General features: G+C 47.4%; 10 protein-coding genes across 19 annotated transcripts; 6 read left to right on the top strand and 4 right to left on the bottom strand.

Annotated features, from left to right (window-relative positions):
- Positions 1-2,258: 2,258 nt before the first annotated feature.
- LOC121590171 (venom protease-like) lies at positions 2,259-3,910 on the bottom strand. Its single transcript, XM_041909605.1, has 2 exons — positions 3,483-3,910; positions 2,259-3,414 (listed from the first exon to the last, which is right to left on the bottom strand). The coding sequence occupies exons 1-2, from the start codon at positions 3,759-3,761 to the stop codon at positions 2,386-2,388; spliced, it is 1,308 nt and encodes a 435-aa protein (XP_041765539.1). The 5' UTR covers positions 3,762-3,910; the 3' UTR covers positions 2,259-2,385.
- A 1,898-nt stretch (positions 3,911-5,808) lies between these two features.
- Positions 5,809-6,543, top strand: LOC121590247. The gene is made up of 2 exons (XM_041909731.1): positions 5,809-6,317; positions 6,394-6,543. Exons 1-2 carry the CDS (start codon positions 5,809-5,811, stop codon positions 6,533-6,535), a joined length of 651 nt encoding a protein of 216 aa, XP_041765665.1. The 3' UTR covers positions 6,536-6,543.
- A 265-nt stretch (positions 6,544-6,808) lies between these two features.
- On the top strand, positions 6,809-7,881 carry LOC121589517. The gene is made up of 2 exons (XM_041908491.1): positions 6,809-7,316; positions 7,394-7,881. Exons 1-2 carry the CDS (start codon positions 6,817-6,819, stop codon positions 7,533-7,535), a joined length of 642 nt encoding a protein of 213 aa, XP_041764425.1. The 5' UTR covers positions 6,809-6,816; the 3' UTR covers positions 7,536-7,881.
- Positions 7,882-9,915: 2,034 nt separating this feature from the next.
- On the top strand, positions 9,916-124,122 carry LOC121588417 (semaphorin-5A). 4 transcript variants are annotated; one of them, XM_041906316.1, is made up of 10 exons: positions 9,916-10,410; positions 16,277-17,122; positions 44,491-44,585; positions 56,533-56,632; positions 118,888-119,604; positions 119,670-121,327; positions 122,034-122,201; positions 122,279-122,446; positions 122,544-122,770; positions 122,895-124,122. In XM_041906316.1, the coding sequence occupies exons 2-10, from the start codon at positions 17,043-17,045 to the stop codon at positions 123,156-123,158; spliced, it is 3,477 nt and encodes a 1,158-aa protein (XP_041762250.1). In that variant the 5' UTR covers positions 9,916-10,410; positions 16,277-17,042; the 3' UTR covers positions 123,159-124,122. The 4 variants fall into 4 exon arrangements, with proteins under 4 accessions (XP_041762250.1, XP_041762251.1, XP_041762249.1 ...); XM_041906317.1 differs by having other exon boundaries at positions 9,916-10,589; positions 122,544-122,752; XM_041906315.1 differs by having other exon boundaries at positions 9,916-10,589.
- A 985-nt stretch (positions 124,123-125,107) lies between these two features.
- On the top strand, positions 125,108-127,788 carry LOC121590617 (cysteine sulfinic acid decarboxylase). The gene is made up of 4 exons (XM_041910435.1): positions 125,108-125,647; positions 126,135-126,322; positions 126,404-126,629; positions 126,695-127,788. Exons 1-4 carry the CDS (start codon positions 125,426-125,428, stop codon positions 127,622-127,624), a joined length of 1,566 nt encoding a protein of 521 aa, XP_041766369.1. The 5' UTR covers positions 125,108-125,425; the 3' UTR covers positions 127,625-127,788.
- A 150-nt stretch (positions 127,789-127,938) lies between these two features.
- Positions 127,939-129,008, bottom strand: LOC121590619 (protein OPI10 homolog). Its single transcript, XM_041910438.1, has 4 exons — positions 128,753-129,008; positions 128,536-128,665; positions 128,222-128,460; positions 127,939-128,148 (listed from the first exon to the last, which is right to left on the bottom strand). The coding sequence occupies exons 1-4, from the start codon at positions 128,789-128,791 to the stop codon at positions 127,951-127,953; spliced, it is 606 nt and encodes a 201-aa protein (XP_041766372.1). The 5' UTR covers positions 128,792-129,008; the 3' UTR covers positions 127,939-127,950.
- A 98-nt stretch (positions 129,009-129,106) lies between these two features.
- On the top strand, positions 129,107-145,970 carry LOC121590615 (kinesin-like protein KIF3A). Its single transcript, XM_041910427.1, has 5 exons — positions 129,107-129,222; positions 129,350-129,565; positions 142,176-143,335; positions 143,422-143,839; positions 143,921-145,970. Exons 1-5 carry the CDS (start codon positions 129,217-129,219, stop codon positions 144,176-144,178), a joined length of 2,058 nt encoding a protein of 685 aa, XP_041766361.1. The 5' UTR covers positions 129,107-129,216; the 3' UTR covers positions 144,179-145,970.
- Positions 131,200-140,734, bottom strand: LOC121590618. Of its 2 annotated transcripts, XM_041910437.1 has the most exons (6): positions 140,516-140,734; positions 133,655-133,721; positions 132,803-132,933; positions 131,658-131,818; positions 131,444-131,572; positions 131,200-131,360 (listed from the first exon to the last, which is right to left on the bottom strand). In XM_041910437.1, exons 2-6 carry the CDS (start codon positions 133,662-133,664, stop codon positions 131,252-131,254), a joined length of 540 nt encoding a protein of 179 aa, XP_041766371.1. In that variant the 5' UTR covers positions 133,665-133,721; positions 140,516-140,734; the 3' UTR covers positions 131,200-131,251. The 2 variants fall into 2 exon arrangements, with proteins under 2 accessions (XP_041766371.1, XP_041766370.1); XM_041910436.1 differs by lacking the exons at positions 133,655-133,721; positions 140,516-140,734 and adding an exon at positions 133,881-135,011.
- On the bottom strand, positions 145,887-174,957 carry LOC121590616 (ecdysone 20-monooxygenase). 6 transcript variants are annotated; one of them, XM_041910434.1, is made up of 8 exons: positions 174,393-174,957; positions 148,103-148,676; positions 147,807-147,997; positions 147,542-147,740; positions 147,307-147,469; positions 146,989-147,225; positions 146,651-146,878; positions 145,887-146,558 (listed from the first exon to the last, which is right to left on the bottom strand). In XM_041910434.1, exons 2-8 carry the CDS (start codon positions 148,648-148,650, stop codon positions 146,451-146,453), a joined length of 1,674 nt encoding a protein of 557 aa, XP_041766368.1. In that variant the 5' UTR covers positions 148,651-148,676; positions 174,393-174,957; the 3' UTR covers positions 145,887-146,450. The 6 variants fall into 6 exon arrangements, with proteins under 6 accessions (XP_041766368.1, XP_041766366.1, XP_041766364.1 ...); XM_041910432.1 differs by lacking the exon at positions 174,393-174,957 and adding an exon at positions 173,574-173,935; XM_041910430.1 differs by lacking the exon at positions 174,393-174,957 and adding an exon at positions 151,857-152,145.
- Positions 174,958-180,944: 5,987 nt separating this feature from the next.
- LOC121590621 lies at positions 180,945-182,741 on the top strand. Its single transcript, XM_041910439.1, has 3 exons — positions 180,945-181,219; positions 181,312-181,513; positions 182,289-182,741. Exons 1-3 carry the CDS (start codon positions 181,206-181,208, stop codon positions 182,412-182,414), a joined length of 342 nt encoding a protein of 113 aa, XP_041766373.1. The 5' UTR covers positions 180,945-181,205; the 3' UTR covers positions 182,415-182,741.
- The last annotated feature ends 19,375 nt before the right edge of the window (positions 182,742-202,116 follow it).

Here is a 202,116-nt window from a genome sequence, read left to right as displayed (position 1 = left end):
ATGGGATCGTGAATGTATCATTTATACGCAAGAAAGAAGAAGTACGATCAGCTTGTCTATTTCCAATGCTAACTGTAAACGGTCGCATGTGAGGCATGTAATTAGCATAGGTAAGGTTAGAATGTTGCAAAACAGACACACAATCAAGACACACTTACTCGGTACAGCCGACACTTGGGCGGGCTGTAGATTGTTCCGCTAAAGCTTCAGCACGACGCTGCTAGGCGGGTGTGGCGTTAAGTGCGAAGCCCCATTTATTGCTGTCAGTCAAAAAGCTGCTCCCGATGGACCCATGCGACGGTTGTTTGCGAATTTGCGTTTTTATTTTATAAACCAGTGGCTCGATGCTTTGCGTTCGATAGCTGGGAAGGACACGGCAGAAGGTACCGAAGGTTCATAGCCTTGAGTACAATTTACTCCGTTGATCCCTTGCCGCGTGGCATCCGTCCAGAAGCTTGCACAGGACACGTTCTCTCCGGAACGGGAATTGTAATCAACGCGCACTCGCCTTGAAGCGATGAGCATACGGATCGGTGCACCGAAGCAATTTAGATGTCCATTTATGATATTCCATAGAAAGCAGTCCCGAGCAGCAGCGTAGCAGGCACACGTGATCATCGGTGCGAAGGTGTAAATCGCATTTATCGTGCCAAGTGTGTGTGTGTGTGAGGTGTTTTGGGGTGGCGTACAGCAAAACTCAAGCGCCCTTAATGAGCCCTGAGCACGCTATAGCAGCTCGCACAGCATGGGAGATAATAAAACCATTTACCCACACGATCGCAACCGTTTCGTTGGCATGGGCGATGGATAGATTCAATTTCACACTTGCATGGCGTGTTTATGAAGCCGCCGATGGTGTGCTGGCGAATCTACCGTTTTTTTAATATCCTTTCTAGCAGCAATGGGCTGCACAGCAGCGTCGGCTGCTCACACCGAAATCATGCCGCCGCCATATAGTTCAATCGATAGTTTGAAGATTGCAGGAGCAAAACTTTACCCTACCATCTTTGATTGAGTGCGATGGAATGGGTGGTACCGAGGGAAGGAAGGGGAGAATCCATTTCGTCACATGCTCCCCCTTTTTTTTTTTGGATGGAAATGGTGTGTGATGTCTTCACAAAACTTCAATAACGGGCGCGCTTTCGGCGCGCTCGGTACGACTTTTCGGCGACAAATCGCGTGCCCGGGCCTGGAGGGAATATTTTTGGGCAACTTTGGCAACTGAAAAGCGAAACGAAAAACAGAAGCAAAACGGCACAAGCAGCCCGACCCGGTGAAGGTGCAATGAAGGCGCAATGGGTTTCACGTTACGGCTGGAGAGAGCGCGTTGAAAGGGTGTCTAAGAAAGTGATAATAAGGTTGAATGACTTTCGTTGGTCCTTTTGTTTCTATTCTGGCCGGTTTTGCTTTGTTTGGCTGCATCGATCGATTTTGGGCACAGTTTGGAGTTTGGGTGAGGAGTTTTAGCCCTTTCCTCTTTTTATCGTGTTAGCAGGTCATTTCTTAGCGAGTAGGAAGGAAGTGATTGAAAAATGTGCTTTTAGGTGTTAATTTTGTGTTTTTTTTCAATGTCCCCAAAAGAGAAGTCGATGTTTGTTCACATAACTTCCAAATTGAATGTTTCATAGAGACCATAGAAGAAGTATAAAGGCTTTGAAATGCCTGTAAAGAATGCCAGACATGCTAAGACAAGGATGCATATAAATGTAACTCAAAACGACGTGCCAAAATGATCTCTTCAGCGGAGGGGAGTTCTTATTAACACTAATTGATCATCAGAAGATCATACAAATTTGGTATTCAATTCGATTAACATAGAGCTTGCAAGGCGCTCTGACTCGATCGTGTTGTGTGTTGCAAACTCTTTTGAAGTCTTTTGTATTTCGGGATTTTATGGAGTTCGAAGAACGCGCTATTTTACCAGAAGTCGCTTCTGCTATCTTTGTACATTTAATGTGAGACATTAAAGACGATAGTGTTTATCAATTTCAATTTTTCATCACTTTGGTAACAGTAGCTCTGGGAAAATGTAACAACGCTGTTTCTGATTTGACATTGATGTCTCCATTAGAGATGAAGGACGTCTCAAGCAGTTTCTGAGTTGTATGGTGGACTGGATATTCTGACAGTGGCCGAGATCATGTTGTAAGGATGACTGGTTCATGACGCATCGCACTCACCACCACGTGCTATAAAAAGTCTAAAAATCGTTCATAGACCGTACAAAGAGACCTCAAATACAGTTGCAACAAAACCACGAGTGATTGGCATTTGATTACCAAAATGTATTTATTTTCTTAGAAACAGGGCTGGTGACATTCTCTCGCCAAACAGCCACTCAATAAGCCCCAAGTGCAAATGCATCAGCGGCTGCTCGCCTCCCTTCTAGAACACTGCATTCTCAATGATCCACCGCACGTAGGAGCTGACGCGCGTGTAGATACCGGGATGGTTCGCTTCCCCGCAGCGTATGCCCCACGACACGATGCCCACCACCGCCCAGCGCCGGTTGGGCAGCTGTATCATCAGCGGTCCACCACTGTCGCCCTGGCACGAATCCTTACCACCATCGTACTCGCCCGCACACAGCGTCGTATTGTAGATCCGGTTCACGTACACCTCCTGACACTCCTGGTTCGACCAGATCGGTATCCTCACCTCCATCAGCACAGGCGAATGCGGTCCACCGAAGAACTGTGTGCCCCACCCGGTCACGACCGCCTGATACCCAGTCCACGCGTCATCGAGCGGCGGCATACAGATCGGCCAGATGTACGAGTTAAAGAAGGACGGCTGTATCAGCTTCAGCATCGCGATATCGTTCTCGTAGCTGATCTGATCGAAGTCTGCGTGTGCCCGAATTTCCGCCACCCGAAAGTCTCGGTAGCGCGTTTCGTTGAACTGCTTGAAGTCGTACTCGCCGAGCCGCACCACGAACTGCGTCAGCTTCAGGTTCATCACACAGTGTGCCGCGGTGAGGACGTGCCGGTCCGTGATGAGCACACCGCCGCAGAAGGACGCACGTGAGCTGACGAGCGCTACCATCCAGGGCCACTCGTTGGAATCGGCCGGACGACCGCCAGCAATCTTGGACAGCTGCTTGGTGGATAGACCGCAGCCACGCTCTTCCGGCCGCACGGTGGCATCGCGGGCCGTCGGTCCATCACCCAGCCCGTCGACGTCATCGTACGAGTCGGCCGTGGCTGGCAGACGGACGGAAAACTCGGGCCCATGGCCCTCTTGCACCACATCGGGGCAGCAGATACCGACACTGATGCCCTCGACAATGCACAGATGCTGCAGAACGGACCACACGTTGTCCTTCAGCTCCGGACCCTTGCAGCTTTGGTAGCGCGTGCAGTGGCCCTTCTCACCGGCCCGTGTGCGACATTCCTTACCCTTGGTGGATGATTTCTTTAGGAAAAAGAGAGATTAGGTTTCGCATTAGAAGTAATCAAAATTAGCTCGAAGCTTATACTTACTCCGCCACTTCCTTCAGTTGCTCGTCTTTTACGCTCCAGCTCATTTAGATCGAGATGTTTGCTCTGCCGTTGCTGCTTCCGTTCGGCAAAGTTCAATCGATGCACTTTCGGGATGGCCACGCCAGCCACTCCATGATCTTCCTCGACGAGCGTTTGATCTACGTCGTTCACATTGAACAGCTGCTCAATCGTGTCCTGATCACGAACAATGCTAAGTCCGCACACGGTGGTAGCGAAGAACAGCAGCACCGGCACTGCCACCTGCAGTGTTAAAGTCATCCTGAAGTTGTAACACACCGTGTTGACGTGTGGCAGCGTGCATTCACGACACCGAACTAACGCGTCCCAACTGACTGATGCCCAACGCTTGCTTCCCTGCTACAATCTGCTGGCGGTTTGGCACTGGGGTCGGGCATACTTATCGACATTTGCGTGGGACGATGACGCTTTGGGGAGGCTGCAGTATGAACGAGCGCGAAACTCGTTCCCCAGGCCCGATCGTGGTCCGATCCGTGGTTGGTGTTTCGGGCCGACGCCGGGCGACACATCTCTTATCACTTGGGAGAGAAATGGGGCCAAATCTGTTTGCAGTTTTTGTTCGCGTCTCCTTTCTCCTACTCTCCCCATACAGTTCGTACAACTATATTCGGTCGAGGGTCACTATAGTATGCTATGATAATGAAAATGATGTTATGCATTATGGTGATCGTTTATTTGTTCGTTTTGTTTTAGTTGCAAACCGTTTCGCGAACGGCTGGAGGTGGTAAAGAACATTAAAATGCAAAGCTGGTACTGTTTGGCGATAAGTTTGTTTCGGTGTGAGCGGCATATTAACCACGCTGCAGGCTCATAAATTAAGCCATCATAGTTGAATGGGCGTGGTGCTAGCAGCCAGCTGTTAGAAACATGCAAATGTCTAGGTTATGACCCTCATTTGAAACTAATGTTGTTTTAAAATCCCATTCATCATTAGACAATTTGAGCATTCGGTCTAAACTAATGCTTGGAGAAGCAATATTGAAGGCTTTGTGGAACATTTTAAAAATGTTTAAGCCAGGAAAGGACTATCCTTTATATGTTTTTAAGATACATATTACAGTACATCTAATGTTTTACCAATTTTATTCCGATTCCATTACACTATGTAAATAGTCAATCGATCGATACATAAAACCTGCAAACGTGTACAAGTAAACAGTCAATTTAACCTGTAACGGTTTGCTACCGTTACAAAGCGTTACGAGCTAGTGGCGTGCAAGATTGCGCACAAGCTGTGGGCAGTTGGAAACAAAGATTCAAATTATTTCGTCATTAGCGAATACTTTCAGGAAAATGATGTTTGCGAATCTTACTGGAATCAAACCAGAGTATTTAATATCCATTAATTTTTTTCAAATATTCTTTCATTTCTCGATTATTTCCTAATATTGAGTATCATACTTATTTAGCAAAATAATTTAAATTTCTTCACAAGATCTGCAAAATAATTAAAATTATTAATAAACTGTAGGTTCCGAATGTGGTTTAATTTTTTTTTTTACTTTCATTATTTGACTCTTGTGTAAAATAACATCAGAAAAGTGCAAACGAAAATAATAAGATGAAGGAAGAGTTAAGAAAACAGGATTGACGTATAACATTCTTAGAGCATTAATGACTTTCTTGATGAAAAATTCAATAAACCACGAAATAAAGAAATAATTTCAGAAAGAGCAAAGAAACAAAAGCCAACATTAAATTATATTTTTACTTTTCAAAACATTGCATTGCTCAGCACCCTGAACGAACTCGACTTCTGCAGCGCACAAACGCTTACTATTTAATGATTGTTGCGGCCCATTCGCTTCCCAGCGCAACATGGTGTTGACATAAATCTCGACCACAAATTGCAACAACGGCGTATGACGTATTGAGTCGTTACAGGGCTACTCGGGCATGACGCACTGCGTGTCGTTTACCGACGAGACCGTCGATCGCTAAAAGGAACGGACAACAAGCTCATCCCTATTCCTCCCCGGCCAAGCAGCCGTTCTCATATGCTCGCATGCGTAACAGGAGTAGGTCGACGGTTAATTTGATCCAATTATGTACCGCGTCTAATTAACAAACACCATCAGTTAAGCGCAAATTTGCTTTTCCACAGTTTCCCACAATCCCGAGGGGGCGCGCGTGTTTGTGTGTGTAGGGATGCAGTGAGGATGCAGTGGATGAGATTTGTCGTCGGATTGATGCTGGCCGGATAATTGCCAGTCAACAGGTTGTCGTCGTTAGATCACGCGAATCAGGCTGCGCAGGTCCGATGGTGTACCGTGCAGGTGCTGTGAAAATGTTCCCCTTCAACCGTTTTCGCCGCTTATCGTCGTTCCCGCTTATCCTGCTGCTCGTGTGCTGGCATCTTCAGGCGCCGGCGGGCGTAAGCTCGCTCGATCGCATGGACAACGCGACCGTACCGCTGGCTCGTGCCAAACGACTAATAAGCTTCCCAATCAATGGTGGCCTAGCGAAGATGATTCTCGGATTTCTGGCACCGGTTCGTTTCCATCATCCACTGCCACGCAGCCTCAACCTCGGCATCAATGTGCAGGCCAACTATGCGATCAGTCCGAACATAATATTCCCCCGGCCGGAGTCGATCTTCGGCAATCGCGAGCTGGAGCGCTATGCCGATCCGAACAGTCGGCAGCAGGTGTACGGTGTGCTGGAAAAGATCCTGCAGATGGTGCTGGGGACGAATCGAACGGCACGCGAGTGTTTGCTGCGGACGGTGTGTGAAGTGGCGGACACACCGCTGCATCATAACGGGCTGGTTGGGGAGCTGCTGGATGTGATATTTACGTGAGTTTGTATGGGAAATCAGACGTAAACGCGATTGTAATTAGAGTGTGTGTGTGTGTTTTTTTGTCGCTTTTAGGCCCCAAGAATCGGATGTACTGCCATCGGAATTCCTAATGGCACGGAGGTATGGTGCGAATGGTGTTGATTGTTTGCGAGTGTACGACTCCTGTCCGTGGGGTATGGGAATGCTAGATCACGTGTCAACAGTTTTCGTTTAAATCTTAACCTATGATAATAATGTTGAATCTCTACACTCTATGATAAGAAATTCTTGGATTGGTATCTTGCTGTTCCAAAATCGAGTGAAAGTTAACACACGAAATCTAGAATTTGGTTCCGATATGCTCCAGATACGTTCACGAATCTGTGCCCAATTTAGACAATTAGCATCAGTAAGACAATAACCCTATTTTGGAGATGGCTCTCTGCACAAGAAGACACCGTTCGTGCCATTAGTCTCACATTTTCGGCCATTCCAAGAGCATCAGTGTCCGCAAGTATGAGTCTCTTACGGTTACGTTTGAAACCACTGTACGTCGCCATCGGCCTTTCGCTTCTGCTGCTGTCGTCCAGCCTGATCGTCGACGCATCCGAAGCGCCCCAGTGTCCAGCGAATCGTGTCCTTTCCCAGCGCTCCAAACGCTGGATACTGAGCTATCCCATCAACGGCGGTGTGGCGAAGATGGTGTTCGGCTTTCTCGCTCCGATCCGCTTTCACCATCCGCTGCCGCGCAGCTTGAACATGTCGCTGAACGTACAGGCCAACTATCGCATCCTGCCCGCCATTATCTTCCCCCGGCCGGAATCGATCTTTAAGAACCGTGCCAATAGTGAGTACACGGACACGAGCCGGAAGCAGTTCTACGAGCTGGTGGAGCGCATGCTGACCGGCTGGAACCGTAACGGACGCTCCTGCTTGCTGCGCACGATCTGTGAGGTGGCGGAAACGCCACTACGCCATAATGGGCTTGTTGGCGAGCTGTTTGAAGTTGTGTTCACGTAGGTTACAGGTGCGCTTACGTGCTGCGATACCGTGTTGTATTAATGGGGCTGGGCATTTCCGTTCTGTTTTGCAGACCACACGAGACCGATCAGCTGGGCAGCGAGTACACGTTGGCCCGCCAATATGGAGCGAATGGTGTGGACTGCCGGAGGATGTATGCCGAGTGTCCGCTAGGGCATGGGTTGCTAGATACTATTAGTGCGATCAATGTGTGAGCAGGTGTGGCAGTGACGTTATTAGGTGTATAAACATTCACTACTGTTAAGTAATAATAATTAAGATGGGGCACGGGAAGGTCTCTTCTACCTCCAAAGTTATTAATTTGCGTATTGCGCCTCGGTGGTCTATCGAATAGGCGGGTTAACTCCAAGAAGACTTTATAGATGGCTTCAAACCCCAATCAGAGCAACACTCCATAGTAAGTGCTAAGCTAACTAAGCCGGTTACACGTTACACGCATCTCCACGCAGGTCGTAACACTAAGAAAGGATAAGAAATGTTTTATAAGTTGTGGTAGTAATTTTAAGTTTAACCGTAAATAAAAATGGAGTTTTGTGTGAATATCACATTAAAGTTGTTTTTCAGTAAAAGTATGATATTTAGGCAGGTTTTGTTTTATGTGTGCCTTCACCATCTGTGCCACACTCATACTTTTCAGATTTTAGATGGACTAATAGACTAACGAAACACTTACTGTCTAATGTAGCGATTATACTTTCTTGGAGAAACATCTCGAAAACATCAACAATAATTATTTTACTGCGAGAAAACGACAACATGTTATGACGTTACTAGCTAATTTCATGATTTCTAGGACACAAAGATTGATGCTACCATGGTATATTATGTTACAGAACACCCCATCACCAGTCTTCATGCTAATTAAAAAAGGGACAACTTCGGCATTTCTTAAACACTTCAACAGAAGCCTGAGGCTCACCATTTCTGCTTGTTATCTGAGCTACAGATGTTGGTAAAGTAGTTTAAAATTATGTATATGAGCAGGAGGGTCTGGCTTAATCTAATGAACATGTTAAGAGTAAAATTAAATTACTGTAGTTTTTATCTAAAGGCCGGGCTACATTGATCGTACTCGCAAGCGTAATTTTGATTTTCACTAGCGCATCTGGCGGCGGCTGGTGGAAGCTTTTTTTGGTCATCGAGGGAATGGTCACGCCGGATCTCAAAATTAAGTAGTTTTTCCATCGTTTTCCATTGCAAAAATGGATGCAATGCGTGCAAAACATGTGTATCTACGTTTTACAAAACTTTTCTCCTCCGATTTAAGTAAAAAACATGGAAAAATAATGTATTTTCTGGAGCGGCTCCAAATTGTTTGGCAAAATGCTTCGGTCAGCCGCCGACAGATGCGCTAGTGAAAATCAAAATTACGCTTGTGAGTACGATCAATGTAGCCCGGCCTTAAGAAAAATCGTACACATTATTCAGACGTTATTTGATGTTTATCAAAAACTTTTAAAGTTAACACTAAAAAAAAAGAACTTGTACTTTGAAAACCCCTGAAATGATATTTATTCCTATTCCATTTGTGTGTGTTTGTGTACCGTTTGCCAGCCTCTCATTAATTCTACACGCTTCCCGAAGCGGGGCTAAAACAGTCATGTCAAATTACTAGTGAAACATTAGCAAATATCAAGTCCCTATTGCTTTTTTTCTAACACTTTCAATAACAAAATACTTAAAATGTTCAATTTCTTTTTGAAACGTAACTTTGTCCCTTTAAAACGAGTGAACCTGGTACAAACTGTTAAAGCGTTTGCGTTAGTTTGACTACCCTGTATTAAAGCATCCATGGCAACAAGCCCACTCCTCCCACCGATCGATCTCCCACTCCCTACAGCCCCAGCGAACCCTTTTCCGCGGGAGAAGCCCACTTACGCTAACGAAACAAAAGGTAAACATAACCGGTTCTCTCGCGCGCACGGGTGAAATGCGTTACTCGAGCCGCATGTGTTTTCTTTGCCGGTTCTCTGGCGGTCGTTGCCGCGCGGCTGTGGTGGCTACGCGAGCCTCGCACGCACACATTTAACACCACACCACAATGGGCCGTTGGGGGATGAAAATTAGAAGCAAAAAAACTTTGTCGAAAATAAGAAACGTTCACGGCGGAATTCAAAGGTTCAATGGCGTAGGAAAATTTGTTTAGTGTTGCACAATTCCATCAGGTTACAGTAGTAAATATAGTTATTCTTAGTAGTTGTGAGCATTTATCTGGATCTTAAAAGCATTAGTTTTAAAATGAAAGAACATTATTTCATTATTTTGGGATTACTTGTCCAAATATGAAATTCTTATTTAAACACGGTCTATTTGAAACGAATGTGGCATATAAGAAATTTGTCCAAAAAAATAATGTTTGAAATAGAAAATATGAATTTTCCTAAATATCTTTTCGACATTTTTTTTTAGAAACAAATAATACCTTATTATTTTGGCCTTCTATTTTCTAACGTATGCTCAGCGTGCGCAAGTGCTACGCCAATGCGTACAAACGCACACAAGCACAGCGAGCGTCTGCTCCGGCACGTGTGGTGCAGAGAGGGAACGCGACGGTTTAATCTGTCTTCCAGCTCGACACAACCACTGTAAGTCTTTGCTCTATCGTCGCAACGGTCGGTCGGTCGGTCGGTTGCTGCGCTCGGTTATCGGTGGCGCTCGTTGTTACGCGTCGAGCCCAAGTGTTCTATGCGTGTCGTGTGCGCCTTGACGCGTCCACAGACACATCGCGCGATCTCGAACGGTGACGGTGAACAGATTCGTTGATCAGTGTGTAAAATAAATCAAGCGCCAGCTACGGCCAACTAGTAGTAGTGCATTTTATAACAGAGTTTGTACAGACGGGCACAAATTATGATAGAAGGTGAATCTTGGCTTCGAGGAAAGCCTTCGAATGTGTGCGCATGAGGTTTATTTTTAAACGGCACCTCCCAGGTCGCGGCGGAGGTGGTGGCGTACCCACCACGCAAGTGTTAGAAGTGCGTCTGGCTCCAGCAAATTGTGCAGTTGTGGCGTGATTTGATTGTAAGCGGTGAAAGAGTTTGTAGTGCGTTGCAAAAATTGGTAAAACATGTAAGTACAAGAAGTGGTGCTTGTTTTTGTTGCTGTGCAATGATTAGTTGTGTTTAAGAGTGTGAAAAAATTGTACACCAATTAGTGGAAGAGTGTTTTAGAATTAATATAAAATTGAATTATATCAAACACATCGGCAACATATTTGGATAGCATCCTTCACACAGTCACGGGAAAAGGTAAGCGAGATAAAATGCGGAACAGAACAGAACCGAATGAGTGGAGCATTCCATCAACTTTAACCTGATTGGGGAAATAAATAGATTCTAACCTAACCCCGCAACGCAAACACAACCAAATGGCGTCCAGTTTGGAGGGGGCTGGAATGGACAGGACAGGGTTTTAATGGCGCATATTTCGCCGTGCCCGGGGTACACGGGGTGTAAAACTGGAACCCGGGCGTTGTGATTTGTATGCAAATAATTCTGTGCGCAGCCGAGTCGCGACCGCGTCACGGCTAAAGTTGATTTTTAGTTCAGACAAAAAGTGCCGAGTGAGGCTTTTCGGGTCGTTGTTGGGGCCGCCTGGAGCAGTATCCTGCCAAGCGGTTGAAGAAGGTGGATCTCGGTGGATCTACCGCGATCAATTCTTAGCACGCCTTTCCTCTTTTTTCGGAACCATTGTCGTGTACCGTTTGCTGTTGATTTGAACTTGGCCTCGTCTCGTGCGTGCGAGAATCGTGTGCGTTTTACGACAACTATTTCCATATCGGTCTGGTGGTTTACGATTATTAGCAACAGTTTTTTACCAGCAAAAAAAAAAGAGCAGCCCCAAACTGCTGACTGCTCGAAAATCGATGTATGATGTAGCCGTTTGTATGAAGAGGTGTCCAATGCAAATCAGTTGCAGCGGTTGAGCTTTACAGAAAGGGTGGGAGTTTGAGCAACAATTTCGCAATATTTTATAATTTATGTTGGGTGGGAGACGCATTTTAGCATTTTGGCGGGTATGTGTTGTATCATTTTGTAGCAAAATTTTGTTCATCAGTTCAACATTTATAGTTTTTAATTAGGAGTAACGATCGCAGTTTGCTTGCAGCAAGCGCCATAAATATGCAACGAAACACAATGCAATCAATATGTTTAAATAATTCATAATTTAAATTAAAAACTTTGTTGCAAAATAACACGAAATCAGTATTTATAGTGCAGACGAAAAAAAAACGTCTTAACAAGGCAACAAATCATGAAATGATTTGTCGAAGAAGGAAGGAAGCAGGTTATACATCAACCAGAGCACATATAAACACACACACACTTACCAAAACCGGAGCAACATCAGCAAATGCATTTCCTCGGTTTATTGGCTTTTAAGGGAGCGTCTAAGGTTCCATTAACGAAAACACTGCCCCACGGCGCCCGTACCACCAGCCGTACCACCAGCCAAAAATGGTCGAAATCTGTTCTTGGGCAATTAATTAAATGCGTCCATTTGGTCCATGTTTACCCCAGCACAGCAGGGAACGGGAGAGAAGAGGACCGGAGGCAGGAAAATGGAGACCCCTGAAAATGGGCAACTCGATCCCTTGCGTTCCCGATCGCTCGTGGGCCGTGGGCCCAATTTTTGATGTGCCAGACAGCCGGCTGAAGCTGCAAACCGTTCCGTTTTGCTCTCAATGTCGTTGCGCATCCTGTGTTGCCGTGTTCCGCAAGATGGTTCACTTTATCCCCTGTTTGCCTTCGTGGCTGCCTCTGCAGCGTTGCCCCCGGGGATCGTGCCGTTCGTCTGAGGATCGTGCCATCTTAGCCCGCAGCAACGTGACCAAACTTTAAACAAACATACAACACCAACGCGTTTTAGTGCCGTTCGAACACGCGGGGAAGAAGATTCGCGCGGCGAGTTTTGGAGGTTTTGTTTTCGAACGGGAAGCGAGGGAAGAGACGAGAGAGAGGGAGAGATAGAGAGAGGCGGGGAATGTAAAGGGTCCTCCGGGGAAGGATCTCCAATGATGGTCGCCGGTCTGGTTGCTGTGAGGATCCCCAGTACGGATGATTTACATGAAACTCCCAGCAGCATAAACAGTCAAGCAGCAAAAGGAGCTCAAACTTTAAAGTCGTTTTAAATCGTTAAAGCGTTTGCCATTTGAACCTTTCCGTCACACAACAGTAGTTCGGAGCAGCGCGTCCGAAGCGTGCTCATTTGCGCGCAATGGGCATCACGCACAGCGCACATTCTATTGAACACCATCCGCGCAAATGTGTTGAAGTGTCGAGGATGGAAGAAAGCATATGTCAAATACTTCTGGCAGCAGCATCGCTGTTTTGTGTGTGTGTGTGTGTGTGTCTGTTATCCCCACATAAAAAGGCTTATGTGGTGGCAAAATGTGCGAACAGTGCGCACAGCAAGAGGATCGGCGTGAAAAGCACACAACGTTGCGCAAACAAACCCGCAGCAACAACAATTGCGCAGAGGGGGTGTGCGATTTGTTTACTTTTCGCGCCGATTTGTTCGACCGATGCGCATGCGTGGTATGTGTTGTGCTGTGATTGGATCTCAAATTCTAGATGATACAGCAATATTGTATGTGGGGGGGGGGGGGGGGGGGGAGGAAGGTTTCAGTTTTATTTATGTTAAAGACTTTGTCAGGAATTATCAACAGGGTTGAGGCAGTTTTTTTATGTATAATTTATTCTTGTTCTATTGAGCAAGCGAATATCACGGTAATTCCAGCTTTTACAGTATTTAATGTTGTTACAATTATCATGATCGTTAGAAACTGACTTCAACGAAGGTATCGATCAATTTGGTCAACATTTTTGAAACAAACGCACGTTCGAATTTCAACACACGCTAAGCAACGACCTTCAGAAAAAACTGGAACCTTTTGCTCATTTGGCGATAGGCGGTTTTTTGTTTTTGTTTTATGCTGTATGTTTGCCATTCCTGTATGTCCTCGGGGGGGTTTACGTGGAGAAGGAGAAGGGTAGGATTCGTACGGGTACCGGTTTTGCTGCCGTTACTGTCCAAAAGTTCCGCGTTGCGTGATGCCTTTCGTACAAGATGCCCGCTGGCGCAAACCCCAATACCCAATACCAGCAGACACACCGAGGGACGGAGGGAAATATTAGTTCCTTCTGGAGTTTTTGGGTTGTTTTTTTTCTTCGGCCATCCGATCGTTTGTGAACTGTTTGCGGCAACAGGAATTATTTCGAGCCATCTTCTCCACACAAAACCCCAGTACGGGTGAAGCTCGTGCTTGAAAGATTCCTCTCCTCGCGGTTGGACGTGCTCGGATGTGGTGGGGGGGATTGTTCCTTTTTCGTCGCGAGGAGACCCCAGCAAGGCCATGGAGAGCGAACCTTCCGAAAAAAACGTGACCGTCCGAGCGCAACGAGACGAGGCTTGCGTGGCGACCACTACCACTGTCCCTGTTGTTGCTGTGAGCCTGTCCATTTTTTGATGAATGGCATCAGCAGCATATCGCTCTCCACTCCCCGAACCCGACCGGTTTTATGGTGTCCCCGGGTCCCCTAATTTTTGCAACCTTTTGGTGGTGGTGCAGTCTTTTGTCTTTTTTTGAGATTCCCTTAAAACACGCGCATTCGTCCTTGGTCAAGAACGTCCCGACCATTGCATTGTTTCGTGTTCGCGTTTGACGCTAATTGTACTGCGTTGGGCGCGGAGAACTTGGGAAAAAAGACAGCGCATACGCTTATTTATTGTTATTAGTAAAATTTTGCCGTTTGTTTGGCTTTGTATGCTGCTCGCTTAGGAGGACTGGCTGGTGCCAGCGAGATAGTACACAATGTTGCAGCTCTACTGACAGGCCAACATCTCGCTGGGAGCACGTTCAAGCTAGCGGGAACGTTTGCACGGGTGTCTCGTAATGTCAAGGCTTACAGTTAGGGAAGTTGTTCCGCCGTGCAGGGAGCTAGCGGGCATTACTAGCGGGCTTTAAATAGTTTGTTGCATCGATGAATGTTTTTGTATTGGAAAAGGCGGTCGTAAATGTTTTGCGTTTTTTTAAGGGAACGTTCCAAACATTATTAGAGGAACAAATGTGGCTTTGTGATTAAAACATAGAAGTCGACACTTATGCATCAAGTGTTGCCTTCTGGCAGAGAAAGCAGAGAAAACATATGGATGATAGCTGAGCATGTTATGCTACCCTTGTTTTCAGATTGCACACACCACCATCACAGCATAAGCGTTGTGTACGATTGAAATGTTTCGTCCAAACACAATCCAATCATTATCAGTAGCTGATGCTGAAGTGGGGGCTGCCATAACTGAGCTAAGCGAACCTGCGTCCGTAACGCCGCTTATGTGCTTAAGTGCTGTTAAACCCCCGCTCGTTGAAGGGTTTGGAACGCAAACCCAGAAGTAAAGCAGAAAGCTGGGCACGATTTTGAAACTCACGTTCTTAGCTAACGACAACAACAACGACCAGAACAGGACCAGAACAGTCATTTTCAGCTGTTTGTACTTGAAGAGTGCACTCTGCAACGGCTGCAGATGGCAAAGCATTTCCATCACGCGCGAAGGTTAAAACTCGCTTCTATCGCTTTGTGATTCACAAGAAGGGGGAAAAAATGGAAAGGCTCCAAGAAACGAGTATTAATCACCACATTGAAAAACACACACACACACGCGCGCGCGTGCGAACAATTCTTGGGGCACGTTTTGGGCGCACTGCTGCGCGCCGGTTTCGCTCATCATCGCTGTTCATTTATTATGATTGTAATTACTTACTTACACTATTTCCATACATACCAGTGGGACTGGAACGGAGGGGCTGCCACAAGAGAAATCACAAGCCACCCGGTTTCGGTTGCTGCGGCGTGGATTTCCGCGGCCGTTAATCAGCCCCGCGCGGTGCATGCTGCAACGGGAGGTTTTGATTTTGCTCGCAGGCAACCGTTCTAGGGCGCTTACCACCGTTTGGTGGGACAAGTGAACCTGAACCTTGAATGCGTGTGTGTGTTAGAGAAACGGGTTGAAAAGGAGCCATCCAATGAAGCTCGGTCTGCGCTGGGTCTGAGATAAGAAAATGAGATTTTTAATAGCGCCGTCGTCGTCATCATCTTCAACCAGACGATCGCGCCACGCTCACGATTGCCGCGTTCGTCGCCTGCGGTCGTTGCAAGTGACGAGAGCGAAAAAAATATGGAATACACACAGATGGTGATGGGTCGCAATTGGTGGCCAGTTGTCTCGGGGGTTTTGCTCTATCCTTCCCCTGCTCAGCCTCACCTTCGCAATGCCGCAATTGTGTGGCGAAAGTTTGCGCTAATAGAATATCGGATGCAGTTGATTGTTTTTGCGAGAACAGTTGCGCCCGTTCCAGCTTGGTTGGTACGGGCCGCAGCTTCTTGTCTGCGCTAAAGTGAGTGAAGTTTTATGACCAATCGTGGCTGCAGAAGTGGGTGGTTTAATATTATGCCCCTGTAATGTGGGACCGTGCGCTTGTGCTGCAGTTGTCGTTAATTTAAAGTGAGCAATAAGAAGATGCTGACGCGGGGAAGGAACAAAAACATGGGAAATTGCCGTTATTACCAATTGGTAATAAACTAGCTGGTAATGATTTTCTAATAGAAATCCATTTTCAAACCAATTTCCGAGCGATTCAACTCCTTCAAGTTAAGGAAAGGAGAAATATAACAAAAAACTGTATTTATGTTGGAATGGTTTTTGGTAGAGCAATAAATCGAACCTATTTCAATGCTCCCAAAGTCTTTTTAACACCCAAGCACTCAACATTAGGACCACTTCAGAAGTGTGACCGAATTATAAACCTGTAAAATCCCTATCCCTTGTGAACAAATTGCTGACGTGTTGTTTACCTACCATGCTTTCACTTCCTGCCTGCTTCCAATGCAACTGATTGATGTTCTCTTTCCCTCTCTTTGCTCTGTTCTATTTTCAGCACATCACAAAACCCACAAACACTCTGAGGTTAATAGATTACACCACCGACCACAGCCGTCTGTTGCATCGTCTAATCAACGGCTCAACAGTGAGTGGTAAACGGATACGTTGACATAATAGCATTTTGCACCATCTTGTGCCGGAGACATCACCCGGTTTTGTGGTGTTCTGAGTGTTGTAATTTTCCCGAAGAAAGAAACCAGAAATTGTAAATCTACGCTGGTGTTGAAGTTCCACACAAGAGGTGAATAATATCTGGATAGAATCTGTGCTGTGTCCAGCGTTATATTCCGGTACGATAATTAAGTAAGTTTGCAGCCTGCAACGTCTGGTGTGTGCGTGCCGGCGATCGTGCGATCCATGCGGCAGTGATGATGGTGGCGACTCCTCTGCTCCTCCTAGGCCCGCTAGTGAAATATGGCAGTAAATTATAAATTATCCATAAAGAGTGGTGTAATGAAGCAATAATAGGCGAAGGTTATTAGTCACCCCGACCAACCCCGGCCGTGCATCAAACGGGGGTGAGAAATCCTTCCAGTGAGTGTGCAAGATTGTTTGAGCAGGGTAAAAAAAAACACACACGATCGATCTCGTTCTCGATCGCGATTTTACTTTCAACCCAACCTGATTTCGGAGCAACCGTTGGGCGATCGAGGCCGGCGGCGTGCGGTGCGGTAAATTGGAAAAATATTGCTCCGCGTGTCTAGGAGGATTGGTTCCCGGTAGGATTAGTTTAGCTGTTCCCTCGTTTGCTACGGGGTGTGATGAGTGCCGGTGCCCCGTGCCGGCCGCCACGGTGCGGCTCGGCAGTGCAACCACCACGGACCACGTCCATCCACCACAGGTAAGTCCGACGAAGAGAAAAGGGGGATCGCAAACGATGCGAGATGTTGCATTTTAGCGATCGACGACCCCGGGAAGCTCGGTGGCCGAGCAATCGATACACGCGCGGTCCGATCGATAGTTAGCGAGATAGTTTATGCGCTCCGATCTTTCCCGGGTCCCGGGCGATAGTGTCGGATCGGAGCGTCGTAAAATTACGCGCGCACGAGCGAACGAGCGCGGATAAATTTGCTACGCCGCGGAGGGCTAGGCACCTGGGGACGATGTGGCAGAAGGGAGCGTTGGTTTTTGGCTTGCCCGCGTCGCTCTGCCGCCCGGGATAAGGATCCGGGATCTGGGCGATCGAACCTGAACGTTGGTTCGATTCCAGGGCAAAGATATGCATACTACCCATCGGGTGTTGTAGTTTATCGCTGCGTCAGCCTTTATCGTGCCAACACCATCTACCTGGGAGGGAAACTGCTTGTGTACGAGAGGCAGCTTGTACGTGCTTTACCTTCTATGCTTTCGCGAGGCTGTATCGGTTGAGGTTTCACAATAAATGGTTAGAGATTGTGTGTCAAACGTTGCGCTCGTAGGATTGTGTGAGATGCTGATGTGTGTTAGATGAAGTGTTGCAAGCAAAAGTCAACCACAGCAGCGATTAATGAGGTCATTATGAGCAGTTCATGTAGCTAACGTCAAACAACATTACAAAACTACTGATTGGGGACGGTTTAACTGCACAGTACATTGTAATAAACCCCCCCCCCCCCCCGGCTTAATTGATAAGGCACTGTAACTGCTCACTGTAGATATCCAACCAAGAACTTTCCCAAGAAACTGTGAAACTATGAACCCATTACCGAAACGGGGCCCGACACGGAGCCTGATTAAATGAAACGTATGATCAGCTGCTTGTTGACTGCTAATTCTTTTTTAACCAGGCTCTAAATAGGGTTTTAATTGCATAGCAAGAGCTGAACCTGACGGTGGGTTTGAGATCAATTCTCCGACAATCAATTCTTCGCCACTCAGTCCACTTCTGAGGACGAAAGTGTGTCATTTGTTGATCATTTGCTTAACCAAACATTTTTCCCATGTGCTGTGTGTGTGGGTCGGGGGTTTGCTATCCTGCTTTCCTTGCATGCTGCTGACCGACTTTCCATTGTGGTTCCCGGATACACAGACGCACGTACGTTGATCAAACATGGCTTTTTTGGGGGGAAACTCCAACGGGGGTTGGTGTCTCTGTGCGGTTGGGCACTAATGCACACTCGATTAAAACTAATGGCTGATAATTCGAAAATAATGATAATCCGAGACCGGGCCACCGGTCTTTTGCTCGCTAGACAGTGAACCGGACAGACAGAGTGTGTGTTGGTGTGTATGTTTTTTTGGGTCTTTCCTTGGAACTCAAGCCCAGAAGACCACTTACCTCGTTACCACTAAACGATGTCGAAGCAATTGGGACGCTGTTGTTTGGTTTTCTTCCCTTGTATCCCCTCTCTCCATTTTTTTAATGCCCCAAACCACACTGATCAGCTCAAAGCTCAAGAAGTGCCCGCCTCTGAAGCCTTTCCCAAGACGTTCCGTACGCTTTTCGGTAGATCAATAATTAATCAAGATTCAAAGCAATTGAATTGACGTCCTTCATCAGTCAGCCGAACGCGCTGTCACGTACGATCGTTGATCGGGTCGCTTCTTCTGTCACTGTCGCTTCTGTTCACTGTGCACCAGGCCGTACAGCCTGGGAGCTCTTCTTGGCCGGCGGTCTACCTTGCTGCCGGTGCCTTGTCACATTCGACTACCGTTTGACGTTCGGCGTATCTTTATCGAGTCGGTTTTGTACGGCGTACGCTTCCAGCCGGTTGGACACTCGGAGTGAGGGGGGGGGGGTTGCCTGGCCGTTGGCGTGTTGGGGGAAAACGTCTTCACTGTCCCCCTTTCCCCCCACACCGTTGTTCAATCAAGGTTTGGGTGCTGTGCGTACGATGGGACTGTCGCCGCCGTGGTTTGTGGCTGTCATAAAACCGACTGGCTGGTTTGTTGACCTTTCCATCGAGCTAGAGCGCAGCCACACCGCGGTATACTATACACCTACGGTATAGTCAGTGTGTATGTGTTCGTTTGTGTGTTCTTATTTGCGTGGTACGTGCCGTGGCAATCCTCCCGTCCAGCAACGGGGTGGCCTGATCCGATAAGGCGCTGAAACTAGCACGGGAGCGGTACCGGCGTACGCCATTAGCCATTCGCCAGCCGTAAGTACTTCGCTTTCTTACGTTCTTCTGAAGCGACAAGGGCGTGTGTGGCTGTATGTGATGCAACCTGGTATATGGGGATATTGTTCTCCAAAGTGCATCCGATCCTGTGGACGGAGATCTTGGCGCTGAACGCGAACGCGACGGTGCCTTGGTACGCACACGGTGGGCGTACAATCGCTAAAGCGGTTGGACAGCTGGGGGATGAACTACCGTGGGTGTTATTTCTAGCCGAGGGAATGGCTTCTGTTCTGTTCAGGGTCCGTGACGTGTGACGCTGTGGGGGATATTCGCGTGAAATACGAGATTATTAAGCGGAGAGCCCAGTCGTGGCCGTCGTGGTGGTTCCACTGATTAGATCCCGCACTGATAGATGGTATAGGGCGGCTTATAGTAATATCTTAGTGCGATGGAAGATATTAACTTCTTCTTAGTGGCTGGTGGTTTCTGCGAGTGGAATGAGGTGTTGCGGTAAGTGTGGGTTGTACTGCAATCCATCAAAAGCCTTGTAGTACTTGGCATGGGTTGACACACTATGGGAACGGTTATAGATAAGAGGAAGGTTCATGTACTTGTATCGTGCTCCATATCTGACGAGAACGAACTCGAACGATGTGAGAATGCTTACACCAAATCTCACTGTCCAAGAAATGTCCCAATGTGACGTCTCACTAATGAGGGCACACTCGTGGGCCGAGTATTTCGGTGATCAATAATCGAGCCTGGGGATTATCGTGCACTGACTCGATGTTCGATTGTTACGATGTAAGCTTTCACAATCTTCCGACTGCGCCCGATCCATAATTGGTTCGCTGTGGCAAGACGCTGTAGACGATTCGTTGTTCAACTCTAGCCCAAGCCCCCGGACGTACGGGCAGCCGGAAAGCATCCGGGTTTTTGGGATTGCGTCGAGCGAGCCATTTCGAGATGCCTTTCGGACACGGTCCTCGATCGGTCTTACCACCCTTGAGCTTGATGGAGCTTCGACCCTCACGATCCGATCCTCTCCTCGTTCACCATTTACAGGCACGGCTTCGAACTTCAAGCTGTTACGAATCCAACCGCACGATATGGCTGTCCAATGGGGGTTTGGGGGTTTGCTCCGGATCTGCCCGTCGCCTGGATGAGAGCCGTATTAATCAACTTTACACCCCATATGCCATGGTGATGTGGCGTGTGTTTGTGTGTGTGTGTGGACTGGCCGGGCGTTTGACTTCACTTTGCTGCACCACGGTGTGCTGATGGTGTCAAAATATTTTTATGCCCTCCGGCACACACACACACACACAGCGAGCCGTGAATAGATCACACCCCGGGAGGTGCTTTCACGGTGCTGCATTGCGCTTCTTCGGTGGATGATTTTGATGGGAAAAAGAGCAAGCTAAGGTGTAGCTCACCGTGATCTGTCGGGAAGCATAAAGTACAGCCTTCGTAGAACCCTATGTTTGGATGGAATTTAAATTTTAAAAACAAACTGTACAAATCGCATCGCTCTGCTAGACAAAACCGTTGTTAAAACCGCTTTGTGTGCGCAACACGATCATAAAAAGGCCGGAGAAACACATCTTCACTTCTGACCTCCACCAGTTTCGCCATCCGTCGTCATAATCGCGTGGACGCATCAACGTTTCTGAATGGTTTAATTAGTGTGTTTGTCTGCACTGCTTTGTCTAAGCCCGCGGCATGAGGGTGACTTTCTCTTCCACGGGCACCGTACTCTGCCATTTCCCTGTACTGAGTTTTCGTCCAAGTTTTTCACATTCACACTGTTATCTTATCGCTTTCGTTCGGGCGTCTGTCGACACACAGGGCAGGTTCAGTTCGGGTTCAGTTCCTACACTGGCGTGGCACATGACCCTCTCTTCCTTTTCGTCGTACCCTGCCGGGGTGTAGGAAAAGTCTTCCCAAACGTTCGTTCGTCATCTGCATGAATTGTACGGTTTGATCTGCTTTTTACATCTCGTGCGTTTCGATCGAAAGATGAAGCAATATTTCATTATTCAGTCCCCGTTCGTTTCCATCCACGGCACGGGTTTGTTTCGAGTGGGGCCGATTGTAACGGACCGATAGGTGGATGCATTTTGTTTTATTTTCATTTTTTTTGGGTATGTTTAGGTTGGTAACCAAAATGAGGCTTCTTTCTCTTGTACCTAAGCTGATCTATTTCTTTTTCCAGAGGATTTTGGTGATGGTTAGATTACGAGGTGCGTGGTTTGAAGCGGAGTGAGGGCAAACAAAAACATAGATTTATCATCTTTATCTCACTCGCACACACACACACTCATACATAAGTGAATGGAACAGTGATGGAATCAGTAAAGAGCGATGCGTCTGGCGATTAGCGAACCAGAAGAAATGATGTATTGTTTTCTTTTAGTTGGCACTGAATTTTTGTGATTGTAAAATAATTTAGTTTAAATTTTAGTCAAAAACATCAACAAAATGGATCGAATTGAAACTATTTAATCATTATAATTGATCAAAAGTGTGTCATTCCTATTATACGCACCGATGCCCATACCCAAAGACACAGCCGATTGCGCCACTGTTTGCACTTAAAATAATTGATTAGTTAATTTTCTCTTTATCTTATCGCACGTTGCATTCTCTGCGTTTGTAAACCCCCTTTTTTTTGGTTTGTTTGTTATGTCTGTATAATATCGTAACCACATATGCTCCTCAGCTACGTCGAATGCCACGGTTGAGGGCAAGCGACGCGAAGAATGTGTAAACATTTCATCAGATAAAGCCCGATGCTGATGAATTTGATTGATATTTGCTGCGCGCTACCCGCAACAAATTGCATCGCTCCAAGGAAACAATGTGTATATTCCCTTTACACAAGCACACACACACACACACACGCACCCAAAGCAATGAAAAGATACAACATTAAAACTCCATGCAACCAATGCGAAGGACTTCGCTACGGGTGCGTGTTACTTGCAAGCTAGGCAGATATGTTTAGTCATGTCTTCTGTTCCTGTGGCCTGTTTCCGGCGATGTGTTGCACCCTTTGCTAGGGCAGCGTGGTAACTAATTTATAGGGACGCTGGCACGTAGCGAGAAATTTCAGCTTATCGGTCCGGCATCGCATCGAATCCGGCAGTGGCGCAGCGATGCAATCGAAACCGACGGCTTGCCCGGGAACGATCGTTAGCAAGCGCGTTTGCTGCAACGCTTGTGTGCGAACTCATTAGAGCGCAGGGGGTTGTTGGGACCGGATCGGAACGTTCGGATCGGCATCGATTAATCATGCGACTAACTACCTGCAGTGGCTGACGTGGCTGTCGTGGACACACTTGCTTGGAACAGGTGTTCGGCTCATTTCGAGCCCAGTGTGATCGTTCTTGGAGTCCCCGCGATGGTTAAGGGATAGGCCGACCCTGCTACCAGGAAACCAACACGCTTGGTGCGATGTCGTTGTGGAACTCATTCTTTACACACTGAGCTTGGGGCTTTCAGGTGCCTAGGTCAGCATTATTATTTGTCCCAGCACGTCAAACGCGAACGAGTTTTTGTCTTTGAGCGTTTGTTTTTAGTTCGGTGAAGGGAAGCGCGCTGACAGCTTTCAAGCGGGCAGTTGCAGCAGACGTGCAGCGAGTGCATAATGCCGTCAGCCCGTTGCAATGTCCCGTTTGGGTTCGGAGAACTGCCCTGTGCTAGATGTTATGTTTTCTCTGAACCACCACACAAGTGAGACTTGTTTCATTGATGAAACTTTACCAAGGATGGACGGAGTTGCTTTGCTTAGACGGTTCTGCCTACCCGGCTGGTACGTTTGCTTTGTCGAGCGGACAAGGTTACAAAGAAAGGGCGCGCGTTATGGTTCTTTATTAAATGAAATTGAATGCTAAGGCATTCCTTCGCTCCACTCAACACATTCCCCGACTGGAAGAGCGCTGAAGGTTTTCAATGTACATAGCGAGCATTGCTTATTTGCCTCCAACATAACCTCGGTTAGCCAGTAGCTGCAGTAGCCTGAAGAGTTAATCCACCAGTCGCCTCGTTAGCTGATAGCAGCAGGTACCGATCGATGGGATTATGTTGCCGTCCATAACCCTTTTTCATTCCCTTCGTCAGCTCGAGAACGGGTCCGGTGAGGTTAAATATTTGAACGGGGCCGTGTGCAAGGTCCGTCAAAAAGGGACTGCCGAAGCTTCTCCACAAACCATCATCAAACCGAGCCCAATGCCCTATTAGACTGTTGACGTTGACATTAAGCGGACGGCGGCATGAAATATGAACTTACCGGGTGTTTCGGGTGCACACACCGCACTGTGCTTAGACAGCTTCTGTCTGCACCGGGATTAAGATGACCCGGTCGATTCTTGGCTCTTGAAAGCAAAGGGTAAGCAACGTGCCCGTCACCGTGGTTGCATATTGAATTTCGGATTTGTGTACTCACTGGGTAAAAGATTTTTTTTTGAAAATGTGATTCATCGTGAATCGTTCTGTTTTATGTGCCAGTGATGGCATCGCAAGGTCGTCTTCAAGGATGTCAGAGAGTGTGATTGGCGTCATCATCGTTAGGCCGCATTGAAGTCGATGTTATCGCAAAAAGTACGAAACCTTTTTTTTTTGTCTTTGATTACGCGACACACACACACACCCACTTGAGCAAATGGACGGAAATATCAAATTGTAAATAACAAAAAAAAAAAGCGCAGTTTGTGTCATCAAGCGGTGTGAATGCCTTCGCGCATGTTTAGCGCATTTCGCGCAGACACATCGGCGCTGCGACAAACTGCGGTCGGCCAACGTGGCCCTTTATGTGGCCCCATTTCTACTGGTGTTCTGTTGCTGTGTGGGTTTGAACAGTGTATCATAGTTTGTCCTCATCAGTGCAAGCTACGTGTTTTTTTTATCTACTTTTCAAAACTGATAAGCCCGCACTCTCGCACTGGAGGCGTCGTGGCCCGCAACTCGTGTTTCGTGAAACGCACTTCAAGATAAGATCAACATTTACCTTTTTTGTTGGTTTGTCGGTGGGATGCCCGGACGGGTAACACACAATTCAGCAACCTGTACCTTTTGAGTTGGGGCGTGTTGGTCGTTGTAGGTCGTTTGTGTGTGTGTGTGTGTGGTGCTTCGTTTGCCGGGAAACAAAATCTCCAATGGCGGCCGGTTCGTATGACAGTTGTGGGCCAGAGTGGCCACCCCTCGGAACGAATGGCGGGCTTGTGTGTTTGTCGGCTTCTTCGTTTGTGCTCCAACCGGTGCTGGACATTTTCTATCGATCGTGCCCGAAATGAAGAGCCCCGAAAAGTGGAGTGGCTTGCTTTTCAATGAAAGTGATTGTTTTGTTTTAAGGGGTTTGTTCCCTGGCTGGAGATTTGGGTCACTAAATCAGATTTTGAATTAATTTTGAATGTAACTTCATTTGGATGTTTTCTTCTTACATCATTTTGCAAACCTTGACATTCTTCTTGATTTTTAGCAAGCTAGCAAACCTGGAATGTATTGTAAAAAATGCCAACTTCCCTATAAACATGAGGGTAGTTGCAGCGATAAGGCTTCACCGTAGGGTAAAGGTGACACGCATGAAAATAGTCCTTTCTGGTAAGGTTCTCCAATTTCAAAGTGTTGCATTCCTGGTTCAAGAGGCCGCTTCCTGCCCACTGAAACCATAGCGGATGTAACTAAAAAAAAAAAAAGGTTCCAAGGGTATCAAATTAAGTCCGTTCTTCTTCCGACGACTTTAACTTTGTCTAAAAAGCGCATAAATGCTTAAGCAAACCATTTTGCTTTCGAATACTTTGATTTGTGCAAATTAAGTTGTGCTGTTTGCGATAGGAAACACTTCTTGCAGCATTAAACGTATTCCTCTGCCGTCTTAAGGCTTAACGCTTTTACTTCTCCGCACACTATCTCACCAAGGCGTGAGTGTAGCATACGACTGAGATTAAACCGACTGTAATCCGTAGCAATTTGTTGTTGCCGGGTTTAATTTTCCCCTTCCTGTGATCTAGTGTGTGTGTGTGTGTGTGTGTGTGTGTGTGTCGATCGAAGGAAACCATGATCTCAAGGGTTTGGTTGCTGGTGACTTCATCGGACGGATCGCCCCGTGCCCCGTGCACGATCATCCGGTGCGGTATTTGTGTCAAGCCCTTCAAGCAGGAAAATTTCACTCAGCGTTTGCATGAATGAAGCCACAAACAAACACACACACACAAACTGTCCGTGAAACAACAGTGTGTCGGTGGGTCTGATTACCCGGGGGATTGAGGCGGACGTATCGGGGCGCTTTTGCACAAGCGAACCACATTGCGGTGAAGCCTTCGAGAGGTTTTCAAACAAATCTGATCTGGTTGCATCTGACACAGTGGTGGGGAGGAGGGGGAGGGGGAGAGCGGACATTGCGGCCAAAGTTCCAGTGCAATGCTGCGAAGTCGTGTGAAACTCGGCGACGATGCGAACGGCGAGTGATGGGCATTTGGCACGTACGGGGGTTTCGATAGGGGGCTGCAATCGGCTTAATGGCTTCAATTAGCTAAGCGAAAGACGGACACACGCACATAATTGTCGCAGGTTGGAATTGCAATGATGCACTGACCGGTTGGCGTTAAGCAATCGGTTAAGCGATCGGCCAGGGCAGTGTAGCTCAATAGCCATGTGTGATGTGATTTGTTGGATTTGCAATAGCATGTTAAGCGTTATGTTATGTCCATCTATGCCCCTGAAAGTAATTAAACATTTTTAAATGTCTTCAAGCTTTATACATCTATACAAATGCTCTGTTCAATGTTTATTGGCAAGCGTCAGATATCTAATCCAACAGGGAATAACCAAGTCATACGATCCGTTGGTCTGTCGCTGGATGCTAATTTTAGCATCTGGAGTCCTCTTCAGGTAGCCCAGCTGAACCCAATGTGAATGATCTCTATTTATATGATTAAATTGAATGCAGGAGACGCTTCGGATAGGCTTCTTCCATGCAGCTCCACGGAACAATTGCTTCTCACACTAACGCCGTTACCCCCGTTATACTTTGCGTTTACTACACGCATGCGAATGAAAAAAAGAAACATAACATGCGTGTACTATTTGCCCGTCGTAACAACTTCCTGCATAATCGCTAGACACGCGGTACGCGCCTCGGTACCCGTCCTCGGCGAAGCGGGGGACTCGTGGTGTCACTTTGCCAAACCGACAGCGTTGCACTTGGGTGCTGTGGCTGTGCGTGTGCTGCTATTATGACATGACATGAAGGCCCAAGCGCTGGCAAACGGAAACGACTCATTTGACAAATGAGTGGCCGGGGCGACACGACCTCGTTTGAGGAGCGGGCGCAAGAAACCGAAACAAAAACCCAGCGCACCATCAGTGCGATAGCGTCCAGGCCATAGGCTGGATGGTGAAAGTGCACCGCCAGAGAATGCATCACCATGCACAAGTGCAGTGAGGACTTTCGCCTCTTTGTGGCTCGTTTTGCGCGTCTGCGGTAGGGTGGTAAACAAAAACCGGGCCCAGCCTCCCGGGCCGGAAGAAGCTCTCCCGGGCTGGAATTGGAGGAAACGCGCTGTCTACGCGCCTGATACTGCGCTAAGAAAGCGGCAATTGGACGAAACGAGATGACAAATTAGTTGAGTAATAATGCAAATGAGCATCGGTCGATGACGCGTGGATTAAATCTCGCGTGGATCGTGCCTGGCTAGCTAACCAGGCAGGCTGCATTACGTCGGGCCACGTCGTGGGTTACTTCACCGCGGTGTGGTTTTTGTTACGCACCGAACTTCGGGAACGGTCGGGCGCCATCGGATTGCAGGCCGATGTTTGCAGCGCTGGGGAGATGGTTGGGTTTGCATTGGCCGCACCGTTGCTGGGTGCACCGCTCGGACGAGGAAGTGAACGGCCCAATCGGCTGACCTTCAACTTGTAATCCGACAATCGGTGAGCTTCTACTAGTTGTGTGCGTGTGTGTGTGTTTGTGTGTAATTTTCATCATTTTCTTTAGCGCGGTTAGTTATCTTCCTCTCAGCGTAAGTGTCTGATTTTACAGGATCTCGCTCCCCTCTGCAATGGTGCGTAAAGTCACTGGAGGCGTCACGATGGGGACCAGTGCGATAAATTGTTTTCATTTCTGTCGTCTCATCAGCCAAGCTGGGCGAGTGGAACGAAGTTGCGATAGGAGCGAGAGAAAAAAAAACGATCTCTTTTAGTCGGTTTTACGCGTGTACTTACGCTTGTACAACCGGCCGTTTCTGTTCTACTGTCGCCGTAAACGATCGAACGAACGATCGTTTGTAGTACACTGGTGTCGTTTGGTCGCGAACGGGCGCCGTGATGAGGCAAGACTTCTTTTATGATGATCCGGCGTTCTTAAAGTAGGGCCGCGTGTAATTACGCCTGAGCTCGTTTTAATCGTAGCGCCTTGCATTTTTTTTGCTCCCCAGTAAGAAGGGTACTGGCCGCTACGCGCGTCTTCTGTGGAGCCTCGTAGAGCTGAGCTGGATGTGGATTGTCAGGGCAGAGTGGAATGTCTCTTAAGTTTATGCGAGAATAACTGGACTGGTGGTAATAAGTTTGTGAAGTAGGTTGCATTTTTATGCAATTATGTGATTAATCACATTTAAAGTTGGATTATGTCCTGCTGATATATTTGCATGCATTTGGAAATTATTGCTGGTTTAGTGATTGTAAAACATAGCTTTTACTTAGCAGGAATGCATGAAGTATTCAACAGAGAACGTTTATTATTAGGACGTAATTGAATGCATGATAGGATACTCCTTCGAAATAAATTCACACAAGTCATGCAAAATCGCATGCACCGGTCAGACACGCAGGGAGTGGTCGATTGATTGACATGAAGGCATCGTGGGTTGTTAGAGGGAATAAATGCACTTCTTCCTTCATTTTGTGTTTGGACCATGATTTCCATCTTGACATGCTAATGTTCTAAGGTATTGAATTATTATATTTTCCATAACACAATCTGCACCATCCCCACGAATGCACTTGAACACTTCCTTTCTCTCCCGGTTGCTGATGGAATTTGATCTTACTCCACTTTGCTCGACTGTTGAAGCTGATTTCAATGTGCGTGACGTTGGCTGCTGCTGCTGCTACCCCAAAATGCTGCCACAAGGATTGGACGAAAACGCCAGAAAACATTAAACGCAGTCCAGCGGTGAAAGGCAAAACGATCGTAATTTGTCGGTCAGTTTGAGCCGTCTGCGAGCTTGCCTTCTTTGCTGGTTGAGTGGGCAATGCGATTCTTGCAGCGGAATTATCATACCGTCGAAAGACGGCGGTACATCCCCTGAGGGTGTACAATAGGGAGGCACACGAGGTGTACAAGAGGTGATGCTTCAAAGGGCCGATCGCATGTTTGGAGCGTTAGTGTTAGATTGTTGCGCTGTGTTCGTGCTGCTGAGATTCTGATCAAACGCTTGCGAGTCATGCTTGAAAGTGCTTCAGAACTTTAGGGAAAAAAACAAAGTTCGAGATGAGTCCCTTAGTCCTATTTATGTTTCACAAGTACGATAAAGTTTGATATATTTTCTCACAAAACTCTTCACTATTTACACCGCCAAGAGCTTCAAATCACTGCTTATGCACGTCTTGCGACGAGCTGTTTCTTATTGAACCCAGCTCCCATGAACCTTCGCTAGAACGAGGAATGGAAGCTGAGCACAGCGTGGAGCAATAATTTCCTCCAGTTAGATCTTTGCAGTGGTCGCACCAGCCAGCAGACACTGAAATCATAATTATTATTTCCACGGTAAGAGGCAGGTAGAACCGAAAAAAAGCAAAAGAAGCATTCGCAGCAATTTCAGCCAGTCCTCGGTACGCAATCGTGCTGATGCTACTGAGCTCTCTAACTCTTTCCTCGCTCGAGGTACGAAGCTTTCTGTTTTGCCCAAATGTTTTCGCTACGGGTTCGCTCTCTTCCCTTGCCCCAAGCCAACGCCAAACGAACAGCTAGCGTATTCTGGTGTATGTTTGTGGTGTTTTTTTTTCTAACGCATTTTGGAGGCCTAGCGAGACAAATCGTACGATTTGAAAAGGTTGCTGCCAGCAACGCCAGCGTTCCCAGAAACGACTGTAGAAGGGTACATGCGGAACATATCGACGCGGGTTTGCCCCCGGTGTCGACGGCAAGGTCGACGGGACGCGAGTTCAAGGCAACGCCGCCTGTGTACCATCTTATCATGCTCGCATGTGGAAGGGAAAGAGGAAACCGTTTCGCGCCTCGTTCGGACCGTGTTGGTTGTTCGCTTGGTGTCGTTTCCAAGTGTGAGTGTTGTTTGGTTCAGTTTTGAATTTGTTTTACGTGTTTTTTTCTTTCTTTGCTTACAACGTTGTCGGATGTTTCGTTCGTTCGCTTGCTGATTGCTTCCAGATGATAGTGGAACTTGATGCAGCGAGGCGTAGAATATGGGTTTTTTTTTGCTGTAGGCCGTACTTTGTTGGTTGTTTTGTTTGCTGTTTGCATTTTATGATGCTAGTCGCTTTGTTTTATTACAGACTTGCGGAACTTTTGACATTTTTGATAATGTTAATAGTAAACATAAGGTATGTAACGTTATTTACCAACATTTTGATGTTCATTTTCACAAAACTATGAAATTATCCAAGCATCCGCTAATTGTAAAATATGATTCTCATTTTTTGAAAAGATGGCTTTTGCAACACCGAAAACGGCGGCCGAAATGTGCTGCGACTGCGAGTATAAATATATTTTCAATAATGTGCCGTAAATAATCCCCACAGAAGAACCATTTTTTCGCACACTCATCTGCATCTGAGCGGGGTGCGCGGAATTTGGGATTAATGAAGACATCTCGATAAGTGTGTGCCGCTCGTTCCGTTCGACATGTCCGTGAATTGAATCGTTGAAAAAAAAACCTTCCGCCTGATAGAGTTGTTAAAGCCGCTTTGCTGCCGAAAATCATGCTCCGTTCATATGTTGGCTTTTTATGAATATTGTGCTTCGGCAGTCAGGGAAGCTACACGAACTGACGTTTTTAATAATAACGCTGGACAGCAGCAACAAAAATGGAAAGGAAACGAAACACGGTAGTCAGTGGAGAAGGGTGGCGACACCACGGCGAGAGTGTCAGAATGATCGGAAGACTATACAGACGAAGTACTTGCGCTTGCAATCGGGAGACGTTCAACAATATCTGATCATCTTCCGGTGCAGCGGCTAAGTTGCCTTGGTTTTCGAATGCACTCACGATGATGTGCGGTGAGAATGAATGGGGGAGGGAAATATCAGACAGAATTAACCCGCTGCTCGGCCCAGCTACGTTCCGGGTGATAAATTGCAATGACTTTGGACATTTTTGGGCAGCTCCGTACGGGGCCTTGTGTCGCCAGGGCGCGCGGTTTCACGGTACGCTGATCAATCCGTGGGAGGCTGCGGTTGTGCAGAACTGGACAATGTAAACCCCGGCAAACGGGGGTGGCTCAGCGAGTGGGCCGAAAAGAGGAAATGTGTGTGTTTTTTGTTATCTCTATGCCCAAAAGATACCTTCCTTGCTTGTATTGTTCCTGTGCGAGCATACACGAGTGCACGAGGACGAACCGTGCTGGAAGAAGCTGAACAGCGCAGGAAGACGTTAAGGCTTTGTGTGGGAATTATAATCAACGCACCGAGCGCGAACTATATAAAACTGCATACAATCGGTGTGCAAACGACCGGGCTCGAAGTACTACGGGAGCAACTGATCGGCCCCTCGACCACCCCCCGACATTGATCGTTCTTATTCTTGATTGCCACGAGCATGACTTTTTAATCCTCACCCGGTTGGGAAGTTGGTTTGCGTTCGGTGTCTTGTTTTTTTTTGTCCCCTACTAAAGTCCTCTGATCGGTCCCCTTTTGTCGCTTTCATTTAACAATCTTTGCAAAAGCTGGACAATTCTTGGCAGTGCTTCGGGGTGGAAAGATTTATGCACACCTTCCTGTTGGCTGCTATGCACTGCGTCCCCTCGCGTTTCTGTACGGTGTGTGAAGTATCGTGTTCATTAATTAATTTGCGATTCACAGGGCATGATTTTGGGGCTTTATTTTCGCTTTCGTTATGTCCGATCGTTTTATTGTCCCTTTCAGGAAGTCTTCGCTGTCTTGGGTTGATTGAAAAAAGATTGAAAAAGAGGCACAATTAAGGAAGTCTAGCGAGTCTTATGGTTCCCCTGGTAGGGTGTATCGAAAGAATAGTGAATTTTACGGTTCTCCTAGCGACGGAGCTGCTCATTCGCTCATTCGCAGACGTCTCTCAGCTGTCAAGGGAGGTGATGCTTTCAAACATTGAAGTGGAAGCATCACCGGTAGCCCGTAGAGGAGTGTTGTTTTAGCTTCGCAATAAATCTATAAAAAATGCTCGATCGAATCCCGGAACTCTGATCGCTGAGTGCTGATCGTAGCTGAGAGATGATGAGGTCATGCGAGAATAATCAATTGTCGATCGAAGGGGTGGTGTTGGCAGCTCTCCATGCTTTAACCGGCCATTACGATGCGATGGGTGTGTGAATAGTTTTGTAGATTATTGTGATGATCAGATGGTTCACATTTTCAACAAGAAAAATTGTGCTAAGATCGTCATAGAGCAGGTGTCATTTACTATCTGTACCTTTGCTTTTGGTTGCCTTTTTAATCCTTTTTTATTTAGTCTTTAAGTTCCTTCCTTTTCTTCAAGATAAGCTACAAACCAGAAATTAATGATGAATAGTGAACCACAATACGTTGCGAGCCTCGATTATCATGTAGGCATTCTTTTGCATGTGGTTTATTGTGCATCAACAGTTGTGGTACTTATATTCAATACAATTTCCAGCGTTATCTACAACTTTCTCGCACCATGCCACACACGGCTGGCGGCAGGCATTTGATAGGCGCGGTGATGAATGTTGCGATAAACTGTGCATATTTTTCGGTTTGCTCACTCCAACCACAGAAAAACAACCACTGCAGTCATCACATCGTGCGTCATTGTTCCGCCGTACAATCGCGAGCATTGGCTACCTACGTGCTTCTCGGCACGATCGCGAAGTTCACGCGTTTCCAATATGCGCTAGGGTTGTGCATTGCGCATTGTTGATGCTGCTGCTGCTGCTTCCTCGGTACAAAACGGTTCTGATTGCGCTTATCACATCGGGTGCTTTGTGTACGAATGTTCAAGGAATTGTTGAGATGAAATCATCGGCTGCACACTTGCTCCTGATGCTGCTACTGCCGCTAGTGCTGCTGACGATTGACCCACGCGGTCAATAGAACAACAACACTGGGTGCGAAAATATGTTCACCTTCCGGTCAGCTGATTGCACCCTCCGCCCCAGAGTGTTGTTTTTACTGGGAGTAAATGATTGTTTTCGTGGCTTCAAACGATAGTCCGAAAGGTACCGGGTCATAATCCATGAGCGTTTGGCCTTACGTTTGACCTTTGCGTGCATTTTTGCGTACTCATCAGCCCCATAAATCATCCCAAAGTCCAAAATCTGTGGCGGGAAACTGCGGAAAACTGTCTCGTTTGCCAGCATATCGGGTGATCTCGTTAAGAGTGTGTGTGTGCGTGTGTGCGCAGCTCTGTGTCAGCTAGTGATGGGTAATCCGGAGCGGAGTCATGGATCAACTCCGACTCCGGTGCGCAAAATATGACTTCGACTCCGGATGGTAACCGGATTTGACTCCGGATCAGTCCAGATCAGTCCGGATCAATCCGGATCAATCCGTATCAATCCGGATCAATCCGGATCAATCCGGATCAGTCCGGATCAATTCGGATCAATCCGGATCAATCTGGATCAGTCCGGCTCAATTCGGGTCAATTTGGATCAGTCCGGATCTGTCTGGATCAGTTCGGATTAGTCTGGATCAGTTCGGATTACTCCGTATCAGTTCGGATCAGTCCGGATCAGTCCGGATCAATCTGGATGAGTCCGGAGGAGTTCGGATGAGTCCGGATAAGTCCGGAGTGGTCAAGATGAGTTCGGATCAGTCCTGGTGAATTCGGCTGAGTCGGAACGTGTCCGGTAGAGTCCGGGCGAGTAGTTTAGATTGACGTTGCAATTGCTAATTCCCAAAATGACTGTCCATTATCGTTTAGACAATTCTCGATGAGTTCTTTGACTTTCAAGCAAGGCATCGAATATGTACGAAAAGGTTTAACAATTTACACGAACTGATCCGGACCGACCCGGACTTATCCGGACTGATCCGGACTGATCCGGACTGATCTGGACTGATCTGGACTGATCCGGACTCGGAGACGATGAGTCCGCAGATTTTCCAGTGCGCACCAACCCCCCGCTAAACAGTCCGGAGCAACTCCGACTCTGACTCCGAGGGGTACCGGAGTCGGATCGATCCGACTCCGGAAAATAATTGTATTTACCCATCACTAGTGTCAGCATCAATCAAGCGGTCGTTGCCTTTGCCATTAATCAGCGCGCTATCGCGGTTCGTCGTGTCGCGGGCTCGTCGATCACCTGATTCAACCTGGGCCGTCGACCTTGAGGGTAATTTTCGGCGTCATCATGTGCCCTGCTCGTACCGCGTAGCGCTCCAAGTATGTGGCCAGCGTCGTGCCGGTCAACATGCGCGCTACATACGCGCACGCACGCATTCGCATCGTCTTTTGTTTCAGGTCATTCGGTTTTCGCGCGCGCACGTCAGGGACCACTGCCTGGCAGCATATGCTGCTTGGTCGGGCAAGTTGACGCTGTGCGATTTTTCTCTTTCTTTGTTCTTCTCCTCTTCTTTTCACTTCCGTTGTCTGCTCTGGTTTTTTATTCGCTTTTCCTCAATCGTTCGTTACGATTTTGCTGATTTGTGCGTGGTTTTTGAGTTGTGTTTTTTTTTGGTCTGTGTTATTGTTGTTGTGCGTTTTCCTACTTCCCCTTTCGCTTTGTGCCCCTTCACAATCATTTATGTTTTTATTTCATTTGTTCGACTTTAGCGAGCCCGGTGTCCGGGTTTCGCTTTTTGTGCAGATTGTTTTTTTTTTACCTTTTTGGTTTCACATCGCTCGCGAATCAAGATTCCAATGGCAAATGGGTTTATCACTGAAGTGCAGCAATGAACCGGGTGGATCGGGAGTGGAAGACGAAAAAATGCCACACAAAAAAAAGTCGAGCACACTTTGTGTGCGCTTGTTTTGCGCAATATAAACGTTGCTGGGCACCGGCATTGGCTGGCTGGTAATAATTCATTTTCTACACATTTGGCTGGGGTTTTTTTTTCTTCTGACTCGTGCTTTGAACCCATGGAAGCGAAAATTGCCTCCGAAGCATAAAGGTTTTTACTTTCTTTTTAATGTGATGTGCAATTGGGTAGAGTTTTACTTTCTGTTTTACTTTTCTTGCCATCTTGTTTTAGGGTTATTGTGCCATTTAGACTTGATCATTTGCGTGCTGATGGAGACAGTATTCAACTAATAGACTAATTCTTTAGCATAATCGTTCCTGATGGAGATATCGGTCTGCTGAGCTAATCAAAAACATTGTCCGGCCACCATCGGGCAGCACCCTAATCCCAGAAGCGTGATCGTTAATCTTTATCCTTACATTCCAGCAGCCTATCAAAACCAAAACAATTCATCATCTTTGGTTTTGTTGAAGTTTTGAAATGCTTCGATGATGTTCGGTACAAACTCTGCACAAAAAAAACCGATTCCGGACCAGATGAAACTCACCCGATAGCGAGAGCGGGAGCCTAAAATTGGAATATTTGCATAATTAGGCCATCGGGTTCGGTGCCAATGCTTGTCCGTAGTTCGGTGCTGCCACAAGAATATAGGGCGATAAATAAAAGGGTATGCTCTCCCCGAGCGCTGTCCATCAACCGAGCATCATGATTGATCAATCAATCAACGGAGCATTGAAAGGATTCGGGCATTGACAGCAGCTCAAATTGGTTGGTCTCTTCCGAAACTTTGGTTTTGCTTACTTCAATAAATGGACTAGAATAAAAAAAAAAGAAGTACAGACAAACACAACATAGTAGCAGGCATGTGCAGCAATCGATCGATATAATGGATTTATCATCCACAACCCCGGTCAATACCGAATCAATTGCTACCGTCTGCTCAGATTGCAGATTGGAACGCTTTCATGGAAGATATTTTTGGCATCGCGAAATGTCCAATATTGTGTGGTAGACAACTGTTTGTTTTCTTTTTTGCATTGCCTTATAGATTGGAGTAAAATATGGAACTAGAAAACTTGAAAGCTTAAAAGACTTCCGACACATGTGTGATTGGAACGGCTCATGTCGTTCGTTCTGTTTCACTGCGAAAGAAGGTTGATTCGCGATGCGAGAATGTTTTGACAACTGTTTGCCATAGCATATTGACAGCAACGTGTCCTCGGTTGGGTGTGATAGTCGTCGAGGCTACTGCGATTGATTTAATCTATTGATCATTGCACAATCATCTAATTAAATTCCTGTTATTGTCCAGTTTCATAGTACGATAGAGCTACTCTTGTATGGAAAATAGAGTTATACACACCATACACTACGCTCTCTCAAACGTTCTTCGCACCAACGCATTTCGTCAAGTGTGGCTCCCCAAATCGCACGTTATGTGCTGCAGAGCCTCACCTGATAAACCGAGCTAGCCAAACGATCACTCACCGCCAATCATTGCATAACGCTGTACCGGCGCGATGTTTGTGCCAATTCCCGATGTTCGCTCGGACTGTCGGCCGGTCAATGGTTGCGTAAGTCGCTACGCTAGTCAAAGTCAGCCCAGATAAGATGGTGCGTTGGTGTGTGTGTGTGTGAGTGCGGTTGGACAGTTGGTTAAATATTTGCCCTTCGATCCGAATCCACCGCTTATCAGCTGCCGGTCGGTGGAGACAGTATGGCTCGCTAGGGCAGCCTGCTCGACAAGCCTGAAGCTTCATGAGATTCGGTAGACGGAATGAAGCGCTGCTATCAACACCTTGCCCGCGTTGCCAATTAGCCAGGGGCCCACTCCTGCCCGGGACTGCGGGACAGGAAGTGCAAATCCAAACACCGCCGCAGCTCATCCGAAATGGTGGTGGCCTGGGGTTGCTTTTTTTTACGATTTATGCGCACAAAGCTTATCGGCTTTCTCGATGCCTCGCCAGAGTTTTGAAACTCATTGTTCGCCGGCTTTCGCAACCGCTTAGAGGCGGTGTGTCACACCGGAACGATTAATTCACTGGCTTGGAGGTGATAAGGTTGCCCGCTTTACTGATTATACTCAATTTTAATGGTGGACAGTTTCGTGTTTTTTTTTCGATCGTATGAAGGTAATCGTTAATGTTTTAACGATTATTTTGAGGAGTTCCTCATGCGATTTGCTATGCTTGGATCATTTATGAAGCGTTTGGAGTGCCATATGTTGGGTTTGAGCAGCGTTGGATGCTTCATTTGGTTGTGTTTCTTCCAGGATACATGTAACGGATCATGTACTTCTATAACGGTGACAACCCACATGAACGCGAGCGCTTGTCAAATGTTTTATTCCTCATTTCCCGTGTGACTGTAACTTCCGCAACGAGCTCCAGTTATGCACGGTGACTTATAGCTTTCCAGCAGAAATTAACTGTCACAAACCGTACAATAGACAAAATGCAGAAAAATCTCATTAACAATTGCTGCTGCAGGATTGGCTGGCTTTCAAATGCTCTCTCCGTTCCAGCCATCTTCAGGATGGTGCAGCATTAGAAGCCTTCCTCACCTTTCCACCCGACTGCACGCTCCTGTGAGTAGCGTTTGTTAGCAATTTGTTTAGCCTGGGCTTTACTGTTTCCTGTGCATCCGTCCCCGTACTCCCTGTCCCATTTCCTCTCCGGAGAGTAGCCCCCATTTCGCATCGCTGGTTGTTGTTTTATTCCGATGTCACTGCGAGTTTTCCCTTTAATTCCCGCTACTGCTCACCCGCTCTCGAGTGCACACGAGCCGCCGGCAGCTGCCGTCGCAACAGACATCTAAGGGACGTGCAAGACGTGGAGCTTTGTGTTGAGTTTTGCCTGCGAAGGCAATTATTCATGCAACGGTTTCCCCCCCCCCCGGCTGCCTCGAGCCGTCCTCGAGCAAACAACAAACGAACGGGCTTTTGTCGCCCAGTGGGAAGTGCATTCATATACGTACACACACACACGGGCGCGCGTGCGTGTGTGTGTGCATGGGCGGTGGGATATGCTTTTGCAGTGATTGATGCGTGTGGTTGTGTGTATGTGTGTGTGTTTTTAGACAGAGTGCAACTGCAGCAGCTTCCTTCGCAGGCGTTACGGTTGCACCGGGGATGCAGTTGGTGCCTCCGTCTCTGGTGCCTGGAGGCCCTGTGTTAGAGCATGAAGCTGACATGAAGCGTGGTTTTGGAGGAGTAGCATTACCTTTCGGGGGAAAGAGTTGGCCCGCAGTGGATTTAGTGTTTGTTGTTTCGCTTGCTGTTTTGCTGTTATTGCGAAAAAATGTGGACCAAACGGTGGCTTCCGTCTGGTGGGTGGCGCGGGTGGGACCAGTGCTAAAAATAAAACGAAAAATGGCTGCAAGGTACGCAGACGGTGTTTCGTTGTAGGGGCATTTAAAACGTACATAGGAAGTTGCAGAAACATAATTGAGCAATTGTTTTGTGTCAAAAAAAAAAGACCCTTCCATTCAAGCTAAAGCAGAACTGTTTTCAAACCACAAATGGTGCTATAAATTTACCGACACAGTTTGCTTCAACCTTTTATCGAGCCGTGTGCAAACGCTACGGGTTCCCCATGGGCAAGAATTAAATCCCCCTTCGCCTGAATCGCACATCGCACAGGCAAGAATTCAACCGTACGGTACTTCGGCCCGGCACTGATTGACGTGAATTATGGGAAAGTCAACCCACAACCCGAACCAATCATGATGATGACGATGATGATGGCGATGCATTCAAAAAGTGGACGCTACACAGGCTTCATCCATCGACTGAACCTCATCCGATCGGCCAAGTTTCGATAACATTGCCCTTTACCAACCATAACAACATCACCTCCATCCACCACCACCTTGGTGGTTTGAGGATGGCTGCAGGCACTGCAGCTTAGATTTAAGCGCTTGACGCGTCCGCTTTGGAAAGGATGGAGCGCAAGTTGGCGAAGGTACGGCAACGGTAAGAAACCCCTCCACTCGGCAATCGACGTCCACCGATGTCCAATTTTGAAGACCACATCGAAATCGGCCGCGAGTGCGAGTGGCGATTTAGGCTTCACATCTTGGGCCGGCTTGTGAGGTGCAGAAGTGCGGTAGGCGTAAAACGGCTGTCAGATTATGCGGCGCCCTGATGTTGCTGCCCATCGTCCCGGCGTCTTCGCAGTTCATCGGCGTGGAGGTGCAAATGGTTCGATGCACTCCTTTTCTTCCCCGACGCCGTCGATGACGCGCGCGCGTTGCGTTGCGGCTTCCGTTGGGCCCGAACCAGGGCACTGTTTCTCAGGCACTGCTGCATTTACCGTTGGGTAGTGGCGAAGAGAAAATGGGGCCGGCAGCAAACCGGCGGCGTGTACGATTGTGCTAATGGGAATACGGGCGCTGGAAAGAACATAATTCTGTGCAGTTCCGGATGCACTTACACACCACACCAACCGTATCAAAAACTCGATGGCTCGATGCCCGTGGGATGATCCGATTGTGTGCTCACACGCGGAATGCAGAATCCAGCGATTCAGTGTGTGTGTATGTGTGTGTGTGTGTTGGTTCTTGGGCAAAGCGGCGCAGTGCTGTGCAGTGAGCGTTTTATCGTGCTCGATGCTAATTCGGTACAAATGTGGATGCTTTTGTCGTGGGAAAACGGGGGCAAGAAGCGTAACAAAAATGCGCATGCATAACGCCAATGCATTTTGCGCACTCGTATCACTCGTCGCAGGGGGGCTTGTGGTTAGTTTGCAAGAAAGAACAATGAGTGCGAAGATTTATTTGGTGCAAAGAGTGCAAAGAATTATGCGATGAGCGGTTCTTATTGGCTTTTGGATTCTTCTCGTATGATTTAAAGAAAAACATACTTTTTCACATTTTTGGTGTTAATAATTTACTCTTTTCGCGATGTGTTTCAATGGTGTGAGCACACCACAAGAAGCACGCTCGCCAATGCGCCTCAAGTAGCGGCGCGTGTCAACGTTGCAGACAGTCTGGAATACCAGTTCAAAGGTTATCAAAGGTTGAACGTAGCCTTGACAAGCTGTAACGTTACTTTATTTGTTTTTGCACTTCTTACGTTCCCGTGTCGTAGATCACACTTTTGTATGAATATAAAAAAAAACAACATAATATTTTTTTGTGTTCTATAATTGTTTTAATAACAAAGTTAGAAGTACGTTAGCTTTAAGACTTATTTTGTAAGCAATACGGCCGGGCTTTCCCTACTGAACATTAAATAAAAATCATTGTGTTTAATTCACCTGAATTATTAATAAAAATCCTTGAATTGTAGTTTTTTACGTCTTTAATAGAGTGTAGACACTAAGTTGAACAAACGCTGATCGCTATCGATCACACACGATCACAGATTTGTGCAATACATTAAGTGGCTAGCTTGTGTGAAAAAGTGACCCGAAATGTGTGTATCCCAACCGCTCGTGTTCACTTTCCCTTTCCCTGGCCAACATTAGTGTCCGCGTGTTTGCCCAAACCAGACATGTTTGTGATTTGCGCCGAACGATAAATAGTTGAATAGCGCAATAGCTGTGAGCGCCCCGGAGTAATGTGCAAAAAAAAAAACAGCAAACAAACAAAAAAAAGTGGGAAGGACAACAACACAACATCACAACATAATAGTTTGCTCAAAAAACGTGTCACTCTACCAAAAAAAGAAGAGGAAGAAGACCGACCGACCGAAACCAAAAACAAAAAGGCAACAAATAAAACACAAAACTAACTCGCGTTAACAAAGTTAAGTAATGTGTCATATTTGTTCGGCATGTTTTTTTTTTGTGTTCGTGTGTGCGGAGGCTGTGAAGGGGGGGGGGGGGAATGCAGGGTGCTGCGAGTAAATGTTGTTGGCTCACTTTTCTCCTTTCCGTGCCATGTGGTGCGTGGGGGTACTTGTGATGTGTGTGTGTGTGTCCCAAAAGCTCCAAAAAATTTGCATAAACGTCCACACGCGGGCCTTCGCGGTTGCGTAAGCCGGCGACGCCGTTGCAAGCGTGACCCACTGCTCTACACACGCACACACACACTCTCTCCTTCTATTTTTTGCCCTAAAATGCATTCTTCCTGCCTTCCTCTTGTTCCTCCGCATTGGAAGGTTTGCCAATTTTTGGCCGTACCTGTCATCGCTAGGAGGTCGGTGTTAGTAGGCTTTGGCTTTCGCTAGCATCAGTATCGCGTCCGTGCGATCTTGCGAGATCCAGGTAAGCATCGGTACACGCGTCCAGCACAGCATAACGCCGCGTTCGGAAGGCGTACGATCCAATCCTGTTCGCCCCTGGAGCCTTGTCGAGGACATGTTTTGAGAGGGGGTTCGGCGTCTACGAGCGTCCCCGTCATACGACGACTCTCCGCAGGCTGCGTTGGATCGTATCGATGAATGCGATTTGAGTGCAGGATTACACACTCATTTCAATATTACGTCAGTGATCGGAGCGGAGCCAGCGGTGTCACACGGTCACAGAGTGAGTGAGTTTGGGAGTTAATTTAGGTTTACATGTTTTACTTTTCTGCCTTGTTGTTTGCACCTCATCTATACACAAGCCTCTCCTGTAACAAGCCGCTTTCGGCTGGGGGGGGGGAGCGTTTGGAACTGTATCGGTGTGAGTGTGTTGTGCACAAGCGTTTGCTTTGGTTTCGCACCCCCAAAAAAACACCACTCTCCGTGTGCCCCGTGTATCGTTCCGTTCGTTCGACTGGTTTATGGAGCCGTGTTTTGTGTCGTTTGTTGTCTTTCGTACCTTTTTTTTTGTTTCGACGGGGCGCCCTCGGATTTGCTATATTTGGTGACACTTGTCAACAGACGCCTGGAACCTTTTGTGTGTGTGTGTGTCCTTTTGGTGTGTGTGTGTTGGTTTTTTTGTTTTCAGTTGTCACCGTCACGTTGGAATTTATTTTCCCTGCTGGAACGGACTTATGTTGGTTTGCACATCCTGTTTGCTGCGGCCAGTATCGGAAGAGCCTTAAGGCCAAGGGTGGGCGGGAGGGGCACACGTTGAGGTGAATGCGATTGTACGGTTTCTTGTGACAAGGCTTACACGTATGACTGGACATTGTTACTTAAGAAGGTTTTGCGCGTCGTTGTCGTCGTCGTCGTTTGGAGACATGGTTTGAAGGGGGTCGTGCGGATTTCTTAACCTCCCGCCCGGCCAGGGAGTGTCGTGTTGTTGTGCTGGTGTTGTATGTAATTAACGGCATTGATTTGTGACCGTGACGCCCAACGACAGCGTCCGCACGAGGGCTTAGCACATGATCAAATTCGAACTGGTGTGCCTTTTTTTGCGGTGGCTTCCGTTCTTTCTTTCCGTCGCGATAGTCGGGTATGAAATGGTTAAGCGCCGAAGTGTTCTTGTGTAACGAACAGTGCTTAGCCTCGTCGCTATAAATTACTTCATTGGAGGTATCAATTTTACCCCGCCAAAATGGGTAACGAATACGAATTGTTGCCAGCTCACAGCGAAAAAACAAAAACCAAAATACCCAAAATGACCGAAATTCTCGAGAATTCGGCTCAATAAATCAGCCCCGCCAGAGGAGGAACGCTCGACTGCCAAGGATAATTCGCGTCCTTAGCTGCTGCTGGACCTTTTGCCTAAATCCTTTCTAGCTCGGAATCCAATTTGGATCCCTTTTGTCTTTGGGATGCTTTTTTGGCTGTTTTTTGTTGAAAAAGTTTGCTTTTCCTGGGTTAAGCTTGGATGCCTTCGCCTAAAGGGTTTAATCGGATGATCGAATCAGCAAGATAGCCTTCAACCAGTAAGCTTTGTAAGCCTTGGAAAGGCGAGTTCACGGGGTAGCTATTTGGGGAAGGTTCTGCAATTCTAAGCAGAACACTCGTTGTGCAAAAGCTGTATCGTTTGGCAAAGCAGGGGAAAAAGCAAAGCATGGGAAATTAATGCTCCATGGTATCGTTGTGGCATTATTAAGATGTTACGATAAATTTATGAGATGCAAAGCTATCTAATTAATGTATTCTTATCGTTTGAAGCTTTAATGGAGCTTGCACACGCAATAAACTTCCGCTTCAAAGTAAATAATGCACAACATTTCCATTCAGGTGTTATGGTCGTTTTGTAGCCAAGTTTTGTACCAAAATTTAGACATTTTAATTCTAGTTTTTTGCAACAAAATGCAAAATGATCCAGGTTTGTTATGTTATTTATAAAATTAGCATTGATTATACGAAAAATTGAAGACTGGTAGGTTTTTAGCATCACGGGCAAAGCAAAGGAGACGAAGGCAAAAAAGAGGATTTCCAACTCGAATGATGATACATGATTGGGTTAAATTTAATTGTCTGACCATCTGGCGAACCGATAAACATCAATATCCTTTGCATAAGTTTACGATATGTTCGCGTGTGAAGTGGTTTTGCACCTGTAGTTCAATTATGGTGTTTATGGCCAAAACTATTGTTCATTTACTGCTCAACTTTACTCCGAAGAACTTCTCATTTCAAGAACTTTCGTAATACATAAAAACTCAACACCAAGCGGAACGATTTAACAAAACTTATAAACAATAACACCACGATCATTCAAATGTGTAGACAGAGCTGAAGTGAAAAGCAAGTGTCTTTGATGAAGCTCGTCAGTCGGTGTAAGAGATAAGACCCGACTGTCGTCATAAAAATGTGCTTCACAGTTTTCGCTTGCCGCCTGCTATCTCTTCCACTTTATAGATAGAAAACCTTCCTTAGCCAGTTCGTGAAGTGTGCGATGTTTGTTTCCTTTTTTTCCCTGTGACAGTTCATAGAATTGAAAATTTCACAACAATCCGCTCCAACGTGGCCAAGACTCTTTTCGGGGAGGGGAAGGTTCCTGTTAGATTACAGCCACTTGTTCGTGTAACGATCGCGCAACCCGGTGAAGTGTGCTGAAGTGTCGGTTATTGCAGTGGATTTCACCTTGAGCCGGAGCACCTCAGCAAAAGCGGGTGTACCATCAACCGATTAAACCTTCTCCTATGTCTGAATGCTGGGTGGCAATAACGAGGCGGTAGATTACGGGAGGTGAAAAAAAAGACAGTTGCTTTACTTTATTGCACACACTCGCCTACTGGACGGGCGCGATAGGCCCAAATGCGGTAAACTACTTACGGCCAAAACGGTGCGATAACGAAACTAAACCCCGATCACTCAGCGGGTTTTTCGTTCTGGGTGTGTGTGTGTGTGATATGGACGGGAACGAGCAATGAAGAGGACCAGTACGGGAAAGAAGACGAACGACAAACAGATAACACGGCGTACGCTGTGGCTTGAAGCGTTTGGTTAGGTTTTCTGAAATTTCGGAAAAAGTCGGACTCCTAACCTAAGCAATGTTTATCCTAGAAAAAGGGACGTTATTTAACTAATGCTCGATTTTGGAATGGACGGAATCATTGCCGGGATGCTTACATGAATTTCCCAGATCACGTTCTCGTAGGAGTCTCGTTCGCTAGGTAAGCAACCTTATTAGCTTTGTTGGTTTGGTTGGCGTGGTCAAATATTGACCGGTGTTTGATGATCGTGGCTTGGAGCGAGTCCGCGTCCAAGTAGTTCCTGGGAAAGTGGTGAGAAGTTGTGATGTGCCTGTCTTGATCGGACGTGAGCTGTAAGCCGGCTTCTAGACCAGTTCATGCAGTTTACTGACCCCATCTCAACGCGTCTATTTGATCTACACTAACTGCTCGGAGATGTTTGAGCAAACCGATATCGATGTCCACTCGGTGTCTGGCATGCGTTTGCTTCTCGATCAATCAATGCCGTACACTTAGGCCAGCTCTTTGGACACAGGTTACATTAGGTTCTATCTTGGTTTTGCTTCGTTTCACTGTATTTGACAGTGGATGGTAGCCGGACGAGACAAACAGCTCCAACGGTTTGCACTGATATTGATCGATCTGTTTGCTTGGTTGCATAAGCACGTTTCGGACCTAGCTCAACAAAATTGTCTCGCTTTCTTACCACCCTTGAACGTACGCATGGCATGGTTATGAGTGAAAAAGGAAGAGAAAACTAACATTTGTTTTACATTTCTTTTCCAATTACAGAATGGCGACAGTGGGCCTGCTGATGCTGATGTTCACAGTCGTCGCTGCTACGATAGAGGACATAAAGGATGATCGTAGATTTATTTCCTACAACGGTAAGTACCGCATATGCAACTGCACTGGAGATAATTACGACCCAATTTCAGACAGGTTTTTCGTTCTATCAAGGCTCAAATGTATTGTCATGCTTGTTCTTACGTTCCTTCATGCTCCGTATTAGCATGCAGAATAGTGAAGTGTGAGTGCAGATTAGTGCCGTCAGCTGTAAAGAATTTTCAATAGGCTGGCACAAGCTAGTGTGAAATGAAAAAGAGAAGCTAGTGCAAGCTAGTGTGAAATGAAAAGTATGCAGTATTTGTACTGTCTTCCGTGCCAAGTGTATAGATGGGTACTGGCTCGTTGGAAATTCTTTACACACTGTTCCGTTTCTATGCACCGTCTCGCACCGAGGCACGACGGAATATGGGTTGGAATAATTCTTTAGATTCTTACCCGAGTTTGTCGAGCATATGTGTCTGCTTTGTCTGCACTTTCGCTTGATGAAAGTGCTATTCATTAGCATGTGCTAGATGGGTGCATGTGACGACATCGCGACTTGCTTCACTCATGTGAAGGTTTTTTGAGCATCACGTCCCTGAACGGGGTCATACCCTGGAGGCTGTGTAGCGTTAAAAAATTGACTATGCGTCACATGTTGTTAAAATCCTACAGAGCACTCCGTTGGTGAGAAGGCTAGTTTTTGAACAATGTTTGGAGTGGATTCGAGCTTTTTTTTTGTAAAAATTTGGCTTACTTTTGATTAGCGGATATAAAGAGTTTTGATAGTTACGTTATAAAATGTATTTCACCTCAAACAAATAAGGAGATCAATTAAAATGATTTTTAATAATAGGTATTTCAGTGAAAATAAAAACTACATATATTTAACTATTAACATGTTCCAATTGTTACCTATTATCGCGAAAAACATCATTCCAAACGTTACACCACTCCTATCCATTTTTGCGAAACTGTTTGCACACCGCGAGCAGTGTTTGCTTTAGCGTTTGAACACCGGCAGACGAAAGGTGGCCGGAGTGTGGTGGACCAGGAATCAAAAGCCTACCAGTACGGCAATTCCTGGATTGAATAGGTGCAAAGAGGTGTGATAACACCGCTCGAGTATGATAAGATTTGCTGCAGTCATCTCTATGCGGTGGGTTTACGCCATCACCTGCCACTGGCGATGGCTGCGAAAGTAAAGTAAAGTTCTCATGCAAATTGTCACGTACGCCATCGATTTTTTGCGACAGCGAAGCAAGGTAGCATAGGCAGTACAGGCTGGGCAAGGGGTGCATGTGTGTGTTGGAGTGTTTGTTTTGTACGACATGAATTTGCGTTTTGGCAAACGCGGATAGAGGTGTTTGAACAGTATAAGCCAATAATATTTGCAGCTTGTGCTACAACTAAACATTCCCTTATCGCGTTTGCACTACAGGCACGATAAGTTCGCTGTGTAGTGTTGTTGTATGTTATCTTCAGACAATGCTCTACCTATGGTTTGATAAGAACATAAAATGTTTATGAAAATATTCCTGTGTGTGTGTGTGTGTGTGTTCAGCAGCATTGTGATAAGATCAAACAGACCGGCTCCAAAATTGCGCCGCTCCTCAATTGGCATCCTTTCTACGTGTCTCACTCGCTTGTCCAGTTTTTTGTGTCAGTGACATCTTTATTTTGGCCATTTTTGCTGATGAGTCTTTCAAGGATGCAGCGGCACTGTTAAGGCTCGTACAGGTTTTTGTTTGTCTTTATGCTGCCTCACTTTCGATTCGCCTCATCAAATTTCGCGTCTCATCAGCAAGTCGAAATAAGCGTGTCGGCAGTTTTTAATATTCCTCGAATCAATTAATGCACACACACACACACACACACAGAGAGCGGTTTCGTAGCGTCGAAGGGGTGTTGGGCAGGCTACCCGAAATTGGTGAAAAAGTCCACCCCTTGGTAAACCATAAAATTTAAAATGGATCGTAAAACCGTAAAGCGTCATAACCGTTTACATTGGCTGCTAACCGAAGGCCAATTATGGCCGTTTTAAGATAAATGCGTTGTATAATATTTCCATAACAATCCCCCTCCCCGCTCGGAGAGGGAGCGAGAGTCGTGTGCGCGGATGAGATGTTTGGGGACAACACCGAGCCCACAACACAGCCTCTTTGCTACACTTTTAATCGGCCGCTCAGTTAAGACACTTTGCCAATTGATTAGGCCCATGGCCCCGCCTGGCGTCCCATTGCCATTTGGCCAGATTGGCAAGTGTTGCAACCTGTCTTCCCTTGCGCGTTTCTGTTTCTCCGTTATCGTGCGCATTCGGTGTGATTCGGTCCGTGGAAGCGTGGTGCCCCGACCGAACGGCTTGTGCTGTCTTCGCCGTGGTGATGATTATGGGAACACGCCGCGTTGTACCAGCGGAACGGGATACGAGGATACGGCAAAATACGGAAACCTGCCACCAGTCTGGTTGAGCGAAGGAAACAGCACACTTGTTGCACAAACACTCGCTCGGTTCGAATGAATGGTACGTGTAACGATGCAACGATGGTTCCGATCGTATCGATCGGAAACGATCGAGCCATGCTCAACTTTCGAGTCGCAGCCAGCTTGTAAGGAATTTCCCGCCAAATCACACCCCACTGGGGAACGGCAGTCAATTCGCAATCGCTTCGCTGTGATTGATTGAGCGCAAACATTATGGGGCAACAAGCTAGGGTTGACGGTGGAAGGAAACATCCGAAATGAGAGCAAGATGGTTAGCACGCGGAATGTCTTTGCATACCATTCAAGGTAAAGTTTGCCGTTTGCCTTTCTTTTGGGTGGACTTGGGCAACCGGTCCTCTGCCCAGCGTCACAAACCGGCAGCATTGGGTGTGATCGGTTTGATTTTTCCATTGCCATTTCGGAACTTTGGAATATAGCCAAAGTCCCCTGCGACGGACAGGGGAAATGTTGGTTGACGTAAACGGTATTGACTTGACTGGTTTGGTTCGAAATGCAAGTAAACCGTACACGGTTTCGGCAGGTCGGTGTTATTCGAAGCAGTGGAACAGGTTTGGCACAGGAAAGCAGCAAGCATGACATTGAACTGTGGTGCAAAATTTGAAATCGATTTGGTAAGAAATTTAAGCTTGTTTCTTCCCTTACCACAGCGAATGTTTTCCATCCTTCGTGGTAGTGATCGTTATCTGGGGTGCAGTTTTTTTTTCTGCGCCGGTACAGGAAAGCGCCACCATCACCACCTATCCGTCAATGTCATCTACGGGTGAGTGCAGCACCGAAGCGGCGACCCTTGTGTCCGGTGTAATTTACGCCTAAAGATATACTCTAAGCTTCCCAATGGGCCCGTTGTGCATCGTACGATGTCGTCTTTGAATCGAGCAGGCTGACCGAACATCAGGAACAGATTATTACGATTATGATAACGATAATGGGGTGGTGGTTGAGCAGGGTCCGTTCAGGTTCCGCCCGTTGGATACTTCCGGGGATCGTTTGCTCTTTTCGTTTCTTTCTCAGTTCCCCCGCATTATGCTGACCCGCAGTTCGTCGTTCGTCACTCGGTGCAGTCTTTTGATTAATGACGCTTTGAATTACGATAAATTTTCATTGCAAATTTGACAGAATGCTGCAGCGGTGTGGCGAGACCGCCAGTTTCTGTGCCTCATGTGTGTGCGCGTGTGTATGTTGATGTCTGATGTCGGTACCCATACAAAGCGAGTACCCGTAGCTGCTGTTTTGATTTATGGCGAAAGATTACGGTTTCGCGTATGCGTCTGGCATAGATCGGGCGTGGGGATGGGGCCTTTCTTCCGTCAGTATGTCCATCAAGCTTTTGCCTCGGTCGCCATTCTCGAAGGAGTGGAGAGGCAAGGAGTTGAAGCTAGTTGATCTATCGTCCGATTGCGGAGCCTGATCGGTGAACAAATCGATGTACCCGTCTCCCGGGCCACACACTGGACACACAACATACTTGCAACCTTCACCGCACTAGCACTAGGCCTGGCTGCTCAATCGACAACTGCGTTACCCCCCCCCCCCCCCCCCGCACAGGGTCGAGCAACTGGACCGCATAACTGCATACCGGTGCAGCTTCCTTCCCGGGGTTCGGTACGCTCCCCAATACCGGTCTCGCATGGTACCGGTCCGATCGCCATGTACAGTAGGCTCTGTTCGGTAGCCGGCCCCGAACTGGGGCGGGCGCGGGAGAAAGAAGCACCGAAGCAACCGATACATGCACACCCTTCTGGGGCTCGATCTTGATCATCCCGCCCGCCGGACGGTTGGCGTTTGCAGGTTTCGTTTTGCACGTCGTCGTGGCCGTATAACTGTCAATTTGTACGTCCGTCAGCTCTGCAGAAGCCACTGGAGCAACTGGAACGCAGCAGCACAGCAAACGGACAGAGCGTGGTATTGAATGGTGTGATTTTCGGAGCACAGATCTTGCAATCCAATCATTGGGTTGGGGCCAGCGATTGACTGGCCGTTTGACAATAAGGAGCACTGGAGGGGCACGGGTGTACCATTTGTTGCACCTTCACGCTCCCAAGTTGTAAAACGAGACTTTTCCACTGTCCCGATGCCGTGTGTTGAAGATGGTAGAAAACAGATGAAGAGGCAGATAGCACGGCAGAAGTCTACAGAAGTGAATTTTTAAACCAAACAAATGATTTCAACCGGAACCACTCGGCCCGGTCACAGTGGGATGGTAGTGTAAATGGTGGGAAATAATGTAACAGCAAGTATAATTTCAGCCCACCGCGCACACATACATACCCATTCCAGCATTGTGCAATTTGAATGTAACGGGAATGTGCATGTGAGTGCAGCCCATAATTTAGCCATACCCAGAGGATACGCTGGGCGATGAATGTAAAAAGGTAAAAAGAGCCACCAAGCGACGAACCCTTTTGCTCGTCCAACGGAGAGAGGTAGCTTCACTCCACCGCGCCAAAAGGTTGATTGCTACCGTGGTTGGCATTGGGGAGGGAGTGCTGGGGATTGGATGTAAAAATTAAATTATCAAAATTAAGGTCATAAATGTGTAATCAATTATTAAGGCGATGAAACGGCACGATGCAACCCGTCACCGTGCACAGCTCTTAGAAGGGTTTTGCGGCTCGGTTGCGTGGCAGTGAGCATCCAGCCGGGGTTTGCGGTTTTATTTCCTTCTCGTCAGCCAGCCTTGCCGTGCGGATGACCCATTTTCTCACGCGCGAAAGCTCGTCTCAAATTGCAATTTTGGTGTCTCGGTTGTAGTAGTTGACAGGGAGGAGCAGCGCAAACTTGTGCACCACAAGAACACACGGCCCGGTTGTTGCCTGCAGCGTTGTTTGCCTTTAAACTGGGAACAGGTTGGGAAAAGAACGTTCACTGCTGAGGCTCGATAGTGCTGCACTGCTTTGCCTGCCAACTCCTGTCCGCCCAATCAACCGTTGTTTGGGTTGACTTTCTTCCCTGTTTGGAGATTGTGCTTTCGTTCTCTTGCTCTGTAGTGCTCTCAGTCATAAAAAAAGTGACGAATTACAAAGAAATTACACATTCTTTCACTGCCAGGCTGTATGCTATGGGAAAGGACTGACGCAGCCCTGAATCAGCCTTGAGAGCAGTTCCATGAAAAACCCCCCGAGTTCAGTTGATTAACCGACCGGGCGAAAGGGATGGTCCAGTTGTAATAACAGATGTTTTCATGATAATTGAACACGATTTAATTACTGGTCCATTCGAATCAATCTTATTTAGCGAAGTCGCGTTGAGATGGAAAAACGAGAAGCAGGAAGGATAACTGCGACCGGTTGATCGAAACAGTGATCATGAATGTGCACAACAAAACCTCGCGTTAATGAATGTATGAGGATTCCTTTTTTTGAATATCATTTGTTTTCTTTTTACTTCGCTGTTTGTTTTTTTTGTTTTTGGCATTTCGAATAATAAGCCCCAGCGATCCTTGCGTGAGTAATATTTCATCCCTGGGGGCCGCGCGCACCTTTGACAGTTTTAAATTATTATGTCAGAGGGCCGTATTGTTTTATGCTGATTGGTTCATCATGAGTTCGATTACCACTTATGGTTTGGTGCGGCTTAACGCTGTTGTTTTTGGTGTTTTTTTAACCTCCAGACAAAACAATTCCAATCTATAAGGCTTACGTTGCTGCTGCTGCTGCTGGATGATGCACCACTCCACAGGATGCGTCCCGGTCGCGCAGGCAAAGTAAACCACAGCATCGGTCCCTTGCGGGTGCATAAAATGCATGCACGGATGGCTTTATTAAATCGTAAGCTTAACCCTCCAGCTCTACGTCCCCATCGCAGGGCAGTGCGAATTCGAATTCCCCGTTCACTTTTTGGTGTTTTTTAAGACCTTGGTGGTGTAACGCAGGACACTTTGGTTCGTTTTCGTTTATGCTGCGAGCGAGTGCATACTATCCATAAAGGAAGATTCAGCCGGGTTTTGGTTTGGGCGGGGAAGAAGGGCAGAGATTTCGGTTCGTTGCTGCACGCCGGCTGGAATTGATGTGTGTTTACTGATTCGTTTGGTCGTTTGGCTTGTTTTTTTTTGCTGTTGGTGCTGTGGTTTTTGGTCACACTTTAAGCCAACACTTTAATTAACTTATTTCATTTTCCAGACCGTCGCTTTCCTCTCTCTTGCTCTTTCTCTCTCTCTGTGCATAATTCGCTATGGTTGCTTGGATGACGTTAACGCGTTCGTACCAACGTACCATCGATTCGTCGTTGCTTATGCTTCGACAGCTTTGCTTGGGGATATCCTACATGCCGATTTTTTTGCGGTTCGTTGTGTGCCTTCTGATCTGATGCGATTTCCCCCTTCTTGTTTGTGTGTGTGTGTGTTTTTTTTGTGCAAGAAGAGCTGCAGTTAATGTTTCTTCTTGATCCCGTTTCTTTTTTGTTGTTGTTGCTTGCCTCCCGCTTTACTCGCTTGCGCGCCCAGCCTCACTCGCGCGTTCGTTGTGCGACAGGCTCCGGGGCACTGCAACGGAGCGTTCCTTTTACGGTCATCTTGGTCACGGACGGTGACAACCACACACACACACACACACTCTGCGTCTGTCTGTCTGGGTCGGGCTGTCGGTTTCGGCTCGGCAGTCTTTCGCTTTGTGGCCTGCCCGGCTAGAGCAACTTACCGTCGGTTCCGTCGTGCACCGGTGCTGTCCCGATGCTGTCCTGCGTTGGATGCGAAGATGTGGAGGACGCACCGCTTCTAAGTATCAGCTTACAGAGGTCGAAGGGTGGCCCTGGTTCCCTGGGAAGAGGCGGTGATGGTGGAATCGGGAACACGTCGAACCTGTCCAGGAGGTTTTTTTTTGCTGCTTCGTTCCCTCGACGAAGCAGTCAGTTACCAGGCACTGGGACTGAAAGTAGCAACCTTCTACATCCTGCTAGGAAACCTTCTACGAGCAGGGAAACCCAGGGAAAATGCCAGTGAAAATTGATCATACTTCTTCGGCGTGGATCGCGATGTGCTGCGGCCAAAGCCACCTTGCACCTTTCCTTGTAAGGTCAACAACGGTGCCGGACACTTGTCACCATCGCTTACGCAGGGCCCCGGATGAGCATTGGGAGCTCTTCGAGCGTTGAGACCTAATCGCGCGATAACAACTGCTCCAGCTTCTCCTCCTGCCTCGCGGGTGGTGTTAATTGGATGCTTTTATCCACATCGTGTGTCACAATCGATAGCTTCTTCGCTGTCCTTTGCTGATGGGGAGGGGTCTCCCCTTGGTTGTTTTCACCGATAGATGCACTTGACGTAAGCAATTTCCCAATCGGCCAGCAGGGGGTAAGCGCACGTTCAAAACGTAAAGGTAGCCCACAGTCTGGTTTTGCAGAAAGACATTTGAAAGTGACCTCCAACAGCTGCAAAGACCGGTAGTTGTCAGTCGTTGTGGTAGCGCTGTCGTTGAGCGGTACGGCATGAAGTAGATCACCTTCTCACTATCGCTCCCGGTTTGTGGGAGTGATGGTGGGTAGATTTGATTAAAAGCAGACCGTGTTATCGGTGTAATGCGTGATTTATAGATCGTGTTTCGATAGTGAACCGTTTACCGGGCTCTTATCCGATGATGCGATATTGCAAGGACGCGTAAAAATGGTCACAATGTTTGTGTTTTGCTAAAAGAAGGAACAAAAAGGCGAAAGCATTATTCAATAGTACGAGAACGATATTTATGGTCATGGGTTTTTTAGAGAACTATACACTGGGCTCATTCATTTATGCTTCAATTCTGTTGCAAGATTCAATTAAACCTCCCGTCACAAACATCCACCGATGTGGGCACAGGCTTGCAGGCTGTTTGCTGCATTTAGCCGGCACCTTTAGTAGCTTGCATACGTGCCCATTTGTGCTCGGTTCGCGAAACAGTACACCACATTCTCTTTCCATTCGTCATCGGACGGCTTTCGGATGTCGCGTGCCCTTACTGTGCTGTGGGTATCACTGTGCAAGATTTTGCCGCGGCCGTGTGCTGTAAGTGCAATCGAGCGGTCGGGGGTATTGCGGGCTGCAGCGTGTGCAATATGGTACTGTTAAAACGAGTGTATGAATTACAGGCGTAATTAAAATATCCTGCATAAAGCGAATCATAAATTACACCCGTACCTGTGCGAAGCAAAGCAGGGAAGCGTGTAAATGGACGGCATTACATTGGTGGGCTTTCTACGCGGCAAGCGATTCTTGGGACGAGATTAGAAAGGAACAGATGGGTTGGTTGTTGCCTCTTTTTTTTGTATGCATAAGATGTAGTTGAACAAGCTGTTGAAGAAGTTTTAAATCTAAGAGTTATCTAGGGCTCAATGGGATGCATTAAAAAAATAGGATTAATTTTACTACCTTTTCTGATTTTATAGCTTTCTCTGCGTTTCGCGTAACGGCCAAGTACGTCTTATCGGACTGATCAGTTTAATGTCTTTGAATTTGTTGCTTTTCCGCATAACTTTGGCTATAGTTTTATGTTAGACTGCGCTAAATTAGTAGAAAGATGTATTGAAGAATTCAAACTCATATTATAAACTAATCAAAGTGCCAACTTAACGAAGAATTTGAGTTTCGTTAAACTCGACCAAGTTTCAGGCCTAATCATTCACACGGGTTTATGCAGGTTTACTAAGTTAATGCTAATACGGATGGTCAAAGTCCTACATAGATCGTTGTAGAGGCGGTTTTTAATTTTCAACTTTATGGTTAAACTGAGTTTTAATCATCTGATTCTTACCCTAAAATCGTTGCTTATTTGTATAATTTAAAACGACACCAAATTTTTAAATATTATTGAGTATGTCAACTGTCTTAACGTTTGTTGGAAAGCGAAGCAAGATTGAAATGCATTTGTTCAAATAATAAATAAATATAAACTTATGCTTGATCTCCCTGTAAACCACCGAGTGCTGCCCGAGTTTTCGTCCCAGTTATGCCTACTCTTGCCTCCGTCCAACACGAGTTGTGAGTGAGCATTTCGAAAGCATAGTTCACGGAACGGTTAGAACCCGTAGGCACAGCCAAGCACGATCGTGTCGTCCTGCCCAGTGCTGCCGTTTCGGTACCGTCCCGTACCCTTCCTTACCATTCTGTATTTCCCCCAGCTTCCACCAACCGAAGCCATTGTCATGCAGCAATTCAGCACACTTCTGGCACACTACTTCAGCCCCGGTCACATTATGCTCACTGGCTAAACCGTGCGCTATTTGTGCAGCAAATGTGTAAAGAACTGTGGTGTTTTGTTTTTTTGTCGTTTTTTCGCAGTTCGCAAACAGCCCAAAGGAAGTGTAGGTACCATAATTTATACACGGTCACAACCGGGGCGACCCCTTCGATTCCATTGTTCTCTAGCGCTCCTGGAGTGTCGTCGCCGTCGTGGTTGTCGCCGTTGTACAGTGCTGGGACCTTCAGATTGTGTGTGAACGACTCCGTGCCAGGCTGGACGGATTGGCGAGAAGCACAATTTAAATAAATTGATAAAATCTTATGCAACTCCAGCTCACTCGAGCTGTGTGACACTGTCCGGGGCAACGGCCATGCCCGACCGAAGTCGGGTAGTACGTGCATGTACGGAATCGATTTCTAAAGAGACACTTACTCGCGGAAAGGCGGATAGATTCTGAATAGGATCGTACACTGGGGGTTACAACGATTTCCCTTTTTTGCTCTCAGTGGTGCAGAGTGTTCTGCTTCAGTTCCGCTTGCCGAGTGGAACTTGTCGGACTGTGTCGCTACTTTACACCGTTTAGCCTGCTCGGACGGTTCGGCTTGAAGTCGGTTTCCACACCGGCCCCGTCCGTTGAACTGAAACCTCCCTCAGCATTATCCCTGTCGAAGGTTGTCCGCCTCCGATCGAGTTTTCCATGCGCAAATAATTAGTCGTCAATGTACAAACAAATGATCTAATGGTCGAACGTTGTTTATGATTATGAGGCAATCTTGATGGAGCGATTGCCGCAATACCGAACCGAGCGGGTCATTCGTCGTGCCTGGGGGGGGGGGGGGGAATACCGAGGGTTGGTGGTAAAAGGAACGATCGGTCGGAGAAGAATAGGCAGTAATACGGCAGCCATTAAGTGGCCGTACGGTACGCCAAGGGGTTATTGATGATTATTGGTCGCGTATTATGGAATGGTTTGCAGAACGAAACGGCACCTTTTATCGCGTTTAAATACGGTTCACGATTCTTGCAAAACGCCGTCTTAAAGGGTGTTTGTAGCGCATGTGTGCTGTTGTGATATTTTAATTAAGAAGAAAAAAAAATAAACCGTGGATTATGAGAGAGTGTCTTTGTTCTATTCCTCCAATCGCAAAGAAAAATAAAATAAAATAAGGTTATTCCTCTCTTGCCTTACTAAGCCTGTAAATACAATTCTGTAAATGCAATAGAGACGTTTTTCCTGGAACGAAACAGAAAAACAAACACACACATGACACTCGCATAGTAAGAAACAATCCGTTGCATTATCTTTATGGTTATTGCATTTCGCGGTGCACCGCTGACGCAAGACGTATTACACTGCGCTTGTGTGTGTGTGTCACTGCACGCTAAAAGGTCTTCCGATAGCTTTCTGTGCAAACAGGCTCGTCTCCGCCAGCCGTTGCTGCGGTCGTGACAGATCCACAGGACACTCTTCTGCTCTGCCCGGTTTTGAATCCCATTAGCAGCAAATCTGTCGCGATGCGGATGAGACGCTGTTGATGGTTGTATTATTTCTTTTAGTGTGCAATTTTCGACTGCTTGAAAGCGGTGGTTCCCCCCACTTTTGTGTGGTTTTGTTTTCCTACACGCCTTGCGCTTAAGTGCGCGCACTGCCCTAAAAGGAACGATTCGGGCGTCTCGGGCAGGGGGGCGTTAACGTGTGATTTTGCTGGTTGGATGATAAGTGCAGTTTGTCATCGGGCCAATATGAATGGTTGATGGTGACAATGGTTAATAATTGGTTTAAGAGTGTGTTGCTTTTGTGCGGTCGTTCACGTCAAGGAAGACGGGTTCAATATTACTTTCATGCTTAAGGCAATGTTTAAACTGGGAGGACGTTAAATAAAAGAAGCGCTTTTAGCAGCTATTCCTTTGCAAAGGCTGAACATTTGACTGTTGAGTAAAATATTGTAAGCCATAAAAACCAAATAAAGCAATATTGGGATAAGTAAGAAGACATGAGCAGTAAGATAATAAATAAATTCGTTGTGACATGCGAATAAGACGTATAAGTATTAATCTCTGATACAATAAATGGAGGCGGCGATCCCGTGGTACAGTCGTAAACTCGAACGACTCAATAACATGCCCGTCATGGGTTCAAGTCTTGTATTGCCTGTCCCTCCGTAGCAAGGATTGACTAAAATCTCAAAATACCTATACAGGCCGGGCATGTCCGCGTAGAACGTTTACGCCAAATAGAAGAAGACTACAAATGGAGTCTCCTGAATACCTCAATACAGAAGAGATAGATTTTTAATTTATTTTTACGTGCAATTTTCAAACTTTCTCACATTTTTTCTGTTCTATTTTTCAGACCTGCTTGTGACTGCTCACCGATTTACGGATCCAAACGTGACGTCATACGCTCGCATGCTGATCGACGTGTCCGGGGATCAGCTTATTGTAGGAGCAAGGTAAGCTTTACGGCCAATTGTTTTCGCCGTTAGGAGTGTGTTGAGAGCGCAAAACAACAACACATTAAGAAAAAATCACAACAAGGAAACAACCAAATGGCAGAAAAAAGATGGGAAAAAACAGCGAACCTTCCAGCGATTTGTATCTGGCGATGGTTGTCTTTGTTATACATTTCAGCCTGCAGCAGCTGCAGGCGCTCAACAATCTCTGCCCGCAAACACGCTCGTAACACGGTCGTCCCGATCATGATCGTTTAATGAACGATGAAAATATCATAATGATCAGCGGTGGAACTGGAGTCCTGCACATAAGCGAACGATGGAAACCGAACGGCAGTGGCGCAGCTGCTTTCACCGCCGTCTGAAGCCGCCACTGTCGCTCCATTCTGCTGCAGTAGAGGCATGTGTTTTTGTGTTACTTCCATTTCCTCCACTGCTGCTTGTGCATCCTTCCGCACACCATTAGCGGGCGCACGTTCGGCCGCCATGCCGCAAAGCCATCTCTAATGGTCATCATTGTAGGTTTCGATTTCATCGAAACGTCACTCGTCTCGTCGTATTGTAACGCGACGGTCGAACATGGAGAGAGTGCAATGGGGGACCGGATGGTCGTGCGATACGCGGCGGGGAAGTAAAAGGTCCCGATCCCCGTCCCCGGGACCCGGTCAGTGACGCAGACGCTGGGGCCGAAAAAGGTCTCACCTTCGGTCGGGCGTAGGATGAAACCGGGGTGAAAAGGGGCACGCGCGTTGACCGCGGCCGATGGTCGAGGTGGAGCAGGATTCAAAGGGGTTCGTCGCTGGTTCGCGCGTATGATTACTTTCATTTCACCTTCCGGTCATAATTATCGATGCGAACAATGATCTTTCGCAGCACTTCTTCGTTTCCCGAATGCTCGAGGCACGAAGCCCCGCTCACCTTTTCCTCAACCCCCGGGCCGGGTGGTGGTGCTTTATTTAGCGTTTGTGGGCTCGTGGGAGGAAAATAAAAGGTACGGAATGCGCCCCTCGCGGGAGAGAAATGTTGCATCGCGATGGCATCGCGTTGAGGCACCAGATCGTCCACCAGGCGCTGGTGGGGTTGGGAGGGATTGTGATCGGTAGAAATTCTCCCGACCGATCTTTCGACACGCCGAGCGGTGTTTTAATGATGCACTTTCGTTCGATTGATTAAAAATGTGTGAGCGTGTCGCAGTTCTTTGTGTTGTTAACTTTTTTGGTGATCCATTCGATGACTAGTTGAATTAAACGATCGTCAATGAACAAGTTATAAAAGGTGCAATAAAAAAATATTTAAAATTAGCTTCCCAATACTGCTAGCTTATGTTACTTGTACAAATTAAAACATTCTCTTCCCATAATGCATCTTTAATTTGGTCGAGAAAGAGAATGTCTTTTACCTCATATTGGGGCACAAAACAGAAAAAAACAACAACAAGTCCGTCCATCGGCTGGAACTTGTCCGTGTACACGGGGATGCACTTTCTTTTGGGATTGCACTTGCACTTGCCATTACCAAATTGTGCCTCGCATAATTGGCATCGTAACTCATACCGACGACGCGGACGAAACGGGGCAATACGAAAGGCCCTAAAAAGGAACACAAGCAAGCGGCAAGAGGAAGAAAACATGCAATAATAAAATAGGACCGCTCGGTCGTTCGGTCCGTGGGACGGGCAACAGTTTCCAGTAGGTGATAATGGAGAAACTAATTTACAATAAACAGGCAAAGAAGCATCCCTTATGTGGTCGATTGCTGGCTCCCTCCAAATTTCCAAAAACCCGTTCCTGCAAAAGCAGCACAACCGCGTACAGTTTTGCTGCAAAATTTGGCAATCGGTTTGGTTTTTTCGGTTTGCTTTCTTATTTGTTGCCCTTTTTTAAATAGTTTGTAGGGGATTGACTGTCGCTAGCTCCAGATAGGTCCAGATATTGAAAATTGTACCTTATTAAATGGATATTTTCGGGAGATTATCGTGTAATAAGTATAATTGCTGCGCTTGAACTTAAAGAAGGGAAGGAGTAAGATTTAAATAATTGAGAAACTATGGATTTGTTGCTGTGGCGGGTGGTCCACTCGATTTCCTGCGATTTAAAAGACATTTTTAGCAAATAGGAACAACTTTTAATCACAAACCACTCAGTACAAGCGAGACCAGTGCGACCTTTCTTGCAATCAGCGCCCTGTTTTAAAATATCCTTGCTCGTTCGTTCCCTCTTATCCGGTGCGTGGTTGCAACTGGCCTCGCGAATACCCTCACCCGAAAAGGGCTTAAAAGATGAGATAAAATTATGAAACCGACTGCCTCCCCTCGCTCCAACTATCCCCCCCCCCCCACACACACACACACGCACACACTCAAGGGTAAAATAAAACAACATTCAAACCAGTCAAAAAACCAATCCCAGGGTTTGTGGCCAGGCTGGTGGCATAAGACGTTTATGTTTTCGAACGTTCCACCGGGCGTTTTACAGTCATGCGCGGGGCCAACTCTCACCACGTGCGTGCGTGCCAGCGTGCGTACGTACGGTGGATAGTTAATGCGGCAGTTCCTGCAGGAAGTCGGTCGGTGCTGCACGGGGACAGGGCTTAGTGAGAATTATTTGCCCTCCGCTGCGAACAAGCACTTAACTCAATATTAAACGCTGAAATAATTGTCACAATAAACGGCGTATTTATGGCTCTGTACCGTGGGAGATGGGGAACGCGAGAGCTGGAGCTGGACCTCAATCGCGGCTGGCCGTTGCTGTGTGATTTTATGACGCTTCTGAGACGTGCGCTCGGCGGTTGTGCGTTTTGCAAAGGGATTTATTTCGCTAGACGCTGCAGCCGTCTGCGGCAGGTGCATTTATTTGCTTTTAATTTCAATCTCTTCCACCCCAATCCAAACAGCCGGTGTCGGTGGTGAAGCGTTACTGTCGGTTGTTGTTGTTTTTTTAATGACACAAATAAGCGGTGTGTTTAGCAGGGACTGCTAAAATCAGAGAGTGCGCGTGAAATTTGATACGTTTCGAGCGCGTTTCAGCGCAACTCCCATCAACCGATGGAAAGTTTTTAAGCCAGCCGGAAGAAAGCGTCGATGGCACAACGCAAAAAAGATTTGCATCGTGCGCGAATACTTTGCGTCTATTAGCTTCACCCATCGCTCAATCCATCGGTGTGTTTGTGTCTGCCGAAAGTCCTTTCAAAAAAGGGCGTACTGTCAGGGTTTCGTGAGCGACAAACCAGTGACTGACTTTGATACGAACCTGTGTATTGTACACTGCACGCAAGAGCGGGAAGAAAATTGGCAAACAAAAAACTCCACCCCGTCTATACCTGTCCAGCCATCCTGCCTAATGCGCCATATGCGATAGTATCGCTCGGCTTATCACAGTTGTAGATGGGGACAGTAAAGGGGAAGGGAACTTTCTCTCCGATTTTGATTTGTCCTCCATCAAACGACCGGGATAGCTGGCAGTGCTGTGAGGAAAAGATCCCCTCCTGCCCCCCCGCCCATCTAATGTGGGTGGATGGGTGGCTGTGCGTCCGGACAAGTGGTATCTCCCTAGATGGACACGCTCTATCGAATCCTGCCGCTGGATTATGGGCGCGCAGTCGATTTGGTTCATTAAAAACCCTTATACTGTCGAGCTTTATCGATATCGGTCGTTGCGGGACTTACGAGCCATTTTCGCTTTTATGGATGCCAAACCTTTTGCCTAGCAAGCAGTTTGCGCTAATGCTGTGGGAATGGGTAAGGGTTATGACCTGCAGAAGATTTGTAGATGAGCTGTTTTAGAGAGGTAGAGAGAGAGCGAGAGAAAATGTTCGATTCATTGCTTTAAGTTACAAAAGTTGACACTCAGCAACACAGCGAGCATTTCATTTAGAAGAGTTTTTGGACGTTCACATTTTGCACAAGACATTTGTAGAGGAAAGAAAGTAAGCCCATTCCGATTTGCTTCCCTTTATCCTGCGCTTAACCGTCCAACGGAACCGTCAACTGTCATCGGCTGAAACATTCCTTCGCGTTGATCCGATTCATCGACACGCAGATTGAAACCGACACACTTGTCAAATCAACTTCCCTTCCCACGTCCCTGCCTACCAAGTGTTGGCACCATGTTGACCGAACGCTCGAAGAGCAGGCCGATGATTGGCAACAAATGTTCGCTTGTTTTATGCACAGCAACGCACAGCCCGGCCCGACGTTTTGTTACTGCCGGTCGGCTTTTTGATCTGTTTCGGATGGATTCGTTTCGGTTTCGGTTTTTTTTTTGCTGTTGTTGTCACTGTGAGTGAGCAGCCAGCATTCAGCCAGTGACATCAACGGCCGCCCAGATGGACAGGATTAGGTCAGGGCGGGGTGGCTGCGTCCCAATCCCCGACAGCCGATCGGAAGATCAGTCCGACCGGCTCGCCCTTGCGAACTTGTCGTCTAGTAATTAGAAGAGGATGACCGGCCAAAGCAAAGCACATTGGTTGGGCGTTGAGTAGAACACTTGTTGAAAACGGGGACACAAAAAAAACACACACAACCAAAGAGGAACTAAGATCTGCTTTCCGTTGAGATTTACCTCCCTATCCTCCCACAGCCCAGGAATGACAATGAATCGTTTGAATCTCATTAGTAATCGCAAAACGGGCGAGCGCTCTCATTGACGTCGCGCCGCCGATGATTGCGATGAGTTTTTAATTGGATACAGCGACTCTCGTTCGACCCTTTGCGATGGGTTTTCGGATCGCTGGCCAACAAACGCTGGCCAAGAACGCGTTCTTCGCCCTTTCGCGTGAGAGGTGTGTATAGGTTTCTTCTTCCGCCAGATCGTCCACTTCCCACAGCACCCTGCCTTTGTCCCCGATTGTCTGACGAGAGTGTTATGATAGGCCGCGCGCGCTGAGTGGATGGCATTATCGCATCATTTATCAAAAGCCCACGGGGGGAATTAGGGTTCGAACGAACCAACCAGCCTTTGATGAATGATCGTCCCAATGGGCGGACGGAGGGGCTCGAAGATCTCATTGAGAAGGCTTGTGTCTGACAGCGCCGGTCGAATCTAGCGCTCGATAGAGCGAGCGTACTTGACACTCGGTCCCGTTAGGCTGGTGAAGTCTGTGTCAGATGGGAGAGGCTGGGAGTCCCGATCCCGTGCGAGTGATCTGGTTGACGTATGCGATCGATCGGGAGGGTTTGGTTTGGTGGCAGTGAAGTCGGCGATGAACGATCGAATTTGAGCGGTGTGCATAAATTTGCTCGTAATTTGCTTAATGCTGGGCTTTCTCTGTGCATTAGCAATGTAAATTAACTGGAGCTAGGTTCGGAAATACAGTGAATCAGTGATTGTTATTAGAACAGAAAAGCCACATAACCATGATGGTATTTTTAATACCTTCTCCAATATTTTGTCTTCATACGTTACACAATAATCTACATCTAAATTCTCAGCAAACAGATTGCTTTTGTTTTTTTTTTGTGGCGACTTCTGTTTCCATGCATCACGTTCAACTAATTATGGAAGTAATTTGAGCGAACACGCCATACACGCCGATTATCGTTGTGTACGAGGCAGCAAACGGAGACCATCTCGGTTTCCCTAAACTTTAAAAGCTTACCGTTGCAACACGACTACCGCGTCGCTCATCCCCCGTCTCTGGGACAAATCCAAGACCGTAGGCCAAGGGATTGCTGCCTCGAAAGGAATTATGGAAACGGAGGGAAAAAACCACACCACAAGGGCTTACCTAATTAATTAGTTACACTTTTTTGTTGTTGCTGCTGCTTCTGCTGCTTGTCGAGTGCGGTTTTCGGCCAACCGGGATATTCTCAAATTGCATGCTGCTCGGTTGCAGCTCTGCGAGGTTTGAGCGTGCCCAGGAGTCTCATTTGCTGTGGTTGTAGGATCTCCGAAAACGCTGCACCGTTACATGCCGTGGCACAGTTGGGTCGTGTCGTGTTGGGGTTTTTTTTTGACATCCTTTTCTTTTGTGGCTCCATTTAGTCTTTATCCATTTCACACGAAAGGGAATATATTGGAGCGAATACTTCAACCTGTGCAGTTTGGGTCATTTTTGGAGATGGGTTTCAATGTTATACGAGGAATTATTTTCTCTCTTGCAGAAGAGCCCTTTTTTGCAGAAGAATACCTCAGCATGAGGTTTTATTTTAGCTCTGTACAACGCTCAGACATTGACAGCATCTTACACAGCGACTTGGGAAGCAAGTGGAGCAGGTTTTGACGCTGTAACGAGTAACCAGTTTACAATTCAGGGTTTGCTAGCTATTGAAACTATAAAAGTGCCTTAAATTATTGTAAATAAAACATTACTTTTAGGGAGCTTTTCCGATACTCCAACCTTTCTTTTGCTGATCAATTATCTTTCTTGACCTGCAACTCTCTTAGCTTTCCTTGTAAAACGACTTCAAAATGAGAATTTACCCAATCAAAAGCACCGTTTTATAAAATATTTCCCCCCAGAAGGTATAAATCTTTCCCATCCAGCCAGCAGGGGCAATAAATCCCCCAAAAGCAACGAAGCAAAAAAAAAATCACTCTTCCCAATTACTTTCTCGTAAGTTGCAACGTACAATTCCAGGAAGTTGGGTGTGTTGCAGCGATCCTTCGACCCTGGTGTGATGCTGCCTTTTCCTCTCCTGCACCCCGTGCGAACAGTCCTTCAATCCTTCGTACGCGTTTATCGTTATCAGTTGCACCATCGTGACACCCGGGCCCGGGTATGAAGGCGGTTCAATTTCATCCCGATCATTAAACCACCTGATCAGGGCCCTTACTCAGCAAAAGCTGCCGGGCTCGTTAAAGCCTGGCCAAATCGCGCACAAATCATGCGTTGCTTCGCCAACTTTACGATGCCGTCGGGTTTGTTTTGCTCGACGATTCTTGCCCTCGAAGATTCCCGTGCCCAACAAGGATGTAATAACGCGAAACGATTTAACGACAGGACAGAAGCACGATGAATTCTGGAAGATGATTTGCTGTTCACGCAAACGCAAACACACACACACACACACACCCACACACACACACACACACACACACACACACACACACACAGGACGAAGAAGCAGCATTTCCGATACCCGATTAAGCCCGCGTCGCTGCATGCTTACCGAGCAAACCCATCATTTAAACTCTCAACCAGCGCCACACTTTCTGCTACTGCAGCATGCTACGGCTAATGCGATATGGATATGGGTCTGGCCAGTCCGTTTTTCACTTACCCAAACCGGGTCGGCCTCCTTTTTTTTGTTTTTGCTCGCGTTACAATTGTTATTGACTGCGGGGCCATATTTTTAACCGTGCGCATAATTAACACGGCTCCCGGTGTCTCTGTGCCATGCGTGGGTAATGTTTCGCAGGGGCAACGATTCGTGCAGGACCGTTTAAGCAAAGTGTCCAATATTTCCTTCCCTTAATATGATGAGACGTAATGTTGCGTCATATCCATTTATGTTTTTCTCTTCCTTTTTTCACGTGCGCAAGCACGCAGACGCGGCACCGCTGAGATCATGTTCGACGGTGAACAAATTAACCTTTCTCGCTCTTAAATGACATTTTAAAGCAACTGATTGTGTGCCGGTGTCGATCATTTATTTAAAAAAAAAGAGTCCATTTTTCCAACTGCCAGCAACGCGTCACCATCTCGTTGACACCTCGGAAGTGAACATACACACACACGCTTATCCACTTTGGATCTTGACAATCGCTCTCTAAAATGTCACTCGCTTACAAATCGTTGCAAAGCAGCAGCAGCAGTAGCGCAAAAAGCCTATTATCAGACGGCAAGTATACTGCAAACGCTTCACACAGCATCATTAATCGTTCACGTAATCGGTCTTACCATCGAGCTGTCCTCTATTATTGTGTGCGAGGGGGTGGGGGGAGGGGGGTTTATTTTTGATGATATAATTCTCGTTAGCACCGAGCAACTCCGAGTCCATGTCACTGCCAACCGAAGCGGGGGATAAAGCCCTCCGCGGTGCTCTACCGCGCGCGAGCTCGAGTTTGTCGGCCGCGTGCCGCCCCAGTATTGAAACATCTCCTAGACCCACTTTCGGTTTCATTTTTGCCACCAATTCTTGGGTTGTTTGGAGCGATTTTTCGAGCTGCGGACTGCGGACTGCAGACAACTGCAATAAAAGGTGAAAAAGGGAAAGCTATACCAGCTGCCAACGTGCGACTCCTATCCCGGGTGGAAGGGTCGGTTAGTGCAAAACCGTGCAGCGCAGAATTGACTAATATTTTGATATTTAGGAAGCCTATAATTTACGCTCCATAAAAAATAGGTGGATACTCGATGATGAACGCGGATGAAAATGGAGAAGAATGTGAGGTATCTCGCATAGGGAATACAATGATTCAAACGGGCGGGAAGGCTTCGATTGTGAAATGAGTACACCAAATGGCGTGATTTGGGTGGCGTCCAAACGGTAATGGCATAATGTACCATTTCAATCGTAATAACGTTGCTGAAGCCGAGATTGAAATCTCAGATTTTAGTTGGCTGAATTAATTTGATCGTTGGACTACAACTCACCACAATTTGTCTGGAATAAAGCCTTTTTCAGATTCATTTGAAACACACTACACATGCCCACATAATTGAGGCACCGAACTGCGCTGCTAAGAGCACTTACGCCAACGTCAGCTCTAGAGTGGTGTTGCAGCAAAAAGATGGATTGCAAACATTTTGCAAGCAAAAATAGCAAAGCTGGAGTTTTAAGTACACCAAACCCACACCGATCGATCGATGGCAAAACTCAGCAGATGCACCATCTGTTGCATGCGCGATCATTACCGCTGTGGTGGCAGTGGTTTGGTTTCTGGCTTTTGGGATGACAGTCGAGTGCATCGGCAAACGTGTGCCGCTCATCCAGGCCCACCGTGCAGTGGGGTTTATTGATTTCTTATTTCATTTTTGTCTTGCCTCATGGCTTTCGAAGTGCTTTCTGTTTGTACAAAATAATGCCACCCCCGTGGTATGATGGTTCAGCTCTTTTCTCGCTTCACCTTACTCCAACCTCACATCCGACGTCCTTCCCGGTGTGATGTTGTTTTCTTGCCCCTCTTTCTGCTTCAGTTTGCGATCAAGTTGGGTCTGACGGCCGCGATCAAGCTGGCAATTTCTTTGGGAGGCTGTTTTCTGCTCCCCACGGTTGCTTAAGCAAGCGCAATTTTTTGTCCTCCCTTAATCGACACCACCACCACCACCACCTACTCCAACAGGCGAGTCTTGGCAGGTCGCCACATTTCGGCGGGTGTTGCAGTTGCACTTGGAGGGTTTTGTTGTTCGTTGCAGTTTTACTTACCGCTTCCCGAGCCGCATTTTGCTCATATGCTCGCGAGTACTGTGTATGTGTGTGCGTGTGAGTATGTTGAGGGCACCATACTCGGTACTGCTACCGTTCCCCAAAACGGAGCTCCGAGCTGATGCAGCAGTCGGTCGCTTATTTGCTTTACGTGTCAAGAAGTAAACGCCTGCAACTGCCGCTGGGCCTGCTGCTACGGCAAAGCCGGCAAACCAACCGACTGTTGTGAGCCACTTTTGCCACCTTTTTTTTTCTCCGCTCCCCGGTTCGACACAACCACCCCAGTCCTGTGCGATGCTGGTCGTGGTGGAGGTGGTCGGTGATGGTGGTGGGCAAACGATTGAAATCCGAAATCGAAACGAATCACTTTCGATGGTGGACTCGGCATCGAGATAACCATGCCCAGCGGTGGGACGGCGTAACCACGGGTGAAATCATGTGCACACACACACACACGTACGTACAAGTACACGGCCATCTGGATGGATTTGTGTTAATTTATCAGTCAATGATAGTGCCCAATCGGTTGATGTTTTGATTAATGTTTTCGATAGCCCAAAACTGATAGTGTTCGATCGGTCCAAACTGATAATACCGTGCGCAGGGCCGGTGATTGGCGACACTGAACGATTTGTCAATCGGGCGCGGTAAACTCGGGCACTGGGGGCACATTCGTTGTACGCGTTGGCGAGGCGGATTGCTCAAGCTCGTGTGTTCGTAGCAGCGAGCAAGCCGTGCACTAGTAAGAGGTAAAAATGGATTTATATCAAAAATCTTACGTAAAGCAACGTTTCCTGCCAGATTTGTGCACATCTTTTCTCAGCACCGGGAAAATGGAAGAGAAAGTAACGTCAAACGAATGAGAAAAAGGCTGGTTAGTGCACTGCAACAAATTGAAGAAAACACATGTTTTTTTGTGTGTATGTGTGCGATTATTTATAACCTTACACAGTCGTTAATAGTGCACAGTAAGTGAAGAAATTGCTATTCCGGTGTACACGCTGTACCGTACATCGAAAGACTTCAATGAAAGTAAAAGCGACGAACGCTTGTACCTTTTCAGCGTACAAAACTTCTTTCAATGGTTGACATCGCATTGGCCCATCGATAAGGGAAGGAAGAAAGATTGCGTTTGAAATCTCGTGCCACATTTCCACCACTACCTTCCCACGCGGTCCTTACTGCTTTCCTCCTTACATCTGGCGCTGTTGTTCGGCGATTTTCAGCACAATACATCATACCCGTGTATGACAAGGTAAATTAATAGTTTGGCATGAGCTTACACTGCCCCGCGGTGCTGTAATGATAATCACGATGCGCATCGATTTCCAAAGCCCCAACGCAACGCAAACCGCGCTTCGGGCAATGAGGGGGAAGAGATGTGCACGAGCACGTTGCGTGCACGGCAGCAAAAAAGAGAGCGAGAGATGATCCGTTATAATTTTTGTTGTACTAAAGATTAACATTTGCCGGCCGCAGATTAACGCGATGGCGATGCAAGTTGGCGTAGTGTGTTTAACATACAGAAGTCCGGTTTAGTGCGCCGTGTGCGTAAGGAATCTCGCGTATCCTTGGCACAAGGACTGCCGCTGCCGATCGTTAACTGCGGCACAATCGTCGTCCCACATCTGGAACAAGGTCGTTCGGAAAAGCGGCGGTGTGGCGCTCGAAAGTTGCACTGCATGGATGGGTCGATCCGCTAGTGGGGCTGCCATGCGATGTGGGTGGATGCGATGCGATAAAAGGCGGGCGAGTGAGGAGAGAAGCGGCAAAACTTAACTGACAGCTGTCGTTGCAGGCGATTTTTATGTGTACGCAACGGGTGCATGAAGTTATGAGAGCGAGCAACAAAGTATATCGTTGAGCAACAAAAGCGGGGCGAGCTTAAGCAACGATAACGATCGGTGGACGTTTGAAAGGAAACGATTGAATTTTAATTTAATTTATAATCAAATTTTGATTCATCGTGCGGGAACATCGTTCCGGGAACAGCATCGGGACCTTCCACGACGATGCAGTTTCGTTGCTATTTCTTTTTAGGGAAGTAAGCCGATAAATTGCCTTATAATCCAATTCTTCCGTCTCAAAAATCCCGCTCCCGTCCGGCTCAACAGATAGATCGGAGCAGTGTGCGGTTCGTTAAACGATCAGATACGACACATACCACGAATCACCAGTCACCCCAGTTGCCCTTTATCGGCTCACTGCAACAGCAGCAGCAACAAACGGCGGGCAAATAAATTTAAACCCTAATGGATGCTATTATCACATATTAAAGCCAATTTTCAGCGTGTATAATTAGCAGCGTATCGCTCGCTGGGATATCTTTGTTGACCGATCGGATTGGACGACGCATCGTGCGCAGTTGCGTTGGGCCGCCGTCAGACTCGGGGTCGCTTGGCGTGGCAGTCACGGTTGGCGCTGTTCACATTTAGGCTACCAAATGCAACTCCCAGAATGCAGAATGTGGTCTAGCCGGATGGTGGGGTCTGTTCGGTTTGGGATGGTTCTGTGTAGCGGGAACCGGTTGTCGGGCGAGCGGGCGAGCATAAATCTTAACGCTGAAAATATCGATTTTAATAACAATAATCAGCCTGTTTAGTCCGTGATGGACCGGGGAAGGGTTTTGGAGAGCGGAGAGGGAGAGTGCGGAACGGGAAATATCCCCACATTGCCACAGGGGAGGATCACCGAGTGTTTAAAACCAAAAACAACAACCAAAAAACCCACTGCAAAAGAGTGAACCATACAAAACAGGGTATCGCTTGATGATTCCACGTTGACTTCTACAAAAAATTAAAAAAAAAAATAAAAAAAGATCTTAAAAACGAGGCCTCCAAGCGGGCGGGAGACTGTGTGGGCCCCCTTTTTTTACGCAACAGCGTACACCCAAACCCCGTGGGTTTGGTGGTGTTGCGTTATTCTGACAGCTCGGTGTAGTTCCTTATGTTGTGTTAACCTTCCCAGCGCCCGAGGGCACTATGATTAACCATTTCAAAGGGTGCACAGCATTCGGTGTTGTTAAAGGTGCACAAAAAAAGGAAAAACACAGGAGGAGGGAAGTTCGGCTACACGTCACGGGAAGTCACTGACTTTCGATCTTCTAGATGTGCAGATAACCGGAGCTTGGTGTTGCATTCGGCATTCGTAAAACGTTGAACCGTACGACCGTACAGGCAGAAGAAAGCCAACAGCTTTGCAACAAAACATTCACTAAGGGGTGTTTGAAAAATTTGACCTGCTGAAATTTTGCGTGATGTTTTGTAATATTTTGTTACGGGGGTTTGGCTTTGTTTGTGGTAGTTTTTTTTTGAAGCCAGTTCTTCTCCTCACTGTTTAGAAGGTTGGGGCAGCAATTTCTCTTTCCTCAAGGGTTGTGTGGGCTCGTGCTCGTGCTCGTCCCATAATCACCAGGGGAGTCCACTTTTCTTTGTGCCTCCCGGGTAAACATATTCATTTATGCAATGTTCATTGAACTTGTGTTTGTTTTGTGGCTTTCTAGAGGAGTTGTTTTTTTGCTGTGTTGCTGTGTTGCAAAGCAAAGGAGAACAGCTCGAGCTTGTTAGAAAATGGCTTGGGTTGTTAGTTGATTATAGTGATTTTGGGTTGATACAAATTTCAAACTTCGTTTTCATGTCGTCGATCGTCGACTCGACATGCACGTGTGTGTACAATGAAATATGGACCGAAAATTATGAATAATTATTCGGTGCATTCCTCCCCAAGCTGCAGCATCGATGCGTTGGAAGGACGGCAGACAAACTGCACGCTGCACCGTTGGGCTCAGTGTTTCGAAACCAATCGGCACCGATGATCGTCCGCTAGATGACACACACACACACACACACGGTCACGTATCGACGCAAACCATCTCCGATGCATCCTTTATATGCTGTGCGCTGTATGTCGCCTTTTGCGCGTTCGTAGTTCGTGCTGAAATCGACATCCATAAATTAGTACCTTTTATTTCTTTTCCCCCTCTCCTCTGAGATCCTCCCATACATTCTCTCCCCCTCTTGACAAGGGACGCTTTTTTATGTTTTATTTATTTTCGCTCGTCAGTTGAAAGTTTCCACCTCATCCTGCCCGGGGACTGCCCGCGGGATCGTTCAAAATTTGCCGAGGCGTTTTTGTGCGAGGCTGGCGAGGAAAATATGTACTGAAAATGAGTTTTACAACATTACCCTCCTTCCTCCCTTTCTGTCCAGCCCTTTTCTCACTTTCGTTTGATCGGCCAACGCATGCACACACAAACGATGCAATGTGTCGCGGGCTTCAAACGTGTGCGCTTGCGCAAAGTCAAAAGTTATGTTGCGCACCGGCGCAGCAGTATCTCACTCCGACACCGGGGCACATGCGCGATCGTCGCCCGGATTGCGGAAATAATCGGACGAAATAGGAGGAGGAGGAGGAGGAGGAGGAGGAGGAGGAGGGGGGGATGGGGACCAAGGGACTGCTTCGCCCAGGACAAAAGGCATAAATTATGGGTCGATGGGCGATGCGTTTATTTTTGCACTTCTTCGTCGGCTCTTTTTTCCCCCGGCGCATACAAATAATGTAAGCAGATTTAATCCAGAGCTAAAACCTACGCGGCTATTTGAGGGTTGTACCTTCGCCGCGTGCTGTTATGTGATGTTTTCGGTTTATGGTTTCATTTTTGATTGGTGGTCGCCTGTGTGAAAACTTGTTCTGTGTTGCATTTTGGTACAAACTGTGTGGAATTCGGTTTTGTAAAGCAATTTTTGACGGTAAAATATCCCTCTCTTGTGCATTGGAGTGTGTTCATCTTTTGTTTAACAGAGAGGAAAAATAAATAAATATTACATAAACACACAGCTGGAACATGAAACAGAAAAATGTAAAATCCATTTGTTTAACAGTTGAAAGGTACATCTGTTTGTTATCGGGAAAATTGTACAAAAAATACGTACAAACAGACCACCAAAAATCATACGAAACCAATAACAAAAATCCAATAAAAAAAAACCTGACGAAATCGGTTTTTGTCACCTTACAAAATATGTGACAGCTGTGAAGATATCGGTTGCGGCCGCCCCAAAGGAGCATTACTTTCATCATGGTAACGATCATAATTTGTCGTATTAAGATTACCATTAAAGCGGATACGATGCAAAGTGGTCCATATCGTCTGGCAGATGTGTCTACGTGTCTGTGTGTGTGTGTATGTGTGTGTGCCCTTGTGATAAGGTATCGGATTTATACTTGCAACGCTACTGTAGCAGCAAGCTGGTGCGCCGGCCGCTCGCTGCTGTCGGAGCGCTGAACAAACAACAATAAGGTTAAACAGTTCATAATGCAATAAGCCAGAAGTCTGTTCAACATATCACAAAGATTTACATAATCCGTTCCGATCCGGCCAGCTTCAACGTCAGGCGCGGCCTTGCTCAGCTTGGAGCTTGTTTTCGCTGCTCGATCCCGATCAGGGTTGTTGAAATTAAACTGTAGTCCACGTGGAAAGTGCACACACACACCCAGAGACAAATGAATGCTGCTGTAAATGATGGAGATATTAGAAAAATTAACCTTTCCCTGGATCGGCAGCAGAAGCAAAAAAAAAAAAAAACAAAACAAAAAAGTAACAACGGGAAGTCCCATTTGTATCTGATTGTACATGCGGGCAACGGCGTTCAACATCCTCCCTTAGTACGTAGTACATCCGCCAGGCGGGAGAGCCGCCCGCTTTGTTCACTAATCCCGGTGGCACACATTCCACCTTACGCCGTGCCAACAACGACAGCCGTGGGTGAGGGTGGACCAGCACAACAACAACATCAAAAAAGAAGAAAAACGCGACCGGACAAAATAAAATGAAAGCAAAACACACTCATCACAATGGGCGTGTATCGGTCCGAAATGCACTTTCTACTTTCCTTCCATTTGCCTAAGTATAGAGTATCTCTCTCTCTCTGTGTGTGTGTGTGTCGGTTCGCGAGTGTCCGTTCTGGAGATATTATTGCTGTGGCCTTCTCCTCCCCCAACGGCACTGTGGCACGGGCCCATTAGGGTCCGACTGTTAGAGACTGTCCGTTGCGCATTGCAGCTCCTAAGGCACGAGCAGCAGCAGCAGCAGCAGCACTGCACCGACCAATAACTGGAGCACAAATTGATAGTTTCGTCACCGTGGTCACGATGCGATCGCGAATGGCAATGGAGGAAGTGTGGGGTAGCTACACGATCGGATTGCATTAAATGGCTCAACGAGCGCGCCCTCCTGCACTTGCTCGCAGTGATTGGCTGACCTACTCGTACAGCCAACACCACACACATACACAAAACACAAACAGTTGCTGATGGAGTTGCTCGCTGCTTCCGTTTTGGCGCTGATCGAGCTGTAACTACTGCAATTTGTAGCCGTGTTGTGCTGTGTACGGGGGCAATGTTTTACAGGATGAAAGCATTTCTTTTTCGCTTCGCCATTCCCGGCCAGATAGTGCAATATTTGTGACACTTTCTGGGGGGGGGGGGGGGGGACTCGGTGACCAAAGGTGACGCAACCGATGATGCGATCGGTTCGTGCCTGGGTTCGTGTGAGGGCTTTTGGGATACTGGGGATGCTGCGCCGGCTTGGAAGAAGAAAAGAGCGCCGGGTTTCCCACTTTATGTAGTGTCAAACCTTATGGGGCCAGTCGGAACCTGCTGAATACATGGCTATCATCATAATTTTCCACCTCATCAAACCGCCGGGGATGGTTTTTGTTTCGGTCCACAATGGGGTCTTTGCGTCGCTCGGCTGACCTCAATTTTTGCTGCTTAAAGACATTAACCTACCGCCGATAAGCATCTCAATTTATTGCCCATCCATCCAGCCACAGCCACTTACCCAGAAGGAGCGAGAAGCGCGCGGTGAGACGGTGGCTGTTAGCCTTCCCGGCGGTCGGTTTGGTTTTTCTTTCTCGCCGCTTTATTCTCTTGCGCTTGCAGTTGCAGTGCTTCCTGCAGGACGCGGTACCGCTGCCAACTCGCAGTTGACAGTCTGCTCAGACACTGTAATTAGCGTATTTGGGTGTCGTTCAATCATCCCGGCCCGGCCTGGGGCCCACAGATCGTGCCGGGTGAGATTAAGAAGATCGCCCCGGCGCGAAACAACTCCCGGGCGTGCAAATGGACTCATCGGGGGGGAAGGTGTAGTTTGGTGTCCCGCGCTGGGGACAACAGAAGGCTGATCGTGCTGGATCGATGCTGTCATCAGCTGGCGCGAGCTGGCGGACCAATCTCCCCATCAACGACACGCTGTCAAAGCGGGGGAAAAAGGATGCGTTCCAGATACACCACCGGGGGGGAAGCAAAGGCTGTGCACGGGTGTGGCTCTTCGTTCGTTCCGTTGGCGGGGGGGGGGGGGGTTTGCTAAATTGCTTCGATTATCCATCTGGGGCAGCGGGAAAAGGGATACAAGCAGGCGATGTTAATGAAGTGCGTGAAAAGTTGAAAAGGTCAGGCCCGCCGGGGCTTTGGGGCGAACATGTTTGGGGGTTGAAGATCACAGTGACATTGACGTTCGGGAGTCGCATCGCGCGTAGCATTTACCTTTTTTTTTATTGTGGCGTTGCACTTTAGGGATTGGTTTCGTTTCGACAGCTTCCCACAATCGTCACCTGCCAAATGATAGTTAATCATTTCTTTGCGATGGTAAGACTTCGCGAATAGGTAACCATTGTTTCGTAATATCTGATGCAAATCATCAATATTAAGTACAGAGACAATCCTTTTGCTAGTCTTGTTGCATTTTTAACCAGTTCCAGCTTCAATATTCTGTTTCTTTCGATTCTTTTGCTTCATGCTCCATGCTGTTACTAAACGAACATCAATAATATACCATTTATTTCACAAAAAATAGCAAAACAAAAGGACCACAACGGCTGTACCACCACTTGGATGCTAATCGCAAGCCATTAATTTTCTTTTCGCGTTCTATTTTTACACGCATTTTCCACCCCCCAGCGCGAAAGCGTAAACTCTCGCTTTTGAACAAGTTGTTTCGGATAGAATACGGTACACTACGGTACAAACAAAACAAGGGCCAGTTCCGTTAGCTACACAACATTCCGCCTGCCTGGGCAACATTGTCACTTCGCGGGGCAGAGAAGATAAAAAGAGGAAAAAAAAGATCTAGCTCGCTAGGAAGTACCCGGGCAGGCGACTGTAAAACGGAAGATCTTAACGCACGCGCTTGGGGAAGTGTAAAATGGTGGCTTTCGAATCGAGCTGACCAGTGGCCCATAAGTTAAGCGCAGGATGATGCATATGCTCCCCTGGAGCTGTAACTGAAATGGTTAAGCGAAAGAGTAGCAAAAAAAAAAACACACGAGAAAGTTGCACCCGATGCTGGCTTTTGGGGAGATTTTTGCGAGCACCGCAGGACGTAAAATATGAGCAGCATTGCAAGGTTTGCAGAACAGTGTAATTTTTTGTTTTCATCTTTGGATGTAAAAGAATAAATGCATTTACTCGCCTTGCGCCGAAATATTTATGTGTGTCCATTGTGTCAGCGGTCTCAAAAGCAAAAAAAGTAGCTCGAAAGAGCGTACCGGGTGCGTGATTTACGTTGAAGTCTTTCGTCTTTTCTTTGCAAACAGTAAGCGACGAACCTCGATACTGCTGCAGTTGGCTCTTGCATTGTACCGATTAATGGCGATACATACAAATACATGCGTAAAGGGGGGGGGGGGGGGGGAATAAGAAAACAACAACGCAACAACAACCTCCCCTAGATAATACAAACAAATTGTAGCACGCGTAAGACGTCCTCGGAAATTACAGTGTCTAGCCAGGTGTGTGTGTGTGTGTGTGTGTGTGTGTGTGTGTGTGTGTGTGTGTGTGTGTGTGTGTGTGTGTGTGTGTGTGTGTGTGTGTGTGTGTGTGTGTAGTTGTTTGGCGCCACCGTCTCACACGCACGACGAAGGTGTGCAATCACTCGCTTCTCACTCGTTGGCGCTCTCGCTTGTTTTGCTCTTAATCAAACTTAACCCGAACCGTGCACCGTGGTGGCCTGCACAGTTTGTCGCAACAGTGGCTTTCCAGTTTTCCACTCAAAATCACTCATTTATGAAAGAACGTAAATTAAGGATAATTACAACCTTCGGTGTTCCGTGCCGTCCGGCCGATCGTCCTGCATGTCGCTCGATCACGCCGGTATTCGAGGCCATGTGGCCGTGGAGCTGTCGACTCTAGGTGTACATTGCGTTTGCAAGGAAGGAACGAATTGTCCCCACACAAAGGCGTAGACGCACTCGAAATGTGCGGCAAGCGACAAAGTATCGTGCCGCACTGTAGTTGCATGTCGATCAATGAGTTTTATGGTTTCCGAAAATCATTTAAAACAATTTACACAGCGTTACGAATCGCAAATAGTGGTGTAGCGAGGCAGGACGGTGGATAAATTATAGGCGGAAGGGCAGAGCTTGTTGGGAGAATATTGATTTGCCCTTACAGCAATATGAACATTGAAAATTTTGCATTGTTAGTAACCGAATCTTGAAGGACTGGGGTATGAAATTTAATTGAAATTACCCTCCCTCCCCTTTTTTGTTCCAATGTTCCAATTACTCTATCGATACTGCGATTGGCACACAGCCATACCAAACCGCAACCGCCACAAAAATGTAATCGTGCGGTTGTTGTGTAATGAAACCATCAAACCCCACTGATCGTTAGATCGATCATGTCTGCTTTACGGCACAGGCACAGTTTTCTCCGCGCTTATCATTGCAGGCAGCATGCAATCGAGAGCAGCGTTGGCTTATAAGTCGAAATCGAAATGTAATTCCATTTGCCATTTAATTACAATACGACCGTCCCTCAGCACACTGGCCGGTGCGAACCACAGCGGGGTTAGAAAATGAAACCTGCCGCACGCGGTTGGAGTGGTGCCGATTGCATTTGCATCTTGGAATATTAATTAGCAGCTCGTCTTTGCGTGAAATGGTGCGGCCGGTGCGGTAAGTGACATACGGTAACCGATCATCTACATCGACTAATGTTACGCGAGTGCAATAGTTATGCTAATCAACGATCGTAACAGCTGGTCGGTTAATGTGATCGAACGATCGTTTGGTTTGATGTGTGACGCAGGAAGACACAGCTTCGAAAGCCTGTGCACGTGTTTGCTTTTACGTTGTTAATATGCTAAATCACCACTCAAATGAAATGATTATCATGAAAAAAATCAGTATAAATCTCTAAAACGAAAACATGTCTTTTCAATCGATCGAATTCCTGCCTTCCAGTGCCACGCATGTTTCCACACAATCTAAAAATAAACCACCTACAGCTACAGTTAATCAATAGCAAAATCATTCCTACAGACACACACACACACACACACACATGTGCACATACAGATTGGGGACATTTTTATTAGAAAAGATAGTTGGCACATGAAAAATGGTGGCCCCATGGTCGCTGCTCATGGGAGTTAAAGGATGTTGGTTCGTAAATTATTAGCGTGTGCCTGGCGGGCATAAGCCTTAGCGGGGAAAAGGAGAGAGAGAGAGAGAGAGAGAGAGAGAGAGAGAGAGAGAGAGAGAGAGAGAGAGAGAGACGAAGCATAAAATAAAGTCCAATTGGGTTGGGATGGTTGATCACACGAGCCTCTAACGCTTTTCTACGCGATCTTGTGTCTGTGTGTGTGTATGTGTCGATCGATTGGAATGTGTCCTGGAGTTCTGCAAACGAGCGGCCGTCGGATTGGACCGCGTAGGTCGATTTCGCGCAGGTGTTTGGGCATTAATTTGTGCACCAGATTCGTACGGCGGTGGATAATTTGTGGTCCCCGTTTGTGGGAAGAAACTGTAAAATGATTTAAGAATTTGTGGAATGTGAAAACTGGGGTTGACGGGTTTGCAAGTTTTGCTGGGGGAAGTTTGGAGCATATGTGCAGCATTCCTTTCAGTGCATTTGCCAAGCAGAAGCTAAGGAAAACATTTAAATAAACTTCAATTAAATTAAATGTTTTAAATGCAGCTTTGTGAGAGATTATTTTAGTATACGGAGTAGTAAAAGTTGCTCTGAAATGTGTATTAAAAGCTGTTTTTGTCTTCCGTAAGTGGGCTGTTTAATCCTACGACATTAACCAGAAACGCACAACGCCCGAACACGAACCTCCTAGAGCACATCCTAACCGGAATAACAGGCCGTTCGTCTCCCGGCAGACACGGCACTCGCCTTACACCTTCGCGTGTGTGCCGCACGTGGGCGCAATACCGGTACGCCATCGGCTGCGCGCCTCCTAGATTAATTGTGTGTTTCATTTACCCACACCGGGTGCATCGCAGCATCCCAAGCGCAAGATACCCTTTTACCAATTGCTCGTTTGTTTTTGTCTGTCTGTCTTTCAGGTGAGTCATCCAGCCAGCCCGCGTCGAACGAAAGCCAGCGCACTGTTGGAGCTTCCCCTCGTGGTGGGAGATTGTTTAACGATCCGTCAACACTCGGGCTTTTGGTGAGGACATTGATACGCCTCATCCAGACGATGGTATAACGGAAGGCTTCTTGCCGCGCTTTGCCCAATCGGGAGCATTCATAAATCACTGTTAGATCGCTCGTTTGGGGACCTTTGCCTATCAACAGGGGGGATAGAGTACTACGGATCTACGGATTGCCCTCCCACAGTGCTATGGATTTTCATGTCAACGTTTAAATACGATCGAGATAGCTCGTTGAACCCCGATCCCCGGTGAAGTATGGGTTGTCGCTCGTCAGGCTCGTTTGATTGCGGGTTTCCGTTCTTCACGTCACTCGGTTATAGGTAACGAATTCATTATTTTGCACCCTGAACACCCAACGGTGAGTTCTGGACGGACGCTAGACGCTATAGTTAGCTGTCTACCGGACACAATCAGACAGTAGCGCGAACGCGATCCAACCCAAACCCGCTGTGATATCGCGTGACATCCTCAAACTCGCTGGCCCTGGCTAAAGCACACCGTCCGGGACTCTCCTGATTCTTGGCGTGCCAGATCAACGCTCCGCCGTCACCGACGCCGCCAATGGTGTGTCGGTTGTGTAACGCCGTGATTCGCAAAATCGAACACGGGTGTAATAGCGTCCGCGTGGCGTCGTGTCGCGGTGACGGAATGGGCAAGTGGCAGCGAACGGAGTATTGCTGACGCCAACTTGTGGCTACGATCAACGAGTATGAGAGAGAGAGAAAGAGAGAGAGAGAGGTAGTGTGCACAAGAGGCCACCTTATCCCCGGGGCGTTTGCGCGACGCGCCATGCGATGTGCGAAAAAACTTGTTCCGCAGCGCAACCGCGCGATCGCGCACGGCATGGCGACACCACCATAGGTAACATGGTGGCTTCCATCATGCAACCCATCCACAACGGTGTGTGTGTGTGTCTGCTGGCAGCCTACGCAAAGGTCGAAGCTGCTCGAACGATCGATCCGAATGGCGGCGGCAGCCCACCGACTGCCACAACACCCACGGGGACAACTCCGGGTGGATGGAAAACGTGGGCCCCCGGGATATCGCGACCGCGGATCGATCGACGTTGGACAATCGCGCGCAAGCTCGCTGCCCGCTGCGAACATGTGTTGTGTGCTCGATCGCTCCTCATATTCGCCGATCGCGGCCGATCGCGGGCGCGACCGTGTGCCGCTGGTGCGGACAAATTGCGAAGCCCCGGACGAAACCGCGCAGCTGGTAGGAAAGGGCGAAATTTTCCCACTAATCAGTGGCCGGATCGGACCGGGCCGCGGACGAAACTGCTGCCCCGGCTGTCAATGGTGCATTCCGCGCGGGATTATGCAAATCACCCGGTTCGGCTTCATCACTTTTCATCCGCCGTATCGATAATGAAGCTTTGCGGCCGGTGGTGGCGGCGAGAACTTCGAGCATCGAAATCTGAGCGCCACACTTGACGAGTGTCTCGAGTTTCGTGCGGCTTATTTAATCAGAGCACGTTAGTTCGGTAATGAAAAGCACCACCTTATTGGCGCTGAAAAGACAAAAGCTCCGACGTTTTTCGTAAAGCCCGCAAAGACACTGCCGGTGCATTCGCATTCACTTTTCAGCGGTTCAGCGGTGAAGCTACGCGCCGCATCTGCGCAGCAAAAACCTCACCGCTAAGCTGCTTTAACGACCGAGTTTTGGCGGTGTAATGCGGCCGAACGAGCGAGTATTGGTGGCGCTCGCGCGGGTAGATTATGATCCATATTTCATAGATTTCAATGCGCGACGAAAACAAAAAATAAAAAATAAAGCCCCACAAGTCCTTCAAATCCGGCCCGGCTCCGTGTCGCTGTATCTAAATCGCTTCATTTCGCGACGCCCGAACCCACAAAATGAACAAAATGAAGACGCCTACAATCGGGGCCCTGGTTTGGGCCCAGCCGGAGCATATATGGCGTGTCCGCCCGCACGATCGCCGCGTGTCTGTTCGATGGGCTGCCCACTGCCCCTACGCAACCACAACCACGCGTTTGCCGCTTCCAGCGCTCCATTAATCAATCAAGCGAGATGCAAACGAGATGGCTGCTGGGCCGAGCTGCTGGGTGGTTCGGGATGTGTTTTTCACCGAAAATTGAGTGATCGTTGGGTGGCTTAGAATGGCTTAGAATATGGTCCCATGGTCAGTTGTTCTTGCATCGCCCACCCGAGGCGCGGTGCCACCCACCCACACAAACACACACATACATTACACGCTCCATGCCAATCGCACAGTACGGTGGAATCGATTCCACGACCTTGTTGTTGTTGTGGCGGTTGATGCTTTTTTTATGATTTCAACCCGATCAACCTGTTCCATGTTGGGGTTGGGGCGGAGAGACAGGCTTTTCGGTAGAGGCTTTGCTTGGATTGCAGGTCGGCCGTCGTCGTCGCCGTGTGCCTTTTCGTCGCTCGACAAATACCGCGGTGCGCCTACGTGTGTCGCCGGCTGTGTCGTTCCGTGCGAGAGGGTCGTTCCGTGGCGCCAGTGCACCAGTATTTCGCAGCAAGTAATGCTCTCGCCTTCGGCAAACACACGTATAACACAACAACCATCGGAGCGCACGGGAATGTGAGTGTGTCAGCAGGGGTTTGTGGAAAAGAAGAAAAAAAACGGTGCCTCCTGAAGAGTTTGTTCGCTGGGCCGTGTGTACAATGCGAAGTACCTTAAAGATGGGGACATTTCCGATGGATCCGACGGCGGTCAGCTGCTTTTGCTGCAATCGATCGGGCGGCATCTCTGTGCCGGGGAGAGTCTCGCACGCTTGCCGCGCGCTCACGCGTGTCACTTGTCGGTGGCGGTCGTATTGCTGCGGGCCTGCCAACGGTTGACACACTGACACGGCGGGTGCGGGTTATGTTTCCCTTTTGCTGCTGTGTGTACTCTCAAAGCGATGCCGCCTGTTTGCATACAGTTGCAACTGCAAGCAAAATGTGACACGGCCGTTGGATGCTCCCTGCACAATACGTAATACCTGTAACAGTGTGTGTTTGATTAGCGCGTGCCTCTTCCCGGGCCTCTCGAGGGCCTTGCGTTGATCACGATGCTGATGGTTGTTTTTTTGTTGGCATTATCTCATAATAGGTAATAATCGTAACAAACATTATTCCACCGGAGAGGGGAAAAGAAGGCCCAGTAACCCGTGGCACACAGGGGGTTCATTCGCTTTAGCATTCAAATAAACGGTGCACGATCGGTACGGGACACGCCAAAGCCAAAAGGGAAGAGCCATAATGAGCCCGATGTGGGGGCACCGTCACGCAGCGGCTTACAACCTGCCCGATCCCCCTGAATGGTGGCGGCATTGGTAGTACTAATTGCCGACACCGGTCAATAAATGTCGACCATTAGTGTAAGGTGAAAGTGGTCGACGCGCACTGGGGCTTATGTGAGGTGGGCCGGTTTTTTCCTTCTTCTGGTGCTGCTGCTGCTGCTGCTGCTCCTACACCATCATCGGCTAAAGCAGCCATATAGCACCGAGCAGCCATTTTTTGCTTCGTTTCGTTTTCTATCGCCCGTTCCTGCTTGGTTTCGCATCCTTTCGCAAGCAAGAAAAAAAAAAAAGCGCAACGCTCAACCACCGGCCTATGGAACCCGATATCGGCGATATGGCTGAGGGAAACTTTCCCGCTAGTATAAATGGCTTACAACACCCTTTGGCCATCAGTTTATGGTAACTTTATATTTTCTGTTTCGGCCTTTCGGCAGCGGTCAGATTGATTGGCGAACCGTTCCGAACGGGAGTTTACCTTTTGTGCTAGAAAGTTGCTACTCGAATCGGTTACTTTTTTGTTGTACACTGTTGCGTTCGGTGGTTTGATGTGCATGTTTTGCGAGTGTTCTTTAGGTAGGTCGTTGTGTACTTGAAGCAATTGCGTGTGTCAAAATGTGTTCAAGTTATAAACGCACTGAAATTGGTTAGAATACATTTCTAACATTGGGGCCCTTTCCGTTTAAAGCTCGTAGACTGGAATTTCAGCCTGTCAGCTGTTTGCATTGTATAGCAGTTTTCGAGCAGCTATCTAAGTGAGTATAATATACAGGGGGGCTTATCCCAAGGTGTATGAATTTAGAAGGCTGATTTTTATCGCTTCTACTTCTGAATGATGATTTTAAGAGTGTTTTGAGTATTCGTCAAGCCTCCAGAAAGCTGGTTGGAGCAAAAGTTTTCACTCGTTCTGTCAAAAAGTGATGTTCAAAATTGGTTATAAAAAAATGCTATGAGACCACCTGGACTAAATACACTTTGATTCCAGATTCCATCACCAGATCTCTTTAATGCACCTTGGGATAAATGTAAACAACACCGTGTTTTCGAGCAGTTACTCGAATCTAATTCTAGCTTTGTGGCTAGAATAATCTAGACTGAAAATTGCAGGCTAGTTTTTTGTGTGGTTTTGTATGGAGTGTTTACATGATTTCAGCCTCCAACTGTCAAACTCCATACAAAAAACTAACTAGAATCGTGAAAGCCACCATTATCAGCTGTTCTGATGCTTTCGAGAGTCTTTCGGAACGTCTTGTGATATGTTATACCAATAGGAAGACTAAGCCATCAATATCCTGCATACATTTTTGGAAGGAAATGTTCACACTTTAGGCGGAAAGTTTATACTTTTCATGCTCCGTGAGAGAGCCGTGTGCAGAGCTTCGATGAATGAAAATCCTTAGAAATGTTTGATTCTGCATTCAAAGAAGGTTACACAGACCCCATGATATCTTGAATATTCCTTAAGAATACGTTGGATTTGGATTATCTAAGCTGTCAAAAGATGTTTATCTAAGCTGTATAGCTCTTCAAGATGTATTTTACCGTGTGTAGACACTGCTGCAATTTCAGTATCAAATACAAAGAACTTAAACTTCGAACTGTCAAGATTGTATGGGGTTCAAGTCCGAGGTATGGATGTCTCAGATTCAACCTGTCCAGATTTCGGGTTAATGTAGATCGTCAGTAAGAGAATGAATAATGAAGAATTATGAACGGAGTGTGTTCTAGAAATTCAAGAATTACTCAATATTATTAGCCTACATGACATTCGCCCATTCCTTCAAAGCTGAAATATGTCACTTTTTGCACCAATGCTACCTTATTGTTCAATCAGTGCTAATGTGAATTGAAGTATTCACTATTGAGCCTCATTTTGCCCTTTTACCACCGTCACTCCCTTAAGTCGATCGCCTATCCCCGCTTCGGCGTTGGGGGCACATAGCTAGCAAATGAAGTCGCCAAAGCGGCGTACGACCAGACATCACCATCACCGGCGACGACTCTTCAAATCCCACATACACAGCTGTCAGTGCGACCTCCGAGCGCACTGTGTCCTCATTAACCTGCCCCGTGTGTTGTCACCGCGCGCGTACAAGCACTTGCTCAACAGTTGTCCCCACTGTGCTGGCAGGCATTCCACCGTTGCGCCTCCGCAAACTCCCGAGCGGGTGTGGTGCGGTGCCATGTGTGAGCGCACACATTTGTCAACCTCCCGTGCAGCGGTAGTTCGGCTCGAGCTCGCGAGGTGCAAAACAAACGGTGCTGCGTTTGCTATATTTAACCCATAATTTATGCCCAAGCCAAAGACAACGAGCGCAAATGAGGGGTGCGAGATGCTACTCCACCAAGGTGGATTGGCAGCGGTGTCACAGTACGGAAGGAAGGCACTGCTTGATTCCAGTGCCAATTGTTCAATCGGTGTAGGGGAGACCCCGGCCCCGCTGGACGCTTTCCCGGCACTGCACTGTCCACTGAAAGAACGGTCGCACTTGCTCAGGTGCAGAGGTGTAAATATGTTCGCAAATAGGGTTCGCCTTCGGTCAAAACTATATCCGCCCCTGGACGGTCACAGCGGGCCGTTGCGCCGTCTCGGCCGTGCCAACACGGACGCCCGGACGCCCCGGAGCCAGTACACTATTTTACGCGCCACCTACCTTTTTGGTTGCTGCGATCGCGATCACCTCGCGCGATCTGGCCGACGCTCGTAGGCAGGGTGCTACGGGCCGGAGATTTGAAATTTACGTTTCTCGGTTGCCCGCTCGAATGCGGTGGGAAGGCCGGAATGTGCAAGTTGGCGTCCCGACCGGCTTGGAGCAGCTGCAAATTTATTTGCTTTTAATTATCAATTTATTATTAGAACGGTGCGCTCGTCCTGCCAGCCCCGACGGACGTTTGCACACGTCGAACGTATCCCCGGTGGTTCGGATGCAGTTGAACCCATCCTGACAGCTCTCTTGCTCGCATATCAGATGGCGTACGGCGTTAGTACACATTGACGTACGCTCAGTGACGCTCACCGCCTAGCTACCGGGCGGATTACCGGTGCGAATGACCGATGCTGCCAGGGAAGAGGTGTCAAATCAACCCCGGCAAGATCGCAACCCATTTCTACGCCCAGCCTCCTTCCGCCATTAATCATTGAGCCGGTGTGCGGAGTGACAGTGCTGACTCCGTTTCCACTCGTCTCGGTAGCCGCTTTACGCCGTATTTGTTTTGCTGCTTTTCTCAAGACACCGGGATGAGGGGGCCGGGACCCTTCTAAGCCAGGCGAGTTGACAGGACCTCCCCGCGTTCGTGGCCGATTTCGAAGAACAGTGTCAGAGTGGTCACTCTGACCCGGTTACGAGCGTTGCCCGTCCCCGACGTCAAATGGATCGGACACCTCCGGGAGAAGAGGGAGACAAAGAGCGGGAGCTAGAGAGTGGCAGTTCCAATCTCCCCCCCGAACGGGGCGCATGAAGATTAATAGCCACGCTGCTAATATGTTGCACAAATGCTCAACCGAAACGTTTAAGCTTTTAAGACCGAGGGCGACCACGATGTGATGCGATGTGGCGCTGTCGAATGAGCCGTGCAGTGCGGTACGGCGAAACGTTAAGTAAATTGTTGTAAAGCCCTTCCCCCCTCTCCCGCCCCTCGTTTACCCTTTATTGGCCCGGGCCGGGGACGCGTTTTGGAGGCGTACCCCGAGCTGGCGTTTGCTTAGGGATTATCAACAAACATCGATTTTAGCGCTCCATTAATTTTACCCACTCCCGTGGCTAAGCTCTCTCCTGACCTCCTGCGAGCAAAAGGGATGCGGTTGCAGTTGGCGTCCCAGCAGCGCGCGCGGCATAATTTATTGAGAGAAAATCATATTACCGTGTGCGCGCCTGCCGACGACGTTTTGCCGTCAACGGAGCGGAGGTTGGATCGATCGACCGTGGCTCGGTCGTGACATTGTGGGAGATCTGCTTAAAAAAAAAAAAAAACTGCAGCCACCGGATCATTCCGACCGTTTGGGAGGAAGTCTTGTGTCAGCTCAGCAAAAGCACACGGAATGGAGAAAAGCTTGCGTGTTTGCTTTCGCGGAAAAGGAAAGGTTTAGCATTTTCCCGAGCGCGCACACATCCTAAACCGCGCGATCGGTTGCCATGGGTACCGGGAGGAGGCTTTTTTCCCCAAACGAAGAGGCACCCCTCGTAACGTCATCAACATTTGCCAATATGCAGCCTCACGCTTCAGTTTACAAACACACACACACCAACAGGCAAGAAACTTAAACAAATAGCCCAAAGGCTGCTCGAGCGAATTGGTTCCGTGAGCGGCTCTTTCCGCCCAATGTCGTCCATTAGTACGAGCCAGCGTACCTTGGTGCGAGTGGGTTACTTTCTAGCCCGCGTGCAGGCGCAACTTCTTCCCGTCACTCCGTCACACGCGGGTGTTAGAGTTCATGCAGTAATAAATTACGTTCGTCGCTTGCGTTGTATATTGGCAAATAATGCTCTTCACTAAACTCCCCCGGGGCAAGCTAAACCGAACCCCCTTCCCGATCGCAGTCACGTTCCTGTTGCGCTGCTTGGCGTGAAATTAGTATTTTCAGCAGTGGGTTCCTTATGTTCGTACACTCTCAGAAGCTATTAATAGCATCTAAAAAACGCAACTCCTCAACTTCAACCTCACTTTCGAGCGCGTTTTTGATAGCGTTGGCACAACAACTGGTCCAGCCAAAGCGTAGATCCTCCTAAAAGATCCTACGCAAAGCAAAGCGGAGGCTGAGGACACCCCCCCCCCCCCAGGTGAACAGATAAGACACCGCGTCGCGCGGATAGGGGTTGCGCTACGCCAACGGAAGCTTGTCCCCTTGCGGAGGGGGCCACAAATCAACCCGTCCCGGGGCTAATGGTGGCAGGTCGTGCGCCACCAGTTACGACCTTCTCCGGGTGGCGATTTGCATGCGATTCGGCCGTGCGTGTATCGATCGGACACCGGGGGCCCGTTGAGGTGCGCGCGGAGCTAAAATAATTATAACATTATTAATAAATCTTGGGCCACTCTTGACGCCGGTGGGCCGCCTGATTGGGCCGCGATCGCTACACCTACCCGAACCCGCAGTGCAGTGTGCAGCGTTTGCATACACGCTGACACGATTGCATGTGGAGTGCGCGTTGGTGGTGTGCTCCGGCATTTGCCATCCCAAAGCTAATCCGCCTAGGTCGAGCCGTAGTTGAATGTTGTCCCCGTCATAGCGCCCAGAAGTTGACCGCTTCGTGGGACTAGGTCTGTCGCCAGCCAGTTGCTTCGCTGCTACCGACGCACGACAGGTTAACGATAGGAGGAAGCAGCCCTCCGTTCTCGGCTCCGTGGCTGCTCTGTCTGACCTGACTGGGCAAGGCCGTGTCGCCCCCGGGTAGTTCGTGATAAGGAAGCTATTTTTATCGAGCGTCTGGTGGAAAAGGTACGGCTTCCCAACGTGAAAGAGTTGGGCCAACACGATCATGCCTTGAACTGGTGCCTACAACATACCTGCTGCGTGCAGTTTCGACAAGCGAGAAGTAAACACGGTACGCATCCTTCCAAAAGCCCTCCACGCTATCAGTCACGGGTCAATCTGTGAACGAGGTCGATTTGAATAATGCTAATTGTTGACGGCGGCAAACGATCCATAAAATCGACCCATCCTGTGGGTGGACCAGGAAACAAACATTAAAAAACAAACAGTTGGTGCGTGGGAATCGCCAGTTTGCCTCGAAATGGAGATCTCTTTAAGATTGTGTTACCATTTCGGGCACGAGTTCGCCATCGTTTTATGTTGTGGAACATTCCAGCACCGAATTTTATGTCTACATTTCGATGACAAACAGGGAACTCGCGGTAGATCGCTTCAAGAATCAATAGCAGATGTTTTCTGCGCAACATACTTGCGCTACAAAACCCGGTCTCCCCTCACCCGCCGGAGGCAAACCCTGCGGCGGTGATGTCGAAAAGTTGTAAATTAATATTAATAGCAGCTCATTTCACCGCCAGTGTTGCTGGCCCGGCTTCTTGCCTCAAAAGCCATTCGAGCGACTACTGCCGAGTGGGAAGCGTGGCGAAACCAAAGCTAGTTGAACATTTTGCAGATTCGGCCGGTACATGTGCGGATATCAGTAATCGTATGCACGGTAGGCATTAATGAACTTGCTGTTAGTACCCAAGTCCGGCCAAGTGACTACGAAGCGAAAAAAAAAAACCTGTCCTGAAACACTTGCTCGCTGCCTTGTGTTGTCACAAATCGTCGCCCATTTTCGATGCGCTTGGAACTTTCTTTGGCCGTTTTCCGTGTACCCCGGCGGTACATCCGGCGTCGGGCAGCTGGTAGCGGTTGTACACTGCACAAAGAGCGCCCGGACGGCAAAGGAGGTTGTTGCAATTGGTGGTGATCTTCAGCACGCAACAGGACTTACACAGCGTAAACGATGGTTGTTGGTTATTAATTTCGCCGTGCCCGGAGATCCTGATCAATAAATAATTGGTACGATTTACGCTGGCAGCGGCCAGCGTCGGTACGTGAGCTAGATCGTGCTCGAGTCGTGTAATTGGCAATGAGATACGGAATTCTTATTGATTTGGTCCGGCGTTTGGTCGGCGGGTTGCTTTCGAAGGAGTATGGCTGGGTAAAAAAAGGGGAAATGTTTCGTGCTCAATTGCACCGATCGCTCATCTTTGTTTTCCATTTGCTGTGAGAGCGGGGTGTAGCTACGTGAATGATGCTAATGGGTGAATAATCATGGATTACATATTCTTTTACTGTTCCATTGCTGGGCTAATTGTGCACAAATCCTATTTTTATCATCCAGCGATTAGTGCACTGTTTACATTGTGACTCCATGACGCATGCGTAACTGCTTCCTGCTTCAAACGCGTTGTTCACACCAGTTTACCATTGAAACGGCACAGGACGACCATCTCGACCCCTTTAGGCTCTCCGCTCCGCTCTTATCTGTGCAAGATACTGTGGCTACAAACAACAGCACACCAAACGGGTCATTAATGGCTTGGCAAACTGTGCGCTTGCTCGACGCGCAGTATCGGGGGATGCTGTTGCTACCGGTTCTGCCAGCACTTATGATTTATAGAGCACTGTGTTTCCCTGCTGTTGTTTTTCCACCGGCGCCCGGTGTGTGTATGTTGTCTGCAGCGTTGCACGATACCCCCAGGAAAGGGTACGCGGCCAGTCCGTCATTTGATGGTAGAAAATTGATTAACGGCCAGGGGAGTTTTCCTGGCTGCGCGCACTTGACGCGCGCGCAACCGTACCCAGATGGCGCCAGTCTGCGTACTAATTTGTCTGCTCAGAAGCTACACAGTGCGCGAACAACTTTCATTGAAAAGCTGTAGGAAACTTATGCAGCAAAATGTTCTCAATTTAATTAAAGCAAACAAACATTGCAGGATTAAAACAGGCAAATAAACCCAAGAAAATCGGATGAAATACGGAAGGGAAAAATGGCACGTAAATTATGATTGATCACAATGCTGGCCAAGGTGATCGTTCACGGTTGATAGCTATCCGTCAACGATTTGATGCTCACCATTAATAACTACAATTTATGCCACGATAAAAGAGCCCTCTCCCCAACCAACGGGGAACTGGATGTGAATTATTGTCGGCTCGCTGCAATAAACAAACCCAATTGCGATCCCCCCCTCAGGACGGTGCTACATGGCATTTGAATGGAAAGACGTGTTTGTGATACATTATTTATCTTGTTTTCTCTGCTGACAATGCTGCACGGCGCCTTAACCACAATTAGAGGAATGATAAGCCACACGGGACTTACAATTGTCTGGCACGATACAGAATTATGACGTTATTTTGATGAAACATGCTGAACTATTAAGTTTTATGTCATGAACGAGAGGTTATATCTAATAGATAAGCTTCATCTTAAATCAGTTTGAACTATTGCATCGTTTTGTACTGTCATTTCCAAACTGATTGTTTGAATGAAAGGTAAAAGAGCTTAATTTTGATAAAAATATCTTAGAAAATTTGCTTGTTTATTAACAATCTATTAATTCGTAACATAAAATCGTCATTTTCACTTTCAATATCCCTTCAGCCTCCCGGCTTCCAAACGGGTGATTCGATTACCTTTCGCGAGGTGGCAGCTTCGATCGCAATACACTATTATTAACCATTTTGGCGGAACTGCAAGGGTTGTGCATTGCTATAAAATACCCGCATCAAACCTAATTCAATTACAGCTCACAAATCCATTCCATTTCGCACCTCGTTTACCAACCTGCTGCCAGCCGCTGCCACACTCTCTCTCTCTCTCTCGCACATGTGTCGCCCGTGCTGGCGGCAAATCGTGATTTAGCGCGTTTATTATGAGTTCAATTTTGCGCTGGCTGGCCCCACGCTCGAAGCCACACATCCATTAGCTGTGCGTCTGGTTGAGTTTGCGAGTGTGGTGCAAGGTGCTTAGGGTCGCCCCCTTTTTTCCAAGCCAGGCCGATTGTGTCTTGCTAACCGATTGCTCGTTTTACAATTAACGTAGTGCCGTTTTTTTTATTTACCTTCAAAGACAACCTTTCCCTCTCTTTTTCTCTCGCTCTTTATCTCTCTTTAAAATGTACTTTTCATCGCCATGTCAGCAATAGAAGATGCATCTTGGCACTCAAAGCACTCGTGCGTCGTCGTCCTTTTTTCTTCGAAATGTTTACCCATTTGTCCAATCCTTCTATTACGCTAGCCGGTTGCCGTAAGTCACACTTACGGGCCAGCGAGCAATATTCGGTTGCCCATTTCACGGCCCACAACGAGGGTGAGGATGAAGGAAGGTGTGCGTGATTCACGGACAGCTCGTGCATTGTGCAAGGTGCGCCCAATTTCAGGCGCCTCGTTACAGCCCAGCGAGTGATGTTCAAACATCGCATCGGCCGGGTGCGATTGGTGTTCAATTTTTGGTTTAATATTTGTACCATTTACCTTTGCTCAAAAGGCCGTTGGTTAAGAGAGAAGATGCTTGAAAGCGTTCGTCCCTGTTGGGGGATATTTTTTTCTTCACCGGCATACTTTTTTTACATACATCTCCATCGACAGTGCACACAATGGCGGGTGCGAAGGTGCGTACGAATAATGTGGTAATTATTTCAACGACTTATTTCAAACGGCATGGCAGCGCCTGATACATATTCGACTCGTTTAATTCCACCTCAACAACCACCGCCACCGTTGTCGGTGCAGCATCGGGTAATGAAGCCATGGGATGCATTTTTTTTCTTCAAATTTTATGCCCAAATGTTTTAAGACCACTACTGAGGGTTGGGGGATTTGTGGTTTGCCTTTCCTCGCTTGCCGCCGCTTTCAAGTCTTTCTGGTTGTGCGCGTATCGCTTAATTAGCACTGTCAAGAAGGGAAGAAAAAACGCACAAAAACAAAACAACACAACACATTCTAAAATGCCACAAAAAAAAAACATGGTTCGCAGCCGTAAAATTGCATCTCCGCAAGCATTCCGCCCGCAAAGTAATGGTTGAAGCTGACGGGCAAGCTACCAACCCACAGGCGCAGGCCAACGCCGAACACATGCGGCCCTGAAAATGGTTCTTCTTTAACTGTCCGGGTCTGGGGGTTACATGGCAACGGGTAAGAATGTGCCAAACCCGCCCCAAAATCCCGCTGCTGCCAAAACGTTGCGCTGCGTGGATGATGTGTGGAGAATTTTTTAATTTTAATTTACGAATACTTTTCTTTTTAATTGCGGCTCGTTAAAGAAGAAAAAACACCCATGGTTTGATGATGGGGGAAGATGTGTCAGGTTTTTTTTTTGTTTTCTTCTGGCCAAAAACATACCCCAAGAACGTGCAGAAAAGATTGCGAACGCAGGATAAACTGGGTGGAGGAATGGAAATTTTTAAATCCTGCTAAAGAGTTGTTTTTGCTGCTCCCGAAAAAAGGGGGAGGATGTTGTTAGCAAGCAAGCTTTCTTTGGGTAACCAACACATGCCCGTAGTGCAGTGCACGATCGATGGTAAAATGTGTTGTACATTCACGGCACAGATCGTACCGATCGTACTAAAAACGCACGATCTGCAGCATACAACTGGCAGTGAAATGGTTGGAAAGGGAGCCTTTCTTCCGCACGCCAGCATCTTGGGGCCATTTCCGACACTGGAGCACACACACACACACAGCATGCCGCTCGACAGGACACGCGGCGTCAGGAGTTATAATGCATGCATAATCGTTAAAACAAGTATGATTACTCGCGGGCGTACAGCTCGCGTTCGTTTGCATACAGCGCTGCAGCGCAGTTCCGCCGTCCCATGCTTTCATCGCACGCGTCTCTTATTCAATTTTCTGCTCTCGAGCGATCGTGCCCTGTTGTCTGTGTTGTTGCTGTGTGGCCGGTATGGGAAAGGGACGGATAGGAACGGTCCAAAATCACACCGGGCACAAAGGAAAACCTTCCCCTCGGGGTTGGGGATGAAAGTTCGGGTCCGTTCCGTCGATTCAATTCAATTTCAATCGTTTTGACAACTAATTTGCATTGCTGACTTGTTGCTTTTTTGTTGTTGTTGATATTTACCCCGTGACCCGTTCACTTTGGGAAAGTGATAGGAGAAATGGGGATGGCCGTTGTTGCTCTCAGCTCCGCTATCTGCAAGTGTGAAACGTGGCGAAGAATTGGCAAACAAAACCTTCTATTGAAGTTGTAAAGAGAAGTGAAAGAAATCGTTTAATCCTCCCTATACCCTCCAGGTTGGGGGGTTTTATTTCAGCACCTACTACGATCATCACATACAATTAGGTACGAAAAGAATGGGTGGAAACCCACCTTAACCCGGGTGCAAAAAAGCTATATCCCTATTGAATGGTGTGCCATTAATGATGAGGTGTGCGTGAAAATGAAGAATTGGCCAGCAATTGATTCAACTACCGACACACCGAGCCATCTGGTTTTTGTACACACTCCTCCCCCTGATACACACGCACCTGACTCGCGCAAACCTGTCAATCTTTATATGCGTTTAGCTACATAAAAAAGTGAAACCGCAGAAGGGCTCAGCGTTGAAGATGCGCGCGCTGGTTGGAATTCAAAATATTCATTACAATGATTTTGTTAACCATCTAAACTCTTCGCCAAAGAAAGGATGGGAGCAACGGGGCAGCCTTTCGCTCGTTAAAATTTGATTGTTCGAATTTGGCTATTTTTACGATCTGTTTTCGTAGTTTGCCGCCGCATACTAACTAATATCTTAATGCTTTATGGGCTGCTTCATTTTCATAACGCACCGCCAAACCCGCGAGCGCAAGGTGGAGCTGATTTATGCAGGAATACATTAAATTTAATAGCCTGATTGGAAAACAGTGGTCGGAGCGAGGTCCACCGGAATGCAAATCCGGGATCCGGGGCCAGACAGTCTCGGATCGATCGAAGCTTCGCTCCGAAGCGTTGATTGAGTAACAACGCGTTTTTTTTTTAAATGCGAACGCTTTAAACTGGTGTAATTAAACCACTGTTGTGTGCATTTAAATAAACCTGTCAGATTAAGGTGATGATGACACTTACTTCCGTAGCGACGGCATTCAATGAGGTGATCTGTCGGTGTCTCCATCGTCTAGGTTGGCTGGCAGCTCTCTGCGATGATGAAGTTCCGCACTGCGCGCAAGACGTGTACGCATCACGCGATTACCGTTACGTACGCGGGGCTGTTCCTTCGACTCCCGTCGCCGGGCAGACCGAAAGCAGCGACCTCATTGCCGTCCGTCACGAAAGTCTATATTTGAAGGGCACTTCGGCACACACTGAGGGACTGGGGCCAAGAATCGCGATGGTCGCGATGATGGAGTGTGCAGAAGAAGATGGGAAGAAACTATAACCGTACGCGAATGTCACAAATCCCTGCAAAGAAAAGCGCTGGATAATAGCAGCACCAAACCACGCCACCACAAACACCACGACGGGTCCTTTTCGGTCGTTCCAGGTTTATTGCATCCAGCGAATTCAGCAGAGATTCAGGGAGAGAGATAGAGAGAGAAACGGGAGAGAGTTGCAAAACAACCGATTGCAACGCACTGCACCATGTGAATCGCATTGTTTGCTGGGGAAACAGACGAAGCCATGGGGAACCGGGTGGACGAAACGACCGAAAAGCAACGCCACAAGAAGATTGCGGTCCACGGTGTTTGCACCAGTGTGGGCAAGATTTGTAGAATTGGAACGAAACGGACGAAAATGGGCGGACGACTTCCATATATGTCGGGCGGACTTGATCTGGGATGTTGGGCTCCTTTCAAACCGGGGAGATGTGCCCCGGTGCTGGTGGAATGCACTTCCCGTGGTTTGCGCCTCGTTCGAGTGTGGCCATGGGTTGGGGGTAAAATCTCAGGGAATACTTGTTTTTGTTTTTTGTTTTTTTGGTGAGCCTCTTTTAGTACGGTACATGGGAGGTAACACGCACCGGACGACTTAAAGCAGACTTCAGTGGTTGACAGTTGAGAAGTAAAGCGTTCCTTAACGGAAATCGCTGTTTTGCAGAAATTATTTACAAACTAAAGGAAAGTTGCAGGGCGAAAAGTCTACTCACCCATCCAGTGATCATTGATCACCCATTGTTTGGTTGGAGCAACATTTTCTTCCCTCTTTGCCACCGGAATATCCGCTCGTTCGTGTGGGTAATTGTTTCGAAGTGAAACATTTCGCTAATTGATCGCTATCGGCGATGCCTAACATTGCTAATTGAAAATTCATGCAATGCCGATGACATGTTTAACATTGCTGCTGCTCCGTACCGAAGCCAGCCGGGCATGCAAAACCGGGCTCAGTGCTGAACCTGAACTGCTGCTGCAAGGCAACAGCTTTCAGCGGGCTCCACTCAGGTGGTTGGGGCTTTTCTTTTTGTTCGCATCCGGAACATCTTCTAGCGTTGGTGCGACTAATGAGAGAAAACATACCCATTAGAAGCACAGTTACAGACATTTTGTTTCGGACTGGTGCAAGGCGTGCAAGAAAGGTCGCTTAAGAACGGTAATGTGCGAATAAAAGCAATGTTTATTGAAAGACGATTGCAATCGCTGAAACGGCGAAAAGGTGAGCAATAAAGTTTAGCGCAAAGCCATTGTTACAGAGAGCCTTGAATGGGATATAAATGCGTTTTATTGGTGTTTAAGCGTGGTGAATAGACAAGCATTCTGATCGTAGTTAAGACAGAGTTAAACAAACCCCGTTAAAGAATGTGATAGAAAGACTTTCATAGAAGTATACTCTTTCAGTGCATATAACTGTATGGCTGGTTAATCTTGCACCTGTTTTGACCCTTCCGCGGAATGCGTCCTAAAACACTGGGATGTGAACAAATGATTGCATAATTAATTTTCCTTCTTCTTTCCTAAACCATAATCTCAGCAGATTGGTTTAACGGCATGGTTTGGCTTTTTCGAAATCGATCGAAAGCTTTCATTCACATCCTCGTCGCAGCGCTGACGACCCTAGGTTATCCATTGTCCAGCTGGCACAGCGTATCTCCTCCGATTTGCAATTAACTCGCCTCGTGAACTCTCCTTCTCTCTGCCTCTACTCTCTCTCTCGCTCGAGTATGCGAAATTGTTTTCCACCCGTTTATCGTGAAGTGAAAATCTTTCCCAAACCAACCCTTAAGGCTGCACGGGAAGGTCCACTCCACAGGGCCGCTGGTTAGAATTGGACACTGAAGTGTTCACCTAACCCCTAGCAGCGCACCATCGGAAGCTGGCGTACGGCCGAAACACGTTAACCGTGGACGTGATTAAGAGATCTTCCTGGCAATCATTATGTGTAATCATTTTGTAACCAGCTTGAACGAATGAGCGACCAACCGACGGAACCGGGAAGGAAGTGCTTTCGCAGAATCGACCAACGAAGATGGCGGTGAAGTAAGCGCACGCTGACACGCTAAGGTCGCGGGAGTCGCCAGCCGTTCTGACGTTGACCTCGCACCGATGCACCACGAACCTACGGGACAGAAAGATCGACACACTTACACTGTCATGTATGTGCGCGCGCGCGCGCTTCACCCGCGATCGGTAAAGCGGACTCCACGCGATAACGAATCCACCGAGCTCTGGGTGGATCTGGGACGTACAATGGCGCCAGCTGGGCAGCCTCCGATACCATGCTGTCAGTGATTAATCCTTGCACCGGATCGATCGCGAAGGCTTTCGATTCGTCATTCCGCTGCTGCTGCCAATAAGTTTCACCCCCCGGTACGACACGCACGCGGGCACCGGGTAGAAATCGATACGAGTCGGCAGAAAGTAAACCGTGGCCAATAATCCGCACAACCACAAACAACAGCGGATGCACTTTCGCAATCAAGCCGAGGAAGAGGTACATAGGGGGGAGTAAGTTGTGCAACATGCAACGCCAGCTGTCAGCCGTTTGGGCGAGCGGTGATATTGCAATGCGCGACCCCGTGACGCACCGGAATGGGAGTTTGGGGCGGGCAGAACCCATGTCCATCCATCCATCTATCCGGTGATTAATCATCGCTCCGACACCGGGTCTGTATCGTGGTGACGCGGCCGATAAGACAAAACTGTGATATTTTCATCGTGGCTAGTGGCTTTCCATGCTGCTTTCCAAGCAAGCAAGCAAGCAAGCAAGGAGCAAGAAACGGAACAGAAATGAACTTTGCTGCGGCTAGCACTCATTGCAACCAGTTGCTGCAGCCAGCAGCGTATCTTTTTTTTATATCGCTGACTGTCGGGTTGTGTCCCATAGCTATTATACCATGTCTTGGTGTCCGCGTGTTTGGCGACGCATGTTTTGATTAAACATTTCCTCTGCAGCTCGTTCGGAACACTGATTATGGGGAAGAAAAACTGGCGTCTTTTAAATTAAACTTTTATTATTTAAATTTAAATTTTTAACGGACTTTTGTATGGTTTTGTGAACATTTAAAGCACATGTTTACAATAACGAATAATTAATTTCTTTGAATTAATAAAAATAATGCATTCACATAATCAACTGTGGACAGTGAACGATCGACCTGTCGATCGTCAAGCCACCTCTTCAAACCCCTATTAAAACGGCCACCACCACTCCCCTTGAACAACAAATCACGCAGTATCTGACATGCGCCTCTTAAGCACCATCTAGGGAGTTGTCCCTGTCCCCTCCACCACGTGCAGCAAGCGAAAACTAAATTAGATTCGCGATAAATCTCTATCAAACTCCACGCTACTTTACACTTCCAACATTTTTTTTGTCTAATGCTGTTCCACACACCACACTCCGCAGGCGCTATGCTCCCATCTCCCAATGGTGATGATTGCGCTGAACAGACAAACACACACACACACACTGTCCTCACAAACACTGACCCTGAATCGATGGTTTTACTACGTGCATTGCAGAAACCGTTTGGCACAGCCGTTCGATTGAAGTTGTTTGTGACCGGCAGGCAAACCGATACGTGTCGGAGACCCAATTTGACCTAAGCACAATATACGATACGCAGCGATGAGTTTGCGCATAGGAACTACCGCGCGGGGCGTTATCAAGATTTATGTGATTGTTGCCGTTCGGAGCGGCGTGATTAATGTAATTACTGGCCGCATTGGCGCATTCCTTTCGTTGCGCCAGTGCTGTGGAGTGCATTGGAGGAAAAAATCTAAGCACACGGACGCGCGAGTTATGGATCATTGTTGCGAGAAGAAAAAAAAAACGATTTAGGTTCCAACACGATGCTCTGACCCCGGCGTGATCAATGATTCGAAATAATCACGGCACTTACATTTGCAGCCACTATTTGTCGGACATCCTGTGCAATGCGGGAAACAAGTTGCTTGGAGCTTACAAATTGAGCAGATGTAAAGATACCTTCGTACGATGCGCGTTTGTGGTACGCCAAAAAAAAAAAAAAAGCTTGAACACAATGCATCCGCTCCCCGAGCACTCCGTCTTCTGCGCCCTTACGCTACGCGACCGTTTGCTTGCGTATCTCTCTCGTCCTGCGCGCTGATCACACGATACGCAGCGCGCTCGTCGCGTATCAGTTTCCTTTTTACTATGTGCGAAGATAATGAGGGGGATCGTTTACGCACGGCCCCTATGGGCAACTGCGACAGCAATTTAGCATAAAGCTCCCATGGGCTTTGCTTACAAAAACTTAAAAAAAAAAAACCAAAAAGACACACGAAAGGAAGAACTCTAAACGGAACCGAAGCCCCGTGTGCAGAGCGCGCGTTCGTCGGTGTCGTTAATGCTGTGATAAAATTAAATGATTTGATGACAAAGGTGGTGCGTGAGTGTGTGCATGGTGCTCAATGAATGTGATTTCGCTAATGATATGTCTGGCGGCGTTGATGGCCCGCGAGGGAACAAAATGGTGAATGGAGGCTCGGGGCTCAGCTTTGGGGTGAGAAATGTGTGCCCCGAAAGCGACGATGAGTGAAGATGGGTTGCTTAATTTTATGTTGCCACGAATTTATTACATATTGCTCGCTAGTTTGAGTTGTGATGATTTTTGTTTCATTTTATATGATCAAATTATACATGTTTTACAGGGGTTTCCAGGGATTCCAGGGGTTTTCCTATAGGACTCCTTCCTATTGGAAGTGAACTTCATATGACGGAAATTGACTACTTGGAAATTCCTGCTGGAATTGTTCAACAAGAGTGCTATAGAGTCCAATTCCCCTTACATTAAGTTCATTTCAATTAAGAAAGAGTCAAAAAGGCGGCCCACAGCTATGAGAACTCCTGGAAAACCCTGTATAGCATGTTCTTTTTAGTAAAATATATTTCATCTCTTGTGATGTGAAAGGTGCAACGAACGGTCCGTTCCAATGTCCGTTCCTAAATGCATACCCATACGCAAGGGATCGGTCAATTGCAGCTTTTATTCCATTTCCTTCACGGCAAGGTTTATGATCATCCGTCAGCATTATGCTCCGATCGTACCGCCGTATAAACCGTATCGGCGCGTAACTTTATAGCTTTGCGTTCACTCCCACTTTTATCCTTTTAAGTCGTTGAACAAAGCGTAAACGCTCCACTGACACACAAAACCCGGACAGGAAGGATATTTCACGCCAAAGGACGTCCATTCGGACTGAGCAAACCAGTCTCGGGAATCGGTTTTGTTGCTCAGCCCTGCAGCATACCAGCGCCAACCACCCATAAATCATAAGCCTTTAGTGCCCCCTTTCTCGTTCCGTTTTTGGACCGAAGCACGTAAAGTTTTACGATTCTTAGTGGCACGGTGCCGGCGCTGGATAATTTGAAGGAACCGCCGCAACTCACCGGGCAAACCCGGACACCAAAATGGCGAATCTCCTTTTGTGGCGGCTCGTTTCTCTGGCACAAATCTGGTAGCGGAACTACTTAACCTCGGTTGATTAATTGAGTAATCGATGCCCCAACTCCGACTGCTTCGTCGTCTGTCCTGTCTGACGCTTTGAAAAAGCCAGGTCAGGATGCCGCCTGCCAAGGACGACAGCGTACGGCCGAGCGCTTGCTTCACCTTGTCGCCGCCTTTCAGCACGGTAATCAAACATATGCACTCAAGAAGGCAATGGGGGGGAGGGGGTTGCGGTGTTTCGAAAAAACAATCGATTTTTAATCAGTGATCTGAAGGATTCGGGCGGGAAGAAACGATCGTGAAAGAAAGAAGACGCTTGAGCTTCGAGGACTCTCCTTCATCGGATCCAACTTTAATTGTGGATCTGTTGCTCTTTGCGTACCCCCTTGCGTACGGCTGCCAAAAAAGGAAGAAAGCACGGGCAAGGAGAGTGTTTCGAGGGGGAAAAGGGCTGTGAATTGACTGATGACTAAATGAAAACGCACCGTAATCGATCAATGTTCATCTCAATTGAAGTCAACCGGCGATCAATCCTGGCGACGCTCCGTTGGGCGTGAAAACAGCCTCGTTCGTGCAACCACACGGATCATAATTTGAACTCGTCCGTAGCTGTAATTGCCATGCAAAAAGCCCCCTTCTTCTGGCAAAGGCTTGTAATGAGAAAGATCGAGATCGAGCATGATGAGAAGAAAGCGATGCGAAATGGTAGCAAGATTGCAATTAACCAACGCATCACACACACACACGCACGTTATTGCCAGGCGAAATGGTGTGAAATTATTGCCATTTTGTCACCTGCCCACTGCCCGGCCAGCTTTAATGAGTCCGTTTCGACACGGAACGTGAGAATCGTTGGGTGCCGTTTGGGGTTTCTCGCTCTCATTGGCTGCAAATTAGTTTTGTGTTGCTTTTGTTTCTGTGTAGAGCTTTCTTCTGCTGCCGAAAGTGACCGAAATTGATGCCATTAATCACACCAGGATGAAGGAATGTTCAGTGCCCGATGACAAGATCCTGTGGTTCGTGTTGGTTGCCGCAGAGTGGAGTGAAGTTTGGTGTGATGATCATCTAAAGATGTGGCCAAAGCAAACTGGAATTGGAAAAGATGTTTAAAAACTCTTAAAAATAGTTGAAATATGCATCACCATCGCAATCCAATTTATATTCAACTCGCTGGCAATGTCACCTTTAGCATGTTGGAACCATACATTCGTGTGGCTCGATCGCGTGACATCGCCGGACCTGATATTCAATCGATCGGTGTGCCACAAATCGGTGGCAAAACGAACTGCTTTCCCTGCACCACCGTTTGTGTGTGTGTGTGCGGCGGCGAGACCCAATCGGTTTTATTAGAAACACATAAAAGTTCACTGAACATTACATTAATTGTGTTCACTGTGTGCGAACGCCATGTCTCTCGCTCTCTAACGTGACAATTCATTAAATTTCCCTTCCAGCACGGTAGTGGCGGTAGCGGGATGGCTGAGAAGGCATGTTTGACCGCCACTGGCGAGTACGAGTGTGCAGTTTTATGCAGTTTTATTTTTTTGCTGGCGAGTGCAGTGACATGAATATTACACCACCGCCGGTGATCATGCGGCACCCGTTTTATCGTTCCACAGAAAGTCAACATAGACGGCGGCGGCGTTGACGACGACGACGTTGGCGATGGCCAAAGGGTGACCCACCACCACTGTACCTCTTGCTCTTGGTTTGGCGTGCCGGGCGAACTTTAATTTTATCTGCCACAGATTTCATCGAATTAACAAGCGAAGCGTGAGATATTTGATTCGCATTTTAAATGCACCGCACCGAGCGACGCGAAAAGTGCGCGTGAGCCTTGCACGTCACTGCATTTTTTGTTTTGTTTGCAATTTCCAACTGTCCCCAGGGGACAGTGGATTGGCGGTAGAGCTTCACAAGTCGTTACGGAGCGGGGTGCACCCCTTGGGGGCTATTTTATAATTGAATCAAGGCACGATCCAAGCAAGGACGACCAGAAGTGTCAGTTGCGCCCGCGCAAAAGATTCACACTCATGCTGCGTTAGCTTCTACCGAACTTAGGGGTGTCTGTGTGGACGATTAAACTCATCTACACACGATATTGTTTCGCTCGCTTGTGTCAAACAGCTGAAACGCACGCTTTAATTGATTTACATTCGCGTTTGCCCCCCCCCCCCCCCCGTTTGACCAATTTCACGTGATCAGAACTGTAGTTAGATTTTATATGTGCAGTGTTGCTCCTGCTGCTGTGCAGCCAGTTGTCGCATGGATCGCATGTCTGGTGGAAATCAACATTCATCAATCTATTTGCCAGGCAATTGTAAACGGTCCGGGTGGTCACAGTACGAGCAGTAGCGACACGCCAGGCCACGAAACAGATGTTTTGTGCTCGGCAGAAAGGAAACGGGCTGCAAGTTAGTTGGGTTTGCAATTGGAAAGTGAGTCATTGGTTTAATAAACCAATCGGATTTGTTTAAACTAATGGGACAAAACATTTATTAGTTCTACAAGTACTCGATCAGCATGCGCACAAAAGCATGCCAACAACGCAACCAACCGATCGTTAAAGAATACCGACAAACACTTCCACCGTGCGGCAATGTTGCAAATCGCGCGATGCCACAATCACACAGCATTTGCATACGAAATCAATCTCTGGCAATCCATGAAAACTTCACAAAAAAAAAAAAAACAATTCTACACACAAAGTGGCTGAAAAATAAAGACAAACGTCACACAACGTTATCCACTGGCGGCGCGTCACGAAACGACGCATCTTCGCATACGCATCCGTAGCCCGCTTTGCTGCGCGTTTGCATCATTATTTATTGTCAATTAAGCCGCCGATCGTTGGCTGCTGTTGACCATCGGGGACAACGATCGTACCGATCTGTTTGGCAAGATGCACCGATCGATGCAGGCGTCCCACTGGCTATATCCCGATGGATCGTATCTGGTTGCACCATTGCACCAGCGAACCGGGCTGCCGAATGCGTCGTCGTGATTTAATGGCAATGGTTTTGCTTGCGGAATGGCGCGTGCGCATCCCATGCGGCATCCGAGTGATCATCGGTACCGGGACGATTCCGGTGAGCATTTGTTTAGCGGTGATTGAGTTCCGGCATGGGTGTAGAATGGCTGTGTAGTAGTGACATCAATGGATGTGAGCTGTTCGTAAACGTGACTTGTTTTTTAAAGATTTTTCTGATGATGGAAATAAAGTTTGTTCTATGAACGATTCCAAATCGATTCTACTTTTATCAATTTTGAAACCCTTCACAAGCAAACTGAGAAATTTGACACTCCACGTTAGTGGCTGTATAACACGTCTATCATCAAAATGGTACCGTTTGATTTCGAATATCTAGTTCCACTCGCCCGTCCCGTGTGATGTGGAAACGTGTGTAAATGGTCGCCCATTTATCGCACCCACTTTAACGGTTAGCCTTTATTTATGAAGCTAATGAAAATGGCTCTCTTTAAAGCATCCTCCAACGTCCTCATAACAACGCAGAACAACTTATTAATTGCTGTTTTATTTTACTGTTTCATTGCAGGTACGTTAAACGATGTCGTCGTGCTGTGCGCTATGTCCGCTAACGCTAAAGGTAACGATGGTAATGGGGGATTTAATCGAGACTGAACGAAAAACGACGATCGTAAATGTAATCAAGCTTTTCCTCTTGCATTCCATCGCTCTACAACCAGTAGAAGAGTTTTATTACAGGATGTATCTTTTTCTCTCTCTATGGAGAGTTATACAACGCTTTCACACGATCTTGATCAAGCATAGGTCACATGAAGAATACAATTGTAAGGCATACAAAGCCACCGAAAGAAGTATGTAAACTTGTGCAAAAATCTTCAAGATAATATTCGTGTACATTTACAAACGTTTCTCACACAACCGAAAGATGAATGAAAGCTGAAAACTTTCAACCAGCGTGTTTTACACGCAACTAAACCATTTCGAGCCATGTTCGGAAAAAACCCTCGTCTCCATCTGTTCCGCTTCCGGACTATCAACACCGGTGTGAAATCAAGATCAGCCACCAACCACCCCTCGGCGGACGGTGGGAATGGAACGGTTTTTGCTCCAAAACATTAACACGTTTCATTCATACGGATTGCGTGTGCACACGCACTCGGAGTGTAGCTCGCAGCCAATAGGCCAAAGCGCTCAGGGAAAACATTTCAATTAAGTGGTAAACATTCCATAATTTATACATCTTAAAAGTGATCCCGTCTAGAGCGTTCCCCCCCGTAAGCTTGGGTAAGCTTAGTTTGCATCTCTGCGCATGGCGTTGCAGCCTAAGCATGGCCTGCTGCTACCGGTTGCCAGCCGTAGCGCGAAAGTGATATTCAACCCACCGCACCCAGGATCATATTTATTATTGTGCGATCGTTTTGCGCATACCACAGCAGCTCCTAACACTCCAACTACTTAGTGCTTTGAAGTGCTAGTTCGCAATGCTTTGATAGAGGACGGGAAAGTTTGCACTCCGGCACTTTCCGGGTGGGGAATCAAATAATTCTGCAACTCTAGCGGAATGGGCAATGCACGCAATCGCACAGAGGAATCCCTGGTTTGCATTGAAACGTCACGCAAGAGCTACTCGGAACCTCTCGTGTGATCAGAGCGTTCGTGCGACGACATTTCGAACGACGACGAGCGACGACGTTAGCGTGCGGGAAAGAGAGACTAGGCCCGGAGCGGCTACAAATTAATCGCTAATTAGCTTGACGACAGCGGTTTGTTAGGACGCGTATCGAACTACCCATTTCCGGACGGCCGGAACGGGCTTTTAATGCATGGGAATGTGTGCCACACATTTGTTACTCTTCTTGGGGCTGGAAGATGTACCCACAGAATGTAAAGCCAAAAGCTACCGGCTGTTAAACAACACCGCCGAAATGGGAACTGTTCATGGGGTCATTAACAACGTGGCGTGTTGTTGAAGCGAGTTATCCCATGCAGTGCAGAAATTCAAATTTATTGCCTCGTTTTTTTGTACTAGAAACTAGATCTTCTCTCCATGAACCAAGAAGTCTAGTCTAGCATTCTGAAGAGGGATTCTAGGTGAACACAGAAAGAACCAGCATGACGAAGGTTCGCAGTGAGCTCCAACAAGTAAACAGGCTTAAGATACTGAAGCGAACACTGCTACATCTCCTGCTGAGATACTGCATTCTAGTCCCAGGTTACTTTCCCATTCTCGGCCAACCAGCAAGGTGCATCGAGTGCACCACAGGACCACAGGATTTACTGGGCAACACCATCGCCCCAGTCTGCTGCATGTAATCTTTCATTTGTCACCAGCTCTTGAAACGGTTCATCGTGAAAATTAATATCTTTCCACGAAGCAAGAAGAGTGTGCGCGGCTGTGTGTGAGGTACTAACGGATGCAACCGGGCCGATCGACCTACCGCCGCGATTTAATGCACTCGTTTCATTATTTTAATTGAAATTAATTTATTTCACCAACCCGATGTCTCCAGGGGTGGTCCACCACGGGCGAAGAGCGTCCCTCTTGGGGAGAGGTTTATCATGCTAATTTCCTTTGCTCGTTACATGATAAGATGCTGCGCGGAAGATGCGAGAAGCAAACACAAAATGAAGTTTTGGTAGAAAGTTTCGTCCGGTCGCGTCTTCGCTCTCTTCAAAACAGTCTTAATTATTTCCACTAGATTTTAAAATAAAAATTTGAACATTTATTCGCAATTTTTTTATGATTCATCATTCATCTCCGATTTGTCACCCGAAGGAATGCTGACATTGACTGAAGAGCCAAAAAAGCGCCAGCTGCAAATCACATGTCACTAGAACGATCCCGCCCGATCACGCGTTCTAACTCACGATCATGAATTCCGTTCGTTTTCGTTTATCGTTTGTCGTCTTTCTAACACCCCAACCAAACCGTATCTAAGAATGTGAGTGCAGAAAACACATTCAGCGACATTCCCGGTCAACAGCCACGATTCCGCGTAGCTGCCATATTTTATTTGCCGATAGTTCTTTTTTTTTTTTTTGCTGGCGCGCCCAAAACACAACACTCCATAAATTATCATCCCGCTCGAAAGAGAGGAGAACAATGTCAACCCGTTGAATCACTTCAGTGCAATGATGCTGCCGATGCTATCCTGTCCTGCAAGTGGGGCTAGAGCAAAATAAGAGCAAAATTTATGTCGACCACCGGGCGGGGCGGCTTCGTTTTCGCGCGCTTCGGCGATCGGGGTTAGAGTTTTGGAGGACAGCTGGAGAGCCCAGAGTCTCTCTGCACGTATTGGCGCGGTCGCGGTCGGTTTTGTTTGTGCGAAGTAAGAGTGTTGAATATTCATACGCGGCCGACCTACACCGAAGTGTCACAGTGGGACTTCCGTGGCAGACCCGGGGCCCGTCCTAGTGACTCGTCGTTATGGTTTGCTGGCGTTTCTGAGAAAGAATACAATTCCCCGCCGGGACTGTAGTGCCAACACTAGTCGACGGGGGTTTCCGGCGAGAGATGCCTTACGCTTCGAACGAATATATTCATGTGTTAGCGTACCAAAAGGTATTAGTAGAATGTTTTATTTTTTTCCCAAACGGACGGCTCACCACTCAGACGATCTTTCGACCCGAGAACCCGAGAAGGTGTTTGCCAGTTTATGATGGCGCTTTTATGACCGTCGGCCACAGATGTGGTGTTGCACTTTTACGACCGTTTGCAATCGATTAGCGCGGACTTGCGGTACACAGTGTGAGTGGGGCCCGTTAATGCACGCACGCACGTAACCGATCGACGGGTTCGTCGTTCGATGCCAGCGATCACCTACTCCAAAGCGGTTTAGGTGATCGAGTTGTTACGTTTATATTTTAGGCCTTTGTCCTCATAACCTTACATACATTCGTGTGGAATATACAATTCAAAAATGATTTACAACACTTGAAAATGCATTTGGGTGCTTTTTTGGGGTGCCTGTTCGGTGAAAGTCGCCCGCCCCTAGAAGTCCACTTCTAAATGACATGAGCAAACATCCTGTAAAAAAGCAGGTTTTGTCCCGCGCCACGAAACGTTTCGAGTACATGTTAACTTCAACGAATAATAAGGCGTTTTTTCTACTTGCTTTCGCCATCGCTCCAAACCGTACAACTGTAAAGAAGGAGAAAAAACTCCCCCAGACCGATGATAGTGTGCGTGTGTGTGTGTGTGTGTGCAACCATATGGCCGCCGTTTGACGAATGCAGTTTCCAGGGTCGGTCTGGACTGGCAGCCACAAGCCTCGGAGCACACATCATAATTTATCCGCCTTAGACCCGCCGACGAGACGTGCGCGGCTGTTGACAGATTTTTGCGGCCCAACGACGAACGTAACGGGTTCCGGGCGAGTATAATCCATATTTTATGTCTTCTTTGTGCAGCCGAAACGTTTCGAGAGGATGCGTTCTGTCTTCCTCCATTCTACATTGTTTCATTTGTGTGGCTGTTAAAGCTGCCCGTAATGTCAGTGTTTAGTGAGCGGTAAGGAACCGCAGCCGCCGTTTAGTACCGTTTCATTTGTTTGGCTGTTTTAAATCGAAATATTTCTTCCCCTTTTTGTGCCTTTCCTCGTCTTTTTGCCAATAAAAATAAACTGCCAACAAATGGTCAAACTGTTAGCCGTCTGTTGCGGTCAGACTGCGCTGCAACGCAACCGCTTGTTTGCTCTTGGATTAGACCGAGGTTCAAGGTTTATCTTTCATAAACAAACAGGCACTCCACCTTCGAAAGTGAAATCGGTTCAGTTTTTCTGAGCGTCACCCTGATGCAAGCGCTCTTTAAACCCATCTCTCACACATACACACACGCACGCCGGACAACGCCAACATTTTGACAGTCACGTGTGACATTTGAAGTGTCAGGGGGCATGTCCCGTGCTGCTGGGCGCTTCAGACGACAGCGCATTCAAACCAGCGGCCGGCGTAATTTCCGGCGAGCTTTCGCTAGCTTTCGACAACACTCCAAAAACCGGAGAGGGCAGCAATCATTCCCTTTTGTTGTTTGACTAATTGTGTGCTGCTTGCGTGAAGCGCCCGTTGGAGTCCCGGTAAGTTCCCGGAACCTTTCCCCCCACGGACGACGGCGGCACGTGATTGACACTTTCCTTTCGATTAATTGCACAATCCTTTCGGTCGCCTGTTCTTTCACTTCTATCTCCCCTTTTTTTTGGTGGGAGCTTTGCAACCGAATAGGAAGTTGCCCTGAAGGTAGCTCATTACGGTATTGTTTATACATGCACGGGTCTATGGCAACCCGGGACGCCCTGCACATTTTTTTTGGCACGCTCTATCACAGCAAACACACGTAGCGGAGCGTAGCGAATGATAGTGTTTTGAAGATAATTATGCCTTTATGGCAGTAGATCATCTGCATCCGGTGGCCGGGTAGGGTTCCCGCAAAGCGCACGCCAACCAAGGAAGGCAGGGGCGCTCAGAAATTACGCTAATTTGCGATCGAATGCCAATGTGCCAAACCGTTCGGGTTGATCCCCACTTTATTAGGGGTGTCCCTCGGTAGCAAGCTAATAAAGACATTTCGCTACGGCACGACGGTCCCGTTCAACGATCGGACGTCCAACTCTCTTCTACTCCGATGCGCCGATGCGCCGATCACTAATGAAGTCCCGGGATACCGGGATGCCCGCATGCCCGTGATGTTTGCCTGCCAATGGCGGGTTTTTGGTTCGGTGAATGGAGCGATTTTTGTGCAAACTCAACACGAGCGAGGGACAAAGTGAACCAAACGGACGACGAGCAGCAAGCGGTCGTTCCGGTCGTTATCAATTAATGCGAGGAGTTTGTATTGTCTTTTTGTTTCGGTTTTAGGGAAGATTTGTTTAGATTTGGTTGATTTTCTTTGTTGATTGGTCCACTGGGGTTTGCCTCCGGCGCTGGTAAAAGTGAGAGAAAAGGCCGCAAGGCTTTACCACTTTAACGATTTGCCATTTCCGGCTGGGTAGACAGCAGTGTCAGCAGCCCGACCGAAACGTTTGCATATTTTGGTAATTATTTTGATATTTTGTTTTGCTCCTTACCGTTCTTCCTCGTGATCTACGGTGTGCGTTCTTTCCTGGAACATGAAATAAACAACATCAGTTTGACGGAAAGAAATAAACATTTTAAAATAATGTGCACACTATATATAAAAATGCAAGTACCCGGGCGCCGACTATCATTATCATCATCATCATCGCCGTGGTTTAATTGTCATTGAGCTTATGATTGCGCCATCGGAATCAGTTTTTTTTTATTACAACAACCCATTCGCTATGCGCCTGCATCGTGCATCGTACGGCGATGCAATGGGCAAAAGGAGACAAGACACAAACCAGCTTCTAGCGTGTTTTTCTTTCGTTCTTTCTCCTATATCACCAACCAATATTACTGCCTTCCGGATCCGTTCGTGTTCGTGTTGAAGCATCATCATCATCGAACTGGAGAAGCACTTGAAGAAGCAGAAAGACACATCGGAACATTGGCGCGGAACAAGAAGTGACACAAACCGGCAAGATGCACACCGCACGATATTGCACCGCGGTGAGGTCCGTTGCAGCAACTGCCAGCAACCTGCATCGAGACGCTGTGCAATGTGCCGTTGGTCGTTTCGTTTTCACCGCAGGCAGGCTTTGATGGGTGCATCGCGCTGCAATCGATCGTGTGCGAATATCGATCTGTCGATCTCGCTCTTCTTGTTGGCTGCTTATTTTCCCTCCGTCTCGGAACAGAGCTCCATCAGTATGTCTGTTTAGTTTCAAATTTCGGACAGGTTTTTTTTTCTTTGTCGCTGCTGCCATTGCTGGTTAGCCGCTTGATGCTTGTTGTCGTGTGAAATATTGATAAAGCCTTGCTCTTTTACGAGAACATGAGATCATGTGAGCCCTTTTCCATCCCGCTTTTCCCTTCGTCGTAGACCGCGAATCCCGTTTTCATTTGCGCGACGAGCCCAGGACGTGACTTGCATCGGTGCAGGCAGCAAAGTAGAGGGCGCAGTAGGCCGCAACTGCACTTTTGTTGCTGCACACCAAAGCACACACACACACACACGTTAGTGCACGTAGCTCTCGTCCATCGGTTTCCCAGCAGCGGACACGGCCCAGCTGCGAGACGATGGTGCGGAGGGTTGGCAAAATCATGTTCAAGTTGCAGTTGCATATTTACATCATTTTAATGCTAACGGCTTCATCGGCAGCCGCTCGGGCGCAACTGTCACCACGCCGAGCAAGTGCACTCATCTCCCCGCTGCACGGTGGTCATTTGCATCGGTTGCACTTTAACATTGGTCGGTTCGGAAGTCGATGGGGAGCCCCGTGCGTTCGAAGAATGGCTGCACAGCCAGACACTTTAAACCCTCCGGGACTGGTATGCTAATGATGCGTGTTCCTACATTGCACCTTTTTGACCTTCGCGGGGAGGGTTACTCTACCTCCCATCCATCCGTGTTCGGCTCGATGTTTAAACCGTATCCTGCATCGATAGCACACGGCGGATCGTGTTCAAACGATCACCGCTCAGTGGCGGTCGCGGGCCGATAATGGGAGTTTCAATCGTCATCATCGCATTACGGCGCCGGAAATCGATGAATGAACTACTATAGAACCTGAACCACTCGCGCAATGCAAGCTCGATCTCAACTCGGCACCAATTAATAATCATTCTACCCGTGATCGCAGGCCTTCGATTGCGATCGTATCTAAGTTGCAGTTGCGTGTGGATCATTGCGCTTGTTGCTGGCGACATGTTAAGAGGTGGACCTATTTAGAACTAATTGCGCTAGCCTGTGCGGGGAGAGGGGGAGCAGAACCCTTAATTGGAAAATTGAACACCCACTCGCCGACTAGTGATCGACGTTCGTTCGGTTTTGCATTATTTGCACACCGTACAATATACCTTGACAAATTGTTGTTTGATTTTCACGCAGTCGTGCAGTGGAGGCGCCGAATGTGTCGCGTGCGTGCATATGGTGGAATGTTTGCGTTAATTGATTTTCTTGATATCATTAGAATGCAGAAAGGATTGAGATTTGCAATTTTAATTTGCAAAAGAGATGAAATGTGTACGACAATGAACGTGTGTCTTGAGATAGGACGCCGCACGACAGTTGGTAGGTGCGCGTGAGCCTTTGCTCGATCAACCGTCACCGGTGGTTCGAATCTCGATTCTACTGGAATATCTGTGACACATATTGGACAAGGAAAACAGCCCCATTAGACAGTCACAACTGTTGTACGCAAAATGACGACGTTAAGAAGGACCTACTGGATTTCATTTCGTTGGCAGATTTGATACCTGCACGCTTATTTGAACCTACAGAAACACACTTCTTTCAAACAGCTAACCTTCTACCATCTCGATTACCTCGATCCAGCATTCAACTAACGATTAATCTGAAAAAGCTATCACCACCAGGTCAAACAGAGCTAATAGCCGGCTCTATCCGATCCGCCGAACACCACCCCTCACCCAAGCGGTCTTCTCACACGCTGACAATGTTTGGATAGATTGAGCCATGATAAGACCACGGAGCCCACTAAAAACCCTGCTGAACTTGAACCCGATCGGTCGTCTCCGATTTCAAAGCTACGTTTGGCAAAACGTTTCGCTGTTGGCTCAGGCAAAAGGATCGCGCGACCCATAAAACGCCTGCCGTGCCGTTTACGCAACCGTTTTGTAATGTCCCCACTCCCTGCATGAGTGATGTTTGGGAATTTGCATCGTTTTCTGTTTGTGATTAAGTTTTGTCGAGATACTACTGCGCCTGCCTTCATTTGTCGTTGCGTTCATTTTTCAATCGACACGTTGCTGGACAATGGCATGTGTTCAATAGGTGGCATACTTCACAAAGAGCCAAACAAGAAAGTATGAATGAACCGAACTGAATCATGGTTCGCCATTTCCCACATTTTCATACGCGGGTTTGCATCGAAACCGTTGTTAAAAAAAGGGCGATTGTTTCTACCGCACTACCCCGGTGACCTACTGTCGGTTGGTTGGTTCGGTTCGCGTTGCGTTGCGTTGCGTTTGAAAGTGTTTTGCCAAACACAACGGTCCGGGGTGTCGTTTTGCATACCGGGTGTGTAAATCCAAAAACGGAAAGGTTAGTGTATTGCTTTGGTGATTTGATAAACTGAACTCGCCAGCATTCTTGTTGGAGTGGCCTCGTTCTATGAATGTAGGCGATCGCCCGAAAGGTCTTTTTCGCTGAGAAAACAACTAATAGAACATGAATGAGGTCTTGATCGATTCGATTCAAGGGGTTATCTGAATTTTGTTGTCTAAATGTACAAGTTTGCATTTAATCAATTTGTACAATTTACAAGTTCCTTTTCATTCTTCTCTGCCACTTCCTCCTATTTCTGCCTCTCGTAAGCCGAATGAAATTATGGAAATGTATGTCTGTGCAATTCTTCATCATTAACTCCATGGCAAATCATCTTGAGCCTCTTCTTTTTGTCCCGCCCAGCACACACACATACACAGAGTCATATGCCAATTAGAACTCTTGCCACTGGGGGAAGGGGAAACTCAATATGTCTTGTCGATTTTTCAATTAGCTCCCACATGGTGGGCCGATCCTTAAGCATAATCAGTCCGTCTGTCTCCCGCGTACGCGCGCGGCAGGGTACCAATGCCCGATTGTTCGAACCCATGTCGCCCCGGTGCTCGGGTTTGAAGTGCTTTTTCGTTCGTGATTGATATCACCACTTCAATACTTAACCATGTGTGTGTGTGTGTGTGTGCGAGCTCCTCGAAGGTATTATAAATGCGTTTCTGACGTTTCCGAGCTTGAAAAAGTGTACTTTTGCAAAGGCAATACGCACGCCCCGACATCTCGGACTGGAAATAAGGGGGGAGGGGTTCCATCTCCTTCCTGCCGGAGAGTGTGATTTGATGTGCGTGCCTTCACCCCTTTCCGCCTGTGTGTGATGCATATTTATCGATCGCACCGTCATCTGCCGCACTTTGACTTTGAAAGATGCATCCCGGGTGAAGGACGGCCACGACTGCACAAATATTGCGCATCGTCGCTGTCGTCGTCGTCGCAGTGGCGGTCGGCATTATATCGCTCTTCAGCACGAGATAACCCTCGGAAAAGGGTCGGCAGCAAAATGTGGCTGACTGGGCACAATGGTACACGCCATTCTCTTTAAGCCAGTATGCTGCTTGTATGCATGTACCCGTCACTGTGAAGTTCGATTTTTGAGGGAAAAATTAAGTGGATGGTGTAAGTTTGAAGTGCGCATTATGCAGATGGAAGCACCACGAAGCCGCTGATGATGGTGCATTATTTCGAGGAAATTGCAGCAGCAACAACACAAAAACAATCGTTTTATTTTTGTTTTATTATCGATGGATGGAGCAGTTTAATCCTGGAGGAGGCCCACCTACACCATGCTCAGCAATATCGTCTCATCAGTGGGCATTTCATGTGGACTTTAACTTTACATTTATGACCGTCACATCTCACTGCTTGTTAAAACTAAACCCTGGCAACAGAGCAGACAATCGCGCCGTGTGGCAGAAACACGTCTATTGAACTCATATAAACGTAAATTCCTCGTTTTAGCGAGTCAAATTCACCTCCCTTCCCCCGTTGCTGATTTGATGTAATTATTGGCGACGTGCGGACCATTGTGGACACCCACACGCGTACACGAGTGCCCGGGACAACTACCGGGTGGGATGATTTGCTTCACTCCGTTTTTTTTATGGGCCACAACGAGCGGCAGAGCCCCGTTTTGCTAGGGATTTCTGGAAAGTCCACCGCAGCGCTAATAATCACCTTTTACTCCCCTAATCACTGCAAAAAAAAAAAAAAAAAACAGTGAACCGCTGAAGCCTTAACGATATCCTCCGAAACGGCCCGGACGGAGTACGTCAGTGCAGCGACCACAAGCACACGGTCCGACGGCTGCCACGCTTAATTGCTTCAAGCAAGCAAGCAATTACCAATTAAATCCAACCCGACACGGTTTGTACACCGCGTTAGTTGAGGACCCGTGCGCAGGTGGCGCTCGGGTTGATAGGGTTGTGCTATTTGTGTTTCCTCCGTGGATCGGTGAAGATGGTCGTCGCAGCGGAATGGGAAGAATGCGGTACTTTAGCTTCGGCGGCCCAGAATGTCCGTTACCGATACAAAATAGGACGTGCGGAAGGACCCATTTAACCAGGGTATCTCAATTTAACTTCAGCTCCAATTACAACTCCACAAGTCCAAGGCCGAATCAGGAGGAAGATTCGTGAAAGGACGGAATGCTATCATGCATCTTCCGCATGACACACGCTGCAATCAGAATGTGTTATTTCTTCCGTTTTTTTTTTTGCTGGAAGCTCCTTGCAAAACGGTGATAATTAAAATCTCTCCTAGACTTTTCGCTAGCTTTCCGTCTGCTGTGGAAATGCAGTACGATCAGGTTTTTACGAGATGCATCCGCACAGGTGCTATTATCTTAATTTAATTCCAACCACTTCCTTCACTGACTGCCGGGTGATGGCAAATGATTCTGCCGCTTTTCTTCATCTTCAGCTTATTTATACATCCTCCTCTACATTTACTGTGTCACCTTTGACACCCGGACTTTGGATCACGCGAAACGGTGCTATTATGGGGACGGCTATGATACTAAGCTCGGGTGTAAATCGTGGCTTAACAGCAATAACATTAAGCTGGCTGATACTTCAGTGTAATTAAAGCGAAGTAATCAACAAAACGGCCACTATCATCATGAGCTGTGCAAGTGCAGACAGCGCGGCGGAATCGGGGATGATCCGCGGACCTGTTGTTTTTATAGTTATTTGATTTTTTTACATAGAACATTCTCTATTTTTAAACAGCAGGAATTGAATAGTGAACATCAAAATAGCTTTCCCATAAAAAAAACAGTTGCTCATCCCTGATCATAATGATCATCTTTTGCACAGTGGCTTCCTGATTTTTGTTTTCCACCCTCTCCAGACCTGCCATAAAGTGAGGTGAATTATGATTTGATAGGTTTCTAATGATGTTGTCGTACCGATATTGTGGTACATTAAGATGCAAATTTTATTATCCTTCCTCTCGGCTTCTCTCACTCACCCTTCCTGCTTCAGCTTACAACACCCAACCAATGACCGTGTACCGACAGTGGCTCTTGGCGCTTGCGTGCACTGAAAACAACAACAAACCGAGACGAATCCGATGATGCACGCATGTTAAGCCCGTACGATTCTCTACACCTTAAGTGAAGTGTTTTACGTTTCTATCTGGCGTAAAAACACAAACCCCACGTCATGATTACCCCAAAGCCGCCTATCGTGAAGGCCATCGTTGATCGTTTGGTGCGTTGTGTTTTATCAACCCAACTCAACAGGGCGTGAATATGTCATCCTCGTAATGCGCGACGCCATCCGTGTTAGCGCTTTGATTGGTGATGAGAATTAGAGGAAGGCTCTCACTAACACCTGTTGGACGGCACCAGTCTGTCAACCGACCACGACCACGATCACTCGTAAACGCTTGTCAACAGCGGTACAGTGACGATCCGATCGGACCGGATCGGGTACGGTCGTGTGTTGTGCTGTTCGTGCCCTCTTCTTCTCTAATACCTGCTCACCTTCACATAGTTTATTATCAGCGTGCACTGCACGAGCGATAGAGAGCCGGGACGGGTGGCAGCAAAGACTGCCTTCCCCAAAGGGCTCTCCCACTCCCACCACGACCGTCTGCGCAAATAATTTGCCCCTGCGAGGCTCATAATCGGGCACTCCCCATATCACCCGGTTTGACGCGTTGGAACTAATTTGTTTGATTAATGGTGTTATTTGATGGAAGGTTCGAATGCAAACGAATGGATTTATGAGTCAAAGTGACCATACGTGTGTGTGTCACTGGTTAATCCTTGCTTTCACACTGTCGTCAGCTCACAGAATCTTGGCCGGCGACCTCTAGCCAGGTGTGGTGTGATCCAAAGAGCAGAAGAAAACAATACATTCGCTGTATCATGATACCTGATGAGGCGATGGTTTCGTTTGCATAAGGACGGTGCCGAACGATGTTTGGAATTAGCAATTTCAAGTTAGCTTCAGCTCAGACTGTTTGAACGACAAATTCCTTCCCCTGAATTCACTCGTCCGTCCTAAATGGAGAGAGAGAGAGAGAGAGCAGAAAAATGCTTGTATGTCGGAGTGTGTTAACATCCTTGAATGCATAATAAATCCACTCGATAGTTGTTTAGAGCACCGGCTGTTACCACCCAGGCCGAGGTCCGTAAAAACCTGCCTGCGCCCATAAACTGCTGCGTAACGATAAGTATTGCACTGCAGTGCGAGCGTGTGAGACGTCCAAACAAATGTAACTGCTGGTACGGTTCAGCCATTTAGAATCAGTGACACTGTCTTGTAATGCATTGTCCCACTCTCGGAGAGTGGATGTGAACTCCGGGGGCGACAGCATCCGTATGGCCGTGTGACTCCTCCGCAAAGCTACACACCTGAGGTTCGTTTGCACTACCTCTAATGCACTACCGGTCCCTAACTTCCTCTTCGCCACTGGACAGGACCAAATAAATATGGCTTCTTTATGGTGACCAATTAATAAAACTGTCATCTGATTGATTCCATCCCCCCCCTGTCTCTCGATCTCCTCATCAATCCTCCAGCTCACCGTCGGTTGTATATCGCCTTGAGGCATCTTAGCGTCGATGGTGAGATGGTCTGTATGGCACTTCGCTTATCTGTTCGCCCTAATCGGTTCTGTGTGTGCGATTCGGTGGTGTAAATTCAAAAGTTGTTTTGCTGCGCGTGTGTGCGCACAGGCCAACCCGGTCCCAAACGCCCCATTGTGTGTGTGTGTGTGGTGATTTTACCAACGGAATCCGGAGGCGATAAACGATCGCCGTACGGACGCCATCCGATCGCGATCGCCTGAAGTGTCCGGTCAAACTGGATCTGGTTGCCTTCGTACGAGCCCTGGCACAAAGTGCAAACTCTCGTACATTCGTGCTCTTGGGGCACGGGACGGGCGGGCAGAGGAGGGTGAGTGGTGGGGCCACGTTTACACCTAATCGGATCGAAGAGTAATTTAAACCATTACGCTGTCGGATCGATCGCAAGTGCGCAACTTAGTACGCAAATGATGGTTGGTGTGGTTGTCTCCATTAGGGGCCGCCGGGCCGCCGGGGTGCGGTTGTCAAGCGCGGCTGGAGTGTCATTGCCATTTTTCTATGCCTGTGTGTTTAGCAATACCAATTTGGCACACTTTGTGATGTACGTGTGTGGGTCTCTTGACCGACAGTTTGTAGGTCCTACTTAATGCCGCGGAGGTCCACATTGAATGAATGTGTCTCATTAACCTGTAGGACGAAATGGGGCTAAAGCTTGACATGTGTGTCTGGGTGTACGTCTCTATGCGTGTGTGTGTGTGTGTGTGTGTGCGAAAGTTGATTGTGTTGGATTTGGAGTTAACAAGACCCACTAAGGTCAACTGGGCAACGAAATGGCTGGACAATGGATGTACAATTATAGTAGAGGCGAGGTACGGATTTAGCACCACAGAATCACCGATGATGACACTCTGCGCATGACTTCATCCACGAAAGAGGGTGCCTTTAAGGTGCCTTACTTCGCAATTGACACCAAACTTTCGACCTGAAGAACACGCCGGATCATACTCTGTACTCCGCGGGTGTGAACGTAATGCAACGGCCCAGACGCAGATGTTGTTTATGGTAATCTTAATGCCTCACCGCGACAGCGAATGGGAATGGGTGATCTGGAATTAACGGACACTGTATCCTTGTCCCGTTGCCCAGGGAGCGTCCGTCCCGTTTGTCTGAAGTTGTGGTGCGGATGTCTTCCCTTAATTAAGCTTCCGCGTAGGATGGACAGCAGCTTGGAGCGGGCATAACGAACGACTCCAGAAGATGTTTAACGGTCAGACGGTGGATTAAGTATTTTGTGTGTGTTTATATGTGTGTGTATTACCATTTCGTTCCCTGAAAAACATGTTGAATGTGATGTACCAAATTCATATATATATATATATAAAACCTCGAAGTAAAATGATCATCAAACTCCAAATAAACACTTCGATAAGAGCTAATCAGAAAGTAGTTCATTCCTTTTTAAGAACCTCTTCCCCACTCCCCCCCACTCCCCAAACATCGAAGTGTTCACCTGTCCATCCAACGGATTAGCGCGTTAGATTTGCATTTTAACAGACCAGCGCAACGAACGGTGGCAAAATAGACTCGCCCGGTCACAACCACACGCCACGGCGTCATAAATTGTGATCATCAAATCGTTCCGATTACTTACGGGATTTCGCCTAAATGGAAGTGCTTCCAATTTGCATAAAAAATATCGCAACCCACCCAATCCGAGGGCAAGAGTATTGTTACCATTTTGAGTGGCGCATTGCGCGCCGAATAGGTTTCACAGGTAGCGATAGCTTACGAGCCCACTAAATAAACGTTTGGAATTCATTATCTCTTTTTTTTCCTTTCTTAAGATTGGATAATGTGTGTGAGGAATATTTTGTGCAAAATTGAACAAATGCGCACGCTTTCCTATCAATTTTGTTGCCGAACCGGGAATGTCATTAGTGACGCAGGTGCTCCACATCTCGGTGTAGTCGCTATTTTTCACCACCCAAAAATCAGAGAAGAAAGCTTGAACGGCGATAATCGTTCAGTTGGGACCTCGTTTGCTGTCATTAATATCATTTCCCGGTAATCTTAATCTATTGGCACAGACCGTGTGGAAATAGGGCAGTAGAAAGAGGAAAATGGGATAAATCACCGAACCATGCCTCTGCTGTTGGTGATCACCCTCTTCATCAAGCGCACGATCACCAATTTAATGACTAATAATCGAAGCAATCATCTTAATTAAAATGAAGATAATGAATGCACAATGTTGTGCGCTGATTTACGGTACCCTTATGTATTTTCGACTATAATTTGATGACACCCTTTCCGATCATTTTCAGTGTTTGTTACATTCAAAATTGAGACATCAAAATACTCTTGATAAACTACTGATCGTATGTGATGTTCGGAAGTCACTCAGTATGAGGCAAGTCCTGCTTGTTACCTCGCAATAACTCTTTCATTCAGGACTAACTAATTCCAATATCTCTGCCGGAAAGTATCATAAAAATGTTACTCCCAAAATCGGCACACTCTCGGCATGTATGCAAATGAGTAATAGCTTCCATAAATTTTCGGTTCCCAACCCAATCCTTGGTCGCGTGCTCCCCATTTTGGCGTTTGGCAGAAAGGAGCATGCTATCAAGTTATACGCCCCAGCCTCGTATCGTATCGCGTAACCCTCACTTTGACCTTCTCCATATAGACGTATTCACAAAACATGGAAACTCATTAATGTTTGGCGCCTCCAAAACTCACACCACCTATGCAAGGGGAAGGAAGGGAGGGACGGGGAATGATCCCACACCCAGCCAGCATCATACATAAAGCCATCCTGTGGCCCGCCGGCGGTTTGGAATCGAAACCATATTTCTGAGAGGTGTTGTGATCGCTTTGTCCACAGACAAACACACGCTCCCTTCACCGCGACTGCAGTCTCGTGGCTTGATTTCCGTTTTTGGAGGTGACACCCCGGCCAAGACCCCGGGGTGTGTAGGATTCGCCAAACAGTCCGTGCGTGGGCGACTTGATTCGGTTCGCAAATTTCGCGTTTCGTCGTAGTGGGTTTATTTTGTTCCTTTTACGTTTAAATCATTTCCATTTCTACCCTCCCTTTGGATTCGCTTTCAAGTGCGCACGATCGCGCTCGCCTGCCTGGTGTGTGGTGCGCTTTTGTAAACTTTTATAAACCTAAACCGCGCCGGTTTTATTTGCACACTTTATGGTGGCAATTTATGGTGGCGGTGGTCAAACGGTGCGGCATCGGCACCGGCGGTCAGCTTCAATGATGGATCGTTAAGGAAGCTGCTAAAATGCGCCACCTTCAGGGAAGGGTGTTAGAGGTGAGCGCGACACAAAAAAAAACCAGACAGACTGGAGAAGAAATAACATTTTAATTGACTGTGGCTGTGTGGTAGTTTTTGGAAGGTAGTGGTCGGTTTTTGCGAAACGAACTGAAATGACACTGAGTGTGCATTAGAAGGAAGCTAAACAGCGTTAGCTTTAGGTTAAAGTTCAGCGCTGCTGTTAGTCAACATTAATTTGCAGTTCATTTTCAACTGTTTGGTTTGGCAAATGAACACAATCATCTCATCACGATCATCAATTTGATATGATAAATGTATTCATCCAAGCAGAACAGTAGTTATTGCTTTGAAAATGTAAGAATCAATCGTAGGTCTAAGGCCAGAAATGAAGTATAAATGTGGTAACATCAGGGACTAAGCGTGATTAAAAGTAGCTCTTTTCTAAGAAGCAAAGATGTCAACATTTTTCCAGATGAGAATCGAAAGCCCTATGTAACTCTGCACGCCTTATGGAGCTCCGCGCACACTCCATTCAACTCTTTACGATAGTTGTAGCTCCGCACGTTCAATTTTGCTCCGAGCACTCCATGTTGTGCTACAAACTCAATATAGCTCATCGCACTCATTGCGCACTCTGCGAGCGCTCAGTACAATTCCTGGCACTCAATTTCTTCAACTAAATCAATTTAAGCTACAGAATTACAATAAAACAATTAAGGGACGAGCTTATAGTTCTCATTTTCGAGAGTAAAAGTGACCGTCTTGCAGACTCTTTTAGAACTCTTCTTGCAGTAACGTTCTCGAAAATCATGCCGACCTTATATGTGCCTACTAGATTTGATAGTGGCACGTAAAGCTGTAGAATCTAAGGCTTATTTAAAACCATATTCATTAGTATATTTTACGTTTTCTACATTTCTAACATTTCCTTCCTTTTCCCTTGCTTTCCCCATCTTTATTACAGAGACAACCTGTTCCGGTTTTCGCTCCGGCTGGAGGAGATCGAGCGAGCGCCATGGGAGGTGCCGGTCAGCATGCGCGCCCTCTGCCTGCAGAAGGGCCAATCGGACGAAGCGTGCCACAACTACGTGATGGTGCTGCAGAGCTACGGCAGCCAGGTGTACGCGTGCGGCACGCACGCCTTCAACCCGCGCTGCACCGTGCGCCACATGGAGGATCTTTCCGTCACGCGCAACGACGACGGCGTGGCCAAGTGTCCGTTCAATCCGAACGCCAACATGACGGCGCTAATGTCCGAGTCGGGCCAACTGTTTGTCGGTTCGGCGACCGACTTTTCCGGGCTCGACTCCGCCATCATGCGGTCGGACATTACGGAGAACAATTCGCGCATCCTGCGCACGGTACAGTACAACTCGCTCTGGCTGAACGAGCCACAGTTTGCGGGCAGTTTTGAGCACGGTGGTTTCATCTACTTTGTGTTGCGCGAGGCAGCGGTGGAGTACATGAACTGTGGCAAGATCATTTACTCGCGGATCGCGCGTGTGTGCAAGAACGATGCTGGCGGTACGCCGGGCATACTGAAGGACAACTGGACGTCGTTTGTGAAGGCGCGGCTGAACTGCTCGCTGCCCGGGGATTATCCGTTCTACTACAACGAGGTGCAGGGCATGGTGTACTCGCAGGACGAAGGGGTTCTCTACGCGACCTTCACCACACCGGAGTAAGTATGAAGCGATCCTTTTTGTGAGGTTTTTGGGTATTAATATGATTCCTCTCCGCGCACAGGAACAGCATCCACGGGTCAGCGATCTGTGCGTACAACATGTCCGCCATACAGGCCGCCTTCGACGGAGCGTTCAAGCACCAGGAATCGAAGGGTGCCGCCTGGCGCGCGCAAGACGTCAGCAACCGGGACCACTACGAGTGCCGCAGTGGAAGTCCGTCCGGGCGCCACATGTCGCTGATCGAGTCGTCCAAGTATCAGCTGATGGATCAAGCGATTCAGCCAATCACCGGACGGCCCCTGCACCACACGGCCCTGGAGCGGCTGAGCCACATTGCGATCGACATCATTCCCACCAAGCTGCACGAGCGCGTCCACATCATCTACGTCGCGACGGACGGCGGCACGATCAAGAAGATCTCGGTGCTGCCCCGCACCAAGGACACGTGCGTGATCGAAATCTGGCAGCCGGAAGAGCGCCCCGACACCCCCATCAAGGTGATGCAGTACGTGAAGGACACGGAATCGCTGTACGTCGGCACGGAGCGCGCCCTGATGCGCATTCCGGCCAACCACTGCGGCCGGCATCTGTCCCGCGCCAGCTGCCTCAACTCGATGGATCCGTACTGTGGCTGGAACGAGCTGCAGGAGGCGTGCACGATCGCACCGAACGGTGACACGCTGGCCCGGTACTGGGTGCAGAACGCTACCGAGTGTCCCGTGCTGACCGCACCCGTCGACGGTGGATGGTCGGCCTGGTCCGGCTGGTTCCGGTGTGCCCAGTCGCCCGGCCAAGCGGGCGGCATCGGCGGTACGATCGGCGGAGGAGCGCTAGGATCCTCGGCGGCCGGGGAAGACTTTGGCCCGAACGCGGACACCTGCCTGTGTCGGACGCGCACGTGCAACAATCCGCCGCCGAAGAATGGCGGCAGTGGCTGCACCGGCATGCACATCGCCGTCACCAACTGTACGGTGCACGGTGGCTGGACGGAGTGGTCCGCCTGGTCGGCTTGCTCGCAAACGTGCGGCATGGCGGTGAAGACGCGCCGCCGCACCTGCGGCAATCCGAAACCGGCGCACGGTGGGCGCGTCTGTGTGGGACCGGATCGGGCCGAGATTTACTGCTCCCATCTGCCACCGTGCCCGGCACCGAAGCAACCACCGATCGATGGTGGCTGGGGACCGTACGGAGACTTCGGGGAGTGTAGTGCGGTGTGCGGCGGTGGTTTCCGCATACGCCGCCGCAAGTGTGACAATCCGGTGCCGCAGAACGGAGGGATGGACTGTTCCGGGTGTCACTTCGATTACGAAGTGTGTAACACGCAGCCCTGCCCGGATGTGCGCAAGGCGGGCACGTGGACACCGTGGCTGACGGTAGCGAACGGGACGATGGCTAGCGGTGGGTATGTGGAGAAGCGGTTCCGGTTTACGTGCAAGGCACCGATTGCTGACTCGGCACTGTTGAAGATTACGCCCAAGGAGGAGGTGCGCGTGTGCCAGCCGGACGGTTCGTGCCAGCGTTCGGTCGATCCGAACGCACTGGCGCCTGGGTTGGCTGGTGGGGAGGAGGGTGAGGATGGATGGAGCGAATGGAGCTCGTGGAGTCCGTGCAGTGCGTCCTGTGGAGGTGGCTATCAGCATCGTACCCGCACCTGCGAGAAGCTCGAGTGCGTCGGGTTTAACAAGACGCGGCGGGCGTGCAACACGCAACCATGTAGAGGTGAGTGTAAGGGAAGGCGGTGAGGATTGTGGATTGGAGAAGGGAGAGAGGGGACGTGACGGGTTAGTTCTTACGATGCTTTCAAGTGGATGAACGGTTTATGTTTATATAGATTGTTTAAGTGAAGTTTGTGTGGCGGTCCCGTGGTGCAGACGTCAACTCGAACGACTCAATAACATGCACGACATAGGTTCAAGCCTAGAATGGACCGTCCCTCCGTAGCAAGGATTTGACTATTCGGCTGTGCTTCTTAAGCCAAACAGGAGGAGAAGAAATGTAGATTGTAGAGACGAACGAACGAGCATAGGTAACAGACGGACGAATGACGACCTAAGCAATGAACTCGTCGAGTTGATAAGCGAATGAACGAACAGATTGTCGTACAAAAGCTTGATCAATTGGAACAGCAAAAGAACGGACGAACGATTGGACGACTAAACGAACTATTGAACCCGCGAGCAAAAGAACAGAGAACTATTCGGGAAGGTTTATGTCTCTGCAGTTCGCAAATAGATCACTCATAGATTACAATAGTAAACGTGAAACACAACAGGAAAGACACCTCTATGCTTTTTTGAACGATCTTTTAGTCGCTCTCGTTCAGTTCTTGCTTCGCGAGCAGAGATCTGATTCATTTTCGTTCGTTCAAAAAAGAACTTCAAAGCAGACCCTTAAACTAACGATTCCTTATTCCGCTCAATTGCAGGTGAATGGGGATGCTGGACGGATTGGTCACCGTGCTCGGTTAGCTGCGGCACTGGCACCCGCACCCGGTCCCGCCAGTGTCTGTCGATGTCCGGCAGTGTGACGCCCGAAAACGATTGCGAGGGTAAAAGCGTGCAGTACGAGAGCTGCGACATGCCGAGCTGTGACTGTAAGTAGCAAGCAAAGGAGAAGCCTTCATGAGCATGATTGAGGTGTCTGATCCCTATCCTTTTTACACATTTGCAGCATTCCTCGGATGGGGCGAATGGAGCGAATGGTCACCGTGCAATGGGGACAATGAGCGGATACGTACCCGCGCCTGTCTGCAGCCGCACGCCGTCTCCGCGACCGGTGAGCTGACGTGCCAGGGCAGTGATCGTGAACTGCGCAAGTGTAACATCGAACAAGCGAATGGTAAGCAATGCGGCCGCTATGACAGGTTGCCAGTGCAAGCATTTAAATTGACTTTGCTTTTCCTTATTTCTCTCTCTCTCTCTCTCCAAAAACCCAGATGTTCCACTGCCACCGGCCGCCGTGTACGTGTCGTCCATCTCGGCCATCGTGATCGCTGTCCTGGTGACGATGCTGGTGTGCTGCGGCGTCAGCATTGCCGGCACGATTATGTTCATGAACAAGAAGAAGAAGGGCCTGAAAGCGATACAGGGTTCGCCGTGCTACGGTTCCTACCCCAACCAGTACTCGTCGCTACCGACCAAGGATGTTAGTATGGATCTAATGGTAATAGAGAGCCCCGGTTCCTTTTGTATTCCTTTTTACACTTAACACTCGCCACGTAACACTCGCTAGCAGACATACATCATGAAGAAAGAATCCTAATTTAACTTTTTCTTCTTCCCTCCAGTACACTGACGGTGGCCACAAACCGAAGCGCCAGTCGTCCTTCAAGGGTTCGCGGAACGATGCGAGCGGCTCGAAGCTTTCCAACGGCACCGGCACGCTGGTGAAGTCGATCAACGTGAACGGTGGCCCACTGGGAAACAACACGCCGAAGATACTGTCGAAATCGTTCAACGAAACCGACACCGCCACGATCAAGCGCAACTCGCACGGTCCGAACAATATCCGGCACGCCCGCCAGCTCGAGATGGACGAGGACAAGTACTGACGGAAGCGGCGCCGGTTCGTGCGAGTCGACGTTTTAAGGCCCGAACCGCTGGCCTACTAGGGGAAAAGTATTAGAAGCGGAATTTGCTAATAGAAACAACAGAAACCACAGTTGCGTGGTGGTGGTACGCGTGTTTGTGTTGGGGTGTAACTGCCGCCTTTTCCGGGCGCGGGTTAAAGCAATGTGCTGCAATGCCGATGTGTGCCATTAGTTTTTTTTTATATAGGATGACGCGATGTCTCGTACACACGAACGTAACAAAACAATTAGTTCTAAGCGCAAGCAGCCCTTCCCGCATAAAACACCTTATCCTTGTCCCCCGCTTCCGCGCGTCTTAACATCGTTATAGTGTATAGTGGGGAAAGAAGGGAGACAGAAAACACGAAAGACTTAGCATTTAGTAGCTGTTGTTTTAAGCCATTTTAAGAAACATTGCGTAAGGGGACAGAGAGAGAGAGAGAGAGCACTGCTTCGGCCCATGACAATCATACCGCGCGCGAAAAAGGCATGTTGCGTACGGTTCTGCTCATGTACAGTGCACAAGAGTAGCTCATATTGAGCAAACCTAGCATTGTAGAATGATTTTAAAGTTTAGCATTATTTTGTAACCTATTAGCAAAAAAAAACAAAAACAAAAACACAAAAAAAAACAACCGCGCTATAGTTGTAGGCCAAAAAGGGAATCAATCAAAAAGACTTGAGCAAAGACACGGCATCAAAAGACAGTTTAGGACAGTAAGGTAGCAACAAAAACAACCACGTGTTAGGAGCGCGTGGCTTTCGACTTTGTTAAGTTCGCAGTTAATAGTTTGTTGAGAAAGCTTCCACTAACGATGTGTTCGGTTTCTTCGCGCGTTGACTTAACTAGTGCTAAGTGCTAAGTATACATATTGTGTAGAGGCCATTGTTGCAGGCAAATTAAAAAAAATCCGTCTGAATAAAATGTAAAATGCGAACAGGTTAATGCTTGTATTTTTTTTTGTTGAGTTTTAATTTATGATTTTTTAAAATTATTATTATTTGAGAAACATTTTCCTAAAACCAGCTCTTCTACAGCCCTACAGAATGTGTCTTGTACATGGAAGGGTTATCGGGCGATGCACTTTGATTCAAGGGGTGTGTGGAAAAGATGGTCGATCGGCGTCGCCATAGCAACGTAAACCGTGATGGAAGGGAGATATTCTTCTGAACGGCTGCCATCGTCAGTTTAAGCAAAAGCCTGTTACAAATAAAAATAGTTATCCAAACGTTTGAATCCAAATTCAGTTATTTTTAAATGTTTTAAATTGACTAATGTTTTGTTCTAATCAACCATCGTACCAATGTGCATAATAATTTCATTCTCTTTTTTCTAAATGCTAAATGTCCTCAGTCTTGTAAGTCTTGATTTGTCCATGGTATTGTTCATTGTCTCGATTGAAGGCATCTCTGTATTGCCAATGAATTACATTATAAAACAAAAATTTCCTGCTTTTCTCGCATGCTTGTAAACTAAAATCACATCAACATAAACACTAATTACCAGCCGCCGCTTACGAAGGACGCAGCAAGTCGGCATACACTTTCCCAAGCGGTCAGGGTGGCAAGCTTTTAGTTTAAAAAATTCCTAAGTCACAAGATCAATATTTACCCTTCCACTATCGGCCACCGATTACACGTTGCGTACTTTCGCATCGGAATTAAATGCAGTTCTATTCTCCCGCCGACGGGTGCATATCCCCCCTTCAAACAAAACAAACATTACCCACCCTACTACAGATCAACCCTTTGCTTACGCTGCGACGCTGCGTTTGCGCAGCCATAACAACGCCTCACTCCTCGTCAATGCGAGCGAGCTAGTTCATCCGCGTAATAACGTCGCGCGAAAAAAAAGAAGAAATAAAATAAATTACATTACGCTCCGCCAAATGCCAAACGCACTCCGCGAGCATGAGCAATGGAGAGCGTCCCTTTTCAGCTGATTAGCCGTGCTTGCGCGTCGCTGCGAAGCGTCCCAGGCCACGCGACAGCACGCTGCCCGCATCGCCCCATCGCAGTCCCGTTTATGCCGTGCGCTTCTTCCCATTCCCACCCGACACGCCGCCTCTCTCTGCGCAGGCACCGATAAGTAGCACGGTGAAAACGAGAAATCGTGACAGATCGGGCCTCAGACGGTGTCGAGATACCGGACGCAACGCAGTGCACAGTACACAGTGTGTCGTACGTGTCGTACAGAGAGCGAGAGAAGCGATTCCAAGGCGACCGATTTTTGCGATACCACATTCAAGATGGCCACTACACCCAACCGGAATAGTCTGCCGGATCAGCCACCGATCAGCACCGATCATCCGATCATCAACGGAACATCGAAGCCGCCAAACGCCACTGGCGAGTGTGATGAGTGGACCATACTGGAGCGAGTGTTTCGGGTGCTGGCGGACGAGGGCTACCTTGGTCCGAGCACGCACCAGAAGCCGGTGGTTTCGTTCGTATATCCCGAGGATCTGAAGGTAGGAAGATGATCGTGATAAACATCTCCCCTCGTCTCGTGGGAGAGGAGATAATGGGAAGAGCTTTGCGTGTGTGTTGCGTGTTGCGCACTTGCGCAGATCGTTGTTGTAATTCGTACTCGCGCAAGCGGTGATCTCACTGGTGCGGCCTTTACCTTGATCTTGGAAGCCGCCACTGGCGGTCATTGTCACCCGAAACTCGTCGCGACCCCATAAGATAACTTCCACAGCCGCGTGGTTGTTTGGGGATCAATTTGAGTTGGGGCTAGCGCAGATAATGCGGCTGTTGACCGCGCCGTTTTCGGTTAGACAACGGCGCGTTCTATCTGCTGCGCTCGAAAGCCATTACGATGACATGTGATTGATAATGATTACATTATTCGGGAAGATATAAGGCCCGATGATAATGGGAGGGGTGAAACCGGCTTTTCAACTGGACATTGACGCGATGCACTGATGCTCTAGCTATCTTTTTTCCCATTTCCAGCAACTGATTCACTTCCCAATGGATGAACAGACACCGAGCAGTGCGGCAACGGTCGAACGGATCATACGCCAAGTGTTGCACTATTCCGTGCGCACCGGTCACAATCACTTCCACAATCAACTGTTTGCCGGGGTCGACCCGTACGGGCTGACCGGGAGCTGGCTGACGGAGGCACTGAACACGAGTCAGTAAGTGAACGGAGAAGGGCGGACCAAGGGAAGACACACGACACACGGATTGACCTTGATCGGTTCTTCCTTTTCGTATAGATACACATTCGAGGTTGGACCAACGTTCACCCTGATCGAGGACGCAGTGATCGACAAATGCTTGCGTCTGTTCGAGTTTGGTGAGGGTGATGGGATCCTCTGTCCCGGCGGTTCCATGTCCAACATGTACGCCATGGTGGCGGCCCGATATCGCACGGTTCCGGATGTGAAGCGCATTGGGGTGGCGAACCTGCCCGAACCGTTGGTGGTGTTTACCTCTGAAGATGTAAGTCTTCCCTTCTACTGAATCCTTTTCAAGCAATTACACTCAAGTCTCGCTCGCTCTCACAGGCCCATTACAGCATTACGAAGGCGGTACATTGGCTCGGGATCGGATTGAACAATCTCGTAAAGGTGAAAAGTGACCGGCGCGGTTGCATGATCCCGGAGCAGCTCGAACAAGCGATCCAATCGGTGCTCGAGTCCGGCCGGAAGCCGTTCTTCGTCAACGCCACCGCCGGTACAACCGTGCTCGGTGCGTTCGACGACTTCAATCGTATCGCGGACGTTTGCCAACGGTACGATGTCTGGCTGCACATAGACGCGTGTCTCGGCGGGACGGCAGTGCTTTCCCACCGACACAAACACCTGCTGGCCGGTGCCAACCGTGCCCAGTCGCTCGCCTGGAACCCGCACAAAACGCTCGGCGCACCGTTGCAGTGTTCGATCTTTCTCATCAAGGAGCGGGGTCTGCTGCACGAGTGCAATGCCGCTAAGGCGGACTATCTCTTCCAGCAGGACAAATTCTACGACATCTCGTACGACACGGGCGACAAGAGCGTGCAGTGCGGCCGGAAGGTGGATGCGTTCAAGTTTTGGCTCATGTACAAAGCGCGCGGTTCGGCCGGGCTGGAGTCGCTGGTGGACAATGCGTTCGCGTGTGCGGAATCGCTGCACGAGCAGCTGCGCAGCAGGACCGGTTTCCGGCTGGTGCTGGAAGAGTACCAGTACACCAACATCAGCTTCTGGTACGTGCCGACGTGGATGAGAACGGACCAGGAGACGCCCGACTGGTGGCAACGGCTGTACAGCGTGACGGCGGACATTAAGGAGCAGATGGTAAAGCGTGGCACCGTGCTGGTTGGTTACGTGCCGCTGCTACACAGAGGCATTGGGAACTTCTTCCGGATGGTCGTGACGTGTCATCCGCGCCCAACGCCCGAAACGATGCGGTACGTCATAGACGAGATCGAGCGCGTCGGCGAGGAGTTGCCGCGGTAGGGAAAGTTTCTCAAGGTGCTGCTAAAAGAAGAGCCAAGCTAAAGGTGTAACACTGCGCGGAAATTACTGAAAATTAACACAAAATCTATCGCATTTAATGGCGCGTTTGATGAATGTTTACAAAAGAAATAAAGATGCTAGAACGAAGTAGGCATTTAAGGCTAGAGGATGATTAAAACCAGTGCTTTTTTAGTGAAGGATGCGGTTTGGTTGCGCCGTCCAATGCAACGCGTATCGGAACCGGGACGCGAAGAAAAAAACAACCCACCCCGTAAGGCCATTCCGAACATGTCGCACTAACCCGTATCGCGGATCACGAGCGTTTTTTAGTTTTTCCAAAAGTTTGGATTTTGTTGCAACCGCCGCTCGAAGTTGGTGTACCACGTTTGCACCGTCGACAGTGGCACGAACGTTTCGTTCGGTGCCGGCGTCATTTGGCTTTGCGTTATCGAGAAGCTGCTAACAAAGTTGAAAAAGTTCTCCACTATCTTCTGGCCGAACTGGTAGTACGTGCTGGACGTTGTCTGTGCGGGCGGTAATGGAAAGGCGATCGTTAATACACACTGTCCAAACCTGGATTGCTTGTGCCATACTTACCGTCGATGGCGTTTGCTGCACGAGCGAGCTTTCCGGCTCGATCGACACACCTATCTGGGCGATATGTGAGATTGGCAGATTGCTGCCGAAAACGTTGTTCATCATCGTGGACTGGCCTGCTATTTCGTCCAGCTTCTTGAGCTGCGATATTTTAAAGATAGCCGACGGTTTCGTGTTGGAAATGTAGCCGAGCAGCTGCCAGTTGGGCGGTGCGTTCGGATCCGGCCAGCTGAAATAGACTGCAGCAAAAGGAAAGGTTGGATGGTTGTATTTTCGGTGTCAAGGCCAAGCTAACGGGTAAGAAGAAAACATACCTCCTCCAGCCATACCGTCCGGAAACGGGGTGGTCCCGGTGAGAAACACAACCACATGGTTCACGTTGTCCGCATCCGGGATGGTAATTAGAAAGTGGGAATCGCTTATCTGCTGGAAATCGGTTTGAACCTACAAAGCATAACGGATGCCGGTCAGTGTCCCTGTACCCTGTACCATGCCACGCAAAGTGCCCCAACTGCATGTTCTCGAACTTACCAATCGACCGGATACAATCACACCGAGAGCGTTTAACATTGTTGCTTACAAAAACCTATGCTTACACTATTGAGGAGACACGCTTGATATTCTTTTTTCAGTACAGATTACAATTTGCACGCCAATTTACACAGAAGCCGCCTAATACCGAAGAATTGGTGTTATCATTTTCGTTCTTTTTTTGTCCTATTTCCCGGCTGTCAAACTCCGAAATCGGCTTTTGTTATGACAGCCGAAGCGCCCTCTGTCCGTGAGCGTGCGCACCACCCGTTGGCAACGGAGCCTGTCAAACAAACGAGAAAGGCCAATGTTTTGTTGTCAAAATAGAAAAATCGAATTTCCAGCACCGCTGCCGAAATAGTGCTACCAAATGAAGTGAATTGTACGGTTTGCTGGCTTTAAAACGGTGCGCTGTGCTAGTGTGAAGCAGTTCTCGGCCGAGGAAATCGAAGGATTCATACAACATGCCGGTTTGTAGTTAATTTCGGAGCAATGACATCACCGCTCTAGACATCGAATTGCGTGTGCGTGTGTTTGCACTGATACTACATATGCCCGTCGGGGCGCCTCCCCCCTTTCTCTGTGTATCATCCGTAGGAGGAAGCGATCAAAAATGAAGGTGAAATTGAAAACGTTCGTGTGGTCGTGCGGGTCCGGCCGATGGACAAAAGCGAGCTCGACGTTGGCAGCCAAAATGTAATCAAGGTGGACAAATCCAACCGCAGCATCACGGTCGTTAAGCCGAACGCAAACTCCAGCGAACCGCCCAAGGTGTACTACTTTGATAACGTTTTCGGCGAGGAATCGACACAGGTGCGTGTTATTCAATGTGGGGCTTACAATATTCCGCCCCACCACTGGCTAGCTGGCCCACCGCGGTTTGCAATTATATATGATGGGTTGAGTGGCTCCGCGCGAGTGGGCCGGCCACCATGCCTCCTCGAGCGCCGAACCACCGTGCGTTTCCTTTCTCTTTCGCGTGTAATGACCAGCGTGGACCGATGGGTACAGGCTGGAAAGCTCTGTTTGCACCATTGTTAATTGCTTTTAGTTGTGTTTTACCCCATTGCCCATTGCTTTACACCGTAAGGCTTCGATGTACGTTCAGCTGATGACCCAGATGGCATCTTCGAACGACACGAAACAAGGCAAAACGCTGGTTCAAGGCCAAAAGCAAACGGGCAGTTTGCAATTGGACCACCTGTTATTATTTTCAAATAGAACAGAGTTGTTTGAAGGTAAAGAATATTTTTAATTGGTGTGGACAATTCTGCTAATGATAAAATGTTCAATTATCAAGCACATATCGAAGAACGTCCGTTTGTTTTGCTTTAATTCGATAGAACAAACATTGAAAAACAATATGATACTGCTGACCTCGATAGTTTTGTAGACATTTTGTTTTTATTTTTATCAGGTTTCTTTCTGTTGCATGAGATAATACAAGCTTTATCTAACTATTACACTGTTGAATATTTTCTTTCCCAATATGCCCATATCAAACGCTACCTTTTTTTATGAATTGAGACAAAAACTTGTATTTATTAGAAATTTGAATGTATTCCTCAAAAGAGTGCAATGTTCCGTGTTTCATCTTGAAATGCGAATTTGCTTAAATGTAGAAAACTTATTTTGTACAAGAGGACACAAACGTCCATCTTCCTTGTTTTTATGCTTAACGAAGTAAATTAACGTATGGCTTTTGAAGAGAACAAAACACTCGCTGCCTATCCTGCACAACATTCTGCTTTGCAATCTAATGATGTTACCATCGATCGAAAGGACAATATTGACAAAATATGTGCGCTTAACAATTAGAGATAAAACAAAAATGCATATGCATTAACGGTGGTAGAAGCTTAACATAAATAATGATGGTAGAAAACCGTGTCATACAATATTCACGGCTTTTCCGGTAGTTCGTTGCAGCTTCTTACGTTCTAATATTTGGTAGATTAGTTCTTCACTCATCTAGAGAAAAATGTTGTACTGACGCATTATAAAATCGATTTAAAGAGAATGTGAAGAAGAGCTTATTGCTGAGGTTGCGAATTAATTGGACGAAATGCATTTGCATTTAAAGTTATGAACCAATGTGTTCAAAATGCCCTCAAAAATGCTTAAATAGCGCAATGATTGGTAGTGGTGAAAATTTGAACTTTTCAACGTGATTAAAAATGCTCCATTAAGGCTATAGTTTGGACGGATAAAAAACGTGTTCACGATTCTTTTGGACGGTCTCGTCACTGGGCCGAGGTAATTGGTCGGGGTGAGATTTTTCCAGCACCTAATCACAACTGGAAAACCTGGATAAATGATAGTTTGGCTTGCATAGCTCATGTGTCTCGATATTTACAGGTTGTTTCGAAAGAGATAATAACATAGATAACGTATTAAGCTTAACATCTAATGGATGGAAGAATATTATGACAAAGTGTGTTGTTATCCTAACGTTAACGTAGTGTTAGAAAAGTGCCCCCATCGGGGATGGCGATGTGTTCATTCGATTTCACCCTTCATGCCTAGGCGCACGGTGACAATTAGATCGATCAGATAGAACAATGCGCCGACCACTGCAACCGAGCCAGCACCGCACAGGAAATCCATTCTGCAAAGAAAATCGAAGTAAAAACATTTTGTTTTACCATCATTACTGTTGAAGTGCAGAAAACAATGCCGCGCACCGCTTACCTTTGTGTGTTAGGCGGCCAGTAGTTGCGGTTTTTCGTCTCGGACCAGTCGTTCAAGATGCAGGCGGCGGTCGCCAGGTATAAGATGAAACCGGTCAAGTTCAGCAGCGAGCTAAGTTTCCACGGAAAGCTACAGAGCGGATGGAAAAATGGATCAATGTTTGGTGGTCGGTCACCCGATACGCATGCAGCGTCGGCCAAACTTGTACACATACTTGTCTCGAATGACCTTTCCGAACAGATAAACCACGGAAAATGCCAGAAACAAGACGAACGTCCCGTAGGCCAGCGCAACGGTGCGCGATGAGATGAACACGCGCAGCCGCGAATGGTGGGCCGGATCATCGATCAGTCCGATGCAAACGATTGCGACAGCCTGCAAATTACAGAGAGCAAACGATGACGATGTAACGTGAGTGGCTGTTGTTGGCACGCCGAGCAGGCCAATTTGCAAACAATTTTTATGGCAGCAAAGGGAAGAGAGGGGTGGCCGTCGCAGCAAGAACCCTCGGCAAGTGGTTTACGATGATGCAAAGAACAACAAGGGAACTGAGGCGAAGTTAGAAGGAATATCCGCTCTAGAACGACACTAATTACCGACGTACAATCTCGCACCTCCATCGGGTACAGTCGCAGCGACGGAATGCGGGTCGTTGTGGGTGCTTCCGCCAGTCCGCCACCAGCGACAGAGTTTACCGTCGTTGACTCATGACTCATGGCATGAGTGATGACAATCACACCCGTACAGAACAGCCCTCGGCAGCAAAAAGGGCGCCCGTGAGAAAAAAAGCAGTTGCAGCACAGATGTGTGTGGAGTCTTGTGCTGTGTTTTTTTGCCATCTCGGTCGCGTTATTGCGTCGATTGTGTTTGACTCTTGCAAGACAATCGATATCTTTCATCTGTACGCGTCCGGTGCAGTGGTGGGAGTATGGAGTGTGGTGGGATGTTTGTGTAATTTAATTGCGATGTGGTGGCAGCGGTGCTACTTGCTGCCACTATTACGATGTACTGCTTCAACGACTGAATGCACCGCGCGGTTTGCCGTAGTTGCATAACGTGCGAGGAATGGGTTCCTTCAGTACGGTTAGAACTCACAAACATATTTTCTACTAAAATTCGTTTATGCAAAAGGGAACAGATCTGAGGAGAACATGCCAGATACGTTCCAGATCTGCCTCGAACAGTTGCCGATAGCGACCACTGTGCCGCTCAAACTGACATCATCCTATGGTTTGCGTCGCATGACAACACTGCCACCTTCTCCGACCTTTTGACCGAACCAGTTAAGCATGAGCATCATTTTAGAATCGTTTTAATTTGAACAAATAGCTGAAAAGGAAACGGGGGTGATGGTCTTACCAGCTCGAGCAGTTTCAGCACCGGCGGCAAAAACTTGCCCGCTCCGCTGCTGTTGAAGTACTCCTTTCGCATGCCACGATCGGCCTGATCAGCGCCGGACTCTGCGTTTGCCATCGTAATACGCGAGATTTCTGTGAGGCGAGGGGTGAAATGCATGATAAGAAAAGGGTAATTAGTTGGTTGTTCGAAGCTCCTTAACACGGTTGATCGTGGCGTGAAACAGCATTGCGCTAAAAAACATGCGATCGTGCCCTGCGTACGCGCGCGTACGAAGCTTAGACGTTGCAAATGCGTTGTTAACCACACAGCGCGTGCTCGCGCCCATACAAACACTTGTCGTGAACATTAATACCGTTTTGTTATTGTTTATGCTCACTACCGGGAAGAAGGGTAGCGAAGGTTTAGTCAGTGTAACATTTTGTTCCGCTTTTTCGTTAAGTGTTTTACAATCGATCGTCAACTTGGACGCGACAGGAAACACGGTTGCGCCGGAAGGGTTGAGATTGCGTAGGAGATTGGTGGTAATTGAATAATTGCCTGCCTACTGGCTTTGTCTTGTCTGGTTGGTCGCGCTGGAATTGCTGCCATAACGGAATGCACGCGTGGGGTGACAAACTTGCGTAAATAACCAAACCGACGAGACGCAACACAACACAACTTTAACTCTGTATTCAAAACGGGTTTAATAATGGTGGACAGGCTGTTAAATTGGATTAATTATGTTGGTGGCCACTTATTTGGAGCATTGCGCTATTGGTGGATTAAGAAAAAACAACAACACTAATCGGTGCTACGGTGGATTAGGATTCGGTTTTGCAGCAAACAACGCCGTCGTATTTGTTTATACTCTACCTATGTTCATGATATAACAGTTAGCAAATCTCTACACAATGTCCCTCTTTGAATCCGCAATACACCACTGCAAGTATTAACATTTGTTAGAATCAGCGTTCAGAAATCGCACACGTAAAAGACTCCTTCTAATGAACCTGCTTATTGTCCCTCCCCGAAAATCGCAGATAATTAACATCAATCTTATCGCCACACCCCGCACAACGACACTCTAGAGGAAGCCTACCGTTTTGGGACGGTTTCTGTGCCGGCAATGGTTCCGCCGGCACCACACCCTCTTCCTCCACCGTTGGGCTGCTTTCCTCCTTCTTTGGATCGCGTGAAATCTTCGAATTGCCCATGGTTGGCGTGAAGGGTTTGCGTTTGGGTGTGGTTCTTCCGACTGCGGTGCAAACAGCTAACCCACGTGTAATGGATGACAGACCCCCTGGCACGCGTTCTCTGCTGCAAAGCGCTTGCAATACACCCTAGCCTAGCTGCCTGTGTCTATGAACACCACCTGCAAGCGACTGACTTCGAGGGCCGGGATTCAATCACCGGGACCAGTTGCACCAGGGACCGACCCCATCACAGAGATGAATATTGATGCGAAGGTGACGATCGTGTTGTTATACAACGCCACGCTACTTCCGATGCGTGTAGTGGTGTGGTGCACGATGCACAGCAGTGCTCAATAATCTTCGATTTCTAACCAGCATGACCAGCAGCGAGTAGCGAGCAGAGCGGCAGTGTTATGATGGGTTTCATTTTTTTAATCCCATTTTGAATGGGTTTACTCATGTGTAAAGTGCCCACTGCCTGCTACTACCTACTATAGCTTCTAGCACAGCCAAACCTCATCCGTTCCGGGGGGGATTTTAGGGAACTGTTAGCGCAAACGGTCTATAATTTAAATGGTGTGCCCGTTTGGTTTGAATCTGTAACTTTCTCTTCATCCGATCCTACCCGATATCGCGGGCATGGTTAGCATGTATGCTGCATGTTTCCACACCGCACAAGCAAGAGCTGTAATTTGTACCTCTTATGACACACAGGCACGGGGCAAGCATTGGGCACAATGTGCTCCCTCTCTCTCTCTCTCTCTTGCTAGCTGCTAGGAAAGCGTGCTGTTTGTCGAATGGTTATGATGCCTTTTTTTGTTTCTTCCCCCCCAATAGGTTAGTACCATTCGTCGAGTCGTGGTTCGCTGTCAAAGCGTAGCTCTGGTTCCGGTGCCCTTTCTTAGGCAAAACCGCGCACTGGCTGAACGATTTCCGCACGATTGAAGTCGATAGCAGCGGCGACACGAGGTTTCATTTTTCTCACCATTTTTCTCTCGGAAGGAATGGCAGCGGAAAGTGGAACTGGTTAGCGTTGCATCGTGAATCGTTTCGAATGCAATATTGCATCGGGCTCTGCTGTAATGGGACAAGATGTTCAGCACACAAACGCCGAGTGGTGTGAACGTTTGGTTATCGTCATACCCGCAGCGGAAGTTGGCAGATATGCGCACACCTTTCCTCATCCAACCAGCAGCACCGCCGTGCAAAGGGGGGACAATTTTCTTCCCACTTTTTGTGACGCGAAATTCCATCACTATTACCTCCCTCTCCCCGCGCCCATTGCGGGAAGTAATGGTTTTTGTTGTTTTGCTGGACTTTTTTTTTGTATTGATTAATGTTTCCATTTCCCCCTGTCTTTTATGCATGGATTGGTAATGATGACTCGGGGAACGATCAGGAACAGTGGACAAGAGAAAGTTGTTGAAATAAAATTGAATCTAATACAAAAAAAAAAAAAAACACACACACACACTGCGCACATTCCGGTAGTAATGATCAACTCCGCTAATGATCACTCTCACAGCGATCGTCACCGCGCAATCGTTCGTTCGGTCGTGATTGGAGGCATTGCATGCAAATGTTTGCCACCTTCCCTGAGAGGGAAAGGATGGAGTGTGATTTAGAAGCGCATAAAAAAAAAAAAACAAATTTTATCCCAAGCGCATTATGCGTCTGCCGCGCGATGCACACGCGCACCACGGACAGGTTCACAGATCGCCTTATGCAACCCGCGCAACGCAATAGAAAACTCTCCCCCCTCCCCCCCTTGCTCTGTAGGCGATCAAACAAATCTTTCTCTGAGATGCATTGGGTGCTTACCACACAACAGGCTTGTGCGTTATTTTACGCACATATTTGCCGGTTGCCCCTTGTTGCTCGCCCCTTTGCCAAAGGGAAGGTGACCATCGCATCTCATTCTCCCTTTTGGAAGTGGGAAGTGAAAGCTCCCACGAATCCACCCCGAAACAACACACCACAGGGTTCGATTGGAAGGGCTTTGAAGTTGATAGACACGGCAGCAACACATTTCAAAGCTTCGTTGGGGTGATGCTGACAGGAAAAAAAAACCCCCGCCAGCAGCACGACAGCACAATCGAATAATGGATGTAATGCGGCGTATGGGAATATGGTACTCTCGTGCAGTGGAACACAACAATGTGAGTGCACAATATACGCCTCCAGCTGGTGTGTGTGATGGGAGCTTCACGTGGAAAGCTAAAAATCATTAGATATATACTTCCTTCTAATATTCACAAACACACCACCACGGTATGGTTGTAAATAATTTAGCTACTGTGTATGGATTTTAATTTAATTCTCGTTCCTCGATGCTAGAACATTTCAGTCGGCTCCGCGTTACGTGCCCCATCCCGCCACTCAATCTAGATCTGAGTCATGCTGAATCCCGCGCGCGCCCCGGTCGACGGCGGTCGATGTGTTGTGGTTGCGTGTTAGCAGCGCTACGCCAAAAAACCCCCGCCATTGGACGCGAAACGACGAACCAAAACAAAATACGTATCAAAATAAATACTGCTCGCTGCTTTTCCGCGCTACCAGCACCACCCCGGGATCGGGAGCGCCACAGCACGACCACAGCAGTACGTTTTCCACGCGCTACAACCATTACAGTTTCGTGTTTGTGTGCGTTTCGGTGCGGAATACACAAGCGAGAAGGAAGGAATGAACTGTAACACACAGGCGCTGGACACCCGAGCATAAAATGGGAATGAAAGTCACACACTGGGCAGCATAATTTTGCGGTACGCTCGCCTGGAAGAAAGGGCCCTGTAGAAAAACCCGCCAAACCAGCTTTTGGGGTGGTTTGTGATCGTTACGCCAGTAAGAGAGAGAGAGACACGGTTGCAAAAGAAAGAAGCAAATTGAGAGAGCAAGAGTTGTTTACTCTCGTGAAATGGGTGCCCACGTTGGGGCTTCCCCTTTATACGCCCGTTGGACCTCCGAAGAAAGAGTCACGGATTTAAAGAGCCACGTTTTCGTTTGCGCGGGTGCTTTAAATCGTGCATCCCCCCAGAGGAAAGGGCGCCTGCTGAAGTAATTGTAACTGTTGTTGGGGTCGGGTGTTCCTGCACCACACACACACACAGATAAGAGTGATAGGTGTGGGTGGGTGGGTGTGTTTTTTAAACGTTTCGCCTTTTATACGTGTCCAGCGTTTCGATGAGCGGAGGAAAAGACCATGTGGCAGCCGACAACGTACGCCCGCGAGCATTGAGAAAGGTTGGGAAAACTTTCCCGCGCATTTTGTTTTTTCCTGTGCGGTGCAGTGTTGTTACATGGTGTGCCACGGGATGGACAAAGCACACCTATCCCTGCATTGTTATGTAGCCGTTGTTTAAGATGCCCATCACACTCTACGATCGGAAATCGTACTGCTTTTGGCTAGGAATTGTGAAAAATGGACCAAGCGAGACAGCCTTCTACGGAGGACACATTTCAGAGATCGGTATTGGTTTTGCTCCAGCCACCGGTTTAGCACCTTCGAGAACGTTATGATGTTTGGCTGACGTTATGTGGCGTACGTTATCATGTCCTCTTTGCGCTTCGCAATCGGTCGGAATCCGAATCCACTCCGGTAATCGCTGGATTGAAGCGGAATTTTCCACCGTTCAGTTAAACGATATCGTGTTTACCATGTCCGGTACCAGTTGCTCATAGCATTATGATTTGTCTCGATACAAACGAGCTGGCTGCAAGCGTCCCAGTGCGGAAGCCACAGACAAATAAACTTTCACTCGTGACAACCGCAAAGCCAGCAAGCCATTGAGCGGAAGTCCACTATCACATGCTTCGTGGCTTGCCCATATCTGGACGGCATGATGCATGCCACTACTATCGATCACGTGGTGTCGGGACGATAAACAGGATCAATTCATTAAGTGAGCGATTTCTCCAAGATCCCACTCAAAGATCATTCGCGTACGGAAAGTGTGGACATTGCGCCTAATTGCTGTGTACTTATCCGATCGTGACGCGGGATGTAAAATTAATGTAATTGATTGCTATCCTGCGAACTGTTCAATTTGCCACGACAGTCAACCAATGCCGTCGCTGTGGACCGGTTTTTTCTGTACCTGTTGCCTTCGAAGACACTCTTTGAAGGTGTTGAAGGTAGCATTAGATTCCTTCGGTTTCCTTCACGCAGGCCACAATCACGTAATCGGCGGTACAAACCTCGTCCAGGACAACCATCACCACCACCACCAAGAGCGTACGTTCACCTGTGTATCGGCTTGGTGTGTACCCTCCGGTCTGCACAGGTGTTTCTCTGGCCGGGGGTCGAAAGAACGTACCACACGAAAGGGTGCGGTGAGTGGGCCAACGTTTAGAATGGTTCCTTTGCGTTGCGTGTCACTGAAGCGGCAACACAATTGGGTCACGGTACGCTCCAACCGCGGAGAAGGTACCGACGACGTCATACACTGACTATGACCCGCGTCTGGAAAAGTCGTGCACGAACTCGACACGAAGTGTTTGGTAGCTGCACTACCCCTCACTTGCACATTGTATTGTACGGGAAGTGGCAAATTACTTGAAGCAGGCAAAGGTCAAATGGTTGTAGAAGATGAATGTTCTCGCTTTGGGGCAAATGTTACATTTTGGTAAGGAAAGCTATACCACTAATGGGTTCTTTATTTGTTTAACGGTGTTCTAGTGGCGAACGAAAACGTTCGGAAACCGCTTTGGAGAGTTCAAACCCAGCTACGCACCACGTCTTCAGGGTGCGTAAAAGCGTGCCAGAATAGATGATAAATAAACATAGGCATGGCATTCGGAGGGGGTAATGCGTGTCTGTGAGGAGCAAGTTAACTTGAAAGACGTTCAGTAAACAAGAAACAGTTAACAGCAACAACCATTAGATGGTAAACAACAAGATGGTTCGAAAAAACGGGGCGCAACAACAGAAGAGTTCGTTGACGCGTCCATGCAAAGTAGTTTTCGACAAGCTCAGAATGCAGTTCTTCGACCGCACGGGGCGGAATTTCATGTCTTCGCGACCACTTGTCAGTGTGGCTACGGTTCACTAAACGTCCGGAACGACGGCACGACACCACCCGGGTCATGCTTGATGCTTTCCCGCGCTTGATAAAACACGTCAATTACGGACACACTTGCGCTTTGTGCACGCCGTCGTGCAATTGCTCTCGGTTGCATGTTTGTTTACTCCTGCTGCTGTGCTATCGATTTTCTTGCCCGATTGTGCATTTGCGCTCGGACCACGTGGTGTGGACCACACTTGTGAGAAGGGTCTTGGGTGGCAACTGTATGTGTGTGAATCATTGCACCTTCTCGAAGGTGCTTTCATTTTTAACATAGAGCTTCGACAATTCTCGAGCAAGTGGGAAATGCAAGTACACTTACTCGTTTGTTTTACGCTTTGGGTGATTTTGTACAATTTTCAAATAAATCTAATCTGTTCGATTTGAAAGTCTAGCCATATCGATAGCATGGTTGGCCGACCAAAAGAAGTGTACAAATAAGAGACCGGTCCGCTTATGACATGTTGGTCTCATAGATCCACTTTTCCTCTTCTCTCCACCTGTTCCCGTGTCTAGTATCGCTAGCTGGCTTTTGGGACAATACACATTCTTCCTGTAGCAAAACTGGATTGTCAACATTCCGCCAGCGTAGAGCGTAGAGAGATACACGCAGGGCAGAATTATGTGCGCGCAGTGATTGTGCGTATCGCTTTCATCAAAGCTAAAGCCCAGCTCAGACACACCCCGTGTGTGATGTACAGAAATTAATATTCTATATCGTTAACGCCACAGAGAAAAAGGTCACGAAGCATGAATCACATCACATCACACACACTCCCATTTCTAATGCCAACATCACCGTCACGACAAGGACTTGGCTTTGTTTTGGAAGCTCTTTTTTTGGTGGTTTGTTCTTCAGTAAGGATGTACATTTTTGCTACACGTTGCTTAGGGCTTGCGTCGCTAACGTTTTTTTACTACTCTTCCGCCAGCACGCTATCCTTTCTGGCGCAAAACTTTTCCACGCACTAAACGACACAGGCGCAGTAAAAAACGTGCCCACAGTTTCGATCAAGCAGTTCGATCTGCTGGCACACGAATCGTGGCACTATTTACCGTTAGGCTTTTTCTACACGACCCAACAGACCCGACCGTGTATCTATTGCCTGTGTCAACTGCCAACGTGTATTACTTCTGGCTAACGAATGCAAAACGCACCGCGGATTATAATACTGCCTCATCTACACTTAAAATGGGGTCGGGTCCATCCAGCCCCCACCCCAGTTGGGGGGAAATTATGTTCCGATGGCATGTGTCAGCCCAGTCGGCGGGACCGCGCCCAATTCCATTTTCTAGCACACGCCCGATGCACCACGAATAGAGCCATTATTTTACGCCAATGATTACAGTGTGGAACAAACGCGTACGACGAGTGGACGGGCATGATGAATCAGTAAGATTATCTTTGGGGGTAGATCTTACTGGGATTGTTGCCTTTTTTTAACGGAATGAACCATTCAAACTCATCTCTCTCTTCTAACCTGTTTAATATTGTACAAAATCACGTTCAATTTCACTATTTTTGCTTTAATTTTAAAGCACGTGCGATTTGGTGGATTTAATTTGTAACGATTTCAAGCACGATTGTTTCAAATTTTCCCTCGCCGTTGTAGACACTTGCGCCACGATGATAATGAACCTCTTGCCCAGCACGGAGACGTCCGGTTTAGGGGAAAGCGCGCTCAAAACTGAACCGTCTCCGCATCGCCGTACCGCGTGCAAGCTTGGGTCCGTAACGGCAACATTCCCCTTTATGCTTCGGGGTGGCGGGAGAAGTATGTGTGTGTGTGTGTTGGTTGGGTGGTTGGGCCGCAGCACAGCACGCAGCTTATGCTGGACGGTGGTGCGACACACAGTGCGGGCGACGAGATGGCTGTTCGTGGTGGTGGTGATGTTTGAGCTCGGTAAGCAAGGCAACGCTTACTTGCGGGTGTGTGTAGACCGTGCTTGAGCTTGCACGAAAGCTTTGCGAGGGTAGAGCGCTGGTTATGATTAACCCTTAAAGTGCAGTGAATGTCGTTAATTCTTTTTTTGTAATTAATTACTTTTAGTGAAATAACTGAATGTTCGGAGTTAGCAAACATCGGCCTTATTTTATTTTTAGTTATTTTCCATACTGATAAGGGTTAAAACAACGGCTATACCAGCACTTACGAACACTAACTCGATCTTCGGAGCTGCGCTGTCTTTGTGTGTTCGCACCCACTCTACCACTCTGCCCATCCCCGCCGGTGTGCTAATTTGAATGTTGATGGCATTCAGCAGACGGGCGCCGCTGCCGGTGGAAGGGATTGGAATGCAACAAAAGAGTCATTACCAGTGTGAGCTCCGAAATGCACTGGCATTCAACAAACGACATATCAATAGCGCCCCATTAGCATTGTAACGAGCCCACGATGAGTTGAGTGTTTTATTGTATGTGTGCGTGTGTGCAACAAGTCTGCAGTTGACTGCACTGATCTGCGTTTGAAGGTGTCAGTTGCACGTTTTTACCAGTAAATAAATTAAATTTTTAGCTTACTGTCCTGTGGAATGTTTCACGTGGAACGGATTAATGGGTGAAAAATGTCCAGAATGATTCATTCTTATCACGCCTTTCTGTGCTCCAGTGGCATACTAACATACTGTTCTATCTCACTCCCACCCTCGACGTCGCTTGATGATTACCTCATATAAGGTTTGGGTCATCGCGATCGATCATTCTCGTGCACGTCTGCAGCGGTTAAACGGTCGTCGAGAACGTCCAAATGCGTCCGAGAACGTGCTCCAACCAGCTTTGCTCAGACAAACCCCCCGGCGGTTTGCGCAACTTCGACGCCAACGTTGCCAAAGAGGAGTGGGATAGGGGATAATTGATTTAATTAGCGCACTTCATTGAACGGAATCAGTAGTCTTCTCCCACAAACTAGGTGGGCATTATGGTTTAGGTCAGGATAGCGCGCGACCGTTTGCGCTGGCCCCACGCGTACATTTGGGCGAATAAGTTAATTGATTTAATTTGTAAGCGCTTTACGAGCTTGGCAGCCCAAACGCCCAAAACGCCAGGCGTGTGTGAAGAAATTGCTTGCGTTGCTTGTGCGCTACATGTGTTTTCCCCAGTTTCGTTTGTTCTAAAACCCGCTTTTCCATCCTGCCCCGCAGATCGATCTGTACGTGGACACTGCGCGCCCGATCGTGGACAAGGTGCTGGAGGGCTACAATGGTACCATCCTGGCGTACGGGCAGACCGGCACCGGCAAAACGTACACCATGTCGGGCAATGCCGACTCGCCGCAGACCAAGGGCATCATCCCGAACACGTTCGCGCACATCTTCGGGCACATCGCGCGCGGCAAGGAGAACCAAAAGTTCCTCGTGCGCGTCAGCTACATGGAGATCTACAACGAGGAGGTGCGCGACCTGCTCGGCAAGGAGCTGAACAAGAGCCTGGAGGTGAAGGAGCGGGCCGACATCGGCGTGTTCGTGAAGGATCTGAGCGGGTACGTGGTGCACAATGCGGACGATCTGGACAACATCATGAAGCTGGGCAACAAGAACCGGGTCGTCGGCGCGACCAAGATGAACTCGGAGTCGTCCCGCTCGCACGCGATCTTCTCCATCACGGTCGAGTCGAGCGAGACGGACGAGGCGGGCCGGCAGTACGTGCGCATGGGCAAGCTGCAGCTGGTCGATCTGGCCGGCTCGGAGCGCCAGAGCAAGACGCAGTCGTCCGGGCTGCGGCTGAAGGAAGCGACCAAGATCAACCTGTCGCTTTCCGTGCTCGGGAACGTGATCAGCGCGCTGGTGGACGGGAAGAGCACGCACATTCCGTACCGCAACTCGAAGCTGACGCGCCTGCTGCAGGATTCGCTCGGCGGCAACAGCAAAACGGTCATGTGCGCCAGCATCAGCCCGGCTGACTCGAACTACGTCGAGACGATCTCGACGCTGCGGTACGCGTGCCGGGCGAAGAGCATCCAGAATCTGGCCCACATCAACGAGGAGCCGAAGGATGCGCTGCTGCGCCACTTCCAGGAGGAAATCGAGGAGCTGAAGCGGCAGCTGGAGGAGGGCATCTTTCAGCAGGGCATCGAAAGCGGCGACGAAGAGGAGGAAGAGGAAGGTGATGGGGAGGGCGAGGATGAGGAGGACGCGGTGGAGGAGGAGTGCGATCCGGACGCGGACCGGGAGCGCGAGCGGCTGGAGCGCAAGGAGAAGCAGCGCAAGGAGAAGGCCCGGGAGCGCAAGGAGAAGAGCGACGCGGAGAAGGAGCTGCTGGAGAAGAAGGCGATGGAGAATCAGCAGGAGCTGAAGAAGGCAAAGTGAGTTCGTGTGTGTTTGTGTGTGGAGCGTTGAGATGGGCGAAAAAAAATTGATTCTAACCTAACCAATTGCAATTTTTTTTTAGATCGGAACAGGATCAGCTGCGGGCCAAGCTGTCCTCGCTGGAGAACAAAATTCTGGTCGGCGGCGAAAATCTGCTCGAGAAGGCGAAGGAGCAGGAGCTGCTGCTGGAAAACTCAATTACCGAGCTGGAGCAGCGCACCAAGACGGAGCGCGAGCTGAAGGAAAACCTGCAAAAGATCGAAGCGGAGCGGATCGACATCGAGGAGCGGTACAGCTCGCTGCAGGAGGAGTGCGTCGGCAAAACGAAGAAGCTGCAGCGCGTCATGTCCATGCTGATGAGCATCAAGTCGGAGCTGGCCGACCAGCAGCAGGAGCAGCAGCGGGAAAAGGAGGGCATCTACGAGAACATACGCAGCCTGTCGCGCGAGCTGGCCCTCTGCGAGCTGGTCATTAACTCGTACATTCCGAAGGAGTATCAGGTGCGTCGTGTTTGTGTGTGATGGCGTGCTGAACCTTATCTAAAGCAAATCGTTCATTTTTCAACCTCTCCCTCCTTGCAGAGCATGATCGAGAAGTTTACGCACTGGAACGAGGACATTGGCGAGTGGCAGCTCAAGTGCGTCGCGTACACGGGCAACAACATGCGCAAAAACATCCCCGAACCAAAGGTCAACACCAAAGAGACGGATCTGATCGACCTGTCGCACGTGTATCTCAGCTACAACACGGACTCCGTGGCAGAGCCGATCCGTGCCAAGACGGCCAGACCGCGCACGTCCGGCATTGCCCGCCCGACCACGGCCAGGAAGTACTATTAGAGCGCTTTGGCTGGGTTTGGAACGGGGCATATACTCCAAATGAGGCTTTTTCTATGCTTTCATGGGATGGTTTGGGAGGCATATACGTCACTTAACTTTAAACGAGATACAACACAAGATTTCAGCAGCTGTTTTCGCTGACGGTGTGCCTCGTGAAAATGCTTCCTCACCGTATGGTGTGACGGAAGCTTGGCACTAAACGCACAACAGGCACCAACAACACACTCGCTTTACACTGAAACGTGCAATTCGATACTAGTCGCTTTACGTTCCGAACGATGAACGATGATGGTCAGTAGTGGTAGATTGATTGTTGATGAGTAAATCCGAAGTCACGCACGATTATGTATGTGGTGCGTCCGGCTAACCAAAAACCACACCACAACACAGGAGCGAGAGCTCACAGCGGACCGTGCGGGCAAACCCGTTGGAGGTGGGTGCAAGTTATTATTTGAGGTATTTTATATTACAAGGTATTTTTTGTTGACTGCAAGTTGACGCTTATTGTTTCGGTAGCCTATACCAGTGCGCACTTACTGTGCTGTGTCTACTTTACCATATGTATAGCGCGCGTGAACCTTTATTTAAACTAGACAATGCTTACACATGCCAGGCGCCATGTCGGAATGATTTCGAACCAGATACCAGACATAGGAACGTAACATAGGGCCAAGGATAGGGGCTTACATCCTTGCGAGGTCTCATGCCGGAACTCGTAACTCGTTTTGGGTGAATATTTAAACAAAATCAGTTAAAGTTTTAAGTTAGGAAGGATGTAGACATACTATCGCTTCAGCGTATACTAAATATGAGAAATTTAAACTCACTCCCTTAATTTCATAGATACATCACGAGATCGGTAACCAAAAACAACAGTCGTAGAACACGATTTTGCTGTGGTTGTGACAATATTTCCAGTAATGTTTAGCCGAAAAAAAAATAATGGGAAACTTTATTTTGTTATGTACAGTGTGTACGTTTCCGTTTACGATTTTAGGTAGTGCGGGCACACGACTTCCACTCATCCACGATTCTTAACGATTTCATTTGCACGCGCATCTTTGTTGCATTTAGTGGCATTACACACACAAAAGGTTAACTTTCTACTTACACTATTTTGTATCGAGCATTTGTGTCTATTGCGTGATCGTAGGAATGGTTTCAACCAGCAAAAACCGTAGCGAACAAGGTCAACCCCATCTTAACCATCCCACAGTCCACTTTTAGCCGGATAGGAGGACGAGAGAAAAAGGAACGTGAATATGTATTTTATAGACTAGTCACAGTTGCTTCAGTTTTGAAGCAATACCGCTCACCCATTATTCAAACTTACTACTCAATGAGACAGTTTTTCCGCTTTAAGAAAGTGTAAGGCAACAAAACATGACTTGGCATAAGCACTAACGCGAGGAACGACACTTTAGCAAGGGATAAAAGAAACCTTTTTAAGGCGTTATTTGCAATTAAAACTAACAATAATACTCAACACAAACACTCACACACGGACAAACGTTTGCATATTTGTACTGTAGATGGCATTGAAATACACTAGAAAAACGATAAATGTTTGCGCTTCGTTCGCGTTTGGAATGAAGTGAAAAGCGGAAGCGTTAATTCGTTCGACATGAAACAACACTGTCCCTTTTTCACAGACATCACACTAAAACGACTCTTTCTTTCTCTGTCTGTAAAACAGTGCGATGTTAGATATTTTGTTTATATATATTGCTTAAATAACTGGTAAATTTGTACATCTGGAGCTGTATACGTAATAAATAGTGTATCTTCGGTCGCACAAAACGAGCCAACCCTTCCCACCCCTTCGCGGTATCAACGCATGATGGCGGTACGCTAACGACCTGACGTAAAAGCAAGCTCGCGCAGTTCGCGTCGACTACTCGGGAAGCTTTTCTAATAGCCTTTCCCCCTTCTAGAGCGATTCACAGGCTACAACAGTAATAGGCTACACAGTCTCTACAGTTAGTCAGTTTTATAGTGTGATCGAGGATCCTGACCGGTTGCGCTAGGGTTTGCTCTACTACTCTACACTAGGAATTCATATTAATATATCAGTTCTCTATTCAGGGTAGTTCTGCTGATCGCGCAGCGCGATCCAATCAATATGATTCTTAACGGGCGTAGCGGGGGTACGTCCCGCTTTCTGCAAATCTACTAAGCAGCATCACCCGCTTCCTAATAGTACCGGGAACTTGTGTAGTACGAGGTAGTTGCGAACGGAACAAAAGTGTCCCCGGGATGGAGGGGAATGCCACTACGTCCGATCCCGGAATCGAATCTCGATCGGTGTGCGCGGTGCTAGCAGGAACTGGAACTGTGTATCGAGCGGGCTGCGGTACTCGATTTCAAAGTTTTGGAATATCTGTGAAGCAACCGGAAGAAGAAGAAGAAGAAGAGTACGTTTGAAGAAAGTGCTCAAAACGAATGCAGGGGCCACCCTTTTGCCTATCCTACCTTTGCCACCAGGAGCGTCAGCTCGATGTCGATCACCTTCTGGCCGGGGCACATACGCCGCCCGATGCCAAAGGGCAGTACGACTGATGCACCCGGTTCCGCCCGCTTGTTCACCACGTTATCGTTCTCGTCCCGCTGCTCGAGCCAACGGTCCGGCAGGAAGCGATCCGCCTGCTGGAAGTTGTCCTCGCTCTGGCAGGCAACTCGCGTATGGCACAGTACGAGTGTCTGCAGCATCGGAAGGTAAAGACAGCAACAAGAATGATACCCGTAAGTACCCATGCGATGGCATCTATGGCTCCCAAGCCTTACTTAGCCTTAGATTAACTGATACTTACTCCCGCCTGCAGATGGTACCCGGACAGCTGGAAGTCTTCCTCGAGGATTCGCGCCAAGCAGGGCGTCGTGGGCGAGATGCGGTACGACTCCTGGATGCAGGCCTTGGTGAACCGGGCGCCCACCAGATCCTCGTTCGTGATGTGCTGCACGCAGTGGGCGAACTCTTGCGCAATCTCGCGCTGATACTCCACCGTCTGGCTGAGGTTGTGCAGCAGGAACGAGAGCGTGTTGGATAGCTGCCGGGTGGATGTTTTCGAACAGATGAAAGCATTACTACACAAAGCTCGCCACATCGCACGCCCGCAAACGCCACTCACCGTTTCTATGGCACTGGTGATGAGGTCAATGATGCCGGATATCTTTTCCTTCGTATCCAGCCCCTCGGTCTGCAGGATGCTGATAAAGATGTGCTTCACATCGTTATCGGGACAGTTGAGCTGCTCTTCCTCGAGCGCCTCATAAACGATTTCCGCGATCGTTCTGTTTGGAAGAAGCGTTAAATCAAACATCGTTTTTTACGATTTTAAGGACACCTTCGCTTTGGAAACTTACTCGTAGATGATCTCCTCACACCGGACAAAGTTGCTGTAGAGCCGCGTCGGCACGTACTTCCACAGCTTCAGCCCGAAGTAGCTCTCGCCGATGTACACGAACGACTCCTTGACCGCTTCGGCCAGCCGCATAAACTTCGCATTCTGCCGGTTGGTCGTCAGATAGCCCATGCGGCGCCCGAGCACAAGGCAGCAGATAACTGAGAGAAGAGAAACGCACGTTAACGACCTAGGGGGGTGACATCCACACAACAGCGCACACTCACTCTCCAGCCCGACCGAGTTGGCAATGTCCTGGAAGTTGCGGATCGTGCCATCGTCTGCCCGCTGCCGGCGCACCAGATCGACAAAATCGTCGCAGATCTCGTTGACCGACGGAATGAACGCCTGCAGCACACGGCGGGAGGTAATGCCGGTGGTCAGCTTGGCCCGCAGCTCGTGCCACTTTGCCCCTTGGCTACACAGGGTTGAGAAACGAAGAAAAAGAAGCACAACATATAGCGACAGGAGAGAGAGAGAAGAACATACATCGTATGTCCCCAAGCGGCTGCTCGTGGCTTACGCGTTGATCAGATTGGTCACACCGAACCGGTCCGGCCGGCTGCTGCGGTACACCTCGACGATCTCGGTCGGCGGGCGGAACGGGTAGCGGCTCGGGTACCGCAGCACCTTCTCCATGTCGGCACGATCGAACAGGTTCACGATCGGCACGGTGTCGACGTCGAGCATGATCGGCCCGTACCGGCGGTGCATCTCCATGAACGTTTCGTGCACCTTGGCGTACCGGTGGCGGCCGAAGAAGTAGCGCCACTTGGTGCCGATCAAGGGCAGCCGGCGCGGTCCCGGTATGTCCCAGATCGATCGCACCGTCGGCACACCGGCGTCGTTCGACGGGGGGGACTGTGCGGGCGGCGACACAGGCGATGTCTGTGCTGCGTTGCAGGCCGCTGCCTGCAGTCCACCACTACCAGCTCCAGCGTCGCCATTGTGTTGCAGCAGATGCAGCAGGAAGCTGCGGATCGACTCGACGATCTTCTTCGGCTTCGGGTTGTAGGACAGAAACATAAACAGCGTGACGAACGTGTAGAACAGCACGATCGTGACCGACATGGTGCGATCGTACGTCGTGGCGATGTCTGCAAGTAAAAGAGAGAGGGAGAGAATGAAACTGGGTGGTCAGAGAAGAGTCCAACGGCGATCAACGTGGGTGGGTCTCGGGACGTTCTGAGTGACGTAACAATGCCGCCCGGTGCGGAGGGGCAGAGCGGGGGCACGAAAGAAAAGGGACAGTTGTCGGTGGTGGGATGGGGTTGATGTATCTGATTTGAATTCAAGGTGAAGGCCGCCCACTTTCGAATGGGATGATGCGAAAGGAAGTATTTGTTCAATTATCGGTTGGAGTTTTGTATTGTTTTAACCAAAAGTAAGATTATTCACCAAAGTTAGTCACACCATAGCCGGAGTTAGATTAACAGAAGAAAATGCTGGTCACTACCATCACGTCGTAGTATAAAATGACCTACAAGCCGATTAGGATACCCTCGCCGCCCGCCGCGATAAGGGGTGATTACAATTTCCATTTCTCCAATATCAACTCCCCGACGACAGCGCCAGCCAACAATGCCCCCGAAACCCCTTCAGCCCTCTCGATGGGACAATAAACCCATAAACTCGTATGCGGCTAATCGATGCAGCGATACAACGGTACAGGTTGTAACGCGGGCGGGGTAACACGCGGCGTCCTTTGAGCGTCCTTCAGTGCACTGGTCGGCCGGGCGTTATCTTCCCGGTGAGCGGTGGTTTCGCTGTGCGGCCATCGTGCGCGATAATTCGCACGAAATTTGCCCCAAAAAACATTCAAATCTTTACCCTGCCTACCTCCCCCCGGCCCTTATCAACTGCAACTGCGATAAAGGTAAAGGTCGTTGATAGCGAATGTATATTTAGTGTGTGTGTTTTGCTGCGTAGCGTTCCCCCTTATCTTTCGCTCTTTTAATTACGTGTTTTTTTTTTCGCTCAAATTAAGCTCAGTAAAACCAAAAGCTCGATTTGGTACTATTCACGAGTAGAGTTGTGCCTCAAGTACCAGAACTGTACGATTCATTCAATTCATCCTAAAGAACGAACGACCTACGTTCATCTAATCAACGTTCATCGATTCTTTATAAATCTTAATGTAATGAGTTGGGCATCAAAATAACGTCCTACCCATCGAAATAACGAACGTCAGGTACGTCAGGTCGTTCATTTCCCCCATACAAATATGAACGTGAACCGTAATACCAAGACGTTCACGAAAAGAACGATCTATCTGTCGAAATAAAGAACGTCCAAGTCGTTCATTCCCCCATACAAATATGAACGTGAACCGTATGACCAGGACATTCACGAAAAGAACGACCTATCCGTCGAAATAAAGAACGTCCTAGTACGCTATGTCGTTCATTCCCGCCATACAAATATGAACGTGAACCGTAATACCAGGACGTTCATGAAAAGATGCAATACACTTATTATGTTCTTCTTGCAAAATAAAACAATTTACCATATTTTCTTCAACTGAAATGAACGAATGAATCACGATTCACGTTCAGTTCATCTAAATAAAAGAACTAGTATATTCACGTTCATGGAAATGAACCGAATTGCCCAAGCCTATTCACGAGTAACGAGTCATCGCGATCGTTTATCTTTCTCACTATGGTGAGCTCACAATATTAGCAAAGCGCTCACCTGATCATTCACACTCATTCTCTCGCACTCTCTCAGGCTCTTTCACTTTCGGTTCGGTTTGATCGATACACAGAACATTCGCACACAAACCTACGCTGAGGAAAGTATTAAGAAAAAAACTACTTATTTTTTTTAAACACACAAACTAAAAAATTAAAACAAACAAAAAAAATGCCTTCTAAACCGGCCAGTTATGTTCAGTTTTTGTTTCAGCCCACACAACTACGAAGACAACGATCAAGCAGCAGCATCATGTCGGCGGGATAAGGAGGCTTTGGGTGCGGAGGACGGCGAGCGGAAAAGAAAAGAAATACAAATCCGACAACAACAAACCACCACCACCGCCTCCAAACCGGCCGTGCCTCGCACGCGTCCCCGCTGAATATCACGATCACGGTCACGGCCACGGCCACAAAACGGCACTCGGGAACGCTTGCGTTCTCGCTCGCGCACTCGCGCACTTGCGCGCCCACAGCCAGCCACTCTCTCCCGCAAGCGCGCTGAGAAGCTGCGTTGGTGTTGCGTACCGCAGTGAGTTATGAAACGAGTTTGGCGGTAAGTGTTGCCTTATGTTTTTTTTTTTTATATCTTCTCTCTTTTATGATTGCTCTTCTACTAATCATATGACGTAAATTGGGGGACATTTTTGATTGGCGTTGGCATTATTTGTGGCGCATCTCTAACCCTTCCCTCACTACCTTACCCATCATCATCTCAGTACCGATGCAATCCATCCTGTAACAGACCGATCATCGATCCGCTGGTTAGAGTATCCCGATCGCAAAACCCGTCCCGACGCAACGGCAGTATCCTGTTCAAACACGTTCGGGACGCCGCAGCGTAGCGGTGTCGTGTCGGTGCACAATTAGACAAGCCTTCGTATTAACGCGCGTCTAAATACACCTACAGCACAAGACGGCGAGATGCGTGCGCGCAGCCGGGACTATCCCGTTCCACTGTGTGGCGCAGGTGGCCCCACCAGGGCAGAACTGTTGCTCGAGCGGCAGCAGCTGTACACAACACGGGAGCGCGCTTACGCTCCGCTTATCAGCGCGACGTTATTTAACGAACTAATTCGGCCACTGCCGAAAGAAGAGGGCCACTAAAAAACCGGAGCGGTGCGATGTCGCGGGTGTAGCTGCGTCTTGGACGTACTTCGCGGACACGTCCTTCGTTTTCCCTCCCTCTCCCCCAAGGGCATCGCTAAAACACCTGCCCGGGGGTCTACCTGCTAGGGTGTCGGTGGTTCGTGATTTGGTGATCTTTAAATTCGATCCCGAAACGGTTCTCTCCCTCTCTCTCTCTCTCTCTCTTTTCGCGAGTCTCTCACTCGCGTGTATTTCTGGAGGGGATGATAAAATTCGAAACATACCCGCTCCGCTCACCCATCCTCCCATAAATGTCAGACAAAGGTGCTAGTAATCGGTGGGAGCGTTTGGTGCTGGCGGTCGTTTCGGTGTGGCAAGATTTTTGCACACAACTGATCAATACACATTGTATGCGGGACTTAAAGCGCACCACGCACTATGGGACAGAAGCGCAATGAGTGATGGCAAATGGTGCATTTTTTACATTTTGCTTACCACAGGGGGCTGCGTTGCACATGGTTGAGTTGAACCAATACTGTTAAAATACTTCAATTGGGGTTTCTCTAAATTTCGCCAAATATTTCAATATTCAGTAGAGTATTTTGTTTCGCTTTATTTCCACTGCACTTTATAAACCATTTATGAGAATATTTATGTAAAACATCTGTTAGTTTTGTCCTTCTTTCCTACGCCTATTTTTTCACAACCCTTTGCTTGCGGTGATAGCTTATCATTGTAACGATTAAAGCACAGCCGACGCACACTTCTGAACGGTTCTGCAAAAAGTGTGATCAAATCATAACTACCCCTACTAATAAATGTTTGCCCAAATGGCTGATTACTGGTGAAAAAATACATTTGCACCTGCAGTATCGCTGCAGTTCAATTGGCCATTTTCGTTTTGCTGTGTGCACGCGTTTCCGTTGAAAACAAAAAAACAAAGTCAATGTTTTGCTACACAACAAACAAACACCAAGTGTGGTGGGGTTGCTTTGAAATTGGTTTCGGTAAATAAATACGTGCTGTATTTAATCGGTTGTTGTTTCATTCAATATACAACAATTTTGTCGCAAACTCATGGCTCTTTGAAAGTAGTTTTGCTTGTCTTTTATGTTTTTTTAAATGTTTTTTTAGGTTGAAAGAAGTAATTTAAATTTTGAACACATTATATCGGAAATTCGAAAAGGCGTATGTGTAAATATGTAATATTAATTAGTCTCATTTATAGATACTGCAACAGCACGATTGTTAGCAATTAGTTATGTTTGAGTACGCTGTAACAAAACGAACCCCACCGAACACACTACGATTAGTAACACATTAACTCAACGACCAATATTACTGTTTTTTCCTCTAATAAAGTTGTAATTGAGTGAATTGCGAAACAGCCACACGATTGCCATGACGAAATGGTCACACCGGAGCAGTAAGCTACCGTTCCCACTTGTTCATCGAATTGTCCCACCGTGCTTATTAGTGATGCGTACCGAATGAGATTTGTAGGCGCAGAAACGACCACAAATAAAAGGCGAAAAAGAGAACGAACAGAGAGACGGGGAGACAAAGAAAGAGAGCGAACGAGCGAGAGAAGTGGGGAGGGGAATCAAAACAATTATTAGATTGCGGTACACTATCTATCAGCTGACTGAGTCGCTCGTGTTGTGACGTTCGAAAGGTGGCTTATCATTTCATTGCCACGAACGGTGTGTGTGGTGCTCTTGAAAATTTAAACTGTAACCGACGAAGGAACTTGGGATTCCTTCTTGGATCAACTGCGCTATCTTGCAATCGTTTGTTTTTTTCCTTTTTCTGTTGGAAATATACAACGTCAATGTTTGTACTTGTTTGCATCAACAATATCAGCATAGTGCACAAACAACAAAAAATTAAAGAATAACCGTTTGATGCAATTGCATTGGTGCTTTGGTTCATTGAAAGAAACAACTCCCAGTCAGCTTGGCGCTCCCCCATTTCACACCGACACCGAACTCATTGAGAGCAACCGATCGCCCACCAGCAGTAGCGCAGTACCGGACGTCCCAACAAATGCCAGCCGCACGGTAAACAATCATAGTTTACGGGCCAGTTGGAAGCTAGAAAAAGAAAGTTTGCTGATGAGATTGGCAGTTAGATAAGCGTCGGCTGCAACCTTTAGCACCTTTGCACGGACGCAAACGGACAGCCGGCCGGCGATGTTGGCGATCACTATCATTCCGCCAACAATGTTGCACAAAATCGGACGATGATTTTATGTTATGTTACTGTTTTCTGTTGACTTGTTGACGTTGTTTTGCCTCCGCCCGTGGATGATTTGTTGTGCCAAAACGCTCCACCAAACACAGCCAGCACACAAACATCCCTTTTACAGTTCAGCAACGCGTTGCTAATTAATGCGGGAATGGATTTTTATTCAAATTTCCATAAATGACAAAAAAATGCGCCACAGCGATCACACACTTTCAACCGAACATTATTGCAACCACAGCATCTCGCGCGATAAATCAGAATGGGGTTTGCCAAATTCTGTACGCTCTCGATTTTTATTTATTTTTTTTCTTCTTCACTGATTCTGCGCTGTGTCGGGGGCCCGAAAATATATTGCGCTGGTGCGTCGTTCTGCGGATATTTCAATGTCAAAAGGGTAATGATCGAGATAGAGAGAGGTATACGTGGGATTTTTTGTTTGTATTATGATTTTGCTTCGTTGTGCTCAAAATTTCATTCCGTAGGTGCTTCCATCCCAATGGGAGGGTGGAAAGGGCGGAGGCAGAGGAGCATCAACGTGTCGCTCTTCATACGCAACCCCACCCCCCACTATTGCCCTCTGACTACACCTCCAAAGTCGGGGTGCGATCGTCGTAAAGCCGGATCGGAGAAGAACCTTACCGCCGCTTAAGAACAACGTTCGAGCCGCTAACTTTCCAGGGTGATGGGAATTCGCATCCGCGATCGTTCCTGGTTGTTTTTTTTTAACGCGCTCTTTTGAGAGCTTTTGAATGCTACAGGTAACAAGAGTCTAATTTTTTTAACACATTCGCGATTTATTGGAGAATGTTTGACACAAAAGGAAAAGGAGTAGGAAAATAACAAGAATATTTGCGTGCGACAGGTTTACCTAAAAAATATATATATTTAAAGACTTCTACAACGCAACGCGAATTTACACTGAGTTGTTTTAAGCCACCCCCGCCGTATGTCTGCCAGCGGACGACGTCGACGATCGTCCCGATTTGAAGCGCCGAGCTGGCGTTTCTTTAGCCCGAAGAGAAAGGGAAACAGTAAAGCACCTTTTGGTAACCTGATCGTGAGTGATCGGCGTACGAAATGATCCTCTGCGCGTTTTGCACACGGAACGAATGGTTTCGCCGCGTGCGTACGCAGCGGGTTCGTCGCTAGCGCGATCGCACACCAAATCTTTCGTTTCGAAGAGATTCTTTCCCTCCCTGTGCTGCCGAGAATGTTTTATTGCAGGTTGACCGTGGGTTGTTCTACGATTCTTGAGTATTTGTGTGTGTGTGTGTGTGTGTGTGTGTGTGAGGGAGAGAGAGAGAGGCTATGTCACACATGATTTTATTACGCAATCAATAAGCTGTTTATGGCGTAGAGTAAAACTTATCCTCGCTTTAATTATTGTGCGAATTCAACTGGATAAAGGCTGTAGGAGAATACTCGGCAAAGCATGCAATTGTTGGTGTGTTTGCAGAATAATCAGCTGCACTATCTAAGCGTTTGTTTAATTTTCAACACATTTTTTTATCCCCAATTACACTCATCAAAGGCGCTTTATTTTTAACACACAAATACATCAATCTGTGTGTGCTTTTTTTCCTTTGTCTACATTATTCCACTTCCCCTTCCCCAAGCTTAGAAGCCACTTTCGCGTTTGTTTTGCTTCTCTTAACCACACAAAGGGAAGCTTCTGCGTCCCAAAATAGCGCGTGCGCGCGCCTCTAAACCGTTTCGGATGCTAATTAAAATCAAACACACACACAAAGCAACACTCTAAACTCCTGCTTGAAACTGGTTTGCATTCCCCCGGTAACAGCAAGTAACGATCCTGCCGAGCCCCGGTGGTAGCCTCACCCCAAACTCGCTGGCTAATTAAAACACTCCCGAATGTTAGTTTTTCCCGCTTTGTACCTTCCTGGCTTCCTTTCGGATCGTGTTCTACGCTTAAAAGCATCGCAGCCTTCCTTTCGATCGTGACCTTCTACCGATCGATCGGGAGGATCGAACGGAGCTGCAGGAGGGGTGGGAGGTTTCAATACGGAAGGGTAGACTTCCCGGTTAGAGCAATCCGCTGCCCGTCGGCATGATCCATCCCCGGGCCTGCTTGGCTTACTTTGTTCGACTTCCACTGCCCTCACACTCGCATCGAAATCGAAAGGGATCGGCACATGATCCACATGCGCCGTGGAAAGTGTGTGAATCAGACGAGGTCGGGTGCGAACGGTGGCAAGATCGGACCCCAAATCAAGCAAACAGAGGGAAGTGTCGGACGCGTCCTCCTTTTCGTATGCCAGCCCACCAGCCGCCGCAGCGCTATAATTTGACGCAGCGGTTCGTTCGTTACCGCGGAAGCGTCTAAACTCTCGTTTTCTAACGAACGCGGTCGCAATACAGGAAGCGTGTGGCTGGCGGTCTGTCTGGCTTGGCGGGCTGGATGGCTGGCTGATTTGCTTCATGCACATAGGCACACACACGCAGACACACAGCGCCACCGGTTCGGCACCGGACGAGATCGAAAGTTTTAGCAGACCGGCGGCGAGTAACTCTCACCCAAAACCGGTGCCCAGACGTACCTCCCTTTACCTACTGCCCCCCCCCCCACCTCTCTTTCTCTTTCTCTTTCTCCACAAACCACCATCTGGTGGCTTCATTTCCATTTCAAGCGCTAAAGTTGACCGATTTTTTCGGTCTGCCCTAACGCCCGAGAGACTGTTGGATTGTTGGGCCTTTTGGGACGGGGGGGTAATGGTGATGGTGGTGGTGGTGTTGTTGGTGGGAAAAGCCCAAGCCAACCAAAGGTGGCACACAAAGTTGGCGGAAGGAAAAAAAAGTGTACAGGGAAAAAGGGGGGGGGCGCGACGGTGTAAGCATAAAACTGTGTCAAAAAGGAGACGCGCGCCTGTTACCCCCCTTTTTCCTTGGAGCTCGCGGGCCCGCGCTGACGTGTGTGCGCGTGCTCAAGAGTGCGTAGGTTTTTGGATAACCGAGCATAAAGCATGGGCCCGACCCCGCGTGTGTGTGTGTGTGTGCCTGGTTTGGTTTGCTGTGTTGCTGAAAAGACTGGTTTTCGCTAGTTTGAAAAGTGTTGCCCGGAGCGTGCGCAGGGTAAGGAATTGGCATTTCAATCGGGATGCATTGGGCTTAGCGAGCTTTTGGTTTTTGGTGCTGCCAACGGGCGATCGTAGTACGGCCCGGCCGATCATACGTACGCCGGTGCAGTTTTGTTTGTGTTTGCAATGCATAAACGACGGTAGAAAAAAATGGAATAATTAACACACCAAATGTATTAAACATGTTTATTCATAAAGACGATCATCCTTAAACACAGCCAGTGCTGAATCGTTTAGTTTGGGGATCGCTAAAATTTGGACTCTCTGAAAACTGATCATTGCAATTTGATTTGCATGAAACCAGGAAGAAGCCGCCTTTATTGGCCTTCTTAAAAATTAAATTTCATATTTTTTTGTAATTTATATTTCTATGGTGTCAATTACTAGAAATATATTTTTTACATGAATAAATAAATAAATAAATAATTATTGGTAAACGGTTGTTGTTGTGAACATTTTAGTTTGCCTTGTTTTAGGCTTGTCTTGGCCCATTAAGACACAAACAAAAGATCACATTTTTTCTTTAAAAAAAAAGAAGGAAATCTCTGAAGAGCTGTTTTACAATTAAATTTTATTCGCTTCACTTTTCTTTTGCATCTAACATTCGCTTTTAATTGCCAACTCATATGTCTATCGTAGGTTTAAGCTTCGGATTGATCCCTACAAACATAGAATGGCCTTATAGATACACCAATCAGTAATACTCAGTAATAGCTCGTTAGTTGTTAAGACAAGCCTTAGAATAACTACATTAATGTGGCTTATTTCAGAAACTCGGCAAACGTTCGCTTCAATCCCTTTCTTTCCCAATTCCATTTTTTGTTGTGACAAATTTACCGAGCCCTGATTAAGCTTGGACAAATCTCCAGCCATCCGGCTTAAGAGTGAACTAACACGTAAACTACGCTCACAAAATATTATAGTTTTAAAAAAAGCCCCCTAAACCCCTTTTTGCACCTATGCCGATACTCTAAACATCGTCGCCGTTAAATCAACCCGTACACGACACGGAGTACGACGAGCACGTATGTGCGCACAAACCACGGAATCCGGTTGTTACTGGTGGTGGTGGTGGCGTGTGGCAAGAAGCCAGCGGGCTGGGGTTACACTTTGAGAGAAAGGTTCACCCATGCAGGCCGCGATTAGCATTAGAAGTCCCGATGCGCACACCGGCGGCGTACAAGGCACGGCGTCTTCGCGAGCGCAGGCTTAACGTAACGGAAGCGGCACCCTTTTCCCTCCTTCCCTCGCAGCGTGCCCGGTCTAGGTAGCTTAACTGCCGCACCGCGTGATAGAAATTTCCCTTTCACATAAATCTACATCCGAGCGTCGTTTGCGTTACGGTGCCGCGGTGCAGGAATGGCCGTGCCACAGTACTGGGATGCCAAGGAAGCGGGATAAGCGGGGCACGGGTGAAGTTTTCCGAGGGCCGAGGGCAAGTGAAGCGTCATTACAGGAACGAGTTTTCCCAGTCCCGTTCCCTGCGGTGTGTGTGTGTGTGTGTGTGTGTGTTTGTGTGTGTGTGTGTGTTGTGTGTGTGTGTGTGTGTGTGTGTGTGTGTGTGTGTGTGTGTGTGTGTGTGTGTGTGTGTGTGTGTGGTGTGTGTGTGTGTGTGTGTGTGTGTGTGTGTGTGTGTGTGTGTATGTGTGTGTGCCAGTCTCATCCCAAACCTGCCTGCCACGGGTTCGTTGCTGTTTACGTTATTTAAACGCGCAATCTCCTCAACTCGCCTCCGTGCAACATAATCGATCCGCCGAGAAGCAGGCGCATAGGAGGGGCGCGGGCACGATCGATCAAACGATCGTACGGAGAGAGAAAGGTACTCCTCACCCTCCCCTGTAAAGGGAAAATGCTTCGTTTTCACTATCAATGTGCTCCACTGCGAGGCACGCGTCAATTACCAATACGCCTCTCCGCTCCGTCTTCCCTGCCCGGCTGGTGTCATTCATTCATGATCACAACATCTCGGAGATTGATTGGCGGCAAGAGAAAAGTGCCCCCTGCTCGAACGCTTTCTCAAAGTGTCATGTGTCTCTCCTACCCCCTACCCTGCCCCGCACCACAAACTGATCCATCGGTTCGCCGGAAATTCAATCGATTGATTGCTTTGTCCCCATGTGCGCCGCTCATTAAGTTGTTGCTGCGCTCTTGCTGTGAGGGGAGAGAAAACACGAACTCGCGAGTGCCACTTATGGTTGTTGCATCGTTTGCCCTCGCCAAAAGGGAAAACAAGCGCACCGGTTTTTCTTCTGCCCGGTTTTGGGCTCTTCTCGCTCGCCAGGCCCAAATGTGCCCGGGATGGACACCCGTTTGTTGGAGCGTGACGCTTGGCTTTTTTTTGCCGCACATCGGACAGTTACATAACTGTTGCCTCGGTGGGGGAGCGATGGGAGGCGTGGGGGGGGGAGAGGGGTTGGTCGTTTGAGGCGTGCGAGTAGAAGGAAAAACCAGCTGCTGAACGAGTGTACGAGTGGTGCGTTTGAGGGAAAAAAGAAGAGTTATGTTTCCCCTCCTTTTAACAGCGGGTGCAAGTGCCATGGGGACGCGTAAAGTCCGGTATTCGGAAATGTTAGCAGGAACATATGCAAATTCTTTTAAATTTAAATTAACGGAAAAAAGTAATCCATACATAAAGTAATAAAAAAATAAAAAATAAATGAATAAATAAATAAATAAATAAATAAATAAATAAATAAATAAATAAATAAATAAATAAATAAATAAATAAATAAATAAATAAATAAATAAATAAATAAATAAATGAATAAATAAACAAATAAATAAATAAATGAACAAATAAATCAAGAAACAAATAAATCAAGAATAATATAAGCAAATAAGCATATATAAGCAAAATAAAGGAAACAGGTGAAGTGTATGAAATACAACAAATGACCACTACAAAAACACTTAAACACCAACCTCTTCCAAGAATTAAGAACCCATTTCAATCGTTTCCAACCCTTGTTTCCAATGTTACAAACGATCGCCAGTACAAACTTCTGACAGAAAAACAAAGCGAAAAGTGGTAGAACACGACAAAAATAAAAATAGCTCAAGAACGTTTTCGCCCCTCCCAAACAATGCTCTAATGAACGTTGAAGCACTCAAACCACCTCCAGCCGACCACCGAAGGTCGAAGGGATCTTTCCAAACGTGGGCACACACACGCATACACACACACAGACGCCATTCCATTCCTTGTTCGCACCTTCGCCCGCACAGCCACGGGGCGCGTCCCACGGATGGGTACGATCGTTCGCAAAGACAATTGCCTTCTTATTACTATCATCATCGGTCATCATTATGCTTCATTACCTTTCCCCTTCGCCCCTCTTCCCGTGCTTTGCATTCTCGTCGCTCCGATCCGATTGTTCCGACGAGATGCACTGCACAACTGCGCGGTGGCTATTTTATGCTGCCCGTCACGATAAGAGCTCAGTTCTAGATTTTCTTTTTTCTTCGTCTCTCTCTCTTTCTTTCACTTTTTCTTTAACCACTTTTCCTCTTTCCATTCCTTCACAGAGCGCCTTAAACCTGACCTTCGTGTGGTTTGCAATTGCTCTTAGCAGTATGTGTGTGTGTTTTTGTTTGTTTGTTTCGTTACATTGCAAACATATTTATGCCACAAGAGAGGTATTTACTTGCAAATAACAAAAAAGCAAACGTATTGCCCTCGTTCTAGTAATAAATCGACTGAATGAGAAAAAAAAAAACAATTCAGCACAAGCGACCAAGAAAGGGGGTACAAAGTACAAAGTAGTAGAAAAAAGGGCTAGTTCCTCTCCAAAGCACGATCGTCCCCACGATCGCTGGCGAGTGAGCGCTTTTGCAACGAATAGACAAAACCGAAAGTTTGCCTCGCTTTGCACAAAGCAAAAACTGGCACAACAGCGGAAGTAGACGTCACATTATCAGCCCCCACCCTCTGGGAATCACATGTGGAGGAAGTGAGTGTTTTTTTTTTCTTTTTTTTTGTTGACGATTTATCCTCACGTGCATTATCATTGGGATCGGGCTGCATTACAGTGGTTTTGCTACACTTTGCATAAATAATTCTACTTGGATCGGCAATTTGTGACGTAACTAGCTGGTAAGATGATACTGGTTGTTGGGGTGTGCGACAGGCCAACAAAAAAAAAAGTGAATCGATCGAAGTATCGAAAATGTACTGTGTCATTCGATCGCTGTCAAGATCGATTACTCCAGAAGCCCAATTGTGTACATTCTTCAATTTTTATTTATTTTTTGTGTGTATGTGCAAATAAAATCAATTATCGGCCACCGTGCTTTCCTCACAATTACCTGGCACAGAAATTGACCATAAAACAAAATTGTACAAATTCATCCATTTTTGCAAACGTCCTTCCAAACAGCAAGCGAAGGAATTTGCTGTGTGCTGGTCAGGTCGGGTGGAAAGCTGACGCCATGGTTACGCACAGCAAGCGTAGTTGTGCCTGGCCCCAGCAAGCGCACCTCTGACGTAGTCGTTCATTCATAGGAAAATTGTGAAGCAAATCAAAATTTTACGGAAAGTAGTACACTACCACCGCCCCGAAAAAAAAGCCACAGACTGCACAATAATTCATGGCCCTTAAAAAGCCAACACTTGGAGCTGGGCCCGGTGTCTAATATCAAAACAAATGTTTTTTTACGTGTGTCGTGCTGTTTCTTTTGCCATTCGACTGACGTAATGCCATCCCGTGCGTAAGCGAAGCAGTGCGGGCAGTAAGCAGTATGACTATTGCCTCCATCAGCGCCCTAGTAACGAGTTCGCCTGTTTGCTGTTTGGTTTGCTTCCAGCAAGAAGCTTTCTGGTGCTTTTACCATCCTCCACCCAGCGGAAGAACGGAAGAGGGAAAGAGGGGTCGTGGTCCATCAAAACCCGACTAATGGGTTTGTTGACCAATGCGCTCGCCAAACGGTTCGCAACGCGCTTGATCGTGTTGACCGTGACTGCTGGCCAAACGGCGCACGCCGCAATTGATTGAATTCGTGCCAGACTCGGTGCAGAAAGTGGTTGATATTGAATATTGAAAATGATTCTAATTACAATCCAATCGAACGTGCCAGTTAGCTGTGGAGCTTGTGATAGCTGCTACACGCACAGTACGCAAAATGGGATGATGTGAGACTGGTGTTAGTTGCTGCTGGCGCTACAGAACCGGCGCGCACCGATATGCAGGTGAAGGTGATGTCCGAAAGACCGGTCCCAGTAGAAGAGATATGGTAATGTAACGTGCTCCCGCAGTGAAGTTTTAAGTTAGATATGACCGAGTAGAATGGTACTTAAATTAAAGCTTTATTACCTTGTCGGTAATTTGCTGTTTCGAATTTAACAGAAAGCTACATTTGTTATATCATGGATTGGTTGTACGATGAAATGCTTTGCCTGGTTTGTGGTGGTAAATTTGAGGAAGACAGAAGAATGTTGTGGATTCCAAATCTTTGGAGCCTATCGTTTTAAACTAACCCCCTTCAAAATGCTACAATCGCACGAATGTAATTTGTCCAGTGATATTAGAACAAATACGGCTACGATCAAGTGATCATACACGATTTCTATGAGGAATAGAGCTGCATTAAGGCATAAATAAGCTTAATTTTTTTCAACTGCAAGCCAGTAATTAAGCTAGATCTAATACGTTCTGATAAGAATGTAATTAGTTTTTTGCTTTCAATTAATCCTCTAGTTCGAACTGGGACATCTTGAAATTGGCATGATTAACAAACCATTGCTGATCATTCCTTCAAATCAATTTGTATTTACCAATTCAATTAACACCATTCAAGGTTTTAAAGTGGAACCCATTTCATACTGCATTTCAAGGGCAAACACTGTCGTCTGAACACTCACAGTACTTACTTTACCACCAAGAACGATTCCGTTCGTTGTAGCTCAGGTCGCAGCTCATGCTCGCTGTGCTGTGGCAGCATCTGCGTCAGACACACCCCACATTAAAAGCAGTAGTAAAAAGCGGCCGATGATGATGTAACTGTGGAACTGTTTATTGGTGTTAATGAACAAACCAGATTCGTCCGGAGGCAGGAAGAATCGTGCCCGTTCCATACCAAACCTGTAAAGTAAAAGCCCGTCCGAGATGGAAAACATATTGAGAAGCGCCTTGAGCGTTCTTTAAGCTCCACTCACGCAGACACACTCGCACACACATGCACAAGCAAGAACGGAGGGATTACTGTTTTCCTCCTCCGGGGTGGTCGATAATGGTGTGGTAAAATTGACAATTGGTCGTTCCCAACGCAAAGGGTTCTAGCGAGCGGGAGCGGAAAAATGGAAAGCGCAAAGGACTCGCAAAGGAATCTTTCTCCCCCCCCCCCTTTCCAGGGCCAAGTGTTTAATTAAAGCAGTGGACGAGAGCTTGGGACGGGACAGCAATCATCGCTAAGTGTTCCGGTTTTAGGAAAGGGGGGAGAAGAGGGGGTAGATAGTTCTCTGCCGTTCCGTTCGGGTTCTTATCCAAGAAAATGATGCACCAACCACCGTGCGAAGGGCGAAGAAAAGGCGAACGAAACAAGTAATAAACACCGCAATTGTGTGCGAGGGGCAAGATGTCGCAAAAGAAGGCACTGCTGGTAGACGCAGTGCATTCCGTTCATCTCAGAACCGCCCGGTGGCAATTGATGATAATGGAAGCTTTGATTAAGCAAGCCGTACCATCATCAGCTGCAGCAGCAGCACCACCACCACCACCACTCCAGGGGCAAGCCGCTGGAGCAAAGGAATAAGATTCTAAGTAGCGTGTAGCCTTCTCTCTTAGCAATCGTTCTGGTAATTATTGGGAAATGTTGAGGCATCGGGGCAGGACAGGCCCGCCGGGACAGCACTAGACGACAACTCTAGCCGTCCCGTCTAGACGAGCGGTCACTGCACCGGGACTGCACCGTTAAAATCGGATCGGTTGTTCGGGTGTCCGATATTGCTTTGTGCACTAAACTAAAAAAGCCACGCGATCGTGCAATCGATCGGCCATTTCGGTCGCATCCATTGGAAACGATGCCAAGATCACGCCTCTCAGACCGTTTAATTATCAAAACCGTGTCACCGCACAGACACCGCACGGACCCGGTTCGGTTTCGGTTAACAGTGACACTGAAAAAAGACGGCGCGCGCGGCCGCACGCGTGCATCTGCAGGTCAGGTCAGCCGCGGAATTACACCCAGAAACACGACCGTCGACAAGTGGAGCGGGAGAATCTATTGGGTTCAATGAATCCGACATAAACCCACTTTTCAACCGGCGGGAGGTTGCCCCAGTTGACTAAATTGACCCACTGGGTGTAGATAATTTTGTCTGCTTTTGTGACATCTACCCCTCAGAGACACAGCCACACACACACACACTTGAGCTAAGAGTTCGTATGTGTGTGTGTGTGCAGGCCGTGATTTATCTCAATCACCCACTGCAACTATCATCTTACCGCGGATGCTCGCGCAGGCCGGTGAGAGGAGTGGTGCAAGTTCCAAACGGAAGATAGTTTGTATGCAACGTAGCTAAAATGGCTGTGTGTGCGACGTGCGGCCGTACAAACGTCTGACATACTTTCACTTTCCTTTTGACCACAGCACGGGGTACCCAGCAGTAGCCGCCGCCGCCGCCGCCGCCGCCGCGTCCGAGTTGGCTGTGGATGAAATGGATGTATCAAGCGCATCAAGCGGCGCGGAGACAGCATGGGAACTGGGCCGGGAGGATTTCTTCGGCAATTGATTCGGCCGCTTGCCGGCAGTAGCAGTGCGGCAGTAGCAACAGCGTCTTACCAGTTGACTTAACTCAATCGCTGTAAATTGATGTCAAGAACTTCTCCCACCAGTGCCTTAAGGGCGTACGGCGTGGCGGACATCGACCTAGGGCAGCCGTTCCGAATTGGGATGGCGCAGTTGGGCAGAGTTAAGTATAACACAAAAAAAAAAAGAAACACGCGGAAGTACCATTCAATTGACGGTTCGATGACATCTGCAAGAGGAGGGATGCTCCAAGACGAAGAACTTCCCGTTTGTCCCTTCAACTGCGGGGGACAACTACGCGGGCCGTTGGTGTTTGTGGAGGGATTCATTGGGAAGATACCGCCCTGGAGAGCGAAGATGTTTGAATCAATGGTGTTAATTGATGTCAATTTTTCCTCCAGGATACGATCGTCAACCACCTCCCCCAAATGTTAGCCGTTATTGGTCTGGATTGCGATCAATTTGCGTGCTGTCTGCAGGAGAATGTTTCCCGATTCGTTAGTCTTCGGCAGAGGCTCTCAATTGCCGGCAGGGTGTATAAGATACAGGCAAACGGCTCCTTGGTCTTAACAACGTAACGTTGGATAATAGCAGAAATTCACTTCTTCGTTAGCATCATAACATCAGACTCGTAAAACGAAACTGCGCGTGTACTCCAGAAGTCATCCAGAATATTCAACCCTTGCCATGCTACTCTCTCTCTCTCTCTCACACACACACATACACACACACATAAACTCTCTAAAAGAGGTGCTGTTATTTGTTCTTAGTCACCCCAAAGCGGGACCGAAAATCCCTGCTCATCCCTTATGCGTTCTTGTTGTTTTGGGGCACCTCGAAATCGGCACACACACTCCTCGAATGACGCAAACAGGGTCATTTGCCTCGGTTGGCCGGAATGGCAGGCGAATGACCCCTTTGGGTGCGCACCTCCTTCTCTTACCCTTGTATGTCTCTGTGTATGTGTGTGTGTGTGTGCTTTATTCGGTGGGAAGAACCCAAAACCCATCGAAGCGTATCATCAAAACATCAAATCGTCCGCAACCACCCACCGTCCCAGGTGCTACTTCCAAGATTCTCTCTGTTTCTCTCTCTCTCTCTCTCTCTCTCTCTCTCTCTCTTTTCTACTCATTTCTTCAAAAACAAAATCAAAACAACACGCCACAACACGTACAAATTAGTATGAGATTGGTATGGCAACAGGCACCGACAAAAAAAAAACAACAACATTCCGCAACATCGTCAACAACAACCAGCATGGGCGGATGTTGGTTGGCCCCTTCGGAGGGTCTAGCGGGGCCAGAGTCTTCCCGGGTGTTTTGTTTTGTTTTTGTTTGGAATCCGCACAGAACAAAGAGAGACGAAGAGAGCGACTGAGAGAGAGAGAGAGAGAGAGAGAGAGAGAGAGAGAAGGCGAGAGAGATTCTGGAACTGTCCGTTTATTCACCTGCACTGACCTACGCCACGACCGCGGATTAATTCATGCCACCAGCGGCCTTCCCTTGGAACCCTGGAACGCTCCATATCACACACTTTGCTTTGGATGAGTCGTCGTGTGTGTGTGTGTGTGTGTGTGTGTGTGTGTGTGTGTCTTTAATTCCTCCTCTCCCCCACCCTGACTAACGCTCCCAGCGCCATTAGATGAACGTGCGTGGTTGATTCTATTGCCACTTTTCCAAACTTATTCGCCCACCGAACGGGAGAAGATCCAAAAGAGCGGGAAAAGAACAACCCCAAGAGAGAGAGAGAGAGAGAGAGCGAGGGAAAGAGAAGAGCAGGCCGTTGAACTTTAAAAAGTTCTTTGACTTTCAGCCGTTGTTTGTGCCATTATGGTCAGCGAACTCGCCACACACAGGTACGGGGGGAGCGTCTTCTTCGGAACGGATTTTTCGATCACACGGAGAGGGACGTTTGCCCAATTCCCCGGGATCGGTCATGCTACCAGTTCCTTCCTCTCCGTTTTGCTGCTGTTTGTTGTTATCATTGTGTGTGTGTGTGTGTGTGTGTGTGTGCGCGCGCGCAGTGGACAGAAGGGAATCAGGTTCTGTTTGGCCCAATGCCCACTGGCCACAGTCATAAAGCCGGGACGGACGGATGTTCATAACGGTAGAACTGCAAAACGGTTCGCTAGAACCATCAATCATAGATCCAGTGTGCGCTTTTTTTTTGTTTTTGTTTTTCTATGCTCTCTACCCGCTATGTGTTCCGTGTGCCAATGTTTTCGATTTGTTTTATTTATTGCAACAGGAAACAGTTTTCCCAGTTGTTGGCAAAAATTCGCAACCATCCCGTTGATACCACCGCGAACCGTTGCGGGGCACAAAATTGCGGTCCATTTCCGGCGTGTTTGTGCGCGTGTGTCCACATTCACCCTGAGGGTGGTTTCCAAACCATTCCTTGCTGTGAATGTTCCATTCCAACCTGTTGTTTGTTTGAGCTGGCCAGTTTCGTAGCGTTTTTTTTTGTTTTCTTTCTTTTAACTGCATGATCGTTTCGGTTTCGGTAGGCGGTTGAGCGGTGGTGCATCCGAGCGTGCTGCATTTGGCATGGCATGGAGCGCTGCGATTGAACCGGTTTAATTCCGGATCTTTTCGGCTATCCTGTTTGGCATCTGCTCCCGGAGAGGAAAAAGAAGCGAAAAGAAAAACAGCTGTTTTTCACTAATCGAAAGCATAATGCTTGATGCAATCGTTTCGTACCGGTAGATCCGACGTGAAGAGCCGATCAGCAGCGAGCCAGCGGGTACGTTGACCCGGGAGCCACTCAAATTGCATAAATTGTAGATGAGTTGTGCTGCTCTGCCGTGCCGTTGTTCTATTTTTAGGCTCTTCTGTGGCTCTGCCAGCGGCTGATGATTGGCAGATTTAAGCAGCACCCCGACCAGCGGGGGGGGGGGGAGGGATTGGGCGCGCTTCTAACTCATGGCGCGTCGCCTGCTAACCTCGAAGCCCACTGAAACGCCGTTGCGTAGCGTGGTGGTAAGCATTCCTCCCGTGGTGGCGGTGAGATTGGGCCCCCGGACGATGGGTGGACAAACTGTCTTTTGACCTAGGGTGAGGGAGTGGGGGTAGAGCTGGAAGATGGCAAGCACGCAGAAATGCCGCGTGGACGATCACTGCCTGTGAACGATCACTGCTGCGGCTGCTCCGGCTGCTCCCGGGTGAGAATGAGTGATAGAATGAAAAGTCTCCCGTTAAGCGCACAGCAACGAAAACAACGAAAATGAAAAGAAAACGAGAACAACAACAACAACAATACCAAAAACATAGACCCCGTTGCACACTCCCCGGGAACACATTGCATCATCAAGCCCCCCCCCCCCTCTCCGCAGGCTGCTCTGTCGGTGCTTGCCACACGTCCTCCATGCCACACCTGGGAGCGGTCCTGTTCCTTGCCGTCTTTTCCCGCTTCTATTCTTTCCCGCTATGCCGCAGTGCAACGGTGCACATGCTTTGCTTCCCCCTTTGGAAGCTTAAGACTCCCGGACCGCACCTCCCGGCCGGTCACTCCCTGTGGTTGGTTTTATTTTCGTTATTTATTTTTATTTGCCCCGTCTCGATTGCAAGCGGGAGAACGTGATCGTAAAGCAAAAAAAAAGGGTTGCATAACATGCGCGATCCCCGGGGAGTCAGTGTGTGTGTGTGTGTCTGCGTGTGTGGCTGGTTTTTTGCGATGATGCGAAGGAATGCATGCGGCATATCGGGGCACCGAGCCGGCAAGTATGGCAAGTTCATTCCTCCTGGCGCCTCCACGTGTGCCTGTCTGTACGTTCGTCCGTGTGTGTTTGTGTGTGTATGTGTATGTGTGTTTGGTGGGAAGTTCTACGCCATGATGAGCAGAGCCAGGAGAAGTATTTCGACACATGGCGATTTTACTTGGGAGTTGATCGTGGACACTTTAATGTTGTATTTTTCAAGTTACTAGAACGTTTGAAAAAATACGACGAAAGAGAGTTTCATATTATGTTTGAGGAATTTTGATCCATGTGATTCAGGTGAATTTGGATAAGGAAAAATGTTAAAATCGTTTTAAAAAGGTGTGACAAAACTGATTATTGTGTCAAAACCAAGTTAAAGACTATAAAATAATAATAATTATAACAATCAGATAACATGCAGAAAACATGCAGAAACATGCAGAAATAATGTGTATTAAAATGAGTAAAATAATTGAGACACAAAAGATATAATGCAAATAAAAACTTAAAATGGGAAAACTAAAGCGAAAAATGAAACAAACAAACATTATCGGGAACAGTAACATAGAAAGTATAACAAATAGTTAAACCATCTAAAGTACAAACCAAACACACAAGCAAATAAAAGAAAATCTCAAAATCGAATAGAAGCTCCAGCCGAAGAACCAATAAAGTGAATAAATAAACAAAAACAAAACAAGAATACGAAAGTAAAACATAGCTCAGTTGTTGCCGAATCGGCTGAACTATGAAAGTTTTGCTAGATTATCTATAACACACAATAACAGCATTGCAGTAAGAAAGAGGCAAGCATTTCACGGCCCCACGGCTGTCCTTCGTCGAGCATCTGCTAACAAGGAAGTGAAGCAAGGCTTAGGTCGCATATCTCATCGGATTCCCAAGGCCAGAAAGATATGGCGAGCGACTGTAACCATCATGACCTCGCATCCCCTCGTTCTCCGTTTTTTTTTTTTGCCATGCCCCTTCAATGTCACGATCATCCCATGCGCCAAGCCCGTGCAGAATTCGTAGATAAAAACCCACCCAAAAGAACACGTTTATTTTTTGGGGCAAGCTAAGCAACACATCTGAATACGTTTGGCCAACATTTACCCAAACAAACCGGCTCCTTGCAAAGCGGCAAACAACCCGGAACATCGATCGGACCGCGAAAATCCTCCCCCGAAGTCGGCCCATATCGGACAACATTCGAAGGCGAACCTCGCCACCACTTGATCTTGATCGGTCCGATCGGCGGGAGTGGGAGAGTGTTCCGGAAGGGGGTGGGTGGCTCACCTTCAGCCGCGGCTGGACGCGATGGCGCGAATTTGCATGGATGCGTGAGTGACGACGAAGTGAGCGTGAGGTGATGAGCACCGATTCGCGGTGGCACCCGCGCGATAGTGTCGTCGTTTGGAGGGTGAAATTGATCGGTCACCAAGACGCTCCATAAATCACGACCCCCTCCCTCTGCGATCGGCCCTCTCCACTTACCCTGCTCCAATTGACGTGCGGTCAGTGGAATGGGAAAAGAGGAAACGACCACACAGACACACACACACACACACACACGCACACCTTGTCACGGTAACGATCGATGGCTAGAGAGCGATCGATTTCCGGATGTGACTTTCCTCACGGCAAACAAGTCGACCGTTCGGCATCATCGTCGTCGCCCCCCCCCCCCCTCCGTCGCAGCCGTCCACCCTTTGGTGCGAATGTCGAATGCATAATCCATTGTGCATGCAAGGCGAGGGGGCAGTCATGGGGCTCGCCGCATTATGCAATTCGCCTGCAGAGGATCGAATGCAGTTTTAAATGCGTTCTTTGCCTTTTCGCTGCCCTTCTTGGGGGCATCCTCTTCGTTGGCTTCGTCAGCTCCGGCGCCTTCCTCACGACGAAGATGATCTTTTCCACCCACCCATCGCCGGCTCCTGCGCTAGCATCAGCTGACGATTGCCCGTTGTCAATTCAGTGTCGCCGGATCGAATCTTATCGGGTGACAGTGTTTGGTGCCGCTTGTGTTTCTTTCCGCAGCCTGCAAGTCATCAAGGTCAATAGGAAGCGTGAACAGAGTGTCGAACAGGCTTCCGGAAACTAATGCAGTTCCCGTGGAACGGCCCTCCCCATGGGAGGACTAGATCGTATCATTCTGTCCAATTTTGGGGGCGCTTCGTTTGAGTTCGGGCAAATATGTACCGTGTAAACCTTGGTGGTGGGAATTGACTGCCGGGAAATTACCGGTGCAATCTAGGAGTCAATAGTTATCATACCACACGTAATCATGTAATTCTGCTACAATATAATGTTCGAATTTGTATAGAACACAAAAAAGATGTTTATTTTAAGAAATATTGTCTTTTTTTGCAATTTTCGTCCCCGTTGCCTCCAAAGCATTCATTTTTGGACAGTGATCATCAATTTGTACGTCTAAAGTACCTGATTTTGCTTCGCATCTTTGTGGCAATCGAGCAGAAATGAATACCTTAAAGGCAGATTTGTTATAAATTATTCAATTAAAGATTTGTTTTTAATTAAAGAGACAAGTAATTGGTATTTAAGTCGAAATTTAGCGTCAAATACTGTATAATCTATAAAAACTAAACAAAACTAAACAACCCTTGCACAGTACAGCAAAAAGGAAAGACAATGTACCCATGTACGGGCAAGATCGCACACAAGATAAGTGCTAAAGAAAGGAAAATGCGAACGAAAAAGTAGCTGTGCCAAAGCTGCTTCGCCAGGTTGATAAAAGTGATGTAAAAGTAGCCAATTATAGCGCTAAATGCTGCATGTCAAGTGGAGTTAGACCCAACGTTATCGCCGGCAAGCGTGCATGACACCAAGGTTATTTGCATTTTGTCTTGATAAAGAATGTCTTCGGTGTTTCGTGTGAGGGCACATGTGCTTTAATCTGAGGCATTTTTATACTTTTACCATTTTTCGTTCGTCCCATTAGTTGCTTTTCATAAGATAGCTTCGAATAGTTATCAGTTGAACACTTTTTACTCTTCGTACAAAGTGTGAGCGATTGACTGAAACAATGAACTTGAAAATGGTCGCTCAAAGTCATCGTCAACTGTTCTAGAGCAATCAGCTGCCCAACGGAAAACAAAACGGGATCAGATAACAACCAAAAAAAAAATCACGGTCATCTGAACAATTTAACGCAACAGACAAAGAAAAACAAAAACCCCAACAAATTCGAACAAATCGATCGAAATTGACACGCGCCTGCCATCATACGCGCGGACGCCCTGTGCGCTGTCCCGTTCATCCCGTTGATGAAGTTGAATTAAATCGACTGTCGGAGGACGGAGGAGAGCCGTACTACTTTTTTTTGTTTTTTGGTAGAGGTCGGCCTAGAGGTCATCGGCAGTCCCTTTTGCAGCCTTTGCCGGCCAGCAATTGGGCAGCGTGAAGCTGAAGCCGTGCAGTGTTAAGTAACGCCGCATCATTCGCACGCGCCGGCCAACGTACGGCGCAATTGACGAAATGTCCCCGCATGATCGTGAACTTCACCTCCGCGCTGAAGATTCGTGGTCGGGTGAGGCGTGCTGATCGAAGATGGCTATGCTCAACCCTTCGCCAACGCTCTATTGCCGCTCCGTTTGCGCAGGGGTTAGAAGTGACAGCGAGAGTAAACACGGTGACAAAGCATGAAAGCCGGCACATCGTCACCGGGGAGGTGACCAACGTGACGGTTGTTTTTTGCTCGGTTTTTTTTTTTTTTTTTTGGACAACCAACCGCGGTGGAGTTCATTCACCCCGGGCACAATTCTGGGTGGTGCTGTGGTGGCTGGCGCCAAGATCGTGGATGCGCGGATGCGCGGTTGCGTGTTTGCGTTTGGCGTGTCGTCGTTATCTGCGTGTCGTCGTGGTCCGAGCGTACGCTCCGCACAAGCTGGCCCGGGCTTGGACGCGGTCCGATTGTAAGCTGGCAATAAATTAAATGTTTAGACATGCTCCAGGCGAACCATTACCTATCACTACGTGCAGCACTATCAAAAGAGAGCAGCCCTAATTAGATGAACGGGTGTGTGTGTGCTTTTTTATACGTGGCATAGTAACATTGCATTGTTAAGAGACGTCACTGTTACTCTACTATTAGGAGCGGTTTGCTGTGTTTTGCTCATAGATGGCGCTGCCTAATGCACCCGTTGGGAGGATCACATGATCACATCTCCCATCGAACACTCCAATCGCAGCAAATAAAGCCCAGAACTTGTTCCCGATACGGTCGATCGCCATTGACCCGCATATTTGACCAAATTTCGCCCTTGCAAAATTCCAAGAAATGTGCCCGGATGAAATCATCCCTCATCAGATGTGTCTGTTTGTGTTTTTTGTTTGACATTCCTACCGGGGGCGGTAGTAGTACCAGTCTTATCGGTACCAGTGACACAAGTTTGTTTGCGCATCTCGAGGAGTGCAAAAAACGACAGAACAAACGAACACAATTCGGGTGTAAGTGTGCAAAAATGGCAACGGTTTGTGCAAATGTGTATGCCATTGCCCTGCCGAGATGTAACAAACAATTTGTGCGAAATTTACGCGAAAAAACATGTGTTCTCCCTCCCAGCAGCACTTGTTTGGACAAAAATTCGGCTTTGGAGTGTATTATTTGCATAGCTGAAGGTGTGGTTGAAGAAGAGGGGGGGGGGGGGAGCTTTGAAGTGTTTCCGATCCTCCAACCCCTCCACCGCCCCCTCGCGATCGCATCACCGTCCGATTGAACACATGCACAGGGATCAATGGCACGACGTCTGCATGCGGCAGGGAGAGTTGAGGTTCCTTGAGGGGCATAAAAATTGAAAAAATCAATCCGCCCTGCTTGAAAATGGGAGTGTTTGTTGGGTTTCAACGACGTTGGTGTTGATGTGATTAATATTGTAGTTTATTTTGTGTGTGTGTGTGTGTGTGTGTGCGTTTCGGCAAACAGAGTTTGTTTGCGAAGAAAGCGACCGACACGCAGTGTTTGCTATTCTTTTGCCAAATTTCACCCAAAATTTAACACATGACGCACGGCACGATTGGGTGTGAAAGTGCCCCGATGAATCACCTGAGAGGAAGAATCGCCTGCTTCAAACCAGAACAATAGGAGCAAAACCCTAATAATTACAAAAAAACCTCCCGTTTGTTTCATCCAATTTTTAAAACCCTTTTTTCACAACATAGCCCAACTCGTGCCCACTCCCAACTACAGGTGACAGGTGTCAGCTGATCGCGAAAGCCCACACCGATCCCTGGGCACACGGCATACCCGACCCGACGACTTGACCGGTCCGTTTCGCCATACCGTGTGTGTGAGCGGGCGCGCGCGCGCCCAAAATGGGGTGCCCCAAAGCGGCGGCCAAGACATTTTGCTACCTTGGGAAACCCCCGCCTTCCACGTGCAGATAAAAGAGGGAACCCAACGACACGCTTACTTACCCAAGAACTTCGAAACCGTCCGAGACGCTCGCTGAATGGGCTCCGGCCAGCGGGTCCAATATATAAATGCAGGGGGGAAAGAAGTGGGGAAGGCTACCAGCCGGGCTGCGGCTATGATGCAACCTGCAGCAAACTGCAACTGCACCGCAGACGCGCACTTAGATGTGTGTTTGTTTTTGCTGCTGTTGTTGTTGTTGGTGCTACCACATTAAGCTGTCAGAAGAACGGCACACACGCAGCGACAACAGAACACCGGCACGCACTCACGTAGACACACGCACGCACGCACGCACGCAGGGGAGGCCTGTGAAGGCTACCTTCAAACCGAACGAGCCCACCTGGTTCCCACGATTGCAGGGCGGGGGGGGGGGGGGGGGGGGTGGTTGGTGGAAAATGGTGCGCAGAGGGAGGGCGATCAAACCGTACTATCGCCCTGGGGGGAGATGTGAGGCGGGTGGGTGGTAATGGCGCAACCTGTACGCCCAGCGGAAGCGTTTGATTTGAGAATTTGTTGCACTCGCGACACGCTCACTCACAAAGACGCTCGAGGGGGAGGGAAGAGGGGCGGGAGACGAAGGGAATTCTTCCTAAAATAGCTTCCCTTTAATAGAGGAAGGAAACAGGTGGGAGCGGAGGAACGGGAGTACGCAGGGTGGTGGAATCTTCACTCTCGCTGCCTGCGACTGTTTGATGTTCCGATGACGTTGGCAATGGACGTGGGCAACTTTCAAGGGCGTCTTTCGCTGCCGGGAGATCCTCGTTGGTGCCCGTGTGTGTGTGTGTGTGTTTGTTGTGGCAAAAGGATTTGCGCTTCCTCACCTCTGTAGAATTTCGCCGCAGGGCACAACAGGAACGCGCGGGCGGCCGAGCTCGCCTGCTTATCACCGCGACATTGATCTTCGGCGCACGGAGGAGGCGCTACTTTGCCCCACAGCCTCGTTTTTTTTTTTTCGCTTGCCTGCTTCACCCTTCTCCTTTGCTGTGTCGTTCTACCACGCTCTCTGTTCTGGCGGTGTGTGAAGCCGTTTTCTGAGCCCTGAACCACACGCACACGGTAGAGCGAGAGAGAGACACACACACGGCACCAAGCGTGTGTGACCGTGTGTGGCTGTTCTAGTGTGCACGCTTTAATCACACGTACTTGAAGGTGTCACACTTCCGGCCACGCAATCGGCAACCATTCACGCCGGTTCACACAGTCACACACACGCTACACTACAAAAGGATACACTACACCGATCGACCGATCGAAGGGACAGAACACGGGGGGGGGGCGCGCGCGCGCGTGCAAGGGCCCCACTACAAGGCAGAGCAAAAGCGATCGGACGCACACACGGAGCACGCACTTCTGCACCGGACCAACGTTGAGCGCTTTCTGCCGCACGGACAGGGGATGCCAGCGCATGCCGCCCAATCCAACAACACGCACACACACACAAGCACACCTCCGAGCGACGCCGCTACAGCTGCGGTTTCGGCTCGGCGTTCGGCTTTTCGGACGCGTCGCGAGAGCGCGCCTCCGCGGTGTCGACGGTACGACGCGCCGGCCGCCGAAAGATCCTCGCGCATGGAGCGATGCTGCTTATCTCGCGCGGGAGCAAGCAGGCCAACGCGTGCCGCAAGAGAATCTTATGCGGCCGCGCTGGTGCTGGCGATCTTCCGCCTCGGTCGCACGATCGGGATGATCGCGAGTGAGAGTGTAGTGCCGCGCAGCGCTGCGAAGAGAGCAGGCGGCCGGTTTGTTTGTTTTGGGACTTACCTTGCTGCGCGCGTTCGACGGTGATCAGGGATCCGGGGGGAGTTTAAAAGGTGATGCTGCGGGGATAAATGAGAGTTTGCACTCTCTCTCGCGCTTTGCAATGGTTTTCCAACCACAACCCGCCCCCCCTTCCCCCGGGAGAGAGAAAGTGAATGGGAGACGGTGAGAGCGTTGGTGTGCGAGAGGCTTTTCAGGGGTGCAAGCAATAGGGGGTTGGTGCAATGATTGTCGATCGGGTCAATGGGGGTTGGTTTTTATGTCGAGCAGTTTCGTGTAAGGATATGCTGAATGATAAGCAACACGGGGATAATGATCCTTGGGGCGATAGAGTGCGAGAGATAGAGGGTTAGTTGTGGTAGAAATTTCACTTTCGGCTTAGGTTGTTGAATGGAAATGCAATCAGAGAAAAGCCTTTTTTCTAATTACAAAATTTTCATTAAACTTAATTGTTTAAAGCTAAAGGTGAAGATCGTAGTTATACCGCTATTTGGTTCAACTATAATTTAGCAACATTTCCAACCAAAAATGGTAAAATGATAATAGAAAATTCTCAGCTTGAGCTCATAATATGACTCCAATTCTGTGTCATGTTAAAGATCATTAATTTACTAGGATTTTAATAGTTTCATTTTTAAATTATATCATTAAGGTTGTTTTACTGTTTCTTAAAATGTCTCTCGACTGATTGGTTGCTTTCGCCACTTTTTTGGTTAAAAATAATGGAACATTTTAATAAACGGTTAATCTGGTAAATGAGAAACAGTTAAAGATCCTTTACAAACCCTTTAAGAGGCTTCTAGGCTATGTTACATAGACTTCTCACCATTACAGCTATACATTTTTTTTTATTTAATACTTCTACGATTACATAGTGCCTGTGTAACTTACATTTATATTACTTCATATTCATGTGCTTCATGTTCATTTTAACCTTGTTATGTGTATACTTTATGCAAGAATACACACCCAAAAGGATATTTTATGCATATTGTTAGGAAGAGGTAATTTATAATAATGTAAACAATAACCAAAACTAAAATTTCTTTAGTTTTAGGCACTTAAATGTGTTTATGGCAGATAAATTTAAACAAATCAACACAAATACAACCATCCCTTCTCCTACATGAGCTCCTCAATCGCCTTGAATAGTGTGCTCACCAAGGCTCATTCATTCCGAATGGTAAAAACTCAACCAAAGCATGTGCCAAGCAGGAACCAGTTGCAAAGCAAAACAAAAAGGCAACCAATTGTGAAAATTACTACAATGCACCGATCACCAGCCCAAGCCCCCGTAGCCCAATGACGAAATCATACGTTAAAGGAAAAACATTACATACATTCTCAGCTCCCTTCTCGCGAGCCTTGCTCCGTCCCTTTCATCGGGGTAGATTTCCTCGAGTATGAACGATTGTTTGCCTGGTTGCTTGGATTTATCCAGTGTGCACGATTTATTTGCTGCAACATTGTAGCTGCAGCTAACCATCAACGGTTCAAGAATGTCGAGGATTCCTTTTTTTTCCTGCTTCCTTCCCTTCCTTTCCTTTCTCTCTCTCTCCCTCACTCACACTCTTCATCTGCCTCTGCCTTCTGTAGTCGGCATCGAGATCATCATCAAGGATCTGCGTTGCGCAAGTTTTCACACGGCCGGGCCGATCATTACGCTGCTTACGATGGAGCTTACCGCACGACGTAAACAAACAACGCCAAAGGTTCAAATCATCCCCCGGATCGTCGCAAGAATTGGCCAGAACGTAAAGGCAACAGTACAACAACCTGACACCAATTACGATCACATTAGCACAGTTGCCTTTGTTGGTCGGTCTGCATTTTCCGGGAAAAGGGTCTCATCCCAGCGTGCGCGTGCTTGTGCACGGCACCGACCGAACGGAGCATAATTTATGCGAGCGAATGACATGCTCACGGGGGCCGCCGCGTAATCATGGCTGCTCCGGGATTGTTTTGACACGCACGGAACCAACGTAGGATGTAGCAGCAGCAGCAGCAGCAGCAGCAACAGCAATGCGCGCGATCACTCATTAATATTTATGAAACGAACCCACCAACCTTTGCTCCAGCCTCCCCCCCTCCCCCCACGATGGGCCCATCCTCCCATGATGATCGTAAGGATCACACACCGATCGGGTGCGGCGCATGGCGAATTGTTAATTAAAAAGCTTGTGCCACGATCCTCCGGGCTGGGCTGATGAGCGATCAAATTGGTTACCACCCCTCCCCCGAGGGCGTTCTGGCTTCGCCTGGTGCCGATAGCACCGGACGACGGCGGGCACCGAAACGGAAAGGACCTTCGGCCGATCACCGCCGCCGATAACAACAGATGACCTCCGTGTGCGCGATATTTGCCATCCCAAGGTCTCGGAGCCAAGAGGAGCAGCAGGTGAGCCAGGGGAAGCAGCAGGTGGAGGAATGGTCGAGATTCTTACGCCTCGCCCGAGCGGAAGAGATTACAGGCAGAACCGTCTACGCTGGAAACAATCAGCCAGATAATTATATCACCTGGGCCGCTTCCAGCACACACACACACACAAGCGCACACACACAAGCGCACACGTGGGGTGAAAAGTGAAAAGGGTGAACCGCACAGTGTTTATGCTTGCTGCTGCGGCATTTCGTACGTCCTCCGGTGTCGGTGTCGTGTTGTTGTTACCTTGCGACGATGCAATTACCGCGGATAAACGGTGACGCGACGGATGTCACAGCCCAACGATCGGATCGGCGCATGGGAACCGGTTTGCCGGACGTTGGGATCCAGCTGGAAGGATGGCATGGCTGAGCTGTTTTGATTTAGAACGGGCCACGATCGAAACGGTGCGCTGGCTATGGAGAGGTAGGTTGCGGCGGGAAGCAGCAACCAGCGGAATGTTGGAATGCTCCAGCAGCGGTAATGTGCTGCGAAATTCGTTCTCGGGCTGAAGTGAGAAGCAATGTTATGAAATTCACAGCAATGTGCAGTAAAGTGTAGAGTAAAGTGAAGAGTGAAGAAGCTCTAGGATGAAGAATTTCGATAAATTTACGGCTAGACGATGGATCGCTTTTGAATGTTTTATTTAGTCATCCACAAGTAGGAAGGTGTAGGCCTAAGAGATGTACAGCTTAAAGAGACATCTATTTTAGGGATATTAACTATACATGTTGGGTTACTTTAGCTAAAGAAGTATGCAGAAAGAAGTGATGGAATGCAGAGAGAAAGAGCGAGAGAGAGAGAAAGAGAGAGAGTGAGAGAGAGTGAGAGAGAGAGAGAGAGAGAGAGAGAGAGAGAGAGAGAAAGTCCCCTAGACAGAAACTTTGCATCAGTGACAACTGATAGATTAACCTCAACACGTTTGGAGAAGTTAGTTTGGATGGTAAATTTTAGGGGAAAAATGATTCTTCCGTGTAATTTCTTATGAGCGGGGGTTTTCCAACGAGTATACGAATTTTAAAATTTGGTATAAACTATTTCATTTGGTCCGATTACAGGGATACAAAACGCTGTTTCGAGGTTCCATCCTTAACTCCAAAGCTTACGCCCAAAGATATGGCTCCTAAATCAATTTCTATACCAGTCTTGGGATAAGTGGACAAGCTCATACCTATTCAGGAACTACTGCCAAAACCTTAGAGGACCTATAGCCATACTTTGATTCTTTTTTTATACTTTTTAAATGCGGAAACTGATCATTTATAGCAGTCCCGGACCGGAAACTGCTTTCGGACACATACCAGTACTAGCAGTCGTCTCGAATCCATATCTGTCTTGAAACTGATTTTAAACCCAACACGATTCCAAATCCATGATGATTCTGAAACTGGTAACGAACCCTAATCAGCCCTGGAATTGATCTACAATCTGTACCGGACCTAAAAATGATATCATTTTTAGTTCCCGTCGAAAAACGGTACCTGTATCTGTCTCAATAATGGCATAGATCGTGAACCTACTCCAGTTCAGCACCCGAAAGTCGATCACGATTATGGGTAATGCCCAATAAATCGTAGGAACGAACAAAAAAGCTATGAAAAGCAACCAAAACTTATCAGAAAACACATACACATCAAAAAAAACCTTGGGAAACCCTGCAAGGTTTTTTAAGCTTTTTTTTAATCAATTCCATTAGGCAACAAACTGGGTCCATTCGGCTAAGAGGGTTTGGTCAGATTTGAACAGCGTCCATGTCTCAGAGGAGTATGTGAGTACCGGAACTATATAGGTACTATATAGTCCCAGCTTCGTCCGTCGCGACAGTTTCTTTGAGGTGAACTGATTTTTCAGGCCGTAGAATGACCGGTTGGCAGCCAGCATTCTTGCGCGCAACTCAGCTTCCATGCTGTTGTCGTTGCTGACCTTTGACCCCAGATTGGTGAATTCTGGGACGACTTCGAAAGTGCGTTCACCTATCTGTACATCACGCCTACGTAGATTCGGATTATTTATTGGTAGCTCCGCTGATGTTGCCACCTTCAGTTTGGTCTTTGCCTCGTTTATCTGCAATCCGAGGCTCTCTGCCGCCTGCTCGATCCCTTGGTAGGCTTCTGCTACATAGGAGAGCCGCAGACCAATGATGTCTATATCATCAGCGTATGCCAGGATCTGGGTTGACTTATAGAAGATGGTTCCCGTAGTCTCCACCCTCGAGTCACGGATGGCTCTCTCTAGCGCCAGGTTGAATAAGAGACAAGCAAGCCCGTCTCTCTGGCGCAGACCCTTGGTGGTAGCAAAAGGTCGTGAGAGTTTTCCATCCATCCTCACCTGGCAAGTGACGTTGGTCATAGTCATTCTAACTACCCTTATCAGTTTGGCCGAGATTCCAAAAGAGCTCATAGCATCATACAGTTTTACCCTGGCTATTCTATCATATGCGACTTTGAAGTCAATGAAGAGTCGTGTCTGTATTCAGCCATCTTCTCCAAGATCTGCCGCATGGTGAAGACTTAATATTAGTAATCTACAAATATTTCAATAATTTTATATTTTGGTAACTTTCCCTTTTTTAACAAAAAAAGCCCTAATTTGCATTAATTACATTTCAATTGCATCTCCATTATATCCCTTCATCCCTACCACGGAGCTAAAAATACATCATTACATCATAAACATCAGACGGCCTGCCGGCTTCGTGAAAGTTTTCAACACTCCCTAACCAATCACGCTAATTTTATGCATTGAATTTTGTGTCCGAGCGTGTTTTCCTACGCGCTGGAAAATCCGCACAGCTACTTAAACACTTGTTTACATATCCCTTTTACCTGGGGGCTTTACCAAGAAAAGGGCTAAGCAACTCGGCCACCCGCTTTGACGACCACCTGTTAGTGAAAACTGCTTTTCTCACCTTCTCAACCGGAGGGTGGCAAACAATGGGATTACACTGACCAGTAGCAAAGGGGGAAAAGAAAGCAAGAACGAAACAAAAAACTGTCACAATAAATCAAAAGCATTTCCATACCTGCTCTTGGGTCGGTTTTGATGTTTTCCACTGCGAAAGATGACGATGAGCTTAGCCCATGGTTACGAGTGTTAAATGTGTGTTTTTTATTGTTGCTGTTTTCGTTTTCCCATTTCGATTTGCAGCATCCTCCGTATCGGTATGGTTTCCCCGGTGACGTATGATGGTGAAACGAATGATCGATATTTGCATTTGCAGCGAGCAGATAAAGCATCTCGGGGTGGAAAACGGAGTGGTGATGGAAATTGGCCAGCAAATAAATAATACCATCACTGAGTGGGGAATCAATCGAACCGCAAGATAGTATAAAAGCGTACGCCCGACGGTAGCCAGGACATATTCGTCTAACGGCAGCTAGTGTGATCGGTGTTATCGAATCGAGTATCCTTCCGGAACGTGTGACAGTTTTCCGAAACTATTTCAGCAATCATTATGGATTCAATCAGGTGAACTATATGAGCATACTTACGCTTGTTCCATCTCATTTGGGCTAATAATTGGTGTGTGTGTGTTTTTGCGTGTCAAATCATCCTTAAAGCTCGTCCCGTCATCTAGCGGCTAAGCTCTTCCTGCTGGTCGCGCTGTGTGCCGTGCTGCTTCCGGTTCCGAGCGCTGGACAGGTAACGTTTTCCCGCGATTGGAATGCGGGCAAGCGGGCGATGCCGGACTCGCCGGTCAGCGGGGTGGCCGAATGCTCTGCCATCTGGCGTTCGGTGAACAACTTGTGCGCGGCTGTAACGGTGAGTGGGGATCGTTGTGAAGTGACTGCTGTATGGTTTGGTTTTTGATTTTTGTGAGCTCATTGATTAGTTAAAACATGATTAATGTGGATTTGTTCGGTGTGAGAATCATAGAAAGCTTATAGACGGTGCCACTACACTAAGGAGATATTTTTTTAAATGCAAATTGAAATAAACCAAATTTCAAAAATTTTAGTTTCATTAAAATTATTATGTTGTCAGCAATAATTTTAAATTAAGTTATAAATAGTTAGAGCTGTGCCATACGGAAGCGAATTTTACGGAGGCAATCTTCACGGAGTTTAAATTAAAACAATTCTTTATTACGTTTTTGATTGATATTAAGGTTTCAAATGTATAATTTGTTTAATATTTTTTGTACAAAATTTACCTTTTGTGCAATAAAAAAAAACACGCAATAATATCTTCCCTCCGCGTTTGATAAAAATGTCCCACTGTTTCACGTGCCTTGCTTCCATAAGCTTACACCAGAGAGCGCTTTACGCAAGGTTTACGTCTTAGCTAAATTTACCGCGCAGTCGAAGGGATATTTTGTGGATGGGGATATTTTCATCGAGGATTTGTGAACTCGATGAAAACAGCGGTCCCATTTGCGCTGAACTGTTTTTTACCTTTTTGAACAAAATTAAGTTAAATTTATTGTCCATTAAATGAGAAGAATACAGAGTAAATATTATTAATATCATGAACACTCATCTTAACAGTTGCATTATTTACCATTTCCATACTAAAATACATAACACACTCGTTGCAGAAAAATATTCAACACCTGACGCTGTGCGAAACACGCTCCCTGCTTAAATCACTGCAAACGGATGAGTCATCGATGGAGAGCAACAGCGGGAACAACTTGCCCATGTTTTCCAACAACCATATCTAACCTGCATCTCCGTTTGATGGAAAGAAGCAAAAAAAACACTGTAGACTTAAACAGTGCTGGTAGTATCTGAGACCGTTTGCAATGGGACATACGCTGACCGAATTCGCTTCAATCACAAACTACAGAGAGAAAAAATCCTTCTATTTTAAATCCCAGTCGAATAATGTTATATTTCCTTAATATTTCTCTAAACCTGCCTTGACATTGAAATCCAAACACACACACTTGTTTTAATGTATCCAGTAATTATTGCATCGTACACCTAGACAAAGTCAACATGTCCCATTGTGCATAGTGTAGCATAACATATTGCATCGCGCAAGTAAAGAAGAAAAAAAAACATACAAAAAAAAGAATACAAAAAAAATAAAATAAAAATACAGTCATAATAAAAATCCTATCCGTGTGTGCTCCAACCAACTAGCCCAGTAAAAGTGTTTCAGGAAGCTTTCATCCACCGAACATGTCATCTTCTCACGTCAGCTCTTTTTCTTTCTCTTGCGATTTGGTGATTACCAAAGGAATTCTGTTTGCTTTTTGGTTCCCTTTTCGGTTGCTCGCTTTTGCTTCTGAGGCTGAGTTTGAAAGAAAGCAATGACGTGCGGGAACCATTGCCATGCCCGGCCAGAATGGGTGAATTGAGAATTAATTTCTGTCAGAATAATATTTTCTTTTCTGTTCCACTCGGCGGAGTAAGAAAGCAGGCCGCGGCTCGCGAAGGGGTGTGGAGCACAGTTGGCCGCACGTTTTGGTGATCATGCGTCGATGATGAGTTCATTTGGCTATGACTGTTCGGTGGCAACAGGGATGATGATTGTCTCTCCGACATTTTTATGATAATTTAACCTTCATTGCTAAAACTATTTGTTCACAACTTTTAGGGGTTCTTATAGAAGAGCTAAGAAAATTGAATTCGTGCAGGGAAATATATTTAAAAAGAGGCGCGAAACACCCAAACCAATGGGTGGATAGACACGCAAGCTCTCTCTCACACACTCACACACACACTGGGCGGTAATAATTGTAAACCAGAGTCGACGCGCAACATGGCCACGGTGTTTGCGTGATGATTATTAATGAGCGTCATATTATCGTCTTCCAAATGCTACCGCACGCAACGGGAAGAAGCTTGAGCAGCGGTGAGAAGCATTTTTCCTGCCCGGGACGGCTGAGTGTCGGGAGTGTCTACTTGAACGATTAACTTCAAACAGTGCATGACAGTGAAGGTGAACAAAACAAAGCAAAAAAAGGCAATAGGGAAGGGCCAGTCGAGACCAACAATCCAAGAATGTACCACTTCACACTCGCGCTCACACACCACTAGCACTTATGTTTGCCTAATGATTTCCCATCCACTGCCGTACGAACGACAGCCCAAAAGAGGCCACTACTACCAAACAAACCATACGACTCCATCACACCAATTTTGTTTGTGGCCGATCGGGGGGTTTTTTTTTTTCTTCGCAGCTGCAGACTAACATCAAAGGATCAATTAAACCTCATCCACTCACAGCAAGTGCTGAAAGTGGGAGGAAAAATGAATGGATGCCGCACACTCATTAATACCCGGTAGTCCGATCCGAGGGGGGGGGGGAACGGACGACTCACGATCGACTTTGCCGATCGACTGGAACGCGCTATAGTTGTGTTTGTCGGCTTGCCGGCATACTATGCCACTAAAACGCCCCAAAAGCTGGCCCGCTGCATCATCGTGGCAAGACACACTTGAGGCACGAATGAATCGAGCGGCACGAGTGAGTTCATCGTGGTGTTGATATTGAAATTGAAAACTAATGAACATGATTGTGAAGTTATTGGAATTTCCTTTCCGTGCTTGTGTGAAGATCGTTGTTTAATGGCGGACTCAGTTGCTATTGTGAAAGGTTGGCTGTTTTATTTCGAATGGTGTAAGAATGAACGTAATACAAATCATTAAGTGTGTGAAGTAGCCGAGACAAGCTTATATATCATTCTTTGAGGGATAATTCATCGTCATTCTTCGGGGCTAAATCATTAAACAATTATTTCCTCGAATTTACTTTTTATAGACATACAGGGCAAATAGCTACTAGGGTCATCGATAAATTGCATTATCCAGATGCAATATCACGATGTGTTAACATTGAACAAACGTTAAAGTAGATCCATCACTAAGTGATACTGAGGCATTAAAATAGAGAGTGAGATACAAATTTAAATTCCAATGTTAATGGAATTTAACATATCATTACTTAGGATATGAAGTTTCATGTAACAGATGGCAAATTTAGATCCAAAATGATTATTTCAAAGTTTAGTAAAGAAAAGAATACTTTTTAATTACTGTTCTAAGGGCACTTCCTTTGCTCTATGTACTCCTTGTTGGAGTATGAATCCTATTGAATCGTTGGATCCTATTGGAAAATGAATCCTCCAATATTGTAATACTTAATTTAATCTTGCCACATAATTCACCCTACAATTCCGTGGAGTCCATTTTACCATTATTCATCGTAGAGCAAACTCTGTAGGTGTTGAAAATCGATTTTTTTTCAAAACCTCAAAATCACCACCAGAAAAAAACAACACATCCCATCATTACAGGCTACTTATTTATGTTCATCCTCTATTAAAAGTAAACCTAATATTTTCTCCTTTCACCATCATCATCGGCTGACCTTCCCTCCTTCCGTGGGTCGTATCTTGTAGGCCGCAGCACGGCATAAACTGACACCGTTCAAGATTTACCCGTAAGCTTGGAGGTCCCGCGCCGATGCCAGCCCTGTTACGCACCAGACCGCGCTAGAAACGATTCCGCCCTCGTGAATCAAATCCAATCATCTTAACCCCTTCCTGATTTAACGATGGAAAGGGCTACAACGAAACTGAAACGGTAGCTGTTTACTATTTGGGAGGCAAAATAGAAGCGCACACACACACACACACGAACAATCGGGAAAGTCCATCATCGTTCTCGATGCAGAAACAAAACCCGCGTCGAAAAAGAATTGCCCTACCGAGCACATCCATTTTAAATGATTATTTACGATGTGTGATTCTCGATCGGTCGCTTCAATGTTCGATTCCATGTTTGGTGGTGCGTGTGCGTGTGTGTGGCCCATTTGATTATGTTCCCCCTTTCGGTTTTGTCCCTAATCGGTCCCAGCCGGCCGTCCGGAAACGCCAACATAAAAACTCCCGGTGGCAAACTTCATTATCCGAAATAATAATGATATTTATCATCATTAGAGCAGTTAAAATTATCATCACACGGCCGCGCTCCGACACGCCGACGGGGCCACCGTTTGTCCACTTTTAAAAATGGAATTTTTCGGAGATTTGTTTTCTTACGGTCGATCGGGTTGCGATCAATCCCCGCGCTGCATCGCTCATCCAGCAAAATGGGTGGACCGAGGCGCAGGAAGGCAGCAAGCCTAAGCAGAAGCTACGGTTTCTTCATCTGACCGAAACGGTCACATTGTTTCTCGCTCCTTCTTTCCCGTAACAAACGGTAGTGTGTAAATAAATCGTAAATATTGTCAACACCGGCGGTGGTACACTGGCGGCGAAGTCGGAGGCCCATAATCCCGCCGTAAGGCGGGATGCCACTGCAATCGGATGCGCTGCGGGAGGAGATAGCTCGAGATAGCAACGACTAGGAGCGCGACACTGCCGTTGGGTTGTGCTATGTTTTTCACTTCACTGTTTCTGCGCGACCTGCTGGACAGATTTAATGAGCCCGCTCTTCGGCACCACTTCGATGAGAGTTTTAACAACTGGCTGCAAAGCAGGACCAAAGCTAAGGCAGTATATAGGAAGCTCAAAACGGAATGCTAACCGTACGTACACATCCTGGGGCAAACGCAAACGGAAACGGGTCCCATCTGTTGAATCGATTTTCGTTGCCGATACGGCAACCGATACTGGCAAACGAACGGCGCTGGTTTGCTTTTTCAGCTGGATTTGTTTCTGCTTTCGCTGACAGACCTTTGGAACGTGTATTCCGCCTGGAGGAATGATGATTGAAAATGGTTTGTGATGATTGTATAAATCTGTAGGAAATTACTATCTGACGAAAGATGGAATCGAATATCAATTGAGGGAAGAAAATATTCCCTTTCCTGTGTGTGTTTGGACGAAAGAAAGTACAAAGAAAGATACTTCAAAGGCTTCTAAAATGTGCCCATTAGCTGTTTATTGAAGCGGTTGGATGACCTAGTTTTGGAATTAAATCTAGGCTGCAGTCTAGGCGAAGATTTAACGTAGAGTAAGCATTTGTAATAATTCTTTCATTTATAGGACTAGTTTTTAAATTGACCAAATTACATCCTAAGCACCACCACAATCAAGAAAGAAAAGTCAAAAAAGAAATAAAAATTAATCAAACATGCAAAAAAGATTCAAAAACACACACACACACACGCCGGAACTAATTCCTTCCGGTTGTCGATGATGCCTATGCGTTAAAAGGCATTGGCAAAAGGAGAAAGCATAGAAAATGGATGAACCACCAGCAACAGCAGCAGAACGCGAAGCAAATGCGATAATGCACAAAAGTGACAAAAACTTTCGGTATTTCCGAAACCATTTTCCGCCACAGCGTGGACAGCGGCCAGAATCAACAATGGCACAAGGTACGGGATTAATACGCACCCGAGCACTCACCCCGACATGGTATCGTACTGTGCACGACCAGCAATCTCTACCGGTTCATGTTTTGGATCCGGAACAAGAAGTCAAAATAGTCCAACATCATCCCGTTGCTGCGTTCGTTGTTTGTGCCCGCGTCAAGGCACACACACCCGGTCCCACACCCGGGCCCGAAAGGCGGAGAAGATTAGGGATGTTATTGTTGTGCTAATTTCCTTTTGCCGGGCAGTGCTTGTTCAATTAACAGAACCAACACAGCGAAGAAATCGATAGCCAAACAGGCAAATGCTCAACAAAAAAAAAGAAGGAACAGGACAGAAGGACAACCGAAACCGGAACCGAAAGCCATCGGAAGGTCCTAAATCCGGATGATCAGGATTCATTTCAAGCATGGATGTGTGTCTACGTGTGCTTCGATGGTTAAATGACGTGGTTTGCTCTTTTTTTCCTTCTTCCTGTGGCTCCTTTCCGTCTGGTGCGTCTGTCCTCTTTTGTTCCCGGCCAAAAGTCACAGCGTTTGGGCAACGATCGACGGAAGGTGGAAGCTAGGAAATCATAATAATCCGGTCTGTTGGATCCTTTTTGATTGACTTTCGGGTCGCTTGCCATCGTTGCCACTTGTCTGGCGTGCGTTTTTTCTCCCTCTCTCCTGTAGCTTGTGTCCTTCATACTCATTCCCTTTGCCTTTTCCAACCACCTGATCGAGCCCTTTGGTGACAAAGGGAAACAACAGCCTGACAGCCATCACTATGATCATTTCTGTACCGATTAATGAGGGGTGGAGGGTTAGGGGTTTTTTTTTTAATTAATTGTACATCACACGTCACATTTGCTCTTTCTTCTCGCGTAATATTGATTGACAAAAGATTATTTGTAATTAATAATTATTAGAGAGATCAAATCGAATGGAAAGCCTCGATCATTCCATAGAACGAAACGATTTTTCATTGATTTTCTTATTTATTTATGTACCTTCTTCATCGATCATGATCATACCTTACATTCAATTGGAATTGTAATGCTTTGGTGTGGTAACGAGCAACAATAAACCCTTTTTACAGCTCCTCGCGTTTGAGTAAACATAAAGCAATTATAACGCAATAAAACGGAATCTATTTAGAGCGCTTTAAATGCGGTACCACAACACCGTACCTTAGAACATGGGGCAAAGCTTTACTCCCCTTTTCCTTCAAGGGGTGTAAAAACGGCTGTCCTTGTGCACATCGTTCCCAGACCCAAACATCTCAGCGGGATGGTGGTGTAGTCTGCACAAACCTTGTGGGCGTTAAACATTTTACGATCGCGGTACACGATGTCGATCATGTCACAACGAGCGTGCCCGTGCCGGTACATATGTTAAGCTTAAACAGCTTCGTGAGATGGAAGCTTTTGGGGCGCTGGCTGGTACACACACTGCCCCGAGTTTATTAGACCATGTAACCGTGAAGAATGGGGACGTAAGGGTAATTGAAATTTACGCGTTTACAGCGTCATTAAGCTCATCAAGCGAGTCCAAGAGAGAGCGAGAGAGCGAGTCAAACCAAGCCTCAAAACCTCACTGAAAACATGGAAAAGTAAACATTAAAAGCAAAATAAAAGAGGCACGTTTTGGTGATGTGGTTGTATTTTGTTTCCCTTCCCTCTGTGTCCAGCATCGCTACACCCAGCGTGGAGTGTTTCCCGGGCAAAGCTCTCAAGGCTGATGCAAGAAATGGTATTTTCATTTTATTTTTCTCACCTTGCCATACAACTCCTGCAGGGAGTGATATTCCCCAAGAAAACCCCCGGTAACCCTCGATGGGCTCAAGTTGCTAAGCAACAGAATGCAGGAGACGGGAGAGAGAGAATCCCAGCGCTCAAGAAATCGATCCTTCGAACACGTTTGTTCAGCGAAGGAAAGGCGCTCCTTCCACGCTCCTGCATCCCCAACCATGTGCACAATATTTGGTTTTTATGTAACACACTCGTTTTAATGAAAAATACATACCTCTTGAATGACTAACGATGGGGCAATAAATTATACACGAGAAATGATTACTGACAGCCACCTCCTGAACCGGGCGTGTGCTTGGAGTGTTTGCGTGTGTGTGTGTGTGTGTGTGTGGAGCAAAAGGTAAAAAGATGTGGTGAAAGAATGCGGGAAAAGAATTGACATGCTGCAAGGAAGAGATGAGATGAGAAAACTCTGCGCCTTCTTAGTTATGGCAGCACGCCGATGGAGACGAGTGAAAGAGACAGAGACAGATACAGGCTAAAACGTACATAAACGTTTATGAAGGTTACAACAAAATACACCCATTTCGTTTCGTTTATGTTTTATTGAAAACATCCCTTTACTGCTCATGCTGCCTGGGAAGCACGATGAAGCACAGACGTTTGATGCAGTTAGCCATGTTTTGATCGCTTTTGAAGTATGAATTTTAATGCCTGAATTCTTTTTTGATTTATATTTCGACTGTGAAAGCACAATTATTTCATGCTAAGACAATATTCACAACTTTGAATGCCTTTTATTGTTAAATGTAACCTTCTTATCAAACGCGAAAACCTTTGTTTGTTTAGCCGTGCCGTTTGCGCTATTCATTCCGCTCCAATGATTCGCTTGTCGCGGCGAGAGCGCAATGGCGTTCATCAAACTGGAAGCTGTGCAGACATCATCAATTCAAACCCACGCACCAGTGAGCGAGTGTTTGCGAGCCCGCTTCGTTCTGGTTCTCCGTTTACCGTGCTGCCATGTGAAGGGAAACGCTCAAGCAGCGGCGTACGGTAAGGGAAACACCGATCGATTGAAGTGTTCAGCTGCATCATTAACCCGATGCGTCGCTTTTCGTGTGAATGTTAGTGGGCGGACAAGGGGCAAATGAGAGGGCGGTTTAGTTTTAATGGAAAAAAGAAGGAGGAGAGTTCAAACCGTAGGAGTTTGTGGCGAAGGAAATGAAAGAAAGAAGTGGAGTGATTTATTAACATTTAGTTAAACGCTATCATAAATGTTATAACTATGTTGTATTATTTCAAAATGTCTCGCATTTATGTCCATAAAAATGATTATATTTTTCCATAACTTTCTTCAACACAAAGCGTTGCAAGAAAGCGCAACTTTTACATCCCTAAACTATCGAACGAAATAAAAATTCAAAATTATCCATCTCAGCGCATTACATCCCACCGGTACAACAGTTCCTCCACCCGGAAATCAATTGAACCATTTTATTAGGTACTTGGGCAGTCTCGGGACGTTTTCGGGCAGCCGGCCAGCTGCATCCCTGCTAAACGTTTCCCCATTTTTACGAGACTTGATTTAATGTGATTTGTTTGACATTTTCTTGACAGCATCGCGCAGCAAATCATCCATGTCCCGTGTCGTCGGGAAGGGGGGAGCTCAGCCAAGGGTTTGATGCTGCTGCTGCTGCTGCTGCCTGGAAGCTGCCCCGATACTGGTCGTTTTCATCAGCAATGGTGTGCTGAGTTATGAATATTGTTTGCCCTTTTGATGCCAAAGGCCCGATGCATTGCCGTCGGGGGAAGGTGTGGGACAGGGCAACAGGGTGGTAGAAGTTTAACTTTACGCCTCATTAACACCGTGTTTTGTTTTGGAAGCGTGCCAGCATCAATCTTAGAATCGGGGTTTGTGTGTGTGTATTTCGTGTTCTTATAGTTTCTGTAAAGATTTCGATGTTTTATAATTGGAATTACTTTTGATTGTTACTGTGCTTTTCAAAATGCTGTATTCAGCCAAAAATCAGTCTATTTACACCTTAGCTTGCATTTGAAGTCTTACAAAAGTTTAAGACAATTCTTGGTGTCATTCATTGGACAATTCATTGATTTAAAAAATACATAAAATACAGAAATAATTTTGAAAAATTATAAAATTCATCGAAAAAATGTTGCTCTTACAAATATTAAAAATGAAAAGGACATCTAGAACATCAGAAACATGATTAAGATACAACTCAAATATACTAAGTGTCAGAAAAGCTTGGCGATTGGCAGAAAATCGCTAAAAATCGATAGAAAAGAAATATAATTATTTTAACAAAAAATATAGGAACAACTTTACACAATCACTACCCATACCAACCCCTGCCGGCGTCCCTGCCAAGTAGCAACTTAATTAAACGCCATCCAACACTCGTTTTGAAAATCATTTTAAAACCAAAAATCAAACGGTAATCAACTTAAAAATGCATCTCATAAAATTGACTTTTCGTTCTTTTTGTCTTTTATTTTTGTCATCGTCCATCCCATTAACATCTGATTCGCCCGATGTGAGACACCCCCCCGTACCCGTGTTTGCTGTTCGACTATTACATCCTACGAACCGAACCGTACATCCTCCCTCTCGCCACCGTCCCAGCATGAGATGGCACTTATTTCGTGTACAAAAATTAGATTACATGATGCCCGTGTATCGCGTGAACAGTGGTCCCCCTGCCCAAAACTGCGAAACTCCCAACGAGCGAACTACTCGAATTTACTTCGAACGCGCACTGAAATGGCCGCACCATCGGCACCCTCTTGTGAAAGCGATCGCCCCGAAAGGGTGTGTGCGTGCATTACTTCACAAATCGTACCGTTTCCGCCGCATCGACACTCACCGAAGAGGGAGAGGCTACAAGGAGTAGCAATTGTAGCGACAGAAGAAGAAAAAAAAAACACGATACCGTTCACATAAAAGCGTCGAAAATTGTGATAAATAGTGAACGGTTTCATAAAACATAAATCACATCCACAAATTAAGCCATCGGGTCACGGGCCCGGCCCGCTGACAGTGCTAATATTCCATTAAAATAAAAGCCTTGTGCCGTGTGTGGATGAATTTGGCCGCTACGGGCGCACCGGGAGTAAAAACGCACCACTATCCCGAGTTCCGGTGCGGTGCCGGCTGTTGATTGAATTAGCAGCAAAACGGGGGACTACTGGCAGCAGCAGCAGCAGCACTACTCAATAAATTGAATTTATAATCGAAAATTAATTGATCTCGATGAAGTGCGGCAAAGGTTTTGTTTCGGCCAATTTTGCTAAACGGTTTCCGCTGCGATCGGGCTTTAGCCGGCTGGCGGCGTTTAGAAGTGCGTGTTTTTTACAGGCCAGCCGGTGTACAGCCGCTCATACAATCTAAACTATGTGTGGCATTGATTTGTAGCCATCGTTTGCGCCGTGGAATGGAACAGGGAACAAAAAAGGTACATCATCTATTGGAATTGAATGTGAATGCGGGGCTAGCGTTACTGCTACGGTCTGCCCTAGCGAATGGCACCAAGCGTGTTTGTTTAGCGCGAGATTTGATATGCCCGTTGGAGAGCATTTCCCTTAACCTTATAATTAAGTTTGTTTGACTGCATTAATACTTTTCCAGGGTGTGCTATTGATAAAACTAACTTGCTAAGATTTCATTCCCCTGTTTTGTTTGATTTGATTTGCTTTGAAGCATTTGTGACGCTCGCTGCTCTACAAATCAGATTACGTATCGATCGTTCTACACGCAATTAGGAAAACAGTCCCATTCTGCGAGCACAAAAAACGCGGTTATAAGATTATACTGTTTACGATTTGCACCATTCACCTTACCCCAAATGGGGCTGTTTAATTTCCTTAACAAGCGGCAATATAAGCTTACCTATAAAAGCTTTCCACCAACCGGGGGATTGATGGTGGGTCGGGCGTGCGATCTTATAAGCTGTAGATGATCTTTTCCATGTCTAGACCACCAACGAGGAGAACTCCATGCTGTCTCTCGTCCACAATGGGATATTAGTTTTTAATTATTTTTTTTACAGTTTTTAATTAAATTTAAATGAGACATTTTTATGTCGTTTTTTCTTGAAAGATCCCTACGTGTGGTGAATTTGAGCATAAATTATATTAAAATAAATCCAAAATGCATCTTGCACGATCGACACTGCTTCACTCGTCCACAGTGCGGTCCAAAACAAGGTGCATGATCGATGCAGACCCATTCCGTCGCGCAAAGATTCCTATTCCATCCAGCTATCAGCACGGCCGAAAGGTGCTATCTGCTCCGGCGCGTTCCTCCAGGCTCACCCAGCACCAGCCGCCATAAATCTATCGCCATAAAACTTTTAATCGTCTGGCCCCAGCACGTCAGGCTGGAGGGCGCAGGACGACCGAAAAGGGACAATTCTATTTCAATTAATATTTCCTATATCGCATCAATAAATTAACATAAAGCCATCGTCATCATTCGTCTTCGTCTACGGGCTACGGAGCTGTTGCTCTTGCGTTACCCTTGCGGGAGAGAGAGAGAGAGGACGGGCATGGGGTGTTAGGTTGAGCTATTTATGACACTCAGGACTCACCGGAGTCAGCGTGCCGGAATGCCAGCACAACATCCTTCTACGAATGGAGGAGCGGATCAGAGCGCTGGGGTTTATAGCAGCCCGTGGCTTTTGGGGCGTATCAGGGTGGCCCAACCATACCGAAGCACACACGCACACAGGGTGTTGGAAACTGTTCCATAATGTAAATCGCACATTTTAATAGTTTATTATGAGGGGAAGCCATATCACGCCTCGCTCCGATGCTCTCTTGTGCGGAGTTGTTTTATGAACCACGGGCGTTTTTCTTCGATTTCAGGTTCATCATCGCACCAGCAGCTTTAGTGTCCGGTCGGAATAATGCACCATAACGCTTCCCAAAAAGAAAGTGTAGCTTCCAACCCATCCACGCCACAGTGGGACCGAGCGTGAGGACAGTGCGAGGAAGATGATTAAATTTATAGCACATCGTTTACACGCCACAATGCATCAGCCGCAGCACCACCACCACCGAGCACGGTCTGTACGATCGCTCAGCGGGGCAATCTAGCGCCTAACGAACCGGCCCAGGGCAACTCGGCCTTACGCTCGGTCTACTTCGATCATCATCACCAGCATCAGCCAACGTTTCAGCATCATTCTCTATCCGAGTGTGGCCCTGGTGGATGATCGGTGCGCCGGGGCGGAGGTCTTGGGGAAATTGTTAATCGAATTCTATTGACTGTTGTCCATTTTTGGGATGCTCTCTAGCCCGCCCAAGTGTGGTGGGCCGATTGCTAACAGTGAAGAATGAAAGAATAGCACCGTCGAGCAGGACACCAAATCTGCGAATACAGCATACCCGATACAGTTCCTCCAATCAGGTGCCATAAATCTTACAGCGATACGAGGATTAGTGTTTCGCGGTTGCGACCGGTAAAGGCAATGCTTTTAGTTTTGTTTTTTTTTCGGTATTGTACCGTGGGGACCCGGAATTTAATCAACCAGACGGCACGGAAAAGCTTGAAATCAAATGTAGCTTAAAATCAATGTTTTGACCATGGTTTTGACATCGATTGGTTGTGGTGTTGTGTTTTATGTTTAACTCCCTCTTCTTTAATCGTTTATGAAATAAAAATAAATGCTGTTTTTCATTGGCGTGAGTTAGATTTGTTTGGAGTGAATTTATTAATTTTAATTTATGCCTTTTGGGGAGTTTGAAATCGATCGGCATTTTAAAGCCGATTGCTAGGGAAGGACAAACCGACTATTACTTCGTTCTACCAAATTTATAACTATGCGCGTTACGTTAATCTTGAAACATTGCAACAAAATAGCAAACAATTTTATTTTTTGTTTCAAATATGATACATCATACACATGTAAACAAACACAAAAAAAAGGTCAAAAACAATGGGCAAAACAAATCATTGCGGGCAAATAAACTCTCGCATAGATTTCAATCCTGGCGATGATTTATCTTGCGCATCTTCATCCACTTCTTTCATACTTTCGGCTCCGTGCCGCCACCCTCGCAGATCCGAAGGCTCAAGGGCCATACACACAAACATACACACACACACTCACACACACACATAAAACAATGTTCCATTTTGTAGCAAATTTGATTTGATTTCCTTCGCCGTACTGGTGCTGTGCCGTGCAAGGGAAGGCTGGTCCTTTTGCACGCTTTTACTTAACCTACCGTGCTGGTACCGTCCAAACGCAAGGCATCGGAGGAGCATTGGGGAAAAACACGCACACACACTTACACACACTACCACGCACAGACACACGTACCAAAACGAAACGATAAATCTTTTGGCGAAACAATTTTTCACCGCACACCGGCACTACCACCGGCTGCGAGCCCGACGATGGGTGCCGTCGCCCCGTGACGTCGTGGGACGCGTATGATTTTTCGCAATAAATTTTGCATACCAGAAAGCGCACATCGATTCGTGTTGTGTTGTGCTGGTGCTCTCGCAATCGGTGTATCCGTTGCCGATTTTCCATGTTCTCTCTGTTCAAGTGGAAACGCTGCTTGGAGCACTGCTGCTCCCTTTCACTGTTTGAACGGGGGCTTTTTTTTAGATATAAATATAGAAAAATCATAATACACACCACCGCGGGGCCAAGAGTGGCAGGCGTTCGTTCCCGTTCGGTGCGGGAATTGGTAATTTTTCATCGACGATTCGATCGGCTGTCAAAAAAAAAACTGTCAGAAAGCGAAACACGGAACGGAAAGCTGGGAAAAGTTGCCCGTCGAGTAGGCCGCGGTGCGATCCTCCGGTACGATCGAGCACGTACGCGCGAAACCGATTCGATTTGAGGATGTAAAAAATGTGCCCAGAAGATGTTTGAATGTTCAGCAGATCGTATAAGCATTTGTTTTAGTCGGCATAAACGTGTATTGTATTAAATGCGTTCAAATCTACAGACACCATCGCTGACACCATATATGATTATGACAATTAATATTATATTCTTTATATAAATGAAGCACTGCATACCTAAAAGCTGTCATTGGAAGGAATTAATAAGATTATTCGTATTAGACATAAGTTATTAGAAGTTTAAAAATTAAAAATAAAAGTAAGCATCAAATTGATTTAGTCTGAATTCGGTTAAAAGCTTTAATAAAAAATTGACGCTTTTGCTTGTTGAATCTATCCTTTTTTAATATTTGACGAAATAATGATCTCAAATGACGTTTTCTTATAAGATTTAACAATATTGAGTAAGGAGATATTTGATAAACTCAGTCAGAATAATTATCGCATAATGACTTTTTAAATTCCCTTTCCTTCAGATTGTTGTAACATGAGTGTTCGATACCTTGTTCTTATACGAGACTCTCTTATCCTGAATTGACTTGAACTGACATTGTATTTACCGGATGGTATATACTGAAAGGTGATACTCACTAAAATGTATCAATTGAAACGAGCAAACATTTCAAAGTTTATCTAAACTTCCACACCGTAACAAGCTTGTTATCCACAGCGAAAGGTGCAACACTGCTGCCCCTTCTTAAGAACGCATTACTAAATGATCCATCAATCGATAGCCATAAAAGATCCGCTTATAACGTTTCCACCGCGACACATGCACCGTTTCATCATCCGCCGGTCGGGATTCGTCTTGCCCGTTCCGAAATCGGACAGGGACCAGCTTCCAGCCGCGTGTGAGCCGTTAGATGAAAGTGTCAGACAAACCGGTTAACTCGGCTCCCCCCCTGTTCGCCCTATCTGCCTGCCCCAGCCAGCCACGCCGGGAGTGGTGCTGCATGGCTCCAAGGTGCCGGGTGTTGCCCCCCAAAAACGGTAGCAGCCGCCTGTCCAACACTACAGCGCGAAACAAACATCAAACAAATCGGCCCCAGAACGGGGTGCCTCCGAGCCCGCTGCCTACGCACCCGACACACGATCACGATCGCAGGGCACGTTCCCTCTTGCCCGCGTCGGCCGCGTCAACCGGCTATCAACTCGTTTACGCGCCTCTTCGGACATAATTAAATTTGATATTCGCGCTGCGAGAAATTAAATAATTTCATCTGTGATGCATTACAAAGTTACCCGCACAATCACGCGGCCTGGGAAGCTCTGGGAACACAGGGAACGATGGCAAGACTGCGCTGTTTTTCTCTGTTCTTTTCCTCTTCACATTTTATTGGTTATGCGCTGATCCAGTGCGACCGATCTCGCCCTCGCCTCCGTCCGGCTGCTGGATGCTGCTGTCGGTCGGCGATACGCTTTCAGATTTCCGACTTTTTAATACGCTCGGTGAGTGACTTTGATTCTCACTTTGCCGGATTTGGAAGCGAGCGCGACCCGGTCGGTTCGCCCTTTCAAAGATCGAATGTCACGTTCCATCGCGCTCGGGCCGTCCCGTTTGCTTTGCCCCCTACGCTCCTCGTCTTGCGTGTGTGTGTGTGTATGTGTTGTGTGCGCTTAATTCAGGTTGAACTTACAAATTCCAGACCCGCTTTATTCGGGCGTATGAAGGCAACATAATAAAAGGCTCGCTTCCCATTCCGTTCTCGTGGTGGTGGAGCGATGTGGAGGGCGAGTACGAAGGGAGGGCCATTGGAGCGATACATTTTCTCACGTTTAATTGCATTAGCAGTTAATCTTGTTGCCCGATTGATCGATTAGGCGGATTGGTTACACAGAGCGGGCGGGTTGGGCCGCAGGCACAGGGTGGACGCAAAGCAGCAGGAGATCAGCGTTGATATGGGAGTTATTGAGAGTGAAGGGAAAAAGCAAGATTAAGCCAGGTAAGAAAGCATTCAAGCTTAATATTTATTATTATATAAATATTAGTTTACAGTCATCTAAGTCTATGAATACTTTAATTGCAACAAGAGTTTAATAAAAATTATTAATTAATTCCACAACGTAGGCTTCTGCTTTAATTGCAAAGATGTTGCGGTGCTCCTTACACAGCTTCCCTCATTTAAAACCAATGAAACGTCCTTAAAACACCCATCTGTCATTCGGACTGAGCGAAATGATGGCATATTGCTCAAAATCTCGTTTTTTTACCTTCGATTAAGTGTATTAATTAATTTACAATCAACCTCACCGCATCCATCAATACACCAACTCCCAAAAACTCCCTTACAACCCACCCCGCGCACGTTGTCACCAAATGTTGTCGATCATTCTAATGCTGCAACATAAATCTGACGATTTCTTAGCCATTTGTATGTTCTACAGCATAATCCCTGCGATGAACCTAAGGGGCGGGGTTCGATAGCAGTCCGTCCTGTACACGCGTTTACGATGATGAACAAGCATCCAGCATTACCTTCCCGGACAGCTCATCGCATCCTTTGCTCATCCTCTGCCCCCTGCCTCCTGCTTGTAATTCACTTCAATTTAGCAAAGCATCCCGAAATCTCAGGCCTATCTACAGGCCCAGCCAAAACCGACCCAAAAACCACCCCAAACACGGAAGCACTGATGTCTGTCACGCAGATGAGCGATCGACCCCGGCCGGCACGAGGAGCGCAGGGAGCAGGGGAAGGTACGGCCGAAAAGATAAATCGGTGATGAATTGGGGTGTAATTAGAGTGACAGCTTATTAAATTGCTCGCCGAAAACCTTTCCGCGCCGAAAACACACGCGCACGCAGTCCAATCTAACGTCCCCGTTTTCAGGGTGTGTGTGCGTGTGAAGAGATCACTTAATCGGGCCTGAAGAGAGCCAAAAAAAAGCGGACCAAAACGTTCAAGGGGACAGGAGCATAGGGAAATTCTGGCATCGGGCACTTCCGGAAATAAAAATGCCCCGAGCAGTTGGGAATCAAAGTTTTGTACAAATTAATTGAATACATTTAGGCAGAAAAGGGGAAGGATGGCAAAACCAAGCCAGAAGAAAAAAATGAACGGAGATGGACACGTACATCCGAACCCGGCTCGTCCACCCCATTGCCAGGCCGGGGGCAGTGTCATCCATTTTATAAATAAATATAAATATATACCGGGAAGGGGGGCCAATTATTTTCTGTTTAAAAATCGATTATAATTTAAATGAAATGACGGATTTGCTCCTGTTCCGCTCAGTGCTCCGCCTTCTTCGTACTTCGTTTTGGTGTATGGCCGGTTCCAGCTTTACGGTGGGATTTTTGGGGTGTAATTATTTTTGTCTCATTGCTTCGCATCCATCCCCCATCCCACCGCATTCTTTGTGGTTGCTGCTGTCATCGTCTTTTACATCCACTTTTTTTTTGTTTTTTTTTTGTTTCTGCAAAGAAAGGTTGAAATCATTTTTAAACGGTTGCTTACGCTGCGCACTTTCTGCCGCGTGGAAAATAATTCACTCGGCGCGATCACCTGTACGCCGCGCGTTGACGCGTCAAACCAGAAATGGACGAACCTTGAGAACCGAAACCATAGCAACACGAGAAGGTGGCACCGCCACGGCCTTACGCAAGAAGCTTACCGCCCGAAAGCTTCTCCTCCGCATGAAACGGGGAATGGTAGGCTGTGAGTTTTTTTTTTTTTTTGTTTGAGCTGCGTCGAAAACTTTGAGTAATCCCATTCGCGGCCTAATTATGCATCACGTTGGTGAGGAGGGGAAGGATCTTTAGCTCTCCCTTCAACACCCCGCAATATGCATTTGGCCGCCTATTTCGTGCGTACTTAAACACGACCGTTTTGCGGCACCATTAGCCACATTGAATAACTGACGACCGAAATCGGGGCTAACGGGGGCGAGTTTGTTTGATTGCTTTTTTTTTGCGTTGGCTGCCACCAACGTAGAAGACAGGGGGCGGAAATCCACCATCCAGCCAATGCTAATCGATTTACGGCATTGTTGAAGGCTTAAAGGATTGTTGGCCTCTTTGGCAAAAGGGCGGCTAATCTGAGAGCTGCGGTTTTAAAATAAGTTTCACATCACATCAGCACCAGCAGTGTGTGTGTGTCACTGGTTTCACCTTCGAAAGCATCCAATGTTGGCCAGCGTTTTAAACACTTTTTTCCTCTTTTGTGGCCGCTATTAGGAGCAATTGAAATAAGATGGCAATTTAATTGGGGGGAAAACCGACTTTTCTTCGCACTTTCAGCCTCGGCACGTCACGTGGCAAATTTGGGTGAAATTGTTTGCCCAGGGCGGGCGTTTGAAAACAATCTTCACAACACCGTAATCAGGGACACGTGGGTGAATGAAATTGCTGAAATTGATAATCTATTTGTTTTATTTTTTGTGATAGAAAATGGAAACAAAAGCCCAAAAAAACAATGTTGCAATATTGAAACACCTTAATCATATGCTAAATCTGGTTCCAACACCGGAATATCAAAAGTTCGTAATGAAGGGAACAAAAAACAGAAATCTTCGTTCTGAAATACATCTGTTGACCAATAATCAAATTCACCCTCTCCGAATCCGATTATACGCCTACGCCTTGATAATCGGCCCATGCTCAGCATCAATCACTGCAGGCAAGCAATCAAATCTCATATGTCAACCACTCTGTTCCACGCAAAAGCTACCGGCAACCAAAAAAAAAGTAATCCAAAGTCGAAGAAGCAACATATTATCATATCGAAAACTGACTCAAACTAAACCATCCCATCCCCTTCGAACCCACCTTTCAAACGATAAGTCAACATGGGAGTATCCAATGCAACACATTGCAACATATTACCATACTGCCCGGACAAATTACCATACCGACGGGCCACAGCACAATGGGTTCAATATTTATCAACCCCGTCCTCGGGATTGGTTCCACCCGGCCAATTTCTCACGCGTTCTACAGAGCTGACCACCAGCTGCACATTCACATTCCGTCACGTTTCGCCACTTGGCTACTGACGGGAGAAAAGCATCATCTTCTCCTCCATCACTCTTGAGACAGAGTCCTTACGTGATCATCCCACCAATCACACAGTCCGAAGGGAAGGTGGCCCAGCGGAACAGCAAATCTACTATGGAAATCGACGGCCCGAACGGCCCGTTGACGAGTGTGGGCCGTGTCTGCACCTCTGAAGACTCTGAAGAAAATGAAAAGGAAGAGCGTGCGGAAAAGAAAACAAAGAAAAGAAGATTAAAGTTTGCTCCGAGACAAACGGAGTCACACAAACGAACGACAGGCCGATCGATTATCCTGCCTTGCCGGCCGTGGTAGCGTCAGCAGCCGCCACGAGTAACGAGTCCAACAGCGAGGCAGATGTGTGATGTGATGGAAAACTGCATCCCGGCTGCAAAAAGTCAATCGGGATATAAATATTTTCCCTCCGATTCGGCAGAGAATATAATAAAAACGAACACACAAATCGAAAATCCCCCGATCAGGGTTTGATCTGCACAAAAACAGTATAAAACGATTTCCCAAAATCCATCAATACCTTTCATTTCCGGGATGCATGTTTTACGGCAGCCGGGGTCTTTGGGGTGATAGTTGTGATTTTGTTGTCCTTTTTTTCTGTCTATTTTGCCATTCTAATGCCATTTGACGCTAAATTTGTAATAATTTTTCGCAATGGTAATAATCAATATCCTGGCCCGATCGGTGCCAGTAAGCACTTAGCTGCTTTTAGCTTTGGGAAGATTAATTTTGTACTGTCATCCTTGTTGACTTTCTGCCGGTGCCTAGCGGGCTGAGCAATGCAGCAAAAGGCTGCCAAGGGACTGTATTTTGGGTTTTTTTCCTCTCTCTCTTTTTGCTTCCTCGTACGCAAGGCAATTGCAATAAATTAATGATACGTATATGGGAAGCAATTAACTGGGAGTAAATTGGTCTAGTTTTTCGGCAAGCAACATGATCACACTACTCGCTCGATTTACACAATGTGCAATCATTTATTGATGATTGTTATTGAAGAGATGAGTGACTTTACCACTGTTGCGAATGTCGAACAAGATGCAATCGCAAATTGATCAATAAAAGAGAAAATATATTCCGAAACATCTGTCGGTTAAGAGTAGCATTATTTATGGGTGGCAAGATTTTTAAGATTTTATGTTCTAGTTTTTCAAACGATTAAAGATTGTTTCTTACTTGTCCCAATAAAATTTTTACTGTGAAACATACTACTACATTTTATAAATTATTTTTTTCATGTTTAAATAACTTATCCATCAATTTATTGGTTGATTTGTTTATTTAATTATTTGTTTATTTATTAATTTATGAATTTCTTTCTTTATTTATTTAATTATTTATTTATTTATTTATTTATTTATATATTTATTTATTCAATTATTTATTTATTTATTTATTTATTTATTTATTTATTTATTTTTATTTATTCCAAATTTATTTTACTTATTCATATAATTAAACAAATCAATAAATGTCTG

This window comes from Anopheles merus, chromosome 2R (assembly GCF_017562075.2).
Source record: "Anopheles merus strain MAF chromosome 2R, AmerM5.1, whole genome shotgun sequence".
NCBI lineage: Eukaryota > Metazoa > Arthropoda > Insecta > Diptera > Culicidae > Anopheles > Anopheles merus.
Note: the sequence above shows the minus strand (reverse complement) of the source record. Positions and strands in the feature narration are given on the sequence as shown.

Coding starts and splice junctions, on each gene's coding strand:
- LOC121590615 (XM_041910427.1), top strand. Junction 129,566..142,175: donor TCGGCGAGGAATCGACACAG/GTGCGTGTTATT, acceptor CCTGCCCCGCAG/ATCGATCTGTACGTGGACAC. Junction 143,840..143,920: donor ACATTCCGAAGGAGTATCAG/GTGCGTCGTGTT, acceptor CCCTCCTTGCAG/AGCATGATCGAGAAGTTTAC.
- LOC121590619 (XM_041910438.1), bottom strand. CDS start 128,791: ATGTTAAACGCTCTCGGTGTGATTGTATCCGGTCGATTG. Junction 128,461..128,535: donor GGACGGTATGGCTGGAGGAG/GTATGTTTTCTT, acceptor CTTTTGCTGCAG/TCTATTTCAGCTGGCCGGAT. Junction 128,149..128,221: donor TGCAGCAAACGCCATCGACG/GTAAGTATGGCA, acceptor CCGCCCGCACAG/ACAACGTCCAGCACGTACTA.
- LOC121590247 (XM_041909731.1), top strand. CDS start 5,809: ATGTTCCCCTTCAACCGTTTTCGCCGCTTATCGTCGTTCCCGCTTATC. Junction 6,318..6,393: donor CTGCTGGATGTGATATTTAC/GTGAGTTTGTAT, acceptor TGTCGCTTTTAG/GCCCCAAGAATCGGATGTAC.
- LOC121589517 (XM_041908491.1), top strand. CDS start 6,817: ATGAGTCTCTTACGGTTACGTTTGAAACCACTGTACGTCGCCATCGGC. Junction 7,317..7,393: donor CTGTTTGAAGTTGTGTTCAC/GTAGGTTACAGG, acceptor TCTGTTTTGCAG/ACCACACGAGACCGATCAGC.
- LOC121590621 (XM_041910439.1), top strand. Junction 181,514..182,288: donor ACTTGTGCGCGGCTGTAACG/GTGAGTGGGGAT, acceptor CACTCGTTGCAG/AAAAATATTCAACACCTGAC.
- LOC121590617 (XM_041910435.1), top strand. CDS start 125,426: ATGGCCACTACACCCAACCGGAATAGTCTGCCGGATCAGCCACCGATC. Junction 126,323..126,403: donor GAGGCACTGAACACGAGTCA/GTAAGTGAACGG, acceptor CTTTTCGTATAG/ATACACATTCGAGGTTGGAC. Junction 126,630..126,694: donor TGGTGTTTACCTCTGAAGAT/GTAAGTCTTCCC, acceptor TCGCTCTCACAG/GCCCATTACAGCATTACGAA.
- LOC121590618 (XM_041910436.1), bottom strand. CDS start 133,995: ATGGGCAATTCGAAGATTTCACGCGATCCAAAGAAGGAGGAAAGCAGC. Junction 131,819..132,802: donor TGCTGAAACTGCTCGAGCTG/GTAAGACCATCA, acceptor TGTAATTTGCAG/GCTGTCGCAATCGTTTGCAT. Junction 131,361..131,443: donor TGGCCGCCTAACACACAAAG/GTAAGCGGTGCG, acceptor TTTTCTTTGCAG/AATGGATTTCCTGTGCGGTG.
- LOC121590616 (XM_041910428.1), bottom strand. CDS start 151,007: ATGGATTGCATCGGTACTGAGATGATGATGG. Junction 148,677..150,976: donor CGGTACTGAGATGATGATGG/GTAAGGTAGTGA, acceptor TTTTACTTGCAG/ACATCGCCACGACGTACGAT. Junction 146,559..146,650: donor TGACGCTCCTGGTGGCAAAG/GTAGGATAGGCA, acceptor GTTGCTTCACAG/ATATTCCAAAACTTTGAAAT.
- LOC121590171 (XM_041909605.1), bottom strand. CDS start 3,761: ATGACTTTAACACTGCAGGTGGCAGTGCCGGTGCTGCTGTTCTTCGCT. Junction 3,415..3,482: donor CAACTGAAGGAAGTGGCGGA/GTAAGTATAAGC, acceptor TTTTTCCTAAAG/AAATCATCCACCAAGGGTAA.
- LOC121588417 (XM_041906316.1), top strand. CDS start 17,043: ATGAGTGCCGGTGCCCCGTGCCGGCCGCCACGGTGCGGCTCGGCAGTG. Junction 119,605..119,669: donor GCGACCTTCACCACACCGGA/GTAAGTATGAAG, acceptor CTCCGCGCACAG/GAACAGCATCCACGGGTCAG. Junction 122,202..122,278: donor CGACATGCCGAGCTGTGACT/GTAAGTAGCAAG, acceptor ACACATTTGCAG/CATTCCTCGGATGGGGCGAA.